Source organism: Zonotrichia leucophrys, chromosome 2 (genome assembly GCF_028769735.1).
Source record: "Zonotrichia leucophrys gambelii isolate GWCS_2022_RI chromosome 2, RI_Zleu_2.0, whole genome shotgun sequence".
NCBI lineage: Eukaryota > Metazoa > Chordata > Aves > Passeriformes > Passerellidae > Zonotrichia > Zonotrichia leucophrys.
The window spans coordinates 93,756,225-94,044,582 of record NC_088171.1 but is presented as its reverse complement, the minus strand read 5'-3'; the positions used below and the strand labels follow the sequence as shown (position 1 = coordinate 94,044,582).

General features: G+C 38.4%; 2 protein-coding genes across 6 annotated transcripts; one reads left to right on the top strand and one right to left on the bottom strand.

Moving 5' to 3' along the window:
• The first annotated feature begins 64,664 nt into the window (after nucleotides 1-64,664).
• On the top strand, nucleotides 64,665-138,453 carry ZNF236 (zinc finger protein 236). 5 transcript variants are annotated; one of them, XM_064705729.1, is made up of 33 exons: nucleotides 64,665-64,765; nucleotides 75,461-75,603; nucleotides 77,035-77,199; nucleotides 81,237-81,415; nucleotides 82,922-83,046; nucleotides 86,248-86,420; nucleotides 88,676-88,822; nucleotides 90,645-90,716; nucleotides 94,374-94,544; nucleotides 95,625-95,853; nucleotides 97,536-97,808; nucleotides 99,541-99,744; nucleotides 101,526-101,670; nucleotides 103,964-104,224; nucleotides 104,476-104,726; nucleotides 105,340-105,441; nucleotides 110,291-110,442; nucleotides 111,570-111,676; nucleotides 111,805-111,956; nucleotides 112,073-112,285; nucleotides 112,823-113,102; nucleotides 113,557-113,660; nucleotides 117,237-117,602; nucleotides 119,593-119,708; nucleotides 120,890-121,133; nucleotides 121,841-122,020; nucleotides 123,273-123,425; nucleotides 124,052-124,242; nucleotides 125,890-126,018; nucleotides 127,249-127,446; nucleotides 132,993-133,122; nucleotides 135,975-136,151; nucleotides 136,590-138,453. In XM_064705729.1, the coding sequence occupies exons 1-33, from the start codon at nucleotides 64,702-64,704 to the stop codon at nucleotides 136,715-136,717; spliced, it is 5,724 nt and encodes a 1,907-aa protein (XP_064561799.1). In that variant the 5' UTR covers nucleotides 64,665-64,701; the 3' UTR covers nucleotides 136,718-138,453. The 5 variants fall into 5 exon arrangements, with proteins under 5 accessions (XP_064561799.1, XP_064561797.1, XP_064561801.1 ...); XM_064705727.1 differs by having other exon boundaries at nucleotides 94,341-94,544; XM_064705728.1 differs by lacking the exon at nucleotides 64,665-64,765 and adding an exon at nucleotides 64,926-65,037 and having other exon boundaries at nucleotides 94,341-94,544.
• A 1,596-nt stretch (nucleotides 138,454-140,049) lies between these two features.
• Nucleotides 140,050-250,713, bottom strand: MBP (myelin basic protein). The gene is made up of 9 exons (XM_064705732.1): nucleotides 250,441-250,713; nucleotides 225,204-225,277; nucleotides 195,116-195,206; nucleotides 158,778-159,208; nucleotides 146,542-146,649; nucleotides 146,035-146,070; nucleotides 145,426-145,458; nucleotides 144,335-144,457; nucleotides 140,050-141,847 (listed from the first exon to the last, which is right to left on the bottom strand). Exons 2-9 carry the CDS (start codon nucleotides 225,252-225,254, stop codon nucleotides 141,791-141,793), a joined length of 930 nt encoding a protein of 309 aa, XP_064561802.1. The 5' UTR covers nucleotides 225,255-225,277; nucleotides 250,441-250,713; the 3' UTR covers nucleotides 140,050-141,790.
• Between the last annotated feature and the right edge of the window lie 37,645 nt (nucleotides 250,714-288,358).

Genomic DNA, 288,358 nt, shown 5'->3' with positions numbered 1-288,358 from the left:
CATGTGCATAGCTGTTTTATCAGTGTATTTGCTGAGCTCACTGCTAAAATGACTCTATTAGTGAGTTACTTGCACAGACAAAAAGAAAGACAGTGGTACGAGACAGAAGTCCCCAAGCTCAGAGTTAAAGGCCCTCTTTTTTTTTTTTTTTGTCTATATAGTCATTCATGTAAATAGACTTGTGCTTAACTGTATTTCATTTAATTTCAAACATATCTGTATTTTATGTAGTCATTCTTGTAAACAGATCTGCTTACAAAAAATATTTATGCAAGAAGATCAAGTATTTGCACATCTAAGGACCCATTTTGCATGGGCAAATAGTTGTTTACACACACGGATGAAAAATAGGGATACACAGATATGCAAGTGACTCTGAAATCTTGACACACATTGCCTTACAGGATGAAGCTGGAAGAATGTCAACAGGCAAGAATTATCCAATTAAAAGTCCACAGTCATGTATGCATTTGGAATTAGTTCTAAAGGCTTTGCAGAAAGAACGTACTGCAGTAAACATTTCATCGTCACTAATTCTGTCCAGATCCATTCAAAGCACATCCCCTTCTGAAGATCCATTAATACATTTTTTGATTTAGAGAAAAGTCAGCAAACCATTTGTTTCAGAAAGCTGCCAAAATAAGATTGAGACGCGTGTAGTGGAAAAGTATCAGGACTTTATTCACTCCCAAGAAAAAAGAAAATCAGAAAAAACCCCAAAACTACTGAGGATCTGAGAACAAAATCTGAATCTGTTATTTAAAAAAAAAAAACTGAACATGCACTGGTTGCTATAGAGAGAATCTCTTACTTTCAACCACAATTGCAGATGTGGTGGTGTTGAAGGGAGTATGTATGTCCTATAATATTTAACAGCTATGTAAAAGATGCATAAAAGTGATCTGAGATATTTTTTCCCAAAAAGATATTAGATAATTGTGAGTCATGCACTGACTGCCCAAAGGAATATAGGAACATTCCACAAATAGCTGAGACTTAAGTAACCCTAGACAAAACATAACAGTTGGCCAAAGAGTAGTGCTTGTTTACTGATAACGCATTAAAAACAGTAAAATAAAACAGGCATTAAAAAATAGTCAAATTTAAAGAATTTACATAGTTGCTCGATCTTTCCGGGTGGAAAACGATGAAGGAAAGTCTGGAGTCACAAATGAGAGGTAAAGAGGAGTACATTTTACCACTAAGTACAGTTCACTGCCAGAGTATCCTCATCTCATTCCCCACCCAGATCAGTGCCTTTTCGATCATCTAAAGCCCCTCCTGACATAAATGAAGCTTACTGCACTGGCCTTTCTTAGTACAACAGATAGTACAGTGTGGTTGAAAACTCCCTGCTGTTTGAAGCTATTAATACTTGACTCTTAGATCACAGTAGTACCAAAAAGCCACTGATCAAGGCCACATGATTCTACATTTAAGCCAAAAACAGAGGAAGTAACAGTCTGCCTCAGAGAGCTTAAACTCATTGTTATAGCCCCATCATGCAATTTCTGTTCCGTTTTCTAGATTTATCTTCTAGAAAATACAGGCTCCAGTTCATTGTCAAAGTGCTATTTTTGCAAGCTGTTTTTATGAGGGCTTGGGTTTAGAATCTTAGAATCATTCCTGTGCATCTTGTGCCAATATTTGTAAACCCTTTTAATAAAGAATTTTTTCCAAATATCCAATCTAAACCTTCCCTGGTGCAACTTGAAGCCATTTCCTCTCATCCTATTGCTCATTACCTAGGATGAGAGGCTGACTCCCACCTGGGCACAACCTCCTTTCAGGTGTTTGTAAGGAGGGATAAGGTCTCTCCCAGGCCTGCTTTTCTCAGGCTAAGCAACCCCATCTCCCTCAGCCATTCCTCACAGCACTTATTCTCCAGTCCCTTCACCAGCTCTGTTGCCTTTCTCAGGACTTGCTCCAACACCTCAATGTCTTTGTTGTCCTGAGGGACCCAAAAGTGAGCACAGGGTTTGAGGTGCGGCCTCAGCAGTACCAAGTGCAGGAGGATGATCCCTCTGGTCCTGAGCTGGCCTCACTCTTGCTGACACAGGCAGGGAGCCATTGGCCTCCTTGGCCACCTGGGCACACTCTGGCTCTTGCTCAGCCACTGGCACTCAGCACTCCCAGGTCCTTTCCACCAGCAGCTTTCCACCCACTCTGCCCCAGCCTGTGGCATTGCCTGGGGTTTTTCATGACCCAGGAGCAGGACCCGACACTTAGCCTTGTTGAACCTCACAAAATGGCCCCAACCCATTGATCCAGCCTGTCCAGATCCCTCTGCAGAGCCTTCCTGCCCTCCAGTGCACCAACACTCCATCCAACTTCAATCCCCTTGTCCAAATCATTGATAGAGATTAAACAGGACTGGTCTCAGTGCCGAGCCCAGGGGAGCACCACTTTTGACTGACTGCCACTTGGATGTAATTCCATTCACCACTGGTCTCTGGCCCAGCCATCCAGAAAGTTTTCTATCCAGAAAAGAGTGTACCTGTCCAAGGCAAAAGCACCCAGTTTGTCCAGGAGAATGCTGTGGGAGACAGGGTCAAAGGCTTCACTAAAGTTCAAGTAGACAACTCCCACAGCTTCTCCTTCCTTCACTGAGTGGGTCCATTTGTCATAGAGGGAGATCAGATTGGTCCAGCAGGACCTGCCTTTCATAAGCCGTGCTGGGCCTGATCTCCTGGTAGTCCTGCATGTGTCATAGGATGGCACCTAAAATGAGCTGATCCATGGCCTTCCCTGGCACCAAAGTCAGGCCTGTACTTCCCCAAATTCTCCTTTCAGTCCTTCTTGTGGGTGGGCATTTCATTTACTAACCCATAGTCAGCTGGTACTTCTTCATTTATCCAGGAGTGCTGGTAAGTGATGGAAAGTGTCTCAGTGAGCACTTCTTCCAAATCCTTCAATACCCTTGGGTGGATCCCAGCTGGCCCCATAGGGATGTGCATATCTCAGTGGTGGATCAGATCACTGACTATTTCCCCTTGTATTGTGGGGGCTTCATTCCCCTCCATGTCTCTCTTTTCCAAAGAGCTCAGGAAGCTGGGTACTTGGATGACAGCTGGTCTTACTGTGGAAGACTGAGGCAAAGAAGGCATTGAGTTCATCAGCCTTTACCTCATCCTTTGTCACTATGTTTATCCCTGCATCCAATAAAAGACAGAGATTCTCCTTAGCCCCCCATTTCTTGATAATGTAATTATAGAAATATTCTTTATCTTTTAGAGTAGCAGCCAGATTAGGTTCTTGTTGGGCTTTGGCCTTTCTAAATTTCTCCCTGCTGCCTGCCCCTTCTTCCAAAGGTCATAAACTCTGGGTCTTTTCCCCTGAATTTCATCCAAAGCTCTGTGTTCAGCCAGGCCAGTCTTTTTTAACTTCCTTCTTCAGCACATCTTCAAGGCCCTGATGCTGCCTGCTGGTGAGCAGGAACTGTGAGCCCAGAGCTGGGCTGACTTCCAGAGAGAAGATGCACTGGCCATGATGTGTGGGCCAAGCAGGGCTGGCTCACAGGACCAAAGTCAGCACACACACCTCCACACAAAGATATGCACCCCAAGTTTGCACTGCTCTGGCTAGCAGGTGAAGACTTAAGAGAACACAAATATATCTTTGTAAATTTACCATGAGGATAAAAATCAGAGATGAAGACAGGCTACAAAAGCTAAAAACAACTTAGGCACAATAAGAAACAGCCAGGGGATTTTTAATTCATTTCCCAGCCATTAGCATAGTGAGGTTTCAGAGTAGCCAGTCCAGAGGAAGAAAAAAGCAGCAAAATCCTTAGATATTCATAAGACGAAGCACAAGCTGTTCATGAAAAGCACACTATGCTGTGATCACCTGGAACAACAGAGGACTGGCATTGATGAGTTTCTAAAGGGTTTCAGGTTTCTAAGGAGTATTTCCTACAGCATTCATGTGTTTATCATTTTCACACAATCCAGGATTTACATGATGTTGACAACTGTAATATATTCTTTGTAAATTGCAATTGAATCTTTGAATCTCCTGACAGTTGAGAAACTACTTTCTCTCACCTGTTTAATTAACCATGCCATGTTTTCCAAAGAAAATTAATTGTCTCGCTGCAGCAGTAAGGAAACTCAAAGGTTTGAAAGAAAAATAAATATGAGCATGCAGCAGAGTAAACATTTATCCAATAAACATTTTCACAGCTGAGTTTCAAACTTCTCATGTTCCAGCTTCTTATATTTTATAATCTCATCCCACTTGGTCCTGGCACCACATCTCTTTGAGATACGCCTCATGGGAAAACACTGCCTTGGTAATCAAAACATTTAGACTGCAGAAGAAATATAAAACAATTCTCAAGGAAGTTTTATGGTGCAGCAACTGCTCTGAGATCAGATTGTAACTTTTTCCTGCCTGGTCCTTAACAATTGATGAATAGAATTGGTTTTGCATCAAGCTAACTCTACCCTGATCGGTGCAAGTTTTGGCAGATGTTTCCTCTGAGCAGAAGCCAGTAACGCTCCTGGTGACAAGTGTAGTGTGTCTTCTTCCTCACTCTTCTGCTCCTGTCTGTTGCTGCTTTCCATAACTAGAGTTGACCTTAAAAGTCTCAATTTTAACCAAATTGAAATAGCTTTTTTTTCTTTTAAAATCTTTCATTTCTGCTTTTACCAACATTTTTTTAAAAACATTGGTCTGAGAATGGAGCAAACAGTTGTACGTGAAAAGGAGAAATGAAAATGATCTTCAGATAATTGTTCCTACAGCAGAAAGCATTTTTGGTGTTCAGCTGTGGTTATGATGGAAGAAAATCTTCAGAGTATCTACCAGTTGGATAAAGTGGCAATCATTGAAATAATGATGTTAATCGTTGCCATTTCAACCCTAAGAGGGCTGAGGCCATTTCCAAAGATTTTGAAAGTTTCTAATTCTCTGTAACATGATTCCACACAGAATGTTAAAGGGAAAAACCAGCATTTAGTCTTATAAACTGAGCAACTTCTTCCTTGAGAAAAGGAATCTGCATAAGTCATAAAAAATATACCTGCATTTCAACGGGAAGAATTTCATTCAGGGCAGGGGGAGGTGGGAAGTTCTTTCTATCTTTGGAAAGATTCTAAACATTTTGCAAACTTCATACTTTGACCCTTTAATATTTCTTAGTCCTTAGAAAAACTATTCCAGTATCTGCATTTAGAAACAGGTTTTAGTGCCCGTGTCCTCAAAGGTTTTTTAGCTCTTTAGGTCAGATATTAAAAAATCAGACCAATATAGCATAGCTTCAGTGAAGTCAGTGGAGAGAAGCCATTCATCATAACCAGCTAAAGGTCCCCCTTGGCATATTTCAGCTCTGAAGAGCAGTAAATCTCACAGAAGAAGCAGACACCATGCCGTCAGATAAGTTTTCAAAACCCAGTGATATATTAAGTATGGTTTAGATTTTGCATTAGTCAAACAAAACTGAGAAACACTTTCCTTTGATTTGTTCCATTTCTGAGTGGTTCAGAGTAAATTTTAAATGAGTAGTCGTTGCTTTAATAACTCCACGTCTCCATGACCTCGATCTCGGTTTAACTTTTTCTTTCACTTCTGCTCTTGCATGTGCATGTCTGTATTTGAATGTGCTCATGTCCTCACTAGCAGCATTTCTGTAGCTGCACTTTCTTGGCTCTCTGATGCACCTTGGAAACACCTGTGCAGTCCTGGGTGTCCAGCCCTTCTGAACTCAAGAGCCAGGTGTCAGAGGGACTCAGCAGAGGAGCAGGCTATATAAATACTCTGTCAGATTAACAGAAACACAGAATTTCTCTTCCTATGACTATAGAGGGAGGGTCAGAAAGTGCTAGGAGCCAGCTGATTTTCTCTGCTGAACACCACCCCAGTGCTTGGAGCAGCTCACCAGCACATTTCAAAGTGCAGCACAGCTGTCTCCAAGCCAGCCCCAGTGGGCAGTGTCAGAGGGAAGTGCGTTTACCCCACTTGAACCACAACAAGTGTGGTTTGCCTGCTCTTCTTGAAATGTTGTCTGCACGAGGCAAGGCGGGGATTGCTGCCTGGTGAATACCTGCCCAAGCAGATGAAGGCTTTGAGCTTCCTCACCTCCCCCTCACTCTCACACCTGCTCCTGGGCAGCCACAGTCTGGCCATGAGTAAAAGCAATAATCTCTGCAGCATGAGAAGCAAGCAGGCTGCTGAGCCTCATATGTGTACCAGAGAGGCATCACGAGAGACTGAATAAGTGATTTTTTTAAAAGGCGTGCTTATAAATCATTAAAGTGACACAGTATGGGTTTTGGGGTTTGTTTTGCAAGCAAGAATGGGAATTGTAACATCCGTATTTCAAAACACATACTCACCCTTACACTTCCATTTCCTGTGGAAGGCATCCAAATTTAACCTTTAATTTCTTGAAGAGCAGTTTCTTATGTTTATTTGTTAGAATCAGCAAACAGCTGACTACAGCAAATCCAGGGAGCTCTTCTAAAACTATCCACAAACATCAAGATAAGTGCATTTCAAGCATCCCCCAGGAACTTTAAAAACACACCACTCACCTGCTGCCAGCTGTTTAATTTACTTTTACTTTAGTGAAGCTGGCATAGGCTTATCCCAATCTGCTGTGACCCCCAAAGGTCTGAAACTGGCTCCACCTCTGCTGTGTCAAATTCAGTGGAAAAAAGGCAGGCTGAGAGCAGCCTGCTGTCAAGTTAAGATCTCCCAGTGTGCCTTTGAGGGGCCATATTATCTCTGACAGGCACCTGAGCACACCAGGCACTATCAGAGTGCCCACCTGGTAGGAGATGGTGTCCCTAAAGCAGGACAGATGGTAAGGCTCAGGAAGGGCCAGGATCCCTGCCACAGGATGGGTGATCCAACAGTGGACTGTCACAGGCATGGGAACTCTGGGTTTGGGACCTGCTGCCTAGGGGAATTAAGGCAGTTTGGGTGCTTCTTGGAGTCTTACTGCATTTAGGTTCAGGCTCCACAGACACTGCTCACAGCCACAGGAACTCCTGGGGGAGGTGGGCAAGTGTGCCTGGCTCTGAACTTAGCTAAAAGTTGGTCACCATAAATGACAGCAGTAACAAACACCATCTTTAGGGGCACTTGTAGAGTGACTGTGGGAATGGCTCCAGCTCCTGTGCTCCTGGGAGGAATGAGGAGGTGCAACCATGCCACCCATGGCAAAAGGAAGAGCATATCCAACCCCTGGTAGAGACTGATCAGAGTTATAACCCTCTTTAATTTGTACCCCCTCCGTACATTCTCAGAAATTAGTGTGCATGTTGTCTACAATATAATGGTCTGGACAGGATGAATCAGGAGTTCAGTGCTCAGGAATTTCCTCTGAAACCTCGCACATGCCCCTGTGATCAGTTTACACCTGACCCAGACTGCAGTCAAGCTAATCCCTCAGAGTGATGTGTGGTGGAGATGCTGGCTGCTGCAGTACCTGGGCAACCAACTCTCAACTATTTCTGTTTTTCCTCCTGGCTGCAGCTTCCCTCAGTGACTGAGCCCGTGCACTGCTTTCCCCACTACAGCTACCTGAGTCTGGGCTGTCAGCAGGTGGTGGCTGATAGATTAGATTTTGGTTCTTGTAGCCCTTGATGCCGGTCACGTTGCTTCCCTTGTAGTGAAGGTATTTTTAGTTCTATGTATGTAAATTTGAACGTGCAGGCAGTGTGTCACAAATCACAATGTACTGGTTTCCATTTACCACAAAGACTTACACATGGGTGTGTCAGCAGAAGGAGCAATGTCTGATGGCTTCTTCTTCACTGCCTCAGATTGCACTTCCAAGTTTTGGGATTGCCACAAGAAATTGATGGAAATTCTTCTCCATCCAGGAGTTGCAAGACTTTTAAAAATCTCACTGAAGTGCCAGAGAATGTTTTTGTAAAAGTTTCAGGACAGGCCCCGGTGCTTGCAAAGGCTGTCTCCAACAACCAGGGGTTAATAAATGCTCTATTGATAATTCTGACTCTGATGTTTACCCCAAGAGTTTTGGAGGGTGGCAGAGCTGGGGAAGGGAGAGACTTTTTGTATTGGTAGGCCCATCTGACAACTTCTTAATCCTTATTACAGTTACACTTTTCTGTGCTTGCCAGGCCACAAGAAAGTTTGAAAGTCAGCCTGACCTCTTGTGTGTCTGATCTAGGTCCAAGGGGGAGTGAGATCAGGGAGCTGTGAGAGGCAAGCTTAATGGGGAGGCTACTGCAAATGTAGCAAAACAAATAATAGAGGCTCAAGTTTTTTTGTTGTAGAAAATACAGTGCTATGGCTTTTGGGTGCCAAGAGGCAGTTCTTTTAATAGCTACATTCTTTGTAATGCTGATGAGTGGCAATATAGAAAGATGAAAGTAGGAGGGCATTGTATTATGGTCATACATATATTATGCCACAAAGAAAATGCAGTTGCTGGGTGGGGATTCTTCGCCCTCCTCCTGCTGAGCTATTCATGCAAACTCTCCTCTGTGGATGGCAATCCCCATTCCATCTCTCCTAAACCCCAAAGGGTTTGTCAACTGACTTCCAATTTTTCAAGTGGAAATCGCAGGACTGAATGGTGCATTAAACTATTTCCTACTACACCTCACTGCTCCTTTAGGAAGTGAGCAGACATTTTTCCAAAAGATGTATGCCATCTCCTGGGAACAGTAGAAACTGCAGGCCCCTTGTATGGAAACTCCCTGTAAATCGTATTTGCCTCTTCTCGGAGGGCATTATAAAGCTACCAAATAAGTTCTGTGTAGCTAGGACTACCCTCCACGCCCAAATGAGTTGAACTTTCCACAATTTACACCAGAAATCATCAAATTACATTGAAAATTTCATTGTTTACTTTGTGCACCCGAAGATTTGGATGCATGCCAAGTAGTGTGACAAGATAAGATTCGTCAATACATGATACTAATCAGTCACAGAGCAGTAGTGGAGCTTAGCATGCACTGATGTGATGTTTTAAGTCAATGATATTAGTCTGAAATGCAGCCCATGACACTGCTCTGATCTGTCTTTCTTGTCCCACAGGACATGTGCAAGAGACAGAAGAAAACCAGAGATTCCCTTCTTAAAACACCATACGATCCCTTAGCATACAAGAGAAGATATGTTTCTCTTAAGTCCTAAACTGCAACTTGCATATGTCAAACAACAGACTCATCTCCTCATCACCCTTATGCTTTTTATTTGCTACTGACATGCCATTCAGCTTTCTCCTGTCAAGGAGATGTAACAGAGAATAAAATCCATGGATGCAAATAAAGGCAATTTTGCATATTGAATTAATAAATATACAGGTGAATGAACTCTTTGTCTTTGTACTGGTCTTTAAAACAAGTTAGTTATATCATATGGACCAGTACTTGAAATAATGTAAGCATAGTTTCACAGATTAAATGTTTTTCTGGGTTATGTCTATTAAATATACCAGGAAAATATCATAAAAATATCTTTCAATTCATAAAGGTAGATCAATATCTACTTTAAATATTTAGCAATGATATAATGATAATTCCTATGCACATGGAATTTGCTTTTATGTAGTAAGCAGTAGATTTAATCCTCTTAATTTATCACTTTTTTATCAATTAATAATTGATATTTTTAATCACATTCCATTTCTTCCACAGACCTGAGAATCTCTGAACAAGAACTGAAAGGGGACTTCTTTTTTTTTTCTCAAAAAATTTCCTAAGAGAAGAAACTTTATAGAATGGCATCAAAAAGTAAGTAAACAATGACTCGGGAACAACAGATGACAATGTCAGGCATCCACACTGACTGGTGGATGAGCTTCAGCAGAGGGCATCTGTTAATTCCCTGAAGTCAGGATTCTTCTGTCCTTGCCACCTAATTCCCAGTTTAATAAAAATTTTGCTTCATGGTTTTTCTTCATGTTCCCTATCTCAAGAACTGCAGATTGTCTCTAACTACCATTTGGGCCATGCCCCCTGTACATGGGGATGAGTGTAAAGGTGGGAGAAGGCAGGGGCAGGTTCACTGCAGACAAGGTGCTGGAGAGCCCTTATTAGAAGGAAACAGGCTTTTCCTTAGGGTGGATCACAGTCCACCTACACACTGGTTTTATCTGACCAGTTCTTTCATTTACATCCAGCTGATTGATTAATAAAAATTAATTCTAGATCTCCAAACACACAAATAAAATACAGTTATGTCACAGGATTTGTGAAAGTCTCCACCCAGGGAAGTGGAGGTGGAACATCACTAAATCATCTAGTGACAGTGATCTGTCAGTGATTTGTGTCCCTGTTGCAACTACTCAATCCCCTCTGCCACCCCCAAACCACCAACACAGGCTCCTGCCACTCAACCTTGGCTGGGTTAAATCCCTTTGGCACACATATGGGCGCTCACACCAGCATGGCTCGAAATTTAGGGAGAAAGAGGGTAAAAAGTCTTTGCATGAAATGCATCCTCTTGATAATTTTAATATAAAAAATCTGTAATCAAGTCAAAAAACCTTCAAGCACTACAAAATCCTTTAGCTCCACACTGATGCAAAGATTTTTGAGTTTGAGCAGCCAGAGCTCTGCCATAGTTAGATGCCCAAGGAGGAGGTACCTGGCTTGCCCAGAAGCTGCAAATCTCCTCAATATGTGTAGGGTAACTGCACATTTCTCACAGTTTTGAAAATCTGACTGTTTCCTTTTAAGCAGCTTAAGCATGGTATGAGGAATCTGCCTGTAGGAATCAACACTTCCAAGATCTGGGCTTATATGAGGGAGTACCCGGCTGACTGCTTGCTTCCTCAGGAAAAGTGCAGAGAAAATTAGTGGAAAGTCAGTACCATCTAAGTGGATTTCTGCAATGTGTTTGCTGTGTGCAGGAAGAATTTGCTTGTCTTTTGAGACCATTAACTTTATGTACTTGGAATGATTAGAGCTGAGACAAACCACTCTTTCATAAATCATCAGCACGATGCAGGACACTGTTGCACAGGTTCTCGTTATAAGGTCTCCATTGTTTGGGATGTCTCAGAAGTAGACTTTTGGAGTGTAGCCAAAACCAGAAGGAGAGTATATTTCTAAAGAGATATTATTGCTATGCATACTCTCTCTCTAACCTGGACTTTTCTTTCACCGTCTCTGAAATGACTTCCCTCAACAATGCCTATATTTAAGATTTTTTAATGTTTAAGATTCTGTGTTTATGTGGGTGGTTACTGTATCAAGTTTAGTCTAATGATTAGAGAAAGGCTATTTTATCCTGTTTAAATTTCATTTTCTTTAACATCCATTTCCAAACTCCATCTGACAAAAAAATAAAAACTCTTTCTGAAACTTGCTAACTCCTACAGTTTAAATTTCACTCTGCTCTGAGGCAGGCTGTAGATTACTCTTGGTTCCCCATGCAGTCTCCTGGAAAACTGAACTTTTTAGGGTTCTTTTACTTTGGAAAACTCAATATGAAACCAGCACCACTGATTCTGTTAATCTGGGAGTATCAGTGGATGATGGAATCCTCATGTAGTATGAATTAATTTTTGTTATTGAAATAAATGAAGTACAGAATAAACAATAAACAATAACCCTCTAAATATGTAAAGAACTGATGGTACGAAGTAAAAGGGCACTGTTTTTGTATTCTCAATGAATTTTCAGTCTATGTGGGGACCCAGGGCAGCCAACACACTAGAGCTAATCTCTGCTTGACACTGAAGACACACCATCCCTTATGTCCCCACAACATACTGCATCCCTGACAAACTGAAAGATAAAAATATCAGATAACCTTTAAAAATATTTTCAATTTGAAAAATAAAATCAATGAGTGTTCTGAGCTTCTGCCAATATTAAAAGGAAATGAAGATAAAGTCCCCTGACTTTATATTTATATTTGAGATAACAAAAATAATCTGAATGTATTAAGATGATATTAATACATTAATCATCTTAATGTATTAATGTATCATGTAACAACTGCTCAAGCAGTTGTTGTTGGGGTTTTTTTCTTATTGTTTTTCCTCTTCCTGTTCAATTCCCCAGGCTGTTGATTGCTGAGCTCAGGCTCCTCAGGCTGCTGTTGTAAAAACTGTCCGACGTCACTTCAGAAATCTCCCTTCAGTGGACAACAGCGCTTGGACTCGCCCAAAGTTATCCAATAAGGAAACTTCTGTGTCCCTCTCATCAGTGGGAAATGGCAGGACCCAAGAGGAGGAGGGGGGAAGGAAAATTTGAAAGATTGCAGGCCACTGAGATAGATACAGAGCACTGAAACAAAACATGTTTTATCTATTTGCAAGGTCGGTGCCCTCAGCTGGAACAGAAGTTTTGGAAGTGTAGTAGAGGAAAAGTTTCATCTATCACAAGTGCTAGCTAAGGCATGTTTAAATTCTGTTTATGAAGCAGTTTAAGGAAATTTGGGCAATGGGACTTAGGAAATTGTAACCACATTTGCCCAATAGATTGCAGAAATAATAGCAGCCAAGAAAAAAAAATTCCAACAAATTTTTCTGTAAAGTTACCTAGACAACACTCAATTCCCATGTCAGGTAAAATGCACATATTGACTGCTATGAACAGTGATGTAGATGAACTTGACTTAAAACAACTATTTTCATATGCCTTTAAGTTAAACCTAAAACGCCTGTGAAAGATACAGCAGTCAGGCTTGTCACAGAAATATAAAATGAAAGGCACTGGCTCTTTGGCACGTCTTTGATTTCTTTCTGAACAGCTTGGTTCAGTCAGATAATTCTGTTCATAGTTATATCTATTTAGTCTTGGAGTAATGCCATCAAATTCAATGGTGTTACATGGATTTAAATTGCTTAAAGGAGAAGAAAGTATATTCATTACATCTCTGGAGTTACTCTAGCAGTGCATTTAGCCTAGAATGTGCAGCTAATGTGCTAGATTATTTAACTGTTACTGAGATGAGACAAGCACGGGGCACAGTTTCAGAGGCCATAATGTAGCAAGTATCATATTGTTTTAGTTTTCAGCATTTCCATATGATCTGTCTCTCTCTTTGCACACATGTGGGTGATTATCCTTGAGGCCACAGCGCATTGCACGCACACAACATACGCAGTAACTGCTTAAGAAGTTTAGGGAGAGGGTGTTATTGTGTGCTCAATAATAAAAGGAGAAGTGGCACTTCAGCCTGATGGTTTTGCAGCATTCCTTGCAAACTCCATTGTCTTCTTCCTTATGCAAGTAGGCACACGTTATTCTCACATGCACACACTCACTTTGGGTGTCAGCTGGTTAATATTGTGGGCTCTTGACACCTACAGCTTATCTAAGTGCAAATAAATCAACGTGAATTATGCAAATACAACAAGCCAAGAATGAATCCACAGGTTCTGAACAGTATGGCACAAGCCAGGTCAGCAGTAATAATTTATTTAAAGAGTGCCATGATGGGGAGGTAAGAGGAGAGTCCTCCTGCACTGGAAGCATATGATGTTCATACAATGGCAAGTATCTTTTCATTAGAAATATGTTCTTGTGTAGTAACACTGACCAGTATTTTCAAAAGATGCAGAATGAAGTAATCTGAAATTAATCTGATGAGTCAGACGTGACTGCTAAAGCACATCTAATCCTACAGCTATTAGATTGCTGGTTTACAGTCACTGCACCTATGTGCAAGTGTAGGTGTAGTGAAACTAGAAGAGGTCTGGAATCATCATGACAATACTAAGTTTTTGTTGCCTTCCTGGTGAAGGAAATTGGCAAAAAGTAAAAAAGCCCCTTAGGGAAAAACTGGGAGTTTCAATAAGATAGTATGTTATGGGAATTCTGTAAGGTAAATTGTTGGCATGAAAGATGGTGTGTATGAAAATTGGAAACCCTGGTGTTTACTTGTATGTATGAAAAGAAATAGGTCAGTGACTTTGTTTCCATGGTGACCATTATTGAAATAAAACAAACTGACACCAGTGTTGATTTATTTCCCTATTCTGCACCCTTTTAAACAATTGCCTAAATCTGAGATTGCTACCCAATGAACAGGATATCAGAATGAACTTCCAAAGTGTGACCTTCTCAGGGTTATTAATGAAAGAAAGGTCTAAAGAAAAGGTCTCCTTCAGAACAATTCCACCCTCTGAGCAAGTGCCAATTCCCACTATCCTGCAGTAACATGGCTGCCATGCCGTAGAGCAGGTGCTCTTTGGCAATTATTAGACAGAACTAATTTCAACAAGATAAAAAGATCTTCATCAGATCTACAGCATTTCCCAAAAGGATAGTTTGATGACTATGAATCACTCCTGGGTTTGCTGGTGGCTCACCCTCTGCTTTGAGTCAAAGGGATGCTGTAGTTACTGGGGTCTGTGATCTGAGGAAGACTTAAGCATCTAAAATTAATTTATGTGCTCCTGAGTGCAGGTGTATTTTAGTAGCTTTCATAATCTTGGTTTTATGTTTTCTCTTGCTTTTGGTCTTGCTTATGATGCTTACTTCCAAATACATAAAGTGATAATTATAAGAGTTTTCTATTTCATAGAGGCTCTGGGAGGTTAAATTCATTTGAGATTTTGAGATGATCCAATAAAAGCTTTATACAGACATGCTGTAAAGAAAAATCCTGCAGGTTCTTGACATAATCCACCAGACCAAGGATATCAACCTTGTTATCTTACCACAGCACATTAAAAACATGAGAGATAATCATGTTTGTTTGGCAATGTTCGTTGTATAAGAATTGCCACAGATATAGAAATTAAGAAAAAGAGCATGGTGTAATAATACTTGTGACAACAACATCAATATTTGGTAGCAGTTGAGTGTACAATTTATTTCCCAATATCATTGTTTTGATCTGTTATAATCATAGCCAATACATTTATTTAGGTGAGGAACCAGTTACCCTGCCTAAATAAATGTATTGGCTATGATGATAAGATAATTGTTTTATTGTTTTTGTCCTGCATATGATACTGCAGCAGCCCTGCTTTTTTCATTAGCGCTTGAAGGAAAACAAAAGATGAAGGAATGCATGAACTCTTTTTAAACCTCAACCTATGAAAGCAAAGGAAGTACAATGAGATGTGTTTATCAGAAAATGCATGCCCATCTACAAGCATGTAAGTCTCTAAGGAAACAGAAGCACAAAGAACTGAAACCACAGCTATTAAACAAAGTCAATTTCTCTCTCCCTGTTTGTATGATGAAGTCTGTTACTTCAGTGGAAGCAAGATTAGACTCTAGCTATTTTCTTTTGAAACAAAGGCAATAGTATCCCCCTCAAATTGAGCCCTGAGCCTCAAAAATGTCTTACTGATATTTTTGGTTAGGATAAGACTTTAAATCTCCTTTCCTAACATCCTTTCAGTGAGTTTCAAGAGGAGATTTGGATGTCATTAAAGTAAAAAGCAGTGACAGATGTGGTTGCTCCTCAGAACTGTACCAACAGTAGCCCAGTGCAATCTAATTTTTATTTTTGGTGGTGATTTCTTATACTATGGCTTTAACATTCAAATATCAGTGGTGTTTGAATTTTAACATTCAAATAATGTGGCTTCTCATTATCATCTACAGCAAGGTGTAAGGATGACAACCATCAATTATCACATATTAACTTCTAAACAGAAGAAAATATAAGGTCTTTATGTACTAAACTGCATCATTCAAGACACTGAATTATTCTTCAAATTATTCTGAGTAAGATGATAACAAAATCAGGATTACAGGAATATTCATTTTTTATCTTAATTCAATAAAAGGACCAGTAACTCAATGTCTTGAATGCTTCATGCAGTGCTGTGATGATTATCTTCTTACTCGACAAGGCCTCTTCTCCCAGTCAATTTTTTTAAGATTCACCTAATCCATTTTAATTGTTTGGAGTAAAGGCAGATTCCTGTAAATGACAATGATTTTTGACAGCTTTTTTTGCTGCTAATGCTAAGTTAGCTCTTCTTCTTAGGTCTTACCTCCTAGACACATACTTTCACCTCTGAGAGATGTCACCTCTCTGATCAGGGAAAAGATACCTTTGTTGATGTTCACCTTTCTAATGGTTGCTGCTTTTTCCCTATATTTAGGCTCACTTTTCCCCTCTACATGTGCATCTTTGCTCAAAGCTTATGCAAAGTCCTCTGCTTTTGTTTCTACATGGCTTTAAAAAATTCTGCCTTTGATATAGCCATAAATAGAAAGGAGTTAGGAAAGATCAGTCTTTGCTTCAAATTCAGCCCACTGAAGTCAAAGGTCTTAAAGTGAATGGCTAATTCTGGTCCATCACATAGTTTTCACTAAATCCTGCCTTTTGGGCATGCAAGGGCATTCCTTTGAATTCCCAATGACTGTTACAGGAATATGAAACTATAAATGTCTACCATGAATGGATATATTCAAGACAAAATGTCAGAGCAGTGAAGAGAAGCAGATGTCTTTTTATCAGGGATAGCTTTAGAAAGATTAAATCAAATTTACCACAATACCAAAACATGGATGACTCATCAGTGGTCATATGCAACTCTGAACATGCAAAGTACTAAATTATTTTTGTATCATATTTTTACGTTCCCACAGTTCTTCTTTTTTTTTTTTTAATTTAATTCTTTCCAGGACAAGAAAAGTAATAAACAATAAACAAACCAAACCTCAGAAAATTATCATTTTACTTCATTATTAAAATCTCTTATAAAGAAGACAAAGGTCTTGACGGCTGAGAATGTTTCACTTGATTCAAAAATAGTCTTTGAACCATGAAATGGCAATGGTACAACTGTTACCAAGATCTGGATAATAGTTTTCTGATATGTTTATCTGATTTTCATGCTTACATACTACCTCCTAGTGAACAAAAAGGTTCAGGGATAACTCTACCTTGTTGTCAGGACTCTTCGTCTATTAAATAGTGTGGCTCAATGTCTCTCTAATTATAGTGCACTTTTTGTTCTCTCATCCAGACCAAATGTCTGTAAATAGTACAGGAGTACACTTTTCCATTGTTAAAATTACCTAAAGGGGAATCAGGTTAAAGAATTTCACACAAATCACCTAAAATTATAGAAAGGGGAGCTTTTTAAAAGGCATTTTTCCTTTGAAAAATACATTTGATCTGCCCAAAATGTAGGGGACACATATGTTAGCTGAGCCATGAAATTTGCCCAGAATACAGTGTGCTTTGTGTTCTGGGCTTTAAAAATATTGATGCATTAGGTTCTAGGTAAATGAGATGAGATGCTTTATCTCTGGAAATTTTTGGCTGCTGAAACTTTTAGGGCTCCTCCTTACCCAGAGGAAAAAAAAAGCATTTCTTTCACAAACTTGCCCTCAAATAAACTTTGGGCAGTACCAAGCTATCACAACTATTCTACATAAAAATGGAATACATACATAGCAGGTGAGAATGTATTTATCAGTATTAAGAATATATGAAAGAGTACAGTTTCCACACTTTTGTCATATTTGTCTCAAGGGAAAAAATAATTCTCCTTCTGTGCAACTTTTGGAAGAAGGTGTGGTATGGCTGCTTGGGCACCCCTGAGCACTCCTTGAGTCAAACCAGCACAAAGTAGGGCAATATCTCCTCTCCAAAAAAATGTGATTGAGTAGCCAAGAGGAGGCCTAAGCAGCTGTAATATTTCTGAGTTTCTGCACCCAGGTATGCCTCTTGACAAGGTATGGAGCCTGTGCTGAGATGAGACAGGGACCTCAGACTCTTCTGGTTTTGTTTTTGGTACAAAATTCATGTTTCTGGGCCAGAGGGAGCCCTGGGAGTTTGTGGCATCTCTAGGGTTTTTTCTGGCAGTGCATCCCCGTTGCTCCAGCTAAGGGCAGCCCTGCACACCCCAGCTGTGTCTGCTTTCCCTTAGGTTGCTCTGAGAAAGCAAACTGCAATTCTTCATGCTTTTGTTGCAAATACCATTAAGAAGGTTGTGAGGTGAATTGCAATCTGTTTTAGAGCTCCTCTGCTGTAAAGGATTTTTGACTGCAGGTTGTTTTTTATTTAGGAAAAGAGCCCAAGTAAACCGCAAACAAAGGGCATGTGTTCCCAAGCATGTAAACACACATTAGGCAAATGCTCACTGGAAGCACAGCACAAATTATGACTGCTGAGGTTAATTAATTGATAAAATCACTTGTATAGGGAGGGGTAAAGTCTGAACTAGGTCTTCCTTGAAAATCCGTGTCAACTCAGACAGAGTAAATTGCTGGATGAGGTACTTTGGCCTCTGTTATGCAGCATATGTTACCATAACCTAATAACTTATGAGTGGATCCCAGAAGGAATTATGGACTGTTCCTTCCCACTTTGCAGTGGAACAACACTATATAATCTAAATAATTTTAGGAATGCAGACATACTGAAGAATGCAAGTATTGATATCTAACATTTTTATACAGCATATAAATATGTTAAGAGATATTCAGTAGCAACAAGTGGCTTGGATTATTTGCAAATTATTGGTTGCTTATACTGCAACTTTATATTCTGCTAATCCTACAGTGGCTAATAGGAATAGGTTAGATGTATGCTAAAATGGAAAGAGAGAATGGAAAGGGGGTTGAAAGCAGCCCTGAGGAGTAGAACTTTGGGGTGTTGGCTGACAAGAAGCTCAGCACAACCTGGCAGCGTGCACTCACAGCCCAGAAAGCCAAACCTATTGTGAGCTGCATCAAAAGCAGCGTGGCCAGCAGGTAAAGGGAGGGAATTCTGCCCCTCAGCTCTGCTCTGGTGAGACCCTACCTGGAATGCTGCATCCAGCTCCAGGGGCCCCAAAAGTGAGGACATTGACCTGCTTTAGTGAGTCCAGAGGAGGCCATGAAAATAAGCAAAGGGCTGGAGCACATCTCCTGTGAAGACAGACTCAGAGAGCTGTGGTTGTTCAGCCTGGAGAAAAGAAAGGCTCTGGGGAGACCGTACAGCACCTTCCAGTACCTAAAGGGGACCTTCAAGAAGGTTGAGAATTTTTTACAAGTCCATAGAGTAATAGAACAAGGAGTAAAGATATTAAACTGAAAGAGAGTAGATTCAGACTAGATATTAGAGAGAAACTCTCTACTCTGAGGGTGGTAAGAAACAGCAGCAGATTGCCCAGACAGGTTGTAGATGTCCCCTGGAGTGTTCAAGGCCAGGTTGGATGAGGTCCTGAGGAACATGGTCTAGTCAAATGTGTTCCTGCCCATGGCAGGAGGGTTGGAACTAGATGATCTTTAAGGTCCCTTTCCAATCCAGGGCATTCTATGATTTTATGATTCCATGATTATACAAATCTGTGGTACCATCGATTGTTCTGACATGACAGGAGAGATCTTTGCATGTTTTTCAGTTCTGCCTGGTTTTGGGGTTTTTTCCCTCTTTCTTTTCTAGGTCTTCTGTGTAAGACCCTGATGTTGTGAGCAGTCAGGATGACTAGCTAAGAACATACAGGATTAACATAAAAGCAAAGAATGAAAGGAGCTCTTCAGGCAGCAGGTGAGGAGAGCTTCACCTCTTGGTGAGTTCATCTAGCAGCCAGTCCCATAGGTAATGTCAACCATACTTACAAAAGCTGGGTTGGAACACTTGGAAATTTCCCACCAGTCATAGTACGGACTGTTCAGATTGCCAGTCAGCAACCTTAATGCAGCTTATTTTCAAAATACTCATACGGACTCCTAATATTAAATAGAAATAGCAATACCTAAAGCTAATATAACACTGCTTGTGATCATGCATTTGTTTCTACTTTAAGATACTAGGTAGAGAATACTTGTTTCTATGAGCAAAAAACAAGGCTTCAAAAATTTAGTGGCATTCCAATGGCATGTGGTCCTTTTGAACAGTTATGCACCTGAGTAATCCCAGTCTGGTCTCAGTAAGGCTGAGGTAGGAAAAGGTGTTTTGTTTGGTTTTTTTTTTTTTTTTCTTTTCTGTGAATCTATTTAGAACATCAGCCCACAGGGACATAATTCAACCCTTTGGTTTCAAGTGCTTCTTTCCAGTGTGGTGACTTCTTTGTTCATAGTTTACTTTCTTCTGTATGCCAGGTGCCATCTCTTATTTGGCCCTCAGGGTGATGAGCTGAATGTAACATGGATGACTCACATGGACCACAACTCAAGTTGAAGAACCTTGAGCAAAAAGAAACCTGAAAATAAATCTGGATGTGTATACACAACAGATGTGTGCGTCTGCTGCCTTGTGTGATAGCTGGAAAGCAGAAGGGGATCCTTTAAACACACTTGTGGCAATAGGACATGAGGCCTAAGGCAAAGTACTAAATGATTTAGCTCAGACACCATTTCATCAGGGAAAGCCAAACTACTACACTACAGGCCATCTGAGCTGAAACCCTGGGCCTCAGATCTCTCCAAGACAGTCAGTGTCTCAGGGAGGCAGCAGCCCTCTCTGCCTGAGACATCCAAGTCCTTGTGGAACAGCTCTGGCCTTCTCCCAGCTGCTCTCCCTCTGTCCTTGGTAGCCAGGAGCAATGATGGGACCCAAGCCAGTCTTGGGCTGCACGTCTTGCTGCTGACTGTGAGTCTTCAAATAAGGTTGGAAGAGGGTCTTGTTGCATGGGAACAGCTGAACAGCAAGTGCCAGGTATGACCCTAGTGCAATATTTGGAGTTCTGAATAAATTCTGTTCCAAAACCCTGAGGTACCTGTCAGCAACACCAAATACTGTAAGGGTGCTAGACAGGAGGAAACAGCATGTGCCATTCCTTCCTACTGCAACACTTAGCTTTGTTTTTATTACCAGGCTTCACTGATAAAAATGGGCCAGGAATAAGTAAAAGAATCTTACAAAAATTTAAGACCTCCCTTTAAAAACTTTTCCTACTTTTGTTTTACTTTTCAGCTTATTTTTCCAAAAGAGAATGTGTCCCATATTTACCGAATTTTTACTGGAGATCTAAATATGCTTTTTCAAATCCTAGTTTATTTAATCTCAGTATATCCTTCTGAAATAAATAAGAATTGTTTTACAAATAATAAAACTGAAGCACATAAAGGTTTAGTGAACTATTCAGGCAGAGAAATGCCTGTCAGAGCCATGAAGAGTAACTTCCCTCCTATCAGGTACTCCATCCTAATCAGAACAGCACTCCTCTCTGCATCAAACAAAAAGCAGAAGACAGGTTTGTTTTAGCTGAAAATGTGCTTCTATCTACAGAGAACAGATATCATTTTTACCATGTTTGAATGATCAAACTATATATTACACACATGCTGTCTCTTCTTTTTCTTCTGACAGTTTTCACAAGAGAGACCAAACCAAACATATTAAATAGAAAAGACTTTTAAGCAACATAGTCCTGTTTCTTGTGGGAATATTCTGTAATGATCACATATACTGGCAGAATCCTTTGCATATCTTAAAAGCCAGCAATGAAAAATCTTTAGTTGTTTAGAGTTTTTTAGGTTTTTTCTTTGTTTGTTTGTTTTTAATTGGGGGAAAAAAAGGGAGGGGGAAAATACTATTGTTGAGGTAAAAACAGGCACAAATGTGTGACTCATCCACTCATTATCACATCTATATTCACACTCCACACTCTCCCTAAAAGGCTCCCTGAGCAAGGAGGTCATGAATTTGAGTGTGGTAGCTGTTAATTAAGCTGATACTACACAGAGAATCCAGTTTACTAATTTTACTGGAAAAACAATATTACTGAAAGATGTGATTTTTCTTCAGGCTGGAAAGAGGAGAAGAACTAAAACACACAAACAGTTAAGGTGCAATTATAGTGGTTTTAATAAAATAGCATTTTACTGGAACTGGGTATTTCAGTTCTGTTGCTACAATGAAAACTGGGACAATTGCCTCTATATAGAACTGAGAATTTTCTACTGCCTCGGTATTGCTAAATCAATAAGAGAGACAATTTATTCCTGGAACTGCTATAGATATTTCTGAATTATAATTTTGTTCCATTTGGGAGAAAGCAGAGTGCACAAAATCTTGTGTATTTCCAATATACCTGCTGGGGTGTAAGACTTCAGGAACTGAACACAGGAGCAAAATACGAATTTTTTTTACTCCACTCTCTTTTACTACAATAAAAACCCAATGCAGAACACTTCTGATTTCACTTGATATTATAGTATCACAGTCCATGAAAATTGCATGCTCCACTACAATTTTCAGGATTTTGCCACTGGATTTCCTGTGGCTGTTCAGGTGTGTTGGCAGCACAGCATGGGGAAAGCCACCACAGCCCAGCCATCCTTGCTGTTCTGTGAGCCAAGCAATTCTCAGGCCCATTTGATTTCCTCATTGCTTCTACTTAGAAGGGAGAGAGCTGGAATTACAGCTGCTCACTGCTCAAATGGAGTCAAATCCTTCTGGACATGTGTGTAGGGCAAGGCATAATGTGGCATTAAGAGGTGGCATTAAGAGCTGGCATTTGCCTTCCTCCAGTTCATCTCGGAGCTGGGGACTGAGGTGCATCAGCATGGAATTTCTCATTAGCAACCACACTGCTGCTGTTGTGTTTGGGCTTACAGCGTTGCAGGGAAACAAGTTTGATTTAATATTTTTTTAATAAGGTTTTTACCTGCAATATTTAACAGACTCTCTTCACATCAGTCATTCAAAGGGAGCTGGCAGCTGGTGCAAAGGTGGGTTTGAGCTGAGGAGATCAGAAGTGGGTCAGTTTGCTGATCTGAGCTGGAGGGGTTTTGGGGGGGATTTTGGCTGGCATGAATTTGTGATTTCCAAATGAACTTTGCAAATCAAACGGAAAGACCAGACAATCAGATTAGCAGATATACCTATTTCTCTGAAAAGAATGCTGCAGCCATTCAGCTGCATGCTGGCCATCTGTGTGGCTGTTCAGAGAACATTTTCTCAGGAATACTGTCAAATATATTTGAATGGAGAATATAAAATAAGCATTTCATATCAAGCTGCCATAACTTTTCTTGTGCTGTGGTAGGTTTCAAGAAAAATAACAAAAAGTGGGTGGAAAAGCAGAACCCTGCAGTTTTATTAAGCATGAATGACATTAAGTGTTGGCGTAAACCACAGGGTGAGTCAGTGCTGTTACTGTGAAGCATTATGTCCGTCTCGTAGTCATATGATAGAGAAGGAATGCTCCTCACAGCACACACAGAAATTACTTGTCTTGGCAGCACCAGCAAGCACACAGCCCCAAGACATTACTGTGTAATAATTTCCCTAGCAAAGGAACACAAACTATGACTGAAGCTTTTCCTGACCTTAGAAGTCGTGTCAGTTGGTTGAAGCTGACCTACTTTGGACTTACATTTTCAATTTCTTTAACTAATGGTTGGGGTATTTTTGTTCTGTGACACTGGTTTTTAGGTTTGTTTTGTGGGGTATTTTTGATCCAGGGTGGAGCAGAATATCAAGGATAAGGTTTTCCAGTACAGAGGGAGATAACCAGAGAAGAATTTTCCTTTACAGTTACATGTTTTCTAATAGCATGTTTATTTGCTACTGAATTTACTCTAAATCTGGCACATAACACATTTTCTTTATTACCCATCATAGATTTTGATGAATCCTAATATCTGTGAGTGATTCCTTAAGTAAAGAAGAAAGAAGAATTACCTTAAATGTTTGTGTCATTATAGAGTGCCTTAGTCACCAGCAAGGCATTCCACAAACACCAAAGTAGGAACATTTCTTTATTTTCTATAGATTTTAACCATGCTGAGAAGAAATGGGGATTTTATTATTTACTCTTTACAAAAGGTAAGAATCAGTGTAGCTACTCTGTACAGTACAAAGTAGAGTTAACCTACTTTTTCTTTTGCTAACCACCCAAGGCAGCTGCAGGCAGTCAGCTTAGCTACAACAACAGGGATTTTCACAGAGCTACAAAACTCCCTCCCTGGCTAGAGACAGAAGACAGAGTTGAATTCCTCATCCTTATGGGTGGAACCTCTACAGTTATCCAAGGGAATTTCTTTGCAACACTACCATTTTGCCCTTGGAAAAAAGAATATTTATGCTTTGGGTATGAGACTTGTTCACTATCCCCTTCCTCTCACACATTCACTCTGGGATTTTGTTTGTCAAAAGTCAGTGTTCATCTCACTAGCTGCAACTGGAGCTAAAGGACACTACAGGGATATGGTGCATAGTGACCAAGGTGCAAATTTTGGATCCCTTTTAAAGGGCACATCCTTCAGCCTCATGCCAATGAATCTCTTCTTTTAAAAATTTACCATTTTCCCCAGCCTACTTAGTCAACTGTGACTGAATAATTTATTTCCCATTCTTCCTCCACAGTTTTTGGTAATCAGAAGGCACTCCAGAAATTTAGACATATTTTTCATATTTACACATACATCCTCCTGCATTGCAGTGACTTGATTTTCCCAAACACAGAGCAGAGGCAGATATAAAGCCCAATACCTACCTACCACCATAAATGCTGGACAAATATTGCTTGTTTTAGTGCAAACAGACTATTATATATTGTGAATATAAGGCTGGCATCTGAGCATGAAAATCACATAGGCTGCCAAAATACAGGGAGAGCTGTCATCTAGACATAGAAACACTGCTAAAAATGAGCACCACTGGTCTCCTTTTCATGGTAACCTCGGTTGCCTTGAGCAACACTTGAAGACACTGTACAAATATTTCTGTTTGCAGTGCACTTTGTATATGCTAGAAGTCTGAGAAAGACTTGGATCCTGGCCATCAGGGCAGAAACTCCGTGCCACAAGTGGAGCAAAAGTGACATTAAGGGTGCAAACTTGCCAAATTATTTCTCTGCATCCTTACCATCCCCCTTGCAATTGCTGGCAGGGACACAAGAATCTTGTTGGGTGCTGTCATCAGCTCAAGGTGGGGCAATCAACAGCACCAAGTGCACCAGCTCTCCCCAAAGGTGGCTTTCTGCAAAGGAGGTAAATCCACTTCCATTCAGAGGGAGCTGCAGTAAGCACAGGCAAGCTAGGGCAGTGCTTCAGGCCCAGAAGATAGTTTTGTTTTGTCATAAGTCTGGATTATAATATTACCTTGGATACTTAGGCAAGAAACCTTCAGAGTGTACTGTGGTGCTAAATTAGATAATAATCTTCCACTTTCCTGTGGGACTATTTGATAGCACTAAACCCATGTGCAATTTCACCAGGTATGAATTAAGAAATTAAGGGATGCAGACCAATTTGCACCAGTTGAAGAAAACTGGTGTAAATACCTTTTTCAAAAATCTTCACTTTTCTCTAAATTATGCATGAAGTTATAAAACAATGATTGCTTTTGTTTTATCCTTCTGGAGATGGAGACATTTCAGCAAGTCTCGACAAATCTAGGACCTTTAGAATAGCATGGAAAGGCATCTTAAGGGCTTGATTTAGAAACACTTTATTTCTAGTGTTTCCTTTCCAAGAATGGAGAAAATGGCAAAGAAAAGGGTGCAATGCTTCCCAAATACGATTTTTGACTGGTTCTAGCTTTATTTAGCATGGATACTATGTCAGACATCCACCAGATGACACCAATGCAGCATTCACCATGCTAGCAGAGACTGGTTTTTTTCTATTGTAGAAAGAATTGAGACATTTCCAAAAGAATCGTTGTTTTACAAGTAAATTAATTTCCCAAGTTATGTTAAAGATTTGTGTTCTCACTTTCTGCATTATCACAAATGTCACTGATTTAGAAAACCTGAACTGTTGTGCAATTTTGGGGGGGTTTTAGATTTATGAACAAGTAACACTGGAAATATTCCTGCAATCTTTTTGTTCTGCACAGGCTTAACACATTTAGTGTCCCAAGTTTCCTCAGCCTTCACTCCTGTGGGCCATGACATCAGTGATGTTCCTCAAAGGAATTAGCCTTTATGTGCCCCAGAGCCTTCTCTAATACTGTATATCCTGTATCTCATGAAAGAAACCATAAAAAATAAGAAGTAATAAAATACAGTTGTAGTTTTTGTAAAATAACACAAATAATTATTTGACTACATAAAAAAACCTGCTATGGTTTATTTTCTGTGTTCTTAGGCACAAGTATCTTCCACTGCATATATTTTTATTTCTTAAGATATAATTTTTTTAATAAATCTGTACTGAAATAGCCAGAATAACTCATCTGAATCACTGGAATAAATTCTATCTTGTTTAGTTTGATATTAATTCAGCAATGTAATTCAGTGTTGCAGAGATCAGAATTTGACTCAGAATTTAATATTTTATCACTCTAATAAAAAATACAGGTTAACATTAATATAAATGCTAAATTCATTAACATAGTAATTAAAAATCTATATAGAATATTAATTCCATTCAAAGCCCAATATTAAGTAATACATTTTTAAAAACCATATATGTATGTTACATTTTGTACATCAGCAATTTTTGAACCTGTTATTCAGACAAAACTGCTTTTCTGTTTATGTTGAGCCTACCTTTGCAAGGCAATAAAAATGATGTGGTCATGATGTATGTTGTCTTATTTTAAGCTTTGAGTCCCTTTTGCCAAATTCAACCTGTGGCAAATAGGTGCAGTATAGCAGTACCACAAAAACAGATGGGGACATATAAGGAAGACTCCATTGCTTATGTAGAAACATGGAGTAATTTAGGGTGGAAATGACCCCTGGAGACCACTTGGACAAAGCCCTTCTCAAAATGGGCTATCTAGTCTTGCTTAGGAACTTTTACAGTGCAAAGCACATCATCTCTGTGGACTGATCCTTCACAGCTTCTCTGGACAGACTGTTTCAGTCTTGCACCATTGTCTCTGCAGAAACATTTCTCTGGTAAGGCAAAAGATGGTTATGAACTTTTTAAAGATTAAAAAGTCTGCAGTAGAAATGGGAGAGCCCTATTATGAGTAACCCTAGCATGGAAAAAAGCTTTGAGTCTGTTTGGTCCCTGAAGATGCAGTTGCACAAGTCTTCACAAATCAAGCATCACTAATTTGACTTCTTACAATAAAACTTGTTTTTTAAGGAGTTTTAAATTTTAGCAGATGTATTTGCCTACATTATAAAAGCTCTTGAGCAAGAACAACAGGACTTAATAATTTAAAATAAGACATAGAGAATGTTGGGCAGGAAGTACACCCCTAGTATCCTGCTAATGCATAGTAGCTTAATGAGGACAGAGGGTACCAGGTATCCACATCTCCTCAGCACACAGTAAAAGAGGAGAGGCAGATCCTGCTGACACATTATGTATTCTCCTCATGCAGGCAGGCAAGAGCAGGCAGATAGAGATTTAGGCTGGAGAAAGCTTTGCCAGAGTGCCAGCACACTGCTGGGCTTTGCACAGAGCTGTTTACCCTTTCCCTGAACTGCACGGGAGCTGGAAGGGGTTTTCCAAGGGGAACACAGCAAGATGTTTCTTCTTGCCTTGAATGCTGTCTGACGTCCAAAGTGCTGCATGTACATTGTGTTGTCTCCCCAGATGGTGGGGCCAAACTTGTGCATCCTAACGTTTTGTAGGCTGAGATCACAATTCCTATCCACAAAATCATCGAGTCACAGATGGGTCAGGCTGGGAGAGGCCACAGAGGCTCATCTGAGCCACCCTCCCTGCTCAGGCAGGGTCATCCCAGAGCACATGGCACAGGATTGTGTCCAGGCAGTTCTTGAATATCTCCAGTGAAGGAGAATCTACAACCTCTCTGGGCAATCTGTTGCATTTTTGTCCTTTCAGCTTTGTCTTTGTGGAAATGAAAGCACAGTATGTGGCCTGGAAGTTGTGGGGGAAGGCAATTACCAGCTTGTTTTCCAATTTGGTGAACTGGGACAAGCACAACTTCCACACAGCTTGGACGTCACTCCTGTAACCCTGAGCATATACTTGCTTGCTCAGACAATGAACAATATCTTTAACCCATCACTAATGCTTTATTTAAATTCTGTTTTCCTTTTTACATTGAAATACATATATTTATACACATAAAAGGAAATTAAAATGTATTTTTTATTTTAGGGATGCAGGGATAAAAACTCAAATACTGCAAAACTTATTGCTACACTGTTCAACAAGGGGGTTTTTTAAAAAAAAAAATCAGTTGCTTTATCTCTCTTCAGTATTATCAATACATGTTTCACATGCCAAACAAAATTTTTAGCATATTATTGCATAATAACCTTAAAATAGATATTTGGTGTGGAAAATGTAATTTGGTTGGAAAAAAAAAATCCTTTTAGGATGTTCTAAGCGGTGTGTGGTGGCCTTACACATCTTATTTTACACCACCAGTAATTTTTCAAATGGAAGACTCACATTTGCAGATACACTCTATAAAGACTGACAAGTAATACTTTGTTTTTGCTTTTCAGTAACAAGTGCTTTCTTTATTGCCAAAGCACATTTCAGAGAGTCACTTCAGAGAATGCAAATGAAATCACAGAGTAAATGTCTTTCATCTTACTTCATGTTGGAGGAAAAGCGAGGCCTTTCTAAAAAATATTCTATTTTGGCATCATTTGAAAAGAAAGCTTTAATTAATAGTACGTTCAGTTTTCTGATGTTGAGTACTATTCAGAAATGTGGGCATCTGCAGCCAGCTAGAGGCCATTAAACATGCTTTTGCACTCTGTTGACAGGATTTTGCCTCGGTACAAAAAAAAAGCTTTGACAAAAGTCTCTTCAGCCGCTACAGAAAAGTGAAAGAGTAGAAGGAGCCTAGGAAAGCATGTTAATACATCAGATAATGCACAGAAGGCAGAAAATGAAATTGTGAATCTGTATATACATGGAGTGAGATGTTCATGTAAATGGGAGCTAAGTGACTCATTTCTTGGTTTCCTGAATGAACAACAAGTTTGCTCCAAAATAAATGTTACAGGGTTGTTATATGTGGGATGCAAAGGCAGAAAGCAAAATGAAAAACTGTAAAAATTCACCTCCTCTTGTAAGCAAACTAAAATCGCTGATACATAATTTTTCTGAAACATAGTATTGAGGGGGAAAAAATAGTGAACACTTCTTCATAACAGATAGCTCAGTCCTTGCTGATCTTTTGCACTGGCCACTATTGAAACAGCAAAGTTAAATATACTGTAAATCTGATCTGTAAGGTCCTTTTGTCCCTAAATTTGAAGTGACCCATGTAATCCATCACAGTGAGAGTATTTTGAGCATCTGCTGCAGGCACTTGCAGGGTTGCATAATCCTCAGGAAGAGGACCTTGAAGGGAAGGGAAAAATCTCCAAGCTATGCATTCAGAACTGTGATTTCTAGTTGTTAGGGGTTTCTTTTAAGAAACAAAAAGATGCATGTGGTCCTGGAAGCACCCTTTATCTTGGTATCCCTGTTTGCCAGGTGTTTCACTCTGTTCCAGTGAAATTCCTCATGCACCAGGCGCTGGAAAACTCCCTGCAGGTTGGACTGATGCTGCTCATGCTGATGCATTTGCACAGTGCCGTGCTGGCACACAGTTGCTAGGACGCCCCGGCAGAGATGCGGGAGCAGCCAGGGATGCATTCACAGGATTGCTGGCTGCGTTGCCATGCCTGCCAACTAGTGGACAGACCAACAGTGAGCCCCTTTTTTAGCAGAATCCATGTTAAGGGTGCATTTTCTCTATCGTCTTTTTGCACATGCCTCAGATTGACACAATACTGGTTAAAATTGTAATTTCTTTGTATTTTCTGTCTTGAAGTTTGCTGCCTGTTCCTTGCTGCAAGCCTTCTATTAACTTTGATGGCAGCTGCAAGTACTTAATTATTTAAAAACCTGGCCATTTATTTAAGTGCCTAAAGGCAGACTTAAGAGTGTAACTTGGAATAGTGATACATATTCCAATATTTTAATTTTAAATTAATATAGCAAAAAATGGACACTTCATCCAAGCTTAGAAATAAACTCCAGGCATGCCGATCTCCATAGCAATCACAAACAATTCCTCTAAAGCAGATCAGGTGTCATAACAGGAGTCAGGACGACTGCGTCTACAGATGTCCTACAGTAATTCTGTTCATGCCATCCATTCTTCTAAAAATGCCTATTTGGAAGTATTAAGGCAGGATCACAGGGGTCAGAAATGAGGCTGGCTCCAGAAGAGCTGGTTTTTCAGCTGGGGTCATTGACACACGTGCTGTGGACAGTGTGCAGAATCACCCTCAGGACTTACGGGCTTTGCCAAATCTGCCATGACCTGCAAAAATGACTGCAATGACCAAAAAGAAGAGTAAACAGGCCTCCAAACATTGTGAGTCTCTCTACTTGAACCCAAATCTTCCTTCTTTTTGAGGCTGCCACAGCTTTTAACACAAGAGAAAGAAAAAAACCCACAAAGCTGAGCTTTTGTTGTGGCGAATGTTAACAAAAGAGCAGGGAATGCTAAGAAGGCAAGAGATGCCTACCAAATGTACCACATGGAAGCCATCACCGAGACCAGTCACTTGCAGAGTGCAAATAATGGCACTGAGAACAATTTGGAGAGAGCAATTCCACTAATTCAACCAGAGCACACTGCCCTGATTGTGTCCTGAAGGGCAGCTTAAAAATACGAATCTCGCAAACTCCTTCCGCGGAGCAGAGGCTGCACCCATCCCAATCCCTGCAGTTCTGAGCACTGGAGATCACAAGGCTCTTTTGGCCTTTCTTCTCCACAGATAGAGTCCCTGCTGGCTGCTGGCACACAGCACACACCTGCAGTGTTCCAGGGAAAGGTTAAAAAAAATGTAGGAAGTACAGAGCAAATCCACTACGGCCAACAGCGATGAAATTCTGATATATCACCACACCTGTTTGGAATAGTTGAAGGATGTGGAAAAGGTGTGTAGGACAGTTTTATGAGCATGTCTGACTGTGTGAAAACTGAGAAAGTGGCCAGATAAGTACAGATGAGGTGACTTACTTGGAATGTAGGATGAGAAGTGGCTAGATCAGACAGCAACTGGCTGCACTGGAAGCTGACCTACCTAACAAACACCAGATGATGACTTCTTGAGGATATTATTGCATCTCTCGGTAACCATCTACCATCTAATTTCCCAAAACAGAGACTAAAAGATTCGTGTTGGGGTTTTGTTATTCCTGTTTGGGAGGATGCATACGATGATCACAGACATGATGCCCTGCTGGGAATATTCCATTACCTATGGTGTGAGTACCAAGTCTCTGGTAATTTTCATTTCAGGTTGACAGGGAAAGTTGTTTGAAAAATGATCCAATCTCCCTCAAGGAAAAAAAAAAAAAAGATTCTTGGAATAAGCATTAGAATTAGGTGTCTATGGCACATGCCTTGTGCTTAATTTTGTCACTGCAAAAAAATTACTTCAGTTAATACAGGAAAATTTTTTTTCTTTGTATCACATCTAGTAATTTTTGCTTTCTCTTCTCTGGACAAAATATTTTTGTCACTTAAACATATCAGGTAATGTTATTGCACTTTGGTTGCACAATAACTGGAGTTCATAAACTAATATCTATTTTCCTGGATCTGTTCTAGGCAGCACGCCATCCAAACATGTGATGAATGCCCCTAGCCAAGGAAAGTGTCACAAATCTCTTCCTGTGATCATACATTCATTTTTCTTGGACAGCTGACCCCAGAAGCCCTTATTTGAAGTCAACAGGAATTTTCCTAGGGAAAATACAAGAAAACAAAATTTGCCCAAAGCAATTTTTTTTTAACCCAGAAAGTTTTCAAAAATCCAACAAGCAGCCCAATCTTTATTCAAGCAAAACGTTTAGTAACATCACAAGAGAACATAAAAGCCATGCAAAGAACAGCAATAAAAATAAGAAAACTGACTTATCACAAAGGCAGTTATCTGCCACATGAATTACAGCAAGCTAAGCATGCTGTTCCTGATAACACAGACAACACAGCACCTTCTCATTAAATATTCTTTTAGTGAATCTGCTAGTGGGTGCAGGTGAGGATGGATTTCTCCAGGAATTTCAAATATTTGCAAAAGCTTGAGAGATAGACAGAAGAATCGGGGGAAGAGCAGTGGCTATAAGAATTTGTATAGCTGGGGGGGTTTGCTGCTGATCTGCATTTAGAGCAGATTAAAATTTTTTCCATAGCAGAAAGAAACAGTGCCTTCAAACAACTTGCTTGGAGAAGTGTAAAGCACTCTGGAATGGTCTCATCTTGATGGACAGAGGACCCTATACCAACACTCAGATGGAGACAGACCCCCAAAACACACACCCCATGTTTCTTTTCCTCTTGAAATTCTGGATAGAATTTCATTCTGATAAACTGAGATTTATGCCGATGTAAATTACACATGCAAATCTTCCATATGTCAAGACGGGAAATTTTACCACTTATATTTCATACTTTATATTTCTTACTCCTGACTAAAGTAATTTTATCAACATAATACAGGCAGTGGGGCAACACTTCATAAGCCAGATGTTTATTGACCTGTGTGACCCTCCAAGTGTTTTCCTCCTGATTATTTGCGGTATGAACATAACAGACAACATCTGAAGTAATGTGGGAAAATGGGCCTATAAAACCAGTCACTTTGGATTTTTGTTTCAGCTAATTTTGATTTCATTTGATTTTGTTTCCTCCAGGTAAGAATTTAAGGTGATAAAAACCAAGAAAACAATTGAGCTAGCTCTCAGTTTCAAATTTCCACCATCAAATTCTGTAAGGTGGCTGTGAAAATAAGATTACATGAGAAAAAGGTCGATTATTTGATTCTACAAGAGAATTTATACAGAAAAATAGATGCTATGTTTATAATTAACATTTTAGTACTATCTATGAAGGGCACTACATTGTCGTATTAAAAATATTATGTGAAAATAATTATTCTGAACTTAAAAAATTGGAATGTTAATTGGTACAGTGCATCTGAAGTGAAAGCTATTATAAAAGAATTTATACTAGAAGTTAAAGATGTGTAAACAAACAAGATAATGCTTTGGAGAATATTTTGCCAAAAGCTAATTAACTACGACCAGATAAATTTTTTTTCTTTCTGGATGGCATCTGGATCCTTGAAGTTTCCTTATATTACACAACCCCAACAGAAAGCATAATGAATAGAAAGGAATTACAGAAAAGAAGATGGATGCTCAGTCTCATCTGCTTTTTCTAAACAAGCAGCACGGAGCCTTTGGCGAGGAATTTCCCAGTTGTGAAAAAAGCAATTATTGTAGAAATCACTGCAGCACCCATTCCTCTTCCTCTGTCTATGGGTGTTTCAGTAAGCCTTCAGCAGAAGATTACTGGCCATACAGCTGATTTAATTAAACTATTTGGGTATGCCCCTCATTCTCATCATGTCAAGTCACCTGGATGCCATTGATGCCTTGAGAGGCAACCTGGAACAGAGGCTATACAGAGTTAAAGGAATAAAGTAGGTATTTATTAAAAAGGCTTCAAAGGATACACCTTGGGCAGTACAAGAGCCTGGCCAAGACTACACCTAAGATGGACAACGGGTCATGAGTTTTCACACTTTTATAAGTTTTGGTCCATTTACATATTGGGGTTAATTGTCCAGTTACACCTAGGAGTTAGCACAGCCCGGCTGTTTTTTCCTGAAATGTTCAAGGCAGTGATTTAACAGACTTGATTCATCTGTCTCAGCTGAGGAGGGAGTAATAATGAGCAAAAAAGATGGTGAAACTCAAGCATTTCCAATTGTGATAGTTATTTTTGAATTTTGCCTGACCTCACTAATTTTTCTCTCAAGGACAGAGAAAGAGACTGAGGACAACTTCATGTTATTTGTGGAATGGTTGGTGCAGGACAGAAGTGTCTAATGCAATTACCCTTATGCTCTTTCCTAATATTAGTATTATAGTTCGTAATACTATTACAGAAAAGGAAGTTCTGCATAATCATTCAATGCACAAATTACATGAATAACTGACTTGTCACTAATTTCTGTTTCATATGACAAACTCAACTCCACAACTCTGGATTTTGCTACTACTTAGCAAAAGGAGACTACTCTAGATTCTTGCCACAGATTCAGAATTCTTCATCATCATCACTGAAGCAAAGTGTCCTCAAACACTCAAACATTTTTCATTACTAGAAAACCAAGGATTAGACTAAACAATTTCATTTTCCCTTTTGCCCTAGGTCTCATGGAAAACTTGTAAATCGATAGCGGACAAACTGTCCCGATTGTTATATTACTAGAAAAAGTGCAGATGATTACTTTCAAACTGTATATGAAAAATACATCCAGATTTACAAAAGCAGTTTCCAAGGTAGGATTCACTAAATCTAATACTTTACTTTTCTTTGAATGCCATGGGTCCCATGATTGAACTAATGTCTTTCATTAAAACAATGATAGTGATTGTTGTTCCATTACATATTTTGACTACTAGTGGGATTTTCTGAGAACTGATTTTCCAGTTCACCATCAAAATGTATTGCCAGGTTTGTCACGCAAACACACAGTCAGAGCAGGAACTCTCCACCTTTAACCAGTAGCTCAGAGTCCTCACCCAACATGTGCTGCTGGGTTTGGAACCACGTGCTTCAAGCAGCAAGAGAGAGCCATTCTGATGTGAGGGAGCACTTGAATAGGTTACACAAGGTGAAGCAGGGAAAATGGGGCTGTGGAGGAAGACTCATGCTCAAGCAGCCCCAGAAGTGATGCTTAGGCAGGTGGTGAAGAGGAGTCAGAAGATCTAAACCAAGTAACGTTCATCTGCTTATAAACAGGGGAACTGAGTCAATTACAGGGACCAACAGCACCAGCTCCCCATCTTTATTTACTAAAACTTTGGTTTAAATTGTTATTCTGGACAGATCAGGCTTTAAACAGTGTAAACTCAACCTCTTTATCAATGGCTCTTTTTTATTTCATCTTCAAATGCTTCAGACATATTTCCAGTGTTTGAATCTTTGATACTTAAATTGGAAAGAAAGAAGCTGTGTTAACAAAGCAACAATTTATCTCAGTTAATTTCCACAGATCACAGTTACTAATGTTTCTTAAATGAAGCATTAGAGAACTTTGCCTGGGGTATGTTATCTATAAACTTTTTTTTTTTAGCCAATAAAGCTAGGATTGAGAAAGCTTAGAGTGTATAAATAGAAGTAGTAGTTGGAAGCCTTATTTTAGCATAAATGTGTTTGAAATTAGATTGCAGATAACATGCGGAGGAGTACAAACAGAAAGCACTTCTGTTGCTGTGTGTGCCTGAGAGCACGATGGCCTCTCGCAGCTCACAGCACACCCCAGCAGCGCAGCAGCCTCGTAACAGGGGTCTGAAAATGCCAGATGGACTCCAGAAAACTGATCTTAAAAAGGATTTAAGTAGCTGGGGGGGAGGGGAGGTGTCTAGTGGACAATAACAAAGCCTACAGTGCTGCTCGGAATTGGATGAAGCGTCAGCGAGCTCAGCAAGCGCAACTCTACCTGCCAAAATCCAGGATGCAGTGTGCGAGCAAGAGACCAACAATAATTGCATTCATATGGAAAATGTAAAACACTGCTGTGGTTATTCGTGGAGAGAAAACAACCTTTCCTTCCCTCTTTCATGTTTCAGTTTGATGTCAATTGTTTTAAACAACAAAAGAGAAAGGAATCAAAATTTGGACTGAAGCCCATTTACTGAAATGTATGTGTAGGAAAGTACCAAAGATGCCATACGGGAAGGTTTGGACTGTGCTTTAAAAAAGCTGCAATGACAGAAACTGAAAAGAACAAATGACAAGGGAAAAGCATCTTTTGATTTCTTTCAAAATTTTATGGCAACGCAGTAGTATTTAGATGTCTATATGACATATATATCACCTATCTGAATGACAAAACCCCCCTTATTTATATTCTACTTGGGTATTTAGTTTAGAAAAAGAACACAAAATATTATTGAACAGTGATATGCAAAATATATAAGCAAGTAATTAACTATTCATTTGTACAAGCTGGTATGATAGCTATAAATTAAGTATTCGTGGATTCCCATCTGTGTCTGTATTTACTACAAGCTTCCTGAACAGGGAATACAATATTTTATCCATCCCACAAATAATCTACTGGGATGTTTGTCTTCATTTAACATCAGTGGATTGAACTCAGCTCTGATACAATTTCAGTCTTTTCAAAAGAGTTGCATCAGTTATATGATGTCTGAACATGTGATGCTCTCCTAAACTTCCCTGAATATTCCTCTTTGCCCTTACTCTTTCCTTCATTACAGCAATATGTAAGCAATGTTTAGTTTTGTTCTTGATACATTTTGCCTCAACTGCTTAAGTAAAAGCAACATGAGGAGTTATAAAAATATCAGGATTTTTTTTTAATTGTGGCAATAAGAAATAATTTAAACAGATGTAAATATTGTAAAATGTTAGGGTGCCTGGTTGCTTTAGCTCTTTTTCTCCTTTAGTGGGAGGTTCCTGAAGCAGATGAAAGAAAGCAACTTGCCTCAGGCCACATTTCTGATTTCCCTTTATTTTACTCAGTTTGGCCAGTTTCAGATGTTGAGTATGTACATTTATGGCAGACTAGATTGGATACATCATTTATGAGCATTGTTTTAGTCCAATGCTTACATCCAACCCACATTTACACACCACCTTCATCATCAAATCTGTCTCACACACTTCAGGTTCAGAGGTTGCCAGAAGAAGACTCTTATGTGTTTCATTACAGCAGCTTAAAGATACACTTCATACCCTTCCTTTCCTGAACAATATAAAGAATTCCCATAATTTCTGTAAGCAGATGCATCTAATTTGCAAATAGTGTAAATCTGCTCTCCCTCCACCAGTGTCTAAAGATAGTGGTGGGTTTCAGTCCCTAAGCTCCTTCTGCATGTAGAAATGAAAATGAAACTGCTTTAACATGCAGGGCAGTCTGTAGCACCCCACTCTCCTGGCCCTATAAAATCATGATGTCCTAAAGTCAGCTGCAGTGCCTGACAGCTGGGTGGTGATACGAGGAACACAGTGCCAAGTCACCTTGAGCCCATGCTTGATGTCTGTCTGAATTTGCCCGAAGTGCTCCTTTTGTATATGCTGGGATCATTACTGTGTGAGCAGCAAAATGAACAGATTTCTAGCAGCAATTAGTCTTTTTGTGCATTGAACAAATGTGCTTTCTCTTTAAACAAGTTTCTCTTTTCCCACAACTTCAGAGATAATATTTATTCCCCACAATTAAGAGCGACTATATTTAGGCTCACCCCTGCTACAGATTTTTAGTTGCAGATGCCTATTTTCATATTAATGCATTTAGCTTTATCTGTGGCCTCTCTCTTGGCATTAGATTTTATTTTTAATCAACTATAAATTTCATTGCTATTAATCATGTTTTCCCCTGTAATTGCATGAAACATGCCAATAGCAACTTCATTTGATTCATCTCCCATTTATATCTCTTTTACAAAATAAGAGTCTTTAACTGTTCTTGTTTTGGTCCTTAGAGTGAAAACCATTTAAGAATCACCTACTCAACAGGTTAAACATTAACTCAGTAATAAGACATTATCTCATGTTTTAACATATTTTGACTTAATGCTTACAATTACATCAAATTTTCAATAAATATCCACTTTTTGTATGTTCCTCATTCATGTTTATCACAGGCTTTGCATGTTACAGTTATTTATTTCCCTAGGGTTCTAAACAGGCATACAAAAACAAAATACGTAAAGTAAGTTGTATTTCACAGAACTGGATACATGGTGGTCCTTGTAATCATTCAACATGTCAGAATACTTTAGCAGGAGAATAGAGTTAACTCTGTGCTGCTTAAACCTGTCTTCGTATTAAATTTATGCTCAGCAAAGCCCTTTCTAAACTGTTTAATTCAGGCTGCAATTTATTTGGCATCTTCAGCGTGGCATCAGAGTCTTTTCAGAGTTTATAGTGTCTTTCAGCCTATTTTTCTTAAGCAACTTTTATGCCTTCATTAATGCTATTATTCATTGGTTCTTTGTTTGTGGTGGGAAGAGACTTCACTTCCTCCAGCCTCCCACCCTCCTTCCCCCAAAGCAGGCATAACAAGAACAAGTTACTCAGGACAGTGTCCCATTGGCTTCTGGGTATCTTAAAATATAACAACTCTTCAGCTTTCTGGGAAATCACTTCCGAGGTTCCAGCACTCTCACAGTAGAAGAGATTTTCTTATGTTCAAGGGAAGTTTCCTTTATTTCATCCTGTTCCATTGCCTCTTGTCATTTCATTAGGCACCACTGAGAGGAATCTGGCTCTATATTCTTTACTCCCAATCATCAGCTATTTATGCACATTGATATGATATCCCTGAACCTTCTTTTCTCCAGGCTAAACAGTCCCGGCTCTCTCAGTCTCTCTTTCTGTGTCAGAGGCTCCAATTCCTTAACTATTTTTGCAGCACTTCACTGAATTCCTTAATCATTTTCCCAGGCCTTCACTGCACTCACTCTTGTGTGTCCATGTCTCTCACTACTCCAGAATCTGGGACTGGACACAGCACTCCAGATGAGCTCTCACTGGTGCTCAGCAGAGCCAAATGATCAGCTCTCCTGACCTGTTGGCAGTGCTCTCCGTGCATCCCAGGATGCTGCTGCCCTTCTCTGCTGCAGAAGCACTTTACTGGCTCATGATCATTTTGTCCACCCAGAACCTTCTCTGAAAAGTTGTTTCCCAGGTAGTCTGCCCCTAGGTTGCATCAGTGCATGGGTTGTTCTTCCCCAAGGTTAGAATTTTGCATTTCCTTTTGTTGAACTTCGTTATGCTCCTGCTGGCCCAGCTCTCCAGAGGTCGAGGTCCCCCTGGTGCTACATCCCTCATGAGCTTTTCAAGATCCAACAATATTGAATTATTGAATAATAAGAAGTGGCCTTGCAATGACATGGGGTTGATGAGTCCTTGTGTTGAGCCTGTTGGGCAGCCCTTTTCCTGGCCTACTGCTTGCTGATCCATCCATACACATAATTCTGTGTTTGCTGCTTGTTTTCTCCTGCTGAGGTGTCTTTGCAGCTCCTGTCTGAGTTTGTAGCTGCTCTCTTGATTATTTTATTAGAAATGTAAACTACAGTAAAAGACAAAAGTTTACTATTCAATGTCATTTTCATTACCACTAAGTGGTCAGTCACTCCTCCTGACACTAATTAATAAAGGTGTCCTCAATTCATTGCCTTCATTCCTGCACTTGATATAAGCATAAAGTAATATTGATATGGAATTGTGTGCCAGGAGTGTTTTTTATGGCAATGTTAACTTGACAATATGGTAAGATATGGGGGCTGAGGATGTGTCAACTTTCTGTTTAATCAGGGACTTCTTAGATATGAGTGGTACTTTGATCACATATAAAATAATCATTGCATTGGCATGATAGTGTCACTACAGCATCTTCTGCCTGAAAGCTTTTATTACAATTATTTATACTCAGCAGCATCAACTTTTATTTCAAAATGTTCCAAAACATGGACTTACTGTGACCATGACTAATTTAGTGCATTATATTTGCAGAGTGCTGAAGAAAAAAACTTTAGGCAAAAAAATGCTGGACAGAAATGGAGTGCAGCTGAGTAGACAACTAAATACACACTAGCATTGGTGGACATAAGCTTTACAGAAATTATACCTTGTCAAAGCAGACATAGGCCAGTTTTGCCGCAACTTTCATCATAAACTAAATAACTACACTTGTAATTATTCTTCCAGCAGTCAAAATTTCAAGATGTCATCATTTTATTTGTCTCTCTCAGGGACTTCAAGAAATAAATATATGGTCTGTTCAATGCAGAGAATTAATGAGCAAAATGTAAGAAAAAAAAAGTTTGAAGCCATAAGGCTTTGACATAGAAGAAGGTACCATGGGATAATGAATTGCTGTGTGTCAGCTCTCGTGAGGTAACCATATACACATCCCTCCTCTCCAGCTATAATCTTAGGTGGTTTTTCTCTCAATTAAAGGACAGGCTGCTTCACTTTCACTTGAAGTAAGAGAATGCACACAGAGAATTCAACATGGCAATTTCCTATGTCCCAATAATTTGTTCATATTCCCTGTGTATCTGTATCAGAGTTCAAATGCAAAAGTAGGTGCTACTAGAGTTACCTAATTAATATCCAACAGAGGATTTGACAGCAAGTTTCATTCATTTTCAAAGACAGCAATTTCCAGAGTCATCTCAACCATTTCTTGTAATCTAGATTACATATCTAGAAAGACATGACACCATCAAGCGCACCACTTAAAGACAATTAATTTGAAACCCCTCCTGACATGTCATTGACTGTACATTAAAAACTTGAGTATTTTTGCTGAACTGGATCTCCAAACTGCAGGGAATGAAGAATAATAACATTTTCTCATAAGTGATTTCAGATGTTAGTTCACTTGCTTTCTACTTTGAGTGCATCTGGTCTTGTCTTCCAGGTGCAATCCACTTCATTTTCCTGTTTCTAAATGAATATTGACATAACCAAACAGACCAAGAATCCATCGAGCCCCATGACAGAAGTTCAACATGGTTGCTTAGGGGATTACCATCAGATCAAGGGTAGGGCAAGGTTTCATAGGAATATTGTCCATATTTCCAGGTACATTCTGCATCAGAGCCTTCTGTGGGCTGCTTCAGCTGAGACCCCAATGGACCCATCCTTCCCAGGCATGTCCAGTCCCTTTTCTTTAACTTCCTCATCCTTCCTGGCAAATGCTCATTTATTGCTGTGGCTGATAAAGAAAGCTCCTCAGCTGTGGAGCTGTGGTTCTCACCACACTGCCCAGTAAAACAGCAGGACAGCACTGACACAAACAGGGAAAGAAAGAGAGGGTGCTCCACCACCATCCTCTTGGGCTTAGTTAGGACTGGGCTAACAGCCACTCCAAAGCAAATCTGACAACAGCAAACAACTGGTCACGTAATAGTTTTTAAAAATGCAAAATTTTGACACTTTGGTCGCTGAGAAGAGATGCTTTCTCTAACTTAGAGAGAAGTAAAATCAAAAGGGCAGTAGAAACTGGCTTTTCAGCAGCCTAACTGGAAGGAGCAAGTAAGGGCCCTTTGGGGAGTGGTAACTAAGTAACTAACTAAAGAGGCTGCAATTCAAGAAGATGAGAGAGATGGAGGAGGTCCCTGGAGGGCTGTGAGACTGATTACCAATGCATACATATGAGGCAAGTAGAAACCCAGAAGAAAGCAAGAGATGTCAAGGGCATACCTCTGTGAGCAAGATGTGCAGAGCTGTTTGGGGAAAAATTTCTCAAAAGCCGGGCAGATTTTGAGTTTTGAACGAAAATGCTGTCTCACAGTGCTTGTTTTGACTCTTTCCTAGAAAACAGGATGCCTCATACATTCCTGTAAATTACCGGGATTGTCACCATTGGGCTATTCTCCATTTCTCTTGCTAATGTGGACAGGCTCTTAATATTGGCTAACCACTGCTATCAAAGGCAGTGAATTTCTTCTTTATGTCCAAAACTGAGAAACTTACCTTCCAAGCATTTACAGAACAGCATTCTCAGTAATATTTGCATGTTTTACAGCACACTATAACAGATCTTTTTGTCATGAGGTTCCAAAGTGTGATGTAACACATAAGATTTATTTATATGGAGATGTTAAACCCTGAAGGTTCACTGAGTTTTATTAAAAAGAGAACAATGATTCAGTTTTCCCAGTGCACTGTTTAAAAATCAATGACACAACTACATGTGTAAAGTGATAAAAGATCATGATACTACGACTATATATTAACAGTTTCAACTGATATAATAGTTTCCCTTTGTAGTAATTTAATTCTATGCCTTTTAAGAAAGTGTCATACTAACTACTGTCAGGAAAAATTGGCCCCAGTCTGCATACCTTTGGGCATCTTACCCAAATGGCTTGCTCTAAAAAATGAGTGATAATCTGATTAGCTTTTCCCCAAACACAATTTTCTTTGGAAAGGAACAACCATGCTGGTTCTGAGATAGATATGGAAAAAGTACGTACCTTTTTTCCATAGAAAAAAAAGATTGTTGTAAGCCCACATTGCCTACCCTCTTTCAGGAATGAAACTAAATTTATTGTTTTAAGATGAAAACCAGACAGTTTCAAGGAGGTAGTGTTATATTTGTATTTATACCAATTAAAACTGATGTGGAAATGCCAAAAAGATTTTTTTCAAGTGCCTTTTGTGTTACACAAAGTGCAGAGTTCTACCACATGAACAGAACAGTATCATTTGAAATGAAGTTGTCTCTTTTTTCACACTCCATTACTTCAGCTGAAATGCAGGTCCAAAATAACACCCCTCCAACAGTCAGAATCCTGGCTCTAAATTCCCATATTAAATTTAATTATGGTCATTTCCCAGGTATTTGTTATTCTGCCAGCATTGTCCCTTAGCTGGACAGCCATTTTCTTCCCTCATATTTTTCTCCCCCTTACAGATGTCTAGTTCCGCAGGTAAAACATCAGTACTGGGGTAGACTCCATTAGTGCCTGTGCTTCCCATTGCTTTTAGATATTATTTTTCTTTCATGATCATGACACCAGCAGCATGAAATACGTTGATGTCACATATTTGGGAGCATCAAGAGTGTAAACCAGGACTAGAATGTCATTGAATTATAGAATAGATTGGGTTGGAAGAGAACTTAAAGATCATCTAGTTCCAACTTAACTGAAGTGGAAAAATACCTATCTGTGAAATGCAACTATTGTATTTGCAGGGTGCCTCGTGGCAGGAAGGAATGATGAATCTAACTGCATGTTCTTAGAAGGCTAATTTATTATTTTATGATACTATATTACATGATACTATATTAAATACTAAACTAAGCAAGACTAGAGAATACAGAAAGGATACTTACAGAGGGCTAAAAAGATAATAATGAAAACTCATGACTCTCTCCAGAGCCTCGACACAGCTTAACCCTGATTGGCCAATAAGTTGAAACAATTCACACAAAACCAATGAAACAACTACCTGTTGGTAAACAATCTCCAAACACATTCCAAAGGAGCAAAACACAGAAGAATCAAATCAGATAATTACTGTTTCCTTTTTCTCTGAGCCTTCTCAGCTTCCCAGGAGCATAATCTTGGGCGAAGGGATTTTTCCAGAAAATACGACTCTGGCATGTACAAGGCTAAAATGCCAGGTGCTCTACCTAAAGTCCAACGGCAGAATTTTTTGCTCTGAGAACTTTTGCTCTTTGTACTTACTCTGAAAACAAGATTCTGCACATATTTACCATACATGAACCAATAGGCAAAGGGAGCCCACAACACATTGGGAAAGGCACTGCAGAGATACTGAGTGTTGCCGTATTCCATAGCAGAACTCAAATGCTTCAAATCTGACTGGAGTGCAGAGAACCACTGGGATATAACAAAGTATGCATCCTGTGAGGCATTTATTTGTTAACCTCAGTCTCTGTTATATTTTGCAATTCCCCATGCAATTACAGTATTACATCAAGGTATTAAATACTTTAAATCTGCTGAAAAAAATAGAAGGAGATTAGATGAGATGTTGAGATTTAAATTTAGCTCCTCTCACCACTACAGTGCTTTTATTTTACTCATTCTTCTTCCTCTGTACCTTTGCCAAGTGTGGAAATTAACATGAATCTCCATGTCAGTCTTCCCCTGCTGTGCAAGCAATTTCTAAACATCAGGTTGAACTGCATAAGCAAAGCAACCTTGTGCTGCAGCCAGGCTGCTTCCAAAATGTGAAATAATTTATGTACAGCTGCACGACATTTTAAACAATGCTGTAAATATGAGAACAGTTTAAAGCTTGTTTTTTAAAGCTCCTCTTAGTTGGGCAGAAGAACAGCACTCCAACACTTAAGTGGAGTCCATTTTCAGATCCCTCATAAAAAATTGTCAGTGACTCTGAACCCTTGTAACCAAAACCTTCCTCCACAACCAGCCCTTAGAATCTGTTTTATTTTTGCTGTTTGTGGTGGGGACATTCCATATCACACCACACCATACTATCTCATGCTCAGCACGGAAAGTGGGGATAAGAAGAAAGGAGAGAGACTTTCAAAGTGATGCTTTCACCATTACTCATGATTCCTTGTCCTGCGTTCCTGGGAGTGACTGAACATTTGCCTGCCCATGGGAAGTGGTGAATGAATCCTTTGCATTGCTTTGCTTGCATACATGGCTTTCTCTTTATCTATTAAACCTTTATCTCAATCCACAAGTTTTCCTCACTTATACCCTTCTAATTCTCTTCCACTGGGGAGTAGAGTGAGTGGCTGCATGGGGTTTAACTGCCAGCTGGGATTAAACCATGACAGCTGTACTGGGAAAAGTGTAGCCAGCAAGGCAAATGAAGTGGGTTTTTCTCCTTTATGTTGTAATAAGGAGGCCACAGCTCCTTATTACAAAGGTTTCAGTTTAGGGCTTTTCAATAAAACAAGGATATGAACATACCAGAATGAACCCACTGGAGGTGACTAGGAGGCCTGGAACACATCCCACCAAGGAGGTGGTGGAGCTCTGTTTGCTCAGCCTGCACTAAGGAAGTGTAATGGGGGCTATTCTGTTGTTATAAGACCATAGGGGAAGTTTCTTCTTGATATGCCAAAAAAAAAAGAACAAGGCAATGGTGCTGAATGGCAACAAGAGAAATTTCTATTGAAACTTATAAAAAATGTTTTCACTGGGTCAAACACTGAACCAAGCTGCCCATTCAAGATGTGGAATCTCTGTCTTGGAAGCTATTCCAAGCTTGACTGGAAAAGCTACAGGCATAGCTCCTCACATAGGTGAGGAGAAATCTGTTTGGTTTGGTGAAGAAGAAAATACAGTGTGAGCTAACAGTGGCTTGCAACCACCTCAAGGGGCAACACTGCAGTGACAAATTTTTCATGGTAGTTGCAGACAGTTTTGCAAGATGCAATAGCAGCAATGTGCAGTGAGAGAAGTTCCAACAGGACATTACAAAAAATGTCTCTGCTAAGTTGGTACAGCACCAGGACAGAGACACTGACCTCATCTTTGGAGGTTTTCAAGACAGAGGTAGACAAAGCCATTGCTGACCTGTTCATCTGTTGAAAAATCCTCATTCAACTAACTATGCAGGATGATTTTCAGAAGTCCCTCCAACCAATATGTTTATATTTCTGAAATTCAGTCTCCTATATTACATTGTTACCTCTCCTGCTCTGTTCCCTGGCTATCTCCATTTCCCACTTTCCTAGAGGTAACTCCTGTTCTTTCCAGAAAAAAGTCCTCTGTTTCCTTGCCCACAATTTTCAGTGATTTACTCCTGTTTTTTGACTCATCTCATCCTCCAATAATGATCTCTTCCTTCATTTTGACTGATGACATATGGGGTTTTGGGTCATACAACCCATTCATGCATCTCTCCTCTACGTCATCTCATTTAATAGGTGTCTGTAAATTTCAAATGCCTGCACAAATGCCTCTTCTCTCCCTTCCTCTGCCCTCTATTTTCATATCACTCTTTCACCAATCCTCCAGCTGCAGTGCTAATCCTCGGATCTTTTCTTCTCTCTGGCAACACTGCATCAGTAGGTAATTTCCATCAGGTACCTTTTCAAGATTAGAAACCATCCTACAGCTTCTGCATCAAGTCCTTTTCATGCCTGTTCCATTTTTAGTTGGATTTTATGCATTAAAGAAACTCTATTTCTCTGTCCCTTGCCTGGTTTTAATATACTGTGGAGGTTTTTTGGATGTGTCATATTGAGTCAACAACAATCTGTGCAGGCATGAAAATACAAAGTAATATGAGAGCTATCAAGTTTGTGAAAGATGATTTTCCCTGACCTTTTCAGAGTCATGTGGCATATAAATTAGGTCTGTGAGTAAGAAATCAATTCAGACCAAATTTCCCTAAATTTAAAGAGAAAATTGTACTTCCATCATCTCACCCTATAAAAAGATTTTTAAAATGCTCTTTATGTCTTTGCTTTTAGAGTCCCTGGACTTTCCTCAACATTGGCTACTTCCACTGTTAAATCTCTGCAGTTAACTATCCATCAGCTGTGATTAAAAGCAGAAAGCTGCAGCTGGCTTAGATGCACACTGTCTGTGTCACTCAGCTCCCCAGGAGAAGACTAAAATACAAACTGCAGCAAACAACAGATCCCACACACTCCAACCCAGCCAACCAGCCCCAGCCACTGCAACCTTCTCCTGCATTTGAATTTAAATGGGAATCTTAGAGAACACTCCACAACTTTTTGGAATTCATTCAAGTTTCCTAGGTTGAGGAGATGTAGCAGGACCAAGCAGCTACAATGGATATAGCTGGTTTGAGAAGTAGCAACACACAAGTAAGTGACACAAATTTCTAATGCTGCAGTGTCAGCATTATCTCTGTGCCATGATTTCCATACGTTTGGTGATGTTCTTTAACATACCAGTTCCTAGAGCCAGAAGATTACAAGAAAACACCAAACTTCAAAGGTTTTACATATTGAGGACATCAACTGCAGTCTTCTGCTCATGGTGTACTTTAAACAAATCTATTTACCTTCAGTCTAGTCCTCAAGATCTATTTATTGAACTGCTTTTCTCATGAAAACTGGCAATCACAGTATTTTATTTATGCATGTTTACTGCAATAAAATAACTCAAGAAAAGTTAATGCAGCACATAGTCTCAACCTACACTTATGGACATTGATTTTACAACTCAGATCTAGATAAAAACCTCTAAAACTTGACTCTTCAAACCATCATTCCTGGTTTGGTACATATTTTTATGTCCTTTTTCACTACCTTTATATCAAAAGTCTCACAATATTTTGGAATAGGATTAGAATATCCTGTCACAGCACAGAGACTATGCTGTTTATAGCAGAAGGAAGGATTTAAATGAATTAGTGATGCTGAAACAAAGCAAAAGGAAATAGTTTTAGGATCACATTTTTTCAGTTGATGGTAAGATATAGCATAGCCAAAGAATAATGATTTTACTGCTTGTTTATTTAGCCTTATTTTTTCCTTTATAATGAAAATGCTTGTAATCATTCAAATTTTCTACATCCTTTCTTTTAGTATATGCAACACTGGATAAACAATGACACCTTCTAATACTGCAGATCTGTTCTATTAGCAGGATACCAGAAAGCCTTTTAAGAGTATGCTGTAGTATAAGCTGCCATCTTCTTTGTGTTCTGATTTCTCTATGTTGCCTCACCACAGTTTTATGTGCAAATTTTCTGCAGATTTCTGTCTTTGAAATATGCAAACATAACTTCATCACAAAAGAGTGAGATAACATACTGACCATGGGATTCTCAGACTGATCCTCTGAGGGTCTTGCTCCTTTACCATCATGATTTGGAAAATCTCCCATAAAGTACAAGGGCATGAGGGGCATTAGGGCTGTGCAGAAGCTTTTGTCTGACCTTTTGCAGAATCAGGGGATTTAAATTAGTTCTGCAAATAACGAGCAACCAAGATAAAGTTACTTCAATGAATAAGTAACTTGTAGAAAAAGGGAACCATTTTGTTAAATTTTCTATGTGCTCTTTTTGCTAAGCTGATTTTCTTTTCCAAGAGAAAAGAATATATGATGGGGTAAAAACCTCAATTTTTTTCTCTCAGACAATATTTGCAATCAAAGGACTGAAAGAATTTATAAAATTAGTTAAATTCAATGTAAAGGCTAAACAGGTTTTTTTTCATGCGTTGTGTGCTTACAAGTATGTTTTTAAATTCAGGGTGGTTTATTTATTCTTTCTTAGCTAATGCACAAAAAGATTAGTGGACAGTACATGATGCCTCAAGAGGCTACCTGGAACAGAGGCTAGACAGTGTTAAAGGAATAAAGTAGGTATTTATTAAAAAGGCCTTCAAATGATACACCTTGGGCAGTACAAGAGCCCAGCTGTGACCACCCAAGATGGACGATGGATCAAACATTTTCACACTTTTATAAGTTTTGGTCCATTTACATATTGGGGTTATTTGTCCAACTACAGCTTCAGGTTATGAAGTCTCATCCTCAGTTTGCTCTCCTCAATTCACTGTTGTTTATACTTCTTGGGCCTGAAGCTGCACTGGTGTCCTTGGTTGTCAGGCTGGAAAAGGATTGTTTTGTATAACTACCCTGTGAAGAGAGCTTGCTAACACTTTATATGAAGTTTAGAGTTATATACTAATGCAGTACAGAATCTGGATAACATGAAAGCTAAAACTTAAGGCACCATAGGAAGTAGAAATTAGAAGATTTAAAAATGCTATAATGAACAGATTAAAATAGACAATCTGCTCACGCCTAACCATTGCTTTATTTTTTTGTATCAAGTTAATACAAAACATAATTATAATTTTACTCAATTCCTACATAATAAGCACAGTTAATTGCACAAGACAAAGAAGCAGTATTTTGCAAAACCTGAAAGTCTTTTAAAGGTATCTGTTTACTGGAATGATAGCTTAAAATTATATCTTCTAAATAAGTAACTGTTACAAAGAAAACAATAGGTGTTGGAGAGAGAAGACTCTGCATAGAAGACTCCTTTTATATATCCAGAATCACATAAAGCATTTCAAATTTAGTTGTCTAATCCTAATTTCGCCCTAAAGGCCACAAAATTAATTCTTAAACCTTTAGATATCTTCAAGCTATTTTATATTACTATGAGACACTAAAAGTTTTGTTACACTATCTAAATAAATACTACAAGACTAAAAATCCAGAACCAAACTATAAATTTGTATTTCTCAGAAGTAAAAAGGTCCACAACAAAGCAGTCATTTGAGCCAAGATTTAATTTTTAATGTTTCCCCACTAATAATCACCAGTCTTTATAATCTCTGAGCAGTTGGAAAGAATTTGTGGAATACACCAGTGAACCTAAGGCTATGTTTACGCCAGTGAATTACACAGTACCTGTGACTCTTCCCAGACACTGGAATATGACTGGTCTGAAATTATTAGAGCAGTCCCTGACATGCTTTTGGTCTGTACCAGCTAGCTGTCTCCCAAGCAATTCCCAGGCATGGAATTTCAACATCCCACAACAGACCATTAGCACCAAAGGATTTGCACCCAGTCAGCCTGTTCTGGAGGTTGGCTGTGTTTGTTTACTTGTGAGTCAGTCCATGCCAGTTGGCTTCTGGGCCTGGGAATATTCTTGGGAATGGTGTTATTTGCTGGTATAGAAATACTTCTCACCCTTTCTCAGTAGTGCTCAGGGCAAGTAGGGTGCTTAAGGAAGGTTAAGACCAAGTCAATGAAGTTTCATTCAGTTAAAATAACTTTTGATAACCAAATCCATATGGATGAGGTTTTTTCTTTTTTTTTTAACAAGCCACCTCCTCCTTTTGTTTTAATCCCACTGCAACAGATGCAACACAAAATTCAACTAAATTCAGAAACCGTTTGTGATACAGGTTGCTTTTTTCTGTAAATTGATTAACAATATCCAGTATGTCAGGCTGGAGTCACATTTAAAGGTAGCATATGCAATGCAGGTAGAATATCCAATGCTACCAGTAACCAGAGATGAGTGCCCACCACCTCAAGTCCTGGAAGCCAAGAAAGCAGAGCATTATTTTGTGCTTCTGCAGAGTGCCTCTCTTGGTTTGGACCAACTGTTGACAGCCCAGCCCATAATGTCTAACCTGTTGGGCTAGAGGATTATGCCTCCTCTCTGCCTCCAATACAATCTGTTTAATTAAGCAGCTACCCTGATGGTAAAGGCAGCCCCAAAGAGATGATGATTTTGAATACTTGCAGCTGCAGAGAGACAAATGGGAAGGGTCAGAGGTTCCCACTTGCAGGTTGAATGCTCTAGTCCTTGGGATAGACGGTATAGTACAACCAAAGCTTACTTCACTCCCTTCCCGCTTGTAAGTACTTCCAGAGGAAATTCAGATTCTTACCTGGTAGTTGAGTATAGACATGCAAGTCTCAAACAGAATGAGTTTTCAGACAAACCTTTTACTGGTACCTTTGAGATAATTCCAAAGACTCCTCAGAACATCATGTTTCTGGGTTATCCAAACTTTGTTTAGGCCTCAAAATATGAGCTTTGGATTCCACTCATGAGTCCAAATCTTATAAAATCTAGTTCTGCTGTGCTGAAATTATGGATACCTAATTACAGTAATAGCTCAAGCTTTTAAATTGCTGCTGTATTTACACTGCCTTGTCACTTGGGACCAGAGGCAAAATTCCCTCGGGACTTCCTGCAGGCTTACTCTCGCTTTGCTTCTCATTTGGAAAATCAAAATGCCTCTCCAAAAAAGAAATCTAAAGCAAAAAGCAGGACTGGCTCATACCTGAGCTCCTCCAGGCTGTGCAGACACAGCTTCAGGTGATTTGGTTCTTTGAATTCAAACACAGATTTTGGAGTCAGAAGAAGCAGTGTAGACTTAACTCCCCATGTGTAATATGAAGAGCAGCAGAGCTTTTCTACCTTACAGTGATCAGGAAGATAACACATTCCCATCCTGGGGAATGACTCAGGCAGTACACCATGGTAGCCAGTCAAAACACACAGCCAAAAAGATGGAAAGTTTTTGGGGGTGTAGAGGAGGCTGAATGATGGAGGTAGTTGTGGATTACTGATTCTCAAGACAGACTCACACTGTTCTACATCCTAGTGAAAGCTTCTCTACATACAGTGAGTACAGCTGAAGGACAAGGTGCTTGCAGCTCTGTGACACAGGAGCAGTGTGGTAGGTGCCAGCCAAAGCAGGCAGCCAGGGGAATTCTCAGCTGGGAGAACCTGGCTGCCTTCCAGCCTTGCTCATCTGCATATATTATATATGTGTATGTATATATATATGTGTATGAATGTATATATAAAAAATACACATACACACATATATATGTATATTGGAACTTTTGAAAGAATCATTGTCTTAAAAATGTCTTTTATATTGGCTGAGATTTTTGTCTCCTATCTAGTCATAGAATAAATCGACAGATGCCTCATCTGTGATTATCCTCAGCTTTCAAATAGACCATGTTGTTAAACAATCACGTTGGTAGAAGTTTCTATTCCTCTCAGAAAAAAAAATAGGACTAAATATCCCAACAGTGCAGTAATTGGAATATCTGTACTGGAGAAGAAATATAGGTAAGCACTCCAAAGATTTTCAGAAATTATTTTTGCACCTAGCACAGGAATGAGTGAGCAAAGCTATTGGCTAAAGGCAAAAGGGAAGAAGGAATACCTAAATGGATTTAATTATAAAAGTGTTCATTTCTTCCACCTTATACCCCCCACTTTACTAGTTTCCAGGTAATTCTAATTTAATTCCTTTCATTAACATCTTACAGCTTGTTCAGCCAGCTCTGCAGACAATTGATTTTTATTACTACATGCCTCAGTGACTTTCTACTCTAGATTTCTTTTTCTACTGACTATACCATTCTTGAAATCTCTTCAAAATTGTATTTTGTTTGTCTTTTCATAGTCTAGTATGTCTTTTCAATCAAGCTTATCACTTATTTATCACATTCCTCTACAAAACTAATTGAATAGATATGCTATAACAGCAAATATTTACTATTATGGTAGCTGCTTTCAGAGGTGGGATTTCAAGGTTTTTATTACGGTGCTGCTGCTAGTGAAAATTGCTGAAAAGATAAAAAATAGCCTGATTATGATACGGTAACTATTTGACATGTGAAAGAACAATATTTGGAAAGCACTTTTGAATAATAGAAGAGCTTTTAAGATCTACAACCAAGAGTATTATGTGATGGTGCTTGAAACTTCTTAATCAGATTGGTTTCACTCTTAATTAGAAAGGCAGAGTTCACACTGACATCTGCTGTTAAGCTTTCCTAACTTTTTCCATCATAAGATCCTTTTCAGCTTGATTGTGTGGGCTGATATTTTTTGGAGTAAGTGTCATCTTCAGAATTAAATCAAAGGATAAAAAGGGAGAGTCAGTGTTTCAGATGAACTTGTGATTTTTAAGAATTACATGAGGGATAACAGCTTGCTTACTTCATATGGACTCTCAGTTATTTCATTTTTAAAAGTCAGTTATCTATATCCTTTGAAAAAAGAACTTGAAAATCAGCACTTTCACTCACTGAAGTTCCCTAGAGAGGCATTCATACTTTGCCAAGCTACAACCCCCAGAAAAACCAGACAATGCACACTGACTTAAGTGGAAAAGGATTACAATTCTATATCCAATGTCTTTGAAGATTCTGCTTTCTTTTACCTCTGACAAATCACCAGGAGTAAAAAGACAGCTAGGGAACTCAAACACTGACAAAGTATGTAGGATGACGAGGACAGAGGTGTTGCAATGGGATGTATAAAACAGAAGAAGAACAGATAGTAGGAAATGCAATGCCAGTGAAAAGAACAAATATTAGCAAGAAAAAAGAGAAGAGAACAAGAGAAAAAATTATAGGAGGCAACAGGCATTTTAACGATGAAGCATTAAATCACAACTTTAGTATCTTGACACTTCTCTGATCTATAAAACATGCCATAATTTTCCATTTCCTTTTACTTATGTGTCTGCAAAAAAGATAATGCATTTTTGTTGCTTCTTTGGTACTAAAATAATGACGAAGTTCAGTGCCAATGACCTAGGCAGCCCAGGAGATAACTCACATGGAAGATGAGCCTGTAGTTGTTCTAACATTCCCCACAGAAAGTCAGCATCAGGTTTCTGTGAAGGTGACTGCATACCAGGAGTCCAGACATATGCTATTATAAAGTCATTTGTTCTTCTCATAGAAGTTATTTTACTCCATTCATGTTACATGGGAAATATTCTCCATAAAATAAATGTTGTTTGAAATTACTGGCATCCCTAAGATTGCAATTGCTGACTGCTCATCTGCTAAGACCTACATATGAAATTTTTCTTTGTTTTTTATTTGGGATGATTTTACATCCTCTTCTCTTCATCACCTCTGAAGAGAATTTGGAATCAAAAAACTTGAGGGTTTGACTCTGAATTTTCCCCAAGTTTTCTAAATTCAGTAAACCCATTGGCCTTTGCTCTTAGAATGTCTATAAAATAATTATCTATAAAAAATTATAAAATAAATGAGTGACCTATGAGCAATATGCAGAGTTTTTCACCTGTACATTGGCAACTACACTTTGGCCAAGGTCAGCGGATACTGAATGTAGCAAAGACTACAATTTACAAGGGCAATCCTCTATGTACTTTCATGTCACACAGCCCAGCATTTACACCTTCCCTCTCCTGTACTGGTGACTCACACGACCCCAACACATCATTGTAATCTGCCACCTAACTAACATTTCATTAAACAGAACACCTGCAGTGATTTTAACCAACTCACCATAATGTAGCCACTACTGGTCTATATTAAACCAGTATTCATGAACTGGTTGGAAACTACCTGGTTGTCTCAGCCCTATGGGGTTTTAAGATAGAAAATAGATAAATCAGTTCCTTTTTATTATTTAAATAATGAACAATATTAAAACAGAGTTTTGTTATGATGCTGACAGACTGATGTATTTTTGAGCTGGTATATTCTTCAAATAGTGATAACGATTATAGAGAAAAATTAGTTCAAATAGCTGTCCTCTTGATTTAAATTGGAAACTTTGGGGTTTGTTTAGTTTAGAGTCCCAGAAGGCCGTCTGAAATCCTCATGTGGAATTGGACTCTGAAACACATTAAAGGATATATGCTTATCATTTGCATTTCAACAAAAATAGTTAATTGAGCTAAAACATACAATATCTGGAAAATTGCAAATGTAAATTAATATCAAACTAATGGTATTTGATTAAAAAATAAATTCTTCAGTATTTAGCGTTGAGCTGTGGTCATACACCTTGCTAAGCCTCTGTGCACAGAACGGCTGAGCAGCATTCACTATCTCTTTGGATGCCCTCAATGTGCTATCAAGAAGTATTTTGCTTACTACTTTAGTATCTCTATTTCCCTAGTTTTATGGTTTTTGCCCTCTGACTTTTCCTTCAACTCTCTTTTTTTTTAAAATTGTGATTATAATTATTTGTTTTCCCTAATAATTTAGTTTCTTCCTGGTTCCTTTTTCCACAGTTTTCTTGTCAGTTTTTTTCCACAGTTTTTTCTTGTCACTGAGAATATCTCCTTTCAAAAGTTGTAGCTTAAGTAATTTCTAACATGGAAGTTAATCTATGCCTCTGACCATCCTTGTTGAATTTGACTAAATGTTCTTTGGTCCCTTGTACTTTTTTGAGGTGGTAGGGAGGGACAAGACCAGAACTGCACAACATAATACAGACAGGGCAAAACCACAGATTTACATGGTGGCAGACCACCAGTCTCTCTTCTGTTCTTCATTCTTCTCCTAGCGGCTCCTGATATTTGATTTACTCTCTTGAACACTACTGAACACTGATGTTTCTGTGTGACTATCGATCATAACTCCCAACTCTCATTCCAGGCAGCTCACGGAAGTGAAATCAGTATTTCTTCTCTTTATGTACATCACTGAACATTTATCTACACTGAATTTCAGTTGTCATTTTATTGCTCAGTCACCAAGTTTTACTACCCTGAATAAATTAGTATCATCAAACTTGATTACCTCAGTGCTAACACACTTTTCAAAGTAATATATAACCATCTTGAGCAGCAAAGGCTCTAGCAAAGATCATACAGAACCTCATCTGTCACTACCTTCTACTGTGAAAATTGACTCCTGTCTTCTAAGCATTTAACCATACAAGGGTCTTCCCTCTCATGACATGGTGTGAAGTCTCCCTAAATGCCTCTAGTAAGACATTTCTCATTTCTTTTGGAAAAACCAAGTAAGCCACATCAACCCCATCACAGTTATCCATGTAACATGTTGATAAGACTTCAGAAAGGCCAAAAAAACCATCATTTTTCAAGATATTAAGTAATTCTGCTCTTGATAGCTATTCTGCATGGTACAGATATGTTTTAAAAAATGCCTAAGAATTTTTACTTCCCCAGGTCTCTTCTTAAGAAGTTTTTCAAAAGTTGCCTTCAGATTTTCAGTTGTCCTTGGGTCCCAAGACAGCTTTGAGAAAGTTACCACTGTCATGTTTTAGGAGTCACTCAGTTCTTTCAGGCTTGAATTCCTCCTGAACTCTGTCATGAACATCACTTTGTCCTAGCAATGTGCTGCTCTTTGTGAGCTCTGTTTTCTCTATTTGTGTAGGCACTTCTTTTCCATATGGGTCCTCTGAGGAGTCCCTCATAAAGACAACTTCGGATCAGGATCTGCCCTGTTTCTTGTGCAGTGAGTGCTGATGAAAATAATTAATGTAACTCCTCTGCAATGGCCTGACCCTCCTGAGTGCTCTCTTCATACCACGATTACTATCCTTGCCCTTCAAATTTTGGCTTAATTCCTACTTTTGATATATTGGAAGAAAGATTTGTTGTTACTTGTGAATTCCTCTGCTAGATGCTCCTCGAAATTCTTCTTGTCTTCTTGTGCTTTTACATGCTACCTGCCAGAATATACAATTCTTTCTATTCTTTTACTATGGACATGGGTTTTTTGCAGAGCTTCTCCTTGCTTTTGTTATGCTTGTCACTTCTTCCCTGGTATGTGGGTTTTCTTTTGCTATTTCCTACACTTATATTTGTAAAGAGGTTGTATTGGCCCAATGCTTCCAGTGTGGTGGTGACCAGAAAAAAAATTCAAGTGAAGTAAGAGGATTCCATTCTCTTAGATGACCTTTTTAACTTAACAAGGTGCTTCTTTCCCACAGCTCCCCTTTTGAGGAGCCCACCTGTGGTTACTCCTAGAAGAACACCGAAGCTGAGCGTGCTGCAGCAGCTGCTGCAGAGCAATCCCTGAGCTGTGGGGCTCTGGGGCAGCCCCTGGGAGCTGCTCTGACCCAGCTCAGGGCTGCATGTAGGCTGCAGATCCTCCTGGGCTCTGCCCAACCACCTGCCCCAGACCCAGCTACTGAGTGGTCTCCATGGCACAGTCTCATGGTGTTCAACCTGTCACTGCAGGCAAATAAGGCAGCCCATGGTTGTCCTCCTGCCTGATTTGGCTGCTTCTTTGGTGGCCTTAGGATACTGAAACCATTGTTACCATCTTTGCAGGGCAGTTACCAACCAAATGATGTATTTGATTTAGACTTTGAATTTCAGTCCACATGGATTCATGAGGTTGTTTGATGAAGCAGGGAGTTTCTTCATTATATTCTAACTTTTAAGAAGTAAGTAACACCACATCACCGCAGTGAAGGCCTACTTAATTTTCATCTTCATCAACAAATTTTTTGTTTTGGTGTTATAATCTGTGGATTAACTTTCTTCTGTCAAGCTTCTGGTAAGTGTACTTCTTCCACTTAGGGCTGGACTTGCTTCCCTTATAATTTATCTTAGTTTTTAAGCAGTTGTTTCTGTCACATTTTCTTCTTTAGCTGGCAACCTATTTGGTTTTTCTCTGCTTTGACTGATGTATATGAAATCCCATAGCATTACCAGTACCACAATTTCCACTTCAAACCACATGTTCTTCTGAACATACTGGCTTTCTCAACACTTCTTTGTTTATAAGCTCACGATACTCCTGATTTTAAGTGCCAGAAGCCCAGTTCTCTAATGACCCCTCTCTTATGTCTTCCTTGTACAAAGCAATGTTTCTAAATCCTAGTAAATCTGGCAACCAGATTTTTTCAGCTTTGGTATCTGGCTGAGGGGATGGCATTTGTGTTTGGCACCCATATATTGTGGTTGCCAAAACCATAAAATACGAATCCTCCAAAATGGGGTCAGTTCCATAATCTCTTTCAAGTATGGTGTACCCTCATGGACCATCATGCCAGCACAGCCCAGGGTGACAAGCTGTAGAGAGAAGAAAAATCACTGTGAGAATGGTAGGGAGGGAATTTCTAAGTGAGAACAGCCACCAACTATTTCATAATGTGCAGCTACATCCCCAGAAGGGCTCTGTCTAAGCAACACTTCTGCACATGAATTAACACTGTGAAAACATAAAACAATTAATTATATTGTATTGTTTGCTATTGCACAAGTTTTCAAAATTACAAGACTATGAATATGAACATTCAGATACTTGTATCGATCTAGAAAAGTTCAGGCTTAGGTTTAAGACAGAAACATTTCTATCAGATTTTTCTAATAAATATTTATAAGAAAATTTTATTATTCAAATAATATTTCTGTTGTTCAAGGAAGTATAATTGCATACTTTCTTACTCTCACCTTCTCTGCAAGCACCTACTTACTTAATTTTGTGTTTTCTCATTGTGAGCTCATTTATATTATCTCGGTGTGTGATACAGAGTGAGAGGCTCCCATCAACAAGTAGGAAAAATACAGGCTTGTGAAATGATAAAAATTCCTCAGTTATCTGTCTAAAGAATGGATTAGCACTGGTTGCAGCAGGTAAGATCTTTGCCCTTCAAGAATGCAACTGGGAAACTTCATTTTTTCTTCCTGAGGATCAAAGTATTTAGCCTACATTCCTACTTCAGGGTAAGTCCTATGCATAGTCTAACTCTGGAGTCTGTAAGTTTATTTCCACTGAAAATTTTGGGAGAAAAACATCTTCTATGCACTTGAGTTGTTTGAGCTTCTGCAGTCCATGCAGCATCCAGATACCAGGGCTCTGTAACATATCCAAAGATGGAAAAATACAACAGATTTAAGGAAATACAAGTAGTGTCCAAGTACAAAGATTTTTTTCCTATTAAAAAAATCCTTCACATGAAAAGACCTATGGTTCAAGCATAATCTTCATAGTGAGAAGAGTATGTAATTTGTAATTTCTATGAATGGCAAGCCTTACTTCTGAAACTGCTCTCAGGAGGGGTCTTTATCTTTGGAGGGCAGAATGATGTCCTGAGACTGGACTTGTTACTTGTAAACATATGTGACTACATATTCCACAGCATATGAAGACAAGACCGAGGCAGTACATGCTTCTAGAGGATTTCTAGGATTTTGCATTCATATCTCAACATTTAATAAAATAGTTTTTTAAAAACAGACAAAAAACTGTGGTCAAGAATCTGGGGAAGACTAATGCAGAATCATATTAAAAAGCTGAATTATAGAATTATCAGATTAAAATTCTCATCATTTAGAAACGATAATGAAGCTTCAGGAGATTGAACAAAAATGTCCAAAAACTTCATGTTGACATCATGAGGAGATACAGACAAACACAATACAGACAGCAACTCCCCAATAGAGCAGTCTCAGGGACAACGTGGCATTTAACAGAGGAAAAGAACAAAAAGACAGCAAAAAGCCTGCCCAAGAACCCACTCCCATTACCAAAACCATGAAAAAACAATACAGAGCAGAAAAGACAAGCAAATTATAAGATCACATAACATTCTCATGATGCACTATGAAGAAAAATTAGGTGATGGATAGACCTTCTGTTTGGGGCCATACATTTGCAGCAGAAGAAATTATTGCGCCAACACTAGTAGTCAAGGGAAAGGGAAATAGGAGAGGGAAGAGGAGAGGAAAAAGGAGGAAGGGAACAAAAAGGCAACATAAAACAGAAAACATAAACCTCAGCCTATCAAAAGACATCAAGACAAGGCAGCCTACAAACAGGAAATTAAATGCCAAATTCACAGTAAGGCATCAGTGAACCTAGTAGGTTATGAAGACTCCTACATTATTACTTGTGAATAGAAAACAAAATTGAAACTGTTACAAGATAGATTAAAATTATAAAATGCATGACCATAAAACCACAAGAACCATGCAATAAATGCTCCAAAAAAGACACATAAAGAAATCATACAGAGAAGGCTTACAGGCTGAGATTTCAGGTAGTGCAGACAACACGGAAACTGGTGTCACTGAAAGAAATAATGAAACTTATTGGAGGTTTCTGACAAATGATTTAAAGCAGATTCAAAAATTTAAAAAATCAACACCCCACCTATCTAGAGCACATGATACACTGGTATCCCTGCAGCAAAGCTGCTGAAAGATTAGCAGGTTGTATGTGAAGGATCGGACCATCTTCCAGGCATGTTATGCCCACAACAGAAAATAAAGCTTAGCCAGTGGAGAACCTGCATCATAGGGCATATATTACATAAATAGAAGAAAAATAGGAGAATCAAATGCAATAGAAAAGAGACAGCTCTGGTCACAGAGCTTCAGACTGATCAGTAAAAACTCCATCTTAGGAAAGCCGCACAAAAAACCAGTGATATCTGTGCTTGGTTTTAAACATGGAAGGAGACTTTAAATCCCAGCGCAGGAGCCAAACTAGGTAATGTGGCTCTGTAGAAATTCATAGGAATCCAATTAGAACTCTGACACTGACAGCAAATGTAATGTCTATCCTTTAGATGATCAGTTTGAGTTAGTGCCCAGCTGGCAGAAGGTGAAAGTCACACAGATGTGAAATATCTAAGTTCAGTAGCATATGTTAAAAGAAGCTGCTAGACTCAGTGCTGTTCTTATTTGATTAGTCATCCTGGTCTCAAAATAGATTTCACCTTTAGTACAGCTCTACTACTACAATGTACTACAGTACAACCCTGCCTTACTATATTGAATTTCCTCTTAAAACACTGAACTGTACATGCAGCCTCAGGGCTGCCAATGAGATTTTTATGGATATTATTCAAAGGGCATTTACATTTTCAATCTTCATTAAATGTGTGGGGGTTTGTAATGAGTGTAAACACTAGATTTTCACAGAAAATTAGTTTTTCATCAAAATACTATTTTCCACTGGAATAGCACCTTTAGAAGCAAGATAGCTGACCGTGCTGGAAACCCAAGTCCTTTAGTTACACAAAAGGAAATCAAGAAAGTGTAGGAGGCACCATTTCTTTGATAAATGAACAAACCAACACAACAAAGCAGGAAACATTTCCCTTTCCTTGGAAATTAATATGCTAACATTGGAAAACCACCTCTTTAGTGAAATCCTTCATAAACAATGCATACTGCAGTTCTCACACTGCATAATTTTAAGAATTTATACATTCTGAATATACACCAGACCTATTCTAGCTTTTTCCATTATAGCAGTATGACAGAAGATGATTGTTGCTTTTGTTGACATTTCCACATTACTGCAGGTTCTAGTCCAAGTTATGTGCTATAATCATAAAGCTCCTATTCCCAGGACAGCTGATTTCTTTTTGGCAACAGCACTAAGACAGTCTTAAATTTATTTACTGTTTTGTGCCAACAGTTGGCAAATACAGTGTTCAGGCCAGGCTGGGAGCAAACCTGTTTTGGTGGAAGGTTCCCCACTCATGGCAGAGGGGTTGGAACTCAATGACCCGCAAGTCCCTTCCAACCCAAAGCATTCTACAGAATTTGATGGTATAGCTCTCAAAATGCCCTTCTATGGGTGCCTGGCTCTACTGTGTGTCTAGGATATTGAGATTGCTTCTCTTTCTCTCACTTCTGGCTGAACACAGAACCACAGAACTACTTTGGTGTATCAGCATTTTCATCACACCGGGAAAACTGCAATGCCTTTTTCTTAAAATGCCATTGCCCAAAGCCAAACCAAGACACAAAAATGCACTCACTAGAAGTATGTTTGTTTCTACTTCACAAGCATTCAGACATGCAAAAGCCAAAACATAAGAGTTCAAAAGGTGTTTTACTTATCTAAATGTCATGATTCTAAGCAAATTGTAGAGGGATTTTCCAATCTGGAATACTACACACCTACAGCCTTAACTCAGGGAAGGTACTGTGCTGCCTTCCCCAGCTTGGAAAATACTGGAGAGCTGTCACATTATCCTTAAAATGAAAAATAAAAAATTTTAAAAATATTGAGCACATTCTAGAAATTTGTTTGAAACGTATGGAAAAAGAATAAATTTAAACTATTATTGGAATGGAGTCCTCCTGAATTAAAATTCAAGCTAACATCAACATTTTCAAACACTGGTTTCACTGGTGAGTGCAGCAAACAATTTCATGTACCCTCTTAAATAAAAAAAAACAAACCCAAGGTTGATACATAAGTTGACAAACAGAAGTAGACTGTTCAAATCAATAGCAGTGAGACAGCTGGCATGGAAATTTTAGTCCAAAGGTTTCAAGTATGGCAAAGCTATAAGCAACTGAAAAAAATATCTTACAATAGTAAAACAGTATCTGACAACTGCAAATAGTACCCTACTTAGTAAATAGCTTTACTGAAATGGTTCACTGAATTTCATTTGTTTGCCTTAAAATCCAGCAGCACATCTAGTACTACCGGTTGGTAGTAAAACCTAGAACTCAGCTTGTCCTGTGGCCTTGTGTTAACCTTACTCTCTGTTGCTATAGTTCATCTGCAAGTATGAAATAAGTATACAGTTTATTGTTGCATATTTTAAGGGATGACACTATAGGTGCTTTTCTGCCTAGAAATTAGTGATACCTGATAAAATTCATCATAGAAAAGCTAAAGGCTAGCCATCTCACACTCTGGATTACATTACAGATTCCATCTGGGAAACAGACCCATGTTTTCTTTGGATGGACAGCAGAGCATCAGTAATAGTCTGCTAGGCTCTCACTTGAGAAGGCACTGGGTTATAATGCTAGGCACACCCCAAAACCGAGAGTGTCCTGTGTAGCACTTCTAGAGTAATGCCAGAGACTTTAGAGAGAGACTGTAATTGGAAATTTTATTATTTACAAAATACAAAAATTTTGAAATATTTTGAAATATCAGCACTTCTGCGAATACAGACAACAGAATCACTGACAAGTAGCACAGAAGTTACAAAAATGAGTGCAGTACATTTCTTCCAGGAGCTGCGAAGTGCAAGGGAAATATATTGTGTCAATCACACAGACAAAGAAGGAAAATTACACTGAGATTAGACAGCTTGAAAATGTCTGTAAAGTTAGGCATATGATATACCACTGAATTTCCTTATTAATAAAAATGTTCATATCCTCTTCAACACATGTTCCATGCATTCTTCATAAACTATTTGTCTCCCAGTACCACAAGCTTCTTAAGGCTCTGAAGAAAAAAAAATTATGTCTATTCTGTTTTTATGCTTTTATGCAGAGCTAGTTTTATACAGAATGAGTGATGTAGAAGTGTTAGAAGACTGATAGGCAATGACAAACATACCACATAAATTTGGAACAGATAATGAACAGACTTTTGCAGTACAAAATTAAACACAATTGTATGTACTACTGCTGAACACTGAAAGACAGGCAGAGAACAATAATGTTGAAAAGCTAAAATAGAAATGAAAGTTGGCTTTTGCATTAAATGGCTTTCATTACTATCTGTAGAGAGAAATTGCCTGCACATAAAATCTCACATTCCTGTAAAGTGTGCATCAGCTCAAAACTGAAAATAAACTCAAAATGAAGGTTCTTAATCCTAAAGCAGATGACCTCAACAAAAAATACAGACATGCTTGGTAACGAAGTTAGAATAAAATCAGGAGAAATATGTAAGATAATGAGATTGTGCAAAGTTTTTCCAGATACTGATCTGGTTCGATGTCTTTGGTTTTGATTTCTGTCCCTGGGTTCTCTCTGCAATCACCCAAAAAGCTGTCACTTCGTTTCTTGTACTTGTAGGTTGAAGCTCACTGCTAAAACGACCGGCGATCTTGGTATTTTAGCACAGAACTATGCTACAGCCACCAGAGGCCACTGCTGTTCTTCGTGCTTTTCCTGCCTGCAGCTGGGCGGCAGCGAGGAGTGAGCTCACAGAAGCCCCGGGCCATGGTCACACCAGCTTCAGTCCTCCTTTCCATTTTTATACAGCCAGTGCTGCACTCCTGCAGAGCAAATTAAATACAGTACACTTTTTATTGGCGGACAGAATGTGAAATTATCCAAATCTTAGCCTTCAGGAAGAAACTAAACCTTGCATTCCAGAAACCTGAATTCATTCTTTGATATGATTAAATTGGGTTGCTTAAGGCAAGTTTTCAGATGTAATTTAATTAGGTATCTGAAAGGCTTAAACTTAAGAAAAAAACCCCAGCATCCATTGGAAACGGAACAAGATAGATGAATTAACGAAGTGATAATTAACATTCAATGATGAGAAAAAGATTGAGTAATGCTTTGCTACAATAGTTTACAGACATCAGTACCCAACCCACCCTGTTTTTTGATCAGTGATCTGAAGTGCCTGACAAATACTACTTGCAGAGACTACAGAAAGTGATATTAAAGTAATAAATGAAACAAATGAGGACAGGATCATCCAGCCTGGTTAATGCATCATATTAAATGCATTTTAATACCGGCTATTGAAGCAGTATGTAGTTTGTAATAAAGAAACTGGACATATGCTGGCATATGGGATGGGGGGAGGAAAAAGGGACATCCTGGAAGGCAATGAGAAGAACTTGCACCTTTTAAACAGTTTGGCAAATAAGCAGCAGCAAGCCAGTTCAGTGGCAATGGGCTTTGGATCCAGTTTTGGCTGTAAGACTTGAGTTGCCAAAAAAATGTTTAAAAAGGTAGTTTGATCACTGCAGGCAGTATTCTCATACAAGTTCCCTCTGCACAGAAATATATCCATTTTAAAAAGGTATTTAAAAATCAAAAGTTGTAGGAAACCCCCATAACTCACAAGCTTTATAGTCTTAAACAGATCCAAAAAAAGAGATAATGGAAGAAAAAGAATCAAGTTATTAATCAAAAGTATTTTGTATTAAGATTTATTTAGCAAGAAAGAGGTGTAATAAACACCTAATCTTAGAAGCTCAACACTTGTGTATTAAACAATGACATACAGCAGTGTCTTTGGAAGCAATGAAATCTATGAAGTGCACAACATGCTGTCAAGAAAAGCATATGCAACTTTATTTGTACCTTTCCAGAGAGTGCAGTTCTATTGCACACCAGTTACAGGGGACAGAATCAAACTATGGCCTCTGATACCAAAAAATCACTATTAAATGATACAATTATCTTTTATGACAACTCACATCAAGATCTGGAGAGGGACTTCTGACAAGGCTCACTCACAAGCAGTGACAGGACAAGAGGGAATGCCTTTGAAGGAGGGTACATTAGATACCGGAAAGGAATTATTTACTGTGAGGGTAGTGAGACACTGGCATAAGCTGCCCAGAGAAGCTGTAGATGCTCCATCCCTGCAAGTCTTCAAGGCCAGGCTGGATGGGACTTGAACAACCTGGTCTAGTCAAAAGTGTCACCATTCGTGGGCAGGGGCATTGGAACAAGATGATCTTTAGGGTCCCTTCCAACCCAAACCACCCTGTGATTCTAAGATCTCCTTGGGCAGCAATTTGGTTCAGGTAGCAAAGCTTGGCCAGGGCACAGCCAGGCCAAACAATTTCAGCAAGTTCAGCTGGCTTCAGCAGCAAACTCTGCCTGCCCCGGCAGCTATGTGGGCTGGAGGCTTCCTGGGCACCAGGTGAGTCCCATGTGCTCACGTTTTGTACCCCTCAGCCTAATACCAGAATTCATGGAGGGTGTGCAAGCGTAAGGAAGGGAACCATCGCCCATAAGGAACAGAAACAGAGAATGCCCACAGCTGGAAGGACCCGTAAGGATCATGGAGCCCAACTCCCAGCCCTGTGCAGGACAGCCCCAAGACCACACCATGTGCCTGAGAGCATTGCCTGAACGCTTCTTGAGCTCTGTCAGGCTGGTGCTGTGACCCCTTCCCTGGGGAGCCTGTTCCAGTGCCCAAACACCCTCTGGTGAAGAACCATTTCCTAGTACCTAATATCCAACCTAAATGTGCCCTGACACAACTTCAGACCATTAACCACATGGCTCTGGCCCAGTCCTGCTGACTTTCAGGCTCTAAGAGCCGTACCCTCACGGAATCACAGAACTGTTAAGAGTTGGAAGGGACATGTAATCCAACCCCTCTGCCAAGGCAGGGTCAGCTACAGCAGGGGACACAGGTACTCGTGCAGGTGGGAGCCACAGGCAGGCCGATCCACTGTGCCAAACCCCGCTCGGCCCGCTCCCGCTCCCATTCCAGGGCCTGCCCCACACGGGCGCCCTGCGGGCCCCGCCCGCCGCCGCACCCGGATGTACCGACCTCCCCCCAGCCCGGCACAGGCCGGCGCATGCGCACCGGGGGCCGCCGCCGCCCCTCACCCGCCGTGTGCCCCCCGCCCGCCCGGCCCTGCCGTGAGTTCGCCGCTGCCCCGCTCGCCCCCTGCCCGCTTCCCCCGGGAGGGAGCGCCGGCGCCCGCCCCCCGCAGCCCGTGTGTAGGGCCGGGCCCGCCCGCTCGTCCCCGCCCCTCCGTCCCCCCTCCGCCCGTTGCCAAGAGTGTGTGTGTGTGGTGTGTCCGTGTGTGCGTGCGCCGGGGGGGGCGGGAGGGACGGGTTGGGGGCGGCCATGCCGAGGGGGCGGCCCCCTGAGCCCGGCGGGGAGAGTGGCGAGGCCGGCGCCGAGGCAGGTAACGAGCGCGGCCGGGCTGGCGCGATCCGCGCCCGGGGGTAGCAAGCGAGAAGCCTCCGCGGGCTCCGCATATAGTCCCCGGATATGGGGGAGGAAGGCCGGGTCTATTGTGCGAGGGTACAGGCGAGAGGGCGGAGGGGAGGAGAGGAGAGCGGAGGGAGCCGGGCTCGGCCCTGCGCAATGAGACCGGGCGGGCAGCGGCGGAGCGGGCCCGGGCGGCCTCCCCGCCGCCACCCGCCGGGGCAGCGCGGCCGTGGCTGTGATGGCCGGCGGAGGAGCAGGGCTCCTCGGGCCTGGCCCTCCTCCTCCTCCTTCTCCTTCTCCTCCTTCTCCCTCCTGCCGCCGTGCGGGACCCGGAGCCGGAGGAAGACCTCGGGCCAGCTTGCAGTGGGCAGGACGGGAAGGCTCCGGCTCCTTCCGCTGCTCCTCTCCTTCTTCTCCCGGCCAAATTAACGAGACTTTCGAATAAAGCATGATAAACAAATAGGAAGTGAGGTTCAACTTTCTGATTTGCAAGGACGACGTTATTTTTAAGTTTCTTCTTGTTTTCCTTTAAAAACACCTTTGCAGTCGTTTTCTACGTGAATATATGTGTAAAAATCGCCAAACCAAGCAGGTTTTCTCTCCCAACATGTATTAGTTTCATGCTTAAGTTTGAACATTTTTGATTGTATTTTATTGCCGTTGATGTCAGGGGAGCGCGTTCAGGGCAGGATTGGTTTGATGATTGGGGAGTTGTCTTTTTTTTTTTTTTTTGAGTTTTATGGCTCTTTTGTGTTGTTTGCTCCTGCTGATGATACTTTGGTTTTGTGAGCAATATCGAAATAAGGTCCACAAACAAAAAATGCTGTGATTCAGGTAGGCCTGAAACCCTCATAAGTGACTTTGCCTTACCATGTAGCAGTAGGTGTTTAATTGAAAGATGTATTTTTTAACAGATAGAATGGAAAGAGATATCATAAAGCATTTTAATACCAAACCTATTTCAGTAATGAAAAGTCATCCAGTTAATATTTTCAGTATGTATTTAGAATATTTTGTTTTCCTAGTGTTTTCAGATGAGTTCTGGCTCTGCAATGGGAACGTGTAGGTGAGCCTTCTGTGGAATACTTTTGTGTAGAATTGAAACGTGCTGACAGGCAAAGAAAAAGCTGTGCTGTTACGTGAGAGTTGGGAAGTTGGGAAAGATTTTTTCTACATTATGGAAAGCCAGATGGGCCACAGGTTCCTACCAGAAGTGGTGGGTTTTTTTTTTTTTTTTTTGTTCTGTTGTGACTATTGATGTCAGCTTTTGATCACTCAGTAGTAAGGATATAAAGAAAGTCCCAAAGAACTTTTGGTGTTACTAGCTTTGGAGGTTGAGGTGGTCTTGTTTGTTTGTTTTATTATTTAAACTAAAGATCTCTTTAGTTCTCTAGTAGTTTTGAAAGGGTATGCATGTGTCATACATGTGTGAACTCCTATAGTAATGGCATGATGTGCAAATGAGAAAAGGATGAGAACTGAGAATTGAGACAAGCTGTCCAGGCAGCTACAGCCTAGTAGCTGTATTCATTGTGCTTGTAGTGTGACCTTGATCTTAGACTGTTTCTATGGTAAGATGTGCATATGGCTGACAAGACTTAATGTGAGTTTCATCACATTCTCTATTTTTCACATTTTCATTTATTTTAAAAGAAGTTTGCCAATTTATTAATGATATTTTTTTTCATAGAGGTGGTTTGAATGCAGTTGAGAATTACAGGATCTGGGGCTGTCACAGGGATTGAGAGACATTTGCAAGGATTGGCCTAAATAGGCAAGTTTTGTGGATTTTGATGGGTTTGGTCCTTGAGATTTCAGCAGTTTGGGAGAGCAGTGAAGTCAATGTTGGCAAGCAGCACATTTTTTTTCTGCACTTCTCTGTGACAAAAAAAGGTCATGAATGAGGAAGCTCTGGCTGAGCAGGACTGCATGAATCTGGGAAATTTATGTTCTCAGGACATTTGGCTGTTTGTCCTGTTCAGATACAGGCTTTGAAAACTGGTTGTGCATTTCATGGGTTTCACTTTTACCAGAAGGAATTTTATTTAGAAAATGGGTGTTCACAAAAATAAGTTTCATATCTTTTACTTAGGCAATTGCATTGGTTTAGATTTTTTTGAAGTGTGGTCCTTGGAATTCCTACAGCCATGCTATGCTGTTGTCTTTCATGGAAATGTTGCTCTCTGTAGTTGTACAGTCTGTATGTTTATGGTAATTCTGCTTTGGGAGAAAATAAAGTGAATCAATAATGTTTTATGTAGCTTCCTTAGACAAACCACCATGCATGTCAAAGACTAGAACAACTTCTTTGTTCTAGGAAAATTAAATATGTTGGATAAGAAAAATGAACTCTAAGCAGCAGTAGTCAAAATAATATCTTGACCTCAATAGCTGATACTTTAAAAGATCCTTTTCCTTTTTTGGTATTGTATTGTTTTCCCAAAACCATCTTGCAATTTTTTTTTTTTTAAACTCAGTTGAACAGCTCAAATTAACCTCTCTGGTGAAAACTGAAACATGCTAGGTTCTGTCTGAGCATAAGGAAACACTTCTTTACTGTGAGGGTGACTGAGCACAGGCACAGTGGTTACACAAGGGAGTTCCGAGGTCTCCTTCCAAAGAGAGGCCCTTTCTGTTTTACCTGGGATGTTTGTCACTGACTAGCGGCAACATGAAATGAGCAGTTTGGACTTTTGCTATCTGATCATTTTCAAATAGCAGGAAAGGAATGCTTTGAACAGCAAAATGAAATATTTCAGGGTGTACTGAAGCAGTTTTTCAGCCTAGAGTGTATGTCCTTTATTAAACCCAAGGGCTAGTTTGAAACAAGTCTGAACTGAGTTCCTTTATGAGTGCAGTTAAAACTTGAGTATTTCATGTCTTCAGAGGGCCTGAACTGTAACAGAACTCACACATGAAGAGTGATAAATATTAAATAGACAAAGCTAGGAAACACAGAGATGACATAATTTTAAGTCTGCCTCTGCAGAGCTGGCTGTATTTTGTTTGCTGCTGTCAGTCTGCTAGCAGCATTTTGGGTGTGAGTACATTTAATTAGGGGAAAAGCAATTTAGAGGCTTTGCATCCCAATTTTATATTACTGAAGAAAAATGAAATTTGAACACATTAGTTAAATCTTACCAAATTTTTGTTATGTAGATTATTTTAGTAGTTTTGCATTAGGGTTTATGTGGTGTAACTGACAAGAGAAGAATAGGTGAGTGTTGTCATGCAGGCTAGAATGACAAGGTTATGGTACAGCTTGTGTGGTGTGCTCTAAATCTCTTAAATACAATAGGTATAGGTAATTTCTTTGGAAAACGTGCAGAAGGAACAACTGCTCAAGCTTTTGCCTTAGGAAGACATTCATATTTAGGCTTTAATGGCGATACTCTGGTATCTCACTGTTCTGCAGTAAAAAAAATCCCCATTTATGTACAAAGGGGCATGTTGGGTGATAAAGATGGTGAACTTGGATTACACTGGCATGCTTTAATTCCACACTAGTTCCTCACTATACTTGAAATAATTTCCATGTCTTTTCCCAGGTAATCTATGCAGTTGAATAACTTGTGTTCTGTCCGCGTGATAGCTTCAGTTCTTGTTCTGTCCCTTGTCCATAGCTTCCCACCAGTTGCAGAAATTTTATTTCCTATTGCATCTATGCTGATACATTCATACCTCATTTATTCCCATGCATTAAGTGCTTCCAAATATAATTAAAATTTCTATTTGAGATCTCTCATGTCCCTCTTTTGATTTTTATTGCTGCAGTTGGATTATGCTCATTCTCCGGATGAGGGAAGACCATGTAGTAAATCATTTAGTTCATTCAGAAGTTTCTGTTAGCAGAGTAGTGGCTGGGCACAGGTAAAGGTCATGACTTCACACATGAGAAATCCAAATCATGTGGAAACAAACAGCTGGAAAATGGTAGCTTAGTTCATTCAAAAGCAGCTGTCAAAAAAAGTGTAACTCCTGTTTTGGAGCATTTAGCAATAAATATAGCAAGATTTACCTAAATGTCAAACAAAGCTATCAAAGTTGCTGAAGGAAATGCCAGATTTCAGTTGTCTGTGTAGGTTAGGATGATGTGGATGGTGTATCTATGTGGAGGGCTGGCCTTGGCCAGCAATTAAGCACCCACCACTCACTCACTTTCTCCTGCTGAAGGGTGAGAGAAGGAATGGGAATAGCAAGAGCAAGAAAAAGCTTGTAGATTAAGATAAAGGCAGTTCAGGAGATGAAGGGGGAAAGCTTAAAAAAAAAAAGGTAAACCCCCCCACCCAACCAGCCAAATTGCCAAGCAACAAAACAGCCCAACCAAGTGGTGCAAAGGTAAATGTTTGCCATCACTCTCGGAGGTGCAGTCTGGTGCTCAGTCTCTGAGCCAAGAACACTACCGTGGAAGAACTACCTCCAGTTTTATATTGCTGAGCATGAAGGTTTAAGGCTTGGAATATCCCTTTGTGTTAGCTCCAGCCTTTCTCCCACCTTCAGCCTACCCACTGTGGGGGCAAAGTGAGAAACAGAGAAGGCCTTCATGCTGTGCAGCACTGTTCAGCAATAGCTTAAGCAGTGATGTTAGCAGCATTGTTTTAGTCACAAATTGAAGCACAGCACCATATGGGCTGATAGGAAGGAAGTTAACTCTATCCCAGCCAGATAAAGTGCAACCTACTTAGCATCTCACTGCCTGTGATGGAACTGTGAATTTTGTGTCCTCAGAGTTAATTCAGGCTTCTCTGCAGCAGAGGTGCAGCAGTGTGGCTCTGCTCTGTCTGGACTCTGCTCCTGAGAGGAGTGCATCTACTTTATGTTGGCACATGCCAAGTGACTGCCCCCTGGATGTCCATCCCAGCAGTGTGTTCCAGATTAAGTGTTGACCAAAGCATAATAAAAATACCTTGTCTTATATGAGCATATCCTGATTGATTTATGGTTTTTTTTCAGAGTTGAGTCCTCCTGCTCTTCCCATTAGGAGTCAGAAGGAATGCCTGCTGTTTTTGTTTTGAGTGCTGAGCTAGATTTAAACTAACCTATTGCTTTTATGATTGCAGAACTAAGCAAAATGTTTTAATGATTCATTATCATTTGTGTTCTATTAGTTCAAGTGTAGTATGAGGAAATGTCAGTATTGCCATGCCTGTTTTGTTCCCTTGTCCTACCACTTTCTTTCCGCTCATAAATTAGTAAATAGGTTTTGATAGGGTCAGACCCTTTTGTCCCTAGGCTTGCTAGCTGCCATTTAACATAAGTGACAAGTTTTCACCCATGAATTTTACAAGCTTGAGTGTTTATTTGCAATGTCCTTTCAGTTGGATTGGAGGAGGTTATTAGAGATCTAATAAGGCTGCGCTGCATTCACAGCTGAATGAGTCCATCTGCGCCTTGCAGAGAGGGCTGTGGGCTGCCATGAGGCACAGTGCTGCTTACATAAGGAGGGAATGGCTGGGAGTGCTCTAATTCTGTCTTCCTCCTTCCACATTGAGTTGTCATCAGTGGCTTCTAGCAGAGAGCACCTGCTTGCTGACTCAACTCCTGAGGTCAAGTGTTGGTGAAGCTGTATTACAGCTGAATTCACCCAGAGTGATTATGGCTGCTCTGGGAGGGACAGTCAATTCAGGAAAGACATTACAGGTTGTAACATTAGGAGTATTCAAGTAAGACTATGTTTAAACTGAAAGTTTGTTATCATTGATAGGTGCTTTGCAAATCACATTCTTCTATTTTTGGGCACTTTCGAGAAACTAAGAATACAGACAAAAATATGTTTGACAGTGCATATTGACAAAGATGTGTTTGATGTTGCATAATGAGCTAAGTGCTCCCTGTTTATGTTAATTGTATTGATACTTGACTGTCTCTCCCAAGCTGTGAAGGAGAAAGGTTGATTTATGCTGCAGCTAGACTAGCATGCAGATTGAGAAAAAAAAAGTAGAAAGTGACAGTAGCTTCTGCGCTGTTTCTATGCAGCTAATACTGATAAATGCAAATGTTTGAAACTATCCTTCTGTTCAGCAAGGTTTATCATTTGTTGTAGTGTGCAGACCTGAAAGAATCACTTATTTTTCAGGAGGTTTGTTACTTGAATAGTTATTTTCTGTTTTCTCTGTCTGTGTTTGTTTATGGCTATTAGTAAGAAGCTGCTCTCTAATAAGAGCATGTCATTTTTTGTGTGATTGTGTTGGTGTTACTTAATCAGTTAATGTCTTCTTGAACTAAAACCTGAGACTTTTAATTCTGTGGTTTTGGCTTGAATGGCATTCTGAATTGCATTAATTCATTAAAAAAGCAGACTTGTGTTCTCATCTGCCAGATATACCTGACAATAAAAAGATTGCTTAATTTGTGTTTCTAATACTTATATTTACATACATTACAATATGACAACATAAGCATCATATTGGCTATTAATGAGATTCTTGCTAATATGATAAATGATAAATGTGTCCATCAAATGTTGTGTCAGTTATGTCAGTATTTTGATTTTTTTCACTTGGGTACCCAGGGAATGTTTGGAATTGTTGCATTTTTCTTAATTGACGGATTTCTCAGTGGATTTAAAAATTATGTGGTTCATGCCCCACTGCTAGCTTCTTGAACTTGCTTTTGTTTGCATCTTTTTTGGTATTCAAAAGTATTGGTCTTTAAGATAGGTTCAGTCTTTTGCAGCATTTGGCTTGTTTGATGATCCAAGCTGATGCACCATAAGCATTTTTTCCCTCTGATATAGGGAAAGATTATTTTGTTGCTGATTTATCTGAAATACAGTAGTGTAGGTTATTACTTTGACTTGTTATGAAAGAGGTATCAGTGTAAATGAAGTTTTCATTGGGATACTGATTCTTCTAACAAACAAATTGTGTAAAACTGTTGTTTCATTTTGAAATTTTTTTTTAATAACATGGAAATGAAAACATTCCTGAGTCTTACTTCATGAGGCTGTGACACCTGCCTGAAAAATCAAAATATGGCTCACTTGCTTGTTACTTCTTTGATTGACAGTGTCTTTCCTGTTTTTACTGTCCTCCTAATTCTAAACACAGTGTAACCATTTAGGCCTTTCAGTTACCTGGAAGATGGATTTCAGGAGAGATATTTTTCTGAATACTCTCCTTATTAGTAGAAGAGTAATCTATAAAGTCACTTCCTACATCTTTAATAAAAAGGAGCTGTTCAATTCTCTGAAATATCCAGTATTTAGTGGATGATACAGGATAGGACTGTTTTAGTGACAATACAAAGGAAAAACACATTGTAGTCTCATCTCTCCCATAGGCTACTTCAGACATAGTGGTAATGAATAAATGAGTTCGTGTTTTAATTTAAACCTGTATTAGATAGCAGTCCTGCCCTTTAAGAAAAAAGTAAAGCAATTGAACTTTCAGAATTCTTTAATGTCCAAACTGGACTGTTTTAGTGGACATACTGGCTGTAACTACCTAGAACAGACTTCAGCCTGATCTCCCAGTAGCTGAGCCTTTGAAGACTTCTGGAGTCTAACCTAAGCTGATCTGCTGTGCCTTGTCCTTAAAGATTTCTGCACTCAGAGTCTTCTGCCAAGAGAAGCTGGACTTTACAGTCCAGTTGGTGATTCTAGAGTCCAGTCCTGATTCCCCAGTGTTTTTCCTTTTCTTTTTAGCAGTATGAAAGATAGGACCAAAAAACCCTGCAAGATTTGGCTTTGGAAAGAGTTACAAAAATTTTCATGGAAAGAGTAATGCTTAAAATGTTACAACTGTAAGCAGTCTGTTTGCTATATGGGTGCCTTCTGTTTCTTCTTCCATGGGATCTGAGTGCCTCTGGGAAGGTGGAACAGCTTGGAGGCAGCTCAGGGTTTATGATCATCCATGAACTAGTCTTGAGAACTTTGTGATGCTTTGGCATGGGATGTGATATGTTCAACTCCTCATTTTTCTAAGTTCGGGCTGTTTTTCTGTTCTTTTCTATGAAATATTTTAAGATTATGCATTTGTTGCCTCTTTCTGTTTATTTTAGCGGTGGTCATTCCTGTCTTTTTACAGAAAAGCTGAAATATTTTCAGGTACTGCATCAAGTGGTCTGATTTTGTAGAATTATAGTAATCAAATTCTGCTGAAATCTTACAAGATACTTAATTTTTTGTTCTATAGTTAAACTCCTTTTTAAATTGCAGAAGAAAATTCACAGCCTGTAGATTAATCAGTATTGTTCAATACAGATATGATACACATTTTATAAAAATAATACATAATACAATAAAATACAATAATACAATAAAAATGGTACATAGGTATATTATTGACCCAAGACCAATACCACTTGGCAGTATTATTCAGAATCTAGTGAGCATGTTGGGATTTTGCTTCAAAGTGTAGAGAATTTAGCACCTTTGATGATGTCACTGCTACATTTTTGCTACTTCAATGGCTTCCACATTGTTTTTGCAAATTGCCCAGTGCCTTTGATCTCGAGAGTGAATGTTTAAAGATAATAATCTCTTTGGTTCAAGGAGAAGGTTTGAAGGCCTTTGGAAAGTCATGGATTGGATCATTTTTCAGTTGTCAGTTTAAAGTGAGAGGTCAGGCCTATGTGGGATTGAACAATTCCTCCTTTTTCCAGAGGAAGGGAAAGCCTTGTGCATTATGTTTTCACATAGCCCAAGTACAGATATAGGTTTTTCTTTCACTTCTCTTGTGATGCCATTATTTACAGAAACTGATTTTGTGTCCTTTTTTCTAATCAGGCATATTTATCACAAGATTGCTTGAAGGCTTGTGTCTTGTAATTAGAGCTGTAGTTTTCAGCTTTTGAAGAAATGTGGGCATTTCAGGGTTGTTATTGATAGTGTCTGCATACTATGAATTTATAGTCTATTAAAGGGTGCAGTAAGTGTAAGTTTAAACATGATAAAGATAAGTGATGTTTGCATTATTCTCTTACAGAGAAGTATTTGATAACTAAACTTTGCAAAACAAAATTTAATTGGGTCACTTAGTCCAGGAATTGGAAGTGCAAGTCCCTAGGGCATTGGTTTTTGTTGTGATTTCTTATCAAGATAAATTGTGCTGAAATGTTTCCTACAGCTTCCTCAACTACAAGCTTTTAAAGTTTGTTTATGAGAATTTTAGGAAGGAAAAAGAAATGATCAGGACATAAGGTATTGATATTTTCTTTCCCCTTGTAAATGTTGTGGTGAATGAGAGAGGACTTTGAAGTGGGTGCAGTAGAGTGGAAATGCTATATGAACGATATAATCTCCAATTTCCTCTGAGGAAATGTAAACAGGATGCTGTAAACTTCTGCTTGTGTTGTTACTTCCTATGCCTAGTTCCTACATACATGAAGAAAAGTACTGACTTAAAGAGAACCATCAGAAACCTTGCATGTCTAGATAATAAAATAAATCTTCCTTTCTTTTTATGTTGTGTTGTTGATGCAGTTTTAGTTGTGGTGGTTTGAAACTGAATTCTATAGATTTTTTCCCCTTTCATGACTCTAACCTGCAGTACAGCCCTCCTGCCAGTTGCTTTTCTTAAAATTTTTATTAAATAAAGATAACTTTCTTAGTAATACAGTATATTCTCAAATGTAAAATGTGTTTAACTCCCTCAGATTAATATTTTCCTTTTATCATAAAGTATTTATAGGATTGACTTCACTCGTTTGAGCAGGAGGATGTAGAAGCTTGCGACTTGGTGTATCAAAAGTTACGTGACTGTAGGAGTTCAGAAGAAAACTGTATGGGCTTAGACTGGGTCTGTTTAAAGAAAAATACATCCCTTTCCATTGAATATGTATGCACTTAGACTTGCAGTTTATTGCATCTCTCTCAACTGCTTGAAACATTGGTATTGGGTTTACAACTCTAAAGGTTTTAAAATAGGTTTTAATAAAGATTTTGTAATGCCAGAAGGAGAAGAAAGAAAATATTTTTCTTAGGGAAGGAGCGAGCAAGAGAAGGGAGGGCAGAAAATCTGTGTAGTCAGAACTGCTGACTATGTAGTTTTAAAAAACTTTTTTAGAAACCTGTGATGTAATACTATTAAAAGTAATCCCTGGCAGTCCCTTACTCATACCTAGTGTTTTTTGCAAGGTTTCCTTTTGTTTCAGACTTGATGGGTGTTTGTGAAGCACAGAAAGAATTTATTTCAAATTACCGGAGAAAGGTGAATATTTATGTCTGTAGTGACTGGCAGTTTGAGGTATGGATATATTTGGTTGATCCTGTGTCAATGGAAGCAGTGATATTTCAGCCTGAGATCTTCAAGATTCCTTGAAGTTACACTGTTGGATAAGTCAAAAATCCTAGAGGAATTGAAATAGTTCCTACTTTAAATTATTCTGGTTTTTTCAATAAATTGTAAGTAGATAAAATGTGACTTCATACAAATGTTTTATTGCTTGTTTTGTAGATGATGTTCTGACACCAACTGCAGAGAACGGTAATTTTCCCTACCAAGTCCCCAACTTCCATAAGTGTGAGATTTGTTTGCTGTCTTTTCCAAGAGAGACCCAATTCCAGCGCCATATGAGGGATCATGAGCAAAATGACAAGGTATGAGTTGTGCTAGATGCAACCAGTGTACATTGATATTTTCATATACTATCAGGTGAAGCTAACACAAGATGTCTTTTCCATTTCTTTTCAGTCACACCACTAATAATTATTACTTGGGGACCTCAGAGTTTTGTGACATATCTCTTTTATGTTTTCTCATGTTTCCTTTGAGATAGGACCTTCCTTTGATGCCCTTTAATTGGATTGTTGTTTCCAGATCAGTAGTTTTTAATTTTAGCCATTTTCTTTGATTTCTGAAATACCCAGGTGGATGACAAAATGTGTGAGTTTTTTTTCAATAGTTTGCAAAGGGATTCTACACATTAGCAATAAAAAGAAAATAATGCTTATATTTATTAAAAGGATCCTACTTGTAAACTAATTTAGTATGTATTTATTAATCAGTGGATTGATGTCATCGCTTTAGCTGCTTACAAATCAAATTTGGAGAAGAATACCAAAATGTCATTAAGACTGGACTGGCTTTCTAAATGAAGCTTTTGCCACAAGTTGCATCTGTAATATGAAGCATTTAATTTATTTCCTTTGCTTTCTTGTTCACAAAGCTAAAACTACTGACATGTAATAGGAAAATAATTCTATTACTTTTTGAGGTAGCCCTAAATACAGATTAATTTTCACAAAATGTAGCACAATAATGGAGATAATTCACATATACAAAAACAACTTACATAAGTTTCAGAGTTGTAAAATTGATAAGGTTAAGCCCATGCTATTGCACACTTATGTAAGAGCCTTTACATCCAAAAGTGAAAGGGCTCTTAAAGAATGAAAACTGGTTTTGCAGATACCAAGTGAGGAGCAGTCAGGCCTAGTATAAACCAAGTGTTTTGCTGCTTTGATTATTAGTTTTACTTCAGGAGATTTCATGGAACCTCAGAATATGCTGAGTTGAAAGGACCCACAAGGATCATCAAGACCAAACCTGGCGCTGTGCAGGACACCCCAAGAGTCACACCATGTGCCTGAGAGCATTGGCTAAATCCTCCTTGAACTCTGTCAGGCTGGTGCTGTGACCACTTCCCTGGGGAGCCTGTTCAGTGTCCAGCCACCCTCTGGGTGAATCGTGATCACAGTTAAAATAGGAGAATGTGTTTCTGACTCCTGCTCATTGCTCTCTCTTACGAACTTCACTCTTTTCAGACAGTCTCAGTTTTGAGTCTCTGGTTTCCTTAGTTCCCCTTCTTTCTTTTCCCTTTGTGCTCTTACAATGCATTTTCTGTAATGAGATGCAAAGAAGAGAATTAATCTTGGTATTATTAAGCATCATTATCCTATGTAGGTACTTGAATTGTTATTTTTTAATGTTTAACATTTGATTTGCATGGTTATATGTGTCACTCAGGGTATATGTAGCTTATGGGAAGACTGAATTTTGTCTTTAATTTTTGTGATTTTAACAAACAGCCTCACCGGTGTGACCAGTGTCCGATGTCATTTAACGTTGAATTCAACTTGACCCTGCACAAATGTACTCACAATGGCGAAGATCCTACGTGTCCTGTGTGCAACAAGAAGTTCTCCAGAGTAGCCAGTCTGAAAGCACATATAATGCTACATGAGAAAGAGGAGGTAATTCATTTAAGTTTATATCTTAATTTTGAAAAAACATGTCATAGCGGTTGTATTTAATCCCTTACCTGTATGCTTTAGGTTTTGTGTAAATTTAGGTTTTGAATAAATTACTTTATCCTGAAGAAATAGAAAACTTTATGTGGGCAGTCTGTTTTAATATTAGTTATAGAAATTAATATCCTGGTTATAAATAAGTGTTCCCATTGTGTCTTCATGAACAAAAGGAACTTGAGCATATTTGATAGATACCATATCATACTATGTGTAAACATTGACTAATTGGTTATTTGCACATACTTTTATTTTGAAGATACTTCTGTGACTTAATCTACATTGATAAGCCTACACATAAGAAATAACATGTGATCGTGTTTGATGGCAGATGTCATGGTGAGGCACTCTCACCATTCATAGAAATAGATGAAGCTGTTACCTTATCTACAGCTCCCACCTCTGTTTTTGTGTGGTTGGTTGTTTTGCTTGAGGAGTACTTGTTCCTTCCCCATCAAAATTTCATTTTCCATTTTGATAGAGTGTTGATTAAATTCTTAGCAGTTAATACATAGTGGTTGTATTTTGCACACATTATAGTCTTTACTGCATTACAACAATTGCCAGAGTTGAATGCACTGCCCAAAATACCAAGTTTTTTATGATGCAGTTGCCTCTTCCTCCCATTAAGGCTTTTTTAAAATTGCACTTCATGTTGGAGAACTGGAGCTGAATCAGGAACACATTTTTATTGTCCAGCTTCCAATCACAAATGTAACAGTGGTGTGTTTCTCCATGCCAATTGCTGACAGCTTACAGCAGTTTTGACCTGGAAGTTGGGAGTAATAGGCCTGTGTGCCCTTTTCCCTAAACCAGATGCAGGGCATGCCACCTGTAGAGGTTGTATTCCTTATTTAATCCTTTTAGCTTGTGTTTTGTCATGTACACAGCCAAGTTAAGTGAACTGGAGTCCAATTTTGCTGTATATTAATGTATCTATAATGATAAATGGCTTAGTTGGTATTATTAAGGAAACTTGATTTATTAATTGCTTGAAACATCAGAATAAGAAAGACACCTGAGGGTGGTTTTTGGTATTTATTTCTACCACTAAGTGGTTTTTCATGCACTTCAGCAGTGCTGATTTTTTTGCTTTGGTGCAGATGTCAGAAGAATAGGCTGTGTGGTGCCTTCCAATTTAAAATTCCATCTGCAGCTTGAAAATTAAATTTATAAAAATATGAACATATTTCAATTGCTAATGAATGTGTTTCCTGTAATACCCAATAGTTTTGTGATAAAACAGAGATGAATGTAGCAATTGATTCACATAAACCTGCAGGAATAACTTTCACAGTAATTATGCACAGGACCTGTAGGAGAGCTGGAATTTGAACTTGAAGCAGAGGGAATTGGTGATGGCACCGGCTGCCATTGAGGGGTTTTTCACAACGTGCAGGTTAACAAGCTAGGGGTGGAGTATGTTCTCCCTCCTGTCTGCTCTTCTTCCTTTTGTTGTTAGAAGGGTTGCAAATCTGAGATCAGAGCAAAGGTGCACATACATAGAGGGTAGGAAGATTGCTTCACAAAATGAAATTTGGGGAGCTTTACCTTTGTGTTGTGCTGCATCAGGCAGCTTTATCTACAGACGGATGCACATGGGAAAGAACAGAGCAGCTCTAGTGAGATTTGGGAGAGTGGGTCTGTCTGTGAAACTTAGATTTTTGTGATTGATTGCTCCATGTGAGAGGTTCTGGAAGGAATTTTCTGGGCTGTTGATACTGAGCTTGCAAGAGATTATTTTCTCCTCACATTCTTCAATGATTTATATGTGATAAACTTATATATGATAAATTTATATGTGAGGGAAAAGCTGTACATTTGAAATTCCTCACTAATATGGGATTGCTTTCTCTTGAGAAGTCATTAAGAATATATCTTGTGTAAATATGACCCATCTTCTTGAGGATTGTTGAACATGTCAGTTTCCTCAGTGGAAATGCACAATAGTTTTCATTGCTACATTTTGCCCTGGCAGGATAGAAATGGTGAATAAAAAACTGAAACACAAATTATTTATTGCGTTAGAACTGCTATTATGTCTTCTTTTTTCATGAACATGAGTGGCTTTTGGGCTTTAGGAACATCTTAATATGTTGAAAAAGTTAAAACTGTTATTTGGTGGATATAAAATGAAAATTCCTTCATTATGAGATCCTCTTGCTTTGGGTTTTTATGTCTTACTTTGTGTGATGTTGGGGTTTTGTTTGCTATTTGTTTTTATTTTAGAAATGTCCACTGAATTTGATTTGTACTGTCTAATAATTGGTGAGCAATGATCTTTTGAAAAAGTGCAGATTAAAATCCTTTACAGATGCTGGGAATCATAGATATAAAACAGGTGAAGATCATGAGTTCCAAAGTGTTCTTCAGATGTTGCATCTGGTAAGATAGGGAGAGCTAAAACAGGCAGAATCCAATGAATAGAGCTTTAAAATTTTTTTTCTGAGTTTGGGAATTTTGCATATGACCAACTCCTTGTGTTTAACCGTGGCTTTAACCATAGTGAGGTTACAGTGTTCAGTTACTTGCTCTGTGCATGGTGGTGATTTTCTTGTTTGCTTGAGGAGCAAAAAATACATCTGGTATTGCCTACAGCAGAATCTGTTTGGTGTGATATATAGGTGGGTTTTCTGTAGTTTTTCTGCTTTACTGTAATGTTGCTTTCCTACAGCAAATTTCACAGTACTGAACAGAATAATGAAGACTTTAATTGTGTCAAATAACTTTGTCTTAGGTTATTTTTTTTGTTTGTAGAAGTTGCTGAATAGAATATGTGTATTTGCAACTTAACATGATACATATACATATCCAAAAAATGCTGAGAAGCGATTCAAAATCCCTCAATTTTGACGTTCCTGAGCTTGGCATAGTAATTGTAGGTTTCCCGTCATAAAATTTTCCCCAACTTTTAGAAATCTAAGATCATAAACTAAATTTGTTGTATAAAAGCAGTAGATGCCCATAAGAAGTATTCTGATTTGAATGTATGTCCTAGGAAAAAAAAATTAGTTATTTGTTGCTCACTCTGTAACTTGAATGCAGTAATAATGGCATCTAAGTTAGATTAAACAAATAATTTTTGAATTGGTAATTAATTACATTAAAGGACTTCAGCTTTTTAAGCTTTTGTCTGGAAATGTGATACTGCAGAATTTTTTTTTCAGACTTAAAGAACAAATTTTTTGTCAAAACAGTCCAAAAATAACAGTGGCATACCTGTGTTCCTCTTGATTAAAACATTCTTGTCAATATCCTTCTTGAAATGAGCATGGTTGTTTTCTGGTTTTGTTTTTACTTTTCTTGTTGACCATTATGAGAGAAGAAAAAGGGGAAGATAAGAAACATTTCAATTCACAGTGATAGTCACAATTACTGAAAACTGAGCTGATAAAAAAACCTTTCTGAAATTAATGTGTTGAAGAGATATCTGTTAGAAACACTGTGTCCTTTATTTCTGTCATCTTTACTGTCAAGAAAGCTTAAAAGTCAGGGCTAACTGTGGTGGGCTTACTGTTTAAAAATGACGTTCAATATAATTTTAACCTGTAAAAGTGTGAAATGCCTGAATGATTTGAACAATCCCTGAACAGTTACAACGATTTTGGTTAGAAAGTAATTATTTGTTACAGATGTTTCTGTAGGCCATGGTGTAATGGCACTGGGGTGAGCTGTGTGTGTCTTGAACCAGCCCACTGAGGAAATAGGGAGTGGTGAGGATGGTACTGAACTACTTGTTTCTGCTGCCATATGAAGTTTTTCAGAATGCAATTCTACTGGAGTTTCTTAAAATATAAATATTAATATAATCTTGCAGTGATTATTGTACATGATTTATATCACAGGGCTCATAAACTCTTCTTGCTTGTATACTTCCCTCGCTGCTTGCTTCCAGCTGCCAATGTCCATAGAAGGGTAATTTAATCTGCTTGAACAAAGCTTGTGCACTGTTTTGAAAAATCAGTCTCTATTATCTCTTCCAGAATCTTATCTGTTCAGAGTGTGGAGATGAATTCACTTTACAGAGTCAGCTGTCCATACACATGGAAGAACATCGTCAGGAATTGGCAGGCAGTAGGATTCACAGCTGCAAGTCTTGCAAAAAAGAATTTGAAACTTCCTCACAGCTAAAGGAGCATATGAAAACTCACAATAAAATAAGGTGACAATCATGGGTTTATAACAAAATGAGCAGATGTTACTTTTATGGTGATAGCTGGGAAGAGCAGAAGTAGTATTTCCAGTCAGCAAAGTACCATGATTTATGCAGATAATTTCTTTTCCTTGATATGCTGTTCTAAAATGACACTTTCTTTTTAAAACCTTGCTTAAGTGGGTGGTTATTTTTGGAGGTCTTTTTTCCCCCTGTTTTTGTATTTAGGCATACATACTAAGCATAGTTCAACTGCAAGCTATTTGTAAACAAGCATTAAGTTTCTCTGATGCAAAGTGATTTTTGAAGTGTGTTTATGATTTTAAGCACTAATAGCAGTATATTGAAGCAAATGTATATTAATTTTATATAGCATTTACTATAATGATGAAAGTTTTAATGCTTTCATTCTGCAAAGATATTACTTGTTCTTTGCAGTTTAATCATCTTTCCCCGTTACAGCCTCCCATGAGTTTCTTGTAAATCTGAAAAAGCACAAAATGAAAGGGGGGAAAAAAGAGCCCTGGTAAATGCTGTTCTTATTTTTGGTGAATATTTGTTCTGTCTTTTCTTTCAGCTCTCTAGTTTAACTTTACTTTGAGGAAGGTGAGAACTACTTTAAGATAGAAGGAAGAAAAACTTCTCTTGGTTTACTTTATATATTAAAAAAGCCTGCAGTCCTGACAGCTGATCTCTTTTTTAATTTTCACTGTTTCTGTAAAAAGCAGACGAGGAAAATTACATATTCAAAACCAAGAAATGCTGTCTATTCCCTGTTCTTCTTACTAGAAGTTAATACAGATTCTATGATCGTAATAGTTGTGTTGCAAGAGGTTTAAACAAGTGTTGTAAATTTCAATCTGTGAACAGAAATTTAAAGGTTTGCAGTATCAAGTAAGGTTTGAGTTATGTAAATGTATTACCTGCTAAAACCATTGTTCTTGTGGACAACTGTTTAGAGGTGTTAGTCTGAATAAACTAGTTAGTTTGATTTGTAGCTAAATGAATTTTGGAAATTTATATTCTCTGTTTCTGTGGTTCTTTGGAGAATGTGATTTGTATTTGAGGGTCAGTGGTGAATATTTGCCTTGTTAAATTCTTAACTTGCTCTCACTGGTCTTCAGCAACTGCATTTGTACTGCAGTGTGTGAGATTTGTGTGTTCTAGTTCAGAATGAAGGACTTTGCTATATTCAGGCAAAAGAAATAGAGTTGAAGATTCCCACCAAAATGTGAAGTTACTGTATACTTTTGGCAGAATTTACCCTGAAAATGTATGAATAGAGTCTCTAAGATGTATCAGATCTTTACTGCGGAAATAACTAAAAGTCTTGGTGCATGTAGGTACTGAGAAAAGAGCTGTTGGTGTTGTCCTTTCAGTATCATTATGGAGTTTGGGTTTTCACTGTTGCAGCTAATACTATGTTGCCATCAAATTAACCCTATGTGAAAACTGATGGGGTGAAAGAGGCATCTTCAAAATAATGTTTAATTTATTTTTTTTTTTAAATCACAGGGTATCAAATACCAGATCTTACAACAGAAACATTGATAGAAGTGGGTTTACCTATTCCTGTCCTCACTGTGGGAAGACGTTCCAGAAACCGAGTCAGTTAACACGGCACGTTAGAATACACACAGGTAAGGCTGTGGAAGTACTTATTTTAATTTGGTTTTGTTTTAAAAATATCAGTTAACCTCTGAAATGCCATGTATTTTTTCTCCCTGTTGGGACCTGAAATATTATTAATACATTTGGCTTATTAGAATACAGTTACCTGTTGGTTTAAAATAAACTTTATATAATTCATTTGCTTAGGAAATTTATATGCTTTTAAATTTTTCAGATTTATATGATTAGAAGCATTTTAAAAATGTGAAAAAATCTGTACATTTCATTTGTTTCCAAATATCAGTTTTGGTACTTAGTTTCAATGGGCCTTAAAATCAGAATCTCTTGATAAGGGCCAGTCATCTACTTTAAATTAGATCTTACGTGCTCTAGAGAGCAGGTTCTAAAATCTAGTTGCAAACAGAGCATAAGGACATGAGAAGTAATGATACTAATAAAGTAGTAGTCTTGCATTTTTAAAATTGATTAATTTAAACTTAAGAAGTGGTTTTCTGAGGTGATAAGCCTAGGTTGTAATAATTGAAGAAGTGCAGGTAACTGTTCAAATTTGCAGAATGAGTAGGAAATGTTTTTTGCCACATTTATCATAAATATGTGCATGTTTAAACCATAAGCAATTGAAATAATTAAAAAATGCCAAACATAAAGTGATATAAAACTTTTGAAGTGTACAGATGACTATAAAAGAATACTTCTTATTTTTAACCAGGTATACATTATTATAGGAGGAGTTTGGCTTTAAACAAAGTCTTCATTGAAGATATTCCAGTGATATTCAATATGTATTTTTCATACATACTGAATAAATTGCCATTTGTCTAGTTTTTATTTAATTCAGGTATTCCTTTGTGTAAGTGTACAATTCTGTTATTACACTGACTAATACTGTTGTAGTATCAATCAGTGTAATATCACTGTTCAGACAGTGATGTGATGAGTTGCCGTTTACAAGAATGGTCCTGTTTACAAAGAAATAAAAAGACCATTGTGTGACACTTTCTTAAGAGTCTTTTGAAGTTTTACAGATCTAGTTATAGAAAAGTAACACAAGAGGTCACCCTTGTACCTGCTTTAAAACAATTGCTTGAAAGTAATATCAAAAAAAGGTCAGTGAAAATTAACTTCAGTATTTTAGATTCTTGGCTCTATTTAATTAATTAGCTTATTTTCGTCAGAATAAATAAGCAAGATTATAGTTGGTTATGGATGCTTTTTTAAAGCTTTGAAAAGTTCAGGGGCATTTATAATTTTTTTTTGAAGACTGAAATACATTTGTCTGTTGGGAAACAGAAGATGCAGTCCCCAATCTGCACATGATGGGAGGTCATTTTAAGTTCCAATTACCTTGCAAATACTCATGTAATTTGTGAAGTATGTTAGTATTCCAAATCTGCAGACAATCTCTCTGGCATTTGGCGGCTTGAGGTACTGTAGATATGTAGAAAAGAACTACTCTGCTTTAGAGAATTTAGAATGCCCAAGTTTTTAAGTGTTAAAATAGCAGATCTGTGCACAATGGGTGGCATTAGGTTAGTCTCTTAATTCCAGTCCTTTTTTTGTTCTAGCTAGTCATTTCAGGCACATACGCCCTTCTGGGAAAAAAAATCCAGTCTCAGGGACTGCAATTCTCACATTAATAATTGAGTTATGAACTCCTTGCCCCCCCCCCTCAAATCTGTATTTTATTAAATTACACTTGAGAAATACAGAAATTTCACATTTCCACAACAGAGTTAAGATTTCATTTTTATAATGAGATTTACTTACATAGGCAAACTTAACCTGGAGCAGTACTTCCCTGTGTCCACCAGCAACTCTTACTGGAAGCTCAGCCTCTTGCCAATGAAAGCCCAATAGGAATTTGTATTTCCAGATGTGAATCAGTGTTAATCTCTTTTAAAAAATATGCAGTTAAAACCTGCAATCCTTAAGGCACCTTCAAAACCTCTAAGCAGCAGAACAGAAGATACACATTCCTTCAGTGAGTTATATGCTTGAAATCAATTTCAGAAAAATAGCTGCTTTTGTTCTTTTGTTTCTTAATTAAGAAATAATAAGTTTAAAGTAGATGTAATTACAGCTATAAAATGGTAAATATTATAAAAATATTTATTAAAACTGATTTAGTGTGTACATGGTAGGACTTACTGGTGTAGCAAAGATAGCACCCAGTGGTGCTTATACTGGTCTTGGCTGTGGAAATGTGCAAAGGCAAGATGTTAACTATTTTCAAGGTCCTAGAGTTACCACAGCTGAACTATTTCACTAGAAGAAAAAAAGTATTATTACTAAGTTCAAAGTGGAGGTTCCCAGGAGTTAAGTAGGACACATGGTTGTAAGAAACTGAAATTTATCATTAGTAAGTTTATGTAGCTTTGTAATCTGTTTAAGCAGTCCTCGTATGTTCTCTAACTGGGGGGTTCTTCATGCTTATCTGGTAACATACAAAAAGTGTAATTATACACAGTACTGAGGGCACCAAAACTGGGAAATTGTGACCGAGCATTTCTGTAAAAATGGTGGCTAATTTTTCTTTAAATATTCAATATGAACAGTTTTTAAAATTATTTTCTGAGCAGAACTGTCTAAAACATTATTTCATTGTGTATTTTCAGTATGTGGTTGCAAAGAGTGAACGACTCTTAATATTTATTGGGGAGTGGGAACCATATACCATCTTTTGCAGAGTTGCTGTAAGACTTTCTGATTTTAAATTAGATAAAAGGTTTAATTTTGACTATTAGTTATTTATTACTGTCCATTTACCCTCTGGGCCTGCTTGTTTCTGTGAAGGTGTATGCATTTTATAGGATTTGGTATAAAACATATCTGGGTTTCTTTTTTCTTTTTCCCTTTGTTTTTTTTTGCTCCAATGATTTTGCATTGCAGCTTTTGAGATCTTTCAAACCACAAGTTGAGGGAAGGTATTTTGAATAATTGCTTCATCTAGATTTCTTTTATTTTACCATTTAAACTGGTAATCATCAGCTAAGTCACAAAACCTTTTCAACAAGGCCACATTTTCATCGGAGTAGGTGCTGAGGTTGGTAATTGAGGTAAACAATTTTATTGTCAAAACCTCCTAATAACATATATAATAACGTGTGTATTTTATTTTAATGGATACAATTTTTGGTTTAGCTACAGAAAACTGCTGACATTACTTAAATCTCCTTGCCCTTCCTCCTCCTCCCGCTGTTTCCCTGCAGGTGAAAGACCTTTCAAGTGCAGCGAGTGCGGGAAGGCCTTTAACCAGAAGGGGGCTCTGCAGACCCACATGATCAAGCACACGGGGGAGAAGCCCCACGCCTGTGCCTTTTGTCCCGCCGCCTTTTCCCAGAAAGGCAACCTGCAGTCACACATCCAGAGAGTTCACTCTGAGGTAAAGGCCATTATTCATCGAGTCCTGGCTGCTAACATGCAGCTTAACTCGGTTTTGCTATTCCTGTGTGCTCCAACCAGTATGCATTTATTGCTATAGTATAGATTCTGGTTTGCTGTTTTTACCTCTGAGCTTCCCTTAGCTTGTTTGAATAAATTACAGTCAGGAGAAGTAGCAAAACCTTCATTGGCCAGTGTCTTTTCAGTACATGGGCAGATTAATGAATAGTGGGGTTGCGTGCACAAAAATGTACCTGTGTCTGTCTTGGGAGAACAAGGACTAGAATCAGATGAAAGTAAGCCAAAGTAGCCAAGCAGAAAATGGTGAAAAATTTCAATGCCAAGCAGCGACTCACTAATTCTGTTTTAGAACATACTTGCCATTTTTCTTTGAAGTATGTTTTGCAGCCTTTTGCAGAGTGTTTCTGGTTACAAGTAGAAGAAAATTCCAGAATAAGTTCTTTTAAAAAAATTATTCAGACCTCTTTATGTCTGGATTTTTTCTCTTTTTGGCAGACAATTTTTAAGACTCAGAAGGTACTGCTGTGATAAAGTAATACAATCTTGTTAGCAATATGAGCTATGCAACTTTGTTTAGTAATTTCCTTGCAAACTTTAGTGAGTTGTGGTTGGAAATACCCATAGAAAGAGACTCAGTTTTGGTTTGAAATTATGAAGTGATAGAGGTAGTGCTTTTTGCTTCTTTTATTTCCTGTGTGCACAATATCATTTTTGTTCTCACTCTTCGCCTAACTGAGATTTGCAGTCTTGTTTTCAATTTTTGTGTTACAATGGTAGGTATTACTAAGGATCCTTTTAGCATGTTAGCTTCTTACTTTTAGGATATGCCTTAGTATATGGGTACTAATAATGTGTGATACACTTAATTATGTTAAGTCATATAACTTGGAGTACTGTGTTCAGTTTGGGACACTCAATTCAGGAAGGACATTGAGGTCCTGGAGCATGTCCAGAGAAGGGCAATGAAGCTGCTGAGGAGTCTGAAGCACTCTGTGAGGAGTGGCTGAGGGAGCTGGGGATGTTTAGCCTGGAGAAAAGGAGGCTCTGGGGTAACCTTATCACTCTCTACAACTCTCTGGAGGGAGGCTGTGGCCAGGTAGGGGTTGGCCTCTTCTCCCAAGCCACCAGCGACAGGACAAGAGGACACAGTCTTAAGCTGTGCCAGGGGAGGTTTAGGTTGGACATCAGGAGGAATTCCTTCATGAACAGGTGATTAGACATTAGAATGGGCTGCCCAGGGAAGTGGTGGAGTCACCATCCATGGACATAAATATTTATGACTGCTTTGGTTAACTTACTGGGTTTTTTTTTCTTTCTCACTGTTTCTGTGTTTTCTTCAAGTCTGTGTGGAACTCTCTGAATTCTCTCTTTTATTCTGAGACAGTTACAGAATAACATTGCAGCTGATAATGAATTACAGGTTGATTCTCACTTCCTAAAGCACTCCTAAAGTTTAGTTGTAGCATATTTTATTACTTAATAGCTCTTTTTGAAAGTCTTGTTGGCAGTTTATTATCACAAAATATGAAATATCAATAATATATTGCAAGTGTGTTTTCTTCAATAATATACTGCAGTGTGTTTTCTTTTAAATACCTGCACATTTTAAGTAAGACACTGTATGTTATTGATGTTTGATGGACTGAGGAGGGAAGGTGAGGATGGTTGGAATCTGCAAATTTAACTGCTTTAATTACCTTAACCCATTGGTCTGAAAGTCTCAAACAAGTGGCTGCTGATCACTTTCTAGTTCTGTGTGTTCAGATTCAGGTCAAACTAGACATTGAACTTCCCTGCTCTTCACAGTGTTGGTTTTGTCTGTGTTTGTTCATCTCCTACTTCCAAACTTCCTTTTGTATTATGTTTCCTCTTCAGGCATATCTTAATTGTAAAGTTGCATTTCAGTTTTGCTTTTAAGTTCGAAATGGTAGGAAATGGTGAAGAGAAAAAGGCCTGAGACCTCGTTTTCGGGACATGAGTTTTGCTGTCTGCTGCTTCACAGTGTTGTCAAGTGGTAATAAGCAATTGTAGTCATGCACATAAATGATATGTGATTGTATGAATCTGAATATATCCAAGAGGTACCAGCCTGACTCCATAACTGCGTATTAGTACTTGAAAAAATAAACCATTGTAGCTCTCATAATCCCATAGTTACTTGTTATGTAGAAAAATAATGTAAAAACATGATATTTGGTAGATGTAGGGAAAATTTACTTAATTTTTTTTTTTAAGGTGAAGAATGGCCCTACGTACAACTGTACAGAATGTAGCTGTGTCTTCAAAAGCTTGGGTAGTTTAAATACACATATCAGCAAGATGCACATGGGTGGTCCACAGAATTCTGCAAGTGCTTCAACAGATGTATCTCATGTTACAGCGGTAAGCTTTGCTGATCCAAATGAAATGAAAATGCCTTTGAGAGTTTAATTAGGTCTGTATCATAATTCCAGTAATTCTTCAGATAGATTAGAACTTCTAGACCTATAGCTGTCTTTTGTCTTTTTCAAGTTTTGTGTGATTTTTGGTATTAATTTGCAGGATTAAATATTGGGAAAATGTAAATTGGCCAACTATATGCAAAAAAGTATTTACAGTTCGACACTTTGGTTGAAAATGTAGCAGTTTAATTCTGCAACTAAGTAAAGTATAATTCTTGTTCTTACAGATTAAGTTAGCCTCCTCTGATAAAATAAAAATTATGGGGAAGTTTTAGAACTATTGAAAAAATGTATTAGTTTCAAATCATTTTCAGAAATTGTTTGTATAATTCTAGTCTATATAACACACATGGTGGATTCTTCTGTGTATATCTGATAACTTTTTTAAAATGTTAGCTTCTTATTAGGCAGATTATAAAGGAAAAAAATATAGCTTTATTGGAAGCAGTGAATGGTTTTTTTTTCTTTATCAAGATACAAAAAGAGCTGAAATTCAGAAAATATCTCTGGTTTCATAAGACTACAGTATTTTTTAAACCAGTGCATATTTCATTTATCATAGTACTCTTCTTTTTTTCTTTATTAGAACAATCTTTTCTACTCCTGGTCTCTTCTGCTTTGCTTATCTCCAACTCGTGCTTTAATGTTCAGTGGGTGATGAGTAATAGCAGTCTTTGAAAGGGGAAGGTTAACATTTGAAGTCTGAACTTCATTTTGCAGCTGTGTCTTCTTGAAATAACCTGTCTAGTAATGATGTTTGGAAAAGCTATTTTTTTACATTTTCTGAAGTTGTTTTATAGGGCAGATGCTATTTGTTTCTCCATGTTAATTCATAAAAAGAAAGACTAATGTGTCTTACTTGTTTGCAAGTACATATATTCACTATGTCCTTTTTTACATTTCTACATTCTTAAGCCTAATCCTAAAAGCAGGATGAAAAAGAATTCCTTCATTATTACCTCACGTGTTTTTTCCCTGGCCAGCTCTGGTTTTTTTGTTTTGTTTTTTGTTTACTAAAATATTTTGGATTTACTTAGCATATTGTCATTACAGCAGTGGGCTATTATCTCTGCTTGCATGAATACTTTGCTGCTTTCATGCAAGAGTGGACTGGCAAAAAATGCCATACAGTAGTATAAGCAAAGAGAGGAGGGAGAAAAACATTCTTTCTAAAAGAGATGCCAATAAGTTTAGCAAGGTGGAGCAGAGATAAAAAATGATGTCAATTGCATAGTAGAGGGGATTATGCTTTTTATTTGTAATTTAATGTCTGAATCTGCATATATTTAATTATTTCTATTTTTTAAATTGCATTAGAAACTTAGTGCATTATTAGATTACCACTAGCATTCTTACATTAGAACTTTTGTTCATTCTGCTGAAAACTTGCAGAACTGCTTTAACAACAAATCTCCAGTATAATAATTCTATTCTGACGTTTGCCATCAGTCTCTGTCATCCCTTGGTACATACCTGGGGATAAGCAAGGATTATGTCCTTATGAAGTACCCATTCCAAAAGCTGAAGTTTCCTGAAGTGCTGTGCTACCAAAGAATGTACTCTTATGTGATATATGAGAATATTTCTAAATTACAGTGACTGTAAGGCTGTCATTTGCTGCATTTTTATTTATAGCTAAAATGATTTAGTGTATTCTCTTTCTCTCACACTGATTTTTCTGTGCTGCTTTTCTGCCATGTTTTGTATCAGCCATGTTTTTCTTCTTTTTGATTAAGATTTAAATTATTTTGATTTCTCTGTAGGACTCTGTCACCCAGCCTTTAACGACGTCCCCTACTAATCTTTTGCAACCTGTTGATAACAAATGGAAGAATGTAAGTGTGAAGTTTTGGTCATATTTTTGTGTCAAGACTATAAATTGGAGAAACTTTACATAATTTTGTAAAATTTCTTTTACCTAGTGAAAAAGGGTGTGCTGTGATACTTTGTGATAAGTTGGATCAGCTAATATGTGAAGGGAAGCTCCTTCATGAATGCAGCTGGTTATTTAGAGGTGGAACAGATCTTGAATATTATGTTTGCTTCATTTGCCATTATGTTGCCTCATTTGTTTGCAGACTCGTGATTTTGCATGTAAGTCTCTTCAATAGCTCTTCAAAATAGAGGAAAATACTTTTCTGTATAAGAAGATCAGAGAGTAAGGATTCTTAAAAATCGTGGATTGGCCTACCCTTCTGCCTTTATTTTCCAGGGATTACCATGGTTTGGTTGGAGAGGGAAGGAGCTGTGTTCATACAGGTTGAGTTGATGGGCAGTTTTTGGTAGCAGAGGAACCATGGGGCTCAGGAGGAGCTGTGGAGCTGGGGAAGGATGATGCAGGGCTGACTTTCTAGAACTCCACAGCAAACAGTTGTGGTGTACAGGAAGGTCTGTATGTGCCTGTTCCCCTGGGAATTCTGGCAGGTTTTGTTGCAGCTATACAGCATCTTGTTTGTCAGCTGTAGGTTGCAGCGTGGTATCTTAGGGACAGACCATCTGACTTACCATCTCTTGACTTCAGTTACTGATTATTTTGCGTGGTACTCACAAAACCAGGATCTGGAAAATGTGGCAGTACAGCTTTAAAGTCTCCATAAGCAGCTCATCCATGTCTCAGACATGTGATGTGACTCTTGGGGTGTCCCGCATAAGGCCAGGAGTTGGACTCGGTGATGCTGATGAGTCCCTTCCAAAGTATTTTGTGATAATGTGATGAAGAGTGCCAGGTTTTTCCTAGTGAGAGGTCTGAGTTGGGAGCAATGGATCCCACTGCCTTCTCCTCCCAGAAGTGCCTGAAACTGCCAGGCAGCTTTGCAGCCACTCTGCCCCCAGCCTGTATCGCTGCCTGGGGTTTGTGTGACCTAAGCGCAGGACCCAGCACTTGGCCTTGTTGAGCCTCATACAACTGAACTGTTAACACAGTCTCTCCAAATCCAGGCTGATCTGTATTTCATTCTGGCAATTTTTAGGTTTTTTTCAGTTGTCTGTTTATAGTGTTCACTATTCATGAACTGTAATCAATGATACAGGAGGAATCAGAGCCATCAGAATCCTTAAAATATGCTGTGATGTGTTTATTAGTGAAGAGACTCAAGGTGTGTTAGCTGCCTTGTCCATCAGATGAAATACTTAGACATGATTTCATCTCTTCTCTTTTGAAGAAGAGGGAGAAGTCTGTCACCTTAATAGAGGAGTGGAAAAAAAAGTTTGAGGGTCATAGCTAGGCAAATTGACACTTGGAAATAAAGTATGAAATTTTAGTGAAGATAATTTACTTTTGGAGCCGCATATTGAAGTTGCATGGCAACAGAAAAAGTTAACCACAATAAACTATTTGATTTAAAGAACTGCTCTAATTTTTTAGTTACTGTGACTTGAAGGAGTAATTCACTCAGAGCAAGCACACTGTCTGTGTTACACAGCAGATCAGACAAACCAAGGGTCATCACAAGGTCCACTGTTCCAGTTCAACAACAGCGGAATTACAAAGCAGTAATAAAACACTTCATTCTTTGTGTTGTCTTTAAAATCAGATGTTCAACTAAGACCTAGAAAGAGACCTCTGAAATGTTTTATAATTAACAGTTATAAATTACCACAATTATAAACATCTATAAACGTTTCAGACCTCTGAAATGTCTTATAATTAACTCTAGAACGAAGAGTGTCTTAAGAGTAATGGTAACAAACTTCATATATGTGCATGTGTGTACATTATTGTTCAAAAAGGATAACCCTCATGAGACTGTATATAAACTGCTGCAAAATATGCAGGACACACTGGTTAAATTCACACAATGCTGTAATTTTCATAACAAAGATGATATTGAGAAGTTCCTTCATTAACAATAACATTAATTTTAATTAAGAATAATTAATTAACAATAGCATCAATTTTTCTCTTTGTAAAGCCTGGGGGAATTTCACACACTTTTAGTATAGGCACCCTGCTCTACATAAAAACCTCCTTACATTCTGTTTCCAGAAGAGAAATTGTGTCTATAAAGAGCTGTTACACTCTTCAGCAAACTGCTTTGCTTCCATTGAAGTTTGCTTCCTGTTAATGCCATTCTCACTGCAATATAATGTGTCACCCATATTGAAATGTTTATAGTGCTTTTGCTAAATTGGAATCTGAAGAGATACGGAGTCTTTTTGTGTCTCACTAGTGAGGTCAAAAAGAACTAATGGTTAAATCAGGAAAGGAACAAGTGATATTCTCACATGCATGCAAGAGAAGCAAGATAAGGATTTGGTTTTTATCGTCTTCTCATGAGAAGGCATTAAGAATAATTGATCAAATACACAGGACATAATCCGAGTCAAGATAATGTTCCTTAATATAATTCTTTATAGCCATCCTTTCTTTACTTCAGTGAGTGTTATCTTAACTGTCTAGTGTGAAGTGTTAGTATAAAGAAAATCTCAGGGAAGTTTTCAGATTAGAAGGAAATAGTACAGATGTGAAGCCTAAGATTATTGTTTGCTAAAAATAATCTGAAAGAAGATAGCCTTTGATAAATGTATGTGGTTGCACATGCGCCTTGAAGTGTTTCTTTTTAGGGAACAGAAGTGAATATTAGAAGTAAATAACCAATATGTTCTAGGATACCCAGCTATGGGGCTAGCCATTGTATAAATGCATATTTCTATTTTCTACAATAAGAAAAATATTGAAAGCAGTTGTTTCAGTAATTTTATACTTATGCAGTCTATTTGTCATAAGAAGTTTATAAATGTAGGCAAACAGGAGTCTTTATTTCTGATTTAATTTAAAATAAATGCCAAGGCTCTTTATCACTTGTTTCCTTCATCTTTTTACTGAGGTAGTCTAAGATACACAGTTTCAAATTAAAGATTGGGAAATTAGTTTTTTAACTTCAAAAATACAAATTTTTTTAGTATTTTGACAGAGTCTGATGTGCATGAAGAGATTGCTCTAGAACTAAGTGGTTTCAAGGGTTCCAAATTGAAGGGGAAAAGTTAGTTGTTTGTTCTGAAAGGTTTTGATACTGCAACACAGATAATTTAGTTAAAAAAAAAAACTCTAATGGAAGGTTGTTTTTTATGAAGGACCTACTTGAGATAAATGTGAACTTTAGAAAGATAGCCATGTCAGTTTATTTCTTTTGGGAATTACTTTTCATGTGGCTTTTACACATGGAGTTTTGTAGTTGATCCCTCCCTGTGTTTTCTAAATTGGTTGAAGGTTCAGTAGTTAACAGTAAATTTAATTCAAGCTATAAGCTTACAATTTCAAGCTTGGGAAGAACTGAAAAAAAAGGGGATATACGAAAGCAATTCTATAATGGAGCACGCAAACTTTGAATGAGGCTCTGTAAAATCATTTTGTCTTGTATAAGTTGCCATCCATCTAGTGCACCAGACATTGCAGGTAAGGGAGCTGGACAGGTGAGTTCATAACAGATACTTGAAAAATGTACCGCTGTATATTTCAGGCCACACATTTTCGGTCTCCACTTCTTCAACAGACAGAAAACCAGGTGTCTCCAGCTGCTGCTCACCAGGGTCAGCAGACTGTCACTGATGTCATTCAGCAGCTCCTTGAGTTATCAGAACCAGGTCCTGTAGAAAACAACCAGCCTCAACAACCTGGTCAACAACTCAACATTGCAGTGGGGATCAGTAGAGATATTTTGCAGGTAAGAGCTCTATGTGAGAACAGCTTTACATTTCAGTGTTCCTTTCTCATTCTTTCTTATATTTTAATGAAATTCATTCTCAATATTTTCAATTGTAACATTCCTTATGGGTTTCTAAACAATCCAGACAGAATTGTAAAGATTTATTGAATGGCTATGGACTGCACCAAGATATCTTTGTATGGCTTTAAGTGTACCTCGTATGTGGATATTTTTACTGATAACTTAAGCCTTCCTTTTTCGTGTTGGCTGGAAACAGCTTGTGACGTGTCCTTAGGTTATGCAGTGTTTAAAACATGATATCATTCAAGAGGGGAAAAATATTTTATCTGGTTAAAAAATGAGAATCTATACCTGGCCTTTACCCTGTTGTAATTAATAAGGACTATTTGAGTATTTCCTATTTGAGCAAGAATTTTTTTCCAAAGTTGGTCTGTGTTTTTCCTAAAAAACGTTCTATATTTTGTCCTTGATAATGGCAGAGGGTGATGCAGTGTAACAGAAGAAATGTAGGGTGATTAATTACTTTCTGTGCTTACTCTGCATTCTGTGCCCCAGAAGGGTGCAAACAGGATGGAGCAGGGCAGAGAACAATATTCTTTAGTGTTACTGGTAGCCTGCTAACCTGTCAGGCACATTTTCATCTCTAGACTTTTAAATACTATTTAAATTTGGGTTTGGAAGACCCAAATGTTTTATGCAGCTATGGGCAGGCTCACCCTGTTGTTAGGTGTGCTGAGTTCTCTGGTGTCTGGAATGTGATCAAGAATTGGAAAGAGTAACAACGTGATACATAATTATTTTCCTGATAGCTGTTAAAAAAAAAAAAGTTGTTGTTTCCTAAAGGGCAGCTCTAAGTGCAGAAAATCCAAGCTAAAATTTCACTGACAATCAGAAATCAATGCTCTGTAGTAGTGTATTTGTAGATTTGAAATATAGCTGAAATTTTCTGGAAAAGAGACACTTATTTCATTTAATTATATTTTCATTGTATCTTCCAAGTACTTGAGTGAGAAAAGTTGGGGATAACTGTGGAGTGTTTCTTCCTTAATCTAGAAGTTTTTTTGTTCTTTTTTTTAGCAAGCATTAGAGAACAGTGGATTGTCATCAATTCCTGTCTCTGCACATTCTACTGACTGCAGCCAGGCTAAGGCTGCTGGGGCCCAGGATCAGAGCCCAGATGTCCCGAGCCTCTCAAATCATCAGGCTGATTCTAATAGCGCTGAACAAGAGAAGGAGCAAGAGAGTACAGATAAACTGGATAAAAAGGAGAAAAAGTTCATTAAGAAAAAATCACCATTTTTGCCTGGTAATACTGCCACTGCTTTCTACTTCTTGTGCGGCAAAGACTGTAATAAATGTGGGTGTGTTTATGGCTTTAAAGGGATTTCACAAAATGTGTTGTGGATTAGTTATGAACAGTATTTGTTCTTATCTTAAATACAGTGCAAGGTATGCTTAATAATAATTATAATTTTTATTATAAAATGTATTTTCATGAAAAAATCGTGTCAGGATGGCATGGAGTTACAAGAAAAGGACAAAGTGGAGTTACAAGAGAAGGGCAAAGTATATGAATGTATTATTCTCTCCCATCATCCTTCTCTGACAAGGACTGGGTTTTCATTGTGTGTCCCAGCGTAGAGTTCTTGCGAGGACTGTTCTTCCCCTTTGGAAGTGAGGCCTTACAGAGACATAAGGGCAGGACTGCAGATCATGACCGATCTGTGTAGGGAAGGACATAGGCTGGCATTATGAATAATTCTTCATGTCACCTGTCTCTGGAATTGCAGTACTGATATGATACTGTTGCCATAAATACATGTTGTTATTCTGCCTCTGTACTCTGCTGTGTGTATGCAAGCCTGCATTTTGTTTCTGTGTGCTTAAATGCAACTTCACTTTCAAGGTTGCTTGAGCTTTTTGGCTGCCAGAAGTTGTTTGTTCCCTGTAAAGCCTTCATATTTTACAGCCAGCCTGGTATATACAGTGCTATAATGCAGCCTTTGATCTCTGTCTGTACTATCTGCATAGGCTGTACAGACAAAGCAACACTGGTGTTGCTTTTTCTTTTGCAAGGAGAAATTGATCTAAAGTAAAAACTTGTCTTCTTCAGTATACCTGTGATAAAAATTAACATTAAATTTATTCTCTGGTGTATAGTTATTTTGTTGCTTGTGTTTAACAGCAATTTTTATTTGCTGTGACCGCAAATAAAAATATAAGGTCACTGCTGTAGAGTCAAACACAACAACTTTTGGCTTTGATAAAGCAACATGACTTCAGTGTGTTGACAGGGAAAAAACCACTAGGTTTGCGTATTGAAATGAGCAAACAATTTGATATTGAACAACATACCTGGATAAAAAGCTTGGATAGGCTTTAGAGGGGTTCCTTTCATTTTTTGTTGGGGAAAAAATGTCCTGTTGCCTTAGGACAGACTTTAGGGTTCTTGGATCATAAACCAACTTTTATTTAATAAGTAGCCTTAAATTGTTAATCTATGAGAGAGACTTGTGCAGTTTTTTTTCTTTACAAGTTTACAAACTGTAATTTAAGTCTGAATTTGAAAAAGAGAGGGTCAAGCAAAGTATCTCCTCCAGTTAGGTGTTAAGTACATAAAATAATCTGGTGTGGTTGAGGATTTACAGTCATTGTTGGATAATTTTGTGTTAGAGATGTTATAAGTTAACTGGTATATTGCATTTACAACTGCATTCTACATTTCTAAGTGGTATAGAAATTGTGTTATTTGAATTTCAACAGGACTCTCTTGGGGTTTTTTTTGTCATTACAGCCCATCACCATTTTCATAAAGTAGAATATGTCTGATAGAGAAGTTAATCTTATATGAAGTGTATTGTAATGGCATCTATTTCACAAAGTGTTTTTGTGGCCTGATTGTTTCGTACAGTAGCATCAAAGTAGTGGGAGTTTTCAAGAATTGTTAGAAGGCTTAAAAAGCATTCATTTTCATATTCTTTGTTTCAGGTTCTATACGTGAAGAAAATGGAATCAGGTGGCATGTTTGTCCATATTGCTCTAAAGAATTTAAAAAACCAAGCGATTTAGTGCGCCACATTCGCATTCACACCCACGAGAAGCCATACAAGTGTCCCCAGTGCTTCCGCGCCTTTGCCGTGAAGAGCACTCTAACAGCACACATAAAAACACACACTGGCATTAAAGCTTTCAAGTGCCAATTTTGTATGAAAAGCTTTTCCACCTCAGGGAGTTTAAAAGTTCACATTCGCCTGCATACAGGTAAGGCCTTGAGACGGCTTTGTGTATTCTATGACGTGGGTGGGACCTTGAATGAGTAAAGACTGTGAAATGTGTAAGTCGTAGACATGTCTGCCACGTCATTGTTAACATCAGTCAGGGACTGTATCATTTTTGTGTTGTACATGATGAGTGTCATTTTTTGTCATAACTTTCTAGTGTTTCATGGCTTTGAAACTTGGGGCTCTTACAAAAAACATTGACATTTAATTTTCTGATTATGAGTCAGCTGTTGTTCCTTCCTAGTTACCACTGTTCTGAATTGTGCTTTCTGAAGAGTCATACTCTTGCAATTTGAGTTCTGATTTTACTTATCCCCAGTCATCTCTAATATTTGCTCTTGATCTTCCCTCCTCCTCCTCCCCACACTTTTTTATAATTTTACTGTAACACTCAGGGCTGGTTGCTTCCCATTTTCTCTTGTGCTTTACAGTTTGCGTCATGTTTTCACCAGCTTACCTTTTTTCAGCATCTTATAGTTAATATCCTAGAACTCCTCAGATCGTATGGTCTTTGTTTACATATGATGTCTTCAGAATGTTTTTATGTGATTGAACTATCCTTTCCATAAAGAGCAATGAATTTTCTGCTTTTGGTAGGTTACCTGGTTGTTTTCTTTGTTTGTTCATTCAGGTAAATAAAGTTTCAGCAAGATAAATGTGCTGCTCTTCCCTTTAGTGCCTGTTTATATAATTGCCTTCTGCAGAAGTATCATTTATTAGCTTAGGTGCATTTGGGATCCAACATGCTTTATAGTTTGATGTATTTCATCCATGAAATATCAATGTTGGTTCATCTGCAGAAAGTCTTCCACTTATTTTTTTTGTAAACTTGTAAGCCGGTATTTTTTTTCTGTTAAATTCAGGCTTCCTTCATACAAGCATTCAGATTAATTCAGAGTGGCAGAAGCACTAGGTGACTTGGAAAACAGGTAGTCCAGTGTTTATGGAGCTGCTATGTACTTTCAGACAATGTTTCATTTATTGCGTTGTGACGAATGGTTCATTCTTCTATATTTTTTCTGCCTGTGATTGAACTTGATAAAAGCTGTCTTCATAATACCCAGTCGTGTTTCCTAGCCTTTAAAGTCCAAGATTTCCCCTTGAACAAAACCAGAAAGTTGTTCAGCCTTGCCTGTCTTTTACTTACCAAGTTCTCTAGGAAATCTCTCTCAAGGAGATACTTCTACTGGATTTTGCATTAAAAAAGTCTTTCTTTAATGCTTTTGTTGGCATGCTTTTTTGACTGCCATCAAACAGAGTTGATGTTTTCAGAGACGGATCTGGAATTTTTTTGACTTTGTTACATCCCTGTTCCCTCTCTTTTATCCTGTTATATAACATACTTGCCTGTGTTTGCTGATTCCTTTTTGTCACATTTTTTTTAAATTTTGTTTTGGAAGGACTTACCCTGCCATGTGCAATTCTTAGGACAGCTTCTGAAGCACTTGAAATTTGCTGTCACTTTTGCATCATCCGGTTTCTTGATAACAAATTTGCTTCAAATGATGTGTTTCAGTCAATTAGCCATTCAGCAGATTAGTTGTTATTTTCATTGAGTTTTATGCATCTATTTTGAAAACCTGTGTTACAATAAACACTATGAGAGAAAGCAAAAAGAAAATTACAGGAAAGAGAATCAGTATTCTAAAGTTGCAGTTCTAGGTTGATGGAAATAAAATTTTAAGCTAATTTTTTTTTTTTATCTTTTGCAGGTGTTAGGCCTTTTGCTTGTCCTCACTGTGACAAGAAGTTCAGAACATCGGGCCATCGGAAAACTCACATCACTTCACATTTCAAACACACAGAGCTAAGAAAGCTGAGACATCAACGTAAACCCACAAAAGTTCGAGTAGGAAAGTCAAGTGGTCCAGTACCAGACATCCCTTTGCAAGAGCCCATACTCATAACTGATTTAGGTAAAGAGCGACTAAATCCATGCTCTCTTGAGATTTGGGTTTCAATGGAATATAAAGGCTGCATTTTAATCAATCAAAAGCATTCAGAGCTCACTTGTAAAGATGCTTGTTGAAATAAGTAATCAAAAACTTTAGCAAAGTGCCATATTTTATAGTTTGCTTGCACTAGAATTAATAAGAAGGGTGTTTTTTATTTACAGTTAAACTGTATAATCCTTACCAGTAAGAAGCTATGTGCATTTTTATATTAGTTTTATTTGAATATTGCTAGACTGTTGGTATAGAGGAGATGAGAGTTCATGACCAAAAGTCTTCTCAAGATGATCATGTCTCAATCAACATTTGTAATAAAGATTACAGATAATAATGAGTCAGTCTGTTACATGTTTTTAAAGTATTTGTTTTAATTATGATCTCAACTGAATTAGTAGTAATCATTCATGGTCGTATCTCAGAAAAAGGCAGCTTTAATTCTGGAGCCTGCTTGGGAGAACTCATCCAGTTATTATAACTCTGTTGTATAAATATTGTCACAAGATAATGTTAAACTGCTTTTTGGAAGAAGTTGTACAAAGCAATATGTAGTTGTCCAGTAGAGGTCAGTGTAGTGGGTGAGACGTTTACTCTTTGTTGTTTCATTGAACAGTCTGCTAATGCTAACCCCTGGCTTATCTATCACACAGTCATTTTCATGGTGGAATCTTACATTGGTAATACCTTTATCTTATATCGATACAATTTTTTATCACTCTTTAAACATCCTTTTGCGTTCACTGCATCCAGGAGTTACTGAAAGCAAGAGTAGCAGTTATTTTGATATCATATAGAAGAAACTTAAATTTTTGGGGTGCAAACAAAACTTAGCTGACAGCTCTAGACAGATCACGCAGTATTTCTTTCTTGAGTGAACCCCAGAAACAAGTATAATCCCATTTCTCAGTTCTGAAGAGAATCTCCCCTTCAACACAATTAAGATCTGCACCATCAAAGTCTGATTTTTGGAAAAATATTAATATTAACAAGAAATACTATAGAAGATGTTTCCTATGGATGCTGATAACACATGAACTCTGCTGATATTAGAATGTTCAATGTAAAAATAAGTTCTACTGTTTATCTAGAAGGTGTGTCATGTTTTTTACACCCCCTGACAGTATTTCCACATTTTTACTCCTTCCCCCCCACAAGAAGAATCATAGTTCTTTTAGAGATGTCAAGAATGTAATAATGTTACTTTGTAATAGTGTTAATCTTTGAGTGGCACTTCTGTTGACATATATTTTGCTTTCTATAGTAGTCTTAATTTTTCTAAAAGTCTATTAAAAAAAGTCTGCAAATTGTTCTCTGTTTCAGTGCTTTTCCCAAAAGATGTATTAAATATTTGTCAAGTTGTATACCTGATATTACTTGATATAAATGGATTAAATATCATTTGCTAAGGTCGAGGTTGGAAGGAGAAGATATTATTGGATCAGCAATGAATTCATAGCTATCAGCTTTAGACAAAGTTAATGCTCATTTTAGACAAGGCTGCTACTGTAGTGAGGTGGACCTGTGGATAAAAGAACTTACCATTAAAATACCACATACAGTATAATGTCTGTAATGCTGTATGTATGCATAATTTTAAGTAAATGCTGAAAACATGCACATTTTCTTTATATTTTTGGATACTACAAGTTTAGTCATACTTTCTTTTCAAATACTAGCTCTTCAGACTATTGCATCTTTGGAATAACTTTACCAATCAATTTTTCCTATTTGTGTGTTTATGTATGCAGGTCTTATCCAGCCAATCCCGAGGAATAGCCAGGTCTTCCAAAACTATTTTAACAATAATTTTGTGAATAATGCAGAGAGACCATACAAATGCTACTATTGCCATCGAGCCTATAAAAAATCCTGTCATCTTAAACAGCACATCAGGTAAAATAAGCACAATCAAGAAAGGAAATGTATGCCATATCAAATTTGTGGAAAGACATTACATTTATATAAGTATTCACTGAGAAGATTTTTTTTTTAACATCTCTTAAACACAGAACCAGTGATAATTGATTTTTTTTGTTGTTGTTGAGTTGGAGGAGACTTTGGACTAACTCATGGCTATTTGCAGTACAAGTTATTGTGTTCATTGTGGAGTTTAGTTTACTGACACTTGGATTCTTTCTTCCAAAACTGTGTATAGAAAATAAAAAGCATTGTTTGTGAATTCTTGTGGTAATTTTGTAATTGCATACTCCAGATTGCCTGCTTTGTATGTAACTCCTATTTTTTGAGATGGAAATTTGCCTTTTGTTCTGTATAGAAAACCTAAAAGAATTGGAGCTTACATTGTAATTGATTAAATATTGCTGGGGATCATTTTGTTCCTTGAAGCTCAGTTCAATGTCTGTGTAGTCAGTGCTTGTTAGAACCACAGTCATGGAGTCACAGAAAGATTTAGGCTGTAGAAGAACCAATGGAGGTAACTAATCTAGTCTTGTTTTGAGAAGATAGCTTCAAAGTTAGACCGGGTTGTGTTTTTACAGGCAATTAGATTTAACATTTAGTCAAGGTATGAAACAGTGCTCTCTGACTTAAAAACTATAAACAACTAGAAGAAGAAATATGAAAAAGCCCCACCAAAGATGGTTGCTGGAATTTAAGGGCAGAGTCCATACGAGCAGGTGGCAATCTGCTTTTTTCTGCAGTGTAAGCTCTGTACTGCTTTCTCACTCTCTCTAGCTCAGATCATGATGAGCTCCTTATACTCTCTTTAAAAATCAAGTTCTGTATTTTTAAGTTCTCACATTGCCTTGAAACAGTTCTTGGGTTTTATATGCTGTCTTAACAGGAGGAAGGGAATCTTTACAATATCCCATATTTTCTTTTGTAATATCCTACCTAGATTTCTCCTTGTCTTCTGTAGACACATTCCAGATGGATTGATTTAAATGAAAATAATTTTGAATTATACTGAAAATGCAAAAATAGGATGTGGGTATGAATCACCTGCTGCTGTGTTTCTTATCTTTGAACTGAGTACTGAATGAAGCCTGGCTTTGTTTAAGTCGTGGAGGAATTAGAAACTTTTTCTTGTCACATGTTTGCTCTTTGTAAATTGGCATTGCTATTATTAAATTGCTTTGCTTGGTAATTTTGTGGACAGTGTGTCCTCATGGAGTAGTGCTGATCATTGCTTACAAAGCTTGTTTCCCTCTCTGAAAAAGAGGGAAACTTGTAGTAGGGGTATTTTAAAATCAGTAGAGCAGTGATTGTGAATAGTGTGTCAAATAATCCCCCAAGCACACCAAGGAAGGTCAGGATACCCTACTGCTAATTATTATTATGTGTATTGGTAGCAAAAGAGTAATCTTAATGTCTGTCATGTACTTTGTTATGGTCTCTGATGTGGTGGTTGTAGACTTCGAAGGTTACTGTAATCATAAGCTGTCCCTTACTTTTTCTGATTTTACTAAGCCTTGCTTCTTTTACCTTCCATTTCCTAACATTCCCATTGCCTTCTTTCTAACTCTCTCCTGGGATGCTACAGTTGTAACCCTTGAAATTCTTGTTGCATTCCATTTCATTTCCTAACTTTTCCTTCTGTCTGTTTTGTATCTCAGTGTAGTCCTAAAGGGAAACTCCTCCAGCACCTTTGGGAGGAAGGATATAATGAGTGCTATGTACTGTGATAAACGACAAGCTTTCCCCACTTGAATATTTTTTTCACATAGCATTTTGAGAGACAGATTTTGCCTTGTTTGGGAGGTATTCGGGATGGACGCAGTTCTTTTCCCAAGAGTTTTGTTGTTAAGTGTAGTGGTAGTATGTATAAGGAGAACCATGTCTTTTCCTCCAAACTTCTGTGGACAGTTTGTTAGGTGAATTGAGGAAAATACATGTGAGTGATAATATACTAGTCTTAAGAACTACTCCACCATCTGGAATGGATAAATTAAACCCAAATACTGTGATGGAGACAAAGTACAATCTGAAAAGAAGGTTGGACTGCACAACATAACTAAAACTACTCAGATAGTATTGTTTTTAGCCCTGCCAGGTTGTTTATAACTTAATAAAGTTTAATTTCTGGATTTTCCTAGTTGAGGCCTCTTCCATCCACACAGCTGTCACATCAGTTTGGTTTATTTCACTCGTTTTAAAATTGAGTCCTTTAATAACTTTGTAAATCAAACGTTTAAATCTATTTTAACTTCTGCTTTCTCTTAAAAAGGTCTCATACAGGTGAAAAGCCATTTAAGTGCTCTCAGTGTGGAAGAGGTTTTGTGTCAGCTGGAGTTCTGAAAGCACATATTAGAACACACACTGGATTGAAAGCTTTCAAGTGCGTTGTGTGCAACGGGGCCTTCACTACTGGTGGCAGCCTGAGGCGACACATGGGGATCCATAATGACCTTCGACCATACATGTGTCCCTACTGTCAAAAAACATTCAAAACATCACTCAACTGTAAAAAACACATGAAGACTCATAGGTATGCTTGCAATTTTTGTTTAAGTCTTCCAGTGTAATTCAGCAGTCATTCCTTAAAGATGCTTGGAAAGGCATCTTTGCTGTGTAGCAGCTGTATATGTTTGAATAAGGATTTTTATTTATGGGTAGCAAGCCTTAGGTACCTTTGCAGGTATAGTAAATTGTGGTGTACAGTAAAAATAAAAAATTATTCATATAAATAGGATAAATGTCTAACTGAAACTGTAAAGACTTTCTCACCTTACTTTGTAGATATGAACTTGCACAGCAACTTCAGCAGAATCAGCAGTCTTCTTCAATAGATGATTCTGCAGTACATCAGCAGAGCGTTCATGTTTCTACACAAATGCAGGTGGAGATTCAAAGTGATGAGCTACAGCAGTCAGAAACTGTTGCAACAGATCAGCAGGCTATTTTAGAGTTAGACCAGCAGCCAGTAGTAGGCACAGAAGAAACAGCACTAGAACAAGAATTGGCTGATCAGCCTTTAGAGCAAGATGAGGGTGAGTATTTGAAATATGATAAGGTTTATAATGAGGTAAGTTTACAATTTCTCAAATAATTGCTTCTTGACAGGAGCTACAAAAATACATGAAATAAAGGCTACTTACTAGCTACTTAAAATATATAGTACAGTTTCATTCATTGGTGTTTACATTTACTATTAAAGTATAAAATTATTAGGATTTGCACTCTTTAGTTTTTGCAAGCAAAACTACTAAAAAAATATAGAAAAAAATGATCCATCCACAAAACCTTACTGTGTCAGTTCTCTGATTATTAAAAGGCACTGCCTTATAGTCTATTTAGAAAGTAATACCTGTGGTTTGAGGTGAACGTTCCATGTTCTAATAGTGGAACAAAGTATCTTGGTTTTGCTTTGCTCTTTTTTCATGGTGCAATGAGTTATCAGGTACAACAGGGGAATATTAATAAAATGTACTATAAACAAAGATTTAAGTACCTGTTTAGATAATAATTGTTTGGTTTCTTTTTAATGCGAAAATTTGGATGACTGTAAAATATGGGGATTTTAACACAACTGAAATATACATTTAATTACATCTTTTTTTCTTTCATTCCCCCTTTTCCCTCTCCTTCCTTTCCCCATTTCAGATAGATTTGTGACATCCCAGCATGCTTTACAGGAAAACATCACTCAGTTTGAACAACAGACTATAACTCAGCAGCCATTTGATCAACAGAGCTTATCACAAGGTTAGTAATAAATAAAGGAGGTAAAAAGTAGTTTTATAAATCTGGCTTTACTAGCTATGATAAACATTTTTAAAGTGGGCGTCTGCAGTTAAAGTAACTGCAATGCAGAGAACTTGAAAAAAAAATTACCATTCTGAAGCTATACTTGGTAGAATATTATGAATACTTAATTTTTTTTTTGCTTTTGTGAGCCGATGTATAGTCATTACAGTATGGGTTTTATAGTCAAGCATGTAATATTCTTTCCTTGATTGTGTTTGAACTTGCTGTGGCAGTAGGCAGTTTGCACAGGTTTCTCCCTTGGTATACATGCTCATAACCTGAGATAATCAGAAACACAGCCTTAAGATTTGAGTGAGTAGCTACTGGGATTCATTTTTGGAAAAAGACAATGCAAAATATAGTCACATAAAAATCATATTTTCACCTATGCACAATGGTTTCTTTTTATATTACATAGAGCAATGAAACTAGCGAACTAAGAGATTGTAAGCACTTGGAAACTATTTTTCCCCCTAAAATACAGAGAAATATATGTACGTGTGTGTAGCCTGCAAATAGTAAAGAAATGACTGTCTTTTTTTGCTTTTCACAGCTGAATTTCTTGAATTGTTATATAATATGAAGCTACTAATTTTGTTTTGGGGTTTGCTTGGTGGTTGTTTTGGGTTTTCTGGCAGGGGGGCTGTTGCTGAGGTGGGGAATGTTCAAGGGGTTTTCATTTGTTTTGATTTGGAAACATCGCTGGCTTATCCCTTGATCTCCTTGTTTCTGACTCCAGGAAATAACTTTCTGTAGCTGATAACCAGTAATTGGTATTCTATGTGCACAAACTTCTCTGCTCTTAGTTTCATTCCTTTTTAATTGTATAGTATCATTTGTAAAAACTTAATTGACTGTGGAGAGTTGTATCACACTGTGAAGAAATAGTATAATTTGCCAATTTTAATTCTCTAGGTTGTGCTGGTTTGTGTGTTAAGAAAAGAAAATTAAAGTCTCCACCTTTATTAAACAAGACTGATCCAGATCCTCTTAAAATACTATGATTATTTTCATTGGTTGACTTTTACAGTTTTTCAAATGAATGAGAAGACACTATGGGAAAAAAAGCAGCCTTTTGTTCCACATTATTCTGAAGAGTGGTGGTGATTTGTATTTGGTATTTTTTAGTAGCTCCTTAGAATTTATAAACCCAATAAGTGACTCTTGTTTTATCATCTTATTTAAGCTTCAGTTTCTGTGTATCTTCTGTGTTATGTAAATATCAAATGATTTCTTGGGGAGGGGAAAGACTTCTAGAACCCACAAACCAATTCTTTCATCATCAGAAATCTAGATTGATCATCAATATGTTGTAAAATTGGTTCAGAGAAGCAGAACATGTGTGGTGTGGGTATTTTAAAGTCTCATTTGTATAAGACGTCTCCTATTCTACTTGGAATCTCATCCACAGATTCCCAACTCTTTGAAGTTTCCTTGAAGATCCTGGAGCCCTTCAAAATTTTTGAATTTCAGGTAGGTAAGCATTTGCGCGGATGCATGCGTTAAATTGGTCGACCCTCTCCCTATGTCTGCATCTGTGCTTCATGCTCCTGATTCCTTCTTCCTATCAGCTAGGCAGAACATTCAAGCTTAAAACACTGTCTTTTTTTATTCTTTATATTTATAGGGCTGTATTCTTGATTAAATATTTTGATTCAGTGTTTATTAATAAAATTATATAGGAGTTTAAAAAAAAACGTCTTTGGAAGGTTGTTTGATTTTTCTTTTTCTTTTTTTGAGGGAAAAACCCCAACTTTGCATTTTAGACAGATGAGGGTAATCTCTAGGTCTGCATAGACCTGGCAGAACTTTATTTCTTCTTTCAGGTTTGTTCATAATACTTCTGTTGAATTTCTTGTTTATTCAGATAGCTTATTTTCTTCATATGTTCAGACATGTAAAGAAGTGCAGATCCTATGAGGGTGCTACAGTATCAAGTGATGAATTTGAGCTAGATTTGGAGGCTGAGGACAAGGACTTAAGTTCTTTGTAGTGTATTCATCTTCATTTGAAGACTTTTCAGTGAAGTCAGAACAAAAAATGTGTCTTTTATCTGAAACTGTCTTTGGGTTACCTGTCAGCAAATGTGTTTTCATATAAATGATACCACCTTTACTTCCTTTAAAAGTGTCCCAGTAAGCATGGTTGAATGATAATTCAAATAGTGGTGATAGGCAATTGATCTTGAAAAATCAGAAGTCCAAATGCTGTTAGTTCTGTAGCCCATACAAACATACCCGTACCACCAGAATGCTATTTGCTTTCCTAAGAAGCTGCTCTGAAATCTCAGGACTTAGAATACTGATCTTTCAGTTTACACCTATTTGCAGTCAGTACTGTCCAGCTGGTTGCCTTTGCCTAAGAAGCAAACCTGCAGAGCAAGTAATTGATAGTCACTGATCCCTACTGAGATGCACATATTCGTGTCAGTGTTTATAGTGTTAGTTTAGATCTGTCAGTAAAGGTGTGAAATTTCTTCTGAATTAAATATTGTATTTACTACAAACTATCATAGTGTTGTTTTCTCATTCTCACAGGCAAGACACATCTTTCTATGAGTAAAATTATTTCCAGAGTATTCTGTTTTTTGCTATGTTTTGTTAATATTGAAGATAAAAGGTTGGATGATGTCCTAAAGCCGAAAAAATCCCAAGCTACACAAGTGATTACTTGTATTGAAAAACACCAAATCCAATTCCAAATTTAGAAGAACTTTGTAGTAAGAGGCTGCCCTTATTGTACAGAGCTTAAGGTACTCTCTGTTCCTTTAAGATTGATCGAAAGCTTCTGGGAATCAACATACTGTGATGAAAACAAGAGCAGAAAATAAAGGTTGTGAAATTTCTTTCTCAGACTGAATGTCTGGGTTCTGGTGCTTGGTGGTATGGGGTTTTTTAGTGCTGTTCTGTAGAAATAATATGGCAGTAGCAAATGCTTTTAGAATGCTCAAAACTGTCAGATCTTTATTAAATTTTGTGAGGAAATTGATCCTTATGCTAGGAGTTGAGCAAAATGGGGATGCATCGTGTATATTCTTGTTACAGCTTTGGTTTGTATTTATTCCCAAGCTACTTTCAGAAGTATCATTTCTTTCTTCAGTTTGGTCTCAAATCTCAAGTACCTCTACATTCAGTGCTCTTCTTGGGCATTTTTTATGATCCTGGGAAATTTTTCAAAATCTCAGTAATTCATTCAAACATAGTGAAATGAAATAGGTCATAGTACAGTAAATCCTTTTTTTCTTCTTAGCTAATAAAATGCACCTACTGATTAAAAAAGAAATTTCAGGTTTTTACATAGTATATTTAGTAGGATTTTTTTATATAGGGCATGTAAGTAACATCACTTTGCTTCAGTTTCTTGAGTCTTTTTTTTTTGTATTCTCATCCTATGTAATGGGAACGTCATTTTTCTATAAAGATACTTCTATAATTAATTTGAGAAGTAGAAATTAGCAGCCCTCTTATCAATGCCGAAGGTTTCATGCCATAGCTTTCTTCAGGCTACTTTTTTGTCATTTCACAAAAGCCAGTTGAGGTACAAAGTCCAGCTTTTAGGATTCTTGTGGTACTTCTAGGAGAGAGAATGCGAGTTTCAGCATTAAGTTTGGTGACTAGGTATGACCTGATTAATAATTCTTTCAAGGTTTATTTACATTTGTGAGTTTTCATTCTATGATGGAAGCAGTAGCATACAAATAGGGATTTTTTTCTCTACTGATTACAATATTCTTCTGCTGTAGAAAGTGTCTTTTGGGAACATTTCTGCTTAAACTCAGCAGATCCAGGTTTTTGTTTTACTGTTGCTCAAAAACATTCTTTAAGCATTGCTTTTTGGCCTTTGATGCTGTGGTCATCTGATGTGGGTTTGTTTCTACCCTGTGTTCATAATCTTCACCCTTTTTGTCCACTAAAGGCAAACTGCACAGAAGTACTGAAATTGTTGCCCATACATTAATTACTGATACTTGTGGTTTAATTTTTTTCCACATGACATTATGGGTTATTTTTTAATACTGGAAGTATTAAGATTTAAAAATGTTGGTAAAAGGACATCTCTAATAGCGTTGAAAACGACTGCAGTCTGAGCTGTATTTCCCTGGCTCTCATTAATTGGTGCTATAATTTCATTCATTGATTTAGAAAAGATGATTAAGACCTGCTCTTTCAGGAGAACAAAACCAAATAAAAATTTCAGGGTTTTATACCAGAGATGTGAATAAAAATGTGTTTATTTTTTTACTTTGCAGTTTGCCTTTGAGAGGCTCTACTTTACTATTATCTAAAGAGTGGGGCTATGTGGAGGAGATCCAAAGTAGGAGAAAATGGGGTTACTTTATCAGAAACTGGAGTTCTCCTATTGGGTCATCTCCTCCACTCACCCGCCATCCTCCCCACTGAGCTTTGCATCCTTGTGATCGGCTTCCAGTGTAGTTAAGGGAGCGTGGTACCAACGTGGATAAAGGGAGATGGGTCAACCTGTTTGACACATGCATGCTTACATACAAGAAATTCAAAATTTCAATGGCTCTAAGGTAATTGTGGCACCCTGAAGGAACTTCAAACAGTGTTTTTCTGTGGAGGAGATTTTCCAATAGAATTCCAGCTAACGGTAAGTAACCCTGTATGCCTATTATGTAGATGCCAGAAACTTGTGTGTGTTTTGATGCTCAACAGTGAAGAGTACAACTATTACTATATGGTAATGCTACTTATTCTCTTTTGAAGGTAGTCTTCAGAAAAGTGTGGTGTTATTCAAAGTCCAAATCAGTGTATTTTACAGGTTTATGACTGTTTAATTTTGGCAGGTTTTACTGTGAATGACAGCTACAATCAACAGAGTCAATTTCCAGCTGTACAACAGCTGCAGGATTCAAGCACACTTGAATCTCAGGCTCTTTCAACGAGTTATCATCCACCAGCCCTTCTTCAGGTTCCAAATACAGACACTATTAATGTAGTAAGTACTACTTGAAGGCAGGATTAATTTTTCTGTGTTCAGTTGTGACTTTCTTGCACTGTTTCATTGGTGATTTAGGCAAAACAAGAAGTCAGAAAAGTTTTGGGATTTCTTCTCTAGATTGCTTATGTTTAACAACTGGAAATTAGAAACGTGAGGAGAGGATAAGTGCTTTGACTACAGTTTCTGAAAAGGAAGTGCATGTTTTGATGCTCTAGACTTAAAAAAATACTATAATGTTGGCTTGTGACTTTAAAACTAAGGAGAGGATATAATGTTATGAAATAATTTAACATTATTTCATTATATTCTCTTCTAATTATTAAATCTCTATGTTTATAGACATATATGATCAAGCAATAAAAAAAGCATTACAAATCTTTAGGTCATCATTCATGGAGCTTGCATAATGCAGTGTATGATGTTTTTGCATGCTTCTCATTTAGTTAAATTTGTAAAAGGGCTCAATTGCTAAAAATACAGTTTAACTATAACTTTTATGACATTAGAAGTACCTAGCATGAAGACAATCTGTTGTAATGTATTTACCAAGATGACTTCTAGGAACTGCTGTCCCTTGAAGCTTGTTTGCAAAGTGCAAATGTTGTCAGAGAACTGATGTGGATTTTAGGATCTGGAAGAGTTTGAGTCATTTCAGCCTACAGGCTTTGAAATTTCCTTGTCTACAATTTTGAAATTTCTTGCTCTCAAGGATTATTCTGTTGTGACTTTTACTTACAGGAATGTTCAGAAAGTAGTGAAGTTTGTCAGCAGCACTGTGTGTTGCTCCTTACTCTGTATTTAATATGCCTGGTCTAGTTTTAAATTTAACTCCTCAAAGACTAGAAAATGTAGACAATTTAGATACATTTTCGTGGAGATTCAGGGAAGTGTAAGTGTGCTATGTTTGTTTATTCCAGTTCAGTAGCTGAACATTTTTATGCTTTCCTTCTCATTATGGAAGAGTGAGGTATTACATTGCACTCTTAATTTCCTTTCAAAATGCATGAAAGCATAAATTTAATTACTTGTGTTGACTGTAAATGCTGTAATTTTTTTCTTGCCTATTTGTGAAACTATATTTAAATACTGTGTTACTGAAATTCACTTGAGGCTTTGATTTTTAGACCACTCGCTTGATGCAAGACCAGTCACCACAGGAAGAACTTGAATTGCACACCCAAAGGCCTCATTTTCTTGAGGATAATGAAGATCAAAGTAGGCGTTCATATAGGTATGTTACACTTCTAGCTTTTGTCACAGAATTTCCTGAATGACTAATTATTTCATGTAATTATTACGTAATTATTATACCTAATAATTACATGAAACTAATTTTCTTCTAATATTTTCTTCTAATAGATGTGAATATTGCAACAAGGGTTTTAAGAAATCCAGCCATTTGAAGCAACATGTACGATCACATACTGGTGAGAAACCTTATAAATGCCAACTCTGTGGCCGTGGTTTTGTTTCCTCGGGAGTTCTTAAGTCACATGAGAAGACTCATACAGGTAAGTAGAGTATACCAGCTCTATGTTAGCTTAACCCATGTTTGCGTTTTGTAAATGTCCTGTGTGAGTAAACTTAAACAAATAGCATGCTACTTATTTGTTTCTGTTACTTTAAGGAGTTAAAGCATTCAGCTGTAGCATTTGCAATACTTCCTTCACAACTAATGGCAGCCTTACGAGGCACATGGCAACTCACATGAGCATGAAGCCTTACAAGTGCCCATTCTGTGATGAAAGCTTTCGAACAACTGTTCACTGCAAAAAACATATGAAAAAACATCAGGCAGTCTCCTCAGCTGTAGCAGCAGCTACAGATACAGGAGGAGGAGGTAAATGATTTCATTTTTACTTTTACAGTCCTTACTACATAAGAAATACAGATGTTTTGGTGGATTACATGAATGTAGCAGTAATGGTACAAAATAACCTTCCAGCATGGATTATGTCTGCTGTTTAGAACTGCGGAAAACTCAAATTTAAATTGTTTAAATAAGCTAGTTTTCCTGTATCTGTCCAGCACAGTAAAGGTATTGTATGTAACATAGCTGTTCTAGTATGTCACTGAAGTAGATCTTTTGTCCTGTATTACTTAACCTGTGTTAGTTATTATAAAGATAAGAATTATAAATCCAGCTTTTTTTTAAATGAAGTGCAGACATGAGTAGTTAGACCTTAAAAGAGATTAAAGTCCATAATAGTGCAAGTCCAAGCACAAAATGTAGTGGCTGTGTGTTTAATAATAAACCCTTCTATTTTTTGTAACTTAAGCTGACAGATTAAACAGAAATGTGCTTTTTATTTTGGTTTGATTTTTTGTTGTTTTGTTTTGTTTGTTTGGTTTTTTTATTTTTATTTTTACTTACTAGTTGCATGTGTTGAAGATGATGATGAAAGCTCTGAAAGAACTTCCAGAAAATCTCGTCCTGGTGTCATAACTTTTACAGAAGAAGAGACAGCAGAACTGGCAAAGATTAGGCCTCAAGAAAGTGCCACTGTTTCAGAAAAAGTTCTTGTCCAGTCGGCTGCAGAGAAAGACAGAATTAGTGAGATGAAAGATAAGCAAGCAGAACTGGAAGCAGAGCCCAAATATGCCAACTGTTGCAGCTATTGTCCCAAAAGCTTTAAAAAACCCAGTGATTTAGTCAGGTGAGGAATGGAAAATGTTCATATGTTTTTAATTTGCTGTATAGTTCACCAGAAATTTTAGGAATTACAGTTTCATATAACTCTTTGAAGTTTGAGTAATATTTACATAAATCTTTCTTTTTCACAGTGGTTCAAAAATGTGTCAAAATGTTACATATTCTCAATATGAGTAATCCAGTTCTTTCATATTTGTTTGCCTGCTGTATGAAAATTATTATTATGAAGTTCCAGAATAAATTGGGTTTTTTTCTCTAATACTTGCATATAAAAACATGAAAAACTCTTTTCAATACATTTCAAATACTTTAATCTTCTTGTTCTGCCTAGTCTGCCTAGTGTAATGCTAGTATAAGTATTTAATGTATTAATAAAGTTAATACGATAGAAGATAAATTTTTGTACAAACTGACATAAAAGTAGAATTTCATTTGTCCACGTGTCCTGGAATTATTAGGCATGTTCGTATCCATACTGGAGAGAAGCCGTACAAGTGCGATGAATGTGGAAAGAGTTTCACTGTAAAATCCACTCTGGATTGTCATGTTAAAACACACACAGGTCAGTATGGTTTTGCATGTCTTTGTTTAGAAGTTGTTTGCTTTCTTGATGAGCTGTTTAAGTACAGATTTTGCAGGGAATTTATGTTTCATTGTGATCTAGTATTTGGAGCTGTGGATGGCAATGCTAGGGGAAATTTCGTACTTGTAACTCCATCAAATGAATCACATCAGAACATTCTGAATAAACCATATTATTAGAGTCTTCTGTAGGCTACTAAAGCACAGTCTTAGCTCATGCTAAAAACTGTGTATGTAAGTGTCCTGAATATGTTCATGTCAGATCTTCTGCAGCATTTCAATGATAAATAATTTTCCTGAGTAAGAAGGTAGAGTTGAGGCAAAAATTTTGAGCATTCAGCTGTTTGAATCTTGCAAGTTGAATGTAAACCTAAATATTTGTAATATTTAGATTTTTAAGGGTTGATTTTTTGTATTCCTGAGAGAGGTCTGATTTTAATAATAGTATTTTTCAACTATAATTTTGTGCTAAGCAAAAAAAGCCTTCTCCAGTCTTCTTTTCTTCTTAGCATTGAACTTCTGTAATAAACCGAGTTCTGAACTAATTAATTTCTAAAACTGTCTACAGTTTTGTTAAGTTTCATTATGATCTTTTTTCAAAACTAATAAAAAACAAGATAGAAAGTTTTTAATGCTGTAATGCGTTATTATTTTGCTCATGGAAGCTCCCCTGTTACATGAAATTGTGTAGGCCAGGACAGACAGTAGCAGATAGTAAGGATAATGAAAGGGACAAAGCAGGGATTGTGTCACGTTACCTCCTGGTTCAAGCAGTTTATAAATTATGGGACTCTGAATAAGAGATTGCATCTCTTTGCTTGCTAGCTTTAATGAAATATTTTACATTAGTTTTATCCAGTTGTTTTCTGAATGCAGAAAAACTGGGTGAAAAGGAATGGCCTTCAGTACAGTCAGTAGTAGTAAGTTCCTGGATTCAAGTTTCATTTTCAGTTTGCTGTCTTGCTAATTTTGTTCATAAGCCCACTAGATTTTTGTTGGAGAAATAAATTGTTTCCTCTTCTTAATTTTTTAGCTCTTTGTGGTTGTAAAGACGTTTTGATAATATATAATGGAGCTTTGTAAATTTTTATTTTAACATCCTTAAACAGACTTTCCCAACCTGCTATTCATTCTCACTGTAACAATACATATGGTACAATTCTGATGGTTTGAGTCCTTGCTCATGTGCTTAAGAGCCCTTCTGCTGACTTACAGCTTTTTGAAAATTGTCCATGTAAGCCATTTGTGTTCAGTCGTTGAACTGGTTTTCTTTAGTTCATGGAAGGACTCTTTCCTTTCATCCTGTGACAGCATTTTTATTAAGATCTTTTCATATAAAACCAGCATAAAATTCCAAAAATCCAGATACACTAGAAATCTGATCTTCTTCAAGGAGCACTCACAGATTTGTGAGGTGTAAGTTTCACTGCAAAAGCCGCATCCTTTTCCCTATTGTAATTCATTTTATCTTATGGAAGTTTTTTTCCATGTTTTTTATACTTGGGCCATCTTGTGCTGGATAAAGTTTAGCTAATGTGCAGTTTTCAGCATTTGAGCCTGGATTGTTTTCTGGAATGCTGTCTTCATCTGTGGGCAATATCTACACTTGCTAGTTCATTGGTTTTATATTGAGAGATACATAATTTATTTAAATTAATAAAAAAAATTACAGTATTAATATCTGTAACTCTCCTAAAAATAGTTCTGTTTGAAAAGCTACTCTATTCCTCACCTCTAAATGAAAGTTGCCTGGATAGGAACCTACCTGATACCATCTGTAACCAGCATTGATCCAGAGAATTAGTCTGGGGCTTTACTGGAAGACTGGAAGTTTCTCAGAGAGGTATATGGTTCTTTGTCTGAACAGTTAGCTCCTGCATCCTGGTGTAGCATGAAGTGGGATAACTGAGGTCACACACTGTTGCATTTCTGTCTTCATTGCTTTTCCAGTTTCCTGATTACAGTTCTTTCTGATATATTGTTCCAGATAACAGCTCTTGTTAACTTGTTAGTTGTGTAGCCAGTAGTGTGGTGTGTCAGTGGCATAAAACACATTTAATTTTTTGCTGTATTTGGAAGCAGGGCCAATTTAGTGTTCACCATTCCTTGATGACTTCTCATCTGAATTTGTGATCATCTTCCCTACAAGTTTTCCTTGTGGACTTTAACTCGAAACTACTAAACTACTGAACACAGTTCAATCATCTTTCTTTTTTCTTTCAGATTCCTAACATTTACACAAAAGGCCCAGGAGTCAGCTCACAATCTCATTGCATATTTAAATAACAGGACTTCAGATGTTCTGTTTGTTCTTTCCTGCCTTTTTGGTTTTTGTTTGTTTTCTTCTCTCTCTCTCTCTCTCTCTCTCTCTCTCTTATTTTTCCACCCCCCTTTCTCCCAGTGGGTGGCGATTTTTTATTTAGTAGGAAAAGATTGCTGCATGGCTTCCTTTGTGGCACTGTGAATGTGGTAGATGACTTTGCTGCAGCCCAGATTCCCGTTGTTTCACTGGTTCATGTTATTGGGCGCTTTCTTCTCCATTTTTTGAAACAAAATATTGTCAGAGGTTTACTCAGTTTTGTGTAACAGGAAGTGACAACTGCGCCAGGGTTTTGTAATTTGAAGTAGGTTGAGTTGTAGTTCAGGAAAAGGATGAGAGATTCTTCTGTGTAAATGAAAACTAGAACTCAATAGCAGGACTTATAGGCACACATTGCTCTTGTGATTTCTTTACCAAATGCATTGGTTTCTTTCCCTTGTTTAGCTAGGAAGCAATATTGTGCTGGAAGGCCTGGGAATTTCAGGAGTTACAGTGAGTTTTCAGCTGCAGTGGCATATTTTCTGCCAGACAGTTACATTATGCTTTTTGTGAATTGTATAGCTGTGCATATAGTTCAAGGAATAAACTCTGTAGTTTGCTTTTATTTGTAGTGCATTAAAATTGTGTTTGAGACCAAGGATATTTTTCAGATGTTATGCACTCTGAAAGGCGAGACGAAGAGGTCTGTGTTTCTGTACTTCTGGATTACTTTGTGGGGTTGATACGTTGTTTTAGAATGTTATCTCACTTAATTTTAATAATTTCTTACTTGTAATCCATTAATTCTGGTTAGTTAGGGCAGCATTGAAACAGAAGAATAAAGCTGCTGGAATTAAAAAAGGAAGTGAGTGGCTAATTAAGTAGGAGCCAAATGCTGAAGAGGTCAAGATGAAACTTTTAATTCTCCAGTTTATGGTCTGTGTCGTTGAAACAACTGGATTAGTGAGGAAGATGAGATGAGGAGGATGACAGAGGGATGAAGGTGACCAAATAAGATTCTGCATAAAAGCTTTAAAAGCATATGAGGTTTTAGTAAAAGGAAAAAGTTAATATACTCTTCATTGAGAACCTTAATTCATCTGAAAAGCAGCCAAATGACAAAGTTCAATTACTTCTAATTTATTATGTTCAGATTAGTTTAGAATCTATTACAGGGTTTGTTAAATGAATGATTTAGTCCTCTCAATCTTTTTAGGGGTTTAATCACTTATCTTTGTCGTTTTGAAACTTTTCTAGGCCAGAAGCTCTTCTGTTGTCACGTGTGCAGTAACTCTTTCTCTACAAAAGGCAGTCTGAAAGTCCACATGCGCCTGCATACAGGAGCAAAGCCCTTCAAGTGCCCTCACTGTGATTTGCGGTTTCGTACTTCAGGGCGCAGAAAAACCCACATACAGTGTCATTATAAACCGGATGCAAAGAAAGTTAGGAAGCCTGTTGCCCGGACTTCAACTGAGGCATTGCAACCAGTCAGTCTTCTTAATTCATCCTCAACAGACCCTAATGTTTTCATCATGAATAACTCTGTTTTGACGAGTCAGTTTGATCAAAATTTACTTCAACAAGGACTTGTGGGCCAGGCTATCCTGCCTGCTTCAGTGTCAGGTAAAAATGGATGGGATGATGGTGGAGGTGCTGGTGTGGTGATCAAGTTTTCAATTTTGCTTTCTATTAGAGTTTGGAAAGATTTACCAAACACTGCTTGCCAAACAGGAAAGAGTTTTACTGAATTCATGGTTTGATGCACAGTGGTGACATGAATAGAAATTTTTCATTTAAGAATGAAAGAAAAATGTATACAGTTCACCTAGAAGTCTCTTCAGTTCTCCTGTATTGCACTGCAGAGTGGAAGAAAATGCAGATAACAAATAGCTGGAGTGCTTGTATTCTTTGTGGTAATACTTTCTTGGTTTAATTTAAAAAGAAAAGAAGTAAAACAGTTACTCTGTTTGTCTACACTACTTATTTATGTGAATAATGAAGAATATCTTTTAAGTGCGCATCCTCTGTGGTACATGTATAGTTATTTCTCCAAAATAAAAAAAACCCACCCACACCAAAAGAAAACCAACCAAAAGACCCTCAACCTCAACAGAAAGCAAGAAAACTCTTTAAAAATACAAAAAACTAGTAGTGTAGGTATGTATGTTAGATAATTGAGTTCCTAAGATAGGAAGTCTCACCAATTGATAGTGACTAAAGCTGTGTTAGCACATTAAATGTGCCACAGGCCGTTCTTTGACCAGCTGGCACACAATACCCAACGTGCTTCATGTTGCAAGAAAGTGACCTTTTGAGAATGATCCTTGCTAATTTCTAAATTTTTTTCAGGTATTTTTTGTGTAGGTGCTCACTGACCCAATGTTTGTGTAAGTGCTCAGGTGAACTTGGGACACGGACAATTTTAAAAGCAGAATGGTATTAAGGTGTCTGGAGACATGTCTTAGTACTCTTAAATGTACTACTTAGATTGTGGGTCTTGGACTGTGTGTCATTTCTGAAAGTGAGACTTTGATTTTATGTGCTTTGGCATTTTTTTCAGTCCATGTCTCTGATTTAGCAGGTATGCCCACGGATTCAGAGTGTTATATCAGTCTCATATTTAACTGTAGCCATTCCAGCTATCTGATTTGATCTAAACTGTTGTCCAAAATGAATAAATTGTTGATGTTCAGAAGATACTGATGTTATTTGACAGGTACAGTGAGTGATAAAGTTGTGATGAGAAATCGCTGGCTTGGATTTTTGAGCATATTGAGGCGGAGTGTTTAGCTTGTTCAGATGTCCTAAAAAGAGACCTTCTTAAATTGAGACTAGTTATGTGGGTTTGGCCAGAGCAGGTATTTTTTGGGTACATTGTAAACCAGATTCATTATACTAAAGAATTCTGAAGAGGGAAGGATAGATGTTTTTGAAGCATCAACCAACACTCTCTGTGGCTGATCACACTCGGGGTTTTTGGAAAAGAAGGTACATCAAACACAAGATGACTTTTTCCATATATTCCCTCAATACTTTTTGTAGAGATGGCCTATTCAACTTTTGAGATTAGAACCTTTTCAAGGTCTAAAGACTTTTGGATTTCAATTGCTAATGCACCTTTATATTCATCCATGTAAATACAGAGGATGAACTTTGACAGTTTGATACTGAACCACGTCTGTGCTGTGCAAAATGTGGCAGTAACTTTCTTGTGGATGTTCAGAGTCAGAATGTAAATACCCTATGTGTGTGCTGCTTTGTTTAGGTGCAGTACACTCTCAAAGGAAATCTAAACCAAATTTTTCCAGATTTCTAATGCTACTCTGGAGGGATTCTTGTTTTGTAAGCCACTAGCTAGTGCCTAAATAGCAATCCTTAAATCACATGGAATTTATGAAGCTTTATAACAGGTAGTCAAATTACTTTATAATCAAATTATTCAAATTATCTTTCTTGTCATAAATAAATGTGTGTGTGTGTGTGTAGCTTTTATATTGATTTAATTTATAAAAATAAGCACACTGAAAGAGGTAGTCAGTAATAGTAAATAAAAACATTACAATATAACTGTTTTCTTTGGTAGCTGGAGGTGACTTAACTGTGTCCTTGACAGATGGTAGCTTGGCCACTCTTGAAGGAATACAGTTACAACTTGCTGCTAATCTGGTTGGACAAAATGTTCAGATTTCTGGAATAGATGCCACTGGTATTAACAACATAACGTTACAGGTAAGTTGCTCCTTGCTTTTAATTCTGTAGAGTCACTTTGAGGGCTGAAGAAAGTTGCAGGAGCCTACATAATTCTGGAAGAGTTCTTGAGTTGAGTGAGCTCGTAACATACTGTATCACTTGTACAATGTTAGGAAGACTTAAAAATAGCTGCACAATGGGGTATGTTTCTGATTTGGTTTCTTTCATTTTTTTCAGGATTTTGTACCTCTCAGGGATTTTGACAGACTGCTTTAAAATATGTATTTTTTTCTTTTAATTGCATTTTGTCTTTAAACTTCAAAAGTACTTTGACTCCCACCCACCCCCAAAACAAACTCAAATTATTGCACAGAGTGTTCTTTTCTAAGCATAAGACACTGTGTTACTTCAAAAGCTTTTAATGATTGAACTCACAATTTAAATTCCCACTGAGCTTATAAAAAGAATGACAGAAAGAGGTGAGATTATTGTATTTAAAAGTTCTTGAGATATGTGGAACAATGGTTTTCTTGAATGTGGTTGTGTTTGATCAGTTGACAGAATTATTGTTGTTGGAGGAGCCCTCTGGAGGTCACCAGGTACAACTCCAAGGTCAGGGAAGGGACATCTGCAGAGTTGCATTGACTTGCTCATAGTCCCTCTGTTCAAGGAGTTCTTAGCATAAAATGGGGACATTTTCATTTTTTTTTCTCAACTGCTAAATATCTCTGAAGAGGAAAATGTCTTATTTTTAAGTATAGAGAACAGTTGTTGGCTTGTGAAATGAGACCTTAATGACCCCAGGAGCTGAAAAATTAAGTAATTTCTGGTATCAGTCTTCCCTCTGCTCCATGCTTTTTCACTTTCAAAGGCTTGGAGACTGATAAGCACTACATGCACTAATAGGACAGTACAGAATACCAGCAGTGTGTTTACCTGGGGCTAGGCATGCTGATATGTAACTGATCATGATTTCCCAAACATTTTGCTGAAGGAAGAGAGGGAAAGTGAATCTGAATAGATTGGTTACATAGTCACTTTAGAGGCTGGCTAGATAGAGACACATAAAAACTAAATTTAGATTTTAAATTGTTAATTATAAATTTTCAGTACTGTATAAACTCTCTATGCAGTAAATATGTATTCTGGACTTATGTTAAGAATATTCATTTAACCCAGTTTGTTAACTTCAGATTGATTGCTGAAAACTTGTTTTTCAGATCGATCCAAGTATCCTACAGCAGACATTACAGCAGAGTAGTTTACTTACTCAGCAGCTGACTGGAGATCCCACCATGGCTCCACAGAATCCCTCCCTCCAGGCAACAGAAAATGCAGTGCCAGCTAACGTGGTTATTCAGCCCATATCAGGCTTGTCTTTGCAGCCCACAGTAACATCATCTGCTAACATGACAATAGGGTCCCTGTCTGAGCAGGAGTCCGTGCTGACAACCAGCGCCAATGGTAAGCATTGTCAGGGGTTTTATTGTGTGTTCAATTTTTTAATTTTACTCAGGGTATTACTCACAGTGAGAAAATGTCGACTCCTGCCTCTCCCCACTCTCATTTTAATAAAATAAACTTGCAGTTCTTGCTTGAGCATCTTCAGCAAATTTTACAGCTTTGCGTTACCCTTTCTTAATATGATTTTTTTTTCAGATGGTGAGTTAGAGAGTAGGTTTAGATTAGCTATTAGGAAGAAATTCTTTACTGTGAAGGTAGTGAGGCACTGGAACAGGTTGCCCATAGAAGCTGTAGATGCCCCATCCCTGGAAGTGTTCAAGGCCAGATTGAATGAGGTTTTGAGCAGGTTGATGTAGTGGAATTCATCCCTGCCCATGACAGGGGAGTTGAAACCATGTAATCTTTAGGGTCCCTTCCAACCCAGGCCATTCTATGATTCTATAAAATAGAAAAATTTAGAAAATACTTAAGAACTTCCATAGTTTTGAGCAAAATACAAAAATCTTCATTCTGAAAATCTTAACTGTAGAAGAATAAATAGGATGTGAAAAGAGTTTTTACTTTCTACTGCAAGTTCTAGCATCTCCCCTTGGCTGCATCAATTATAGCATCTGAGAAAGTAATGTATAAGTTGCTCTAAAAAGTTCTGTCAAAAATTCTACCGAAGGGTATTAATGGATTTTTTTTGTTCTACTTCTTTAATTTAGGTGCACAGGACATTACTCAAGTCATGACTTCACAGGGTATGGTGTCATCTACAAATGGACAGCATGAGATAATGTTGACCATAAATAATTCCAGTTTGACTCAAGTTCTAGCTCATGCTTCGGGTTCTACCACTGCAACCTCATCAGGAAGTCCTCAAGAAATCACTCTTACAATATCTGGTTTGTGTTTTTAAAAATCTTTAATGATACCAGATCTCTATTTTATAAAGTACCTATACAGTAGCATACAAGGATTTTCACAGTCCACAGTTTTCGCATGGCGTATTTTCCTTATATTCATCAGCTTTAAAAAATACTCCCCAAATCCACATTTGAAACCCAAACTCGTTTGCCTGGAGAACGCTTTAGATTGGCCCACTGTTTTATTAATAACCTCAGTTAACAACTGGATTTTTATAGATTTATCAAGTTGGTGCTTTGAATCTAGAGAAGTAAGATCCATATTTGTCTAAATATTACTAATCTCAGATGTTTTTGTACGAGTTAGTATCTGGATTTGCATAATCACATGTTGGGGAGGATGCAACAGGAAAGCCTTATAAATATGATTGCCTGGCAAAAGATTTTGAGAATATAGAAGCTATAAGCGAGATTGAAATGAAAGCAAGCTTTGAGATCCCTTAGTTACTGAACAACTGGAAAACATTGGTGTGGCCAGCCAAAGGTAATCCCCTCTTGATGAAACAATACCCTCTGCAAGCAGGCAGGTCCAAGGTCAGAGCAGACCCTGCAGCTTGGCAGATAGGGCCCAAAGAGTAAGATTTAGGGTTTAAAATGTAACGCAGTATGGTAATCTAGTGATTCTTATAGGTTGTATGGAAATGTTACAGGATATGCATGCTGTAGTAGATTGGTTGATGAGAATCTGAATATTCAACACTGAAGATGATTTATTGCATTGTAACAGAAACTTCGCGCTCCTCCACTTCTCTTTCCTCCCTCTTTCCTCTCTCTTCCAATACTCTTCCTCCGCTCTTCCTCTTCCTCTTCTCTTTTCGCACTCACCTCTGCACTTCTTCACCCCCTCCTTTCCACATGCTCTCCACTCTTAAACCTTTGTCTTTAACTCTCTTACACTTTAAGCCTCTCTTCTCTCGGCCCTGCTCCGAGCTGCGGCTGGCAGCTCGCAACAGGGCCCTGCACCCACGCCCTTTGCAATAAACTGCAAGTTATATGACTTGGCTTCAAAGAGATCTCATCTCTGTCCGTCCCTACCGTGCGTGACCCTCATCACTCCTACAATCACATCTGTATTAAAAACTTCCCAAACCGGTGCATAAAAATCTGCATGGAAGTTAATTATGTGTTTTGGTTGTATTTTCTACTTTTACTATTTTATGATCTGTTGCAAGAACAGTAGCAGAATAATGCTGAGACGATTCTAGTTACAGTAAGACTTATTTCTATTCAGGCCAAGATCTTATTCAGCATAATTCTGGAAGCACTGATCTGAACCCTGGCCTAAGGCTGACAGCACCGGCCATCAGCAGTCAGACTACAGGTGCTACATTAACTATAAGCAATGACCAGCTTCTTTCTCAGGGCCCTTCACTAAATGCTCCAGGTATGCATACAACATTTTTTCTAATGGAAAATAATACTTTGTTTAAAAAGTAAATGCTAGAATTAATGGAATAATCTTGCATGTCATGATTCGGGAACTTTGAGTGTTTTGTGTGTTTTCTCACAAGCTTTAAATTGTTATGTCAGTTTAAATTAACTTTATTCCACACAATAGTAGAAAAATTAAAACAAGAAGACGTGTCTTTAAATTAGTACTTTCAGGCAGTTACAGGAGTACTGAGGAACTGTATCTCTAAACTGGAGGATGGCAATATCTGGTGCCTTCACTGCAGAAGTGCTAAAATATGAAATTTGCTCTAATACTCAAATTTTGAGTTTTTAAGTATGTTTATGAATTTCTGCCTATATGTTTGTATATGCACGTGACCACCTGTGAGTGCAATACTGTGTTCATAAAGCTACACTTAAATGTAATTTTTCTAATTTTATCATCTGACTGACAACTTTGGGTTCTTGTCTAGCAGTTTAACTGATTTTGTTCATTCCAAAATAGAAAATCCCAACAATGGGAAACAGAAATTACTAGGTTCACTTAAAATAAATTTGTAGTTTAGTGTTTATGTATGTAACAGATTTATTTTTTTTAACATTTTGCATATGTTCCAGAACTTAATACAACAGGGGGAACAAACCTTCCTCCAGCAACACCCATATCTCAGTCTGCAGTTTCTGCACAGAATTTGGTAATGTCTTCATCAGGAGTTGGAGGAGATGGAAGTGTCACTTTGACTCTTGCTGACACTCAGGGAATGTTGTCAGGTGGTCTTGATGCAGTTACACTTAATATCACTTCGCAGGTAAGATGCTTTTCTGAACTGGCAGATGAATTTGTGTTTCTGTCTTACAGAACATTATTTCTTTTGCTTAGAAAATCATTTTGTCTTGTAAATACATAATATTTGATATCTTAGTTAATTTTTCCTTCTCCCTGCCAACCGTATGAGTTTGGTGTCTAGAAACATGAACTGTTGGAACAGAAGTGCTGATAGATTTTGGAAGGATGTTTGTTTTTTTAAATTAACAGATAGATTCTACTGTTTCAAACATGGTTTGAGATCAGTTTTTGGTGTTAGACCAAATACTTTATTATCACTATTCAGTAATACAGCTTAGTACTCCTAATATATTATTTCATTTGGTAAATTTTTCTTTTCCTACTTGTGAATGGGAGAGTTGAACACCAGTTGTGACAGTTCTTTTCACAGCAAGTAACAGAACAGAATTTAATTGACTATCTTTAATAACAGGTGGCATTATAAGAAATTTTATAAAAATGGTGCTGTATGGACTGTCATCTCTCTAGTAAGCTTACTATTAGTTTCATTTATAGGTTAACGTAAGAATTTTGTGGTGTCATCAAGAGCCAAAAACACATTTGGCAAATAGAATCTACATAATGGGGAGATAAAAAATAGTATCAAAAGACTACAAAGTGAAAAGGTTTTCAATGTGTGGTTGACATTTCAGTGTAGATTCTATATCTGAAAACTTGAGCTGTTTCTTTTATTTTCTTGGCTTAACTAGGTTTAGATTGATTTTTGACCTGAGTTAGTGTGTAAATGTATACAAATCATATACTATTTATCTTGCATGTGCTGTGATTAAAACTGGTGAAGCAAAGTTATATGCTTTCTTCTGCAGTTTTTCTCCAGGGAAGGGAAGAAAAGATTTCTTAAATAATTCTTATGATATGTTTTTCTTATCATATGTTTTTATGATATGATTTCTGGTATCACAGAATAACAAAGCAGAACATGGTTTCATTTCAGGCTTTGTAATAATTTCAGTGGTAACATTTGGCAGTGTTGCTGTTTGTGAATAAGATCCCATGCCTACAGTTAAGGCAAGCATAAATAAAATTGAAACATTGAAGAATAATAATAGCTGTGCAAACACAGTTTATGTTGCAAGAAATCGTGGTGAATAGATAGGTAGTATGTAAAAGAACTGTGTTTCCTGGGGAAATTGAAGTCATTAAAAGTAGTGTAGAAATAGAAGTAGTTAGGTATTAGTAATCCTATATCCTAAGTAGTGATTTTGTATCATGATTTCATGGGGTTTGGAAGTATGCATAATCAAGAGGTTTAAATAAAGATATACTGTAGGAAGGCCACACAGGAGAGCAGAATACAGGAGTTAAAGAAGGGCAATGGAAGGCTAAAGCATTCAGCATTTCATGCAAGGCTGGTAAAAATTGATCAGAACTGAATCTAGTCTTACAGACTTCCACCTGTTGTTACCCTTAAATGGTTAGATATAAATGTAAAGGAGAAAAGGAAGGAAAACAGGTGCATTTGTTCAGACAGGGTTCTGAAATGTTTCTTTCTAAAGGAAAAAGAAAAGTACTGTTTAGGTGTGAAAACTTATGTTACTCCAGTCAGCTGTTTAAATGCAGCTTTTTAAATATAGTTACTTTATTTTTTTTGTACTCTCCTCTTTGACAGGGTCAGCAGTTCCCTGCTATACTCACAGATTCCAGTCTTGCTAGCCAAAGTGCATCAGGATCACAGCAAGTAATACTGGTGAGCCATACACCCCATTCAGCACCTGCAAACTCTGAAATAACATATCAGGTAGATACTATACATTTCTGTTATCTTTTGTGGTAAAGGACTTATCTTCAATCAAAATACTGGAACAATGTCTTTTATCTTGAATTGTGAAGCCTGATGTCATTCCCAAACAAGAGTTTTGGGAAGAGGTTCTCTCTAACTTTCTAGTTATGCAGATACTGTTTCAAGTTTTGAATTAAAAAACACTTATATGTATATACATGCACACAAGAAAGAAAAGTAATTAATAATATGTTTCTTTCTACAAATCATATAATCATGTGCTCAACACAGACTGCTCCAAAAATTTCCAAGTGGCTATTTAGAAAATAAAAACAGATAAATTTTGGAGTTAGGGGGGAAAAGTAGTACCTATTGGTATATTTTTTCCATTCTCTTTCTGAATCCAAGTCATTTCAGTGATGGTGCAACATAAAGTCTTTGCAACGTCTTATGCCTTTGATCACAATGCAAACTCTTACATAAGTAATACAGTTTTGGCATTAGAAAAAGTGGTTCAGACTTCTTTTCTTGAAGGCAGAATGAATGTTTTCAACCAGCCTGGTAGGGCAAGCTCTAAAATAGGAGAAATGAGGGGGGCGGATTGTGACTCGATTTGTTGCTTTCTGTGTTACTGTATTTAGGATTCCTCTGTATGTATAAAGTTGAATTTGGTATTAAATTATCTGAAGAAAGTCGTTTTTCCAGGCAGTTCTCACTAATTAAAATAGTACTGCAGCACACCACCATCCAAGTCTATCAATTTTGCATTGTGTTTCAGTACTTCTGGAGGTGGACCTTTACTTCCTTATGAAAATAGAATCCCCAATAAAGAAGTGAAACAAATAGAAAATAATCTTCTCCTCTACAGAATCAGAGATACCATTTTTCCTGTCCGGAATGCTTTTGGCTTTGAATTTTATTTGGTGACAGATTGAGGATCATCTGCGTTGTTCAGGAGCATAAAAACTGAATGTAGAAAAATACGGATACACACACACACATTCTATTTATGATGTGTTAAGTCAATTTTATCATGATTATTAATGTTGTTTTCTTAAAATACACGTGCCATTCTTTAGAGCAATGAAACAGTAGTTCATATTTACATATAACTGACTTTTTTCGTGTCTTCTAAATTGCTTGCAGATGGTCTCCAAAAATTTGTCACGTTGAGGTAGATTTTAAAAAATAAACCAATGTGGATGTGCTTATGAAATTACCTGATAGTGTATTTGTAAATTGTTACAGGTGACAGAAGTTTCCCCTAATGTGAGTAAAAGTAGTCAAGCAGAAAAAGAAACTCGTGGTCACCAGTGTTTTGAGTGTAGCCAAACCTTTTATTCCGTCACCATGCTGACACACCACTGCAAAGAGGTTCATGGCAAGGAGCGAATACACGTTTGCCAGATCTGCAATAAGGCCTTTAAGAGGGCAACACATCTCAAGGTATTTGGTAATAACAGTTGATAGTTCTCTAAACTCCTTTTGTTTTGGACTTTCTGTGATATTAACAAAAGGTACCTATTAGCCCTTTGTCTTTGCTTTCCCTTTGCAGTGTGAGAGGTGTGCATCTGAGAGAGGGAGTCTAAGTGATAATATATGCACAGATAGAGAACTCTCTTCTGGAGCATGGAGAGGATTTTAATGCATATGTTGACTACAGAATGAAAATGTTAATGCCTGTCATGCAAGTAGTAGTGTCAGGAAAAGATTTCACTTATTTTATTTGTATATGAATATCATCAATGCTAATCTTGATTTCCAGATAATCTTTTGCTATCTCAGGAAGTTACCTGCTTTAGAGTCTTACCATTTCATTTGTAGATGCTCTGTCATGTGACTACAAGTGATAGAGGGAGCATTTATTTTAAAATGTCTTTATATTATTGCTGTTGTCTAGTGATATTTTCTCTGTTTTCTGTAGATTATGAACAACCTAGTACTTCCAAGTCTTTTTAAAAAATTAGTGATGTATCTAAGTTCTTAACTGTATTATAGAATGTTCTTGTTAGGAATATTGGGTTGTACTAGACAAGTGCTTTGTTCAGGCCAGTATCTTACCTCTGAGAGATACTTAAAGAAAGTAATTTGAAGAGCTTTAAGAAAGGAGTAAACATATAAGTTGCCCAGAATCTTGCCAGCTTCCCAGAATTTATAGCAAGAAATTTTTGGAGCCAAAGGCAATGTATTTATATTTATTTATATTTATATTATCTTTTAGGACACCTCTTCAATAGATTTCATTTCACTTTGATATAATATTTTAATGAAATATACTCTTTTTGTGAAGTTCACCCTCTTGGAGTGATCAAGTCTGTCAACTAGACTATTGGAAACTATCATAAAATGTATTGTTGTGAAACTCATAACCTCTGAGTTAGAAGAAATTTTCCAGGAAAAAAATACCCAAAGGAGTCTTGATACTTGTTTTCCTTAAGTAATGATAACAAACTCCAAAAATCAGTCTCTCTTCAGTTTGTTTTCTTAAAACTGGGCCCATCTTAAAGATATGACAAGATAACTTCTTACCCTAGTATGTCCCTTGGATTATTATCCATAACTGATTTTTCAGGAAGGCAGCGATTGAAGTTGCAATAGGAAGTTCAGGGGCAGTCACAAGAGACTTCAGGGCCTTGGGACAACTTATTAAGGGATCAGCAGCACAAGTAATCTTCTCCTCTGTTCTTCCAGTGCAGGGTGTGGTGTAGGAAGAGCTGGCAGATCAGTAGCTGTCTCTGAGATTGGCATCACCAGCAGAATTTAGGGGTGTTTGACCATGGATTGGTCTGCACAACAGCGGATGGGCTACACTTGCCTCAAAGGGGGAAAAAGATCTTTGCTGAGGAGTTAGCAGGGCTCGTTGAGAGAGATCATCTAAACTAGATTTGTAGGGAGGAAGGGATAAAACCAGACTTGGTGGAGATAAGCTTGAGGGCAGCACACCAGTGTTTGAGGGTTCATGTGCCAGCAAGGCCCTTCAAGCTCCACCCCAGTGTGCTGAGGACACGGTTGAATGTCCCAGTGCTGGTGCGTGCAGCACTGTAGTCATCTCAGTGGAGGTAGGGGAAATGGTCAGTGACCTGCCACACCATTTCAACATGCACAGTTTGTCTGTAGCACTGGATGGAATCCTCCCAAGGGTACCAAGGGGCCTGTCAGAAGAGCTTGCCAAACCACTTCTACGATGAGCAGTGCTGGCTAACCAGGGAGGTCCCAGTTGACTGGATCTTAGCACCTGTGATGCCCATCTACCAGGGCTGGAAATAGGATCTGGGAAGCTACAGGCCTTTCAGCCTGATCTCAGTGCCAGGAAAGGTGATGGAGCAGCTCATCTTGTGTGCCACCATATGGCACATGCAGGACAGCCAGGGGATCAGGCACAATCAGTGTGGGTTTATGAAAAGCAGGTCCTGCTTGAGTAACATGATTTTCTGTGACAAAGTGACTTGCTCATGAAGGTGGGAAAGGCTGTTTATGTTGTCTACCTGGACTTCAGCAAAGCCTTTGACACTGCTTCCCACAGCATTCTTCTGGAGAAACTCAGCTCCATGGCTTGGACAGGCTCACTGTTTGCTGGGAAAAACTTGGCTATATGTCCAGGCTCAGAGTGGTGGTGAATGGAGTTACATCCAGCTGATGGCTGGTCACAACTGGTGTTCTCCAGGGCTCAGTACTGGGGCTGGTTCTGTTTAATGTCTTTATCAATGATCTGCAATGATCTGGACAAGAGGATCGAGTGCTCTCGCAGTCATTTTGCAGACAACACTGAGCTGGCCAGGAGTGTTGATCTGCTGGAGGGCAGGAAGGCTCTGCAGAGGGATCTGGGCAGGCTGGATCAATGGGTTGGGGCCATTTTGTGAGTTCAACAAGGCCAAGTGCCGGGTCCTGCTCCTGGGTCATGAAAAACCCCAGGCAGTGCCACAGGCTGGGGCAGAGTGGCTGGAAAGGTGCTGGTGGAAAGGACCTGGGAGTGCTGAGTGCCAGTGGCTGAGCAAGAGCCAGAGTGTGCCCAGGTGGCCAAGGAGGCCAGTGGCTCCCAGCAGGAGCAGGACAGTGGCTGTCCCTCTTTACTTTGTGCTGGCAAGGCTGCACCTCAAATCCCATGTTCAGTTTTGAGCTCTCAGTTCAAGAAGGACATTGGGGTTCTGGAGTGTGTCCAGAGAAAGGCAGCAGAGATGATTAAAGGTATGGAGGAGCAGTTGAGGGAAGCTGGGGGTGTTTAGCCTGGAGGAAAGGAGCCTGGGGGTCACTTAACACTCTCTGCAACTTCCTGAAAGAAAGTTTTAGCCAGGTGAGGGTTGGCCTTTACTGGATAATGAGCAACAGGACAAGAGATAATTACCTCAGTTATGTTAGGAGAGATTTAGATTGGATATTAGGGAAAATTTCTTCATTGAAAGGCTTGTCAGGCACAGCATGTAAAGGGAAGTTGTTGAGTCACCAACTCTGAAGGTATTTAGAAGATGTGTAGATGTGGCACTATGAACAGTGTCTTAGCAGACATAGTTTAGTGGTAGACTTGTCAGTGCTGGTTAATGGTTGGCTTTGATCTTAAAGGTCTTAAAGGACAATTTCATTTACCACTGGACCATCAGGTACTAAAACAAATTCCACCCCTCATCAGACTCTTTATCAAGGTGTTAATAGCAGCTTTAGTTGTGAACAGCCTGTAACAGCAAATTCAAAGATAAATGTTGGGGTTTGGCTTAGGATTTTGGGAAGAGTTCAGTGATCTGTTACTCGTGGTCTTCATTTTATACTGGTGGAATTCTGGAGATCAGCAAAAGCATTAAGGGCACTATCAAACTTCAGGCTTTTCAGAAAAATCCAGTAAGAGGTAAGGATATCAGTGTTTAGATCCCAGTACTTAACTGTAGGTGTTTTTTCCAAAGATGTCGGTACCAGCATTTTCATAATTACACACAAGAAAATGCTCTTTAGAGATCATGTACAAACACCTCCACCCCCCACCCCCAGTATTAAGGCTTTTCAGTTAAGTGACTCAGACTCCCCTTCTGATGTGGGTTACTGTCCTGTTTTACCGCTTCAGAGCACAGAACCTTAAGACATGCACAGTGACTAAACTGTCCAGTTTTATATGAATATGTATTGGAAGTATCTGGAAGTTGACTGTTGATAGTAAATAAGGCACAGACATGATTCCAAGTTAAAAGGAAAAAGGCCTTATCATCTTATTAAAACAATGGAATGAAACAAACTATTTACTGCCACACTTTGAGAGGTGGTTACAAATAATGTTTCAGGAGTGATAGGGTATAAGAGTGGCATACTAATGCAATGAGCCATTTCAAAGAAGATTTCCTGGTCTTATTTTTTTAATTAGATAATGCTTGTTTGCTACCCCAAGATAATTGCTCTCTGAAGAATATAAGAATTGCACAAATAATGTTGTAAAATATCACAAAATCAGTGAAATACTAACTATGTAGATAAAGAGATGATTGCACTTCATGAATGTTGCATTTTCATGAACTATTTTCAAAAGAATATTTATTTTACAGGAAAAGTATGAGAGGTGCACAGATCAGTGGAACAGAATTGCATCACAAACTGTTTCTTCAGAGAAAGTTGGCAGAAAGCTTTACAGGGCTATCTGGATATGTTGTTTGCATTGAAGTAGAAGATGGGGTGGGAGTCATTGGGATTTGGAGGTTTGGTTTTTTGTTTGGGTTTTATGGTGAGAGAAAGAAGCAGCCGGTTTCAGATAATGTTTTTGAAGTAGTTATAGTATGCTTCCACCATTTCAATGCTTGAGGGGGTTATGAACAAGATAAAACCTAAAGATTTTGTTTATTTCCACCTAAGCAGGGGTTTTAAGATACCTAATTTTTCTCAGAAGATCTTCTATTATTTCCCTATAATACTCTATTATTATAAGTACTGTGATAATAATATTCATCCATGTAACTGTCTCGCTGATTTTCCAGTGTAAACAAACTCTGCAGACACAGTTTGCTTCAGTTCGTGGAGTGAGGAATAGGACTTCATAGACATCAAGAAGGCTTATTGTTTAGGTATAGTAAAGACTAATTAATAGTTTAGTCTGTAATCAAATAGACTAGAAAAGAATATCAACACACATTTTAGAAAGTGGACAAGTATTTGCAGTACTGTTTCACCGACAGTTCTTGATTAGATTTTTTAGTTATATATATTTTTATTTCTTTTCTTTTGTAATTTGAATTTTAACTTGGTATTAATAAATAAATTAAAAATGAAAAAATAATAGATAACATAAATACTCTTCTAAGTTTGAAAAACATCTGGGCCTAGCATCAGTGTATTAAAAACACTGAAATTAGAACTGTTATTGATGCTTCTTCATGAAGATAAAACATCCTGCTATCTCACCATTCAGAACCTTAATGATTTAAGTTTCTGGTGTTTTTTTCAATTAAGAGTCCATTGTGAAGTGGTTCTGTTTGCATCTTGCCATCGTGCAGCTGTGTGTGTGTATGTTGTGATAGTTGCCTCTTTGAGGCCTGTGCAGTTTGACGGTGTTACCAATTCAGATGCTGAGGAATGCCCACATATCAGACAAGGAGGGAGATGGATGCTGTAGAGGAGAGAGGGGAAAATCCTACGTTAGTTTACAATGCACAGTTGTCAAAATACCTCTGTGTAGATGCACAAAGCATTTAAAGAACTCTAGTTTGGTTTTCTGTATTTTATTTTGCTTCAGATAATTAGTAAAGGGACTAATATATTCCAGAAAAAGAAAGACATACAGGTACTTATGGAGTTTTTCAGAAGTGTGAAGACTGATGGTTAGAGAGAGTTGATACACAAAAATAATGTCTAATTTAAAAGCAAAAAAACAGTGCAGGCTTCCATTTTCTTCCAGCTTGTCTGCTGATGACTAAGATCCTCTGCTTTTGTCTTCAAGGTGTCAATATAATATATTTTTATGTTAAGTACTGAAGTGTTTTTAAAGGGTCTGAAATTTATTTTTTTTCCCTATGCTGGCTTAGGAGCACATGCAAACCCATCAGGGTGGACCTTCACTGAGTTCCCAGAAGCCTAGAGTGTTTAAGTGTGATACTTGTGAAAAAGCTTTCGCTAAGCCAAGTCAGCTGGAGAGACACAGTCGCATCCACACAGGTGACACCAGAAATTGTTTTTATCTTGAGAGGTTTTCTTAGCAATGTCTGGGTGTTACGTTTGGAGCCCTTGCTTATGCTTTCAGCTAACTGCATTTAAATATCAACTTAGGCTTAAAAAAACAAGTAAATTTCTTTCTTCAAATGTATGGAAATTGAAAGGAGGAACAGCAAACTTGAAAACTCATGTGCACTAAGCTGATCTGTATTTTGGGACTGGCAGTACTGCAGTGATAATGTGAGTGCATGAACTTGTGTCTAAAGGTTTGTCAGCCTTTGAAAGAGATTAATCAAATCATATTTTAAAGTATTGTTTGAAGTGATTTAAAAACACTGGTTATGATCATCCTCAGTCATACAGAAGAATGTGCAAATGAGGAGTGTGCTCAGTGACGTTAAACAAGAGGTAGGTTTGATGTAGACTGCTGTATGCAGTGCTTCATTGTCACTGAGCTACATGTACAGGTCATCTGTTTCTAATGCCAGTGCTTTTAATTTCTTCTGTTCTTTTCCACGTATTCCACTTGCATTATTTCCTTCAACAGTTAATCTATAAAAAGTCTATTCTGACTTCTCTTAGGGAGCACTCATTTTCTGTGATGTACGTGAAATGCTTTTCAGGTTGCAACTTCTGCCCTACTATAAGTTGAAGGCTGTACATAGGATGATAGCCCAGCTGCCCTCCCTGTCACCTTCTGTGCCTGACAAACATTCTTCTTCAGAGCATGAGTTCTAAATATAGCAGTCAGCTCTCTGAAACAAGTTCTTTCTTTTCCCTACCACTGCTGCCAATAAATAGCTGTCATGGCTGCTAAATGTAAACAGGACAGGGGAAAGTTACCTGTGTTGCTACTAAGCTGGAGAGGACCAATGAATTTGGCTGGATGTGCTGTAGAATAAGAAGATTCCCTCAAAAGGGTAAAACTCTCACTTAGAATGAGTCAACCAGAGTTTTCTCTTTCCCCAGCATCAAGCTGCTTTGTGGTTACTGCATTAGAAAGAACATTCTGGTTCTACTGTGGTTAGGAAAAGAGAAGCAGGAGATAAAATCTAAGGAAATTAAAATACCCTCAGTAATTTGCTTTTTGCAAAACTGACTTAAATAACACAGACTCTTGAAAAAATTGTCTCCTAGTTTAAGGGTTGCACAGAATATGCAGGAAGCAGGAAAGATGACCAGTTGTCATTTTCCGTGCTTAGTTAATTTCACGCTGCTGCCCCACTGTAATAGGCACAGAGCAGTTCAGGGAGGCTAAGAACAGAACAGAGTCCCTTTATTGATCTGTTTCTCATAAATCTTCACCACCATAGGATGAGTTCTTTCTGTTTTGGAATGACTTGTAATTCACTCAGGAAATCCTTAAATCCTTAGATATTTTTGAGTTTCTTGTACTAGGAGGCTCATGTGCTAGACTGTAACAGACCTTGCTAAATTCATATTTATTTTTGTGTTTCAACAATGTCAGGCAACAGTAGGTCAATCTATAGGATTGTAATTCTTTCAAAAGGTAATTTTCCTTTGGAAATCACTTGAGACCAAAAGAGTGAAAATCCTGTTTACGTGCTGCACAGAAGTGTTTAGATGGATGCATTTACATAAACTATGCTAGGAAAGGTTAATCTAAACCTAAACTGACTTCTTTCCATAAAGATGCTGTCCTTGTCTTTGAGAAAGTGTTTGTGATTTCTGTCTTGACTGAACATTTCTAACCATTTCTAATGGGTAATATCTACTGAATCAATGAACAGAAAGAAAACACATTATTTCTCTGAATAGATCTAGATATCTTGCTATTTAAGATTTATCAGTGAAGAGTGGTTTGCTGAAGTGTTAAAATCAGAGGGAAGCACTTGCTTTCAGTTCTACCAAAAACGGTATAGTAATCCATTAAACAAAAAAAGGCTGCTCACTTTCACTGAATTTAAAAAATGGAATCAAAAGAATTTCAGTAAGCCTGGATTTCTCTTCAAACTAAAGAAAAAGTTATTAACAAAAATAGAAGGAAAATATCTGTGCTTTAAAGGACCTTCTGAAGTTGGATTTGGCATGCAGGTGGAACACTAACAGAAGGGAGAGATATATTTGTCCTGTAAGAAAGAATTTGGAAAAATGTTTTTACTCCTGCTTGTGCTTTATTGTGCTAACTAATAGCTAGGAGAATCTTAGAAAGTGCTCTTAGAAGTCCTTAATGTCATACAGGGTGTTTATGTCAGAGGTTATGGTGTCGAGTGTTAGTGTCGAAGCAAAAGTCTGGTCTTGTAAAGTAGGTATTTTTAAACTTCACAATATTTTAAGTTAATATGTTCTTGTGTTTATAGCTAGAAATCAGTAGGATTCTGGCAAAATTGGAACAATAAGCCTCTCTTGGTGAGATATGGGAATCACTAGTTGACATAGAAAGCCACAAGTTCCATATAGAATTACCAGGACGCTTTTTTCTGTTAACATATTTGACTTTTCAGTTTCTTAAAGGCATCAGCTTTGTTAATTCTAGTACATTGCTTTATCTGCATTACTCTTCATGATGCAAAAAGGTGATGGTTTCTTTGAGTACAGAAAATACAAATTGGTAAATTGAATTTTTTTTTGTACCTCTGTTAAATAACTTGCCTAGGTTATAAATTGGATAGGAAGGACAATATCAGTGATTTAGTACTTACGTAACTATTCTGACATTTAATTTGAGATTTTTTCTGACAATGTGAAGCTATAGCCCTGTTTGGAGAAAGTTTCAAGGAAAATGATGATGTCTATTTCATTCTGAGATCATCTTGATAATTTTTACAGAATTTCAAACTGTATTTCAATCTTTAATGAAAAAATAATGAAGTATGTTTTTCTTTCTTATAAAGGGGAACGGCCATTTCAATGTACACTGTGTGAAAAGGCATTTAACCAGAAGAGTGCTCTTAAAGTCCACATGAAAAGGCACACAGGAGAGAGACCTTATAAATGTGACTACTGTGCGATGGGATTCACACAGAAAAGCAATATGAAGCTGCATATGAAACGGGCTCATGGTTACACTGGTACGTAGCATGGTGGTAGTACTGCTGAGGACAGGACTCCTCCATGTGTTTTGTTAGGAGAGCACAGAGCACTTCCCTTAAGTTATTGAGGAATCAAGCACTGATAGCCAAAGACCACAGCTGATGAGGTAATAGTTGCACATGCAACCCAAGAATCAGGTTGAAACAGCAATTCGTTGCTTTTTATGGTTCCTTGTTTTTGATGTGGAGCTCTGTGTACAGAAATACAGAGTTAAAAACTTATTCCAGAAAAGCAATAGATTGTATTGGATTTTAAAAAAAAAATTTCCAAGACCATCTAATGAATTGACAGTGTCTGAAGTAATTGTATAATACTGTTCCCATCATGGTTCCTTTATTCCCAAGTGCTATATTTACCTTTTTCTTACACTATATGTCAAATGATACTCAAGTGCCTTTTCTCTTGTACCTTGGTAGGTCCCGTACAAGAGCCTGCAAGTCACCAAGAACAAGAAGGGGAAGACATCAGTCGTGCTCTGAATTTAGAAGAAGTGGTACAAGAATCTTCAAATGAATGGCAAAGTATAGGCAATGTTTTTCGATAACACCTTGAAATTTGAAAAGAAAAAATATTTCTGGGACTTGAACTTTACAGTTAAAGCTTCAAGCGTTGAAGATACTAACAATAGAATAATATATTATAGTTTTTTTAATTATTTACAAAAGATACCTAAAAGATTAATTCTTTTTTTTAAGCTTGTAGAAGAATATTGGGAAAACTTCATTTAATCTGTGATAAGTTGTCTGTGAATCAATGAACTCAGGTAATAATGTATACAGTTTCATCTTTGAATTCACAGCCAGTATATCTATTTAAAAATAAACTGGAACTTTATATCAGAATAGAATGATTCCCATTTTTAATGATGATGAAGAATAGCTTCACAGGAAAATCATGAAACTGTCAGTCAACTTTTTTTTAATGTGTTTTAAGAAATAATTGAGATTGGAAACAAAGTGTTGCAGTTGATGATGCATGCAGTATAAAACAGTGGAGTTTTGCCTTTTTTTTTTCTTTCTTACAAGGCACAGGAAAAGGCTGTATTTCTTTTGAAAGCTTTCTTTTTTAGTGCATTTTGAGAATTTGTTGAAAAAAATAAAATACTGCGAGCTCATGGCTTTTCTTGAGGTAAACTCTTGAGAGGGAGCATGTACATTTTCATTCCAACCACAGAGGAAGATAGATGTTAGTTTTTACAGTAAAAGTCTTGAGGTTTTTGACTTGGCAATAATTACTTAATAAGAATCCAAATGAAAAAGGGTTCCAGTAAAAACCTCTGTTGTTGTTTGCTGTACTGGGTCAGCAGGTACATATCTCAGTATCTGTGGAAAACAGCCATATACTAAATCTGAGGTAAACAAGTACCATTTTGGTTAGCAGTGAGAAAATTAGGTGCACACTAAGTCACCTCTACTATACAATGTTCCCCAGTGCTGTGAACAGTTATCATTTTGAATCTGTAAATTCCTTATTATTTTCTTTGTGGATTTTGGAAATATGTTACATTTATTTGTTGTTTAAGTCATTGTTTTAGCAAAACTACCTGGCTGACTGAGTATTGCTTTCAAAGGTGCCACTTGTTCAGTATATTCATAGCAGAGAAACACTGGAGTAAAAGCATAGTTGTCTTTTAGACATTCCAAAGACAGAAGCTGTTTTCTTATTTTTGCCTTGTTCTTTTGAATTTTATTTATATGTTACATATATATAGATATATATATATGTGTGCTTATATATGTATATATATATATATTTAAAGTCTACGAGCCTCTGTGTGGCTGATCAGTATATTTTGTAAATATTAATCCCAGTTTCAAGGAGTTCATCTGTTTGGTTTGCCACAAGTACTTCTAGATCAGTGGTGGATATGTTGTACTATAATACAGACCCAGACTTTAATTTTCCTTCTAAAAGATAATTGTTCTCAGATCCAAAAAGCTCTTATGTGTAAATATTGTCTATACTCTGTCTGTGATACAAACTAGTTATTTCAGATTGCTGAAGCAAGAAATCGCTGTTGGTTTTGATAGGACATCTCTTAATTCTTTTGTTAACTGTTCAGCATATGTATATAAGTAATATAGTTGGTGACATGAAAATAACACTTTTGTTATGTGGAATATTTAATTGAAAAACATGTTAAATAATACTACTTTTTTCCAAATTCTGTTTCGTGTATTTTTTAAGCATATGATTCTGGATTCTAGGAGATTAAAAAAACTGTTTACAGAAGTGCATGTTTGAATATTAAGTGTGAAGAATAAAGTCCTTCCATCAGTGCCTTCCCTTCCAGGCAGCCTGTGAATGTTTCAGCTGTTAAAGAAAGACATTATATTTTACAGTTGTCTGGCCTCATGGCATAGCATGCTGTTTATCTGTAATAATAGAGCAAAATGTGCTGTATTGCCTGTTCCACTTATGAAATTTTTTCCCTGTTGTTTCAGAGAATACTGTATAAATGTACAGAGGGCTTGGAACTGGGTGATCTTTAAGGTCCCTTGCAACCCAGACCATTTAATGAGTGTGTGATACTTGGTACACAGAACCTAAAAGCTGATCTCATGGGTAAAAAGATGGCATTTTTAAAGGGTCACTTCTCAAAAGTGTTATGCCTTGGTTAGAGGCAGTGAGTCTGTTCAGCAAGCCTTGGAAGTGTTAACTGAACAGTGTGAGTTACGGAGTCAGCTGACATTTTTCCTGAATTCAGTTTGCTACTCTTCCAGCACTTGGAAATCCTGTCAGCTACAGTAATAGACTTTAAAAAAATTTATTTTTAACATAAATTGTATATGATTTGCTTCCCTGCATCCTCTTCATCTGTGAACTTAGTGTCTTAACAGAGGTTTTTATAGCCTTGGTAGGATTGAGTTGGAGCTTTTCAGAGCAGTGTATGCGTTGATGTTCAGAGCGAATACAGATACTGTAACCAGTATGTTGATATTTTCAAAAGCTGTGTTAAAGCAGATGCATTATGTAAGGAAGCAGAAGAACTCTTGTTCTGAGGAGTGCTTGATGTGTCACATTGCATAGTGAGTAAGTGGACAGCCCTTGTTCTTTCTGGTTTAATGCAGTAGTAGGCTTGAGCTAGCCTTGGGGTTTTTGGCTCTTGTCTGCTCACAGTTTCTTTTGGCTTATATCCATTCCTTCAGAACATTAAATTACTCCTGGTATTGACTGTGCATTCTTGTTTCAGGAAAAATCCTCTGCTTACAAATCAAATGATCATTTAAACTGCTGGTTTTCATCAAAACTACTAGTGTGTAACTAATAAATTTCAGGCTAAGTTTTAATCTTTTTTCATATTGGTAAAGCAATGCTTTCAAGTACTGTACCTATTCCTCTAGAGAAAGTAAATCCAAAAAGCCACTTCAACCCTCTGGCAAAGATGACTGAGGGGAAAGAAGAATGATGAAGGCAAGGAAGAGGTTTTGGTTAAATTCTGTTACTCTACAGTGCAGTATATTGAAAGATGTATTTCTCTGGGTTTTTTACCTTAAATAATCTTTCACATTTTTGAGGGCTGTTTGTGCCACAATTTTTCATGAAGGGGACTGGTTTTTATTTCCTGTTCATGTATATTTTATGCCTTGCAATATCCCTCTGGCCTGTAGCTGTCACTCCTTAAGAGACTGGCATTCCATAATTCTTGTGTCCTATTGTCAACCTTCTGGGCCATGCACTGTCTCTAGAAGCCTGTGTGCAGGGTCCCAAGGTGTCATTGTGTTATTTTCTAGTATCTGAACATTATTCATAAACTCTGGGGGATGGGATGGGGGGGCAATAAATCAAACAGACCTAAATATATAAGTATATATAAGTATGTATAAATATATACATATATCCTTTTCCTTTGTAAAAAAACAAATCTGGCCCAAGTTTCATTTCAAGTTGATTACTTTATTTCAATAGTGACTATTTTTAAAAGCTGTGTTCCTCTAAGAACAATACGTGTTCAAATTAAATCAACTATTACGTTGCAGAGTATACATCTGAATGAAGCTACAATAGAAAAATACACATAGCAACCAACAAAGGTAATAGATGTAATAGTGTGTGTATGCATAATAATTTTGGCAGTTTTGTTTTCTTTAGTCTCTATGTATTTTCTATCATCTCATCTTCCATTGCTTCATATTAATGGACACTGATTTAAACCTACAATAGATCTAGATGTGAAATGTAAATAACATATATTTATAGGTAACTTTTACTGGGTACTTATTAAGAATGCTGTTTCGACCTAGGAAGCACTAACTGTAATCTACAGTGCATAGGCTAAAACTAAAAAAAATAAAATAATTAATCAGACACTTAGATGACAGGTTGAAGAAATTGTAAGTTTAAGTAATAAAACAGTGCAATTCAGAAGAGCCTTTTATTTCCCTAAGTGTGGTTGGAAATACCATCTCCACACATTCATTTTAGTAATTTGTGAACAATTCATATCTAAATCTAACTGAACTATAGTCTGTTTCTACAAGGCAACTACAATACAACAGTTAAATGTTCACAGTAGTTTACTATGAGTTTGCTTTGGTGCACTGCCCTTAAAAGGCATCCAAGTGTTACTCAGGCAAAAGATGAGCCTATCAAATACAACACTGCTGCAATACCAAGAGAAAGATTTGAAATTCTAATGTGAGATGTGCAGGACTATCTGAGATACCAGTACTGAAGGGCTTTCTTTCAGAAATTAGACTTTTTTTGTTTATATGCTTATTTACTTATTGTACTGCAAAGTTAATGCTATTGCAGCAGAATTTATGTGAAGCACCAGTGACGTCCAGTGGTCACGTGTGCAGTCTTAGATGTTTCTCTGGGAATATCCCTTGTTTTGTAACATTAGTCTAACTCAAATTTGAAATCCTCTTTCTCTCCCTCATCTACTCTTTATTCTCATGGTTTGGATGCAATGAGCAAATCATAGTATGGAAAGAATTTCCTTATTGCTATTGCTCCACATCATATTGATTCTTCTACATCTGCCCCCTCCCACACTTCACATACCTTGAACTCCCAATGTTTGATAAACCTTTCCATGACTGCCTAATCCTGTTATGAAAATAAATTATTCTGTGAGTGAGAGAAGGAAGATTAAAACAAAACAAAAGAAAAAAAACTAAAAAGAAAATTTGGATAAACAGTCCTTACAACTTCTGCACATGTTGGATCTTTTTTTCTTTTTTAACAGCAGTATCTCAAAAATTCATTAACAGCAGTGCTCAGTGTCCAAGACATTATAGCTCTTTATTTGTAATTGTGATGTTCACTAAAATGAAACCAGAAGGGTTGAGCTTAAATTAGGTGCTTGGGAGAAATAAAGGAGTCCAGCATATAGTTAGGGCATCCTGAAGAAGAAGGGGTATAGTCAGAGATCTTGTTACTTCACATAAAATAAGGAAAAGATCCTAGCAAAGCTACTTTTTGTGTTCCTTTCATTCAACTGTTGCTCAGGGATTGCCAATAGAAGTTTGTATCATCTACTGCATGGCATTACTACTAATTGGCATTAAGTAATGGATTGCATCTATCTAGGTAATTGTGGCAGCTGTTACTAATTTTAAGGCAGTTATATTATGAAGCAGAGTACGTGATCCTTGGGTGGCATCTTGGAGCTTCAGCGCCTAGCAATGGGGGAACCAGACCGCGATCCAGGTCGGGACCCAGAGCCTCCCTGTGGAGGGAAGAACAGTTGCATCAATTAGAAATTAATATGTATTTGGGGCTGTGCATTGAAGAACATCAATCTGTTGTAAGTATGACAAAATTTTAAATACTATCTAATGAAAATAGCCTCCAGTTGCCTCTAGTATGTCACTAAATATTACTGGGATTTTTCACTTCAAAAATAGGATTTATTTTCATTGATTTTCGCCTAGGATTAACTGTCATAAAATCTTCCACAGAAGACTAGACAGTCTCTCATTAACAACCTTTAAGTGCAGGTTCTTATTCAGGCCTTCCTAATGAAAACAATTTATTTCCTTGGACAGCATGGAAAATTTCATTTTTATAAACCCTGTACTATGTGTATACTTCAAAACAAGTAACAAAACAAAATCTCCAAAACTTGCATGCAAGATGTAATAGTTTCACATCCGAAAGAACTGAAATTTAATCATTTCATTCTGCAGTAAATTCTCAGTGTTACATCAACAGGAGGTTTATATGGAAAGCTCAGATGCAGATACAGGAAAAAGCTAAGAAAAGATAAAAGGGCTGAAACCTGCCCTATTCTTAGAAATAATAAGAAAGTGTGAAGCTGTGAGGAAAAAACTGTGACAATTCATAAATCTGCACTTGAGAAAAGAAGCATTTTTATAGCAAAGATGATTCAAGCTGAAATTCCAACATTTAATTTTTTGGAATTTGAGATTAAGCTAACTTGGTATCTTGTTCCTTAGCTTTAGCAATTCTTCTACAGGCAAATCTTGAAAAATGCAGTTAAGATCACAAATGTGAGATAACGTGGTAATTTTTACTGTAATCAGATGATGACTAAACTGTTTACTTGAAAAAAAAAGTATGTACTTTGGGACTTAATTTTCTTCATATATGTTCTTATCTTTCAGCACTGCCTCCTTAGTTTTACCGAACTGTTACAGGAAAATTCAGTCTAATTCATTAGGTAACTGGCTTTTTTTCTTTCAAAGATACCTTAAAGACTGGATAACTTTTTTATATTACAAGACTACTGAACTATCTAAAGAAAGAGTTATTAATGCCTCCTGCTGTAAACAATAGGTCTAAATCAAATAAGCATGAATAAAACTCTTATCAAAGTTGCAGAACTTATAATGGCTGGGAAAAGGTTATCTAAAAAGTAAAACTTGTGTATGTATCTCATATATATATATATATAACTAAGCTAAAATAGCTGTGATGAATATGCAAAAAGAGAATATTAAATTTCATGAGGGATCATTAATGTGTATTTTCAGATGTTGAAATGATGAAGTTTTACAAATGAGAGTATATAGCCATGAAATAGTTGATATACCTAAACCACACTAAAACTACCAAGTGCACAACATGAAAATAAGACTTAAAATGTGTTAGTTTGATTTTTACTTGGGCCTCTGAAGAGATCATTCCTTTTCTTAAATTGCAATATAACAATACCTTCTACTTCCTTGAAGTTTTTGTGCTGTCACTTGGTGCTGCATATATTTGGGAAAAAACTGTACAATGGGAGATATAAAACCTAAACTGTTTAAGAGACAAAAATGTGGGTTTTGCTGCAAATGAAGGCACTGTTATATCTCCTCTTGAGGAGAGGAATAATGAGAGCCTGAAATGATCAGCTCTGCTAGATCTCAGACCTTCTAACTTGAAGTTAAGATGACTGCTGATGGCATCTTCATGTGCTAATACTGTACTGGGTGATTTGTTATGAGTGAATTCCCTGCCATCATTGCCTTAGAGGGAAAATACAGTCTTGGTTAAAGTATCACAGCCAGTGAATACAGTCTGCTCTTCATGTGTCTGTTTCCTGACATAGAAGGTAAAAAATCCTCACAACTGACCTTTTTTTCCTGTTCTGTTTTCATTTATTGCCTGTGTTGTTGTGGCTGTGCTGTGCTTTGAAATGGCGAATTGAACCAGACTAAAGATAATCTGACCAAATGTTTATTTCTAATATGACAGTTTTGTAATTTGTCCCACTCTGTGGTTTCATAACTTTCAATACTGACATATTGTAAGAGTTTTCTCACCTGGGGTGGGAACAAGCAGGGACTGCTGGATTTGTTACTGCATCCAACACTGCCCTGTACTACCCTTCTGCAGCTTATCGGTTCTCTTTCATTCTCACTATCCCAAATAATTCAGCAGCAACGAGCTGTGTCGTCTCATTTGTCTTCTGTATTCCAGATCATTTTTGCATTCAGTGACAACACTGGTCCTGGTGCAGGTCTTTGTGGGACACTGTGGACTTACCTTCTTTCCTGATGGCCACTAACTGTGTATTTTTACCTTTGTTTTCTATCATATAAGCAGTCACTAAGCCACAAAATAACCTTCTGGTGTATCCATGCAAGTATAATTCCATGAGAAGCTTTAAGGAAATATACTTGTTTCAAACATGGCAGGTCCTGGAGAGGTTTGGCTTCTCTTTTTCCCCGTTCAATTTTTTTGTACTTAAAGTTCAATTGTACATTACCAGTTTAAAGATTCTGGAAAGAGTGCCCTGGCCCTCATGATAGGATCCCTTGTGTCCCTTATGAGCAGATTTATGCTCATAGAATTTTCCGCTTCCATATCCTGGCTTGTGTGTTTCACCACCCTGCAAAGAAAGATTTTCATGTATATTGCAAATTGTCACATTCCAATTATCATATGCATGTTGTAGTCTTTATTTGTGATCACTGAAATGTAATACTTAAATGAGGAATTTGAAGGTTGTTGCAATAAAACAATATTTTATGCAATAAACAAGGATAAAGGAAAATGTTAGGAAATTATCTGAATAGATTCAAATCTGAGGAAAGCATCAATCTGTAAAAAATAAATTTATATTCAAAAATTAAATACTCAGAAGGTTAACCTGCGTGAAAAAACTTAAAATGTTTTAATTTCATGAGTTCTAAGATGTCAAACACATCAGCTAATATGTGGTGTTCTGATAGTGAAAGAAATGTTTAATGGCTTGAAGGCTTTGATATTTTGTCTTAAAATGCCAGTAATTTACATGCCATCTCATATAAAATCAAACCTGTGGTAGAGAAGTAGAATTTAATTAGTTGTGAGAGAACTGTGGGAAGAACTTGTCTAGGAATTGCTTAGGCAGATCACTTCTAACTGACAGGAAAGGTGGAACAAAATACTGAGGTTAGTGGCAGCATTAGTTTTGCAGACTGTGTAAAAGCAGTTGAAAAAGTAGAATAAGCACCTATCTCGTCCCAGCCTACCCTCCCATTTTTGTCCATCCCAGGAAAAGAAAAATGCACCAGATGGGTCTTCCAGGAACCTTTAAAGGAAGAGAACTTTGCCATGCAGTGGATTTTGCTCCCTTTGTACTGAAGCAAAAGAAATTATTGCTGCAAGGGCTGTCAAATTGCAGGATAAGAGCAAGCAACACAATTACCATCTTAAAGTGCTGTGGAAGGAGGAAGGAAAGTAAAACAGGAAAAGCAAAATAGCAAACTTGAGACAAAATTATCACATTGCTGAAGCAGCTTGAGGCAATGGAGTAAGAGATGCTTTGGCCTGGTAAATAAAAGGGCTGTTACCGAAAGCACATTCGTCACCTACCCAGCTAAATCTGGTGAGGGATAATCCTCTTCCCTGTACATGCAAGAAATAGAAACAATGACATGGTGATCACTATGGAACACAGCATCTGGGTCTGCCATACACACAAGATGAAAAGATAGCCAAGATTATGAAACAATGGCCAGATAATGAGGCAAGCAGGAGCTGAGAACAACAGTCTGTACAGTCGTTTCATGAAGTAAAAAAATACCCAAAATTGTTTATTGTAATTACTAGAACTGACTTTACTAGCCACGGTTTGTCAGTATCACTACTTCAAAAGCCAGCTGAGTTCACTAAATGGAAGGACAGCTCCTGGCTGATGAGGCTTGTTTGAAAGCATTACCTATTGTTAATACATTACCTAAAGCAATCACACCATAAATTGAATATAAAAATCCCTGCAAGTGGCTTCAATTAGTCATGCACAAAGTCAGGAAGTGCGTGAGGAAGAGAACCATGGTTTCTGTGTCTTAGGCTCTTGCTTTAAATTGTTCCCAGGGATACCTGTAGACTTTTACTTAGTGCCTTTAGGGACAGTGAATCAGGCTTGCAGTTGAATTAGTGGGAATTAGCCCATAAATGCCTTGAATCCCTGAAATTGCTTACCTTTGCTTGCATTGGGGGTGGTGTACGGGGTGAGACCTAAAAACCAACACAAAAGAGTTGTCAAACGAAGGCAAAAATAAATGCCAGAAATCATCAGATCTTTTGCACATTATCCATGAACTAAAAATGGTAATTGCATTGAGAAGCTCCTCTGCTGTCTTAGGCTTGCCTGGGATATGCTGGATTTATTTCCATCTTGAAACTGTAATAATTCCTGGATACTACCAGTGTTGAAAACACAAGGACAAAACTTGTCTGTGGTGAAGCTGTATAACTGACATGATTAGCATTTGGCTATGCTAATGGAGGTTCACATGCTTTATTGGTAGCATTTCAGTATTGTCTTGTAGGTAAAAATTATTTTTGTATTTGAATGGCATCATGAGCTCAAAGGGCACAGTACAATTTGAGGCTTGAAATAAAGAGTAATGATTGGGGAGTGTTTGTTTACTGATGGATTCTAAAGAAAACATTTCATTTTGGTGCATAAGAGGAAGGGAGACTTACAATGTTCTTGAAGAAGTGGACTACAGGGTTGTCATCAACAGGCCGGCCATGCTGAGATCTTGGGGGGATGGACCCGACGTGGTGGCTGACCCTGGCTGCATGTATGTCCTGAAAAGCAGAGCAGGCACGTGGCCCAGTCAGCTGGGAAGCACAGCTAACCAGCCATGGCATGAAGAATCGTTTTCAGGAGAGAACAGAGGAGGACTAAGCCTTGGGAATCTACAGAGATTGCCCCCTACAGTTGTCAGTGCTGTGAAATGGCAAATGCACAGCATGTATAGGCACATATGTTGTGCATATATGTGGCTGCATGTGTTCTTGACGTTACAGCCCATTGTGGATATTGGCTCTTGAGGCTCTTATTGGAAGTTCAGGCTCTTGAGGCTCTCATTGGAAAATTCAGGTAACGGAAACCTTGTCATTTTCCTTAAATAGGAAATTTTTCTTAAGTAGGATCATAGGCTGTGATTTTAGAAAACAAACCAAAATGGAAAAAACCTTAAAATTATGTTGGATCATTCTGCATGGGAAAGCAGGAATAGATCGTGTACCATTTTTAGTTCCCAAAGACTTTGTAACACTCATGAGCTGCAAGAGCAATGTTATTTTCAGAATGAGGGAACCAAGTGAGGCTGAAATTTTCTGTTTTTGTAGGGCTTTCTATTTTCAGAAGGGCTTCCTGAGCAGTAGTCCAAATGAAGTCAGATATTCATTTCTGTTGGAAAAAAACTAACCAATGCAGAGAAGTTTGGCTGATGATTTATCAGGGTTGGTTTTTTTGCATGCTGATGATATGTGGGCACTTAATTTTTTCAAAAGCAGGAAAATCCGAATTTTGGATCTGTGAGATCTCCATAGTGTCAGGTAGTCAGTCCTGCTTATAAATCTGCAGCAGTTTCTACTTGGTTGCTAGTTCCAGTGTTGCCAAAATAGCCTCTGCTGCCGTGGTTAGGAAGAGAGAGTCAGTTACTTCAGTCATGGTTTTGTCTTCTTAATCTACATTCTAATCACCCTTTGAAAGCTGCTGACTGCCTTGTCTTTAGGATAAATATCATGGTGCTGCAGATCTGATGGGCTATGAATGAATTGCCACAGGAATGGAGAGAAATTGGGATAATAAGGTTTTAGAATCTAGACAAGGTTGAGTTTCTTGATTTTGGTGTCCTGACCAATTATTGGGTGCTAATAACTTGGCTTATTGTAGGTTATTGTGCTATAAGTACAAAGTTTCTTCTGTCTGCAGTGCCAAATGTCATCACAGGCTTCGACTGTCTCCTGTCTTAATGTGTATGAAGCAGTAGCAAATCTGAAGTAATTTTCAGTGACTGTTCTGGGTGAGTTTCTTGGTGTTTAAAATAAAGTGTTTTCCATTCATATTGTCATCAGCAAACTTCATCTGTCTTCAGAACTTTTGATATTATTATTTATTTGTGACAGGTAATTTACATGTTTCCGCTCAATTCATTATTGAAATTACTCTTTCACCTCTAGTTTTCTCTTTCAATTTTTGAACTCCTAGAGACAGAAAACAAAATCCAGTGGTATTTTTCAGAGACTGCTTTTGTTTATGTAGTATCTGTAACTGTTAGAAGATAAATTCTGATGGATTTGAAATTAAAAGAGAAATCTGATTTATACTGCTATGATGGGCTACTGACATGGTGTGATATAAGTGGACCTTTTGAATTAATTCAATGTAACAGTTACCATGTGATTCATTAATGCATTCAGATCATCACTTTTTACCTTTAAATATGCTTTAAGTGCTTGGCTTTAAATAATATTCACGTTAAAACCTTACAGGAATAGAGGAGAGCAACTGTGTTTGAGGAAGGGATGTAATTTGCTTCTTATTTATTTGTGTTACTTGTCGCTTTTGCCCAGGGGCTGCAGTGCGTTCTCCTCACACCTCTTGCAATGTTATTAAGAATTTCAGTCTTGAGAGCATTGCCAATAAAAGGCATCCTTGGCTTCCATATCGATGTATTTTGAAATGTACTTGCCAAGTATGAGCGTGAATTCAGAGCCCTTGAATGTTGGTGGTGAAGTTTAAAATGGAGGTGTCTCTGTTTGTGCCCTTAAAGAAAGTTTAAACGTACCATAATTCTTCAGTAACTGAACAGAAGATCACTCAGGTTTTCTTGTTCCCAGTTAACATAAATGAAAAGTTTTACCTCAGTCAAGGATCTCAACTAAGTCAACTCTGCTGCACCTTCAAAAAAGCCAAAAGGAACCCCAAAGATGAATGATCTTAGTAAAAAAGATTTACCAGTACTAGAAATTTAAGCAGTCACTGGGAGATCTGATGACAAAAACAGAGTTTTCAACTTCATTGTGAAATCAATAGTTTTAAAGATTAATAATCTAAATAAGGATTCTTTAAAATATACATAAAATACCCGCAGTTATCCTGTAAGGGGAGTGATGTTTTTTTAGAAACATTTTATGGTTTTTTCTGGTGATGCACAGGAAAATAGCATTGTTTTACTGTGTCACCTACCTTGGTAGTATGGTGGTATGTTGGCCACTAAGACAAAAAAAAAAAGAGAGTAACTGTGAATGCAATGCAAAGAAAACATGCAGGTATTTTAAGTTTCAACATTAGCTATACATTGGAAGTGCATTCCCTGTGTTAGCCATGTACTTTCACATCAGGCTAATTACATTTATTGGCACAACCTGTATTAGTACCTTGTAAGAGCTGTTAATTTAAAATTATTTAAAATTAATTTGTCAATAAATTAAAAATTATTAATTTAAAATAATTATTTTAAAATTAATAAATTATTGTTAGTTAGTTAACATTAATTAACTAACAATATGGGCTCCATTTGGGGTTTTGTGCAAGGTTACTACATTTCCAGTTGACCTGAAGATACCAAAGTGTGCGTTTGTGTGTGGGTGTGTATGTATTTATATGTGTGTGTGTGTGTGTATATATATATATATATATATATATATATATGCATGCTTTTCAGTGTTGTGCAACAACTGGCTCTGGGTATAAAATGGATACAATTAAGCAGTTACAGGCTTTTTTTTTCCAGACATGAAATCCCATGAAATTCATCCCTGACTTTGCCTGCTATAAACAGGATATGTCAGATCTTGCACCTCAGATGCATTAGGGGGCACTTTTAAATGCATATTATCATCTCTCTGAGGGCTCTCATCCTCCCCAAGAGGATTGCTTACAGCTGCAGATTCCATATGCATGTAAATAGCTCTTAACTCCTCATCAGTCTGTGATATGCATTTGTGCCAATAACAGTATTAAGATACTTATGGAGTATTTGATTTTACAGCTTTTTACAGTTCCTTTTGGTATCACTATTGTGTTTTGTGTTTTTTTATTGCCTACTTTAGAATAGGAGATGAAAATCCTAAGTATGTCCCATGCTGTTTCTCTGCTGGCAAAATCCACACATATAAAATATGGAAATAGCTGATTTAAAATGCAGTCAAACCAGTTAAAGATGGAAAACAAAGGGCTTTTTCAAGTTGAACCCATGGGTTCAATGGGTTTCATGGTTTCCAACAGCTTTTCATCACAAGATACCTAACAAGTTGCTTTGCATGAAAAGATATCATACAAAATCTACACATTTCAAATTCACATAGACATGAAAATTGCATTTAGATTGTTTTAGAAAACCGAACTGTTCCACAACCTGTAGGTTCTCCATAATGCTTACCACCTCCTCTAAGACATTTGGAACTGTACTGGTAGACTAAAATTATCCTTTAAGCATTATGTGATGAACACTGTGCTGTTCTATGGGAAGAAAAAGCTGAAAGTAAAACAGGGAATTTGTGAGCCACTGATTTTGTATTAGTCCTTGAAACAGACTCTGAATCCCAAACTAATGTAATTCCTATCCAGGTTCAAAATTAGGTAGTCAGTATGGTTTCTAAATATGTATGCCAAACAGGAATTAAGATGCATCCTTTCAATAAATATATATGCTTTTTCTTTCTTATTTTAATAATATGGAAATCTGTGATATAGTTTAATGAGAAATCTGGCAGGCACTTGAATACAGAAATTGCTTCATCTTGGGACTTGGAGGGGCTTTGTCCATGGGACTTTGTGTTCCTGGGCATGGCTGACACTTCATCAGAACCTTCCAGTGCTGCTTCCCTGGCTTTCACCAGGCAGCAACAGAATACACAGCCGATGTGGGATGTATTTTTCCATGCTTATTCCAGAAGGAATGTAACTTCTGTGGGCATGCACTGCTAAATCAGAGCTGTGGTGGTGTTGGTTCCATCTTTGTTCACGTACAACCCAGGTAGCAGTTTTGCACTCTTGGTGGCAGTGTTTGTCCCAGGCTGTTCATGACTTGCTGATCTGTGACCAAAAGCAATGGGAACGCTGATGTCTTCCCCACTGGCTGATCTGCTGATAACATTATAGTTAATTACCTAATTCAGCAGGCTTTTAAAATCACTTTAGGAAGGATGAGCCACACATCCCTGTAATGGTACTGTTAATTTTTACTAATGTGGAAGATATGACAGAAATTAAATTACTTGCTCAAAGGTATAGAGGAGAATTGGCAGGAAGAGGGATGTAGAATGCAGAGGATTCTGCCTTTCAGGGTTGTGCTGAGATCAATCTTTGTTTAGAAAGATGCGATGAACAAAAAGAGGAAGAATTCCTAGCAGAATGACAGGAATAACAAATGTGGCAGTGAGTAGAGATGACTGAAAAGTAAGAAACACAAGGAAGGAAGCAATGGAGAACACTCCCATCAAGAGAGGTGCCAGTCAATAATCCAGAACAACATTTCTCCATAACCCCATTACCCTTTAGTGCCTTGATGATTAGTGTTCATAAATTAGCAGGCAAAAGAATTACTGGGGAAAAAAGAAGAATGGGGGCAGTTTTTCAGGAGAGTTCTGGTTTATGATGGGACTCAAATGTGAGACCAGTGCCATCATACCTTCTGGGTTTTCTCCCTGAGTCCAGTTTATTCCATTGTTGTGACACTTGATAAATGGTTTCAGAGGCAAAACCCAGTGCTTTAATTGAACTTGGCTTTTTTGAAGCATTTTTTCTGCCTAGCATGAATGATTTTATTCAAATATTCTTCATGACAGAAGTTCTTTATCTGCTTGGACACAGTCTCTGATGCATACTCAGTATTGTGTTAATGTTCAAGTTGGTAGCAATGACATAGATTAAACTTTGTTGAAATGATCCATGGTTTGGATGGGGGTTTTCTTGGCTGGATTTGTTTTGGATTTTGTTTGAGTATCATCACTCCAGCAAAAAAAAAGAAAGGAGACTTTGGCTAGTAGGTGTTCTCCAAGTAGCTTCTGCTGCCATCAAACTTTGCCGCCTTTAGGACTTTACTGCACATGGGCAAGATATGGAAGGCATTCTGCACTGGTACTCACCATGATCACTTTCTACTGATCACCTGCATATTTGATGGAGATACATCTGTTTGGTGGTGTTGCTACAGCAAAACAATGTAACGTTATGGGGTTATGGGTATGGCCATTGGTAAGAGAGCAATCATTTATACAGTTTTTAGATGTCCTGTTCTCATATAGTCATGAAGGTAATACAATAAGCAAGATGGGAATTATTTAGAAAACAAAGCTATAAATGCCAGGTGTACACAATCACTTTACAGCTGCTGGCCAGAAAAATGTTACTACAACCTTGGTTTCTGGAAATCTCAGATTGCACATACTCAACCACCCACTCAGCCACCCACCCACCCACCCACCAAATATTTGATCAGTTCTCATCTTTGAGGGATTGGCCCAATTCTATTTCTTTCCTGCCTTTAATAGGTAAGCAGGTTACAAGCTAAGCTCTCATACAGGCTGTTAAAAGCACTATTGCCTGTCTCAGAATAACTGGTAGAGAGAGTGTAATAGCAAGGAGAGTTTACTCTTATGAAATATTTAGACATGGCATAGTTAATAGAATATTTCTTTGAAAGAAGTACATGGTAAAATTTCCAATAATACTGTTAGTATAAAGTGGGAAGATGGACCACTCCAAACCTGAGGCTCATACAGTTTTCAAGGTACATTAATTGTATGATGTATCAAAAATGGAGAAGTAGATGCATCATAAGAATTAGTTTTTAATTGATTTGTAAAAAATCAGTAAAATCACCTGAAAATTGCAGTGGGCAATTTCTTGTGCAGGTCAGAAATGAAACCAAGTAACTATGCAGTGTAATGCATCTTAAATGGAGACCATTTCAGGAACATCGTGAGATTTTTTGCATCAGTAAAAAAGGTGAAAGCCAGCAATTGTTACTAACGCTATGTGATGACAGAGGTACAAAACAAGGTCAGAGACAAAAAATAGTAACTTTTGCTCTGGTTTTCTATCTGGAAGCATTTACCATTGTGTAATCTGAAAAACAGCTGAAGTACAGTAATTTATTTTGGCATTCTAGGATGGAACGGGCTGAAGTTAATGCAGTTCTTCATTTGCAAGGAATGTGATAGAAAAATATATCAGATATAATATAGCAGATTTTAATATAAAGCAATTTCTTATCAAACTGCTTCATCTGCAGAGAAGTAAACATTAAATCGTTCTTAGGCAGAGAAAATCTTTGTGCTAAATTTTTAATAACTCTTTTTGACTATCTGTATGTAAATTTTTTTACATCTGTATGTACATCCCTGCCTGGGCCTTGCGCTTGTTTAAACAAACACCCCCTCTGATATATTTAAAATTAAATCCAGACCTTACTCTCACCTGGGCTGAGGGGCCATGCAGGTGAACAAGAGAGGCACGGCTGAGAACAGCTGAGGCCAATTCCCACCAAAAGATCCCAAAACTTCCATCAGTGCTCCTCCACCAGCTCTGCCATCGGGTTCAGGCCCAGGCAAAGGGCACCACAAGCTTTGAACTTCACCAAGTGCTTAAAAGAATCCTTGGAGCTCTTCTGTATGCAACTTACACATACTACTGTTATCATACTAGTGGATAGAAGACTCTAGAAATAGTCAAGCAAAGACTGAATTGAAAGATCCTGTTAGAAGTTTAATGAAAGGGGAAAACCTTTTGCTGTGGAGTGATTAGAAACAGAGATCCTTCAAATGCTTTAGTAGATTAATTTGTATTTTAGCCTGAACATGTTACTAGTACATATCTGAATCTAAGAGGCACAAGACCATATAAAAAAAACATATAAAAACCAGTAAAAGCCATGAAGCACACAGGCACTCTCCCAGTCATGATCTCCTCTTTAACTTGTAAAACAAATCAGCAAGCCCCAAATACTTCGTCCCATTTCTAAACAAACCCTGCCATGCAGCTGATGTCAGGTGAGCACAAAGCATCACTAAAGTAAATTTTAGTGCTTGCACTTTGAAGTACCACTTAAAAGAGTATTTAACCTATTCCCAATTCCCAAACTCCTCTAGTACCTTGCAGTAATTACTCCAATTAGTAACTTCCTTGAAAATGCAAGTCCCAGTCCATTAAATAATGTGTTAATTATTAGGCATAAGTAACATGTTTATGGTCATACAGGTGTTAAATGAACATGTCAAAGTCAATCCCATGATGGTGGCTCTTTGGCCTTTCACTTCTCACATGGTGTCTGTACTCACCTGTTGGTATTGCCTTGTTTTGTGCAGGTGATTTTTTTTTAAACCAGGCATATCTAAAGAAGTCTGAGGTTCTACCGCTGCACAAGCTAAAAGAGCTTCAGACTGGCAGTTCTGTTACACTAATTCATTTTTAGTGAAATGAGAGGCCAGATTCAGTGAGAACATCAGCTTCAGGAGCTTTGGTTATTCAAAGCCTGCCTTTTCCTTCCAGAAGGAAACTTCTCTATTCCCTTCTGTCCAATGCACTGTTCTAACTGAATTTTGCAGAAGGACACACAGCCTCTTAGTGAACTAAAAACCTGTCATGTACAAGTAGTTTGTTGCAACTTCTGTTAATGGATTAAAGCATTTAAAACAAATTAAATCATTAGTACACTGGTTTTTGTGATGTAAACAGTTTAATGAATACATAAAGCACATAAAAAGCAAAAGATTAAAACAAAATTATTGTTACAACCACTATAAACTCTGTAAAATTTTTTTACAAGCATACCACTTGCACAGCAGGTTTTACAAAACAGTGTATCACAAGCAATACCACTCCCTGAAAACTAAGACTTGGAAATTAAAATCACAGTAAGTATTTACTTAAATCACATCATATACTAGTCAGACTAGCACTGATTTTACTGCTTTTCAAATTCTTCATGGTGCTGTAGTATACATTAAAGCTTCCACAGGAAATGTGAATAGAGTTCAAGTGCAAAGAAAAAAGAAAAAGGATTCTGATTAATTTATCCCTCTGTGGCATTTTTTAAAACTGTGGTTCCTAAACTTTTTGCCTTTGCATGGTTATCACAACCATTTTTGTAGATCCCCACTCCAGCAAGTGCTTAGCTCAGGAGTGGGTTTGGATCTGCTGAATCAGAAATGCTGATCCCAAACCCTCGTTCTGCTCAAGCTGAGAAGAACTTCAGCCCAGTGCTGCTCCTGCCTGTATCTGTCTGTAGCATGGGGAAGCCCCATCTCTACATTCCACATTTCCTGCACCCAAACACAGGGTGGGAAGGAAATGCAGGGGCAAGGCTTCATTCAGGCTGCAGGAGACAGTTACAAGATTGCATACCAAACTGAAGCAAAATATAAAAGAGAAATTGATTCAATCTTTTACTAAGTCTTGCCTCACCTATTATTTACTGTCACTCACATATTTTGGTTTGTTTGATCTGTGTCACAAGTGTAGTTTAAAGTTTAGTAAGTTAATGCAAAATGTTAAACCGGGACAGAAAAGTTCTTGTTTCACAAACCAAACTTAGTAGAAAAAAAAAGTAAAATCATAAACAAAAGGATTACAAAACAACTGCATCAAAGAAACAAAATAGCAGTCAGTACATACTGAAGTTGAATACAGGCCCAGAATCTAGGAAGCACAAAGAACATTTGATCGTTTTAACAAACTTGCTTAGACAAATATTCTATAAAGATTAGAAAGGAAATAATTTATTGTTATGCTACTCTCTCTTTCATGCTATTTAAAATGTCTGCACCACAGTTTCTTTCTGTCACCATTTAAATTTTTTTTTTAAATACTATTAAATTTGAGCTGTGCACAACAACAGTTTTGTTTCAAATATTCTACCTTAGAAGTTTTTCTTAAAAGTACAAAATTCAAGCTGGTTTTAATTGAGTTTCAGCTATCCAAAATCTCAATGGGATTGGAGGGAAAATGGCAAATGCACTTGCTGCCCCTTAGAGGAAAAGGAGTATTTCTGTACATTCCAGTATTTCTATTTTTAACAACTCCCATGGAACTCCCATGCAATCTAACTTCAGAACTGCAGAGCAGAGGAGAACCTGCTCCACATGAGAAAAGGAGGCCATGAAACAGTCCCAGCATTGTTCCCACCCCACCTTTCTGGACACAATAGTGAATATTATTCATTAATGTACTTCTTAGCTATGGATGCAAGAAGAAAATGCCTCCACAAAGAATTTATAATGTGTTTTGCTTGAATGTCAGCCCTAAATCTGTACAAAGAGCAAGTGTTGTCTTTGCATTCCAGTGCCTGCTGGTGTGGGTAGTTGAGATGCTCCCACTGAGGCATGGGCTGGCTGAAAAAGGAAGACCACAAGAAAGGCAGCTGCAGAATTGCTTTGAAATGCTTCAAAATAAAGAAAGAAAAAAGTGCAAGCAAATTAACAGTGCAGCTGTAAGAACTTTTCAAGCCTTTGAAATTCATCCTTTAAGGTGCTTTTAGTGGTATCTTATTTATCAAAGACCTGTTTACTTAGTGAAGTCTGGAATACTGCCAAAGGACTTCAATCTATTTCAGCTGGTCCATGAACACTTTCATCATCTATCAGTGATCTTCTACAAAAATCAGCAAATGGCAACAACTATTTAGGGTTTACGCACAAATGAGCCATCTAGATTTCCTCTGTCTACTCTTGTATAAATAAATGACCCCACAAGCCTTTCTTGATACAAGAAACCAAAAGGCATTGTTTCAAAGAGGCTAAATAAATAACAGTTGAAATGACTGTGCCACTTGCTCAATACTTTCCACACTGAAGCCCTCCCACAAGAGAGCTTCCTAGGAATGTTTCCTAGGATGTACATCAATATTATCATTGTGTGGAAGAGTGCTAGAGATGCTTTGGCACTGGAAGTCCTAATGTGACAGACTTTTGCCAAAATAATTCAACTTGTCTGTGCTTCCAGCTCGGATCTGCAAATCCGGACTCCATAACTCAATGAGTAGTCATTCTTAAGGGAAAAAAAATCCCAAACAACTACTTCTGCTTGGTAAAAAATGTCAGAATTGTCCATAATCCCGTTCTGTTTTGCAGACATTTAAGTTCTTCAAAATAGCATTTTACAGCAGAGATAGAAGACGTGACCTCCTGTCTTCTCATACATAATTACATCAAAATCTACAGAGAATCATTGCAATCATGTTCACGCCAAAGGATAAACACAGACTTTGTACAGTTGGCAGACATTTTTTAGTCATTACTCCTAAAAACTGAGTTGATTGGTTTGATTTATTGCCACACAGGAATGCACATACCTCTGTATATTCTGTATGCAGAATCTAACTTTTTGGTATTGTCACCTCGGTGCACAAAGAACATTTCATACACTATTTTTCATCGAGTAACACAGTACATGAACAAAACAGCAAGAGTTGAGCTGGCCAACCAGGCCCCAGAAAACAGCAGCTGGGAACAGTCTCTGTTATTTGCAGTAACAATAAGAAAAAAGGTTTTCTTTATGCTCACAGCAACGGCTTGTTGCATTTATGAACATTACATACAGGAACATTACACACAGAAATGTTACTACAGAAAAAACTGCCTGGCTGCTAAATCTTTGTCAATAGCATTACAGGCCCCCGTTGGTAAAGGTGAGAAATAAAAAGAACAAAACACCCAGCTTGCTTAGTACCGCCCACCAAGTGTGAGAAGCTTCTGGTTTTAAGTTTCTAGAGTATTTTTCATCCAGTGGTCTCTACATTACAACAACTCTTCAGGGAAGGGCTATTACACATTGTGCTTCCAGGTGTGAAGCTGTGAAGGACACTGACAGCCACAGCTGTGGGACCACCACAGATCAGATTTGCACCACAGAGCAGTTTGTGTCCTGTCCCAGTGCAGCACTGAGAGACAGCACAGATCACAGGCTGGAACACTGAACAGACCTCAAAGGTTGTCAAAGGATTTTCAAAAATTTAGGCTCAGCCAGCAACTATGAATTCTGCTTTTTGCAACACACAACTTGAGCAACTACAACAAATTCAGCTCAAAGAAAAGTTTTACAGCCCTACAGCAGCTCCATTCAAATGCTTATGTAGTGTGTGGACACACAAACACAAGACTCCACTTATCACTTACATGGCAAAAGGTATAGTGAAAACAAATTAAACTCTGCCACTTGAATAATAGTGAACTAATATGCCAGCTGCATAATTTATCAGAGGAGGCAGGTATCCTGGAAAAGGGAAGAATTTAAGTAACAGTCTTTCATCAATGCCCTTGGTTTTGAACTGATAGTGTAGAAATGGCTTGTTATGCAATTTCTAGTATGAAATGCTTGGAATAAATCTCAACTTCTTGTCAGCTGGATTATTTTGTACATCTGGGATTCAGGATAGTATCTGTCAAGCCATCTCCCTGGCAATGCTGTCAACTGACTTTAAACATACTCTTGCACAAGCAGGCTGAGAATTTGGCCACAATTCCTTTTCTAACATCTATTTCCAAGTTTGCCCCTCAGTTAGTGCCAAGATATGTAGAGATCATCTTGCATTTAGTGATCTCATCCAGCCCCCTTTTGCAAATATTGAAGAACAACACACAAAAGCAGACTGATGTTTCTCTAAATGGCACAGCATAGAAATGCATACAACGCACCACATTAAATGCTCATAAAAATTCCTCCCAGTAATGTTTCTAGAGCCCCCTGGATTTCTAATACTCCATGTCACTACCCAGAGTAGCTCCTCTTGTCTCCCAGATCTTTGCTTTTTTTGCTGTTGCTGTTTTCAGTTTAAAGCCAAGCATTATATTACAAGCACCATCCCGCTGGCTAGGTCAACTCTTGCCTTATAGCAGTGAGACCCTTCTTTCAGACCCACCCTTCCTCTTTAACTGTACTGTGTTTGCTGTAGCCTTGCAGTTCTCTATTCCTCAGAGCTCACCTTGCCCGAGCCCCGCCGGGGAACGTGCCTTTCACCTCCAAAGAATCTGCCCAGCGAGTCAAGTAGACCCGAGTCTCTGTGCCGTGGGGATCCATGTCTGGCATGGTCTATAGTGCTCGCAGATGCCAGTTTTGATCCGTGCCGGAAAGAGGAGCGTTTTTGTGAAGCCATCAAATCCGAATTCTCTGAAGCTGCTGCACTGTCCTCTTGGATGGTCTGTAGCTCGTCTGACTCTGAGGGCCGATCTTTGAAGGTGTTGTCTTCTCTTCCTGGGGCATCTCGGGAAAAGAGGCGGATCAAGTGGGGGCGACCAGTTCTGTCAGCTGGGTTGGCCTCGGGCCAGGCATTCTTCGGGTCTGCTGTGCCTTTGGAGTCTGTCACCGCTGGGCTCTTCGTGGAGGTCCCATTGTTCTGGTTCACATCTGCCTCTCCTGCAAACAACAAGGATGAGATATGAATACAGGCCTGTGAAAAACAGCCCTGGAACAATGCTGCTTTCTTTCCCTTGCCTTGAGATGCTCATTTCATACAAAACCCTTAATATGTGCAGTTGCAATGAAACTATGTTCTCTTCCAGCCTTAAAGAACATTAAGTTATCTTGGAACTGAAACCAGAGCGATGTTCTCACACAAATCTGCAGTGGTTCTAGGTGATTTTTTGGGGTGTGTGTGTGTGTATGTGTGTAGGTTTTGGTTTTCTTTTTTTTTTTTAACACATTTATAAATAGATTGATGGATTACTTGAAGCGTAACTGAAACTAACTATTCACATGTACGGCTTGTGGATGAGGAGGCTTTCAGTGAGAAATCAGAATTCCTGTACTTTCCCTTGAGGTTTGCAACTCTAATTATACCAACCTTCCCCAAAATGGGGAGAAAAGAACCAGTGAGATTGCAGATCTGTGCTTTCAAAAGTGCTCATTCCCTCTCCACGATGTCAGAGCTTACGGCCTCATTTGGAATCCCTCACTGTAACCACAATATGGATCAAACAAGCACAGTGAGGGGAAGGGTTTTTTTGCCCCGCTATTGAAATTTTCCTCACTTCAAAAAAGAGCACTAAACTGCAATTTCTGCTTGGCCTCTCATGACAGTTTTTGTCCATGTGTGATGATCCTGGCACTCCAGGTACAATGTCCTAGCACTGATGCTGAAGGCCTAAAGCTAAACTGTCCAATTTCTATTCAGTGCTTTTGAGAAGTGACAAGAACAATCACCAGTAACTAAAAAGCTTTTTTTTCTTGCTGAGAAAGGTGCCAGGGCAGACCCCTGTGGTAAGTGAAATGCCTGCTGCCTTCTCCAGAGTTGTGTTCTGATGCACCCAGTAAAGCCCCTGAGAAACATCAGCTGCAGCACACTTAGCCCTTCCTTCACCTACACTAGCTCCTTCTGTCAGTGGCAGACTGACTTATGGAGGCTTTGATGGTCTATACCATGACTCCTACTCTTTTAAAGAAACCACCTACTGAAGAATGTGCCTTATCTCCAAGGAACACCAAAAGAGTATCAGAAGGTCATTGCTTGAGGAGCAACCTTCAGCACAGACACCTCCCACACACTCTGTGTCAGAAATGTCTTTTGGAGTTAAGGGGACTCAGAAATTCAGAAATTAGTTAGTAATGTGTTACCTTCAGGGTCTCCTAATTACCTTTTTACATCCTCATTTGATTTGGTCCTTGTTGCCATGGGAGGGGCAGGATCTGGCAAATACTGCTGTCTTTTCAAAGTACTCTGGGCTCAAGCACTTTGCTGATTCAGCAGAGCAATTTTAGACTTGACAGCCATTTCATATGGTTTCACCCATCCACAGAGGACTAAAGAAATCTTTTCTCAGGCTGAGAATAATTCTGAAATAATTTTATGGGTAACAACACAAGACAGCACAATGATGGCTTCTGCAAAACCTGTATGTTGGTTACAATTGGTTATAATAGCCTGCTACAGTTTTTCATATAAAAACATAAAGTGCAGTTTTGCTGTGCATTTTTTTTTTTTTTGTGAAAACTAGCTAGAAAGTGTTCAAGAAAAAATTCTTAGGTTAAAACATCTTAAAGTCTCTCAGAAATACAATTATTTAACCAGTGCCTAACTCTCACTGAAGACCTCATTAGTGGTGAAAATATTTGCTGGCAACTTTGGAATTCGAGTTTTCCTGAAAAGATGCTCTCAAACTTATTAGAAACTTGTAACATACCCAAATGACTTTCTTAATAGAACAAAAGGAAAGTAACTAACTTGGATGTGAGACACATTCTGAAACTGCAAAACATTTTAAACAGCGACCCTAAGCCTAGGTTCTATACCATAATACAAATCCATTCAAGGACAGAAAAAGAAAAACAAACAAAAGAGTTATTGTACTTAATTAAATGCATTAACAAAACACCAGAGCATCTGCATACTAATATTTTTTACAACAGTTGTTCTTTGTGCCTCTGAATACGGGTATTGGTAAGCAACAAAGAAGGGTATTTGTGCCACCAAAGTAGCTTCTCCCAATGCATACGCAGTGAGCTATAAAGTATAAATCTTTCTGGAGGCTTCATCTCAGCACTGAAAGCACACATTTAATTTTGCCTCTAAATTTTCTTCATGCTTATGTCTTCTCTAATATATAAAAACACGTAACAGGGATACTGTTAATATTGTTGCTAACTAATCAAAGTCTTCCAGTGCATTTGGAGAGACAGATCACTTTAATAATGCCCTAAGGACATCCAGAATTAATGGACTATATAAATGTATGCTTACTTGTTCATTTAAAAACAAATATTCAGACTTTTATTAAAACCTGTTGTAAATGCTGTGTATAGCTACTATTTTTTCAAGTTGTTTTTCTTTGGAAAATGAAGCTCTTTCTTACAATAGAGCACACAACCTGTACCATATCACTTGTACAAAAGAAAGTTGCCCAGCGAGGAAGAGATCTTTGGCATTTTTTTGCTAATCCTTGTAAAATGAAGTAGAGCAGGATGCACTGCCATAGGCATTAACTAGAAGGCTATGGAAGTGTCTTCTATTTATTTTTAAGTGCATATGTTTCTTGAGAGCTGTTCAAATGAGAGCACAAGAAAAGCACCTCCTCACATTAGCCCAAAACCAGCCAGAGGGAACAAGACTCCAAGTGACTTCCAAAAAGGGTAATACAGATGCACAAAAAAAATTCTTAGCACTCTGTTAAAGAAACCAAAGAGAAAGTCCAAAGGTGTTTTTAAAGAAACAAAAATAAATGCAATCCTTTGTTGTCCTTAATAGGAATTAGGTCCTATTTAAAATATAAGTATTTTAAAACTACTGTGGCCTTGGTGCTTGATTAGACATTGATAATTTATCCCATTTCTGGAGAATGAAAATAATTATTTTCCCGAAGCTGCTAATTGGCTGGGACCTCTCAGCCCAATGCTTCAAACAGCTCCTCTCAACAACCACAGAAATCTGTTCTATGCAAAGTACAATTCCCATCGAGGGACCTTGGACACAAATATCCTTCCCATGGGTCACTTGGAAGGGCTGCTCTATCACAGTATCCCCTTGAGACTGCCGCTTCCATACAGAGGACAGCCTGGAAAGACATTGTTAAGCTAGGAGTTTTAAAAAAGATTACAAGTTTTTCATCTCCTCCTACTCCTCTCCAGTCTTGCTTTCTTGCAGATACTTGTAATTCCTCTCACATTCCTACTGCTGCTCCCTCTACAAATGCTGTAAAACAAACGAGGAAGATGAAGCTGATAAAAGCTGAAGTTCATTACCTCACTTTGGGTTCTCAAGAGAGGCTAAGATCAACAGTCACAGTGCTTAAATATTCGTGTGAAATCTTAAGTATTATTTACTCATTACAAATGCCAGAAAGCACATTAATCAACTTTGCAACACCAGATATTAAATACACTTTATCATAAGGACAGGCTGCTGTGATTGATTACACTTCCTTTTTCTCAGCCTTCTTTTCTCAGGGTATGAAGACGGAAATTACTGAACTTCTAAATCAACTTTTCATTTTAGCTTAAGTCATCTATATATATAAAGCACTTTTTCAGTAAATGAAGTATAATCTGTATTTGTCCTTTTCTACCTTTTAGGTCCTCTCTTTTCTATAGATGTCAACTGGATAGTGAAATACAATGCAGTATACTCCTCAATTCTTAAGTTAATTTTAGTATTTTTACTGAAATGCTGACAACAAAATATTGGTTAAAACATCTGACTTTTTGTATTGATTCATCTATGTTTAGTCACTTGAACAACAAAAGGTAACACCTAGAAATTAATGAACTTTGTCACAGCTGAGATTTAAAGATCTCTGGTAAGCTATAGCAATAAGACAAATGTATTAGTAATAAGTTGCCTTGCATTATTTAAGAGGCTGAGACCACTGTTTTGGAACATGTGGCTTCTAATAACATTTGTGGTAATATCAGGCACTTGAAAGAATAAAAGGCCAAAGAAAAAACATCCATCATCACTACATACATGCTGCAGCTGAGGATATCTGGGTCCCAACTCTGTGCTGAGATAATTGCACAACAATCCAGCTCCTGGTTTGGACTTTTACAGCAGCACAGCCCACAGCAGAATGGCATGTCCCCAGCCATTAGGCTTCACTACAGAGGTATTTGGGAGACAGAGGAAAGAATTATGTCTTCATTGTTAAATCTGAACTGCAAAACTTGATTCATCCTCATTATGCTAAGACATTGCAGACAAAAAATGGCTCTTAGCCTAACTTCTCTAATATGGTTAGAAGGCAATATGCCATCAGACATTTCAATTCACAGACCTAATTACTGGATTTGTCTGATGCTTGTCAAACAGTTGGGAATCAATTTTACACAAATATTTCTGTTTGAAATGGATGGCATGCAGTATAATTGTGAAACAAACACTTGGTTATAGCTCTGAACACAACCAGAAGGGATGTGCTGGTGCATTTAGCCTTTACACAAACAGTCTCCCCATTTTCTAGCAGAGTGAATTCAGAGAGAAGTGCCCATCTATCTCATGATGCAGATTCCCGTGAGTTTAACACTCCTACTGCACTTAGCCAAGAGATCACCTTCATTATAGCTTGCTCTCCTCCCTCCTTGCCAAAGCTTATCACTCTCAGGAAAAAAAATTTCCACCCAAAAGCAAATTTTCTCTATAGCTTCAGCATAACTGAAGGAATGATTTTTTCCTCCACAAGAACTTCAGCTTTTTCTACGGGCGTACCAAGCTGCAGACTAAACCACCACAAAAATGAGAAGCAACCTGCTAAGCATAACCTGCACTCCTTTGATTTCTCTTCCTCATTTCTTTCATTAGACATTTTACAGCATACAAACCTCTTATCAGACTAGAATAAAAAAGTTGTGAGGGTGTTTCCATTCCACTGATGAGTTGAGCACATTTCTACATTGATCTGCTGAAACAGTGAATAAGGGGTCTGCTGTGGCATAACTTTCCTTACAATAAAACTTAGTACTAAAAATACAGTAAAAGGTGAAAAACCTCACCTGGTCCAGTATTTACTTCTATTGAATTAAATTTGAAAAAGACAAAGTTTAGTTCTATACTACATCTTGGGTCAATAAGGATCAGTGGTTGAATCTGCTGAAAGTTACTGCACTGCTGTTAGTAAAGGCACAACACAGGTTTGGACATTTAGAATACATTGTTGTGGCTGGGTGAATGAAGGTTCCATTTAACATTTTACAGGAAGTGCCTGACAAATCCTGCTTCTCCTGAGTCCCTGGTACCTCATGGAATATCAGTTCTTAGCTGTTCTCTGCAGAAAGCCTTATGCCCCCTAAGAGCTAATGCCAGACCAAAAATTAATAGGTCAAATAAGATCTATTAATTGCTAGACCGTTGCTAATACTCAAGTCTTGGCACAGTTTCTTTCAGACTCATAAAATATCTCATTTCTCCAAGCCCTCCCTGGTCCTTTCCTGCTGAAGAGCAGCTTCTGAGGTAGCAGAGTTTGGCCTTACAGCAGAGCTCACTTGAAAACACAAAAACGTTTGATGGAGAGGGGGAAAATGTAGTTCACATCTTTGCAGTTGACACTTCAGCTATATTATTTATGCTCGTATTTCAAAGAAAAGTACTGAATTCACTCAGGTAGAATAGGAATATGCACTTTTTAGCATTAATATAATAGGAATATGTACTTTTTAACATAAAATTATGCTGTAGGGAAGAAAGTGCAAATTGCATAAGGAGAATGTAAATTCTTTCAGACATTAACTACTACAGTATGAAAACATAAGTGTGATTTCTGTCACTTTATGCTGATCCTATCCAAAACATTAAAAAACCCCAAACCCTCAAACATCTGACATACTTTAGCATCAACTCACAAGTATTACCTATTTTACTAGCTAAGAGAGTAAAATCTCTCCTGAGACAACTAGCAACCCTCTTCCCAAAAGGCCAGTCAATGAAAAACTTGCTGTAAATAAGTATTATTAATTTTGCAAGTTCAGTAGGTTAATCAATAGCCTGATTTTTTCTTCTTTCCCCTTAATTCTGCCAGACTTCATCATCCCAAAGTGTTTAATATGTATCTGTGAACTACTGCTGGTTGCAAGAGTACCAGTTTCATGATATACATCCCTAAAGCATTGCTCTTCAGTAAAGCCAACATTTTCTGGGAGAAGGATCCCTGTAAGGTGCTACTGGCACAGTGGGGAATTGTTGCTGTGGTATCTTTTTTGGCAGGGTAACTATACTGAGTTTTTACCCAGTAAAACCATAATGCAACCAATCAATGAGTTGGTGAAATTACACAGCAATATGACATCTAGCTGGAATGATGGCATTCTGATAAACATGTCTAAATCTTATTTTGTGAATCAGCAAACAGCACATTATTTTTGGTTCTGCTGACAACTTCATTATTTGAGAGGTCTGGTTCTGTGTAATGACCACAAAATAAAAAGTAGAAATTAAAAATAAGCTGTATATTCATTACAGCTTATGTGCAGCATTATCACTCTGATGAAGGCAATTACATTTCAGGGTATCAGTGTGTAAAACCTAGCAATACTGTCTGAGTCAGAGAGTTTTGATATATCAGGAGTCTTGTTGCTGGAAAGCTTTTCTGTGTTTTCATCAAGGCACACACAGCTCCTAGCATCTGCATGTCAGAGATGTGAAAACCATTCCAAGTCTGTGCAGTAATAACCCACAGTCCATGCCCAAAGTCTGGATATTAATGGAAAGCATGTGTGGTTACTGTGGGCTGAAATGTGTTACTATCCCATTACCCACTGTGAGGGCTGCACTCCAGGAGCCAGGTCTCAGACTTGATGGAGGAAAAACAACATCATACCTTCCCCAGATCTGTACACCCTGTATTATTTAGGCCTTTAAGAACTCTCTCTCCTCTGTGCTCTTACTGAAGAAATTTAGCCAGTCAGTTCTGCCATGTCAAAGAAAGAGATGGAAGCAAAACAGCAAAGAAAGAGGCGTTTCCAACCACAGGAATCAGAGCAGCAGTTGAATACCAGCTCCCTGTGTTCGCCTGTTACTGCTGATGCTTAAAACCAGGGGTGCAACAGACCTTTTTTTTCTTAAACCTACTGTGTAAGTCATATTAGATTCAACATACAAGAAATTAGCTGGGAGGCCTAAGTCACACATCATCTGTCACTGCACGGTGCTTAATTTCCTCTTCATAGTCTTTCTAAATGGGCTGTGTATTTCAGCAATTCAGTGGAACACCTTCACAAGAAATTACCAGTGATTAAGCATTGAATAGGACTTCCCAGGGAAGTGATGGAGTCACTATTCCTGGAAGTGTTCAAGGAATGGCTGAACGTGGCACTTAGTGCTGTGGTTTAGTTGACGTTCAGTCAAAGGTGGGACTCAATCTTTGAGGTCTTTTCCAACTTTAACTGTAGGAAAGACATTTTGTGCTGTCCTTGTGAGTCAGCACAGGCTTCCTAAAGATAAGGAAAGCCCTGTATCTCTCTCGAGGAAGATACCAAGGCTGTCCCCATGACAACATGATGGAAAAGAGAAAGTCAAAAGATTCGGACTTTAGCTGGCTCACAGAATGACGTGGCTCTTTGTTCATCTATTGAGAACTTTGTTTCTTTCTTATGACCAACGGACAGTGAATGTGTCTGTTAAGTAAATGTAAATATCTTGAAAAATTATAAAGGCAACATGTTGCTATAGTAAATCTCTCTTTTACACCCTTCTGATGGAGTCTTGGTGCCCTGCATCATGTCGCGCTCTATAGCAACATGTAACGATTCTATGACTGGGAAAGAAAGCGGCTCAGGATAAAACGAGCCTTGTGGGTGTGTAAGGAATTGTTTGCCTCTGAGGACAGGTAAAGAAAAGAAACGAGAAAAAAGAGGCATTAATAAAAGCTAAAAGCATCCCCTGAGCAAGAACAATTTTTCATCTTCAGACTGTAATTAAAACCAATCTACTTGAGTGCAGACACTGCCTTGCACTCTGCATGCCTTCACAGAGTTGGGCACTTGGGTACCCGTGCCCCTGGCTCACAATGGAGAGCTGAACCAAAGCCCACACGGTGGCCTACAATGGTAGGCCATTGCAGAGGAATGCAGCAGTGTAGGCCTGGCTCGGCTCACTCCCTCTCGCTCTTGTTTTCCACAACTTCTGGCACTGCCTCCACTTGCTGAGGCTTACAAAGGCCAGTACAGAAAACAAAAGAGCCTGTGGTTGAAAACCAGTGGGACTTGCTATGGCAGAAATTTGGAATCTATGAGAAACATGTGGCAATTCTCCACAGGGCCTGCAGAGAGGGTTTTAAAAACTTCAACAAAGAATTTTATCCACCCACCAGTTTCAAAGAAAAACGTTGCTTTGTGTTACTAGAACATATAGGTTTGTTTTAATCTCAAACATCTCACAAAAGAGACTCCCACAGCAAAGCGAGCTGGAGCATCCTTTGTAACAAACAATTTCATGCCCTTAAGGAGGAGAAATTAAATCACCTGCTGACCCATCAGCATTTGTACCTTTTAAAAATTGTGCAACTGACTGGTATTAGACAAAGATTGATTATTCATCTTTTTCTGCTTCAGTTCCACTGAGTCTGTGTAATTGTTAGGTTGTAAAACTTGGATATATCCCCCACCCACCAAAGTATGGCAAAATGAGTAGTGCTTCCATCAGACTTCACAACTTCCACTGCCTTTTGTATTTTCTATATCAGTTAGGTTTTACTGGAAAATAGCCTATTTCCATCAACCGAGTACCCAATATTACTTTTTATTTTTTGCATAATAACATAGAGAAACAGGGCCTTAAAAGCAGCAAAAAAAGAAATGTAGGTGAAACAAGTGAGGTGAGGAGAGTGACTGAACCAGTTGGTTCAAAGAAGTTGCTCAGAGCATGATAAGCAGCACAAAAAACCCTATCAGTAGAATATTGTAGGATATTTCCTGTTAAAATCAATCATGTAGTGCCTCCAAAGAGGGCCTGTTAACACTGCTGTGCTTTTCTCAATCAGGACTTAAGTGTCTGGGTGGTATTTTATTGTTTAGAAAGTATAAACTTCAGAATAAAATACACTTGTTATAAGCTAGCCAAATAAGCTACATTTAAAAACCATGGTTTAATTGTGACCACAGGGAAACTACTTACAGCATAAGGCTATAAACTCCAATTTCTATAAGCTGCATTTTAGTTCTACAGAATAACAGTGTTCATGTGTGTCAATTCCTCCTGGGAACCAACTAAGCTGACTAAACCCAGAGCCCAAAGTACTGTAGAGGAGATTTTCACATGTTAAAACAAAGAGAGAATATGAATGTTTTTAACTCTCCCCAAAATAACACATCAATTTGCTGGTTTGAGGTTTGAGGACATAACTTCAAAGTTTGTTTTCCAATACAGCCTTGTATAGAGCAGGTACAGGTAAAAAGCAAATTACAGGAGTATGGCAGTCCTAGAAAGAAGAGTGCACAACACAAGCCAGGTTTCTGGAAGCTGTGAATCACCTGCAGGATGATGTAATCAATAAGTTTGACATTTTCATTTCTTTCAGGTGTACACTGCCTTATCTCTGGATTTCTCTATTTTGTCCTAGTATATTCTGAACTCAAGCTTTTAATAGCACAAGTGATCCCAGAAAGAAAGTCATGGTTACAGAGTTTACAGCGAGGGGAATTATGCTGGCAGGTTTTAGAAGATTTTTTTCCCCCAGAAAATTCTGCAGCACACCACAATGGTATAAATGACACATTCTGCATATGACACACCTATTTGCCAATATTCCTAAAAATATCTGAAATACCTGGGCACAAATAAGCCTATAGGCCATTTACCATTGTGCTGAATTCTTGAACACAAGCCAAAAAAGATGGGGCAGGGTTGTTCAAGTCTGCCTAAACTGCAGCTCTTTACAATCAGAACAAGTCCACAGCCATTAGTGGTTGTCTGACATTTGGAACTGATTCACTTCACTTTGGAGCTGATTTTCACCTGACCACCTATGGTGAAAGGTCAGAGGAGCAGAGGGAGCAGGAGTTTCTCCCAGTCACACAGAGTTTGTTCATGGAGCTTGTCACATCTAAGAAACCGATGGATCACTGGGAGTACCCCTGAGCCTGTGGGAAGCAGAAGCCTGGGGGGAGCTCCCTGCCCCGGGAGGGTGCAGGGGCCCAGCTGTGCCCAGCACATCCAGCTGTGCCCTGCACATCCAGCTGCGTCCAGGAGGTGGAATTTGAGCCCCCTGTGTCCCAGGGCAATACAATGACCACACCTCCAGCTTGACCCCGACATCTGAAGTGGAGGAAGCTCACATTGCAGTGGGGACAAGAGCCACACCACCAGCTGCATCCATGAGGTGGAAGACAAGCACCTCTGTAGCCCTTTGGGGAAGCAGAGGAGCAGGTCTTTCTTCAGCTTTGCCTCCAGTTCAAGATGCTGGCATTAAGAGGAAGTCTCTTTCTTTCACAGACACTGTAGCAGCCACGGGAAACTCCAGCTCTGCCTTTGGTATGCATGGTGAGAAAGTTATTCTGCCTAAAAGATCAGCAGCTGATTACTAACTTTAAAAACACAGTAAATGCTTCACAAATGTGTCACTTCAGGGATGTTCAGCACTCCAGATGTTAGTTTTTGTCTGCCTGGCAATGCTCACTCTAACCAGATTTTAAAACATTTTCATGTAATAGTACAGGATTTTAGAAGGTGACAATCAAGCTGATAGCTCTGAACTCTGAAGAGAAACCTGAAAGCCAGGTTACTCCAAGGACAAATTCTACGTGCCATATTCAAAGTCAGCAGAGAAATCACTGCTGGGCACATTTATGGCAGGGATGCTGCTGGGGCACAGACACCCGAGGCTGCCCTTGGCTGCTCTCACAGTTTAAAGCCTCTGCACCCCTGGCACAGGAGCACAGCACTCGAGGATGCTGCACCCTGAGCACTGCCTTGAACAGAGGGAACAGGATTTCTGCTACCATGCTCTGTCCTGCTTGTCAGAACAGCTTTGTCTGGAAGCTGCACAATGGAGAATGTCAGCACAGAACTAGGAGCAGAGCCATGGAATGGCTGTGGCAGAATGAGAGGAGGACATAAAAATATTGCAATACATGCAATGAAAGGCAGGTAGTTTGTTAAAATACTAATTATTTCAGAGCCTTTACACATTTACAATTATTTCACTTTTAAAATTATTTCGAGGCCTTTACACTTTTACAATCAGTACAATAGAACTCCCAAGAGTTTTAGACATAGTTTCAATTTAACAGCAAAAATAAACTGTTTAGAGACTTCTGAGCAAAGAGATTTCCTCAGTGAAGAAATCTGATAACCAAAGAAATATTTTTCAGAAGGGAACTCTAATGTATTCCTGAGCAATTGATAAGAAATTTGATTAAAATATGTGCCTGCCTGGCAGACAGATTGAAAGAAAAGCTTATTCCAAAACTTGTCATAGGGTTTACAGGTTCACCTTCCTTATAATTGCCTCAAGTGAGCCCTAAAACCAGAAAAGAAGAATACTTGAAACCAAGCAAATAAAACAATGAATCCAATGGACTAAAGCAGTCTGCACTGACTGAAATGGCACAGGGCCTAACAGCAGAGATAATATTCCACAGAAATAGTGGCAGAAAGTTGAAAATAAGATGTTCAAAAGAAAGATACCAGGGGGAAAGAAAAAAAGATTATTTTTTTTTTGTGATGAACTGAAGACATTTAAAGCTGGATACAAATCACCTTGTCTGTCTATCCTGCAAGAAATGACTGGCATTTACCAGGGAATAAAGAAACATTACCAGCAATCACATGGAAAGACTTTACACTCCAAGGTGAGCCACAGAATCCACAGTCTCACATGTCTAGACTCAAGACCTCCAATCCTGAAGGAAAGGACAATATTTGCACTGGTCACACCATTCTGCTTTTCTCTCTTGTCAAGCACAGTCTGCCTCTCTGGCCCCCTGCAGTTTCCAGTCCTTCCTCCCACCTTCCCTTCTCAAGGCTCCTGGACCAAAGCTGCCATCCAAACCACTCTGCTGTGCTGCCTATCTGACTCCCACAAGCTCCAGCTCCACAAAGGTCATGATCCCATGCCATGCTGCTGCAGGCTTTGGCAGGCTTCTTGTGGAGCAAATTCCAAATTATCTCTGCACAGGAATTCACCTCTGGAATCTCTCCTTGTCATAAGGCCTGCCTACCCAACACCAGTCAGAGCTGTCAGAAGCTAGTACAAGCAGACAACAAATACTCACCTCCAAACCAACCACAAGAGTCACAAGATTAAAGTGTTACCTCTCCTCACCTACTCTGTCAAACGCTTACAAACCCATACACGTTCTTATGATGTTAACACAAAACATCTAAATCCAAACAGTCCCCACTTTGAAAATAAATACTGCATGGCCTTCTGCCCTTTCTCACTTGCTTCTGCTGCTCTGGATTACTGACATTTGTCCACACTAGCTAAGAGGTTTCAAACTCATGTCAGGATACACTTGACAAACACCTTTCCAGCAGCAACCCTCTACAGTCTGTTAACGTAGCACCGCTGGATCAGCATCTGCCCACAGCTCTCTTACGCCAGCATCATGTGTCACATGGTTGGTGCCACAGATTGATGATTTGGTTTGGGGAGTTTGTCTTTTCTGCACTGAAAGAAGAAATATTTAATTTCTCATCCTTCCCAGTGAAATTTAAATGGCTGTGCTAACACAAAGATCATACACTGCTGCCTCCTCTATATCCCAGTTACAAACAGGGTTCTCTCCATTTCATTCTACAAGCTCACCTATACAGGTAGTGTGTGAAATGAAAACAAAACATTTCTATATTGGCTGAAGAAGGAAGCAAAATTACAAGATTCCCAAAGTAGCCTAGGCCAAGGGCAGGATTTCTACAGCATGAAATCCCACATTTCTGAAAGATGAATTTACATGGTGTTTGATAGACTGAGAGAAAATGTGGTCTGTTCACATATCAATTTAAAATCATCTATTATTTCAGTGGGATTTTACCTGAGATACAGTCTGCTCTTAGTCAGAAAAAAACCCCCTAGCAAATTATGAGCGAATCCCAAATCTATTAATGTAACACCAGATATAAAAGTCCATTACACCTCTGAGCCAAGCATCTGTCAGAACAGCCTTATAGATATCTGTTCTAATATTTCTAACCTCAGCTATTCTGGGTCTTTAGAAACTCCATTCCACTCTCCATCATTATAAACAACACCCTACACTTCTAAAAATATTTAAAAAAATCTGTTCTCATTTATACTAGGCCACATCAGACATACTTGCTATACACTAACAAATCAATGATTTCAGATTATGAACAATGAAGAGGTTTTTTACACTAAGAAAACCCAACACTTTTTTCCCCCATGCTGAACACTTGTGAGCTGTACCATAGTGCTAAATGTGACTCACTGCTATACGAAGAACAATGGTGACAAACTGTATAAAACCGCGGCAGTGATCGATGGTACTTCACACAATATCTGCTTTTCAGCAGCAGCATTCTAAGAGTGAAAAACTGCTTGCACAGTACCAAGCCTTGTACCAGTTCGTGGGAGTTACTGCTATTAGAAAAGGAAAGAAAGAAAATAAAAGAATTCACAAACTTTATTTTGCTATTTGAGTACGTATAAAGTCAGTTTTCATGTGATGAGGAAAGCTCGCTCAGCAAAAAGAGCTGTTAACTCTGAAGACTAAAATGGCAGTACGATTGAGATGCACAATATTTTAACAAGCAAGAAAGGCTGTAAGCATGCTTTTTTCCCAAGTGTTCTTTGGGTATGTTTCTCTCAATCCACCCAGCAAGCATGAGGATGAGTGAAACCCCCACCTCTAGAAAAGCCCATGAAGAGTCTGAGAGCAACCCAATGGGTTACACCAGAAGGTTTATCACAGGGCAGCAACTGTACACAGAGGATGCACATAACACACAGTCCTGCTCACCCAAACTTAGGATGCAGCCCTGTGGAGGCAGGTGACACCATGCCTGCTCTTTGCAGACAGAGGTTGCTCCACTGTGCCCAAGGCCAGCAGAATTCACGCTGGAGCCTCAGCACCACGCTCATCCCAGCCGGCAAACCTGGCTAATGCCGGGCTTGGTGCTGCACTGACCTGGGACTGGCAGCCCCCAGGCGGCACTTTCCTGGCTGCAGCAGCCCTGTGCCTGCTGGCAAAAGGCTCAACAGTTCATGGTTCTGGGCCTGTGCTTGCAGGAGCACTTTCCACAAAGCCATTTCAGAAATAAACAAAACAACTCCGCCTTGGTTTCTCAGCGGGAAGTTTTCATTTTTCTGCCTCCTAGGAAGTTGTACAGACAACTCACAGAAGGTAGAAAGTGCTTCACAGACAGAAAAATAGCTGTGTTAATATCATCTCTGAAAATAACAAGTCATTTATTTCCCAGGTAAGTGTTGTAAGAGCATTTCTGCAGCCATAGATTATGACTGGCAAAATGAGAAGTCTTTCATATTCACAGTCTGTGGTTTCCCAGAAAGTTTCCTAGCATCCCTTTGAAATAAGTAAATAATGCAATCTGTTTATAAAGCCCTTACACCTTGGTTCAGTTCTCAATTTAGGATACAGTTCACTGTAGAGAATCATGGGCTTTGCCTCTCCTGAGAAAACAGGATAACCAGGACAGTCTGACAAAGGGGTGCCACAGACTGCAGAAACCAAATGTGCTGTGTAAGTAGCAGGAACATTGCCATGTACTTCCAGATTTGTGTTCATGGCCTACTAGACTTTTTTTTTTCCTCCCCACTGAAAGCCTGAAGTACTGGAATCAAGGATTAAAAAAAATACAAAGGAGGACTAAATCTAATTCCATCTATAATAATTGTGAAGAATAGCTGGAAGAACACACAGCTCGAGGACACACTTCCAGGCCCCAAGTGCACCAGCAGGCTCTGCAGCCCCTTCCCACTCACTCATCTGGGAATTCCCTGTTCAGTGTCACCTCCAGCCCAGGTCCAGCCTGCCAGGACCCAGCTCAGATGAGACAAAGGCCTCTGAGGATCCTGCTCAGATCCTCCCGGCTGGGCTGGAGCTTTGGCCGTGGCTCCCGGCCAGGCCAGACCCGCTGCCCGTGCCCAGCCTTGTGCCTGCCCACGGTGGCACCTGCCAGGCCCTGCCAGCCTGGCTGCTCCTGCTGCCCTGAGGGGCCTGACCCTGCCTGCCTCGCTGCCACCCTGCTCCCAGCTCAGCCCAGGCCACTCCTGCTGCCCCCAACGGCCTGAGAGCATCAAGCTGTGAAAAGCAAACTCACTGAATTTTGAGCTCTCGTTTATTATCTTTGGCTTGTTGCAGGAGGGATTCAACCTCAAAAGTATCCCTCTGAGGTATATCTCAAAGGTATTTCCTGTTGGGGAGGATGAAACAAGAAAGCCTTATAAATATGACTGCCTAGCAAAAGATTTTGAGAATACAGAAACTATAAGTGAGACTGAAATGAAAGCAACCTTTGAGATACCTTAGTTGCTGAAAAACAATGATGTGACCAGTTGAATGTAATCCCCCCTAGAAGAAACAATTCCCTCTGCAAGCAGGCAGGCCTAAGAGTCAAAGCAAACCCTGCAGCTTGGCAGATGGGGCCCAAAGAATAAGATTTAGGGTTTAAAATGTAAATGTAGTATGGTAATGTAGTGATTCTTATAAGTTGTATAGAAATGTTATAAGATATGCATGCTGTAGTAGATTGGTTAATGAGAATCTGAATATTCAACACTGAAGATGATTTATTGTATTGTAACGAGAACTTCAGACTCTTTTTGCGCTCTTTTCACGCTCTCTTATCTCTCTCCTCTCTCTCTGCTCTCTCTTGCACTCTTCTTTGCGCCCTTTTCTTTCTTTGTCTTCCCCTCTGCACTTCTTCACCCCCTCCTTTCCACATGCTCTCTGCTCTTAAACCTTTGTCTTTAACTCTCTTACACTTTAAGCCTCTCTTCTCTCGGCCCTGCTCCGAGCTGCGGCTGGCAGCTCGCAACAGGGCCCTGCACCCACGCCCTTTGCAATAAACTGCAAGTTATATGACTTAACTTCAAAAAGATCTCGTCTCCATCCGTCCCAACCGTGCAATCCCCAACTACTCCTACAATTTCCCTCTTAGCAGCAAAAAAAGCCCACTGCAGACAGTATTGCCTGAGAAACAAGTGGAAAAAAAGAAATCAAATGCATGCAAATTAATAGACCAAGATACATTTCATAAAAGTAAGAAAATAAGTAGTTGATAATCAGGACCAAAACTTGCACTTGAGAAAGTCTCCAGCTCTGACTGCTTGCCTTTCAGAAAGTATCATAAAGAGGCATTTACTGAAACAAATCCCCTTTTTCCCACCCACATCTCCTGACAATTCTTTCTGTGACAATAAATAAGACAGGTCTATCACTGACCCCATTTTGGATTTTCCAATTTTCTATTCTGGCAAGGAAAATATTTCTCCTGTACCTGAAAGGAATAAAATTAAGGCCCATATTCTTTGCAGGTGGCTGATACAACTCAGGTGAAATCAGCAATTGTCAAATTATCCTACACTTCTACTGATGGCATAAGCAGCATGTTGCAGTCCATATTCAAAAAAGAGAAAAAAATATAGAGGATAACTTGATGAGGAGCTCTACCATGACATTATCTGAGCATCTATTCTTTCTCATACAAGTCCAATTTATCATTTGATACAGTTTGACTAGATGATTGCAAGTTGAAGTCATGCTGCTTACATCTTTCTCTCATTGCCAGGTCTGTCACACACAGTAAAAGGTGTCAAGCTTTCTGAATTGTGTCAGTAAAAGTTAACTTACAGAGCAGTTCATTACTCAATTACTGCACACTTTGTATGGTCCTCAGAAGCTTCATGGGGCTGGCTAAATAGCTACCATCATCATCATCATGACTAACCAGCAGCTAAAACTGCATCATCTGCAGCCATTATTCTTCTACTTGCACTGCAGTATAGATTTGCTACTTTGTAAAGATTATTTTGAATGGTATTCAAATCAGTAGGAGACACTTGCACTTATGTGAGCCGCAGAACATCCAGCCCAGTTCGCAGGAACTTCAGCATAATTTAGCTGATGTAATTAGCAGAAGCTGGCTTACCTGGGGACAGACCAAAGGCAATTCCCCTAATAAATATAAACCCTTAACAAATGAATAAATGTCAGCAAAAGGCAAGGTGGATGTACTGCAACTCAGAGTCACCACATCCCTGGGGTGTGCACCAGGCTCCTTGCTGACAGTGAAGTTTCCCATGTGGCCACACGCAGTTTCTCCAGCAACATCTACACAAACATGAGCATTAATAACTCGGAGGTAGCAGCAGCATTAAGCCTGCAGAAGGGCTTGCTAACTAGATCAAATATGCTTTAATGGTAGCCAGAAAAGGAATGGATATGAAAATGAAAAACATTTAAAAGGGTCAGTGATTCTATGAATAGAAATTTATTCAGAGACTGTCTTTTCATGTTTTGCAACACAAAACAGATCAAACAAGGCTGTGCTTCTGAAAAACACAGCATTCAATGAATACCACGGCACTTGAATGCTGACTGGAGAGATGCCAGTGATATCAGAGAAGCAATGTCTTTTTCTCCTTTACTGAAACACTCTCTGCCCTACACAATAGTTAAAAAGTCTTTAAAAAATGGCTGAGTGGAATTCTATTATCTCTGACTAAGCATACGTATCAGGGACTATGTGCTTCATCCCCCTTGCAGGAATTACACAGTATCATGATTCAGAACTAAGCTGATCGATCCCAGGGAAACATCCATTGTTTTGCCAAAGCATTCCTGCATCTATTTTACACAAATTCAAAATTTATGTAAAAAAAAATCTCCGAAGAACTAAGAGGCAGCCTTAGCCATGCTCCAAATGGCCTGAGAAAAAGTCTGTTCTTTTTGCCTGTTCATAGCAGATGCATACTTGTGGTACAGCTGTGCCCATGCTGTGTCAGGATGTGAATTCTGACATCCTCAGTCACCCAGCCTACTCATGAAGGTTTGGGGTTTTTTTTTACATGGGAACATAGATAGAAAGGTGTGGAAGGGGAAAGTAAAGGGACTGTAAGCATGTGAATACAGGAAAAACCAGGACCGAGCTCTTGGAGAGATGGAAAATGTTGCTGGGGTCCTGCAATTCAGAAGGCTTCTTTGAATCTTGTTATTCCTCAACTTTAAAAGAAGGGAAAAACAATTGTTTGTTTTAAAAGATGCACATGTAAAAATAAATCACTCACTGAGAAAGAATTCCAAAGTAATGAAATGAATCTTTAGATTCCAGGATCAGTTATGTGCTTGATCAGCCAAATTTTCAATCCCACTTAGGCACCAAACACTCTAGTACTGTATGTGTTCAAAACAAACCAACAAGCCAAATAATAAAAGCTTTCAACCCATGACCATGGCCAGTGCGAGACACATGCCATGACCTTCAGATCAAGATCCAGGTGAGGAAGAAGGAAATATCCTATTCCCCTGCCAGCAGAAGTATATTCTCCATAATGCACATTTCTCTTGCTTCCCTTGTCTTGCTGCCCTATGAAGTTGTCACAAATCAATTGTTAATTCCTCTTCTTTCAGCATAAAACGGAACATGTTCACCCAGAGCAATTTAAAAATGAAGGATTTCCAGAACTGAAATTGTTTTCACTGTGTAGTTACTGTCCCAAAATGCCTCCCTTTTTGAGAAAAGCTTTTGCATCAAATTGCTTTTTAGGGCAAACATCGACAAGTTACTAGGAAGACAAATTCAGGTTTGTCACTGGTATGACCAGGTTGTTTTGGCAGTAAATTCTAATGGAAATCAAAAGCAAACAAGCCAAAAGTGTGGCCACTCTACCTTGGAATTAGGCTTTGTTGGAAATGGGGTGGAGAGAGGAGGTGGAACAAAGCAGTGACTGTCAAATTCTGCTTTTGGAGACTATTTACTTCAAATTTGACAAACCAATCCAGATAACAATGAGCTCAAAAAGAATTAAAAAGTAGAAGCAAAAATCAAATTAGTGCTTAGCCAAGTGGAACTGGATGTTACAGACGGCTGCGCTTTAAGAATATGTGTCAATTTATCGATCTTGCTTGGCTGCCCTCACTGTGCTCTTACAAAACACATACAGCTAGGGGCACGACTGCCAGACAAACTGGAAATGTTTAGTGGTGTCAGTGTTTTGCCTGACAGGTCAAAGTTCATGTGCAGTCTGGCATCAGGTATTTTGACCTTCAACTCTTCCAAAAAAATCCCCCAAATCGTGTCCTAACTCCCCAATGCCAGAAGTTGTTTTACATCTCAGAGTTCTCAGAGCATGGTATTGACAGTGTTCATTACTAACATTTGACCATGGACCAGATTTTTCTACTCCTTCTCTTCCATTTACAGTTTTTCCTTTGAAACTGAGCTGTAAATGAGAAAATACTTTAGGATATTCTGCAGAGCTCACCAGTGTGCTTAATGTTCTTCATTACTTACCACACACTCAGGTTGTGATCTTTTTTGATAATTTTTCCAGAGTTTTTAAAATTCCCTTCAGGTATTTCAGAAAATCCACCCACACCATGCAAATTGCCTGCTCAAGAATTCTATGTCACTTTTTGTTTTCTACCAGTTTCATCCTCTTAACAGAGAGTGTAACACGCTGCCAATATATCATGCACATTCACCTGGCTTTTCGGTTTTGGTAGGTTGGTTATTAAATCTGAAGCAAGATCCTAATCCACAGTACTTAAAATAATTCAGATAAAGGAAAAAAGTGCAGCAGTAGAGTTAGACATCCAAAATACTTCTCTCCAACAAACAAAATCTCAGTGGGACCCTGAGAAACCTGGCTGTACTAAATACCCTCTGCAAGACAAAATAAAACCAGTGCAGCTTCCCAACCTTCTTCCTTGGGACCACAGTTATGCAGCAATTTGTTGCCATCTAAATAATCACTTGCTTTTGCACTCATTATCATATGTTTTCTGCTTCACCAGAAGAAAATAAGAGTGTGAAGGGAGAAATGCAGGTGTCTTCTACTCAGCAGGAATATCAAATCGAGTGTCAGATTTATATGCTCCCATTTCCAGCCTCTGGCCCTCCAACAATGCAAAATCCAACAAAATGTGTGTGCTTCCTGATTATAAGCAGCTCACAGCCAACCATCACAGCCTACTCTACTGGGATAGGCTGAAAGCAGAAGGAAGAGCTAGTGAGATTCCAGACACAGTAACTGGTCATATCTGAATCTAGAGCTAAGGCTTAAATTCATTCCCTTTCCTAAAATGTACAGACAAACCTGAAGTTATAGATAAATAGTACAAATACCAAAGTAAAAATATGTCTCTTATGCTGGCAGCATGAAACTAATTAGCAGGGAGAAAAGGGGGAAAAGAAACCCAACAACAAATCAGTAGAACTCTATAATGAGAATATAAATATTACATTGAGGTTAATTTCTGTAGGTGAGAATTTGCAATTTTGCTGAAGAGCATATGTTTTTTCCCCCTGAGATTTTTTAAGGCATGGGCACTGCACCAGCAAAAAATGTAAGCTCCAGATCTTAATTTTAAATTAATGAAATTTATGGTCTTCAACTTTCATTCTTCTTCATCTAGAAGGAAAAGGTTAGGTGATATGACAATCCCAGAGAACACAGAATATATATGTATTTGTATTCATTCTGCTGCTGACTGTGCAACACTTGTGTGTCATACAAATACTTGTTTGCACACTCACATGCACAACATAAGAAAGCCTCAGTTTTTTTACTAGTTTTCAAATTCAAAGAAAAGACAAGACATCCTGTTGTGGAATATGTCTCAACTAGAATTTGTTACTACAGCAGAATGGCCTCAACAGCCCCAAGCAATGCTATTATCCCAGGTCATCTCATCAGTATTCATTTGTGCAAGGCTGGAATATTCACTGGTATGTGGCTTGCAGTGTCCCACGTTCAACATTTAAAAATCAAAAAAGGAAAACATCTAAATTACTTCAAATTGACTCTTAGCATATGGACCTTTTTTCTCTTCCCTGATGATCAGGGATGAGAGAAAAGAGATAGATGGACTAATATTGTTTAGAATGTTTGTGGGAACAATCAGGTTAATCATCAAGAAGCTCACCAGGACAACTTTGTGTGTTTGTTGGTAGAGAAGATGCTAGAAAGCAGCAGAAGTAGTGAGCCCTGGCAGTAAAGGAAGACCACGAAGAGAAGAGGATAAGGAAGAAAAGGAAGGAACCACCCAGAGGGAAGGATGCAAAGGCAGCTAATGAAGGCCTGGCAGAAACCAATGGATCAGCAGAGAAGAAAATATGGTGAGAAAAACACAGGGGAAGAAAAAGTCTGGTGGTAAGTAAAAGCAGAGAGCAGCAGTAAAACAGTGTAGTCACACAGAAGGAATCAGTCACAGTAAAAAGGATTGATCACTGGGCTGGAGAAATGACCCAGGGCATAAGAAAAGCACAATCCATGGTACAGGTTCTGTTTGCAACAGGAGGATCTCTAAACTGCTTTTAGAAAAACCAGGAACACCAGACAAGTGACTGGGGGAGGGTAGGAGGAGGTATTAAAAAAAAAAAAAAACAAACACCAGGCAAGTTAAAACACAAAAAATCTCAAACATTTATTTCTGCAGCACCCTATTCCACTAAAACCAGGGATCTGGCAACAGATCAGGCTGCATTTCTCGACTGCCAAACCAGTTCAGCTTGAGATAGTAACAACAAGGTAACATAAACTCTGACTTTCCTCCTCAGAAAGAAATCATAACGACCAGTGACCCTATTGTGCTTTGTTGCTGCATAATTGTTAAAGAAATGCTTTCCGATGCCCTGTGAGAGGGGGTACTATCTCGAAAGCTCAAAGGGATTGTTCATTTGATCACTAAGCACAGTGTTATTCCAGCCACTCATGCATGCAAAGAATGCCCCTATTCTTATGTTCCCCTGAGAGTTGAGGTCATCTGAGATATGTTGGCTATCACATAGAAAGGCCGAGGTAGAACTGCTGGCAGGACGTTTTAAATTAAGTATTTTCACAGACCTGGAATTTCTCTTGTGCCTTTTCGGATGAACTCAGTGACCAACAGGCTAATTTAAAAGGTGTTAGGATTCAAGCAACACTTTAGTTAAGAGTTCCAGCCTTGAGACCATGTGTGCTGACTGGTGAAGCAGTTTTAAGAATGAAAAAACAGATACAGATGTGTTTCTAATCCCGGATCCATCTGTCTCTCCCCAAAGCCTTAGGCAGAAACCCAGAAGTGCATTTGATCCAACACTCTTAGCACAACTAGATACTAACACATGAGGAAAAAAAACCAAGAAAAACTAACAAAAACCAAACAAACCCAAAACAAAAACCAATAAACCAAAAAAACCAAAGCAAAACACACAAAAAAACCCCACCTCACAAAAAAAAAAACCCCAAAAAACCAAACCACCAAACCAAAAAAAAACCACCCCAAAATCCCCAAACAACCCTCCCAAGAAACTACACTCCAAAACACAAGGAAAATCCCTACACTCAAAACCCCTAGGCTAAGAAGCTGAACACAAAGATAATGTAATTAGGAAAGAATAAGGTTATTCCATTCTCTTCTCTTCTACATTCTCCCATACAAGATTTATTTCTTACCTATTAAATTTTGTTTTATAACATTCCATTCAAGTCACATCCTTGTGATGCACTTCAATGATTCTTGAATTATTTTGTTGAAAACATTAAGTTGTTTACCAGTAATCTCAAAAATGAGATGCTCAGCCTCTTATCCACAGATGTGTTAACATAAAAAAAAATCCCAAACAAGAAAACAAACCACCTCTAATTCACGCCACAGTAGCACAAGCAGCACATAGGCAAGAACTCCAACTGGTACTATGTGCTAAAATCTACACAAAATGATATACACTTTCCAACTTGCACACTTCAGAGCAACAAGGAAATTGCCTTTGCATCTCCACTGCGTGCACATTACTTTTCTCTGAATTAACACACAAACCAGCCTAGGAATTAAACAGATGAATGCATAGAGCACAAAAGGACATAAATATGCTTTATCAAATTCCTCCCCTAATCCAAGTTGTAATTTTATCTTCTCCCCTGTGGAAGGCACAGCTTACTAGCATGGTTCCTTATTTTTGTGTATAAATAATATCCTTAAAATAAATGCACTATTGCAACCACAACATTTTAAGCAGATCTGAAATGTTATAAAATCCTACACTTAATGCAAATTGACTGCAATTTTCAGAAAGACATGACCTCATTAGCAATTCTACAAAGAAGAAATGTTAGGATATTTCACTCAGATGAAGATATCACTATTTGCACAGATTTTTTAATTTAACATTATAGATTAAAAAATAACAACTCTCCAACATTCTGAGATCATCCAGATCCCTTTTCATTCTCTAATTAAAATAGCAAACAAAACAAATAAATAAAAAATACCAGAAGTACCAAGTACTTATATACTCCCTCAATGAAAATGAAACTGCAAAATTAGAGGGGTTTTATTTTTACTTAAATCGGGATACTTGAACTATGAATCTTGCCTTTAAAAAATACAGGTCTTTATATTGCAGTGTTGAATCACAACACTGCAATATAAAGACATATCAACACAAGCAAGCTTACAGAGATGGAGGAGAAAATGCTCTAAATTCTAAATAGCTCCCTATGTCAAACTACCTTATATTCTGACTTTTTCCAGAATTCATTCCTGATAAGGAACGTGATTATAATATTCTGAAAACAGACAGGGAGTTGGCTGGAAAAGCCAGGGATTTGGACACGCCAGCAGTGCTCGGGTGTCACAATGACTAGCCAAAGCAGTGTGTGATTTTAAATAACATGCTGATTTCAAGACATTCACTTCTGTTTTCTTGAGGGGCCTGCTCCACAGCTTCCTTTTTCTTATTTTCTTTTATAATGGAATCTTGATGTTAATTTGCAAGAACATGTAAGTCCCAGAAATCTTCTAATAGGTACCTTTAGACAGAGCTAAAAAGGGTCTTTTTACATGAGAATTAAGAAAATAGAGAAAATCATATTTTCACTGCAGGAGACATTTTTAATCATGAAACAAAATGTAGGAAACATTTTCATACATGAAACAAAAATAACCCATGCGTGGGAAACATGTAACTCAGAAAGTAGAAAGACATTTGTCCCTCCTCATAACTATTCAAAATTGAACAACAAATTACAAGTCAATGTAAGAATATTGTTGGGCTGAAGAGAGGAATGGTTTAAAGGCTTGCCTTCAGGAGCAGTCACTAGCAGAGCTGTACTGCCCCAGGTGTGGCAGGGCAGGTGTAACCCTGCCAAGAGCAGCAGCAGCACTCAGAGAGGCTGCTGGTGAAGTGCACATCCACAGAGAATAACTCTGCTCTTGGGATTCTGCTGCTGAGCTCACCCAAATGGAACAGGTTTTATCAGGAATAGTCTAGAGCAATTTCTGCAAAATCTAGAGCAATTTGGTCCTTGTCATACAGTGAAGAGCAAAATGCTGCTTGGTGTAAAAGCAGTCCAACTGGCAGGGAATGCCTGCCCTCAGAAATGGGAATCAGCAGTAACAGGTGCAGAGCAACCTTGTGATGGTCTCATGTTTATACATCAATAGGCTCAGTGAGGTCCAGTCCTCGACTGGGCGCTCCTGCAGTATGGATAGTGACTGAAATAATGCTGGGAGCGAGTCTGCATTTGGATTATGATACTATGAGCAACATAGGAAAAAAAAAAAAACAAAACAAAACAACCCTGTGCAGCATGGAAATAATGAGAGCATCTGAAAAGGAAAGAGAAAAATCCCTAGCATGAATGCATTTAGAAGTCTTAACTGCTGGGCTTCTCACTTTCAGAAAATTCCTCAATTTAATCACACTGATCACTCCAGCCCACATAATGAAAACAGGCCACTAAATACAATTTACTACAATCAGGTGAGCACTGACTTTAAAATAGATGCCAGATTTATTGTTGGTGGCATATGGAAACAGAAGTCACAGCTCTCTGCTGGAGCCTAGGGGAATTTAACACAGAGAGAAAAGTGACAAACAGTTACTTTGCCCAGTCTTCTGATTTTCACTTTAAGCCCACAACCACCAAAATATCTTGGTCAAAATCTGGATAGTATTTTGAAGTGTTAATGCAAGTTCCCAATTCTACTGAAATCTAGTGAAGTTCCTCTATTAATTTTCACTTAGTATTGTCCCCCTGTAGGCTGTGCAGCTCATGATGATGTGGGCCAGCCACTGATCCCTCAAAGCAAAACTGGAAAAATTTGGTGGAAAAGGAAGAGAGAAGCTCTCATTTTTCAGGAGTTTTATAATTTTTTGGTTTTGACTTTTATTTCAAGCATGAATCTTGAAAAAAATTTGCCTTCAGATCTTCATATGGGAATTATATATTCTGAAATAGAGCAGTAAAATTATTGCAAGGAATTTTGGCAAATAAATAAAAATAAATAAAATGTTAGAATTTTTATTTACTGCTGAATAAAAATGCAGAATTTTTATTTAATTTAATAATAATAGGGCACTCAGGCTTGTTGTATAAACATATCTACTCCCTATTTTGTAATAGATTTCCTATGTTGACAAATGCAGAAGGAATGAAGATACTACAGCAAAAAAAATCTGAAGACCAAACAAGAGGGTCTTGTGGCCACTTAAAGGATGGCCAGTTTATACACGAGACTGCACATGGTACACAAAACAAATGATAGCCTGAAAGTAAGTGAAAGAGAACAGAATAACACTACTGCCTCTCCTGCCATAGCCTTACCTTAAAAAAATGGCATACTTGCACATTTCAGACCTGATGAAAAGGTGAAGCAAAAGGTGGCAAAAATGTATCAGGTCTATACCTAATTCTGCCCAAAAAGGCTTTCCAAAAAATTCAGTTCACTCATGGCAATGAATGTCAAAACTGCAAAACTGCAATTAAAACTTGGCCCATTTGTTGTGGAATAAAACTATCTGCTACTCCTGTTTGACTTTGGGCTGCAAGACATCAGGAGACCAGAAAATGGAAATACTGCCTGCCTGAAGCTGCCCCAGTGGCATGCTCAATGCCTGATGTGAAAGACAGCTACTCCAAACCTGCTGGCTGTGCTGATGACTTCAGGCACCACAGATCAGCATCTTCCCTGGCAGGAACTCAGGCATAACCCCAACCTTGGTAGGAACTCGGGCACAGCCACTGCATGGCTCTGTTAAAAGCACCAGAGCTGCGGTGCTGAAGAAGCAGGAGGTCCCTTCAAGGTAAACAGTCACCACATCCTTATAAACATTCAGGGAAGCAGGCTTATATCAAAGAAATAAATATTGTCAAATGTCAAGTATTTATTTTGGAAGCATCAATATTTTCATTTTGTCCCCACTGAGTCCAATGAAATGAAGTCTCTTCATTGTTACATAACATGGTTGCTTAGTTAAATGTTCCAAAACCTATCACTTTTGTTTCAGAGCCCATTTTTTCACTTTTCCACAAACCAAGGTTAAAAGAAAATCCTATTACAGATATTTCAGAACAGAGATGAGAACTCCTTTGAATTTCTTTTATCTGTAGACTGTTCCTATTGAAGTCACTTGAAATAAACATATTTAGAATTATTTTTTGCAGTCCATGCATGTGTTTAAACGACTGAGTTTAGTCTTTAGAATGCTGATTTTTAATGCAGTCCTCCTGCAGCAGATCAATATGATGCACAGCAGAAATTTTAAGATGCTACAGCAAGAACCACCAAAAAGGAAAAAAAAAATCACAAAGGATGACAGCTACTAGAAATCACTCAAACTAATTCAAAGTTTCTGTTTTGATGGAATATTTGCATCCAGTATTAAGATGGTTCCTTCTACTGAAGTGGGACTATTAAAAGGACTAGAGAAGGCCAAGCTTTTCACTGGCAACAGGGAAGGGAAGCATAGGGAAGGCTCTAGAGAGGGAGCCTGCTCTGAACAGCGCTGGAAATAAAGAGCAGCATTATCATGGCTGTTCCCTGCTCCCTGCAAGGCTTGTGAGCGACTGCAGTCTTGTCGCCACCAGGATGTTTCTGTACAAGTACCAGTGTGTGCACACCAGTAAATACTGGCCCTTTTCACTTCTATTTTCCTCATCAAAAATGGATTATCTCAGAGGTGAATTTCTGCTCTGTTCCTCCTTGTCAGCACTTAAAGGGCCACTGTCCACCCCTAAAACTGAGCTATTGCACAAGTGCTGCCAGCCCATGTATTTGAAGGAGTTAAGCCAAAGCACAGTCAGCCTCCTCCAACAAATGCGTAGCAGAAAGCCACAGCTTCAAGTATGGATTGGATTTCCTGCCTGACATGGTACTGGAGCCTGGAGTTCCACAGAGCTCCAGGGTACAGCCATGGGAGTGCCAAGGGGAAACTGACAGATGCCAAGTCCTGCACATTTTCATTCACTCATTTGAATCCTGTGTATTCCTTCTTGCTTTCATTCCCCACCACCATCAGATTAATTTTCAGTCTTGTGGACACAGTTGCAAATGCCATACATGAGGATGAAGCACAATTTACATTAATCCAGCATAGGAATAAAAATATATTTTGTCAGGGTTGCCACCAAAACAGCTTGCATGGGGTGTTTACAATTGCTGTCAGTCTCTACTTTCATAATCCTTTCCCAGTGGGCTTTTTGCTGCTTGGCTATCCTCCCAGAGCTACACCCATCACACACACAAACTGCTATTTTCACAGAGCTGCTGCTGGACAAGAGGATACAGCTCCAGTGGCTCTCTCCCTGCCCCTCCATACTCTTTGGGGATCAATCTGAACATAATATCCTCAAGTTTTTCCACACTCCAGACCAACCATTTAATGCTGGAAGGACAAGCCAATGGATTTTTTATTTTTAAGCCCAATTCACTATCTTTATAATTTTGGCAAAGTCAGTAGAGCTAATTACAGTATCATGAGTTAACATTACTTAAGAGGGGTGTGAGTGGGAAGTACCATTAAAAAATACAACCCAAAATTTCTTAGGCCCATTGGGTCCTGGCAAGGAATTGGAATTTCACCCATTTAACACCACACAGGATGTGAAGCATCAATTTAACACTGACCTACTGTATTTCTGAGGGCAAGATGTTTACCTCTGTATCCCCTTTTCCCCCTGGTTTCTGTCTTCTGTATTCAGAGAAGAAAAATCTGTGTTTGGATATGTCTTGCATGATGTGTGCTATGGGCAGCTTAACGGGGGTCAGACACACAACCAGAGGTAATTGTGAGGTCCAGACCATCAATAAAATGTTTCTAACCAGGGAAACTAACAATTTAAAGTTTGAGAAGAATCCAGTGCTTAAAATCTGAGAAGAATCCATATTTTAGTAAAATTTTTGCCATAGGACATTATTCTGGCTCAAATCACCTATTAAGGATTTTATCTAGAAACTACATAATGAAATTTCATCTTTTGTATTGTGCAGGAAGCCCAAGCTGATGACTTTTGTATTTTTTTTTTAAGGACACAGAAGTATTATCAATCTTAGCTGCTGTTTTCATATTCTCCTAATGAATAGCACAAAACCTCCTTCTACTTCTCTTCTAGCCACTGCATTAAAAAGTGAGTCATGTTGTAATTAAAGTTTAATGACAACATCTGTTTCAGCTAACCTGACAGAAGAGTGGTTGGCCCACAGAGAACTATTCTGCTTCTTCTTTCACTCAAACCAGAACTGAGTGGTTATTCAGCCTCAAAAAAATTGGAAATGGGACAACAGCAACATTTCAACTCCTTTCCCCAAAATAAGGATCTTTCAGAAGCACTTTTAATTCATTTACAGATAAAATCCTGCCTTAACCCAACTGGATGGTACACAAGAATCAGTGACAGAGAACACTGTGGACTTCTGTGCACACAGAATACTCACTTGGGCTGCAGCCTGCCAACGGGACAAAGATGACAAAATCCACTGGGAAAGGAGTAATTTCTTTCATGGCTAGCTGATTAGTCAAAAGCCTGGTATCACCACCCAGCAGCTTGTGACATTAGAACACACTTGCAGATCCTCACTTTTACATTTGGATACAATGCTTGCTCTGGATAACAATAGGATGGTAAATGCCTATTGTGCTTCCCCCATCTTGCACACAGACTCACTCTTACTGAATAAACAAGGGGAAAAGAAATCACCAGCTCCTGTACACTGTATAGCAGGCATTAAAATAATGAATAAGTCATTTATTGTTAATGTGCTGATTAATTACAGCAAGCACAGCCCACCACTGCTAAAAATACAGCAGGCATCACTGTCTCAGCTCCACGCCTATGCTAATGACCCAAGTAACAAATCCAGTCCCCATGACATTAGAAAAACCCAGACCCCTGCTATGTATGTTTTTGGCATGTGGTGCACACAAGAAAAAAACCCAAAAATCGTACCAAATCAGAGTTGTTAAAATGCCTTTAAGTGCTTGTGCACTAATTTTGCAGCAAGCCTCAATGTCATGCTAAAAGTAACCTTAAAGATTTAGATGATGATACTGTAAAACACTACATTAATTAATTAATGGCATATTAACTAATTAGATGTCCAAGAGCTACCATTACTGTTTAAAGCATCAGATTGCAGCCACAAAATAAATAACATATGAATGCTACTTTTAAGTAAAGAAAAAACATAAGGATGAACCATACCCAAACCAACCACAGAAATAATATAGAAGTTGCAAATATCTATATTTTATAAAAACCATCAAACTTTAAAATAACAAAAAATGGTACCAGCTGGCCAGCTGCTGCCTCTGGACTCCTACAGGTCTCTTTCCACCACAGCACTTTGCTCAGCTTCACTGATCCATATGTAAAAACTACACACAGTTTGCAGAAACCACTTTACGATATGTAAGATACACAAGATTCAGCCTTTTCCCTAAAAAAAAGATCTGCAGGTAAGCATGAAATACCATGCCAAAAAAGGGAAAGCTGCAAGCCATACCTCTGAGACCCAATAACTGGTACAAAAAATAGCAAATGGGTTTTTCATTAAAATTTAAATCTTATTAAAATGTAAATTCTTTCCACCTCAGAAAGCTAATCCAGAGTTGCTGTTGTAATTTTGATAAACCAGTGGTCTCTGGATGAAAGCAGACAGACCAAGTCTTGCAAGAAACTGGGAAAAGGAAAGAAGGTTAAGGAAAGTGGAAATAAATGGATAGCTGGAAGACCAGAACCATTACTTATCTTATAATGAAAACCGACAGGACACTAAATTCTCCCATTTGCCTCTCAGGCAAGAGGAAATAACTGCAACACGGTAATAACACCTATTTGAAAACCATTTGCTGTCACACCAGATTGATTTTTTTTTTTTGTGTAAGCTTGCCATTATTTTGCATTAAAGTCATAGCTCATGTTCCACAATTGATTGTGTTTACAATGAAAGAAGCTTCCCAGTAAGGTCACTGAACTGCAATAACCCTCAGCATTTAGCCAGCTCCTGACAGGACTGCATCACCTCCTGATAAAGGCCTTGTGCCTTCCAGCTCCTCCCTTCACATTCTGCTCCCTCCCTTTCTTAAGCAAGAATCAAAAAGGAAAAATGGGCACAGGAAAAGAGTGACATCCATACAGATGTAACATACAATAATTCACGTTCCCAGCTTTGTCAGTATATTCCATAAGACCAGAATACAAATTCTCTCATTTTAGAAGACACACTTTATAAACCAGCAATAAATCCTTAGCTGAGAAAAAACCCCAAACAACAACAACAAAATCAAAACAAAACCTAAAAAAACCCCATTCAACCAGAAAACCCAAACTGGCATTCAATACACAGCTTCAAAAAATTCCTAAGTTTGGATGCAGTGGGACCACAGTGAGGAAGACCCACACTGAGTGTGACTGCATCTGTCAAACCACTACAGATGAAGTCTCATGGAGAGAGAAATCCTTCATCCTGTGTGGGTTTACACAAGTCCCACAGGACATTCTGCGTGGGACACAGCAGCAGGCATCAGCATAAGCAAGAATCAGGGTGAGGCAGGGTCACCGTGGAATTGTGCTGAATGCACATTTTCTTGCTGTATCTCTGAGCTCTGCACACAAAAAGACACCTCAGGACGCACCCAATTCTGCAATTTGAAACAGCAGAATGGCATATGGTGCTGAAAAACTCTACAATAGGATCTCTCCTTTTAGAGGGAAAAAGAGTGTTCATTTCACCTCTTTTTAGTCAAAAAAAGCAAAGAACAAACAAACCGAAAACCAGTCAAACAAAAAACCCCCACCAATGACAAATAACCAAAGCACAAACCCCATTACCAAACCCAAACAACAACAAAACCCAACACATCACAGTACAACTCCAGGCGCACAGCATGGATCCCTGGAAAGATCTAAGCAAAAAGAAAAATGGCCACATGCAGATACAATTTTAGACCTGATCTACCAGATAGAAAAGGAAACTTTTGGGTTTGAAAAGACAAAGCCTTACTCTGTCTTTCCAAGTAAGATGTTTTTTACTGTGAGGGTAATAAAACACTGGAGCAGGTTACCCATAGATGTGGTGGATGCCCCATCCCCAGAGTGAGTCAAGGTCACATTGCACAGGGTTCTGAGGAACCCAATTTAATTCAAGGTTTCCCTGCCCATGGCAGGGGTTAGGACTAGATGGCCTTCAAAGGTGCTTTCTGATTCAAAATATTCTATGATTCTATCACAAAAAGTTAGTACACTTTGACTTTCATTGTCATCAGAAAGGGGAATACACAATATGCAACAACTCCCCCTACAAAAAAATCTCGCTTGTAATTTTATGGTAATTCAATCCTACAGGAAAAAAAAAAAAAAAGGTATAATTAAAACTCTGCATTTGTAATTTTCCAGGTCAATGTAATAGGGGTCGCACCAAACAAAGGACGCTCCAGTCCTTCCAGTGGTCAGAACGACAGGCAGTTTTCCCCCCTGCTCCAGCCTGACCATTGTAGGGTAGCATTGTAGCAAATAAACTTCCGAAAATATTCTCTGTAAGTAAGGCTAAGAGTCCCCTCCTGACCCATTTCTTTAAATGCACAGCACCATAGCCAGCAAATTTCTTCTCCTCCCTGGACTGAGATGTAATGCAAAACCCTTTTCTGAGTAATACTAGCTGCAACAGAGACCATGTTGACTACGTGCAAGTTCAACAGAAGTTTGCAGTGAGCAAGACGTTCTAGCTCCACATCACAGATGCATATTCAGTATATATCAGACAACAGAACTCTGTTGGGTGCCACAAGAAAATCCTTTCAAAGGGCAAACAAAACTAACTCTTGTCAATTCAGAATCGCATAGTTGCAAATGCCATCACTGTGATGTCTTTTCTCTCCCAATACCCTTACCCTTCTGCTCCATTTCTCCACTCCACCCTCCTGTATAAAAAGTTCATTGCCTTTGAGATTTAGTTCTGTGAAACATAAGACACACCTGACTTGTTTGTTTCATAAAGCAGCTGGTACAATGTGGCTTCATTGTTGGCAAGGTAATTTCATCTATACCCCAGTCTAAAAATAAATATTAAAGAGAAATGCAGAAGAGCCTTCTGGAATGGTAATTCCCAAATTTAACCCATACAGAGAACAACAACAGGAAAACTAAGGCATTTAGGCGTGTTCACAGGTGGCCCTTTACAGTAGTGGATGAAACCTTCCTTGAATCTGCAAAGAATGCTACCAGGTCTAGCAGACTTGAAGGAGAGCCCCACACTTGGTTCCTTACTGTCGTGGTATTTTTAATCAATAATTAATGTGTTTGCTTCCAAATCTGGACCAGCTGATCGGGACTGCAGAAACCACATTTACTCTGAAAGGAAGTATTTTCAAAAAAACCCTATTCAAATGGCAGAGTTCATCAGGTATATTCTGCATAACAACCCTTAGCAACTGCATCTATTCCATGCTGTCCACAGCAGAGAAAGTTCCCTTGTCCTGCAAAGTCATTATTGTCACCTGGTCCACGCCACCGCTAACCCGGGAGCGTGAGGAGACAAGCGCAATTCAAGAGATTTCTGCCTCCTCTGCTGAAGAGCCCTGGAGCCGGCAGTCCAGGCCTGCCAGGGCTGCCAGGGGCTGGCAGCTGCTGCCACCGGGTGGCTTCAGCGACGAGGGACAGCCAGCGGGGCCGGGGGACAGCCAGCAGTGCTGGGCACAGCCAGCGGGCCGGGGCACGGCCAGCGGGGCCCGGGACAGCCTGCGGTGCTGGGGACAGCCAGCGGGGCCCGGGACACGGCTCCTCCAGCGCCCGCTGTGCTGCTCCACACCAGGGCATAGAAGGCTCTCAAAGGGGGCTGCCCTCTCAAAGGGGGCTCAGGGCTCCTCTGCTGCCCGTGCCAACCTTTCTGCAGGGGGTGGCATTGCCCAGAGAAAGCGAGAGGAGGGATCTCTGTGGAAAATAAGTAAGTCACAAGTAGATAGTGATGTCTGTGAAAAGGGAAGGCTGAGGTGTACCTGCTCAAAGAGACTGGAGGCTATTAAAAATTCTTCAGAAGAGGGATTCTAGTCAAAGCTGGAGCTATAAATTAGCCAACTATTGGTGCATACTTCATGCTCGGTATAATTAGCATCACTGGGGAAAAAGAAAGAAATGAGGGATAGCTTGAAATAGATCAAGCCAGAGGGAGAATAACTGAGCAGGCTCTGTAATCATTTCAGTCACAGAACAACAAATAACTCACCTAGGGAAAACTGCTTCAAGCTTATCCTTTATCCCTATAAGATGTAAGAGTATTTTTAAGACATTGTCCAGAACTGCAGGGAAAGGCATATACAGCAGTCATTCTCAAGACAACATGAAACTTGTATCTATCAAAATATTCTCCCTGATTCTTACTTACCACGGTGGTTTCATTTGCACCTTCAGTCGACTTTGATTTACTCAGCTGACCAGGGTAAGAGAAAATTATAGAGTCCATTTGCACTATACTTCCTCTTTTTTAATCCCCATTTTGACCTAATCTTAAAACCAAAAAAGCCCCAGACTGTAATTTGCAAAGTGGTAGGAAGGTTGATATAAAATACTGTAATCTGACTGGTTTTGGAGTTGGAAAGAAATTTTCCTCCTGGTTGTGTTGAGTTATCAAAGGCTGATCAGTGTCTTATGTTAGTTAAGCAGCTCAGTTCACAGATTTGGAACATGGAAATATTTAGCAGTTTGTTAGTAAATCATTAGCTTTAAACACCACATAGAACATGTGCATGTTGACTTTCTTCAGTTAGTTAAGGAATTTGTTGATCCAGGGTATGGATCACTGGATGGTGAGTTTAAACCTACCAACAATGAACTTCATGCTTAATTCCCATCTTTAAACACACAGTTCCCACATGGATCACAGACTTAAGTAACTACTGGGTTAGCCCACTGGTACACAGGAGTAGTGATCCAAATACACAGAAGGTTTAAATGCGTGAGATTTTGCTGGTAGAAAGAGGCAGATGGAGATCTCCCTGCTTTGCTGCCTCCACCCTTCTCACAGAAAGAAAACGAGAGATCTGCACTGAGAAAGGACACAGTTTGAGATGCACATTACACCATGCCATGTGGCTTTGCAACCAGTAATACTGGATCTACTGCAAATAACTGGCAGAGCAAATGGCAAAGAAATGAGGTAATTGCCTCAGCACCCACTAAGTAAAGCTGAAAGCTAGTTCTAAAGTCCACTTGTGGATTCATCAGCCACTGGCACTCTATGATCAGTGTTGGAAATATTTGTACCAGGAATTCAGGTTCATGTGCCAATCACACTGCATTATCTCACTGAGAAAGGATGATTTTAAATGGTTTCCATTATTAGTAAGAAAGACTAATTATTAATTCTTCATGCTCCATTCCTTTTGTACTTTGAAAGAAAAAAAATACTTGCTGTATTCAAAAATATTTCACTCATCCAAAAGTTTTCAAGCCAGTCAGCCTTAGTAACATCCACATGATCAGACTTGTCTTAACCTCTCCTGCATTAATGTTAGACTATTGCTTCTTCATTGGAGTTCTATTAGCATAAAATAAACCTTAAATTGTAACAATAAGGTTTCCCTTATCAGGAAATGTTCTTCACACAGCAGGTGTTTGGGTACTGGAATGGGTGCTGAAGGAAGTGCTCACAGCACCAAGCCTGACAGAGCTCAAGAAGTGTCTGGACAATAATCTTAGGCACATGCTGTGATTTTTGGGGCACTCTGTACAGGCTCAGGAGTTGGACTCAATGATCCTGATGGGTTCCTTCCAACTCAGCCAATTTTATCATTTCCTGTCTCTTTTCCAAAACTCAATGCAGAAGAAAAGGTCAAATGTGGCTTTCAGATCAAATAATAAATATATCAGCAAGACCTATATGGAGAGCAGGGAAAGGATTCACAGAAAAACACCAAGAGAAGCTCATTTAAAATTGAGGTCTCCAAGAATTCTCAAAGGTCACCCAGTCTATCCTTCTGGCACAAGATGATTACATCAGTTTAGACAGTTACTTGTCTAACCTGTTTTTCAAGGCCTGCAATGATGAATCTGCACACTTTCCAGATGATGTATCACAATACTTTAGTATTTGTTTCTGTATTCCCCTTCCTGACATTTGATCACATCTTTCTTTCTGCAGTTTTAAGAATTCATTGCTTATCCTCTCCATTACGGATGGAGAAAAGTTTATCTTCCCTTACTGCATAAACCTTTCATTTTGTTGAATACTTGGATTCAATCCTTCTTCTCCTCAGAGATTATTTGTTTTAGACTGCTGATTCCTCTTTGTTTTTTACTTGGTCCCTTCCTCCATCTCTCGAGGTCTTTGTGGGACTGTACAGCCTGCGCTCAAAAGCTGTACATTAAGTAGATCACTGTGTCTTTGTGGGAATTCCCTTTGTGCCAACACTTCAAATAACATTTTCAAGTTTTTGCAGTAACTCACCAAATACTTCATTGTCCTCTGATGACTGCTGTGTTAGTCTGGCTGCTTTTGGGCTCTCCTTAGCTGCTTCTTCCACCTTGGTTTCAGCGTTCTGCAAAACAAACATTTACTGTGATTAGTCTTTCTTTGACAGCTCTCAAAAAGAAACACTCTTTAAACTTCGTAACTGCATTCTTAATGAATACATGTGGTTTTGTTATCTTTGCTACACATATGTGGTTTTGCAAAATATTAAGGAAAAATGCTCTCAGAAAAATCATGATTTTTCTTCTGAGTCTGTTTTAATCTATGTCAGTTGGAGAGGTAGAAAAGACATTTAAACAAGAGAGATATCTAAAACTATAACAGACTTGCAAGTTTCCACCTTTCCTCCTCATATTTAGTTTTATTTCTATTGACATATTCCATGTTGACTTAGTGAACCAAGAGATCAGAAGATAGTACACAAATATTTCTCCTTATACAGGAAAGGCAAGTGAGCTAGAGCTTCAAGTCATTAACCAATTCCTCTACTTGACTGTTTAAAGCACAAGGACTTACTATTTCTGAAAGAAATTTGCCAGTTAGCTACCTGGTGTAATTAGAGATAAATCAACAGCTTTGGTGCTTAACTTGCCAGAAGTTAAAACATCTAATTCCCTACCTAGAAAAGTCTGAGGAAAACATAAGCTGTGAAACATTGAGTTTTAAATATTTATATTTCTACTGAAGAAAAAATAACTCTTGTTTTAAAAATGTTTTACTTCAGTACTCAAGAGAAACATATACACTGCATATACTTACAGCAATGCAGACAGTAAACTGCACAAGCAGTCAGCTGTTGAAAGATGGATATGAAATGACTGATACAATATTAAATATTACTGTAAAGAGTTGACTAAGAGTTGAGGAAGGAATAAAAGAGAAATGTTTTATGCCTATGCTTTTTGAAAGATACATATTGCTCTATTCAAGTACATGCTCATTTGGAAGACTTTGTGTGATGTTTTGAGAAATACAATTTTTAACTCTGACATATATTTGAAAAGGCTGCTATACAATCTGTTCATGAAAAATTACCATCTCTGCTATCAGAAACATAGCACACTTACAAATTTCTCTTATTTCCCCTTATTAATAACAATAGGGAAGGTGTCAGAAAGTAGGCAGATTAAGTCTATTAACTCCCTATAGAACAGAGGAATGCAAACTTCAGGCACATAGACTCAAAAGATGTTGAAGCAAGACAGCAAGAATTTTTGGAAAGAAATGAAAGATGGACCTAGCAAGCCTACTGGTGTCACACAGCAGCTGACAAGAACTGGGAAAAGCAGAGACAGAGAAACTGCCTCAGAGGAACAGTGCAGGTCCTTCCTGAAGCAGGAAGGACATGCAAAAGTGAAAGGATTCTGCACTCCCTTAAGGCACCAAGGGACCTGAGTGTGTCCCATACAGAAAACCCATCAGCTTAGTACCTCTCAGAGCTGAGGAGGGAAGTCAGTTTTAGCAGATGCTCACCTCAGTCTGGCTTAACTACTGTCCCTTGGGAACATGGAGGGACCCAGTCAGAAATCAGTAGTGGCTATACTGGGCGACAACTTGCTTTGGGTAAACAACTTCATTATCAGCACAATTAACTTAAGTCTTGTCCCCAGAGATAAAATCTGTCAGTTATGCAGTGACACAGTGTGCAATGCTGCCCACTCAGACAAGGGACATGGGCTAAGGCCTGTGCTGGTTGACAGGACCACCTGCATTTAGAGGCCACTGATTCTGTAAGCTGCATATTGGAGTCAGGTTCTCCATCCTATTTGATGGATAAATACATATATAGATTTGCTCTATAGTGAGCAGCAAATCAACTACATCTTTGTTGTACACAGAAATGGAGAAGAGCAGTCAACTCTGAAAAAAAGCAGAAGAGGCCATCTGCTACAGCAGGGTAAGTCAATTCCAGAGGCAAAGAAAAACACTAAAAACTGTGCCATCATGGATGAGACAAAATTAGTACATTTAGATGATCAAAAGTTCAGGGCTGTCCCAAATGAAGGGGACAGCTGAACTCCTGATCAGAGCTATTGCTCTAGGCTTGGTAAAGACAGTGCTTGTTAGCTCCATCTGTAATTGTATTTCATCATGTTTAGTGTGTGATAAAGCTGGTGGTACAGGAGGGGAGGGATTGCTGCTCTTTATGCTCTTGTTCCCCTTGGGAAATAGCTGAGAGTGTGTAACCTGCAGCAAGGCATCAAGAGCAGCAGCAGCAGCAAAACACCATCCAGCAGACACTCAGCTGTGTCTGGGAAATGCGCTGTCAGTCCACGCTCTTACTGGGGAGATGTTTGCATCCCTTACTTTTGAAACAGGGTCTTGGCAGTCTCAGGGAAGTTAGAAAGACTGAACCCTGAGACATTTTGGTTTGACTTAAATCACTGGAAAGAACTACACAGCAGCTGTGCCGTCTGCTCCCTGCATAAGGCACAATGCTGGTGTTGACAGATGCCAGCTCCAAGATGTTGACAGCAAAGTTCTGTGATGTACCAACCCGAAACATGACAGTGTATGGTTGGATATAATTCTGCTTGGCATGTCTTCTCAGCCAAAATGCAAACTTTCAAAAGACTGCTTTTGCTTTATTTTTTGGAAGAAATCTACTCAACACATTATTGCTGGCACATATACTACTTGTGTAACCGAAATCAGTACAAGACATATCACTGCAAAAGAACAACCAATGATCCAGATGCCTCAAACCAAGCTGTACTAAAAAAAAAAATAAAAAAAGCCAAGACTTGGTCAGTTGCTTGATTCCCTCTTTCTAGGGTCCTAAAAAATTTAAGTGTCTCCATCCTTGCAATCAATGAAGAGAAAAAGCGAAAACACATTCCCTTACACTGTCTGAGCTGTGCCAGAGGAGATTCTTTACCAACAGTTATAGTGTGTTTTATGCTGGGTATAAAATAAAGGCCCTTTGTACATAACAGAGTAAACATAATTCTACCTAGCTCCTTCAGGCTGAGTACTCAATGCAATTTCAGAAGTGATGAAAATAGATTTCTTTTACAGTATCAGTTCCCAGGAGAGTAGACAGTACCTGATTTTAGCATGAAATAAATATTATATAGGCCTAAAATCACAAAAAACTGTCTCCCCCAAAAAACATCTCCCTGACTACTCATGTTCCAAAATACCATAAAATACCTAAGGAGCAAACCAGCAGCTACTGCATCATAACAGCTGGTGACAGACTAGAACCCCTTCTATTATTTCATAAAGCCGTTTCAAAATAAGATGTGCACATACACTGCAGCTCTATATACATTAATATGTATAGATACAGCTGCTCTTGACTCAGACCAGATAAAAAATAGAATTGCATTATAATCTGCCTTAGTTTTAGAAGATATTTTTGGCCAACTTTCCACTGTAGCTGTCACCTGGTGCCTTATGACTCAGTTCACCTATTTTCCCATTATCCACCATGGCACACCACAATGTCCATATTACACAGCATTTTGAAACTTTGATAGGCAACTATACAAATAACCAGTAGGTATTAAAGTATTTGCAGCAAATGAAGAGCAATATCAAAAATGTTATATACACCCCCATTAGTGCAAGAAGAGGCTACTTGTATTTTGTTGCTATCAATGCCTACTTAGGTGATCTTTACTCACATGGGCAATATTAAGAAATCCTGAGTTACAGTACTCTGCAGGTACTACAGTGTCAGGCCAGGTTAAAAAGTGCAGTGAGGCATATTACATTTAGAGAAGCAGCTAAGTCCTCAAGGAATCATAGGCCTTGGAAATGGAAAGTTGTACTCTAGAGTATTCAAGCCAGCTTTTTAACTATATTGCCATTTTTTCATACTAGTTAGGAAGGGCTTGTTTCTTTTCCTTTAACCACAAAGCTGTTACTCAATGACTTAATTTTCTAAGTGATAACACCACACAGAAAAGTTAAAACTTCTCATCAGAGACAAAATGATTATTCAAGAAGTGTTATGTCTCAATTAAAGAATTAAAGAAATTCAGAGTGAAGCACACATTCATATTGTCTGTGCTTTCATTCCTGCCTTTTACAATCTACTCCTTTTTCTTATTATATATATTTACCTAGTATGTTTAGCTCCATTCCAATAGCACAAGTGAAAAGAGTTAAAATTCCCTTTCTTTTCGGAAAAGTGCCACACAGGTATCAAAAGCTGCAGCAAGACAACACAGAGTGAGAGCATGAGCAGCTGCTTTTGCAGCACAGACATTTCTCCAGTTCCTTCTGTCATTCATTCCTGCCCACAGCACATTACCTTCTCTCCACAAAACCCAGCAGCACTGGGGGCACGGTTATTGATTCCTCCCCCACGCTACACCTACAAAACTAAGATAAACAACAGGCACCACCACAAAAGACAGACAAGAGTTTCTAGTGGATAAAACTAGATTTGACTGGCAATAAACCTTCATTTTGAAATAACAGAAGAAGAGTGTGTTGTTGAAGGCAGCAACAATCTGGCTAATCTAAACCATATCCATAGCAGTAGATCATACTGCTCCAGTCTCAGCTGAAGAACTCTGCAAAACATTCCTGATTTTCCACTTCTGCAATGATATTCCCCTGAACTCTACCACACAAGGCTACCTTTCATTTAATATTCATAAAATGTATGTATGATGTTCAGGCTATAGTATACCTTCAGGACAATCTATACATTGTCTCTTCTCAGAAATAACTGATTTTCCACAGAGTTCCGGGGAAAAAGTAAGAAAAATCTTTAAAACATTAATATGTGCTCCTTCAAAATTGTGACTCCAACAGGACTGAGAGACAAGAATCAGCAAGTCTGTCAAATGCAGGGATTTTTCTCTAAATACCAAATACTCCTGCAATAGCAGGGCAGGATGTAAGTCAATTTTAAGAGTCATGATTTCCCAGTAATTTTCGTATTCTGCATCCCCAGATTAACAATGTTGCTGTCATAAATGCTGGAGAAATTCCTTGTTACTTCTTATCAGACACCTCAATCAGTATCAAAATTTTTATCTCCTCTTCATGGAGAGGAATTTCTACACAGACAGCGTAACACAGTCAAACAGCTGAGATGCTGTGGACCACACTTATTAGCGGCAGGAATTAATGGAATGGCAGCTGGCCCTCTTCAGGTGAGCTGATATCTCCTGGATCTGCATTAACAAGTATGTTCAAACATATTCTTGAACTAGATCATTAGTTCTTCCTAAATCTGCAGATTTCCTAAACACCTTTCTTTTCATACAGAAATTCAAATTCACACTAGCAAGCACCAGGCCCCTGGCACTGAGGCTGAATAGTCCATTTTAACCATGTCATACTGGCAGATTTGTACTCCTCAAACAAGACTACAGCCACCATTCAGAACAAGGTTATGCCGGACTGAAGCAGGGCTCATGCTGTCAATACAGCTCCAAACTCTTGTAAACATTCCAGGAACTCCTACACCAGTTTGCTCTTCAGTCCCCACTAGCCAAGAGAAGGATGCAAATTTTATCATTAATTTTCAGTTAAATAAAATAATTCCTTTAAACATCAAGCAAATCACAATCACTATCTCCAGCTTTCTATTACATCTTGTTTTCTCAGTTCAATTTTCATTTCTACAGATTTTTTACATGCAGTTTCTAAAATGCAAGACTCACAATATCATCTACTTCATAGTTTCAACAAAATTCCTGTGCATGCGTCAAAATCTTATTTAAGGTATAAGAAAGAAAAAAAATATGACAGGATTATGGAAAAAGAGAGGGCTAGAGTTTCCAAGGACAGTTTTCTGTTCCTCAGCTTCAACAGCACAGTCCTACTGCTGCTGTCACCAAAAGAGAACTACAAAAGAAGTTGCAACAAAGTCTCATCACTAAACCCCAAGGCAGACCAAGGCACTTTTAAAAAGGTCTGAGATGTCTCAAACACATTATTCAGGACCTTGAAGAAACTAATTCAGTCTATTTTGAAACTTGAAAATACCAAGCAAAAAACAACTGAATTCCAGCTCAATAATTTGCTCCATTCCGCATTACAGTTCCACACTATCTTACTATGTGCTTACCTTCTTTTATGAAAGGCTTTTTAAAACTACTTCTGTTTATAGAGAAGTTTCACAGATTTCACTGAATATTCTGAGGTAAGAGGGACCCACAAGGACCACTGAGTCCAACTCAAGCCAATGGCCTACACTGGGACTCATAACTTTGGTGTTACCAGCATCCTGTTCTATGTTGTTACAGACTGGGTTAATACAGAGAATATCTCACCTTTAAATGTTCCTGACCACACTGGGGTTCTCATATTTATAACTGAAGTCTCTTCAGTTCAGAATGTAACAGATAAAGATAATTTATGGACCTACAGTGTGCTACTAGTCAGCTTTCACTAGTCCATACAGTCTTCCCCTATGCTGAGGATGGAATTTCACGCATGTAGGAAGCAAATGAGGGATTACATTACTGTGCCCATACAAGTCACAGAGGCCAAAGGCATTTGGAAGCAAGCTGTTAAAATGACAGCGTTCATTTGGTTAACAAACCTAAACAAAAAAGAGACAATCATGCGCAAGATTCAAGAGGTTTGCATTAATACTGTGAACTGAAAAAAAAAATCTCAGGTGCCCTGTGCACAGGGATAGAGGGAGAGGAAAAGATATTTGAGTGACTTTTAACTTTGTAGGTACTCTAAGATACTGCTATGATCAGGAATCCTCCTAGAACAACAAGGAATTTTCAAAACAAGTAAAGACAAGACACAAAAATACGCTCTAGTTTAATATTTTCAATTTCAAGCAACTGCCTTTCACTCTGTGCACATTAACCCTGAAATCATACCTAGGAAACCCGGATGTGAATCACATCAAAGTCAGACAAGCACAGGCAGGGCTGTGACTTGTTATTTCCTCTGCCAATCCCACCCTGGTCCTATGGGGCACAGCAACCATCACCACACCAGCTGCACAGTGCCAACATGAGATGAACCTGTGAAGAGCAGCACAAGGACCTACATCCACACCCGGGAACACAGTGAGGTTCAACAGCCTCCAGAACACCTGGAACTAACTTTATTAAGGAGCAGGTGGTACCTGCTTTGAACCCTGACAGGTTTTCTACAGCGCCACTGCAAACAGCATCCGGCAGGCACACGGATGGAAACAGCTCCTGACCTCAGGAATCAAGGAGGAGCCACAACAACACTCAAGGGACAAAATCAAAAATAGGTACTTTGGACACCTAGCACAAGAGCACATCTCTTTTAGAAAAAGTGTTCAAGCTGATTTCCAGAGTAGTCTGAAAAGTGACAGCTGTCAATATCAATGCCTTCGCAGCCCATTCATCATCTTTATCTCATCTCAACTGAGTGCAAATTTACTCACCTTTAAGCACTTATTTTAGCCACATGGTACTCAGGAGCAAATATTTCACCCTGTTTTTCAAGAAAAGGATGTAGTTTAAGTCAAAAACACAGTGTTGATGCTGCAGCCTCAACCCTCAGTGCACCTCTTTAAAAGCTTCATAAATCCATTGAACAATGTCAGTGTCTGGCCCCAGCAGACTGGTAATTTTCAAATGCCACCACATGAGGTCCTTCTGAAGGGTTATAACAGAAGCATACAACAGCAATCCTGTTTTCTTCCCAGCTAATGAGTGCACTTCTATATTCCAGCATATTAATAAAATCTGAGTTCATATATCAGGATACCAATATACCAGAAAAAGATACTAAGCATCTGATTATCTATGGTGAAAGCACAATAGAGACGCAAAAAACTAGCAGCTAGGTACAGAATTATGTCCAATAATTAACAGGTGGAAAAAAACCCAAACCAAAGCCATTTTAAAAAAGGTGCAAAATAACAGTCCAATAGCCAGGGAGAAAAGATGAGAAATATTTCTGGTAAAAAATGTCTTTCAACCTCATACATTGAACTTCTCATATCAGAGGTCTCCATTTGGCAGTTTGCAATGAATAAAGGTCAAAATGATTGCCTCATAATTAGAAATCCTCAATCCTGAATCCTCCTCAGGGGCCTATAGAGGACTGAGGACGGCAGTGGACCTGGTGATTTGCACCTTTCATCCATAAGAAGAGATGCAGAAGGGGTGGCAGCTGTTTGGGTGGAGTACATCTAGGAGACCATTGCATGGCTCCAAACCATCCTGCAGTTGTCATGATACATAGAGGAAAGGCACCAGTCCTTTTGCAGAACATCTCACCAACCATGGCTATGTAAACCTGCATTGCTGCATTTGCATGATGCTTATGGTTGTTTAAAAAAAACCCAAAAAAGTAAGAAATTAGGCCTGAAGCAGTGTCCAAATCTGGTTCATCAAACACAAGGATGGATGTATACAGTAACCCAGGAACAAAAGGATATTCAGTGTGTCTTAAATAGTAAGTAAAAAAAGTTTTTTTTAAACAATCAGTTAAATCCTATTTATCTTCTTCCATTATCTCAAAGGTATTTTGAGTGAAATATATTATAAAATGAAAGCTATTACAGAGCATGTCAGAAACATTCACTGAAAAAGTGTCAAACCCAAGAACAGTAAACAACTATTAGAGACGAACCTTTCTGCTGCATTACCAGCAAAACATCTTTTCTTGGCCCCTAGGTGTGAAAATGTTCTGGCTTTTGCAGTACCCCAACTGACAGTGCACAGGTATTTTTTGACAAAAACCCAGCACAGCTGACATCCTGAGTCTGCAGCCCGTGTTAAGGTTGTCAAGAGGAAACACACAAGGTTCCCCTTGTCAAAGTAAATTGTTGACTCCACCGGCCCGCAGGAGAGAAGTGGAACATGTGACTGTGGGGGCTACAAAGAGCTGAGGCACAACTGTGCCAAGAAAACACGCACAGCAGGAACTCAGCACCTAACACGAGAGGTTCGCTCTGCCCAGCTCCCCAGCAGCAAACCAGGCTGCAGGGAAGGCAGAATTTCACTTCTGGTATTTTATTCCTAATTCCATTACGTGCATGAACCAGTCCTTCAGTGTGCAAATTAATTACACAGAACATGTGTCTGGGTCATTTCCTCAACACAGATGCAGACTGGCTTTCTTGAATAATAAAAATACCTTTGTAGTGCTTTCTCTAAGGTTACAGAAAGAAGACAAAAACAGTAGACAGCTTTATAACACTTTCTCACTGTTCTACTCACAGTGGGCAAGAGATACAACAGACTAATTCAAATCCCCTTTGAGCTTAATGAGTATGAAACACACTCTGACACAACTGCCAGTGAACACCAAACATGAACTTTCAACTTCTTGAATTTAATTTTCACTTTCAAGTCTCTAGCTCATGAGGAAAGAAAGCTCAAAAGCAGCTATGTAAAAAGAATTCAAAAACATCCAAAATTACATCACTTCAACTCCCTAAAAACTACCACAACATTTTCAGCATTTAAAAGCAAAATTTACTTTTCTTTGCTGAGAATTAAATTCAACATCAAGCAGTTAATGTTAGAACAGAGATTTTTCAGCACACTGAAAGTGCTTTAGGTCACTTGGCAGTCTCTAGCCCCACGAAGTCCTTTTCTAGGCCAAAGCTAAGAATAATTGTACATACAAGTTGCCTGATGCTAAAACACGTTACATTTCCCTGCAAGATTTGTAGGTTCCAAGAAAATTCTGACCACTGTACTCATCAATGTTTCTGAACTGGGATAAAAGAAAATTACCAGATGTTTCTTAAATTTTGTACAAAAAGAGTTTTCTGGGGTTGGTGGGTTGTTAAGAAGACAATTTTGCCTTTCCAAAGTGGCAAGGTATTTTGACACAGACATTTCAGCTCATCATTAGCATGCACTCCTGCCAAGATCCCAACTTTTTCCCATCACCAAAGAATGTGTCCTCCCTCCTGACCATACCTATAAGCAGGGCTGCTCCCAAAACTTTTTGGTCCCTCAAGGAACTGGACAAGGGGTGAAAGAAGGGCTAAAAACAATCCATCTTAGTAACATAAGGTAGAAGAAAGAGAGAAAACAGAACCAAACCAGCTCTTGGGTCCAGTCCACCAGAGAGCTCCTCCCTCACTCCAGTCTGTGTGGGAAAATAAGGTTTGCTGTGTAACACCTGGTTAAGGGGGAAGCTGCCATGATCCTGCCACCACAGAAAACAAGACCTTGGTGTGCATGTACCTGTCTGTCCATCCAAGACAGAAAATTACTTTTCTATTTCCCTGTTTCATTTAAATAGGCCAATGTTAAATGCATGATCTTGAAAGAAAATGAGTTTTATTGCTCTGTGCTACCAGAATGTGCATATGTCCTCTGTCTAGAGTAAATAAACGCACAAACACCACTTAGAACAAAATGTTCTCAAATGTCAAGACCTACAGGGTCAATGTTTACAAAATAATCAACACAACTGCCTTTTTCAAAATGTAAATAAAGATTTCTTTTCAGGTAAGAGTTGGAAATGCATTTGGAGTGGAAGCAAGGGGGGTTTTTATAGTCAAGGGAAACTGCTAAAGGCACGAAACAGTTTGTGTAATTGTAAAACAGTGGTATGACATCTTTTAACTCCCACATATGTAAATTTTAAAAAATATCAAGCAACATGTGAAGATAAGTAAAGACATCGATCATGTTATCAAGGATCACTTGATATCAATATACTACTCAAAAATAGTTATCCACTTAAGACTACATTAAAAAACCCATATATTCTACTAAAAAAATCATTAGAAACATTAAGATACTAAGTTTCATCAAAAGTTCGGGTCTAATGCAGTCTCACCAGGAAAGTTAAGACACTAGGCAAAACTGAGTATTTGCTTGATAGTTCATGGAATCAACCTCTGCCTTCGGCCCCATTCACCACATCATTTCATGGAATTTTGAAAAAGCATTGATCAGATTGCATATCTGACATGCCCACATCTGCACGTTACAGTCTGGGCTGCATTAGACTGTAAGTGTGCTCCAGAGGAGGGCACATTTTTTCCAAGGCTCTTCTTGTCTTCATCACCCTGTGCCCTTCGTTTGCCACCCATTCCATCACTTCTCCACCTGCCTGGGTTGTCATCTCTCTCTCCCTTGTATTTCTTGGTTTAAAGCTCTCCTCACCAGCTTGACCAGCCTGATGGCAAAGAGGCTTTTCCCTGACTGGGTCAGGTGGATTCCATCTGAGCAGTCCTTGGCCCTCAGAGAAGGATTCCATGGCTGCAAAAGCAAAATGCCTGCTGGCAGCATCAGCTGTGCCGCCAGCTGCTGACCTCTAGGATCCACTCACTTCTGTCCAAGCCCTGCGCCCTCACTGGGAGCACCAGGGAGAAAACCTTGGCTCCTGTGCCCTTGTTCCTCAGACCCAGAGCCATATAACCAGTCTCAGAACCCACACACCAGTATCAAGGCTGTCCCCATACCAAGGAAGAGAAGTAGGGGGTAAGAGCACAAGGATTTCACAAGCCCCCACCAGCATCACCACATCACCATGGACCCAAATCTCTCCCCTAGAAGAGAAAATACATGAGATGGAAAAACAGTGTGCACAGTAAAGTAGCTACACCTTATGTAATGACCCTGGATTGATATTGATAATATTGACAAAAAGGAAAGAGGGACCATTCATTTTTAGAACCACATTAAAGCCCCTCAAGGAGTCTGTTTCTCAATGTGCTTATAAAGACCTGAAGTTACCTCCCCTTCCCATACCACACCACAGACATTACAAGTTTCTCAGAAGTATTAGTCACCTTTGCAAATATTTTTTATAGATCATTTTAAGAGGTAGAGCTTGCCCAGAAACTCTCAGCAACTTCAATTCTCACACAAGTCAACCAGCAGGAAGCAACAGAATGATAAATGCTAATTTTTGACTTTAAAATCATCTTTCAGGAACAGCTACCTCTTCAGAAAGCCACAATACCATCCCAGAGATTTGTTCATCTGATTTCCAACTATAGGCCCAAATAGGGCTGACCTTTCTTTCAGCAGCCCACTGTAAGCCTTTCAAGTATAAATCAACTTCTAACTAACAGATAGCTGTCAATGGTACATAAATAAAACTACTTACTAGAACATAGAGAAATAACCCAGGAGATATTTCCTAAGAAACAAAGAATATGCATGTATGTAATGTAATGGAATGTATGCAACACTTACATGAATATTTTTTTTAAAAGCAACTTCAAAACATCTATTAAAATTAATTTATAGTTTTGTTTAATACACTTGAAGAAAGCACAATAAGGATTCCTTCCTCATTTTTCCTAGTTACCTTAACAACCACAAAATGCAAAATCTGAAGAGGAGATTACCTGATTTCAGAAATATTCTAGCTGTCAGTCATTTTTCAAGAAACTGTCTAAACTGAACCAGAAAAAGTGTCATAAAGCAAATAACTCAAAACAATGCACCTCATTAGCACTAAAGCAATAGAACCCAAGTTAGGAGAATGTCAAAAAATCTAACCAAAACCAATCCACACCAACCACAAGGAAGAAATTTCAGAGCAATAGAACACAAATCCCTCAAATTCTCTCAACACAAATAGAAACTGCTCCCATTCACTGCTGGCTTTGACTTCTGTGTCCTTTCCCAAGAACAGAGGAGCAGAGCCCTTGCTGGCATGATTATTTCCCTTTCACAGTGTTCACATGCACTAGACATGTGATAGAGCAGCTTTGGTGGGCACCGGGAGTCCAGCCAGGGTCAACCCACCACATTTTCTGAAAGCAAACCAGAGAACAATGCTTCCCTACATGTTTTAAGCCAACACAGAGGCACTCTCACAAAAACTACTGTGCAGAGTTACAACTGCACTAATATTAGAAGAAAAATGGACCATTGTAACACATGTATGAAGCTGCATGCTGAAATATTAACCTACATATTCAACAGGTGAACTTTCCCATTTCAGAAGGGAATAATGAAGTCTAAGAGGCAAAATATTTTGGAAAAAAAGCACAACAAACCCGATTGTTTACCCAAACATGCCCAGAGAGATGACATTTTAATTTTTTTATTTTCAGCCTGTTTAAAATGTCCAAGTTAGCATTCAAATTGTATTGACCACCATGAGGGGGAAAACAACAACAGATTCTGAAGATCTGGATGTTAATGAATGGCAGAAGCCAATTTCATTAGTTGTCCCACAGTTCAGCATCTGATCACACTGGGGCTTGCAGGCATTTTAAGGGCTGTCACTCATAGCCTGACCTGTCACTGTGTTCTCGCTACCAAGCCACCATCTAGTTTATTCTACCAGTGGCACTAACACCTCCAGATTTTGGTGCCCTCCTCTGGAGCACACATACAGTGTAACTCAGCCCAGACTGTAACATGCAGATGTGGGCATGTCAGATATGCAATCTGATCTATGTGTTTCCAAAATTCCATAAAATGATGTGGTGAGCTTCCAGCAAATATCAGTGATTTCATATGCCAGGAGTACAGCTAAAATGTTACATTTTTCTCCGCATATCAGTAATTTAACATGTTCCTGACCCTCAGAAATAATGATCTCAAGTTAACTATTGCTGCTTACCACACTGAACTAGGGGTAAGACAAACCTTGAGAGGCCAAGGAAATGACTCACTCACATCTCACACTCAGGGCTTCTTCAGTCCCAGGTGACACCTGATTCATCTGCAAATACCTGCTATTACTCACCTGGAACTAGGAAAGGTTTTCCTGTGGAGTTAATTGCTGCCATTTCTGTACACCATATAAAAAAGACTGTGGTCAGTAAGCATCTATCCAAAGTGTCTCCAGATGGCAAATATGATAAGATACATGCTCTATAACATAAATGGATCATAAGCCTGTTCTCATACCTTTTGCAAAGCATAAGCAGCTAATATAATAACTGAATTTAAAAAACCCTATCAGCCCAATACACCATCCTGTTCTTCAGGGACATTTCTTGTTTTGTTGCAGAGACAGTATGGTTTTAAACAGCTGTAGCTACCATTTTCCAAATATATAAAGTCAAACAAAGAAACTAAACTCGAGAAAGATCAAGCAATATAAATCTCATACTGACTGTGAGATAAATGTCCATTTTCTCTAATACCAATGTAAATAAGTATCAGAAGTGATGACATTGAAACACTCATGTGGCATGTACAGACAGGAGAAATGGTTAAGACCAGAAATATAATTTGTGAGCAACCAGCTTATTACTCAGTGAGCCAAAAAACAAATAGAAACTGTCATTTTAAAAGATCACAGAATCATTCAATATGCTGAGTTGGAAGGGACCCACAAAGATCATCACATTCAACTCCTGGCCCAGAATCACACCATGTGCCTGAGAGCATTGTCCAAACACTCCTCGAACACTCAGGCTTGGTGCTGTGACCACTTCCCTGGGGAGCCTGTTCCAGTGCCCAGCCACCCTCTGGATGAGGAAACTTTTTCTGAAATCCAACCTAAACCTCCCCTGACACAACTTCAGACCATTACTTTGGGTCCTGTCACCAATCACTACAGAGGTGATTCAATTTACCACAGTTTGATTCATTAGTGTGGTTCTAGTAAGAACTCTACATCTTCAGGAGAAATATCGCACTGAAATTCAAGAGCTACGTGTTGGAAAGAAAAAGAAAAAGAGGTGATTTAAATAAGTGCTACTTTGCACTATTTATAGTCATCATCTGTGGAAGGCCCAGGCTCTGGGGGGGAGCATGAAGCTCTACCAGCAAGCACACCTATTCACTGCCTGGGAACGTCTCCAGCTTCAGGCAGGAACACTTGTTCTCTTCCTCAATTTCCACCTTTTCCTACAGTGCCTAATTTTTAGATCTTTCCTCTTGTATAGATATTTAACAAAAAAGCCCTACTAAAAACAGCAACAAAAAACCAACCCACAACCAGCAAATGACCAAAACACCTAACTCAAAAAAACAAAACCAACCACATAAAAACCAAATGACAGCTCAGCCAGACAGCCTTGCCTTTTTTTCTCTGACCAATCAACATTTCCTTTGTACTGTTATACTACACAGGCTGCTCTCAATCTGTCAAGATTTGGTAACTCTGACAACTGCCCATCTTTCTAGAAAGGTTTCAAGAAACCAAGGATCATCATACAACCAGAAAGTGCACTTCACACCTCTTTTCCCTTTTATGTGGATTTGTTCCAGAAGAAGGCCTCTGTATGTTTTTTTTTGTCAATAATTCATAAGTGCAATACTTTACTGAAGGATAAAAGACTGTCAAAGGTAGGTACATTTTGTACTCAACAGAAACCTCTGCATTAACATTGAAGGAGTGATAATGCATTGGCAAAAAGAGAGAAATGCTTCATACACAGTGTTTCAAATGCTTAGCTGTTTTTCTTTTTTTAGATGGCATAACAGTTTTAACAGTAATTTTTCCCCATGGATAGAAGGTGTGTAGGAACATCCTGCTTGGATTTGTCAAGGGCAAATGGTGTCTAAGCCCTGAATACCCTCCTGTGATAAAATGGCTGTTTTTGTGGAGGAGGGGAGAAGCATGACATCATATCCCCTGACATTAGTATGGCCTATGACACAGCCTCCCACAGTCTGCCACTCTACCCTTCCAGTCAAACCAAGAAGACAAACTCTGGGTAGGTGGAATACAAGGGGTGGGTAACTGCTAGGAACACCAAGCTCAGAGGACGGCAATCAACAGCATGGAGTCCATCTGTCTGTCAGCCAGCAGCAGCACCCCTCAGGGATCCACACTAAGGCCAAATCATTTAATGTCTTTATTAAAAAACCCAGGTAATAATAATAAACTGGGGGGCTGGTCAGTACACAGAGGCAGAGGTGCTCTTCAGACAAGGACCTTGACAGGCTACAGAAGTAAAGAGACAAAAATCCCCTGAAGTCCAATAAAGGCACACGCAAAACTGTGCAGCTGAAATGGGATAACACCATTCCTGAGGATCGAAAGGGGTCAAATGGCCTGGAAGCAACTTTGCAGAGAAGGTTTTCTTTTTTTTTTTTTTTTTTTTGCATCCACTTTAATTAAGTAACTACAAATGATTGCATTAGAGGTGTTTGGCACTGATGAGCTGCTCCTGAAGTACATGGGATAAGCAGGTGCTATTGGCAAATAGGTTTAACTCCAGTTCTCCGGAACTTGGGCGTTTGAGAGAAAAGACACACAAGGGCCCCTATGGAGCAACGAGAAAAGGCTTTGGAAGAAAAGATGTGTCAATTGCATGACTATTTTTCTCCCCTTGTTCTGTTTTGCTTCTCCTGAAGACTCAAAAGCTACTTTGCTCAGAGTCAGCACTCCCAGCAGTGATGACAGCTTCCTGAGGGAAAGGCTGTAGCCAATACACCGGTTTAAAACCACTTGAGCAGTCACAGCTGATCACAAAGAGTTACAGAAAAACAGGAGCTTAACTGAACAATGAAGAATTCAGGATCAATTTCTCTCCAGAGGGAAGAGTTTCTGGCCTCAAAACCAAATGAGTGAACTGCATGAAAGACTACAAAAACCCTCAGATACTACACTCTCTCAAACAGAGGCAAAAATGCAGTCAGACAGTACTTGAAAATAATACCCCATCAAAAATGTTAAGAGACTTTACAATGCCACTCAAACTGTCCTCCCTCTGAAGGAAGGTACACATGCAAAACAAACTGATTGCATGTGGAATCCTTTTTACCTACAGATAGATATAGGTATAAATACAAATACACAAATATAAAACAAATATTAAAATGCACAAAATATTTAAAGTTGAACCTCCAAAGCCATGAACTGGAGGACTGCAAATGCAAGAATTATAAACTCCCAGCCAACCTGAACCTGTGGGGGACTTGCTTCTTCAGCTGGATCCCTTCAAAATTATGGTGCCTAGTGGGATTCATCCCAGGGTACTCAAGGAGCTGCCCGATGTTGCCAGGAGACCTCCCTTGATGACTTTTCAATGGTCTTGGGATGTTTTCAATGATATCTTGGGAATCTTGAAAGTTCCCAGCTGACTGGAAGCTGGCAAATGAAGCAGACCCTGATCTCTCCTCTCTGGTGATCAGTGACAGGACTGAAGGGAATCACCTGATGTTGTGTCAGGGGAGGTTTAGGCTGGGTATTAGGAGAAGGTTCTGCACATAGGCAGGTGGCTAGGCACTGGACAGAGCCAAGACTGAGAGAGTTCAAGAAATGTCTGGACAACACTTTCAGGCACATGGTGTGATATTCTTGGGGATGTCCTGTGCAGGGCCAGGAGTTGGACTCAGTGGGTCCCTTCCAACTCAGAATATTCTATGATTCTATGAAATATATCAGGGTCCTTAATTATGGTGTGGTATGGAGAGGATGAGGAAGAAGGGCAAAAACTGGTTTCATCTCCTGTCCACAGGGTCAGGCTCCAGAGAATACAATTCCTTAAACTACACTGCTGTTTTCCCAAGGTTTTGCTCACACTGCCCACAGCAAATCTCATTACATTAACGTGCAAAATCTATGTTAATGCACTACTTGGCTGGGAATTTTAAGTGCACAGACGTCACACAGTCAAAGACTGCATTTCCCTCAGCAACTGTTACTTAGTAACCCTCTGCACATAAATAGAATTTTACATCACTGCATATGTGTTGTGAAGGCTAAAATCCATTCTACATGGCCTCGATTCTATAGGCCAGCAGGAAGGAAGGGAGTCATGCGGGCAACTGTAAAACAAAGTAGCACCAACTATTTTCAACCGCTTCTCTAGGCAGAGAATTTAACTGGAGAGAAACCTGTGGGTAAACAAGAAGCTAGCTCCACTCCCTTCTTTCGGTGGTATTTCATCATAAAAAGGGAGCAGGTAGACCTCGGGCAGAGTTTCTGGTATTATTCATGTGCTGTGCAGTGGGGACTGCAGACACAAGCACAACAGACCACACAAAGCTCTCCACCTTCTCCCCTAGAGGTAGCATAACCCAGAGGCTATGCAACTTCTGGGTAAAATTGGTACTGCCAGAACCACAGTCGAAACAAAACTAAAAAAAGCTGTGTGATAAAGATCCAGGACTGAACAAAACAGGTGGAGCATGATGGATAAAAAAAAAAAATCTTAAAATAAATGCAGATTAGCATCCATCGACTCTAAATACAAAAGCTTAAATAGCTGTATTTTATTAACATATATTCGATCCTTTCCATATATAGGCTAATGACAGGCTAACTCAAACAGCTTGGATCAACATGGTACTTCATAATCACTTTAGACCCAGAGAATGCCTTTTTAGCACTGAACAAAAGAGGTGACCTGCTGGAAATACCTAGACATCTTTTTAATTCAATTCCCTAGCATTGCAGATATTACCATTACTCTGCTTAGTCCCATCCTTTGCCTCTAACACCCTGCAGTTGTAGCTTCTTAAATTATTTACTATAATAAAAGTGGATTATCTTGACAAAAAAACCTGACTGAGTTACATATAAGCAACAAATATATTCATTTGAAGAGGTTACAGGTAAAAAATATTTGCGGTTATTAAACCAAGTGAATAAGTATAAGCATACAGATAAGCAAACACACTTAATTTGCAATTCTATTTTGCAAGTTTACAAGCTGTAAAGTATAGCACTTCCCCTTAAGTGCAGCATTCAAATAATAATTTCTTACTTCTTCTGAACAATGAAAAATTGTTATTCTAAACCAGGATTTTGAAAGCTTTAGCAAGCCAAAATATTCTTAACCCTCAAAATTCTTCCTCAGCTCTCATCCTGGTAAGAGGTAACTCAACAGATACAAAAGTTCTCCTTGCAAAATCCCAGGGAATAAATCCTTTGAAATAAGCGTTCCTACTTAAAGCTTTTTTCTTATCCTTCATATTAGTAACATTGTAAGAAGCAAGATATGCCAGCACAGATCAGAAATCTTTTCTCCAGGAAAACATCAAACAATTTCTTTTAAGAAAACAGTGTTAGGCTATGAACCATGCTGAGGTTTGAAATTAACATTCTGAAACTAACACATTATATCGTGACTAGACGTCCAGATGCTCAGAGTTGTCTCTGAAGTCCTCATTTTCTTAAGGCCACAAGACCCAACTAGGCAGTGCAGCAGCAGAATTGAGAACTGAGCGAGAGACTCGGCCAAGTCTGACATGGCCAGTGACCGGGACATTTAAATGGGCCAATTAAATGGCCATCTGGCTCCAGCACAAAGACAGCAGCTCTGCACCTGTTCCACCAGCCCACAGTTTGCAGCCTGCTTGGTTAAAGCAAGCCCATGGGACAAACCCAGAACAACTTGTCATCTGCTGAGACCAGAGCTCAAAGCTGGGATCGAAGCCAAGGGCCCCTGCTCCTGCTGGAGCCATCTCCCCTGGGGCCCTCATGCAAGACACGTTCAGAGGGTCCCTCCTGTTCCTTACATACAGCAGCAACAGACATCATCAGAAATTATCCAAGACTTGCAATTTACTTGATACAAAGTCTGTGTGTCAAGCCCTACAGGCTCCCAAAATGCCATAAACCCTTTATTCTTCCACAGTCAGGTGACTCAACAGCTGCAATAGAATATTACATAATTGCAGTATTAACTACATTATGCTATGGCATTAGGGACTCTGCACAATCCCAGAGCAGAATCTGATGCCTGGAAGATCCCAGCATCCCTTGCCAAAGGCAGACATGTCCCTTGCTCCACTGGTTGTTCTTGTATTTGGAGTAAAAGCCACCAGCCAGGACACTTGTACAATCTGCTGAGAGAGTATTAGAACCCTGAGCTCCTCATCCCAACTGAACACATCCAATAACAGGGATTTTGTGGTCTCCTTTCCCCCAGGCTCCATAAAACTTCCATTTTTATATGGTTTTATCAATCCTTGTAATGACTACATAGCATAGCATAATATAAAAATAATAAAAAATGAAAAAACAATAGACAAAATGTCAGTGGAAAGGAAAAGAAGGGAACAGACAGAAAAAGTATTTTGAAGAGACTCCTGAATGTAGTTCTGTTCCTTCCCTTCCTGAGAAGACTGCAGGAAGGCAGAACACATAACACTGAGGTCCAACAAGAGGAAAAAGTGTCAAAGCCTAATTTTTATCAGGTATTTCATCTATTTTTTTCCTTGCCAATACCCTTGCCATGTAAATATATGGCAAGCAATTAGTTGAAGCACATATAAAAATCTTTTCTTTCCATTTTTTTTAAATACTGTATTGTAGAAACAAAATACCAACATTAAAATTAATTTTTCAAGTAAAAGTATCCTAAAGCTGAGTGCTAAGGACACACTGTCAGCACCTACAAACAAACACACTGCACTTAAGTCAATCTGAATGTAATGGATTACAGCTGTTCAGATCCATCTCAAATAAAATATATAACATAGGTTTTCTCCAAACACAGATTTGATTCTGAAGGAAACTGGAGATTAGCACCCCACCATAGGAGAAGAGCTCCTCTCAGCAAGTTTCTATCAGCAAGTATCCTGCAGCACATGACAAGTTACTTATTTCAGCACAAAAACATAACATTATGTGCAGCCTTGACCTAGAATCTCATCTCACCAAGCTCCAGAAATAATGTCAATCATCCCAAACACAGCGAGTTTTCTGTGCAGTAGTGCACCAAAGACAAAACAGTTGTTACTTTATGCCGTGGGTTTCATCCACTGTGAGATCTGAACCCTCTCCTAGAATATGAAGATATATTTATTTATACTAGTACTATATATTTATTAAATAGAAAGATATTTAATTTTAACTCAATACATATTAAGTATTGAAATATATTAAATATACTTTATGATCTATAAATATTTCTCAACTATTACAGACACTGACTTGAGATTCTGAGTCTCACATGCTCTCATCTTCTCACATCTTTCATCTTCCAAGTCTCAAAAACCCACAATTGTCTGGAATTCCAGACAAGAGTCTAAAGCAAAAAAAGTACCGATTATTCAGGCTTTATCACTGTGAACCATAAGGCAAGTTTTATCTGCAGTAGAAAGCTCTGGCTTAGCATTAAGAAAACATTCAGTCTGTAGCTCACAGGGAAGATCAGAATAAACAGACTCCCCAGGGTGAAAGGCTACTGGTGTTGCCTTTTGAAACTAATAAAGACAGCACATCTGCAGCCAAACAGGCACAGAAGCACAGTATCAATACTTGAATATACACCTGCATTTTTATACAAATATTTTTTTAAATATACACTTGTACTTTTTTCAATATGGACATGTGCACACTTACATATATGTGCACAAAAGAAACAAAAGTGGGATTTAAAGTTTTTTGTGGTTCTTCTTCACACTGACAAATTTTAGCCACATTTCCCCAAAAGGACTGCAGAGAAGTTCTTGCATTTGATGCACATAACAAATTCTTTAACAGGTACAAATGCAAAAATCCAAAGCAACTTTATGTCAAAACAGTATAAAAGGGACAATGATAGTTGATCATAAAAATAACAGAATATTGTTTTGATTTTCAGCTTTCAAATATTGACAGTGGCACTACTGGATTGCTTTGTAAAGCAACGTACTGTGGTGGGCTGAGAAGGCTGCAGAAAGTCGTATTGTAACATGAAGAGAGAACTGGCTTGAAAAGAAAGTAATTATTCTGGTGGATATGTGTTGTCAGAAAAGTGTAAATTTTCTCTGTTTCTTCTGTGGTGTTCACACCTTCCTGATCAGACTGCCTCTTAACTGGCCATCTCTTCACTGTTTCTGAGCACTGTAAGTAGCTAAACAGTATTTCTAATACCTCAGAAAAATCAAAGCAAGGCATTTTGACTGCATCAGAGGTGCTGCCAGAAAATAGCACGCAGTAAGAAATTGGGTGAAAGAAGCAGAAGGAAGATGAAGGAAGGAGCTAGACAGATAAATTAGCTATGACCACAAAACCAAAACAAGAAAAACCCCAAATGACTCATATTTCAACATCACAGTTTCAATTTTTTTTATTCAAAACATCTCCAGTATATTGGTATTTCTGTAATTCATCTAAAAACGTCTGCACCACCAAACAGTGAATCCATTCCTGAAACCCTTACACTGAACAGGAAAATCTGAGGACCCAACAATGGTGACTACTGCTTTGATAAGTGCCTTTTTGAAGATTTATCTCATTTGTGACAGACTTGTTAAGATTTCAGGGTCTCTTGGGTCTTTTCAGTGTTTTTTGAGCTGCCTGGAGTTCCAAGCAAGCTGAGTGCCCTCAGGCCTCCCTGAATTCAGCTTTCAATTCTAAGTCCAGCCACACCAGCCTGAACATCACTGTGTGGCACTGTGACAAAAATGCAAGATTTCCATTATTACCTCTTCTTCATTGCAAGTGATGCTCAGAAGTCCCCCTAATCATCCAAGGTAACTGCCATGTAACTTGTGGCTTTTAGCTCTGTGTAAATATTGATATCTGTAGGGTTGCTGCACTGAAAGATCAGATTTTTTAAAGAACAAATCTTATCTCAGCAATCAAGAGTAACATCATATTATTCTGCTTAAAAGTTTTTCAATTTCCTTTTACCAAAACATTTTTTTTCCTCCCCCAGCAAAAGCTACGAAAGTATTTCCATCAACCAGACGGCCTGTAACAGTTAAATAAAAAGGAAAATCATTCCATGGCATTTCTCCTCAAAGTGGAAAAATCCATTTCTGAACTGTAGCTGCAGACAAGTTAAATTTATTCACTGTACAAATAGCTCCAATTACTCAAGAAATTCAACTTCTGAAGTGCAAAAAGAAGTTACTGTCAGCAATACTTTGCATTGGAAAGCCCTACAACCTTCTCCTTCCAATCTCCATTGCACACTTGCTGAATTTACAAATGAGAGCAAAATTCAACTCTGCTTAATGTGGAACTCTTCTTTTCTCATGACAAAATATTTAGCATCTGAGATGAGAGTGTTTTGACTTTGTACTGATGCATAGTGTAAAACTATGTCTTACAACGACCCTATCTGCACAGTCAGTTGCACTATCAGAAATACACTTGTGAGAAACTGAGAATTAAAATGAAACTTGGCTCCAGAACTTTTCCTCACAGCTACTGCTGCCCAGGAGCATCAAACAGCAGTGAATTAGCACTAGGAGGAAAAAGACAAGAAAAAACTTTAAAACGCACTTTTAACAAATTTTAGTACTTTATTTAGTGCTACAGGGCAGTGTTACAGGTTTGCCAGTCACGGTCTTAGACACTGAAGATTCTGCTGTGGTTTGACACCGGACACCCAGAGGTAAAGCTTGGCCATTTCTCTACAAGGGTAGAGAATACATTTCACCACAACTTATTTACAGACATAAGTGCATCTTAAGGTAACACATTACTGCAGAAGATTTTTGACCCTTCTCAAATATAACCAGGGTCAAAGTAACAAATCAGAATTTTCATCTGACCCAATTTCAGAGGAAGTGATACAACATTACTGCCACAGGCTGATCCACAACCACCACAACAGGAAAAGCACAAAAGGTTCTGTGAGGAAGGAGGACACTGCTCCCTTTCTGGATCTCCATGTCACTTACTGCTTCCTCAAAATTAAAAATATCAACAGCTTTCCCTTCATTTTTATGGCATGAAGGTGCCAAAACACTGAACAACATGTTCTCAGGCTGAAGTATGGTCTTATTTACTAGAAAAGTCGTCTCAGCAGCTAGAACAGTTCACAGAGAGTTCACAAAGTATGCCTACTGCATTACACCCCTGTTCTTCCAGCTCCTTGCTAATTTAAGTGGCACTGGCATTAAAATCATCTGACAGGACATTTATCTAGCTCTGCATCAAAGCTAACAAGGAGGGAACTGCAGAAAACTAGCACAAAAACATGGCATCTGAAGCAAGACCTTAAAAAAGCACAGAGCGCACTTCCCTCTTTTAGTCAGTTCTGCAGGCTGAGGGTGGGAGAACAAAGCCCAACACTGCTTCCTCCCCAGCCAAAACCACAGCCCCTGCACCTCTTCCTTTTACACCCAGGCAGGCTTCACCAGCTCAAGACCCAAACCAAGGAGCACTAGGACTCAGCCATTGCATGCAAAACAGAAAAACACACTTGAAACTTATTTTATGCAAGCAGTGCGCACACGTTTACTCACTTTTTCACTGAAACACAGATCTAACCATACACTGCCATGGTTATACAATTCAGGCAACTCCTTAAACATTAGCAGTGGGTGCTGTGTCAGGGCCAGAACTTGCTCTTCACCTGTACCTGCCTTGCTTCTCACTTTTTATCTTTTCCACCCATTCCTTGCACAGCAGCCTTCACATGCACCAAAGGGAAACATGGAAGTGTAGGAGTATCATCTTCAATTCAGGTACAATTTATTGTCCTCACAAAATTTCAACGAGCTTGCTATATTTTAGACATGAGAAAGATTAATTGCTGCAGCCACAACTGAATGTACTAAATTCAGCACCCAAAGGGTTTAATAAACAGTCAATTATTGAAACACATTACTTGGATTTAGACACAAGTTGTTCCTTTAAACTTCACAGTAGAACTATTTGCCCGCTGAAACATTAACACAGACTTCTGATACCATACTGGGTGCTGGTGTTAAGGTTAATATTTGAGGACAGATGTCACAGCTACTTCATGCTTGCCATTCTCAGAGGTTTCAAACAGTAAGTCATTTCTGTATCATCTCACCAGCAGAAGCACATTAGTGCCTGAAGGCTCCACTCCAGGTCTCCAAGCACTGCTATTAATACAGAATGACATTGCCTCATCCCAACAAACCATCCAGTTAGACAGCACAAGGTTAAGAAATGAAATAGGAAGACAGAGAGAGCACATGAGGATTTGCTCAAGGGCAAAGCTAGGTGGATGGTAGAACATGAGGAAAACAGACATCTATCAGATTCAACTGGTGTTGTTGAACCTGACTGCCCAGAACTTCCCTTCACACCCTTGAAGATTTGCCTCTTTCAAAAGCAGCAGTTCCTTGTACCAGGTATACCAGCATAACACCAGTTCATCACAAGGATCCTACAGAGTATATCTAACTTGTAAAACTGGCTGGTGAAAATGCTCACCAAATCTCTCACAGAAAACACTGGTGGCTCTCAACATTTTTAAGTTTTTTTCTCCTTTTTGCTTGCCTTCAGAAAACATACTGGCTCAAGGAGGAGTGTTTTAATCTGTCCATCAAATAGCAAAGAATTCACCATAATAGTTCCTGTGCTCTTTACTGCTTTACAGGAAAGAGTAAAACTCTGAGAAAACCCACAATTACACTGGAAAATAAAAATAGTGCTATACAATTGTGCTAGGAGGAAGAAGTGAGAAGGCTTTGTGATTAATTTTGGTATGGTAATAAGACTATTTATTTTTGGGGTTTTTTTACAAAAAAGTGTACCCCAGACTTCAAAATTCATACAATCTCTACATCTCTCAAGCTGCATGTACTAAAAAACAATACTTCAGAGCAATTAACTAAGCAAGTCCAAAGTGTTTCATCTGTTGTGTTTTTCCTTTTTTGATAATTTATGATGCATAGCAAGAGGAAGCACCTGGCAAAAACCACACATCCAGCTCAGGCCTGTAAGCAGCCTAAGCCATGAGAGGTAGTGAAAGCTTTTATGCTTGCAGATCACTGAGCATGCATGAGATGAACAGCTCAACTACCATTGTGTGCCAGTCTTCTTTAGAATTTCAACTCCCTTTCACCAGGAAGAGAGAAAATTTTCAATCAGTGTTACCCAACTGCAGCCGTAGGGTGCTAATTTCACAACGTTAGCAAGGTAACAGGGGGGAAAAAAGAGGAGAGGAAACAGAATCTCCTCTAAAGCAGCACAGAAACTATCTACTATCTGATTTACTGATACATGCTCACTGAAGCAATTTAGCTTGAAGTAGTTATGCTGAGCTCGCCTTAAACACTGAGAACCTGTCAGTTTATTAAAGTTATATCAAATCAACCACTGCAAAACACATTATAGAATCTAGGTACATAGCACAGGGCAATCAAAGGCAAGATTTTTCACAAGTTCATTACCCAGCAAGACTTGGTCATTATTAACAGATTATTTTTAGTTCAAAGAAAACATTACATTGCAGACTGAATGCCTTATTCATCATTATGTCTGTTTTCAGTTTTGGTCTGCAATTACATTTCCCAAGGCTTTTCAGAGCTGAGTACCAGAAGCAGCAATTTGGTTTGGTTCTTTGCTGTTTTTTTACAGCACACCCCAATTACATAAAGGACATGAACTAGGTAGATAATCCAGCATTTCCCATAATCTAATATGTCCCAGTCTTGTATAAATTTCTTGAGCAATCCCTTGACATGGCAGTGCAGTGCAGTGGGTTTTGATCTTTCATAACAGGTCACAAGCTTGATTTCCAGCTCCCCACAGTACTATGTGACCATGGAAATCAGGCTGTGTGGACCAGATGCATTTGGACATTTAGAAGTTGTTCTGGAATAAGTGGGACAATGCCAGAAACCTTCCTTCAAACCCCTCTTCCTCAATGACATTAAGGGCCAGTTTTGACAGACAGCAAGACAGTTCAAAGATTTTGGGATGGCAATAATGTGGTGTGCAAAATTCTCTAATGAGGAGCTATCAGAGAACTGTGCTGTTGTAACACTGGCAGCTTTAGTCATTGCAAAAGAGATTGTGCCACTTTGTAGCACAATGATGACAAATTAGCACACAGCAACTAGAACGCTGAACCAGTAAAACTCCACTGTCTGCTCTTTTTACTCCTCTACACGTAGCTCTATGAGAAGTTTAACAAACTCAGGGCAATAAACTCATGACAGGCTATTCATTTTGTTAGCGTTGTTCTTAGATGTATTTATGTTAAATTCAAACTCAAGTATTAACACTAAGAGGAATGTAAACAAAATAAATACTTAAACATTTACTAATGCATCAAGCAGATGCAAAGTCTAGTATCATTCAAAGCAGAAAGAAAAGATAAAATGCTGAGTTCATTGAGGAATGTTTTTGTATCTTACAAAACTAAAAAATGCATATCCATCAAACATACGAGAAAGAAATCCCACAGAAATGAGTATGCTATTGCTGTAAGTAACAGAGAAAGGTTTTGTAAATGCTGCTCCACATTATTTATATCAAATATTTTTCAAAGTATTCACTTAATTTCACAGTACCTCATTATTTATTAAATAACCACTGTAGCTTGCCATATCTATATATCAAGAGGAGAACAATATTTTGAAGCATGAGAAGACATCTTAATGTCTTCTGTAAATTTCCTAATTTGAAAGCATATTAGTATCACCTTAGACAGTTCATGAAGTAATTGCTTTCCAGAAATCCATTTCTAATTTTGTAATTCAAATGCACAAATTTACTAAAAGTAAAGTGAAGCCAGACGCCAACTCTAAAAACCACCAAACCAACCTAATGTAATTGCCAGACTAAAGGACATTTACTGGACACCAAGAACTGGGATTGACACAATTGGCAACAGTCTCTTTAATGTCACTACACATAAAAATAGTTTTGTGGAGAAATGGTCTGCCAGTCCAGGAGCAGTACAGGCTGTAAATCTGACCTCAAAGGTGTCACTGTCATATTTGCCGAAAAATCCCTTCTTGAGGAATTCTTCTCCTAGCAGGCTGGGGAGCGTCAGAGAGAAGGGAGGGGATGTTATCTCATTTGCTTCTCCCTGTTTTCCTGCTTTGGAGTGTGGTTTGGAGATTGTTTATCCAACATGTGAATTGTTTTTACTTAATGACCAATCACCATCTGGTTCTGTCAAGACTCTGGAAGAGGTCACGAATTTTTCATTAGTATCTTGTTAAGCCTTGTGTAAGTATCCTCTCTCTATTCTTTAGTATTGCTTTAGTATAGCATTCTTTTATATAATATAACATAATATAATATAACATAAATAATATAATATCATAAAATAATGAATTAGCCTTCTAAGAACATAGAGTCAGATTCATAATTTCCTTCCTGCCACAAGATCCCTGAAAATACCACACAATGATTCAAAGAAGCTGCCTAAAATCATGGTTTTCCTTTAGACCTACAGTTTTGGGACAGGACTTATAGTAAACAGCCTGAAGAGTCAAAGTAATGAAATCTGGTGAGATGTTTGCCTCTTTCTTGCAGTTCTGTTACTATGAGAGAGGAGAGGCAGTTCAGCATTTCCACTGAAGTGTCTGTAAGCCATCAGCAGGTCTAGAAGATTAGTGGGAAACAGTTCTAATCTACAGCAATATTGAACAACAACAAAAGCACCTACTTCAACTTTGAAAAAAAAAAAAGAGGAAAAAAACCCAAAACAAACTGGTTTGGCTAATGCCTCTACGAAACTGAATGCTGCCTGAAAGAACTGAATCAAGAATGACTAACTACAGGGAATCCATAGTAGCACCTTAACCATGTATTTCCTGATTTTAAATCTATGGCCTTGTAATTTCTTGTGGCATGATTACCGTTTTAGATAAAGGGAGACCATGCACATCTCTGTGCATAAAGCAAGATTTTGATCAAGCACTCACAGTTTCAAAGTCTAGGGGTTTGGTGTTTTGGTTTTTGGACCCTCTAGGAGGATAAGTGAAGGACAGAAGATATTACTACAGTAGTAAGTTCCTGTCTCACAAAACAATTTTGGTAAACTAGTTTTATTTTTATTGCAGAATCAAGTATTCTCCATGAACTGATTAGGACAAAGAAGGAATTTTAAAGAATTGCAGCCATCCATTTCCTTGTAGTTCTGTCCTATATACCAAGTGCAGACTCACTTTCACCTGACTCTCACTATTCATTACCACAAAATTTGTACCTCTGGCACAGGCTGTTGGAATTTGAAGAATTTTTAGCTTTTTGAAGCCAGATGTGGCCCAAAACTCACCCACCTGCCATCCAGATGCCTCAAACAGATGATCCCACAGCAGGAGAGAAGCTACAATGTGGTCTTTTTTAAACCAAATTTTATCCTCAAAGACCAAAGCAGGGGATATTTGGTGCACTGCAGCCCATCAAGCTCTGTAAATTTAATGTATCATACCTGCAGGATCTCACATGCTTACTCAGAAAGGATCAAAATATTTGGCTAAATGTTTCTGTTTGGTGCATTAGACATTTCTGCACAACAGTTTTCTAAAGGACAAGTCTGCAAGACCAGGCACCACAAGACAGCAACTTGGGATTCATACTATTTGTACTCAAACTAAAACTTTGGGCCACAACATATATTTTGCAAAATACTGCACTGACACAAAACAAAATTGTATGTAGCCAGCTGTCCTCTCTTCCTGCTGCTTTCTCCCCATCCCTTCCAGTGTGACTATGCATTTTCCTAAAGGAGATGGCAAGGAGCTAATAACTGTATGAGTTCTATTTTGTATACCTTTTGGGGATAGCTGATAATCTGCCACAGCAAAGCAAAATACCCACATTGCTCCAGATAAAGCCAGAACTATCTGTTTACAGCTTATGTCCAATGCAAAGGGCAATAGCTTTATGCAGTGTGGGCTTAGACTGCAAACTGTTATTTTTGGATGAGGATGTGTGGAGGGAAGATAGCAACAGCTAGCAACAAGCAGTGGGTTTTTTTTTACTTTAAATATATATATAGAGAGATGTTCTGTTTTAAGATGTGTGAAATCTCTTCCGGTACAACACAGAAAAACAAATAAACAAGATACTATCACAAGGCAAACAGAACACCACATTATGTGCAGAATACACAACAGGGTCAGCAGATGCTTAGGAATCAAATAGTAACTTTTAATGAACATTTTGACAGTTCCCCCCTTTTTTTTTTTCCCTAGGGAGGAGATTTTTAAAGCTGTATCTCCTTGGATTGACACTCTTGTCCTTAAAAATCCTCTTATTTTACCTATTTTTTCACAGTGTCTTCCTTATGGATAAAGCAAATTTTATTGCCCAAATGAAAAACTGTCAACACACAGAATATAACTCTGCTCACTGACTCTTAAAAAGATACTCTACAGTATCATGATTCTAAGTCACTTTCATCCATTACCACCATGATGAGAAGATTATTACCAACTGTGGATCAAACATCACATCTCTCACTAAATCCAGCACAACAAAATCTTCATAGGACACTTTTTCAAAAACATGGTCACTTTACAGTGTAAACTACAAAAAAGTAATGATAACAGTGATCAGGTAAACAACTACTGTCCTAAAAATCCCCTGTATTTCACAGAATACATATTTCTCAAGTGGCTCTCTCTCTTCCATTTTCTACACTCACCTTGGCTGACTTCTCAGTGCTATGCTCTCGTTTTCCTACATGGTTCCCCATGATGGATGACCAAACTTTAAATTCTGAAAAGATAAAAACAAAACAACATTTTTGAAACCAATGCATTTGTAAAGAAATACAAATAAATGTTTAACCTGACACATAACAAAGAAATTTTTCATATTCAATGAGAATTTTTACAGTCCAAGGTAAGATCCTAAGGAAAAAAAATCTCCATGCTTATCTGGTCTATTTTGCACATTTAACCAATATCAGAAAGCTTTACTACTTCTAATTAAAAAAAAAAAAAAAAAAGACATATAAGAGAAGGAAAAAAATATTCTTTTCAAAATTTGCACAAAAAACAAAACTAGATTAGAGATTAGGTAGAAGCCCTGTCTATCAATATTATGTTTTTGATAACAAACAGTGCAGTATGTATCAAATAATTTGTTATTGTAAACTTCCATAATAGTTCAAGTAAGTTCTATTGGATTCAAATTTACCACTATATAAACAGCAATTAGTGAAAAAAAGCACCACACTAACTGCTAACAATTTGCTGTGGAAGTTAGAACATGTGAGTTGTTTACAGCTCCCACTTTCATGATGAACACATAAGAAATGCCAACTCTTTCTTCTTATCTTCCTGCTCATCCTGCCATATCTCAGCTTAGCAGAGCTTATGTAGGTTAAACCACAACATGCAAATTTCAGCTTTTAGAGCACACTCATGGTTGTGCCACATACTTCTTGTCATAGAAGCAGGTGTCTCTATAGGACCTTGCAGCTGCTGCCTTGAGATGATTTGAATGCAGTGCATCACTGCATTTAGAGTCATGAGACTTAAATTATATGCATGACTTAAAATTACATGCATGAAATAAAGCAATAGGCTATACAAATTCTTATATTGTTATAACCCCAGCTACACGCACTGATTTGTGTAGAAAAGGATTCTAAAGACTGAAACTTCGCTCTTGACAAAGTACACGTCTGTGATGGGCAGTCGTAAGTAATCAATCTAATGTTGTATCCCTACTTCAACTTTTAGAGAGACTGATAGATTTATTTACACACACACTTTACCACCCCACCCAACCCCAGTGATAAATTTCAAATTTTCAGTGCTTATCTGACAATTCACTGAATTCAGTTTGCTCTAAGTTCCATGTTATCACTGTATCAAATTAAATAAATCCTTACAAAAATCCATTTCCAAGGTCTCACAAATTCAAAATTGAAAACATCCAAACTCAGTAAGTGCACTCAAGATAGAATTAATTACTAAATTGAAAACAGATGTTTTTAAACCAGCACTATCTACTGCATACAAGATTAAAAAGCCCACAAAAACAAAAACCAAAAAGCCACGGATTACTGCAGTCCTGTACTTTCCAACTTGAGATCAGCACAATCAATTCACTCATTTTTGACATTCTAAAATTTTTGAAGGAAAAATACAAATAAATTCATATACGCTTGGTTTCAGACCTGAATTTTCTCAAACTGGCTTTTGCTCTACAAGTTATGAGCAGCAGCTCATTCCTCATCCAGTAGGTGATGAGGAATTGGTGAATTCTCAACATAAGGAAAGCAGAGCAGAATACAAAACTGTAAGACATGTCTACAGCAGAATATAAAGGCAAATGTTCTAAATGTTATTCTTCCACTCATTTATCAAAAAAATAACTATTTGGTCCATAACACACATATGTCTAAGTACACAGATGATGAAGCCAACATAACACTTGCAGAACAGATCTATGATCCTGTTCTTCTGCCTCCCTCAGGTCTCTGGAGTAACACTCCAGGAATAACCATCCTATGCCCATAAAACACTCACAACTAGATTTTTTTTTTTTTCTTTTTTTTTCATACATAAATGAATGCAGGTGCTTGAACTGAAGTTAGCTACAGGCAACAGCTATTCGTTCCTCACATAGGAACAGAACTACTTTTCAGCTAAAGGGACAAAAGCAAGCAGCCACTAGCAAGGGTATCCTAAATGTTACAGATTTCTTCATGCTACCTATTAAACAGTGAAATCTGAGTAATCCTTCGGCAAAGAAAGGATTCCAAGAATCTGACATGAATTATGAAAGAAATTGCATAGTGCCAACTGTTCTGTAGATATCTGATTAGGAAGTAAAACCATACATACAAGCATTTATAGCAACAAAGACTTAATTTTTCACTTCAGCCTCAAGCAGAAATCCGCCTTACTTGACTAAAAACTGAGCACACAGGTTGTTTTTACTTCAGGATGAAGCACTGAGACTTAAACACTGACTCTGGTTCTTACTGTCCAGAGGGAAACCACACTGCACAGTTTCTACCTGCGCCGATCTTTATGCAATGAGTTGAGTCACTGACTTCAATGGGATTACTCACTTTTACAATCTTTGTAGGAACTTGCAGCCAACTATTCTAAACATCTCAGCTAGAAAAAGATTCATATTTTCTCTTTAGTCACCTTCATAATGTACAGGTTGCTGGACTAAGCAGCTCTGTATGAAGTGAAGACAGCTTCTTACAGTTCTTAACAACGTCCATCAACTGAACAGCACTCTTTGCAGAGGAATCCATGAATGATTCAGCACTGATGAACAGCCACAAGAACAGTCACAGTGCTCCAAGCAATGAAGAAACAGAAGTACTGTGGAAATGCAATACCTTCTTTGAATCTCACATGAATCACACCTAACAATAAGCTGCCAAAACAGGCCTGCACATGGGATCAACCTTATGACCACAACAGCACTTGCAAAAAGCTTCCTAGTGAAACCCTGCAAGTTTTGTAAATACTATGAGATGACAAATTTTGCGCATGAGCTTGAGTCACAAATGAGAGGGGACACATGCCTGCAGTGGACGGAGTTACATCACCAGCTCCCCTATAAAACTCCCCATCAAGAGTTCCTACTTTTACACTAAAACCATCTGAGAGGCTCAGAAAACTAAAGGCCACACGACTAAACTCATTTAAGAGGACTAAAAGCTGAAAACACTTCTGCTACCTAAAAGCTCTTTGGGGTGAAGTGATAGAATTGGGGCAGGAAGTTGTGAGCCACCGCTGCAGGTGCCAGCAGCAGAGCCACCCCACTGCCTCAGCACTATGCCACAACCACCTACTGAGCTGAATCAGCTCTGCTGCCATGACCTGGCACTTCCCAATCCACGAGTGATACAGCAGTAGCTCCACCTTTGCCAGCTGCTTTGAGTAATTCCAAAAACAGCTGAGGGATTTTGCCTGGGGAAATGAAATTAGGCATCTCCTCCCATCGATTCACCTTCTCACAGAGTTTAGACTAACAGATAACCTGATAGAAGCCTAGACCAAGCAGCTTTCCCACTCCTTTCACAGCAGGAACCCATATTCCAACTAGCAACAACTACAGAAATGCCAGTGTCTTACACAAGGAGAAAAACTTGTTTTTCCAAAACTCAAAAAAAGAGATGGAAAAACTCTGTTCTACACAACACATACCTGTAATAATACACTTCAGTTGGCATCATGTAATTTATCTTCACCTGAGCAGTTAATTAAAAATAGGCGTTTAGAAACATATATCATTGTAGCATTTCTTAGCCCATTCTAGTCTGCCTGTTGATATTTGCAGCTAAGCAAGTAATTTTAGTGATCTTCCCATACACACCCCCCGTCCTATAAAGAAGATTTAGAATTGTCTTTGACAGGTAGAAAAACACTTCTCCAAACCTTCTGAATGTAACAAGAAATGCAATGGCATTACTTTCTGCAGGTTATGCAGTTTTAACTGCAAAATAGCATTTTCTTACTCACAGGAGCCTGGAAAAAATTCACCCCTGCAGTCATCAGACTTTAAATAAGTGATATTGTAATTGAGGAGTCAAAACAGTCTGTAAGCCAGTCCACATGGAGCACTTTATTGAACACTATTGGTTACTTCAAATTAAAAAGCATAAACTACTGAATGTGTATCACCTGATGCTGAAAATGGATTTTAAAATATGATCTTACCTCTTCCCACACGTTAATTATGACTCAACAGAACTACATGTAATAATAAAGGTATGCAAGGACTTACATATTTACAGGTATCAGAACATAATTACTACCTTGTCTAGGAATATGTATTCATCACAGACTGATGTTGGGTAATAGTGTAGAGCTACAAATGCTCCTAGCCTTACTCACACATGGGAAGGGTAACCACAGAATAAAAAAATATTTGAGGAATTTACTTAAAACTTCCTGCTAAATTCACAACTATTCTTATACATTTTATTACTATATACAGATCTTATCAGGGAAAAAAAAAAAGGGGTAATTTCTTTTAAGAAATGCACAAGTTCTCTCTAATTCTGGTAGACTCCTAACATAAACTCTTAATTACAAACTTACCCAGGGTTTGGTGGTATTTTTTTGTTGTTGGGATTTGGTTTGTTTTTTCGTTTTTTTTTTTTTTGGGGGGGGGTTGGTTGGTTTTTGTTTAATTTTTTTGGTTTTTTGTTTGTTTGATATTTTGTTTGTTTGTGGTAGTGTCAGTCCTGGTTACACAGCTTCCTGGGAAGCAAGCTGACACACTGCACAGCAGTGGCTGCCAGCTAGATGGAAATTTTTGAGTGGTTTTTTTAGGCTCTCAGTGTGATACACATCTTTCCACAGAAGCCTTTCACTTCATCTTCCTTCAAAACGAGACCGAGGCACTTGGCATGCCTCATCTGTTTCTTCAGAATTCCCTCATTGTGGTAACCAAATATTCCAGCTCACCAAGAAAGAAAACCTCCAGCTGAGTGACCTGCAGCTAAATCCATCAGCAGCCACAGTCAGACTCCGCACAGACAGATGTGAGCCATGTACGTAACTAAAACCACGCACGTAACTAAAGTAACCTGCCCCATGGACAAACCACCCCACAGGAGTCCCACCCTCTTAATTCAACTGTTAAATCGGTTCACAAAATATAGTGCCTTAAATCCCTTACAAGCTTCATTGTTATTCAACACATGTATAATTTTTCATTATTGTGAAAGAGTGCAATACTTCCTAAATCAAACTTTATTTCACTTTTGACTTCCACGATTATATTTCTCTGAAAGAAAAACACATTATTCCAGATATATTTCCATCATGAATTATCAAAACCAAGACTTCAGTGGTGACCACAGCTTATAAATCAGAGAAGTCAACAGGAGTTTAGTACTTACAGAATGTATTTAATCATGATTGTACAGTGTTTTACATATCACAGTCTTGACCTATCTAGATATTACAGCAATTTCGATGTTTACAGATAACTGCACGTACCTTAGCAAGGACACTAGGCCTAGAAAACCACTCCTCTGAGAGACTGGCCAAGTTCTGAAACACTTTTACCTGAGAAAGTACTCCCCAGTGCACAGTTGCTCAGTAATTGATACACACTTGATATATCACTGCAAAAGACACGAAAATTATTTTTCTCTAAAATTTACTGCAACACTATGGCACATGAGAAAGACTACAACAGCAAGAGAGAATATTTTCTGTGAAAAAACGTTGTTGCAAACTATTTCCTAAAATAGTTTTAAAAGGTTTAAGATGTTTCCTGACTGTTTTGATTACCATTTTCTTCTATTGCCAACAAGAAGAATATTGTACATTATCTTTTACAGAAGCATGTGATTTCCAGGAATCTCACCTCAGCACACTGAGCATATTCCAAACGTGATTCTAGACTACAGTGAGATCACAATGAAATTGCTAAGTGACATTTATTTTCTGTAGCACAGGTTCTTCTCGCTTTTCTCTCCTTTCTTCCTTCTACCCACTCCACTCTCCTTGCTAGAGCACCATCCACCCTGTCCATTAAGGAAAAGAAAATTTCTCAACAGGGCTCTTCTGCTTCCCAAATGGGAAAATACTCCCCTAAGGTCATGAAGCACATGAAGCTGGTACCTACACTCCTTTACGCAAACAGAAATCATCGATGACCACAATCACTCGGCATTAGCCACATGTTTACTGTTTGTCTTCAAAACACTAAGATTAGCAAAGCCCTGTGAACTCTGTGCCAATCCACCTGCAGGGTCATAAGGAAATTTCCTTATCAGCTGCAGCGCACCTGAGGAGGGATTCAGGTAGGACCCCAAAGGCCTGGGGCAAGGTACAGCAGCACGTCTGAGCAGCCAGCACGCTTGAGCTCCGTCCCTTCTGCTGGCTGCCCTTCTACCACTGCACCTACAAATGGGTCTTGACTAAACGTGGATTTCCTTGTAAGTACTCTGTGACTTTGCTGAGGTACTTGTGCCTCTCAGCTATTCCCAGTCTAGGGAACAGAGGGGGCCACACATACACCTCCCTTGAATGTATGCATCAAAAGGAAAATGGTGCCCTCCTACGAAATGAAGACTAATTTGTCTGTGTTTATCTCAGGCACTAATATGAAAAGGTTCACTTGTTACATGCTGTCTTTTATGCACAGCAACATAACAAAATAGGCTGGGTGTTGTTATTTTCTTTTTCATATAGGTTTATGTCTGCATGGCATACAACACCTCAGAGCTAGGACCAATTTTTCCCAGCTTTCTGGAAAGGATCAGACACATATTCACTGACTATTTTTTTTCAGCACATATGCGCTCCAGAGATAAAAAAATTTGATACTACAGTAAAATACATTATCTCGTGGGAAAAAAAAAAAAAAAGGAAAGAAAAATATTGGGACAGAGAAATTTAGTAAGTTTAAGAATTGAGACATATCATAGCCTCATTCTATGCATTTGTAAGACACACAGTAGACTCCTAAGACCAATGCTTCCACCATCATGGCTTCTAAAGTACTATATTTCCTTTACAAATACACCTTCACAGCTGTGAACCTCAACATTCAGCCTCAGTGAGTCAACAACTAAAAGTAAGACATTTGCCCTAGATTCTTAGGTAGTTTTGAATAATAGGGAACACCACACAAGAATATATAACTCAAATGCAGCATTAACCAGGAGAATGAAAAAAAGAACAAAATTCATATTCAAATAATGGAGAATTTCAGGCCAAAGTAACAGTCTTAACAGTACCAGAGGACAAAAATAAAAGCAACTGAGAAATGATACAGAAAACTATAATTGTTTGTTACTTGAAGATTTTCAGTTTCTGAGATTAAGGTACTCTGAAAACAGACAAGATCTAGCACCTCTATTCTGATAAAAATTTTAAAATGCCAAGAGAATAAAACCAAGATATATTTGATAACTCACTTTTTTTTTCCCATTCCCTGCTTAGAAAAACCAGCCCTCTCCAAATGTTGAGTGGTTTATTCTCCCTTTCAAAGTGAGGTAGGTTCCCTAAGCTTCCCAGAGAACACAGGCACTTTGATGATCAGTACTTCATTAACACTTTGTAGAGACTGACAACAACATGCACACCTGCAGTTCTAAACACACATGAATTAAAGGCACTGTATGCCTGCTCTTCTCATATCCAACAGCCTGACAGATGGGGCAAGGAGATGATTCACTCCCTTCAGACAGCATTAACTGTGCTGTGAGATAACACTGAATCACTAGATCCTTCTCAATTAAAAGGAAAAAAAAGTCTCTCTCTCTCTCTCTCCCTGATCCTTTTCTCTCTCTCTTCTGACTTCATATATGTTTTCTATACTGCAAACATATCAACCAACAGGATGGATTTCCTGCAGATTCTCCTCTGTAACATTTGGCATGAATACTGATATTGCGAAAGGGTCTGACTTTCACCATACTCCGAGTTCACTGCCTTTGGCCCAATCTACTTCTCTACAGTCCTTTCCCTCCTTCCTCCCCATGAACACACTGCCAAAGAGGCACAAAACCCAATGTTTCTTCTCTGACATGGAAAAAATGCATCCTTAACTCTGTGCTTGTATTTCTCTCTTTTTGTGCTTTGTGTTTCTCACTTCTTTTTGCCTTCTTTTGCCCGGCTGCATTGTATGAGCGCTGATACATAAAATCATGATCCTAAAGTGTTTCTTAAAGTAATTGGATGAAGACTCAATCCTCAGTATTTTCATTTGTAAGCATGCTGAAGACATGCAAGAACGTTCAAAATTCATGTGGCAGCCTCCTAAAAGGTCACCATTACCCAGAGTCCATTAACACAAACAGGACATTTCTCCAGTCAGAAATGGTTTGCCATGCAAGCTGCAACTGACACCTCATGAAGCTTAAATAAAGATTTATATGCTCCTCTTCTCTGAAATCTGTAAATAAATTTAAGAACAAAGTAACCCAGAAAGCTGTAGAGAAGCAATTTTTCTGGGCTCATAAATGATTATCTGGAAAGACAGATACTCTGACCCCAGTTTGGGATTTTCTCTGGGGATGACTCACTGATTTACTTTCCCTTCTCAGAAGAGAAAGCAAAATTAATTTTTTTTGCAAAGGATAATTGCATAGCTGAGAAATAAATAATCAATTTATCTTCTTTTCAAATGGAATTTTAATCCAGATGTTTTGGCTTTAATTGTTTAGGTCATAGGCTCAGCAGGCTACAGTCACTAAGCTGTGAGTTGTTGCACTTGGAATTTTAAATAATTAATGAGTAACAGCAGCTGAAATCTGCATGAGGAACATCACCCTGACATAATTATTGTACTTGTGTGCTTCTTTAAATATGCTTTCAAGAACTCGTGGCTCGTACTTGAATATTGTCTCATTTTATGTAACTCATAAATGTCATGTGCTAATGTTGTTTTCCCAATCTTTATCAGAGGTACATTTAAAGCCAATATAGAAACAGTCATTACTGAATAACTACTGAAGAGAACAATGATAGACCCAAGGGAACATTTCCATTTGAACATGAGAATGTTCTAAATGTACACAAGACCATTATCTCCCCTTCTTTCATTAAAAAGAAAACTAGATTGTTTATTTCACATTAAAAGGAAGACAAAAGCATGTGATAGGCCAAACACTCATTTTTTCAGCATGGTTTTCAAGTGCAGTTCACTATTTATCAGTGTACAAAAGAAAAAGATAACAAAATCTGGCAACATATCAAAATAATGGTGTGGGAAAATAAATGTTTCAATAAGGAGACGAGCTGTGTATTCACTTTCAATCATGATTACCAAAATATATCTCAAATCCACTCTATGATTAAAAGTAAGCTTGTATATAATATTTGCAGCACCCATCACAAGCATATCTTGTTCTTGAACAAGTTGCACTTGTAAACTATTTTATTGTTAACTAAATATTTCTTAAAAAAGAAAATGTTGCAAATGCCATCATCTGTGATAGGGTCCACAGCCTTCAGCCAAGAGGGGTTTTGCAGACAGTACACAGATACAGAGAGGAATTTCCTTCCCTAAAGGTCTTGCAACATAAGTAGACAAAACACATGACCAGAAGGTAAACCTTTCTCCCATATTACAGATATAGAGCAAAGGCAGAGATAAGTTAAGGACAATACACTAAAAAAGATACTTACAGCCCACTTAAGAAGCTTTGACAGACATTAGAAAATTAAATCCAGAGTTGTAATTCTGAAAACCCGTTCTCAGCTACTCATAATGCCAAGGTTTGTACTCACAACACACACCTCATTTCTTATTTTACAAGGGCTCCACAGCTTTCAAGTTCTGCTATCAGTCATGCAAAATAACACTCCAGCTGTGATGACACAGCCAAGCAGCTTCACATGATTTTACACCAGAACCCCATCAATATACAATAAGGCTATTTCTCTGACATCCTAGGGCTTCATTCAGCCAACTTTGTCTCAAACACAGAAAATGTGAACTATCAGACTCAAGATTATCACAAGACAGAGTGGAAAGCACTGCAACAACCCTGCCCTTTTTTTTCCCAGGCAGCTATAGCAGAAGGTCACCTATACCATGAGATAATAAGCTTGTGATTAGCACACTCACACAGGATGTGGGAAACCAGGGATCGTCTTAGATGACACTGGAGGGAAAGATCAGTCTGGCTTGATCACAGGATAACTGTGAGTCACCAGTGTGATCTGGCAAGGGGAAAACAGATTTTTAAAAACCAGACAAACAGACCTACATTGTATCATGAAGGAGTATTTCCAGCTAAAACAGGGAAGAATTAAAGTCATCACACCAGCCACTCGCATAACACCAGCTGAATACAAGGTACAATTCTGGTCAGCCGTATCTAACAACATGAATTTTTTACTAGAACAGATGGGAAGATGAGGACAGCAATAGGAACCTATTAGACAGAGATAAGGCTGAAAGCTCATAACACGTCAAGCCTAAGTAAAGCAAAGCTAAATGAGTGCTGGAGGAAGAGAAAATAGACACTGCCCACACATAAAACTAAACTGAAAGCCAGAATATTTCTAAACATCAGGAGAGCAGGGCTCTGGGAGAACCAGAGGAGAGTAGAACACCTAGCTGTGTTGAAGACAGAGAGCAAGAGTCTGACCACTGTATTTCAAGGACTGCATGAATGGTGTGGTTCTCACCATAGCAGGACAGCCCCAATGATACAGGGCACTCCTCTGGCCTGGGAATATTTCAATCCATATTGCTGAACAGTGTACCTGGAGCACTGGGGTGGGAAGCAGGGGGAGCAGGGGGCAGAGAGGGCCTATCCTTTTTCTGAATCTGTTCATACATGACAACTGACTGTAAAAAAGGATAAAATAATCAAAGCCCCAAACAAAACAAAATCACAAAACCAGCACTACTCTGGAAAGGGGGAACAGAAACGAAATAGGATAGCTTTTAGCCAGCTGGATCTCACTGGCATGTAGGATATTAGACAAACAGACTTTATTCCCCACTCTGAGCTCATCCACTTTTTCCTGTAAGGGATCAGTGTAAGTAGGGGAGAGCTGTAACCCCCTCTGCACCAAGACATGCATTTACTGAAGAAAGGGAACATGAGTCCTGCTCAACAGCCTCTACCTTGGCAGCCTGCTCCTTGCAGCAGGAAACACAGGTCTGAACCCTTGGGGAAAGAGCTGGAGCTGATCTCCATCCCAGCCACAGCACAGCAGGGTCTTGGCTAACCAGTTCCTCTGCAAGTTTGTGAGCAGTGGCTCTCAGGAAACATTTGTCACACACACACAAAGTCCAGCTCTGCCCTCCGCAGCTCTGGGAACTGAAACAGCAGTGAAACACACTTTGTTTGGAAGGATACTGACTTTCAGGAGCGTTTGCTCATTGGCTACATTGGGTGATATTCTGAGACATCTGATTCTGAGCACTAGATAAACTAGGGATTTCATACAAGGCTCTTCAAGTCTCTTCCACCCCTATTTCCCACACCATTTACAAACAGACTGCTCTTTTCATAACATTTCTCTAAGACTATATTCCAAAAGAATCCTTAAAATTCCCTCCTCAAAAACTCTGCAGTAAACACTCCTCCATGGAAATGCAATAATGAGTAATATTTCCACAGTCTGTGACTGAAACTTTATAGCACATATGCACAGAACAAATTATCTAATTAACTCTTCCAGCAATTTGTTTGTGCATTTCATCATTGACTCAATCCATAAAAGTGCTTCGCATTCCATACCCTAAGAGAGTTAAAATCTTTCAGAAAAGAGATACTTAGCTGCTGGTTTGGCCAAATTCTTTATTTCTTACCCCAAACAATATCTCCACCCAACCTACTACCATGCAGCTCTTAACTCACCTACAGCCCCTTCAAACAGCTACTCATGGATGGCATAAATACAGTCATTAATACAAGTTACAAGACCTGAATCAAAACCTGTAATTTAACATTCACGAGTTAGCTACGAGAGAAAGCAATGGGTCTTTTATTTAATGAAGCATCATACTTAACCCAGCTTTTATTGAATTGCAAGCAATTAAGGTATACCAATAGGATTTAGCTGATATATTATACATTTTTAAGTGGAAATTCAGCTATATAAATTAACAGTTATGATAAGTTTGAGATGTTACAGCTAGAGTCTTTCACTCCCAAATGAATAATCCCTTCTTTATTTCAACATTGCTCCACTGTGGTCCCTAATATTTAGTCTGTGGCATTTTAAGACCTTAAAATAATTCTGAATGACCAAACCTGCCTTTACTAAGCTAATGCTACTGTTTTCATCACTACCTTCTTTTTTTAACCAGTAACACTAATGCATTATTGCTTATAGGTAAGTATCTATTAGTAAATCCATTCTCAGTTTGGTATTTGAGCATCTGCCAAATCTAATGCCAATTTCCAAAACAGCAGTGCTAGGGACAAAAAAAAAATCCAAAAACCAAAACAAAACCAAAAAAAACAAACCAAAACAAAAAACCACAACTGTTTTCCCCATTTACTATCTTGAAGCACACAATATTCACTCAGAAAAAAAACAGAGCTCCACCCCCAAAACCACAGGCTTCACAGCATCTAGCAAGGATGTTTAAAAACATAAGTTAAAAGCACTCCAGACTCTGTATGTTTGAAGCTAAGCAAAGTGGAAAGCAATTATCACCAGAACTGTTTTGAGGTTTTTTTTTAAACATAGCTGCATGTAAACATTTCATCAGTTTGGATAAATCAGAGTGCACTTTTTTTTCACTCTTTATATTCAATTAGTCATGCACAGAAGTTTCTCTTATCTTGCCAATTACATAATATAAACAGCCAGTCCTAAAGCATTTAAAATGTCACCAGATTTTGGTGGCCTGCTAAAATGGAAGAGGACTGCAGATTGTACCACAAACGCTCTCTCAAATGGCACATGGGGAAAAGGTGTAAGCAGACAAAAACAGAATCAGATGCACAGTGATGCCAGGTCCAGTGGGACTGGAACCTGCACAAGTTGATGAACAAGAGGTGCCACAGAAACAAAGGCACCTCATCATTTTTGTACTGGTTACTATTTTGCTCTTTTCACCTCATAACACTCAGACAATAGAATTATCTTGCCCATTACTTGCTTCCCATCTGCCCACTGAAAACTGTCCATATCTAAACATAATCCAGAACATATAATCTTTTCACAGAGAAGCTTTTTTCATGCTCCACCCCCACAACCTGCCTGATCCTACATTGTAAATAGAGAATTTTCAAGCAGAAGATCTTCTCCCTTGGCCAGAAACTCGCTACATATGCCTCACCATAATGCTACTCCACATTCTCTTCAGTCTATGATTGATTCTCTTCAAACCATGATTTCTTGCCTTCCAACAAAATACAAATAAGAATAACTTCAAACATTTCTGAATTGCAGCAACCTTTAAATTGAGAAAACTTAAAATGCTTAAGAAGTTACACGACAGGCAACTTATTTAACTGACACTACAGGAGTTTTTATACAAACAAAATAAGCTGGAATTGAGTCAACCTACTCTGAGTCAACTCCTCCCTTAATTTTTTAAAAAAATCACAAAATGATTCTGTACCACAAAAGGACATATACAGAATAACTTTTTTATCTATTATCTATTTAAAATCAGTGAGGCAACAAACCTTAATGTCTGAAATTTTTGCTTTCATTTGATCTTATTTATTTAGGTGGTCTTTTCTCATACAAGAAAGCCCATTGAAGATTGTTTTATTTGTTTGTATCACGAAGACACTGCAAAACCAGTTTTTATGCTTGTGTGTGCCAGTATTATTGCTGTAACGCATGAATGATTATGAAATGACTTAACTGCCTTCTTTCCAAAGCCCTGGTTATTCCTCTCAGGTTAAAGTACAGAGCTAGCTGATTGTGAAACACATTTAATCATTTGTCCATTTCCAAATGTAATATTCTACAAATACTGTACTTGCATGTTAATCTTTTATTTACAAAAAATAAAATATTTACTGAACACAAAAAAACTGAACACAAGGAAAATGTGATTTTACACTTCACAAGTAAAGCATAAAACCAGTTCTTAAAATATCAGAGAGACAGGCATTATACAAAGAAATAAGAACTTAGATATCTAAGATTTACTATAGAGGTATCATTTAGCATTTGACTTTTTCCCCTACATGAATTTTTCAGTCTCTGCTTAGAAAATGCCAGTATGATTTTGGAATACACGTAAGATTGAGTTAAAATGCTGACAATGATTTGCCAACTATTATGATCTTTTTCCTAAAGTATTGAAGTCTTACTGCAATTAAACGCTACTGGAAGCATTACAATAATGAACTAATTACACCTGCCATTCAAAACATTTTGTGAATACTGTATTTCTGATTAATTCACTGCTGATTAGAACAATTCTAAATTGTAGAATTTAAGTCTTAAAATCAGTTCAGCTACTGCTCCTTTAGAATTGTTTTATTAAATATATTTGTAACCTTACTCTGAAGGGGCTTTTCAGGTCCAAAAAAAAATGCAGCTAATAAAAATGAATATCTAAATGTATAGTTCTATACAGGACAAAAGGAAGGACAACTATCATCATGTGACAAAATTATTTTGATACCTGATGAACTATGCAGAGTAACAATTGCTCATCAGTAACAGAAGTTGGAAAATTAAGCATCTGAACAAGTAAGGCAAGTGGTGCTAATAAGATCTGAGAAACACTGAATTCCCCAGTAAGTCATTGTGATCTCACTATTCAGCATCATACAATCGGGTTAAATTTCTTTGCTTCTTACTATGTGCAAATCAAACAAGTCTCAGTTTTACTGTGGATCTTACTGCATTTTACAGGTGCTGGTGCTTTCTAAAGACCACCTAAAATTATGAGTAATAAGGGAATATCAAAATAGTGATTACCAGAAAAAAAGCCACGACATAATTAGAGAAGTTGTAAAAGCAGATTAACAGTAGCAACAAAACCAACAAAAAAAAAAAAACCCAAACAACTACCAAAAAAAAGCTTTAAATGCATATCAGAAGGCAACTTCAGATTTTTCACACATCCTGACACAGTAAAAGTATTACATGTGCAATACTTTTACTGTCAAGCTAATGGCAAGATAATGGAACTAAATCAATACGAAAGAAGGGCAAAGCCCACTGGCTTTAAGCAGATCATCAATATAATCATTAACATGCATTAGATCAAGCTAAAATAATTATTAAACTTACTGTCACTTTTGCTGTAACCTTCCTATCTGGTAAATTCCTCACACACACACAGAGGGAGCAGGAATCAGTCTAGAAGCAACATCCTGTTCCTAACAAACTTGTTCCCCCTGGTCACATGCAGTCCCAGCTTATTCATCACCACATTCCCAAAGGTGCAGGTGCTCAATCCTGTGACCAGCATGCACTCATCACCTGCAGATGGACAGCAACTGAGCATCCAGAAAAGAAGGGCAGGAGAGGGATCATGCACAGGTTACCAGTCACCAAGTCTGAGGGACCACTAGGAAAGAAAACATCACAGTCCAAGCCTACTTCCATTGTTTGTTTATCTACTCCCACAGTATGTTCTGACATGTGCCTGCCTGCATGTCGTTTCTGGGCATGTTAAGGAGAAGATGGTCATTGGGAATCACCAGGATGGATTTACAGAGGTTAAATCATGCCTGACCAATATGATTGCCTTCTGCCATAAAATTATAGGATTTGTGGATGAGACATCACTGGTGTCACCCACCTTGATTTTAGGAATACTCAATCTCTCCTGCAGCATCATTGCACCTAACCTGATTCAAGTTACAGCATGGATGGGCAAATTACCAGCTGATAAAAAAGCCCAAACACCTCTATCATTAGGCTCAAACAGCAGCTCTTGATGGTTCACAATCTGCCCATGGTTACAAAGTGAATAGGTTAGGGACCCAATCCTGTTTAAATTCTTTTACAGTGACCTGGCAGAGCACAAAGTCTGTGAACACTACTGTAGAAGACACACTGGAGGGCAGGGCTGCCATTCAGAGTAACTCAGATATGGCCAACAAAAATGTCTTGAGACCCTAGCCTGAAGACCAACTTACTGGGGAGCAGCTCCCCTGCAAACAAGCTGTAGGTCCTGGCAGGCCATGAATCAGCCCTGCAGCTGGCAGCAAGGAGAGCTAACAGCTTCCCAGCCATTGGAAATGGAAGAACAGCCAGTGGACTGAGGGAAGCAATTGTCCTGCTTCATGCACAATCCACTTCTCTGGTGTCTGCAGTACCAGGTCTGCTTTTGGATCCACATTATGAAATGTCACCAGGAGCAAGTTCAGTGGAAGGCCACAAAGACAGCTGTCAGCTGGAACACACATCCTGTGAGGAGAGGCTGAAAGCACTGGGATTGCTCAGCCTAGAGAAAGTTTTGGAGCACATAGTATCAAATTTTCAATACCTAAAATAAATTATAAAAATGATGAGGCCAGGCTTTTTGCCAAGGTGCCTCAGCGCAGAACAACATCAACTGTGATCTGAGAAGCTGTAAATATGTATTAGGTAAGGGGAAAAGAAACAGTCCCTAATGATGGAATATAAACTCCAGTTAAGAATTCTGAATAGCTGCTACTCAGTGCTTTACCACGCAACTCCATTAAGACAAGGAGCATACTTTTGTTGTTGCTGTATGCTGTTTGTGGCCTTGCTAAGGCCTAATGGACAAAGTATTACTCACAGGGATGAAATATGCAAGCCATTTATTATAAAAGGCCAATTATGCTGAAAGTAGTTTTCATTATTTCTTTCTCACTCTTTCCAGGGGCAGAAAAAAATTATTACTCGTGGCTATAATTTCAGCCTTCACTTGGAACCAAATATCTTCCTTCGGTGCTTTCATTAATAAAGAAGGTTATAAAGAAGGTGGCATACAGGAATTAGAATTAAGAAGGGGAAAAAACCAACCAACCAAAAAAAAACCCAAGCCAAATAACCAAACCACATACAAAGTATTTTACCACTGGAGGAGGAGAAGAATGGAGTATTTCACAACCCACCCTACATGCTGGCCAAAGTTTAAGATTAGCTTTTCAACACCAACAGCCCTGCACTCAGATGAAAAGCACCTACTAAAATTTCCATTAAAGCAACAATTTTTCCATGTGAGCCTATTACGGGTTACTTCCCATTTGACAAGAGTATCTTTCTGAAGAACAAAACCAAAGCCAAATCACTGCCTATCTTCCAGGTGAACAGCACTGAGTCAGACTATGCTGAAACTGTGAAAGCTATACAGAAACTTATGTGCATCTCTTTCCCAGGAACAAGTCAGGGCAAAGTAATAGTACAGATAAAAGATAACACAAAATACAAGTCAGGGAGTTTCTATTTGTAGAAGCTCCACACTTCAGTGAGAAGTCCCTCAGCAGCTTCCAACATTTGAGAAAAGAATCTAATAGTAAAAGACTCAACAAAAGCCAAAGCAGAAGATAATTGCAATTGTTTTCCTTTAAGTCAGTCCCAATTATTTGAGCATGTATATTAAGCTAAAAAACAGCTGTGAAAAAAATTCATCTTCTTTCTACTTTCAGAAAAACAAAAGAAGACTTAATACCAAGGCTGACTTAAGTAATGTGGAAAGGTTCCACTCATATCACCGATTTTGTTCATATATGAAGCACAACAGGCAACCACTTTTAAAACAGTTTGCCATTGTTGTTCAGACAGGCTTCCAGGCACTGTTTTTTTCTTTTTAGCTAACCAATGTAGCGATGAAAATGCCTGGAATCAAACTGCTGACTATTTTTCAGTGACCATTTCACTGAAGAGACAAATTAAAATGGGATCACTGTGTAACTTGATAATGGATTTTATTAATTCACAGGACTATGAGTTTTACTCCGATTGTAGCTCTCTAGAATGGTGTGAGCTATCAAAATATTCCCAATGCAACCCAGTAGGGGTCCAAAAATTTCCTATTACAATGATTATATCATTCTTTATGGATAAAGCTCCAAGACACACCAATCCCCAAAGTTATATTCTGTATTGTTTCATCAGTATTTTATCCCATTCCACAGAACTACTGGAAACACAGGCCAATTATTTTCCTTCATTTGGTTTCAGACTTTGCTGTCATAATTTTCAGTATAACAGGTCCTTTCTGGACACAAATTTGTACAGCCATCCTCCACAAAAAATACACCCCAGCATATGCACAAATCTGCCATAATTTCTTCTGTACCTTCTTAACGCTCTAAGGGACAAGTATAGTCTTTTTTTTAATCACTGTAAGTTCTGTCAGATAATATCCCAACACTACTTTTTGTCCAGAGAACTAAAAAGATCTGACAAGAGAGTTTAACTAAGGACTCACGTTTTCAGAATTAGAAGAGAAGAGCAATGCTGACATCCAGGAAACAACAGTGTTGGAGAAGAATAATTGAAAAGCATTACAATACCTTAGAAAACATCACCAAGCAATGTTTTGCTATTAACCCTGAGGTATTGTGCATGATATGGAACTGCCACCCCCAGAAGCTGAAGACTCCTTTCTGAGATGAACTGAAAGTCTAGGTAATTGAGGAATTTCTCACAAACTGCAGGAATGCTTCCTGGGAGTCAGTACTGTAGGAAGCCAATAGAAGTTCTAAATATATGCATATATTATTACATATGTTAGTCAGGAGAAAATGGCAACAAGCTAGGGGATATGCTGATGAGACACAGGTATAGGTACAGATTTGAAGGGCACAGTAACAGTTGTCACTGGGATCTGCAGAATTGCTGCATAGAAAAAAAATAAATTCTAGGCTTTATCTTTGAGGCACTAACCAGCCTGAGGAATGAGAGATTTGGTCACCAGTGTGGACAAGCTGAAAGGGCTACAAAGTGATACTCTTAGGTCCGGGAGAAAGAAGATCTGAGGAGACAGCAAAGAGCACCTCTACCACTAATCCAGCCAACCTGAAGCCACTCTACCTCACTTCAGTTTATCCATCTGAAATTTATCAAGGAAATCTAGGAAAGCCAATGATAAAAATTGCAGGCTATACTGGAAACTCTGATTTTACTATGGCAGTTTTAACACTTTTAGTCCAAAGATGAACAAACCTCATGACTGGCCCTTTACCACCATACCACCCTTCAGCAAGACCATGCCCAGAACAGATGAAGCAGCTGTACATTGTCCCCTAGAAGGCCCTTGAATAACCAGAATACAACTGCCTTCTAATCTGGAAAGTATCACAGCTGAATTTGTATGAAAAGAAACAAAAACCCAAAAAACTGGCAGGGCACTGACAACACAACAGCTGTATTTCAGCACTTTTCCAATCTTCAGAGAAAAAAATATATGCCCATTGACATGACAGGCTGTTATTGCACTACAAGACTCCTTGATCTAACTTAATCCACATATAACCATTATTTTTCATGGTCTTGCATGTATTCACAAGACCAAACAGAAAAACTGGTTCAAAAATGCAGCCAGAATGGCTTTATATGTGTCTGGTAGTACTGATCTCTCACATTGACAAGTCTCTTTTATAAGCATCTGAATTCCAAGGATAGCCGTGAATTGTCCAACTGCATCATTTTACCTGCATTTTGAGACTTCCAACTAAGAAGTGAACTAAGAACAAACAGATTTTCACTTGTGATCCTGCAATTGGAACTCTTTAGCAGAAGCCAAAGATAATGCACCAGTTAAACATATTAAATACACTATATGCCTGAATTATTTTAGAAATACAACTTGGTTTGTATTTGATTTTGCTTTCCCTCTCACTTTCATAAGAGTTAGACACTAGATCCCCACAGTTGTTAACTTCACCAACCTGGAAAGACCTGAATTTAAACATTTCCAAATGTTTAAGCTTTTTCAAGTGTTTAAAAAAATAAATACTAAGAATTTCAATTACACACACTAAGAAATTTTATAAGTGTTGGAACAAAATCCTAAAGAAGTCAGATTTAAAAAACACCTTTCCTTCCAACATGCAAAACAAACCTAGTACAGCTGATATGTTGATCAAAAATTGTTCAAATTTTAAGAAACATTAATATAAAACCTATTTTACCTTCAATCGTATAGTTATTTAAAAAACAAACAAAACCTCTGACTTAATCAGTCTTTTCAGATTTATTAATTTCCTTGTTTCTCCCATTTGAAAGGGCTTCCAAATGCTCCCGGGGAAATAAAAAAAATAAAAAGTAAAATAAAAAGCAATATTTACTTAAATACTTAGAAAACTAACTTCCTCACTGAGTTATTTCAAAATCATTTCAGGACAGAAGCAAAAAACACCCAAAAAACTGTCTAAAACTGTCTGAAAATGTCCATGTTATTTTTTGTTTTTCTCTCACGTGCCTTTTGTGTGGGCCTTCCTGGGTTATGTCCAAGATTTACAGCTATTCCAAGCAACAGAACTGGGATTTCACAGTTACTGCAACTGATGCAAGAAGCCTCATAGGAATTATCTCACTCTATATTAACCAGAGTTCTCCACTTATTTTTAACAGAGCATTTCGAGAAGCATAAAGCTTCTTCCAAAATATGAAAGCCCAAAAATGTTAAAATCTGAATCCTGTTGTCAGGAACTGTTTAAGTGTCTGCTATTTAGAAATTCTTTAGCTACTAATAAATGATCATAATAGATTCTGAATCCTTTAAATAGTAGTAACTAACCTATGTGTCAATCTCTACAAGAAAAAGTTAAAGCCAGGATGATCAGCCTTTTACAGAAGGGTCAGTCTCTGGAAATGTCTCAAGAAGATGAGCTGTAGAAAATTGATGAAAGTGACTGCTATGTTTCACAAACATCTAGAAAACATGTTTTTAAAAGCCATATCTAGAAAAAGTGTTTTAAAAAACCCCCAAAACCAAACTCTGAAAGCAGCTGACAAAGCAAAAAAATGTGAGTACAATTTCATCTTTAAAGAAGTTAGTAAGATTGTTAATGATAAACATCACATCAGAAATTATTTAATACTATATCAAAAAGTTCACATGATACAAGGATTCAAGTAGGAAAACATTTGGTACGTGTGGTGATTAGACTGAAGAAGACATTTCTTCATGTGCTACTAGTACAAGAAAACAACTAGAGAAATGAAAATAGAAAATCCATAGTCATATGAATGAAAATCATTAAGTAAAGAAAATCTAAAACTGATTGTGACAAAGCCTTTATTCACTGTCACTGAATACATAAGGATGGGCACTATCACTGTCTCCCTAAGGGAAAGCCATCAATGAAGTTCTGTGCAATTCTTCCCAATCACAGCTTAGCATAACTATTTTGTCTAAATTCTCACGTTGGCAAAACCCTTAGAGAATTGTGTTTCAATAAAGATGTGTGGCATTTTAGCTTAGGGCTCAGTCAGCAGCAGCACATTGTGCTCCTCCAGCCCAAATGCACTCATAGGCTCTCTCTCCTCGGGCTGAGCTCAGCCTGCCTGCAGAAGGATCCACACAGCCAGAGCCAGAGCCAGGACTGAAGGCTGCAGGAACACAGCTCCAGTGCCATCTCCACTGCAGCCAGCCACTGCCTTGGGCACTGCACTGGTCTCTCTGAGAGGAACCTGTTCATTTCGTATCGATTCTTTCATCAGGTCCAAATCAAGCACTCTGTGCAGAAGGCTGGACACCCTGGAAAGTCGATATTAACACAAGAAATACGCAAATAAAGTACCGGAGTCTATAGAGTTATCCGTCTGGAGTTCCAGTTGCACAAGTTATTTGAGCAGTCAAGCTCTAAAGCATATACCCTTTTTCTGATTCTTCTTCCATTTGCTGCTAACTTTTCTTTTTAAAACACATAAATTCAGGCTTCTTCAGAAATTATGATGTCCCACTGATTTTCTTCTTGGAAGCATCTAACACCTGGACACATCTAATTCTGGACACCTTTCTGTCTTCAACAGGGTATTTTAAAGAATCCAGAAAACTTCCTGTTTTATAAAAGATTATCAGCTGTCTGTATTTAAAACAGCAGTTCCTGACCAGCTGCTCCTCATCACTGCAGTCCTTTCTTTAAGAGCCTCACCTCAGGAAACACAGATAACAGTTTCAACCTGACATCTTGCCTGAAAGAAAAATTATTCAGGTAATTAAATACCACAGGACAGAGAACTTTACCAATGATCCAGAAGACTCTGCTGTCCTTTAATCTGTGGCAGAGTTTATACTTTAAACCTGTATACAAGAGTCTTAGACTGCAAACCTTCCAGCCTTCTCCTCCTTAAACACGAGTTATGGTTTAAGTGTTTTAGCCAAAATTTACCAGATTTCATCCATATTAGTCCAATAACACTGCTGACTGTCAAAAATTGTTATGTTCTCAAGTAAATTAAATTAATTAGTTCTGGTAAGTAAAAGTTTGAGCGACATGGCCCAGGTTCTAATATATGAGCACCAATGTATTTTCACAGCTCTGCCTTTTGACAGGTAAGATGCTAACAGAAAACAGTAACATTTGAACACTGAACGACTTCTGGTATTTATGCTTCAAGTAAGCATGACATGTATATTTCAGCTTATTCAACCTTCTCCCAACAGTTCCTAATGCATTTCTTCTGTCACAAAAAAATCAGAGCAATTAGAGCCTAAATTTATACCTTCTATTTGATGGAATAAATAACCAAAGTGGCTATTTCAACCATATGGGTAATTTACATCATGTACTGAATAAACCACCACAGAAAGAACAAACAAGACACTTTTGGATACACAACAATAGGGACACTCACTCGGGTTGCTCTCCTGCCTCATCCCACCATTACCACTCCATGTACATTCACATGTAATCTAACACACCACAAACACTCATCTTCTCCAATTTTCAGAACTGAAAAGAACTGGAAGCATGTCCCACTTATGCTATCGATTAATGGGGCAACCAGTGTCATCCTGGTTGTTCTCAAGACTTGAAAACAGATATAATCCTCCCCTGCATGTGCAGGATACTCCGAGTTGATTATTTCCAGAATTCTGACAAGCTTGTCTTTAACAAGGAGGTAAGGCTCTAGGTGTCATATTGGAGCTGGCATCCTGAGAAACAAATCCCAGTGTAAGAACAGTTCTGTCATTAAATTTTTCATAAATGCACAAAATTAAACAATTATAAATATGAAACTATTTTAATCAACATGCTCCATTATCATTAAGAGCCTGTGGTGAACTGAAATTTATCACCCCAATAGTGACTGTAACATTCACTACCTTATTTATATTAACTATTGTGACAGAACAGGGGCTTTGAAAGCCTGTGAATATTATTCAGCTGTACAGAAAGGCATAAACTCAATTTCTGTTCTTAATTCTCTACTTACAAATTCAGTAAAGCTGACTATATGTTGGATTCATGGCTTTCTCCCAACTCAGTGAAAAATAATTTGAATCCATTTCATTAAGACACCACACTTTGACTTTTTCTTTTCATTACAGATATCAAGCTTCATTTTAAATGCATTACCTCAGAGTCTAATGCACGAACACCACTTTGAAAATTAATATCCCTCAATATAACTCCTGCGCACGGGCCTTTGCAAACAAGAACTTGCCCTCTGACCATCTTATCAGTTATTAATAATGTCTGTAGAATGCTTCATCTGGTTACCTATTTCCTGAGAGACTGAAAAAACTACTGTGTAGAATCCAAGAAGGAACAACAAACTTTATGTTGGTCAAGAACCAAGGGAACACATCTACCCATGGGAGTGCTTTAGCCACAGCTGCCTGGAGGGAATATTCTAGGGAGCACCAATGCAAGCTTTTCCTCTCCCGGTCCTCTCTAGGCTCTACTTATATCCAAGTAGAAACTTGGGTATAGCTTGGCATGGCGTTGGGAATGCTCTCCTTGGTGCTCTTTAGAATGATTCAGAATGCAATCCGTGACAGACAGAGCCCATGTAACCCACAATCCATGATGCTCAAGAGCTTTGATGGACTCATACCAGTAATTACTAACTGCTCTAAGACTATTTAAAGATTTTAGAGAACTGTTTCCTACTTGGCTACCAAAAGTAATCACATCATTAACACAAACCAAGACTGTTCCCTTACTCTGTTATTATTTACCTTGACCGACAGGGAGCACTTCATCACCCTTCCAGCCAGGTGTTCCAAGCCTTTATACACAACCAACCACAACCTACAATACTTGTTTGTATCTGTAATTGGCAGTACTCCACACCAACAAAATTATATTAGTCTCAGCTCTTTAAAAATCATTAGTGGCTATAATAGAAATAAACCAGTGCAATATGCATGCTACCACTCCTGATCACCTGAGACTCAATTCTGCTTCCACTGAAGAGGAGGAAGGCTTCAGTTTCTCTGCAAGAATTCATTACTTTCCCAGTGTCTTCATAGTATCTCAATCAACTTTACTTCAAGCACAGCATCTGACATACTGAAGGGCAAAGGCCGTGCACACAGGAAATACTATCAGGATGGACCTACTTAAAATTACAAAACGCGTGTTTACATTATTCCCAAGGCAAATCATGCAGCGATTTTTAAAAAGTCCCCCCAAGCGTTCGAAGGCACTAGAAGTACAGCCTTTGCTATGGCCACAGCTCATCACACACGGAGTTACCTCAAACACCCCCAAGCCTGCCCAGCCGGTGGCAAGCATCAGAAGCACGGCAACTTCGAGCCGAGCCCAGCGGAGGGCAGGGAAGGTGCGGGGTCCCGGGGCTGGGCAGGAACGTCCCAGCGGCTCCTGGGAGCCGCCCCGTGCCCACCTTCCCCACGGAAAGTTAAGGAAATCCCGGCAAGAGCCGGGGGCAGCGGTGGCACTGCGGCTGGGACAGCACCTGCCCCGCTCCTCAGCTCTCCACCAGCGCCCGTCCTGCGCTGCGGGGCAAAAAAATCAACAAAACAAAACAGAAAAAAGGGAGAAGTTGTCCGTTCCGGTGCAAGGCTCCGGGCACGGCCGCGATGTGAAACCGGAAGGCACGGCACGGCCTCCCGCCCGGTTATGTAAGGCACGGCCGCCCCGACGGACGGGGAGCCCCCGGCAGACAGACACCTGCGGGGCCCGGGCAGCAGCGCCTGCTCTCCCTGCCGTCCCCAGCACCGCTACCCGCTCCTCGGGCACCCGTGCCGCGGGCGGGATCCCTCCCCGAGGAGCCCGGGGCCACCTACCGCTGCCACCTGCCCAGGTGTCCCGCAGCGCCGCGCCTCCTCCGCGGAGCGCCCGGGCTGCCCCGCCGAGCAGGACGGGACGCGGGCTCACACGGTGAAGAGGAAGAGAAACAAGGCGAGAGGCTGCCCGCCCTCCGCAGCCGTGGGGGAGCCGCTCGCTCGCCGCCTCCCTCCCCGGAGCACAACAACAACAAACACGGCGGAGCGGAGCGCAGCGTGCGGGGCGGGCACAGCCCTGGGGCCGGCGGTGGTGGGGAGGATCCGGCTGCCCCTCTCCCCTCCCCTCCGCGAAACCGCCCAGAGAGAAGAAAAGAAAACCCTCGAAAAATTATAATTATAATAAAAAAGAGTTAATCACAACGCACCCAGCGTATCCTCCTGGGCTGCGGCGCTCCAGGGGCTGCATGCAGCGGGCGGGGGCAGCCAAGGTGCGAGGGGGTAGCGCGCACAGCGGGAGCGGCGCTCAGGTGAGGGGAGAGGCAGGGATGGAGCAGGAGGGAGGGAACCTCCGCTCCCGCTCCGCTCCGCGCTCAGGAGCGCGCCTGGGTCCCTCCCGCCGCCGCACAGCCGCGCCTCCTCCGGGAGCTGCCCCCGCTCGGTGTCGGCGCCGTGCTGCTCGTTGCCGTGCTCCTTGCTGACCCCAGCCCTCCCCTGTGCCCCGGTACCTGCGCGGGAGGTGCCCCGGCAGCCGCGCCCCGCCCGCCCTCCTTGGCAGCCGGCGGCAAGCAGGAAGGAGCGGCGGGAGTGAGCTCCCGGAGGCGGGCAGGGAAGGGCAGGGACCCGGGACGAAGGAGGGACGGGGCCCCGTTACCCCCCGGGGCTCCAGCTGAGAAAGGGACACGAGTGGCTCTGGGCCACTGGGAGCTGCGTCCGGCCACGGGCTCTGCCAGGCGAGCGGTGGCAACCTGTCTGTCTGTCTGCCTGCCCTGCCCGGCCGGGGCTGGCTGCCCTGGGCCGGGAACTTCCTCCTGTAACTGGGTTTACTGAGATCCTGATAAAAACGATGCCCAGGGGGTGGCGGGAGGGGTAGGCACAGGGAGCTGCAGTTTTAGCCTCAAAGTCACACACCCACAGCAGAGACCCGGTGTCGCCGTGCTCTGCCTGGTCCGAGCCCCACGGCCCACCTCGCTGTTCCAAAGGGAATCCCATGCTGCCCCATGGGCATCCCGGAGCCCAGGACCCGCTGTGACCTTAGCGCCAGGCACAAGCAAACTTCAGCCACCCTCGTGAAATGAAGCTCCAGAGTACAGCCCCCGGGGGCCGGGCTGTTCGGTGTTCAGAGGGATGAGAAACTGCCTTTTGGTTTCATCCAGCATTTGGGGACAGTTCTCTTGCTTGAATACTTTAGGCAGTGCTTCCATTCAGTTCAAAAATGCAAAAGTGCAAAGTACATTTGTATTCTTTTTAATTTGGATATTTTATCGGTGATAAGCATATCTGTTGCACCTGCACCATGTTTAAACCTCTGTAAATAGAAGTTTATAACTATACACCAATTTCTCATTAGGTAAACCTTTTTTGTTGCTATCCATCTCCAAAGATGGAAGAGGTCTTAGAAAAGTATTTTGGGGCAGATTAGAAACTCTATGTTTTCATGTAGAAACAGTTATTTGTATATATATTTCCATTGTACGAAATGTACATCCTAGCTTCCTAATTCCTTACACTGCAAAGTGAGGAGTTTACACCATCGGTCTCTATTGAATGTGTGAAGACTACTGTGCAGATAAAACGCTGGAGTGTGAGTTAGAAAAGGTCACAGAAGGAAGGAAGGTTTGCAGAGGAAATGAAGAGGTGGAGTATCACCATTATGAGCAATTCAAAGTCTGGGAATTTTATGTTAAGGATACATGAAATACTGCTTTGAATCATCTCTCTCCTCACACTTCTTCACTAGCAAAAAGGTATCACTTATTTTCTTGAAAATTTGAGGAAGATACTAAATGAGTTTGATACTTTAGCTTTGTGTACTTTTAAACAAAAACTTTGGTAAAAAGCATGAAAAAAGAAATCAATATTTAACAACTTTAAGAGACAACACTCAATTTCAGAGTTTGGGTGGTCATCTCTGTCTTTTCTTGCATAAAAATCTCAGGGGAAAACTGGATCAAAAAATCTCATCTGATCACACCCTCAGAAGGCAGATGAATAAATTATGGTAATCAGATTAGAACCCAAATCTTCCTTTTTTGATATATGTAGGTTTCAGCTAGAATAATTACCCTTTGGGCAATGGGTCCTGTATTTACACATGTGAACATCTTTACATACAGATGTACATACAAAAATATATATATTTATGTGTGTGTGTTTCTACATTCAGTTATGGATGTATACTAACTCTGTTGAGGCCTAAATGTCTATGAAGGTATGAGGAGACTCACAGTTGCATAGTGTGCATTGTCATACAGTATATGGGAAAGAAAAACTTGAAGAAATTACTGGCCTTGTGCAGCTGTGATACCTGGCATAGCTGCAACATCTCTCTCTTTGGGTGTTGAACATCTCCCTGCTGCTCAGTTTGTAGTTTCCCCTGCTGTTCCAGGATTTTTGTGTGTAAGCAGATGTCAGTATCCTGAATGACATAGTCAAATTAAACTTCTGTAAAAACCACTAGAATCAGTCAACAGCACTGGTAGCTAGAAATGTATTCTGATTTGTTCCTTGTAGCTCTGCTGCTAATGAATGCCAGCTCCTGGAAGCACTTAATGGTGAAAGCAAGTGCATATGTTCAGCAGCAATGTGCCCACATCTACAAAGCCTGTATCATTTTGTCTTTTGTTTGCTTCCTTTTGCAGGGAGAAGAGAAAAATGTCACCTTCTTCTTAAATACTCCACATGCTATTTAACCCCTGGTCTTTGGGCCACTGTAAAGAATTCTATCTGAATAAAAGACAGTATGAAAACAAATGTCACGGGAAAATTAATCTTGAGATTTTTTTTTTTTTTGACATTCACTGTCCATGAAAAAGTTGCTTGAGTCAAATATGAAATGTTCCTTTATGCAAATCATAGAAAGGCAATGGAAGGAGAGCAGAATTTGCATAGTACTTTCAGATGTACTTTTATACTAGAATTGCCATTTATTATTCTTAATGAGAAGCAATTGACCTTGCTGGCCAATGGCTTGGCCTTGGTAGGAAAACTATAGTTTGTGTGCAATAGCCTCATAATGACCAACATCATATGAACTCAGAGAAAGATTTAATTAAAATTCATGGAACACTATTGAATTAAGATGAAAGAACAGCTATTTGCTTTCAGGAATTGAAAATGGCAAATGTTGTAATGAGGAGCCATCACTGAGACAGTGGAGATTGCCAGTGCAAGATTAACGATATCAAACCCTATATGCAGAGGAAACATAATCTAGACCTAATTAAGAACTCATTTTAAATTTTTCATGAATGGACCATCAGTGAATTCCAGATGATAATACAAGTCTTGATTATAAAGACTTAGGAGATTGCTGCATTTTCACAAAGCCTTTCATTATGTGCGAGTCCTTAAAAATAACAACACAAATGCTTACCCTATTTTTGTGAGTAGAATTACACAAGTTCTTGATACTTTTTTTTTCCCAAGAAGAAAATACAATACAAGAGCATTGTCTCAGCAAGTATTTGAGTAATGGCAGACTGTTTATATAGGGAAACAGAACACCATTACCTGCAGATACTGAGAACTGTCACAGACTGGTAGCTATGTGTTGGCATATATTTCAAAGTTAGACTACAATTACTAGCTAGGAATTTTCTATATGGTCAGGGTGACTAAACTTTAGAAGATCTCTGCTAAATATTTAGAAAAATGGCTCAATGTGTCTTCAGCAAATACCTGTGAAAGGGGCAGTTAAAAAGCCACCATTTCTGAGTCTTAAAAAAATTGCAGTTTTTCTTTCTCAGTGAACCTTGAGAATTGGGGTGGTGTTGTGCAGCCACAAGGGGACAGACCCTCTTCAGAAATCTTGTCAGAACTCACAGTTTCTTGCTAGCAATGGGTATCAAGGCCTTGTAAAGAAAATCTTTCTACTGGTAAATTATGATTACCAACTGGATGAATCAGCAGTGGATGAAGGACAATATAATAGATATTGACAGTCCTTGCAAATACAATATATCCTTGCCTGAATGAGAAAGAGAAGCAATTGTTTACAGAAATACTGGCATTTAAAGAGCTGAGTGATTGCATTTTAGAGCAAAAATAGCTTATCAGTGATCAAACAAGAATTTTTGTTCCAAATTGTTGACCTAAATATTTGTCTTCAGGTTCTAAAGCATTGTTCAAGAGGTGAGCATTATTTTTATGACACCAAATACCAAACACCTTGTTTTCAGGAAAACATTGAAAAGCAGTTGTAGTAGCACAGGACTGTGAAGATGACCATAGCAGGTATGAAACTTATTTTCTCAGTTTTCTATTTTTTTTGTCTCTGCATAATCTTTGCCTCTGACAACCCAGTTTTCTCTGAAACTGATCATCTTGCAAGTATTTCAAACACATCTCATGTACTACTGCAATATAGGTCAAGGAAGTCCTATGATAAAAGGAGTTTTTACTCTGTTTTTACTCTCCCTTTTCTTCTAACTTGAACACTGCAGCTAATGGAAAAAGTTCGTTAAAATATTTGATGTGTTCAAGTGCTGTTAAGAACATTCCCATGTTTCTGCTCTTCATTTCATCAGTAGAGAAAACATGCCTGCTGTGTATTGTTAATTTACAAATGAATGAGTAGAAAACAAGCCTGTGTATAAATACCTCTTCACTTATACAAATTAAAGCGTCTGTATTCTCAGTAATTACTTACAGATGCATGCACACACAGAGATATACATAAATTTGATCCATTTCTATCCCTCTTTTTGCAACACATGCTGGAGTGGTTTAGAGGTTTCTGTGGGCAGATGGAAAGTTGACTTCAAGAGAGACAGAAATTACAGGGCTACCTACTATGAATCTCTGTCCTTCTCACCTTCCGTTTTTTGCTTATTACACCTTGGCTCTTACGCTGTGTGTGCTTCAGAGCTGGGACTTCTCCCTGAGATGACCAGCACAACACTTCCTCTATTTCAGTGTAGATGCTTTTAAAATAACAGTCCTCACTCAGTTCAGTGCCAGAGGAAGTTCTGCCTGTCTGTGTCTCCATCCATTTTCTCAATCCATTATCTGCAGTGTGTTGAAGCACTGGTTTGTTTCGAATGCCAGTTCTCCAGCCATTTGGAGAAATCACCTTTATCCCGAAGATGTGAAATATCTAACTTCCTGTCTTACTGAACTTGGAAACAAATGCAACAGGCAAGGCTGTCCAGCTCAAAGTCCTTTTGCATTTTTGTCATGAAAGGAAAAAAAGAGGAATAATGCTTTTGTTCAGTTTTAATAATGAAGATTTACAAGTACCAGAGTGAAAGTCTCCAAAAGGGGTAACTGGAAAAGAAACCAGGCCTAGAACTTAAAGACAGATTCAGTGTGCCTACTAACAAGAATGATCACCTAGCACTCACTGTTAAGTAACTTTTTATTATTCTTTATAAAATCCTAAGATGTGACCTTCCAAGTAAATTTTTGTAACAAAAGGGTATTAAAATACATGATAAAACCTAATGACAATATGATTTTGTTTACTATAGCATAATCCTTGAAGAGAAAATCTGTAGAAGGCTAAGATTTGTATTACATGTAATTTGTGACAACTTAGCTCTTGAATTCAGTGCAATTTAAATCACAGAATGTAGATATGTTTCTACAGGAGAATCTAATGTGTGCTGAGATCAGTTTCACACTAAGTAAAACATACTCCTTAAAACTCAAACATGACAGCCATCATTATAGTTTCTCCTGCTGCAAAAGAGAGAAGCTGTAGTCTCTGTGTGGGCAGACATCTACAAAGCTCTGCTTTATTGCTTTTCAATGCCTTTCCAACAAGAGGAAGTCAACCAGCCTCACACATAAAACTTAGTCCAGAATGCCTCAGCACAGCTGCAGCAGTATCAGCAGAGAAAGAGCAGAAAACATTTTAGATAACTGAACTTGGGGCCTTCCCCTTCACACTACAAAATACAGTCCCCTACTAGAAAAAAACAATCACATTTTGCAGCTGGGGGTTAGCTTTGTAGGATAGGAAATCATGCAATTTTTCAAGTTGGCTGTTGCATAATCTAGAGGGATCTGAAAAAAAGCAGTTTTCAGTACAAATCTATGCAAAGTGTACAATTATAGGGCATGTAGTTGCTTGCACTGCTTTCTGCTTTCCCTGCTGGGAAATACTTTTCTCTTTCATACATGACACTGTGCTAACCACTCTCTTATCTTTTCTTCCAGTTTAGCAGATTAAATAGCTAGTGCAGTATACATAAGAAAGAATTTTATCAGCTGTGCTTACAGTGCTTGTTAATGGACTGCACACAACTTTTTTCTGCTACTGACTTCAGCTCAAGTCGTCAATGTGTAACATTCCCTCCCCCTAATTCTACATTTGCAAAGTGGGCAAGTTATCCAACTGAAGATGAGCAACAAAAGGATATTATTTGCACTTGTGAAGTTTGTTTTTAGAAAGGAGGATACAGTATTCCTGCAGGGTGTTGTGTCATTGCAGTGGAAGAGGCCTAGAAAACATGGATGTCAGTAGCATTTTTAATGATTAGCCCAAAAGTATCCCAATTTGTGCCCAAGAATGCCTATTCTTGGTGATCTCTTCTGACTGGCAGGTATGACTTATTCTATGGGGTAAGCAGAGAGGCTTTCAGCTGCAGTTCATTCCCTTACTGTATGTGCTGTGCTGCTTAATACTTGAGTTTACCTCAGATTCAGACATGGTGGATGGAAGGATGAATCAGATTTAATCAGAAAAGTGCTTCAGATTTATGCACCTAATAAGGTTAACCATAATAAAAGATTGTTATTTAGACTGGCTGTGAAAAAACCTGTAAAACTTAGAATGATGGAGAAATCTAAATCTATCAAAACAGATACAATATTCAGTAATCACTGTCAATAAAGTTCTGATCTTGTGTTCCTGAACAATGGTAGATTGAATAGTATTGTTTTCAATTCCCTTCTTCTTTGCAGTTACAATGCAACAATTCTCAACTCTGAAAATCCACAGCCCCCAAACTTTCAGACAATACATGGCTATCCTGGATGTTTCAAATGAGCTTGAGCCGAGTAATTCTTAACTTATGCCTCCACAGTCAATACTGAAAACTTCATCTGAGATAACTCTGGAACTGACCATGCCAAGCTTTCTATTCCTTGGCCAAAACAAGTGTAAGGTATGATGGAGCAGTGCTGCCTAATATTCGTTATAACCTCCATGGTAGACCTCAACTCTAAATATTAACAAGCCATGTGGATTTTTAGACATACGTTGCAAAATCTGAGTTTGCTTGCTTGTTTTTACATGAAGAAAGCAACTTCCTGTATAATATGTGTAATCCTAGTATACTAAATTACTAGATTAAGTAATGTTTTTGAGGTTTTAGGGAGGGACATAGCCCAAATAAACTGTTTTCCCAAATCATTGAAATTTGACAAAATTTTAAGTGTCCAAAGCTGAGTCTTCCAATGGGTGGTAGTAACCACCTATCAATAAATCCAGGTAGATCTATGGTCTGTTTTGTTGGTAATTATTAGGTTTATTTTATAAGGTATTTGATATAAATGTATTGTAAAAAACTATATGCAGTTATGAAATTACTAAATATATCAATTTCCCAAAATACACTTCTGAATAGATTTTAAAAGGTTCTCTGATCTCTGTCATAAAGAAAATGATGCCACTTCTTTGTGTTTAGTTGATTAAAATTTTAAAGCTTTCTCTTGAAGGTAAAAGAATAGGCAGTTCAGAGATAGCAGAAGTCTACCATATTCCTGTTTTTTCTATTTCTGATAAGCTCTAGTTACTAGTATAAAACTTTAGTTTGCTTCCTTAACACAGAAAATGGGAAATTTAAATGGGAAATTTAGAAAAATCTAGGCAGTATGAGAGAAGGTGGCAGCACAAGGAGGTACAGGAGAGGAAAGTTTGGGCCTCTGATGCATTTCAACAGGGACACACCCTACAGTTGTCCAGATTCTTTCCTCTTTGATATGAGCTGGAGGAAAAAGGATGGCCATAAAATGGGTGGAAGGAGCCAGCTGAGAAAGGATGCAAGTAATTTGATAGTACAAGATGAAAATCAAAATATTGAAGAAATGAAACTTTAAATCTTTCCTAGGTAGTGCCTTTATGAAAGGGGGAAAAAAAGTATTAATACTAATGAGAGGAGGCAGCAGTACTCGCAGTACTCTGGGAAATGGCTGGGGCTTACAAGCACAAAATTATTAGACAAGGGCTGAACCTGTAAATCTTCCGGTGTATGAAAGATTGTTATAGGCAGGTCAGATTAGACGAGAAAGAAGGTGCTTTCATTTGTAGCAAAAATGTTTAGAGATGGTGAACACTAAATAAAAGCATGGGGTGAAGGACCAGAAGGAGCTCCAATGGCCTCAGACATGTTCTGTCTGCAGCACTTTGAGATGTTGTCAGTGCTCGCTCCTGGGGCTGCTTCTCCATGCCTCTGTAGTTCTCAAATGAATTTGTAAAATATTTGTTTAGTGGGTTGAAGCATCCAGTGTTCAATGCTTTAGAATGCTTTAGTTTTTCTAAGCTAAAGAAAGTGTGAATTGCACTCCATTGTTGTACAGCTTACACAGCTGTGGAAAGATTGGAATCTGAAGCATCAGAAAGAGAAATGATGTAAACTGGAAACATGGCAGTTCAAGGGAAAAAAATACTTAAAATGGAAAACAGGACCAAAAAAAAAAAGCTAGTTCATAGTCTGCATGAAGTTGAATTTCCAAGAAACAAAGCAAAAGAAAGCCCAACAGATGTTTTTGTGAATGCTTTTTAAACTTACTGTCAACACCTTCATTGGGAAACACCCAAATTCAATGAATAAGTGAGTTTGGAATTAAAGTGAATATGTTAATAAATTCTAGTATATTTTAATAATTGCATTAAAATAGTCAAATCATAATGTTTCAGCCCAGAACACTGAGTCCTGTGTAACTGTTTGGGAAAAGTCTTTATAAATTAATAAACCTGTGAAGGCAAATATTTATGGTTATAACTAGCAAATATATAGTGATATGTGTAAACTATTGGAAAAATTTATCAGAGCTGAACAGCTGCCAGTGGCTGAGATTATCCCAGCAAAAATGCCAGTGTGAGGAGTTTTTTGTGGACTAGACTTATCTGTGGTTCAGCTTTCACCCAAGGAAGTCTTTCTCTGAAAATAGCTCTGGTTTAGACATACTTATAATGGGAACTGCATGTGTATTGTTTTCAACCTTGTGTAAGCTTTCCTTCACATGTCATAAACCATTGCATCTCTTTCATTAAACTTGGTGTTTGTTACAAGAGTAATTGTAGGCCGTGGGTAGGTTCCTCTTCCACAATTTTCCATCAAGCCCATTGAAAACCTAAAAAATATTCCAAAGGTCCTTAGAAGTTAATAAAGCAAAGAGTGTTTTTCTATATACATTTTAAACAATATTCAAATCAATAAATTTAACAATATACTCCTATATAATGAAATATAAATAAAATAATTTTAAGCAGCAATTTTAAGATGGTAAGAAAAAAATGTTTTATTCACTATACTTGGAAATTCACATTAATTTTCTTCTAAGATAAGTTTTGTGAAAGTATTTCTGTAAATTAGCCTGTGCTGGAGTATGTGCTGGTGTGTGTGCATGTCCAAAAGAGCAGAAGACAGTTGTGGTTTTTTTATTAATAGTGTAGCTGGTGCATAATTTTTTCCCTCAAGTGTCAGCCTCTCACAGCATGAGAAAACAATGTATTCAAAAAGGACATGACAGAGGAAAAAATATTAAAGAGTTCTACTGTAGAAAGACTACTAAGGAAAAATGTGATTTTCATGACAGTAATAGCAAACCAATCGTTGTTAAATCAGGTACATATTTAATACTGCAAGGATCTTAAATTGAATACCTCTTTACATAACATTTGGTTTTACAGGTAACATACCTGTAAAACCCCCATTACCAAAATCTCATGCAGTAAAATTCTCTGAGTTGAACTGCACCAAAATGAGAGTAGACTGAATGTACTGAATGTATGAAGTCAAAGGCCTGCAAACAGTTGTTTTGTTACTGAGTATACACAACCCTCTAAAACTGGCACAAATCTTTACAGGGGAAGGTAGAAATGACACTGTCAGATTATCTGCGCCCTCAATTTTCCCTGTAAGCATCCGCAGAGCTCTGACTTTATCCTCCCTCCACTTGCTTTAATACCTTCAATTCTAATAATGCTCATGTTAAAAAAAGCCACAAGCAAAATTGACCCGCCCACTGCCCAAATGGACACAGCCACCTGCAGCACGACTGCAGTTCAGCTTTCAGTAGACAGAGACAAGTGCCAGGCAAGCTGACCTATAGAATTTGCCTGGTTGTGCTGCTTCCCATCTGCCTGTGCCCATCTGCTGCCTCGTCCATTATTCAAGGTCCTTATAATAGTCGCCATCTTTTGCTGCCACGTTGGAAGCAGCATTTGGCATGAAAGGGCCTCAGGTTCACCATGACATTAACTAACACAGTTGCAGCGAAAACACTCTTATTATAGTGTACGGGGTTTGTTGGGGTTTTTTTCCATTTGGCTACATGAGATTTTCATGCTGTGTTGTTGCAGTTCATGACAATCTTTGAAGAATCTATATTATCTATTTTTAAATGAAAATTCCTACCTCCTGCTGGTTTGACACAGAGCAAGGGCCCCAATACAATCTAATTTGCAGACAGATGGAGGAAAAATACATGTCTTTGCAATGACCAAACATGCTTAGTTCATAACTATTAATTGGCTCCTAGTTTTCCCATCAAATGGGAAAGAAATGACTTAAATCGCTGTTTTCAAACCTTATGCATGTCTTCAAAAACTGTCAATATGAGTCAGAAATATTACATTTCTAAAATTAGGATTGCTTTGTTGAAACTAAATGGCAGCAATTAGAGGTGATCCTCTTGCTGATCCTGAAGGCCAAACAAGCTGAGCACAGTCTTTCCTGCCTCACGAAATTTTGTGTTTTGCTCTGCTTGTGCCGGGTGCTGGGAGTGGCACTGAAAATCGTCCCTTTTTTCAGTGGAAAGCATCTTTTGAGTGGGGAGGGAAAAAAGTGCTTTCAATGGGTGTTCCACTTGCAAAGAACAGCTTGCTGAATGTCATCTTGCACTTACAATCACTGAAGCTGCCTGTTCATAGCAGAATGTGTCTGCTATCCTTAACTCCAAATCTGGGCCGATGCAATCAGTTCCTTTCCCTTAACTTAATGGGCAGATCTACATCGACTTTAATGTCAGCTTAATCAGGCTCTAAGCTCTTCAGGGAGAGGAATTGAATTTCCTGTGATATGTGGAATCTAGCTTGCTGTCAGAGATTTAATTCAGGGTGATAGAAGATAACACCATCACCCTCCAGAATTCATTTTATTAAGTAGAGAAGAGAGTATTTTGATTATAGCTTCTGTCATAAGGCCACAGTTTGATTGGAACATTTAAATAAAGGTTAAAATAAAGGTTAAAAGAAAATATCTCAAGCATAAACTAGTATTTATGGATACTCCACAAGCCTGTCACTCGGTACTGATTATAAATCAAATCTGTTTCTTCAATAATAGGTTGTTACCTATCAATTGCACATTCTCTGTTATTTCCATTGCAAATGAATGTATTTAGAAGAAAGTTATTGTTGTGTTGTCAATTTCTCTGTCTCTGTATCCATGTCTTGAATATTACATCATAAAGCAAATAAATTATTCTGCTTTATCTAGTAATATTGAGAATAGTGACAGTGCACTGTGCACATTGCAAATTCTTAATGTGGTGTGAAGTACTTTTTTTTTAACAAGGACTACTTTTAAGAAGCAGTGGCATTAATTACAAAGTTTTTTTACTGTATGAAGGGTCAGAGTGGGTGAATTTGCCTTTTATACAATGACCTGTTTTATCAGGAGCCTTTAAGACATGTGGATGTACTGCTCAAGGGAGGTGCTGTGCTGTAAGGTCTGTAAAAATGTCATTGTCTGTAGGCATGATTCTAATATAGATGTGCTGCCACCTGTCTTTTTTCCAAAGAAACTGTCACAGCCATTCCATTGTAAGGCTGGGAGTTAAGTTCCCAGCTGTTGTGACCCAATTCAGTGTTTAGCTTTTGCTTACACTGACAATTAAGTTTTCAGTTGTCAGAAAAGCCTTCAGATTGAACTACTGTGAAAAGAGGTAAAAAATAGTGGATGTTACACTTCCCTGGGGCGAACAGGCTTTGATTTATCATAGGATCATAGAATCATAGAATGGTTTGGGTTGGAAAGGACTTAGAGATGACCTATTTATTCTGGCTTTTTTTTTTAATTTGACAAAACATATAATTTGCCCTTTGCTCTTTAAAAATTAGTCTCAGTGAGGAAAAACTCCAGCTATTTTCCTTCATTTTTCCTACTATTAATCAAAGAGGAAAAGGCTGTAATAGTAGAATAAATGCAAATTATTTGGGAAAGGAAAATATAATAATCATGACACCTGATACAAAGCTGATGCTACTGGCACCTGATGAGCCCATTAGCTATATTGATGCAGAAGATCAGTTTTATCTATTATAAAACTATTTCCCCCCCTCCAGATTAATGAAATTACTAAACTTGATCTCTGTGCAGAATAAGATAAAAAGATAGCAGTAGAATAGTGTAAATACTGCCAATGCTTCCTAAATGCATTCAGTCAAGCTAAAAAACTCCCAACACATTAATTTTTCCATATTTCTCTACTGTGAAAATGAAGGAATTATTGATTGAAGCTTCCCACCAAGTGTTTGGGAAAAGTATCCCAAGGAGCCAAGAAGCCTGAAGTGAAACTACTCACTTTTGAGGTACCACATTAATTAGATGGAAATCTTTCAGAGCCCTAAAAAATGAAGAGGGCTCTTTAAGCCTTGTCATAGTCCTGGCACAGAGTTCAATTAACAAACTCCGCCATTGGTCACACCTCTCTCTTCATTACTGGAAAGGATCATGCATATACAGTGAATTGCTCAGCAGTGATGGATAAAATCCAAATTTTCATTCAGCCACTGTCAGGAGCTTAATTTTTCTAGGAATTATGCTTCAGGTAGAGGACTTACATTCCCAGCAAGCTAATATTATCTACAAGACAGAATATTTTAGAACCCTTAACTCTTTCAGGACTGAAGCAGCCATAGGGATTTTAATTTTTAGAGGATGGAAAAAAGGCCCAAGGTCTGGAATGTAGATCTACAAGATTTCTGCCCATCTTTACTCATAAAAGACACTGAAGCACATGCTTGCAGCAGCTCCAGTGGGATTCAGTTATGTGTTTTAAGCTGAATATCAGTGGTGTTTTGAATCAAGATCAATAAGCACTTATACTCAGTGATCACACAGTGACTCCTTCTAGTTTGACCAAAAGCTTCAATTTTGAGATGCTACTGACTAGGTAGAAAAATGCCTTTTCAGTTTGTTTTTTTTTTTTTTAAATTACATTTACAACTTTATTGTCCTAAGACCATCAACATATCAAATTGAATGCTTTGGAGTGGGAGGTTGGAGATCAGTCACCAAAATTCGCTGTCAGCCCAGGCAGCACTCAGCCAATAATGAGAGGCAGACAAGCACCTAAGTGTAATTGTCTCAGTTACGGTTTCAATGTACAGATTGGCATAGAATAAAAGTGCAATGAAAGCAACATTCCACACTGAAACATGGGAAGCAGTCGTTAAAGAGGGGAACAAAAGACTTTTACTCACCAAAGTAAAGTTTTCTCTACTAGTTAGTTATGTTTAGACGTTGGCCAAAGTGTTGCTGCAGGCAAAATGTACATATTGAATGAGGGGAAACCATCCTGGTTTTCATTAAGAGGAATGGGCTGATTATTTCCTGTACAAGTGTGGATTAACATGAGTTTGGAGCAAAAGAATAGATTCATGTAGGTGTCCTTGAAGGGCTGGAGGGAAGGAGAGCTAGTATTCCAGCAAAGGATGAGAAGGGGACCAGCAGGGATCTAAGCATAGCTGAAGATGCACTGTGAAGGTGCTTCCCCACAGGAAGCTAAAAACAGCTTAGTGATGGGCAAGATTTTAGGTGGAGGTTACTGAGCAGGTGTAATATGAGACAGGAGGGAAAGAATCAAGCCACAAATAAAAAACAGACATAGTATTTGCATTAATAAGGGTGAAAGGTTTTCTAACATAACCTTGCCTAAGGTACACTAGCAAGGCTTCCTTTCACTTCTGCATGTATATCTCTTTTTTGGTAATGATTTGTAACTGTGCTGCTTTGGGATGTTGTGAATGAATGCCTGTATTTGCATCCTACTGTAACTGAGGTTGAATGGGATTTAATTTAACTTGAACAGCATGACATTGGTAACCTAAAAAAGATTCCATGTACTGGGTTACTTCAATCAATCCCTGCTTCCTCAGTACATCTTCCTGTACTCAGAGGGTGACAGAACAGACGACATTTCAGTAACATCAGTCAGATGGGGAGTTTGCACCCTAGACATCAGGAGAAAGTCATGGTTAAATGTGAAGGCTTGCAGGGAAAATGTCAGTGTCATTATTGGTTTCCACTGCATTAAAGGCTGAAAGAATCTTTTAGGAAATAGAACAAAGCCACATGCTCTACAAGCTGCTCTGCAACTATAGAGTGAAAACTATATAGGAGATGAGGCATACATATTTAATGAACCAGTAAAACTACAATATGACCTTCCAGTGCAGGAAGCTCTTTCCAAAAGCTTTGCAATGCATTGCTCTGAAAGCCCCCAGGGGTTTTCTCCTTTTTAAGCAGTGGAATGACATGTATTTCAAAACCGGGAGATTATGTAAAAGGAAGAGAGAAGAAATTTCATTCAAAACTAAAATGGGAAAATCAATGTATTTAGCTGACATTTAGACTTCACCTTTATCTGTAGTATGTGAGTCCATAGTCTGGAATTGCTCTTCCATCCTCTTACTCTGCTTTTATTTCTGTACTTCCATGAAAGTGTAGTCTTTAATGTAGATCTCTGATGCTCAGAAATACAAAGAAAAGGCTTTTTATTAAACACTTCTGTGTTCTGCAATAATTTATAAAACAAATGAATATATTGTTTATTAAATTTTTTATTATGATTACAATATTTCTTGCAGGATGCTGCCAAGATTGTGTTTGCCCATTATAACAGCAGAGTTGAAAACCACACTGAAGGTCCAAATTCAGAAGACAAACTAGCCAAATTAAAGAATAAATGGATGCAAAGACAGATGAAATTGTTTGTTTAAATACACAGTTTACTTGTGGCAGTGGCTGTAGAAAATGTGGCTCTTCCTGAAAAAAAAAATATCTGATCTAACAGTCTATCAAGTTTTGAAAAAGTTTGGTCACAAATCTGAAATCTGCAGTTAATCTCAGCCAAATTTCACAAAACAAAGTCCTACACAAATGTTGTCTGGGGAAAAACTAAAACCATGAAACAACCCACGTTCATCTGTTTTATTTGTTTTGTTGAACTGCTGCTTTGTTCCTCACTAGTTCCCTTCAGCCTGGTGATATCAGTCCCCAGATCTTGAAATCTGTAATATGTACAGAAATGAGCTTACAGACAAAATCATCTGTGAATCAGATGACCCTCTATAAGGAGATTGTCCCTGAGAGATGTAGTCTGTGGTGAAGAGGAAGCATCATGTGTTACATAATCCCTAAGTGTTAGCTGCTGCCTCGAGTCATGAGTAAGGCACTGTGGCAGACTCTGGATAAAATGTGCAAAGAAACTTGAACAACCCTGTGTGGGTAGGGAACATTAGGCACTCTTGATGAAATATAGAAATTATAGAAATATTAATAGATATAGAAATATAGAAAAATTAACTGAGACAATTCCTAGTTCTATCCTGTAGCTTCTGAAGATACATCACTTGAAACACCAGATCCTAGGGCCAAAATCGCTACACAGTGTTCTAGCATATGAACAAAGCAGATCATTAAATTCATGAAGGTTTCCAAAAATTGTTTCACCACTTAATTTTGAGTGCCGTGCAATAGGAATAGGGCCAAGATACATTTCACCAAGAAGCAATCAAAACCCAGCATATTTGTCTTGGTACAGACAAATATGTGGCTTGTACATCTGTAATGATTGAGGAGTAAAAGGCTCGGGCCTGCCACCAACAGAGAATTGCTCACTCCATTCCTTACACTTTATGAGCTGGAAAATACAGTACAAGGCACTCCTGCCTACTTATTTTGTGAGAAACTCTAGTCTCCCAGTGGAGAGTGGTAATTGGGAAATGTGGTGCAATTTCTTTTTAAAAATTCCAATATTACAATATTAGAAAAGTGGGAGAAAAGGTAAAGAAATAAATTAAAGACAAGATCTGTCACAGGTTTTCATTAAAAAAAACAATTACCTGGCAGAAATTGTACACTCTTTACTGTCTGGCATACAATATCTGGTTTTAGTCTTCAAAGCAGATCAACTGAAAAACAAGTTGGTTTGGTGGAGGTTTTTTTCTGCTAGGTGGATATGCATAATCTACTTTTTTTTTTTCCTTTTTAAAGTTAACATACTACTATTAGCATACTACTATATTACTATTAACATACTACAATTGCTACATCTGGTAATATCCAACTGTGTCAGGTTACAAAACCTCTAGCCAAACCAATCTAGCAAAAGAAATTTCCTGACAGGATCTGGGAACAAATTGAGGCTCTGAGACTTTCACTTCAGGAAACTTTTCCAATATGCTGTTTTGAAGTATGTGATGACCATGCTGAGAGTCACCATTCACTTTGGTAACTTTGGAATTCCTCTTAGATGAGTGGGAACAAGTTCCACTTTCTTCACTCTTAGGTGAAACATAAGAGTATATCTTAGCTAACAGTGGTATGTTGGTATTACAAAAAGTTACCTCAGTAATAATCTAAAATCAGTGTAAGATATGCATATAATGAGCACAGAATTGGCAGAGTGAAGAACGCTTGCCTTGTCTCATTTGCACTTCAGTGCTGTTGCCTGTAACACAGTGGGACTGCTACACAAGCAAGCTGGGACAAAGAAAAGTTACATGTTGGCCAAATCTCTTCTTCCTGTGGAAATTCACCTGTTTTACCACATTCCTTTCACTGCAATGGAGAGTTCTGCCAGAAACAGGTCCTCCTGCAACGTTAAAAGAGAGAATACCATTCCACCACAGGTGCCACCTTTCTGTCCTCTGCAACTGACAGATGGCTGTGTGCTCTCCCATCTCATCACTGGGGTCACCTGTAGTTGAACATCTCCAGCAATGCAAGGAATTTCTTGGTCTTACGTGCACCCACAGTGTTTGCTTCCTGGTGCAGAACAACCTGCAACAATATATTTGTTCTTAACACCAGTGTCACGGGCCAGTGCCATTACACGCCGTCACCTTGGCCATTCCTGTCTGGCCCAGGAAAAATAGAATGAGAAGTCAAGCTGCTCTTGCTGGGCAGAGGGATGGATGTGTATTTTCTGAGGCTCTTGGTCCAGCTCAGACAGAGAAAATGGGTCAGTATAAAACCCGATGTGTCCCTTCTGAAATATATTCACAGCAATTTAGACTTCTAGATTATTTGTGTCCATTTTCAACACCAAGGAGCTTACTTGCTTGTGATACTCTGAAATGTTGAATGGGAAGGGTGGAGAGAAAATACTGACTGTAACACACAGTAGGTGAAGAACAGACCCTGTAAATAACTACACCAGAGCACCAAACATTCTTCCCCTCCTGCTCCAAACAAGAAAAGCAAAATCCCTTCCAAATGCAAGGAATTAAATAGTATTAAAGGGAACACCATCCAGGCCTGTCAGCTATCCTTTCCTTGGATACAAGGGTGATATTCACCAGAGGACATTTTATTCCTTCTCTAATGTTTATTTGTTAACCAAGCGTACTTGTTAATTACATGTGTCCCAGAATTCTTGCTGGGATTTGCAGTCACTCAGAGATTAACAATATGAGAACAGAATTGGAATAACTGTGTCATAAGCAACTCTTGCCAAAGTACATTTAAAATTATGGGGTCTAAGCAATTATTTCTTTTCCAATGAGAATCATTAAACTTGAGATTGAATTTTAGAAACAGGCATAGCAGACTGTCAATTGTTTCAAAGCATAACCAGCAATTTGAGCAGTTATTCTCTAAGGTGAAAAAAATGTACGGGGAAAGAGTCTTAAAAAATGTTCAGCTGAGTATTTTGCAAACAAGTCTACAGGTGAAAATTATAAAAGTTCTTGTCTTGTGATTAGCAATTAAAATACAGTGAAATTTTAAAATACAACGGCACTTTGCCATTTGAAATGCTGGTGTTCATCAAAGGTTAGTCTTGATCCTGGAGGTCTTCTCCAACCCTAACTCTATGATTCTAAAGTGTACCTAAGGAAAATGAACCAAGTGAATGTATGGAAAAATATGATGCTTTCACCTGGAAGAACTTATGATCTAAAGATATAATAGAAACAAATAAAACCAAGTGAAAGACAACTGTACTTATCATGTTCTGTGGACTACAGTTATTCATTATCAAGCCAAAAAGGTAAACCCTATGCATTAAAATAGCATTTAACAATTATAGAAAAATGGAAATAGGAAGTTTGAGGAAGAGTGAGCAGCTAGTGGCACCTAAAAGTCAAATGAATGAATGTCTAAATACAATGAAATCTTTAGCCAGTGTCTAATTTCCTTGCTGGTTCCTTTAGCTTACGGCTTTAATTTGACACCCTCAAAGTGCTAAAATGTACAATAAATACTAGTAAATAAGCTTAGGATTTCAGAATATGTTGAATCAATTACCATCACTTCTATTTTCTTCTATTTTCTATTACCCATTCCCAAATATTTTAGTGGGAGATGGAAACATTTTTGAAATACAAAAAAAATCTTTACAAATAGGAGGGATAGCTAGTTTTGATGGAACTCTTACTGAGACACTGATAATTACCTGACATTTAGAGCACCAGGCTCTAAATATAGTAGTTTTTAATAGCCACATGACTTTTTGTTTCCTTGCTGCCCGTGTAAACAACACTTTGCCAAGAACAAAATACAAACCAAATCCTTCATACACCCAATATTTATAATCTCTGAGGAAGTTTCACAGTTCAAAAAGGAACATCTTTGTTCATACAGGATTTTAAAGTTTTGAAAATGAGCAAAAACAAAAGTGTTTTTGTCTAGCATGAGAGTTATAAAATTACCTTTTCTATTTACTCACTGAGACAAGGAGCACCACAAAATTTGATGAATCTTTCCTGATCCAAGCTAGTAACTATAAATGGAATACATCTATTTTTCACTTTTTTTGCCTACAGTACTACAAGAATAAGGGGGATGATTCTGTCTGGGTTTCACCTTAGATTTTGCACTGAGTTAACTAAAGCCATGACAATGATACACAGTGGTGAAGAGGCACAAGTTGTGTTTCTCAGAAGGAATAGAAACTATCAGCATTGATTTTTAACAATGGGAAATCCTACTTAAATTTGTGAGTATGAACAATCTAATGGAACAAATTCTGACTGCATCTAGAAGTGTGATGAGATATTGCAGCTAGACCACAGCCTGAAATCAGATCCAGAGGTCTTGGCTGTCATTTTCTAGTGCATTAATTAGAATGTTAATCTTTCCTTCTGAACCCTTAATGAGGCCCAGCTTCCTCTGCCCACACAAAGGGAGAATCTTTAATACGACTGAATCGTTAACAGAAGTGTGAGTCAGTACATTCATTATCCTTAATGTCAGTCCTCCCAGAGCAGGAAACCAAGAGAGCCATAGCAAAAAGGAGGAACTTCTGGAGAGAAGAGCCTGGAGACATTCTGGCCTTTTCCCCAACAGCTGATTTAGGAATGAATTATGAAGACAATACCATTTTCTATAATAATCTTTAGCACTCGTTTTGTGTCAGAGTTACACCTTAGGGAGACTGTAGGTTTTCTCCTAGGCATCTGTGCTCCATTAGCAGATGTAACTCCAAATGGTTCAGATGGTTTAAATGGTTTAATTCCTGTAAAAGGTTGAGAAAGCAAACTCTGAGCAGAAAGAAAAAGTGGAAATTCACAAGTCCCTGTGATCTGTCAAGGCAGTAAATTTATTTTATATAGTCCTGACCCTTTCAAGATTAAAAGTGATGGGCAATATTCTTTTGCTACCACAGAATTGCAGTTTTAAATGTCTGCAATGGCAAATTGCATAAAAAGGCTTAGTTTACATTGCTACTAATCACTGCTGTTTTATTAAGCCTCTGAGGTCTCCTACCACTCTCTGCACTGCCCTAAATAATCATCTCTGTGCCACCTAGAGCCTTTCCCGGATGTGATCTTCCATCTGACAGCCACTGAACCCTTTCTTCACTGGTTTAAGCAGTTCTGTGGTGTTTGGTGCCACTTCATGACAAATGTGACACACGTCAGTTCTACAAAACATTTATATCCTGTTATGCTCTTACTCCCCTGAAAGGTGCACCTGAACATAATGCTGGTCTAGGTACTGTCCCTCCTGAATAAAGAAAGGAAACTGGCAGCTTATACAGGTATTGTTAAACTCTCTTCCTCCTAAATTCTCCACCTTGCACTGATGCTCATGCACTTAATTACATTAGACTGCAGAATAGTTTAAATACATGTTAGGTTATGATCTTTTGCAGATATGGCATACATTTGTCCAAAGCTAGGCAATAATTTATCAGCTTTAAACAATTTCAACTGGTTATTTATGCAACCCTACACTTTGTCCTTTATCTTTGCATTGAATGAATCTACTTAATTTATAGTAACTAGGACACCATAGAAATGAGAGGAATTTTGCCTACAATCAGATGACTTATATTTATGATGTTGTCAGGTTGGCTGTCAAAGATTTTTTGTTTTGATCTATGTGAGGCTCAGAAAAGTTATTGCTATTGCATCTGAATGGTAAATTATAGTATTAAGATTTAAAGTGGGCAATGGCTTGAAACCAAGTATAAATTAGGAAGAAATTACTGAATTTCTTAGTATCTAAACAATTTTACAAAATTGTTTTACATTGATTTGATTTGAAATTCAGAATCTTGTCACTACAGATAACAGTTTATGTTTTTTTATATTTTTTCATGTCTAAAGGTAGTAACCTTTAACCTAAGACTTCATACTGCTTTTGAGTAACAATTTTGTCTATTTTATTGCAGACATACAAGTATCTGGCCAGGAATTTATGCAATATTTTAGCACAGAATTTGAAGGGGAAAAAAAGGCACTTTTACAATGAAAAACATCTAAATGCTAAAATGCTAGTAAATGCTAGTAGAGTACAAATTTTAATGGTCTTTTTATTTTCATGATTTTATTTTTGGTTTTTGTGATGTTTTGGCACTTTTGAACACATTTTATATAGTGAAAACCAGAGTTCTCGTGTTGCAAAGCACTTGCTGAAGGCCCATTGTATTTTTATTACAATATCTAAATATAAAAGAAATTTGGAAATAGTTGTTCTCATCCATATTTTCAGCAGTTGCTGTGCTGAAATGCAGGTGACAGCACAGGATAGAGAAGCAGAGTCTGAAGAAATGTTGACAGAAACATGGAAAACATTAAAAAAATGGAAATGATTATATAAAGCTACAAAGTATTTACATTTTACTGTAGCATTTATGAGGCTTTCCCCATATTTTCTGTCATTATTTTATGACTGCTAGTTAAGGAAATATAAACTCTCCTGATTGTTGTTTACCATATTACACAAACTTTGCTATTCCTTGAATACATAATACTTGCAAACCAACTGCAGACAGGAAACATAGTTGAGGAATGCAAACATAAGGGCCATCACTGTCCAACCACATTACTGAATGACATTTTCCAGTCGTCCCCCTGCCTCCTTCAGCACACAGCTGAGTAGTGCTCTGCAGGTAGACAGCAATTCAGTATTTTGGTGATCTTTTCCCCACAATGTTCACGTAATGCATTATTATGCCTTATATAAAATAAATATCTATCACATTTACACTAAAATACAGAAATACCATTCTAAAGACAGAACATTTTATTTTCTCATGATATTTTATGCTGTTTGTAAACACGGCACTGGGATGTTTCACAGCTCAGTTAATACATGGAGAGAATACAGTCAGACACAAAAGACAAATGTTTCTATTTGTTTATGTACCCAACCTGAATTGTGTATAGCTTGTTGTCAAAGTATTTATTAAAATACCGGAATGTCACATTTTGAATGCAAAAAAAGCCAAGGTCTCTTTGGCTTAGCTTGTGCTTGTAGAACAGCCTAAGTGAATTCAACTCAGCCCATAGCATTTAACCGTCTCACTTAGCGAAACCACGCATCACTGAACAAACACAGTGTGATTATATAAACTATCATACCATGTAACTAGCACACTGTGTGCCCACAAGAAAAGCAGTCAAGATTGGTACAATCTTCTACCAAAATTGCAAGAATGACAGTGACAGCTGCAAGAGCTTTTCATGGCCACAGGTATTAGCTTCCTGCAAAAACTCTGAGCTCACCACTGCTTTTTCTGTCACTCAACCCACAGAGGAAAGTGCAGTGCCTTCACAGTGTTGTACTTCAGGGCAGATATGACTGGAGACTATCGTCACAGAGCTTTTTTTTTCTTTTTTTTTCCTGGCTTTATTTGTTAACATTAGCAAGAAAGCTCCACATTTTCATTTTTCCAGTCTCTGCACAACTGATCTTACTCAAGCCCCCTGAAAAAAACTGTTACAAAAACATGGAATGGAAATTTCTAGCCTGAATGCCTTGCTCTACTAAAAGTGATAAAGAATTACAGTAAACATTGTAGACAAGCCTAAAAGGACAAGTTGCAGGCCTTTTCCATTTGCATTTTGGAAACTTCCATTGCCATTTGATTATTTGCATGCATGCGTGCTGCCAGAGCACAAAGGAGGATGGACTCAGAATTTTCCTTCTCATTTTTCCCACACAAACTAACCAAGTTTCAAGATACAAACATACACTTTGTTTCCAAACTTGGTTTTACTGCATTAAGATTTAAGCAGCTCTCTTGTATAGCACTTAAATTTAAGCAAACAGCTCTTCTGCAAGACAGTCAGTTAGATATTTGATTCTGCCCTCATAGCAACTTATTATTGGGAATTGGTGTTTATATGGACTTACAATGTGACAAAAGGAGTTGTCAACAAGATGCACTCTACAAAGCAAAATTTGAAACGCTTTTGAGACTTTAAATATAACACAATACAACATGTAACAAATGCAGTTCACTTCATTAGGCAAGAGAAGTAGCGAGGACCTTGTTGTTCACCAGATGAATTTTTACTGGTGTCAAAATTCAGAGAAGTCTAACACAAGCAGTTCAAGGCAACACATGGTGTTGCCTCAAAGAAGTACATTCACATTTTGTAACAAGTACTGCACTATTTCATGTTTACCTTCTGCAGCTGGCAGGCTCTAAGTTTAGGAGAAAGACCTGTCTACACCTACACTTGAAGAATGGGTGTGAATATGGAAGTTAGGACTTGTAGAGTGAATCAAATCAAACAGCCAGGCCTGGTATATTCTATAATTTTGTCTCAACCAGCATCTTCTAATCATTTTATTCTACTAGCACAGCATATAAATATAACTTAAATTAGCAACTGAAGCATGTTGAAACTTCTTCGCTGGTGTATTGTATCTGCTTCTCATGTTTTCAAGTTTTAGCCATTATATCTGACTTTAAAAGCGTATAGTTTCTGATAAATAGGTCAAAAAAGCTAGTAAAAAAAAAAAAGAAAAAAATTAACTTCCCATATATATATTGCTCAAGTTCCAATTGAGTGTAAAAAAAAAATATTCCACCTTTAAAACACAAATCTCTGAAATTCTCTTTCTTTTGGCTGAGGAAAATGATTCTTTCCCTATAACTTTGCTGGTCCATGGCCTGGTCAGCGTCCATTTTGCTCATAAAGGATTGTTTAGAGGATTTAATGATAACCCTTTTGGGGGGAGAGAAAGTGCATTTCTTTATATTACAGAGGATGATTGCAGCTGTGCTCCTGAACTTCAGAACTTTTCAATTGCTTACAGGGAACTTGAACTACTTACAGTGAAACTGGCTTTTAAAACTCAGCAGTTTTACCCTACTTCAGTTTTCCTTTGATCTGCTGAATGCCCAACCTGCATTATTTTTAAATGTTCATCAACAAACTTCTAAATTCCAGTCCAATTAATTTCTTGCCTCACTTTGGCAGAGCTTCTGCATCTGCCTCACTATGAATGAAAGACTAATTTTTGAGACTAAGACTGAAAAGAGCTATCATAACAATCTTTTTTTACTTACTGCATAGGATTCAGCCTCAATCATTAGTTCCAGCACTTAAGTTAAAAAATGCTCTATACATCTTTTTAGAAGTTTGGCTTCAATGGATAAAGTTTTCATACAATGGCAATATTTCTCCACAGTTTCAATTAAACTAACTTTGAATTAACAAATATTATAATGGTAAGGCCATTATAATATTTATCAAGTTAGCAATGAAGTCTATTCTAATTCAAATTTCTGAAAGTGATGTAAGTTGCAAAAGGTCCAGGTTAACAGCCATTATTAAATCGCTCAGAAAATGATGCCTGTCTACTGAGAAATGGGAATCTGGATGAACAGTGTAAGACTGAAACAGTAACTGGAGATGTTGGCAAAACAAGAAGACTTGGATTTGTACATGTAACACATTTTATTTAAGAGCAGTGAATGAACATATTCTGGAAAGTAACAAACTTCTCTTCATTCTCCCACCGCTACCATAAATGTGAAGTATACATTTTCACTGGACTGCAACAACCTGGTCATTCAGCAGTCTTGTGCATGGCATGCAAAGCTTTAAAACTTCCTGCTCTGGGACCAGATAGGAACATTTCAAAGTGCAGACTGCCCATGAAGCAGTGCAACCTCCTTCAATCCCTCTGCTTGCCAGCAATAGCTTTATCAGGCAGTTCCTTCTCATCTCACCGCATCATGTCGGAAACAACATCACTTCTGATCAAAGTTGGGCAGGAAAGAGGGATTGTCAGCAAACACAAACACAACACAAGTCATGTTAGATAACTGCATAACAGAGAGGATGAGAATTTTATATTATCTATGGTAAATAAATACCCAAACCTAATCTCACTAGTGGGTAGTACTTACCAAGTTGTTCTTTCTCATTATAGAATTACCAGCTCTTGCGACTGGCTGAAGTCATTAAGAGCCACTCCAGACCATGTGTGAATATACAAACCTACGCTGATTAGAGGCTATCCCACAGCATCTGCAGCTGCTTTCTAGTTGTTAGAATATTCCAAGTGCAAATACTCTAACAAGTATTGCCAGTCTAACACCTAAACACATGAAAGTGATTTTACATGTTTACAGCAGTGGATGACTTTTACTTGCATTCTGATTTCTGAATCAGCTGCAAAGGAAACAATGACCCTGTGAGGCTGCAGTCAAGTGACACAAACCATTGATGACTTTTAGGAAAAAAACCCACTAGTATCTGAAAGGTCACAATAGAGGACTTAGACTTTGAAACTTTAACAAGAATTATAAATTATTTCCATTTCCTCTTGAGCACAGCAACCCCACAAACCCTGCCTTACTGATGTTGTCACTGGACTACTTCTCTGGCAGAGGAATTCTGTTTGGTGAGAAGAAACATTTTTGCCCATAGTAAATATTACATTTTGAAGCATAAGTTTGTAGCTGTCAGGAAAATAAGATTAGAGGGAATTGAAAATCTGCAGATGTTTCTGGTAACATTATGCAGATCCAATGTACTGTGTAAAATTTACTTTAAAAAACATACCACAGCCCCCAAGATATGCTTATCTTCAAAAGTAGAGTACATCACTCAAAAGGCATGTAGTACAAGAATTAAGATCCAGAAATGAATGTGACATCTATCAGTAATTCTACTTGCTAAAGAAAAGTTTAAATCTGAACCCCTTGACAACCAAGATTTCCTTATCTGTGGTAGTGGTGTTAGTGCTGTTTACCAGATCTTATAAAATTCTCCATAGATTTATGCAAATATGTGCAAAGAGTGGAGGGTTGTGAGAACACCATTATAGAAAATAAGACCAATATGGGTCACTCATTATTAAGATAATATTAACCAGATGAAAATATTTAGTTGTTATGCTTTGAAACACAGGAAAAAAAAAAAGGGCTGTTTCCTTGTGAAAGATCACCTTGTGATTTTCTCCCAGCCCCTTTTCCTCATCAGTCCTAATTCCCAGAGGCAAGCTTGGGGATAGTCAGAAAAATCCTCAGTGAAATTTCCTACACAGGGGCTCAAAAGCATGAAAAGTCTATGACACATATAAACATTAGAAGAAGATATATACATGCATATACACATTTATACATACAAACATGTGAAAGCAAATATTACCAGTATATAATCACACTTTGCCTCCACTGTGCTATGTTGCCATTACATGCCAACATCTATTAACACAGAATAACAAAGAAAGTTTTTAGTGAGATTGCTGAAGCTCTGGTTGGCATAGAGTCCACTTCCTCCAGTGCAGGAGGCTCTTCCAACACACAACAAAATAAAGGAATGTACAGAGGAAGGGGTATTGCCTTGGAACAAGAAATGCAGCTCCACTGGAGCCCATGAAGTCGTCAGATGCATGGTCAACCATGAAATGTGATAGTAGTGAAGAAGTCAGGCTGATGGAATTGGAGCCCCGTGTAATGTTTCTGTGCTGGGTGCTTCATCCTGCAAAAATAATTTGTTCTACGGGAAGATAGATATGGAATTTAAACCAAGGTTATCAGAGAATGAAATTGCATTGCCAGTCAGGGATTTTTGCATTAGTTTGTCCTTCTGCAGGATATTTTGGCTTTCATTTTGCATCCTGTGAGTTATTGGGCAAGTGAGAGATGGGAGCAAGTTGAATTGGGAGAAGGAAAAACCACTGAGTGAGGAGATGACTACTGTCCATTGAGTATCTGATCCTGTGGGAGAGATTGTCCTACCAGGCAAAGCTGATTGGATTTGTCTTTTGGCTGAGATATAAAACCATGTTCCTACCCACCTATCCCCAGTAGAGAGCATAGTTCTTTATCAAGCAGGTTATAGAAGCAGCTTAAGGAATTGTAACATGGCTTTACGCAGAACATGTGAGTGAAGGAACTGTCCAGAGACTGCTGGCACAGAATGGCTGATTCCTGCTCTCTGGGAATTCCTGCAATGGGAAGTTAGAGAGGGATCTGGTAAGACCCACGTGGCTGTGGGGCCCTGCTCTCTAGCAGAATTGTCCCACTGCATCAATTTGGATGCCTGATGAAAGCACAACTCTACACCATTTGTTTCTGGTGATTCTGCAAAGCTGAAACATGGATGAACCAAAACATCCTGCTGCTTCAGGCTTTTTAACATGGGAGTCTGCTTGAACTCATTCAGCATCCTGTGAACTCATTCAGGAATCTAGCACCAGGCTTCTAGGGAGTACCCAAAAGAGAGATTTAATTTTCAAAAAAGATGTTCATTTGGATTTACAGTAGTCATACTTCTTTTTATCAGACATACTATCTGCTCCAGGAACTGTATGTTTATAGTGTACACACTGTAATCTCTCCATTTTCCCTAAGTCACCCCCTTGGTTTGATAAACCAGTTTTTCTGCAGCATTTTTCTACCTGGAAGCACAGATCCTGGGCATCCTGATGGGTATTGTGTCATTGCAAGCACCTCTTCCTCCTCAGTTTAAGAAGCTGAGGTGAGTCAGGTAACAAAATACCACTCAAAGGCTGTGGCTTTATTGTTGTTTTCTCTGAATAATCGAATAATAAAAAAAAATTTCCTCCTATTTCCCCACCTTAGAAGTGTGGCTGAGTGACCACTTGCATGTCTGACAGTGAAGTCTGGTCAGGTAACTTGTAAAATAACATATACAGCAATGGTGTAAGAAAAATTGCCCATGACAGCCACTCAGTCAAGACAGAATTTTCCAAATCTTTTTCATTACTAACCTCTGGATACTCTGACCTTGCAGGATGTAGCAATAGAATTAAACTGTGCAAATGCCAAAATACCTGCTAATTAACTTCCTCCAATATCAGTCTGCGAACAGGATATGGTTTCAAATAATTAGGCATGTAAGATCTTTAAAACTTCCTAAATTGTTTTATTTTCTAACTGTGTTAGCTGAATGATTTTTGAAGCCTTTGGATTTGTACATTGTTAGGGCTGATGCTAGTGAAGAGGTGCTCTGTGGCTTCCCTTCTGTGGGCAAGAGGAATCTAATGTTAAGATTACATTCTTAGCTCAGTTTAAAAGCAGGTTTGCTGAGCTTTAGAGAGCAACTGCACAAAATAATCCTATGTAATAGAAATTTAAATCAAGAGACTGAGCATATTTCTTTCAATTCAGAGAATGCAGGTGGATCTGTGTAAAAGTACAGACAAAACCCTCACTTTTCATACTAAATTAAGAAAGGAGTACAGCAATAATCCCTCTCTGCAGCTTACTGAACCATCTGCCTATTTATGACACTGCTGATTCTGCCAAGATCTGTTCCCTAATTTCACAGAAATCAAGGAGAATCTTGGTGGTTTTTATAGATCATTACACAGGTTGGACTTCTATCTTTGCTGGGGGAATTGTGCAATTCAAGACAGCTGCACTGTGACTACACAGCTGCAGTAATTTCCCTTTCCAGAGACAGAAACTGCTGAAATGCATCCTCCCTTTGACAGGACACCATATAAGCTTGTCTAAATCACTCATTAATGCCTCTGAGGATAGTGACCACTAAAAACATACAAAGACAAAGTAACTTTTGCCAAGTGAGATGCTCCTGGCTCTATCCCCTTTCCTTTGGGTTTCTGATTTGGTTTTCATTGTCCCTTGTAGTTTCATTGAAGGTGCATTTGTTGAGCTGCACCACTGAAGTGTTGAAAGTGGGCAATAACCATTATATTTGGGTTCTTCATTATACCACTTCCAAAATAATGCTGCATGCCCCTGCTCTCACATACCCCACATGATGGCAATGAAAGGATGTGTGCAATTGTACACTAATTAATCATTAATGTGTACACTACAGGAGGGAGTTGGATGTAGTAACCAGCCCTTAAGTTGTCTTGTTTTGTTTCCTTATTAGATTTGATTGGTGGACATAGAGAATTAAAACAGTCTTTCCATAAGTCTATAAAACCCCCTATCAGCCACCTCAACAGAAGAAAATAATAATGTTTCCCTAGAAGCTAGTCAGAATGAATGATGAAGCTCTCAGCAGAAAATACAAGAGTAGATTTGTGCATAACTGGAAGTCTGTGCAAGTGTAACACAACTGATATTTCAGTGAGCAGCAGAGCAGAAAGCAAGAACAGTGTGTGCTATTCCTAACAGTAATACAACAAGAAGACAAAAAAGCTTCAGTGTTAAACTTTTCTGTTTTGGAAACCAGAGAAAAGAGCCATAACCTTAAAAAGGCCTTGTATTTTTCTTATGCAACATTTTTGCACTGACTGAATTGCCGCAGCCTCCTCTCTGAAAGCTTGAGGATAGCCAGAAAATTTCTGGAATAGAGATACTGTGCAGGTGGATAAATGGATGAGAAATTTGTGGTGCATTAAACACCAATAAAAAACTCACATATACATTTACATATACATATACAGTTACATTTACATATACATATACATGTGTGTGTATATATATATATGTATATATATATGGAAAGTGCATATTGGACATCCTGTAACATGTGACATGTTGCATTTACAGTGGCATGTTGCCTCCTACTTAGAACTTGTATTGTGCTAGGCACATGTTAGCATTAAGATAGAATGACAAAAAAAGACATCTAGTAAGAAGCATGAGGTTTTGATGGGATGAACCCCACTACTCCCAAGGCAAGAGCCACTTCTATTCTCTTGGTCTTGCTCAGCACTATTCTCCTTCTCTAAATCACTTCCCTATAACAGTAATAGCCCATCTGGGCATAATAGCAAAAAAAAAAAAAATTCTGGATCTGCACTGGGATTGATCAATGATTCATGAACATGCTCTAGTTCCTTCCTGGCCTGAGCATGCTTTTATGATTACCATAAAGCAAAACCCACCAAAATGTAGAGCTAATGTATGTTTGTGCATAACACACATAAACACTTATGATGATTTGGCACAGGGTTAGCATATGAATCAAAAGTAATTGTGATTCAACAGTTTAGATATAAAATTCACACTTTGATGCATGTTCTTTTTGACTTTATCTATAACACTCCTGCAAAATGTTCTCTTTAAAAAATTGAAGAGGAGGGGGGAATTTTTCCTCAGAAAACCCTGAAATATTAAAAACCTTGCTATTGACTTCTACCAATATCATCCCTCACATATTCATGGAATATTGGATTTCTCAAAAATTTTAAAAAATTATTAAAAGAAAAATTAGTGCAGTTGTACTGCACATGGGGTTTGTTTGAGAAGCAGTGCAGGGACTGTGGCAGCAGTAGGAGCAATAATGGGAAGTCCATGTTGTACCAATCCCTTTTTTTTTTCATTAATTGAAGGAGACATACCAAGAGACACTGTTTACATCACCCTGTGAATGAACATTATTTTGCAGGTGGCAGGAAGAAATTGCCTTTTTATTAAGAATAGGCCAAAAGTTCTCTGATAAAAGAGTTCTGCATAAGAAACCCCAGGATGTGGGTCATGCCAGGGTTGTTAGCTATGGCTGCAGAGTACCCAGGAATACTCACTGGATGAATACTCACTTCAACATAGCCAGAGATTTGCTTTCATTAGATAAAGTCCTATATGGGAGTAAAATGGATTTGTGAAGCAGGTGCTGCAAATGAACTCTCTTGTGAAAATTCTAGGAAAATCACTGGAAAATTATTTTCTATTGGAAGAGAAATTAATCATCACCATTTGTCTTTATCTCTGGTATATGCTCATGACTACTCTGTGAAATAAACCTGCATGCATTTGTCATGTCAGATGCTGAGTGTTTATCCCACCTCTTTGATGTGTTCACTCTCAAGTGATACAGGGCTTGATCCACCTTCTGTGACAACCATGGAGCTGAATAAGACTCATTTGCAACTGGTACAGGCTATTTTAAACCTTGTAAAAACAGTCTTCATCACAGCAGAGCTTAAATGGCTTTTGTTAGGCATGAATAAAATTACGTGGGCTATCTTCAGGATGCTTTTAAAAGAGCTTCCCCTCCAAAGAAATTCGTAGTGTTTTATGTTCTAGTACAAGCAGTAGATTCACATTGAACAGAGAACGTGCTGTTCTCTCTGATGATGCACTCTGAAGATGGATGTTGCACTTGGTGCTGAGAGAACGTGTGAATTCACTTGACTTCTTTCAAACAAAGCTCAGTATGTGGAAAAAGCTTGGCATCTTTGCTTGGAAACAGGCTAAATTGCAACAGCAACCTTTACTTGACACTGCACCATGGAGCCAACATGCTAAACAAATAGAAATACAGTGTAGCAAAAGACGCATAAGAAAAATAAATTAAAGAGTTTGGCAACATAAATGATAGCATTTGCTGTGTACTTGACAAACAAGAGGGGACAGAGCCCTGCTGTCAGCAGGCTTGCAGGGCCCTGCTCCATTCTGTACCTGCTGTGCTGCACCAGGCACTTCCCCTGTACCATAATATGGCATGAAATATTGTAATAAAAGAAGTACATCAAAAGGAAAATGCTTCCTTCTTTAATTTTTTTTTAAATTAACTATTAGGTGAAAATATGTTATCCTCTCTGTGAAAAAGATGTTTTAAAAACTGGCTTTGCTTCCATTTACAAAAAAAAAAAAATTGACAATGTGGAAAAAAAATTACATAAAGAGTCCATGTTTTAACTGATAACAAGTAATCCATACAAAAAGAGAATTCATGAATAACAGTTTAGGACATCCAAATTAAGGCTTACAATATTTTGTTAAAACTATTACCCTGATTTGAAAGCAAGGGAAACTAAAACATGGGAAACTGTTTTTTATCCAACGAGCATAAGCAATCCCTCTGATTTCACCCAAACAAAGAAGAAATTTGATGTTAATAGCTCAGGAAAAATGAAGATCCCAGATTATACACTGATATAATATGTTGGTGGCTCCCAAATTTATAGTGTTAACACTAATTGAGGCTTGCTTTAACTATGAGTTTAAATCTAGAGTAAGGTATTATTCTTAGAGAAAAATTATTCTTCCTAAAGAAAAGACAGTGCGCATTTGTATATGTACACAAAAGACATTCATGAACTGCTAGTTTGTGTGAAAATTATTATTTCTGTTGGAACATATTTTTTTTTAAATCATGTCAGCATGATGAATGGTTTCCATTATCTCAGGTTTTTTAACATTTCTTTTAAATGTCTCCCATCATATATTATTGATTTCCTTGCAATAGCTCTGAAACTAAAGAAAAAAATTTTTCTTTTACTGCAATTTCCATCAAGACTGCAGAAGAAACGTTTTTATTATAGGTACTTTGAATGAGTGTGTAGTCTTCTAATGTACTTGGGAGTTTGACAAACCTTCTGACTTTTTCCAAAATGTTCTCTTCAATGAATAAAGGTTTAAAACCCCAAGGATTTAGAACTCTGTGGGGACACAAAGCAAGTTGCTGCAGGTATTTTGAGTTATAAACAAGACTAAACTAAAAGCTGTAAGCCATATAGGATTGATCCAATTTTGAATTAGAATCCTGCTGCTCCTTATAAAACCAGTTCCTCTACTAAAGCAAATTTCTTTCCATGAACCTCTGTAGAAAACAGCATTATCCCTGCCCTTCAGCTTTCACAGTGCTGCAATTAACCAATTGCATATTAATTAGTTACATATTGTAAAGATTTTTTTTTCAAAGTACTCTTTTTATACAAAAAACTGCCTCCGTTGAAGACAAGACTGAGCCAACGCTGCCAGAGAAACAGCCACTGTGTGCATTCTGTTAAATGGTGCATGGTAAGACTACTTTTCTTCCTGATTTAATCTGCAGCACGCAGAACCCACCAAGAGAAATAATGAAAACTTTATCAGGGATATGACTTTGGAATTACTTTTCAGCCGTGTTTTCATGATGACAAATGATGACAGAGAAAGGAAAAAGGATCCAATATCAGGTAAATTTGCACTAAGCAGCAAAAAAGGGTAAAATCCTCTCTTGATGCCCATGGATTAGTTTTAGTGCAAGGTGTATATATATATATATATATATATATATATATATATAAGTGCATCCTATGGATTTTACTGCAACATAATTGCTCCATACAATTGTCACATTTCTGTATCTTTACCATCTAGTCTTCATTTATATTTGCTGCTTGGTAGAAAGCAAGCATTCAAGATCCCATCTGTCTTTGAAGGTGATAGCAAAATGTTCACTGCTAAACTATAGCAGGAACTCATTTCCAGAAAGAAATGCTTTGTCTGTGAGCATTGACAGTAGCTGTCTTGACTCACACAATGCATATGTATACTTAAAGGATGTTTGAAGAATCTCACAGAGATAAAACTATGAGTCAGGTTTCAAACTGAGATAGACAAAACAGTAGGAGGAAGTACACAGGATACTTTATTAGACTATATGTTAGATATACAAGTCCTCTATCTATATCTATCTATCTATCTCTATCTATCTATCTATCTGTCTATCTATCTATCTATCTATCTATCTATCTATCTATATCTATCTATCAGACCTAGTCACATACCCCATTGATCTGAAGTTAACACTTGAGCTAGCTCTGACTTCGAGAGAAAATAAAGCAGGCCTGCAGCCCTGGGAATTCTGAGATGAAAACCAGAATTGACTCCAAAGTGATCAAGCTGTAGAAAACCACACTGTATCAGTGTTACTTTATCGTGTTGTAAAAACAAGATACATCTGAAATTAGCAGGTGAAGAACACACTGATATCAAATTGCTTTGGGACTTTTCTGAAAGGCTGAGTGTTCAGATTATTTGGTTCTGGTACGTTCCTCCAGTCAGTAAATAAGGATTAAAAAACCCCATAGCATACGTAATTGTATGCTTCATCATTTGTGGCAAGGGCTTGGAGAATGGTTCAGTGTAGACAAAAGCATTTGTGTGAATGTATAAACAAGGGAACTATATTTTGTTAAAAATAAAGTCCTTTGGAATAGTTCTGCCAATTAAACATTATCAATAAAAGATTACTTTCCTGAATTTCTAGAAAGAAACATGACAAAAAACTCTGAAATTCACTTAATTCACTTAATCCATTTCACTCTCATGCTTTAAAAGTAGTCATCAGTACAGTTCCTGCAAGGACTTTCCCTCTCCTATTCACTAGGAATGCTTTTGCTGGTCCTGAAGTAGGTGTTAGAAAGCCTCACAAGGAAAATTACTAGTACCTGGTCCTCTAGAAGCTAGGCTGCTTCTACCTCTCTATCTACACCTCTTTTCTCTCGCTACATACCCCTCTTTCTCACATCTAGCCAAGGAGGGCACATTTATGGTACCATTTAACATGGAGCCCAATATTCAGGTGTTATTCTGGCTTTACAGCTTAGCCTCTCCCTTCCCTCACCAAGCCCCAGGGAGACCAAAAGTTGGGCGGTCAAATGCCAGAAAAAATCTTTGTTCTGCTCCCCTGTGTAACAGTGGAACTTCACTGGGACTTGTTGCTTTATTAGACCAGATACTTTTTGAAATGAACTGAGTCAATATGGAATATCAAACACATTTTTCAGTCAGACTAGAGGGTGAGATTTGCTCAGTAGGCCTTTTTAAACTAAATCATACAAAAGTGTTTTTTACCATCATGTAGATTTTAGAGAAATGCATCCTTAATAAAGAAGAAATGCATTATCACTTTTTTTCAGGTGACTATGAAGATAATGACCTTATCGCCTATGAATAATTGTACAAAACTTCTTCAAAAGTGCTGCACAATTTTTGATCATGGTATGCAAGAACATCCAACTAAGTAAATAGCAAAAAAAAGCTATCATGTCTTTTTCATGTCTCTAGCAGATAACTAAAATGTGCTAAACTCTAAAATATCTGGTGGCAGGATATATAAGCTACGTCTTTTCAACTTCCTTCTTTAGATATGCAAAGAAATTTGATTAAATGAATCAGTGTAGAAAGCCTCACACTTTGAAAAGCACAGGCAGAAAGGGACATTTCTGGTATCCATGAACCGGAGCAGAACTAAGTCATATAATGAGCATTTCTTAAATAATATTAGCTTAACAGGTCAATCAAATCATATCCTCTCTACAGGGAGTGAGATTAAAGAGATGGCTCACAGTGACCAACTTTAAATGCAGTAAACTGATCCTTATAAGCTCTCTCTCCCGCCTTCCTTTTCCTTTCCTCTTCCTCTTCCTCTTCCCCCTTCCCCCTTCTCCCCCTGCTCCATGAAGTACCTATTTTACAATGGGCTCAATAAATTTTTTTTAAGGATACCTCCCATGCTCCCCCATGCAGTTCACCAGAGAAGTCAAATGAAGAGATCAAGAAACTCTCAGGGCAAATGACTTCCAGAAAATTCAAGTACTCCTAGTTGGAATGTGCTGCCAGTAGCACCCTGCTTGCTCAAACAAGTGGCTCTGTGTAAGCAGCTCTTGGGAGCAGGTCTGCTGGTTGCTGTGTTATGGCACAGAGAGGGAAGGGGAAGATGCTTGCTTAGATAACTGATCCAAGACCCCACTATAGTCAGTACAATCACTTACTTGGAGGTCTGCAGTATTTAAAAGGAGCCAAGTTTCTAAAGTACATAGACACAAGGTGTAATTAGTATTTCCTCAGTGGTTATGCATTTGTCTTGAGTGCCCTCTTCAAAGATTATAAAAGAAAGTCAAGAACATCTTCAAAAAATATCCTTTCCAATTGTCTGATTCTCAAATCACTCTCTCTACCATGCAAAAGTATCAAGAGCTGTCTTGACAAACCACTTCTAGCAAGAAGGTAGCCACAAGTGCTTTGATTCAAACAGATTAACAAAACTTCAGGCATCATAGATCTGTTGGATTTTCAACTTCTTTTGAATTCACTATTGGAATTAACACGTATTATTAGGCTCCATAATCTGCAATCCTATGCTGGACTGCTGGCATTTTTTATGCTGAGCAATGCCTGCAAACCTCATGAGGCCTTTTATGCAAGGAGAAGAAGCTTATTCACAAAAACTTCCCAAACCAAAAAACAACAATTACCTTTGTCTTAGCTGAGTTATTATTTAAGTTTAGCAAATGGAGATAAAACTTTAAGAAGAACGAGTGTTCTGTTTTAGGAGAACAACTACTCCTGCTTTTGCAGCTTCTATGAGGAATTACCTTCCTGCTGCTTCAGTTTTCTGAAGTGCACCTAAACCATTAGGTGTGTTAGCATGATCATTGTATTTGAATTTCAGATAAGAGATTTGTCTTTTTGACTCTGAGGGGAATATCTTGACTTTTATAAAGCAGCACAAAAGATCTGCATCAGCATAAAAGTAATGCAATTATTGTATCCCAACAAACATGACAGGGTGAGGAAAATAATTATCAAGATGAGATCAATATGAAAGTGGTGTGTTGCAGCAGGAAGTGGAAACTGCAGAGGAAAATTAGGTGCAAGTCCTTAAAAAATGTAACCTTTACAACTTGAGAAGATGATGTGATGAGGAAGAGCATCATCAAAATACCACCTTTGGTCCAATTTTACTTTCAGTTGGGTGGGTGAAAGCCAGCTAAACCAGTGGTGCCAGAAGGCAGCACTAATATGAAGAAGAAAGAAGTCCAGTGTCTTCTGCAAACTGCTACTGAAACCATTGATCTCAGGAGTAGCAATCACACACCTGCTCACAGGGCTTCAGTTGGTCAATTGGCACCACATGGAAACACTGGAGTTAGACACGCATGCAGCAATGTTTACACACACAAATGTTTTTTGTGTGTAATAGAAAATGCATAATTAAGAGCATTTAAAAAGAGAAAAATATGAGCTAATCAAAAATTCTCTTGAGGAGGAAATTTTATTGGTTTTATTATAGTGCTCCGAACACTTCACGGGAGATTTTATGAAATAAAAAATATGCGGATCTTGGCATAACTCTGCTAGGGCAGACTGAAAAATGAAAAGACAATTTCCTTCATAGATACACTGACAGGAAAATGGAGTTCTCACAGTTATAAAAGTGAATAATTCTGGAGCTGTCCCCCAGAAATATATTTTGCTGGTAAATAACCCGAAAAGACTGATCTGGAAGAGAGCTCCATTAATTTTCAGACATCGCATTACAGGAGGCAAGCACAGGGAGTAGGTAAGTAGTCTGGAATCCATCCATGTAACAGCTCTAATTATAACTTGTGTGTCATCTTTCCAATAGACTGTGTGTTTACAAGAAACTGTCACTGACTTTTGACATATGGGAGAGCAATTGGGTTGACCAGGGGTTTTAACCTATGGGATCTTGAGAGGGTCTTATTTCTGTTTATGGTTTTACTTCTCAGTACAGCGGCATACCGTCAGGTGCTGTAGAGCTCCGACATGGGTGAGTAGTCTAGTTTTCCTTGGTAGTCAGCAGAGAGAGCTGACCTCTGGAGGCCATTTTAGAGCACTTGAATTTATCATTGTTGTTTACTTATGGAGTTTAGATTCCTGAGAGAAGGCACATAAATCAGGTCATTTCCGAGCATTAAAAAATGCCTCACCATTAAAATTGCAATAGTGTACATCGATCTCACAAGTAAGGGCAGAGCTTGATCAGAATTTGCTTTTATTCTTTTTCTGACAAGGTGAGCAAGTGAACAAGAGCTTTAAAGCAGCTTTTTCTTGTAACCATATTTTTAATGATTGATTCCTATAAAATTAGTAGAGTGACAAGCAGAACATAGCCTTGTACAAGTGAATGTACTTTAAGAGAACACCCCCTTTCATACAAATTACTGGAAAGGTCTTTTAAATAAGTGTCTTGAAAGTGTTTGGTTTTTTTCACCCATTTTACCTTTTAGATTGACTCATATGAGTAATGAGGTGGTGTATAAAGAACAGCATCCTTTGCGACTGATTTGTGCCATTTGTGCAGATCCAAAGATTTAAATTCTTTGAGAAGGAAAGTCAACATGATGTGAGAATTTGAAAGAATCGTATGAAAGAGAACTTTGCAATTAGTAGATTGGGTGCCTGAGCTGATCAAACTTTGATTTTCTAGTCTCACGTTTTTAAAACTAAAGTCATAAAATACAGATTTTCTTTATTAATTAATAGGGAAATTACACAGGTGAT

Coding starts and splice junctions, on each gene's coding strand:
- ZNF236 (XM_064705727.1), top strand. CDS start 64,702: ATGCGCACCGGGGGCCGCCGCCGCCCCTCACCCGCCGTGTGCCCCCCG. Junction 105,442..110,290: donor TCAACAGAGCTTATCACAAG/GTTAGTAATAAA, acceptor TAATTTTGGCAG/GTTTTACTGTGAATGACAGC. Junction 112,286..112,822: donor TACAGATACAGGAGGAGGAG/GTAAATGATTTC, acceptor TTTACTTACTAG/TTGCATGTGTTGAAGATGAT.
- MBP (XM_064705732.1), bottom strand. CDS start 225,254: ATGGGGAACCATGTAGGAAAACGAGAGCATAGCACTGAGAAGTCAGCC. Junction 146,071..146,541: donor TCCACTTCTTCAAGAACATT/GTAAGTCTCCCT, acceptor GTTGGTTTTTAG/GTCTCACCCCGTACACCACC. Junction 145,459..146,034: donor CACCCCCAATGCAAGCAAAG/GTAAGCAATTTC, acceptor TTGCATGTACAG/GGAAGAGGATTATCCCTCAC.